Genomic DNA, 223,109 nt, shown 5'->3' with positions numbered 1-223,109 from the left:
CAATTTACATTGATGTCCTGGCTTTCCCACTCGTAATGTACCTTTGGTCAGGACACCTCACATCTCTAAGCCTCAGGTTCTTCATTATAGAAAGGGGATCATAGTAATTGTCCTGGCTGTGAAAAGGGAATGAAGTATTGAAATGTGGAAGGAAACCTTACATATGTGGCAGGGGAATATCACCATTGATGTCAGCCCATTTTCATGAGTGTCCTTTCCATAGGATGCTCTGGAAGACTTGTTTCATAACAAACCTCTCCATGCCTCCAGGCTTCAAAGGTGTTTCCTTTTTTTTTAATTTTTAAAGATTTTATTTATTTATTTGAGAGAGACAGAGAGAGCACAAGCAGGGGGAGGGGCAGAGGGAGAGGGAGAAGCGGACTCCCCGCTGAGCAGGGAATCCGATGTGGGACTTGATCCCAGGACTCCGAGATCATGACCTGAGCTGAAGTCACATGCTTAAACCGACTGAGCCATCCAGGCACCCCAAAGTTGTTTCCTCCTTTTCAAAAAATTTATTTATTGGCCTCCATGAAGACCTGGGGCTTCCATACACTTCCTGCTGAGTGGAGCCTCTGTTTATTTTTCCAGAAGTTGACATCACTGACCCTAGTGCCTTCCTTCTTCTTCCATGACATTACTCTTGGTGGGGAGAAACTCCCCTTTGCTTTGAAACTCACTGAATTTTTGCCGTACAGCCTCCACCCATCCTTGTTGCTGTCATCTATTAGCTTCAGGGTCACTCCTCCACATTCCCTGAAGATTTGGTTCCTTGGCCTCAAGATTTGGTTCCTTGGACTCCTCCAAATTCCAGGGACCTCAGTGTCCCACACACTGGCCTGGTGGATGCTCGACCCACTCATTTGACTCTGTTTCAGATGTCAGACCCTGAACTGAATCATCTCCTGGAATTACTTCCCCTTTGAAGTCTCCAATGCTAACGCCACAGCTGGTAACAGTGTGCCAGCTCCCTTATTCCCATAGGCCTTTGTCTTTAGTTCTGTCTCTTTTCTTCCTAGTCTATCAGCTCCACACTGCTCTCGGTCCTTTCCTGTATGGACTAGATGCCCAGTTCAATACCACAATCACATTCTCCCAGATCCTCAACTGCCTCACTCACCTCCCTCTACTCAGCCCACAAACTGCTTTTATCATAAATATCCATATTTATATATCAACCTATAGAGATAGCTGGCAAAATTATAGCTGGGCATCATTACACACTATGGTTTCTAAACTCCCCTAGGTCTTCAATGACACTTGTCTAACTTGGTTCTCTAGTGACTTACACTGGTTATTCAAAATTTTCACCACTTTCCTAACTCTTCCATCTCAACTTCAAACCCTTCTATTGTCCAGTTAGAGCCTTTCTCCTTCAGTGGTTTGTGGATGTTCTTCCCTTCCCCTGAATAACCTGTGTCCTCTCCCAGCACCAGCCATCCTCCAAATACTCTTAAAAATTCAGTGGGTGAAGCCTTGATTGCCCTCCACCCCACTTTTTTGTTGTTGTTCTTGTTACACTAGTACTGTTTGAGGAACTGTACTAATTTTTTCTTTTAAGATTTTTTTTTTTAAGATTTTATTTATTTATTTGAGACAGAATGAGAGAGAGAGCGAGCTCATGAGAGGAGGGAGGGTCAGAGGGAGAAGCAGACTCCCTGCCGAGCAGGGAGCCCGATGCGGGACTCGATCCCGGGACTCGATCCAGGGACTCCAGGATCATGACCTGAGCCGAAGGCAGTCGCTTAACCGACTGAGCCACCCAGGCGCCCCTTCTTTTAAGATTTTAGGTAATCTCTACACCCAACACAGGGCTTGAACCTACAATCCCGGAGATCGAACTCCACCAACTGAGCCAGCCAGGCGCCTCAGGGAACTTTACTGATTTCAATAGACGTGTAGACCTGCCTCTGGACTGTGAGCCCCTCAGAGGCAGGAGTCGAGTTCTATTTGAGTCCTCTTAGCGTTTCTGCAGTTCCTGGAGCGCAGTAAGGGATCCACAAACGTTTGTGGACAGTATGAAGCTCTTTACAGTGGTGAGAACTGGACGGGAGGACCCGAGTGAGGATCTCGCCTTGCCAAGAGGCGGGAGCTCGCAGGGAACGTGGCGTTCACCCGCGCCCCCGAAGTGCCTCTGCTGAGTGAGCCACGGAGGGGAGGAGCAGTCCCCGGGCTGACCGAGGCCTGGGGCCAAGTGCATCCAGGGCGGAGGGTGGCGGGAAGCTGTCTGTGCCTGAGGAGTGACTTTTTAGACGCTTGTTTTGGAGCACTGCACAAACGCGGGTGCAAACCCCAAGCTCACCAGCGTGAGTCAGCGGGGCCCGCCGCAGCAGGAGAGGGAAAGGTGGGCGAGGAGGGCGCCGCGCACCCCGAGGCCCGCGCGGGCGGCGGGAAGGACCCGGTGGCGACAAGGGACACCCCTAGCGGCGGCCCCTTCCCCAGCCCTACAGGTGAGCGCGGGCCCGCCGCGGGGCGGAGCGCGCTGTCCCCACCGGCCACTCTCCCGGCGCCACCACCACTGCGCAGGTAACCTCCCGCCCGGACCCTCCCCGGACCCCCAGGGCCTCCGCGCTGTGGCCACCCCGCGTCCCCAGGGCCTCCGCGCCCCCAGTCCAGGCGCGCACGTGGGGCCGGGCGCCTTTGTCCCCTCGCCGATGGCGCCCGCGCCGGGTCGGAGAGGGGCCGGCAACGGGCGCGTCCCCGCACCCGGCGCACGCAAACCGCCGGCGGACGGCAGACGGGCGGGGGCCGGGGCTGCCCTGCCGGCGCCCAGTGCCGTCGGAGCCCGCCCTGCGGCGGCCCACGACCGGGGCTCCGGAGCGTCGCGTTCCCGGGGTGCGCTTCTCCCCGCACGGGCCTCGGAAGGGGGCGCAAGGGCCGGCTGCACCCCGGTTCCCATTTCTCCCTGGCCTCGGGAGCCCAGAGAGCCCCGAGATGGCGTTGGCGGAAGTGAAGCCCCGCGCGGAGTGAAATGGCCTTTCTGTCCCCTCCCCCGCCCAGTGCACTGGTTGAACAACGACCCTAGCATTTTCCCCAGAATAGCTGCTTAGGGCGCACTGGGGCTAAGTAAAGCTTTCTTTCGGCAACAGTTTTTACAGATTCGATGTATAATTTACATACAACAAAATGCCCCCATTTTAAGGGTGCAGATCAGAGATTTGACAAATTATACACCCGTGTAACCACTACCCCAACGTGGACGTACACCATCTGGTTTCCAGCGTCCTCGGGAAGTTCCCTCGTGCCCCTTTCCAGTCAGTCCACAACCCCCCCCCCCCCAGCCTGCTTTCTATCATAGCTTAGTTTTGCCTGCTTTAGAACTTAGTAAAATGGGATCATTCAGTAAGTACTCTTGTTTTTGACTAATATTATTTTTTAAACGGCCGTCATTTGAGAAGGTGTCTCTTGGTGCTTCTGATGTTTTCAGTTGCTCTTGGGCCTGCGCTGTCCAGTGTGGTAGCCACTGGCCACATGTGGCTCTTGCGCATTGGAAATGTGGTGAGTCTGAATTGAGATGTGCTGAAGTAGACACACCGAATTTTGAAGACCTAGTACAAAAAAAAAGGGGGGGGGGAGACGTAAAATACCTCACTAATGAATTCTTATATTGATTGTTTGTTAAAATGATGGTATTTTGGATACATTGGGTTGAATAAGCTATTATTAAAATTAACTTCCTGTTTCTCTTTACTTTTTAAATATGGCTACTAGAAAATTTAAAATTACACGGGTAGTTCCTGTAATGTTTTTATTGGACAGCAGACAGAAGCCCCTCTACACATTCCTGTTTTACAGTCGGTTCTGCTCACTGCATATAGGAGTAAATGAAAAACTTCGGTCTTCACAGGGGGGAAAAACAACTCAATTCAAGGAAGTAGCTTTTTCCTGCAGTTTTAAAACTTGCTTCAAACTTACTTGTTTGCTTACAAGAGGTAGAAAGGAGTAGGTGTCTCCTTGGTATTAAGTTACTTTTTTTTTTTGAAGATTTTATTTGTCAGAGAGAAAGAGAGAGCACGCAAGCAGGGGGAGCTGCAGGCAGAGGGAGAAGCAGGCTCCCTGCCAAGCAAGGAGCCCGATGTGGGACTCGATTTGAGGACCCTGGGATCACGACCTGAGCTGAAGGCAGACACCTAACCGGCTGAGCCACCCAGGCATCCCTTAAGTTACTTTTTTTTTTTTTTTTTTTTTAATTGGAGGGAGAGAGAGAACGAGCAGGGGAGGGGCAGAAGTTCGAGAAGCCGACTTCCCCGCGGAGCAGGGAGCCCATGCGGGGCTCGATCCCAGGACTCTGAGATCATGGCCTGAGCCGAAGGCAGACGCTTAACGACAGAGCCACCCAGGCGCCCCTTAAGTTACATTTTGAAGAAGGACATTGTAAAATACCTGATGTGCTTTTAAAAAGGCATCTTGTGCTTTTTAAAAATATAGAAAAGTAGTAATTGCCTCCAGCCCAACCACCGAAGTATTAAAATTTAGCTTTTTGATGTACTTTTAATTAGTCTTAATTTAAAAACATGGTTGAGATAATATTATATTCAATTTTATATCCTTCTATATAGGGGAATTTTTTCTGAAAAATTCTTAGGCTTTTTGACAACCACATACTGTGACTTCACATGAATGCACTCCAGTTTTCAATGACGTTTTTCAATTTTGCTAATTTTTACAAATAAGAAGTCATTTTAATAGTGTGACAATGACAGTAGTGCTCATTTTATAACCAAACCAAACGAGAGTTTGTCCATCCGATGCTCAGCAAGCCAATAAAAACTGACACTGAGTTTTTGCAGTGAAGGAAGATAGGCTATTTATTGGCGTGGTGCTACCTAGGAGAATGGGGAGGTAATGCTCTAAAGTCCCAAACTACCCAATGGCTCGCAAGTAGGAGTTTTTAAGGGCAAGATTTGGGGCAGGGTCTCCTGAGAAGGTGGACGCCATTAATTGGAGGCTCATGAGATCATGCTAGCTAGCAGGTGCTCTGGTGGAGCTTCGTCTGGTCCCCTGGAGGTCTTTTCTATCTCAAGAGACTTGGAATCTGAAAAATATCTTTGTTCTTTATGTTGGAGATTTCATTAGGTACCTCTGGTAATTATATCTTTAAAAATTTTTTAAAAAGATTTTATTTATTTATTTGAGAGAGAGAGAAAGAGAGAACACGAGGGGGATGAGGGGCAAGGGGAGAAGCCGGCTCTCTGCTGAGAGAGCCTGATGCGGGACTTGATCTTGGGACTCCAGGATCATGACCTGAGCTGAAGGTGGACACCTAACCGATTGAGCCACCCAGGCACCCTGGTAATTTTATCTTTACTTGTAAGTGAATGGAGTTCCATTCCTGCAGGTTCCTTGGCCATTCCAGCTGTGCCTGGGGGTGATATGACCTCTAGAATTCATTCTTTCATCTCAGCTAACAAAATGGATGCTGGCTTCAAATTGCCTCTTAATTCCACAGGGAAGGTGAAGTCCAAGAGGGAGGGACCTTGACTTTTTGTCTACCCCTGTGTCCCCAGGACCTGGGAACATGTTAAGCATAATAGACCTATAATAAACATTTGTGAGCTGACTGAATGATGAGTAGATCGCTGTGAAAAATGATAACGGCTTTCACTAAGCACTTGGGCACTCTCTTTGTAAATGCCCACACGCCTCTATAAGGCAGGCACTGCTATGATCTCTGTTTACTGCACAGGTAGAGAAATTTGAGGTTTAGAAAAGTTGAAGAAGTTGCCCAGGGTCATAGCTGTAAATAACAGAATCAGCATTTGCACCCAGGCTGTCTGACTCTAGAGGAGGGGCACTTACTAAAATAGAAGAAATCAGCAGGGGGATGGGTAAGGGAGAGCTGTGAAGAGATTACCCCTATAATGACCAACTGGGCCAGTAGGAGCGGAAAGAGGTGAATATTCAGATACATTTTAGATCTACAGGAGGAGCATTCTGGGTTTGGATTGGTGGTTAATCTTTTGGGCTAAATCTAGCTGGAGTGAATGGAATGGCAGGTGGCTAGGGAAGAGGAACAATGGCACTGAATGTGATCAACTGGAGCGTGTAAAGAAAGGTGGGTCCAGGGACTTAGGGAAGCCATTTGGGATGGGACATGTATGTTTTGATGGCTACAGTTTATTCGCCGTGACCATGGTCGACTAGTTTAAGTTGAACTCAGAGCTCTGCAGTGAGATAACCTTATACACCTTCAAGTCCTGATCATTTGTTTTGAAAGTGGAGGAGAGTGCAAAATCAGAATGGGCATCAGCTGACCTCTCCTCTATTCCTTAGTTCATTTAATCCTCACAACCACCTATGAGATTTTTTAAATGTTGGCATATTTGAAGACTGATTTAAAAAGAAAAGATTTTATTTTTTGGAGGAATTTTAGGTTCACAGCAAAAATGAGCAGAAAGCACCGAGTTCTCATACACTCCCTGCCCCTACATGCACAGCCTTCCCCACTATCAATATCTGGAACCATTTGTTACAAATGATGAACCTACACTGATACATCATTATCATCCAAGCTCCATAGGTTACATTGGAGTTTGCTCTTGGTCTTGTACATTCTCTGGCTTTGGACAAATGCATAATGACATGTATCCACCATTATAGTATCCTACAGAATAGTTTCACTGCCCTAAAAATCCTCTGTGCTCTGCATATTCATCCCTCCCTCCCCCCAACCCCAGGCACCCACTGATCCTTTTTTTTTTTTTAAAGATTTTTTATTTATTTATTTGAGAGAGAGAGAATGAGAGAGAGCACATGAGAGGGGGGAGGGTCAGAGGGAGAAGCAGACTCCCCACCGAGCAGGGAGCCCGATGCGGGACTCGATCCCGGGACTCCAGGATCATGACCTGAGCTGAAGGCAGTCGCTTAACCAACTGAGCCACCCAGGCGCCCTCACTGATCTTTTATTGTCTCCATAGTTTTGCCTTTTCCAGAATGTCAAATAGTTGGAATCATACAGTATGTATGTAGCCTTTTCAGATTGACTTCTTTCACTTAGTAATATGCACTGCAGTTTCCCGCATGTCTTTTCATGGCTTGATAGCTCATTTCTTTTTAAAAGCATTTTTTTTTTAAAGATTTTATGTATTTATTTGACAGAGAGAGACACAGCGAGAGAGGGAACACAAGCAGGGGGAGCGGGAGAGGGAGAGGCAGACCTCCTGCAGAGCCGGGAGCCCGATGTGGAGCTCGATCCCAGGACCCCGGGATCATGACCTGAGCCGAAGGCAGACGCTTAATGACTGAGCCACCCAGACACCCCAGCTCATTTCTTTTTAGTGCTGAGTAATATTCCAAGGGACTGGTATTTTTTATTCTATTTCACAGATGAAGAAACAGGCACAGAAAGGATTAGTAACTTGCCCAGGTACGGCTTGTATAGATCAGTCTGATTCCAGATCATTTTCTCTTAATTTTACCATGCTTCTGAATCCCAGGGAAATTTGGTTTCTCATGATGAAGTTTGTCACATGATAGAGTTGGGGTAAATGGAAAATCAGGGCAATGGAGCCCGCCACTTTGCTTGCAGATAGTGTCCACCGATTTCTGCATAGAGCCAAAAATGGAAAACCTAGAAAATAAGACCTTGGGGCGCCTGGGTGGCTCAGTTTTTAAGCGTCTGCCTTCAGCTCAGGTCATGATCCCAGGGTCCTGGGATCGAGCCTCATCGGGCTCCCTGCTCAGCGGGAGGCCTGCTTCTCCCCCTCCCATTCTCCCTGCCTGTGTTCCCTCTCTCGCTGTGTCTCTCTCTGTCAAATAAATAAATAAAATCTTTAAAAAAGAAAGAAAGAAAGAAAGAAAATAAGACTTTGTTTCAAAAATTTACTTTATATGGAAAAATGCTGTGTGCTTTTGAAATTCTAGTTTAACTCACTCTTGCTTTACTGCTTTGAGAATATGATTCTCTTCCCTGACTCTTAATTTTATTACCTTTCAGAATATTTCTGGGTGCTGGCACCCAGCCACCTCCTCCGCCAATGAAGTACATTCTGGTCACTGGAGGGGTCATCTCAGGCATTGGTAAAGGGATCATTGCAAGCAGCATTGGGACGATTCTAAAATCATGTGGACTCCGAGTTACTGCCATCAAAATTGACCCCTATATTAACATCGATGCAGGCACTTTTTCACCTTACGAGCACGGTATGAAAGAGAATAACTTCCCCCCTCTTATAAGGCACTAGGTTAAATTGCAGTTCTTTCTCGTATTTGGGGTAATTTCTTTAAGATAGAGTTCCAGAAGTAGAGTCGCTGGATCATTCATTATGACCATGTGAATGTTCTCGTGGTTGTTGATACATTTTTCAGATTGCTGATGGCATTCCAAATTAGTCCACCCTTTTGGAAAACAGTGTATAAGGATACCATTTTCATTGTACTTTGTATAGTACAAATTATGTTTTGTTTTATTTTATCATAAAGGTAATATAGTTCTCTTAACATTTCATTGTTAAGAGAAAAAGTCAGACAATATGGTATATATTGACAGTTATACTGACGATATAGAATGGCATGAAGAAAATAAAGGTCCTCCATTTCCCAACACTTTGAGTAGTAACTATTATTAATGTTGACATTTTAATGTACATGCTAATTATTTTTAAAAAGGCATTAGCACTTACATACTTTCTTTTTAAACTTTTTACATACAAGCAGGAAAGTGCACAGATCATAAGTGTACCACTTGATAAAGTGAGCATACTGTGTAACCAGCCCCCAGATCAAGAAACAGAACCCCCCCCCTTATGCCCCTTCTAGTTTTTCCCCACTGAAACCACCAAGGTAACTGCTATCCTGTCTCCTAACACTGTAAATTACTTTTGCTTATTTTTTTACTTATTATTTTTTTACTTTTTCGTTTTGTTTTTATTATGCACGACATAATATACCGCATAACCTACTAGCAGGGACAGATGAGCATAACTGAGTTGTTTTTCAGCAATCAGGAAAATGCTTCCTTAATTAATGTTTTCTAAACTCTTGGACATATAGTAACCATTAACTCCAGAGATTACTTTTGCTTATTTTGGACTTTAAATGAATTGAATCTTTTTTTTTTTTTTAAAGATTTTATTTATTTACTTGACAGAGAGAGAGAGAGCCCACGCAGGGGGAACAGCAGAGGGAGAGGGAGAAGCAGGCTCCCTGCTGAGCAGGGAGCCTGATGTGAGGGTCGATCCCAGGACCTGGGATCGTGGCCTGAGCTAAAGGCAGACGCCCAACCAACTGAGCCACCCAGGCGCCCCATGAATTGAATCTTATAGTCATGTCAGTTTCTAATCTAATTTTTTAAAGATTTTATTTATTTTTAATCTAATTTTTAAAACAATGTACTGTGAACATTTATATATTTTTATACTCTTTTTGTTTGTTTTAATTTTTTTAAAGATTTTATTCATTCATTTGAGAGAGCGAAAGCATGAGCAGGGGGGAGGGAGAAGCAGGCTCCCCGCTGAGCAAAGAGCCGGATGCAGGGCTCGATCCCAGGACCCTGGGATCATGACCTGAGCTGAAGGTAGATGCCCAACCGCCTGAGCCACCCAGGCACCCCTATATTTTATACTCTTAAAGGCTGCACAGAATCTATACAATAATGGGAAATAATTTCCAATGTATTGATATTATAAACAACACTGTGATGGAAATCTTTAAAATTTATTTTTTTAAACATAAATGCCTACACGCAGAATTTCTGATTTCACAGGTAGGTATGCTTTTCAGGCTTTTGATGTATAATGCATATTACCAAAGGTTTTTAGATTCATGATCTCTTACCTATTAAGTGTAAAATCCAGAAAGTTCTGAAAATTTAAAAGTCTTCATAAGTTTGTGGCTATTTATAGTCTTTTTTCAAAAGTTTTGAAAATTGAAAAATCTTCATAAAGCCGTGACTGTTTCTAGTCTTTATTCCATTTGGAAAGTGTTTGCATTTGGGGTGTTTTCTAATATATGGCAAGTGTTCTGTATTACCTTTTCCATAATCTGAAAAACTTCAAATTTCAACATCCATCTTTTTTCCCAAGAATTCTCTGATAAGGGCTGTGAATTTGCACCAATTTATATACAAATCAACAGTGTATAAGAAGGCCTGTTTTTTTTTATACCCCTGCTGAATATTATTCTTTTTTTAAAAATTTTATTATGTTATGTTAATCACCATACATTACATCATTAGTTTTTGATGTAGTGTTCCATGATTCATTGTTTGCGTATAACACCCAGTGCTCCATTCAGTACGTGCCCTCTTTAATACCCATCACCAGGCTAACCCATCCCCCCACCCCCTCCCCGAATATTATTCTTTTTAAACTTTACTAACCTGAGAGAAAAACAAAAAACAACAAAAAAGGTTATCTCATTGTTCTAATTTAGATTTCTTTGGTTTTCATTTTGTCTGTGGAATGACTTATTCAAGTCGATGGGTAGATTGTATTTTTGTTTGAAACTGTTACCCAACTTCCTTCTGTGGAGTAAATTTCCTTGTCCCATTGACTTTGGACTTTGGTCATGTACGATGGTTAACGCGTCCTGGTTTGTTTGGAATTTTCCGGTTTTGAAACTGAAAGTCCAAATCCTGGGAATCCTATTAGTCCTGGGCAAACCCAAGAGGTTGGTGACCTTATTTGGTCATGTGGTTTGTTTTTCCCTAGGAGACATTAGTGAATGTGACATCTGTCTTGTTGAAGCAGAAATTTTCAGTGCAGTGGCATGATTTGGCTCTGTCTGTTTGGTGCTTCTGCTCTCTGCCATGAGAACGGCCTGCCCTGTAAAGGGATTTCTCCTTCAGTCTGGGTCCTGGAATGAGACCAAGTAGACTCACAATTGACCCACAGCCCCCACATAACACGTAACCCGAGGGAGAAATCAATAAACGTTTTGTAAATTGCTAAGATTTTAGGGTGGTTTGGTATGCAGTAAAGTTGACTAATCCCATGTGTTATGCCAGTTTTCCTTTGGATATTTTTTTAAACATTTTTTGAAGATTTATTTATTTATTTGAGAGAGAGAGAGAGAGAGCCAGTGTGCAAGCGGGGGGAAGGGCAGAAGGAGAGAGAATCTCCACCAGACTCCCCACTGAGTGCAGAGCCCAAGGCCTCCCAAAGATTTCATCCTTTACCTCCTGATTTGAAATGCCACCTTTCATTATATACTACATTTCTGTCTATACTCACGTCTGTCTTTGTACTCTGTTCTCTTCTGGATTTCTATGTTTATTCCTGCCTATCATTTTAAAAGCTGCAGCTTTTTATTATTAAATAGGTCAGAGCTTTCCACATTCCTTTTCTTCTTCCTTTGTTTTCTCTCTCTCTCTCTCTCTCTTTTTTTTTTTGGTGCAGAAAGGTGTTTTTATTATCCCTCTAGCAAAGCATTAACCTTTTTTTGTTGTTCCTTTGTTTTTTCTTAACCTCAAAGTGTTTGTTGTCTTCAGAATTAGAAATAATTTTGTCCAACTTTACAAGAAATTGCATTGGAGTTTTTGACAAAAATGTCTTTAAATTTATTAATTAATTTGGGGAAGAATTAAACACTGGAAAATATTGACTGGCCCATTCAGGAACTTTAGAAGTGATTTTCCTTTTATTCATACCTTCTTTTATGTCTCTGAAGTAAGCTTTTTAAGTTTTGTAAATATAGGTCCTACATTTCTTTGAAGTTTATTTCTGAGTGTTTTATGTACTTTGATTTGTGATGATACCCTTGGGTTTTTGTTTTTTTTCAAGTGATATATTAAATTCTTTTATGTAATAGGGATCTTTTTGTTTTTTTCATTTTTTGTTTTTTTAAAGATCTTGTTTTTTATTTTTTTTAAGATTTTATTTATTTATTTGACAGAGAGAGACACAGCGAGAGATGGAACACAAGCTGGGGGCGTGGGAGAGGGAGAGGCAGACCTCCTGCAGAGCAGGGAGCCCGATGCGGGGCTCGATCCGAGGACCCTGGGATCGTGACCTGAGCGAAGGCAGACGCTTAATGACTGAGCCACCCAGGCGCAACAACATTTTTTTTAAGTAATCTCTACACCCAGTGTGGGGCTCAAACTCACAACCCCAAGATCAAGAGTCACATGCTTCACCTACTGAGCCAGCCAGGAGCCCCAATAGGGATCTTTTTGGATATTTTGGTTTTGTGTATTCGTTGATGCTATTTTTTTTTAAGATTTTTATTTATTGATTATTCATTTGAGAGAGTGAGAGAGCACACGCAGGAGCAGCAGAGGCAGAGGGAGAAGCAGGCTCCCCGATGCGCAGGGAGCCCCATGCGGGACTCGATCCCAGGACCCTGAGATCATGACCTGAGCCGAAGGCAGATGTTGAGCCACCCAGGCGCCCCTTGTTGATACTGTCTTATTCCATCTTTATATATATGGAAATATATGTATGCATATGTATTTCAAGCTTCCTTTACTCACTCTTATTTGTTATAAGGGCTTTTTAATTTATTTTTTGTGTGTTTGTTTTGGTAATCACACCTGTTTTTCTAACAAATTAACCTTAGTGTCATCCTCAAGTTGAAAAACATCTGTTGGAATTTTTATTAAAACTACATTAAATCTAAGAACCTGTTTAAAGATTTATCATCTACAGTTTTTCTTTCTCTTCGAGGAATATAATGCATACATACTTTTTTTTTTTTAAGATTTTATTTATTGGGGCCCCTGGGTGGCTCAGTTAGGGAAGCATCTGCCTTTGGCTCAGGTCATGGGATGGAGCCCCATGTCCGGCTCCCTGTTCAGCGGGGAGTCTGCTTCTCCCGCTGCCTCTCCCACTACCCTCCCCCTGCTCCCGCTCTCTCTCTCTCTCAAATAAATAAATAAATAAAAATTTTAAAAAATAAAGATTTTATTTATTTATTTTTAGAGAGAGTGAACGTGCTTGCAGCGGGGAGGGGCAGAGGGAGAGGAAGTAGGAGAGAAGCAGACTCCCCACCGAGTGCGGGGAGCCTGTCTCCGGTGCTCGATCTCAGGATCCTGAGATCATGGCCTGATCCGAAATTAAGAGTTGGACGCTCCACCGTCTGAGCCAGCCAGGTGCCCCTGAAAGCAAATTTTTAATATTTACATTGCCTTTTTACCTCAGGTGAAGTGTTTGTCTTAAATGATGGTGGAGAAGTTGATTTAGACCTTGGAAATTATGAACGGTTCTTGGATATTAACCTTTATAAAGACAACAACATCACCACTGGGAAGATATATCAGCATGTGATCAATAAAGAGAGGCGTGGCGATTACCTGGGGAAAACAGTACAAGGTAATGTATTCCACAAAGGTTAACGAGTCCTGTGTGTTGAGCACCCACACCCTGCTCAAAATAGACGTGAAGTGAGGGGCTCCCTGAGCTCTACAAGTTCTAATCCTTTTCAAATCCTTGCTTTCTTTCCCTTTTCATTTTCTTCAGAGGTGTCCACTTCACCCTCCATGTTCTTGATTGTATTTTCTTCAGTCTTTTTCTTTATTACTAATGTTACTGTTTTCTCTAGTCCATATTATCTGTTTGTCTTTAGCTTTTATTTATAAAATCCATGCAGAACCATTCATTCATCATTTTTACCTGATTGAGGTGCAGACTTTTTTGGTTTGTTTTTTGTCTGTCTTTTATTTTGTCTGTCTCCTTTCTTCTTGTATCTTTGCATGGATGTGGATCACTCCCCTTTGAAGGACAGTGTCGGGAGGGACTAGGGGATTGAACTGCAGTGGCTGGTAGTACGGTCAGACCCTTTTTCATCAACTCTTTTCCTGAGTGGTATGATTCTCTTTTTTTTTTTTTTAAGATTTTATTTATTTATTTGAGACAGAATGAGAGAGAGAGAGAGCTCATGAGAGGGGGGAGGGTCAGAGGGAGAAGCAGACTCCCTGCTGAGCAGGGAGCCCGATGCGGGACTCGATCCAGGGACTCCAAGATCATGACCTGAGCCGAAGGCAGTCGCTTAACCAACTGAGCCACCCAGGCGCCCCATGAGTGGTATGATTCTCTTTTGTCTTGGGAGAGACCCCTGCCCTCCCCTCCCCTCCCATGTCTCTCCCCTCCCCCCAGCAAGTCTTGTATTCATGTGTTCCCGCCTGGTAGGGTAAAGGTGATAATCCCCATCTCCTTTATTTTTATTTTTTAAATTTTATTTATTTATTTGACAGAGAAAGACACAGCGAGAGAGGGAACACAAGCAGGGGGAGTGGGAGAGGGAGAAGCAGGCTTCCCGCGGAGCAGGGAGCCCGATGCGGGGCTCGATCCCAGGACCCTGGGATCATGACCTGAGCCGAAGGCAGACCCTTATCGACTGAGCCACCCAGGTGCCCCTCCCCATCTCCTTTAAATTGCATGTTGGATCCCGCTGAGAGGTAGACATGGGGGTGGAACAGATGGAGATCAAAAGATCAGCTGTGTAATTACTGAAACTGGATGTGTGGCTTAGATCTCAGTTACAGCTGTGCTTTCTAATAGTTTCCCCCTGAGTGTAGATCTTGGGAAGACCCACAGGAGGGAGAATTGCTGCCTCACACCTGCCACGTCCCTATGATGGAGAGAGGACAGGGCCCCATGCCTGGGCTCTGACTCCTGATCCCTGGGCTGCCCACGTGGAGGCAAAGCCCGGCCAACCACCCCCCACCCCCACCCCACCCCTGCCGCCAAAGGGGCCAAACAGCACGTGTAGTGTGGGTTGCTCTAAATGCACCAGTGGGTGACCACTTCCTCCCACTTTGAGGGAGCAGCAGGTGCGAGGTAGAGCAGATAGCTGATGTTCCTTCGCCTCAGCTTCCCAGAGGGCCACGTTCCTGCTTCGTGTATCACATTAGGTTAGTTGACTGCACCGTGAGGATGTCCCCGTGCACCCGCAAGGATGTCACCTTTCTGTCCCTTCAGCAGAGATCTGTAGCTGCAGGCCTGCTCACCACCAAGGGGCCTCCGGGCCTCAAATGCTCGTGGAGGGTTGTCACCTTTTGGCTTCTTCAGCTGACATTAGCAGCCACAGGCCCCTGGTCAGCATGCAGGGCTCAGCTACACCCTCTGAGGGGCCCCTCTCTGCTGGCTGGTGGGCTGCACAGAGTCTGCAGCACTGGGCCACTCTGCGTCTTTCTTCCCCCAAGGAATCCAGCACGCAGCACGCCTGACAGCCCTCCTTGTGGTTTTTAGTTGGCATTATAGGTGTTTCTAGATGCCTCGAAGATGGCATTTCTGCGCTCTGTTTCTTGTTCTCTGTGGTCGGCCAGGTACAAAAGAAATGGTATACCATTTAAATGATTAAACCTATATTGTGCCTATATTAATTTCAGTGAAATGGGTAATAACATGAGCACTGTAGTTTGTCTCATTTGCCAAGTGGCTTTCAGGTTATTTCAGAGGTCTAAAGACATGAACACATTCCTTTCTCATGACTGTGACCGTGAAATAAGCTTTTGTGCTAATTATTACTTCTTTCTACAGTTGTGCCGCACATTACTGATGCTGTCCAGGAATGGGTTATGACTCAAGCTATGGTGCCCGTGGATGGTCATAAGGAAGAGCCCCAAATATGCGTTATTGAGGCAAGCATGGAATTTTTCTGTATAAACTTATATCCTTCTGGGTTTTTAAGCATCTACTCTTCATTCATTCAACGCATATGTATAGATGGCCTCCTATGTACTAGACACTGGGCTAGGAGGTGGGATTATAGCAGGGAAGGACATAGACGGTCCCTGCCCTTGGGGGTCACAAGTCAGTGGGCCAGATTGACATTAAACAGGGCGAGTACTCCTGGGACTGTGTGCAGCAACTGACAGATCAGTTGCAGAATGCTTTCTAGTGAGTGCTGTTCGAGGGTTAAGGATGCTGACTTCTCTCTCACCCCCCAGTCAAAAATCCACGTAACTACTAACAGCCTGCTGTTGACCAGAAGCCTTACCAATAACATAGAGAGTGAATTAATACATACTTTGTATGTTATGGCTGTTACAGACTGTATTCTTAACAATAAAACCAGCTAGAGAAAAGAAAATGTTGTTAAGAAAATCATAAGAAAGAGAAAATACATTTACGGTACTGTACTGTGTTTATAAAAAAAAAATCCACATATAAGTGGACCCACACAGTCCAAACCCATGTTGTTCAAGGGTCAACTGTATTTGCAAAGTGCTTTGGAAGTAGAGAGAGACTGAGTTAGGGAAATCTGATGGTGGAGGCGATTTGGAGGTGAGAAGTGAGTATTAGCTGCTTAAAGAAAGAACATAGTATTTGAACTTGTGACTTATTTACTGTTTCCCTTCCTCTCAATGAATGAGAATAACGTGCATGTACTCCTTGTCTAAATGTCAGTTGACCTAATTGCTGGGCAGGACAGCAGAATAATGAACAATTTAGTTCCTACGTACTGCCTGCCCAAGTTCAGGTTTCCGCTGTGACCTCTGAGTGGTGTAGAGCTCCGTGGTTAAGAATCTGGAGCCAGACGGCTTGGGTTCTTAGCCAAGCTGTGTTACTTACCAGCTGGGTGACCTTAGCCCAGTGTGCTTCAGTTTACTCATCTGCTAAATGGGGATAATATTTTGAGGATTAAATAAGTCAGTACACTTAGTGCCTAGAATGGTGTCAGATCTATAGTAAGTACTCAAAATTTATTAGCCATTATTAAGATGCCTGTGTGACTTTTGGCAAATTACTTCTCAAAGCTTCAATGTACTCAACTATAACAATATGACAACAATGTAATATCGTAATAAAAGCCAGATGATATTAACAGGGTTGCTGGGAGGAATAAGTGCAATTGTATAAAGCACTTGGCATGTCTGGTATTCAGGAAGTGTTCAAAAACATGTGAGCTGTTCTTATAGTCATCATTGTCAGGGTCAGCAGACAGATGTTAGGCTATCTGCAAGATCCATTTTGTTAACAGAGCTGATAAACTTAACATAAATGTGCTGTGCTATCATACATTAACTATATATTATACTACTATAATAGTATGGTTGATAATATAAATGCGTAAATGTGCTATGCAAAACTTTCTCTCCCTTGCTATTTTTTTTTTTTTAAGATTTTATTTATTTATTTGACAGAGAGAGAGAGAGCACAAGCAGAGGCAGACGGAGAGGGAGAAGCAGGCTCCCTCCTGAGCAGGGAGCCCCATGCGGGGCTCGATCCCAGGACCCTGAGATCATGACCTGAGCCGAAGGCTGACACTTAACCGACTGAGCCACCCAGGCGCCCCTCCCTTGCTATTTCTTCTTTCACAATTTACAAGGAAAAGAGAGGGTGCTTCCTTTAGAATTTTTTAAAAATTGGAGTATAACATAAACACAGGAAAGTGTACATATCACAGGTATACAGCTTAATGAAGTTTTATGAACTGAACACACCTGCATAACTAAGCTGGTTTCCTTTGAAACATATCTATATCTAATACAGTGAATAGTTTGCAAACAGATTGAGGCAAGGATAAAGACAAATAATTTAAGAAAAGAGAAAGGCAGGTAAAAGCTCCAGGAAGAATAACATCTGATATGAGAACCGGGGCATAGCTTGCCTCTACAGTGAGGGAGACGTACGTGGTCACTCTCTTTATTGATTTTCGAGTTTTAGAATCAATCCCCAAGATGCATCAGAGAAGGCTTCAAAGCAGGGTTGTAAATGTCAGCTTTGAGGTGGAGGTGTGGAGGGGTGCTGGAGAGGGAGGGAGGGAGATAAGAACTTTATTTTCCACTGTGAGGCAGCTACAGATATCTGTAGTAGTTGGCAGAAAAAGAGGTAAAAATATCTCAGGTTAGTAAAGTAACCAGTACAACTAACAACTGAGATTGGGATCTGGGGATGGGGCAGCAGAGAGCTCCAGCCTCATCTGTTACAGTAGAAGTCAACTTTTGTGTTATTGTAGAAGGTGTCTGAAATGGGCAAGTCAAGAAAGAGTTGAGAGAGATGGTGTTTAGAGATGTGATAGAAACCAGCAGAAGAAATCATGAACAGAGGAGTTAAAACGCTTACCTTGAGGAATCTGGATTTGGAAGCGAAGAGGTGGGGTACAGGACTCCTGCTTTTTACTTTTTTGTTGGGGAGCGAGAATTCCTGTCCCTTTCAAGGTCCTTCTAGCCAGACTAAGAATCAAACTGACAGGAGAGGGATTAATTGAAATGTGCTGTGAATTTTTTTTTAAAAGATTTTATTTATTTATTTAATTGACAGAGAGAGAGAGAGCGAGAGAGGGAACACAAGCAGGGGGAGTGGGAGAGGGAGAAGCAGGCTTCCCGCTGAGCATCATGACCTGAGCCAAAGGCAGTCACTTAACCGACTGAGCCACCCAGGAGCCCCAAGATTTGCTGTGAAATTTAAATACACACTGAGCTTCAAAAATAGCATGAAAAAAAACCAGAATGTAAAATACCTAATACTTTTTAAAAAATTGGTGATATATTGGGCTATATAAAATATATAAAATATAATGTTAAAATTAATTTCTCCTGTTTACTTTTGTTCTTTTAGATGTGGCAACAAAAAACATTAAGATTATATTTTTATTTTTATTGGACAGTGCTGGTCTAGCACTTTCACTGGTTTTTGCTGTTCTAGCAATAGAAAAGGTAAGGGATCCAAAATGTGTCCATTTTCCCTGAAGAAGAACCAGTCTCTGGCCCAAAAGTAATGACCAATTTTCTAAACCTGAACATTTGTATGACTTTTCCAGTAATTTATTTTCTTTCTTTTAGTTTTTGTAGGTGAAAGAATAGCCACCCCCCCTTTTTTTAAGACTATTAACCTTAATCACAGGAAAATTTCCAAATGCTCATGTGTATGGATGTTTTTGCCTCTGCTCTTCTTTTTAAAAAACATTAAAAAAATAATTACAAAAAAGGAGAAGGGGGAAATCTATTTTTTTGTTTCATCATTTTTATTTTTCATATATCCAGGATTCAGTATATAAATCTTTCGAAATAACGGGATATTACAAGAATAGTTTACAATTCAGCTCTGATTGCACAAATACTTGACACACGAAACCATGTTTTCTTATAGGAATACTTTAATAAAGAAAATAAGTCTCTATACATCTTACAGCAAATCCTATGCAGTTTTTTCCCCATTCAACCATCATTTTGGGTTTTCCATCCCAGCACGTTCATCACATCCAATAAACCAAATTACAATTTGCAGCTGCTTCTCATTTTCAACCATTATTGAGATTTGCACTGTTAAGCGTTTTAGGCTTCTTTTTCTAATTTTTCCTGATCTGAAAGAATTCATGTATTTAAGGTAGAAGAAGCCATTTAAACACGATCCCTTCTGAATATAGCTTGCCGCAGTTGGTGCTTGGTGATCTCACTCCTCACTTAGGCAAGACCAGCTCGTAGCTTTACCCCCCATGGCACCAAGCAGGAGGAATACAGTCCTTGCATTCCTAATGGTTTCTCAACCGCAAAAACAAACCCTAGAAACAAGGGTTAAATTTACAAGTATCAAGAAAGCTAAAACATTTGCTAATGATAAGAACAAAGAATGCTTTCAAATTCAAGGTCTCTCCTAAATTGAAGAAGACATAAAAGAAAGGATGAGGCAGTAGTTCTATAAAATATTGAAACACTAAAAAATGGGGGCGCCTGGGTGGCTCAGTTGGTTAGGCGACTGCCTTCGGCTCCAGTCATGATCTCAGGGTCCTGGGATCGAGCCCCGCATTGGGCTCCTTGCTCAGTGGGAAGCCTGCTTCTCCCTCTCCCACTCCCCCTGCTTGTTTTCCCTCTCTTGCTATGTTTCTCTGTCAAATAAATAAATAAAATCTTTAAAAAAAAAAAGAAACACTAAAAAATGTTAATCACTTAGGTCAATGGTGTATCGTTTCCAAAGTGCCAGAAGATACAGAATCTTAGACTCTAAGGTTAGCTGAACTCAAGAGTTCGCAGCCTTCTTATGCAGTGGCTTTGAAATAGCCTAATATTCCCCTGCCCAAGGGCACGTCATCATTCAGGCCGGGGGAACTTTGCGGAATACTGATCGTGTTTACCTGAAGAGACAGGATCTACCAGGGGAAACATTTGACATTTATGCTACTCCTTCCCTGTTACTGAAAAGTGTGTCCACTTGGCAAAGCTTGTGTTACTTTTCAGGTAGCATGAATGAAAACCTAGAGACTAGCAATGTTCTACAGTCAAGTTCCTGAGTACTTGATGCTCCAATTATCCAATATTCTTTTTTTTTTTTTTAAGATTTTATTTATTTATTCATGAGAGAGAGAGAGAGAGAGAGAGAGAGGCAGAGCGAGAAGCAGGCTCCCAAGGAGCAGGGAGCCCGATGCGGGACTCGATCCCAGGACTCTGGGATCATGACCTGAGCCGAAGGCAGATGCTTAACCATCTGAGCCACCCAGGCGCCCTCTAATTATCCAATATTCTTAAAAGAATTCTTTAATCAAGCCCTTGTCCAGTAAGAGATTGAACAGTACTTGGGGACTACAGTATGTCCCATTTCTCTTATATTTCTCTTGATTTCTCTTTCTCACCCCAGCGTAATAAACTGCTGCAGGTTTTTACCAAAAATACTATCCCAGTAGTTGGAAATGTTATTCTGCATTACCCAAAGTGTTCGATCCCATTATAACGGTCACATTTACATATAACTAGATGGCCAAACAATGTCTACTGCAGTGATTTGGCAAATTTCAGCACAGGCAATGTATCCATCATTGTTCTTGTCATCGGCTCTCAGAACACCATCTATTAAGTTGATCAGTTCAGCTTCACTCGTTGGTGGGGCCTGTTCATTCCCTTCCTCCTTATGGATGTGAGTGATGGCCGTGGAGAGTTCTAGGCCATCACAGAAATTACTGCCGTCATAATCATGCATTTTGAAATAATGGAGCTGCAGTTCTTGTGGGGACATCTCTGCTTCTGGTATGTTGATGACACCTTCTAGATGCTCCATGATATGCTCTTGGTTGTGCACTGTATTCTTATCCAGGCCCACGCCGCCAGGATGGGAGCAGCTGGCCCCAGGTTCCTCAGCCCCGGCACCTGGAGCGCAAAAGGCCTGGAGCAGGCCACACAGGAAGGGGGTTCTGAGCAGCCAGTACCCTCACTGCCCTGTTTCCAAGCTGTTTTCCCCAAATGCGAAGCCTTCCGGCATGAGCCTCGCCAGCACCCCCCCGCCCCCAGAATGCTTCTCCTTGGCTCCGTCCCCCCACTTGAGGGAAATCTATTTTTTTAGTGTAATTGAGCTGCCTTTGGATGACATTAAAATATAAGCCCAATTTGGCCTTAGGATGAGCCTTCTTAACACTTCGTTTTCATGTTCTCAGTTTTTTAGCTATTATTTTTTTTTTTAAGATTTTATTTATTTATTTTGACAGAGAGAGACAGCAAGAGAGGGAACACAAACAGGGGGAGTGGGAGAGGGAGAAGCAGGCTTCCCGCGGAGCAGGGAGCCCGATGCGGGGCTCGATCCCAGGACCCTGGGATCATGACCTGAGCCGAAGGCAGAAGCTTAACGACTGAGCCACCCAGGTGCCCCTTAGCTATTATTTTTTGAGAATCATCCTTGAAGAAAGCTTTTATGTTTCTTTCTGGGGTCAGCGCATCTGATTCTCTTTGTCATCATTTTACAAAGATGTATACTATAGATTGAGACCTAAGATTCCACTTGTACAATAAAATCAAGAATTCTCAATGACATCTCAAAAAATTTTTAAAAGATTTTATTTATTTATTTGAGAGAGAGAGCACACACAAGCAGGGGGAGTGGCAGGCAGAGGGAGAGGGAGAAGCAGGCTCCCTCCTGAGCAGGGAGCCCAATGTGGGACTCCATCCCAGGACCCTGGGATCATGACCTGAGCTGAAGGCAAACGCTTAACCAACTGAGCCACCCAGGCACCCCAAGGACATTTCAAATTAAACTGAAATTTCCATCCCAGGAAACAACAGGCAAACATTTTAGGTCTGTACTTGCATATTATTCTTTCATGTCTATGGTCTTTATTATTATTTTTCCATCCTGCTCTTAAATTGACTTTTTTGGCTTAAAAAACATTAATTTAGTACTTAATACGCACCAGCCCCATTGATAGCTGCTAGGTATATAAAGGCAAATGTGATATGACTCCTGTTCTCGGGAACTCATGGTCTTCATTTTTAATTTCATGGAAACAGAAACTGACAAGTTGTCCCCAGCATAACTCCTCCTTCATATAACCCTAATGTTTATATTGGCTTATTGGACACTAAGTCAGGTATCCTTTTGGGTTCGTTTTAAGTTCTGCTCAACATATGTGTTCGTGCATGATTTAAGCTTTTGAAGAAGGACCACCAAGCTACTTTTCAGTTTTACCATGTAGAAGTGGTTGAAATGTCTCCAAAGCCTTTTTGTGAGGCTCTTACTTTTCAGACTAGTGGAGCTAACAGGCTTTATTTGTTAATAAGTCCAGGTCATCTCCACATAAACCTGAAATGATTTATTCCTGGCTTAAAGAAATAAATTCTTTCTTTTTCTGTCTCTCTTTTCATTTCATAAAAGAATCCTTTCCTTAAAGGCAAAGCAGACATTGCACATCTCATAAATTTGCTGTTGCTTCAATTTCAACTTTGGATAAATCTTAAAATATTGTTATAGGTGTTATTTTCTTTGTTGTGTGGGGAAATAATTAACTTAGGTGTATTCTAGTAATAATACTGAAGGTTTCTGATCCCGGTAATAAGACCTTCCAAATAGGCTGAGAGAGTACAGTACCACTATAAGCCATGTGAGGGCAGAAGTGGATAATGTTTAAAGTTTTTGCCTCCCTTTTTTTCAGATTGCCTGTTGATTACCAGAGTACACCTATGAAAAAACAGGTGTCCCCATATGGTTTAGTTTAAGTGCAGACCTTTTTTTTCCTAAAAATTTTTCTCATTAGATTCTGGTACATTGTAGTTGGTGAGCACTTCAGCCCCTCACCCCCTGCCAATTTCCTGATTGCATGTGATATTTCTAGGATTTTCATAATTAAGTTTGTCATTCTCCTACAGAAAGGTCACATACTTCTATCTGTTCCATACCCAGGAAGCTTGAATTTTATTTTATTTTTTAAAAGATTTTATTTATTTATTTGACAGAGAGAGACACAGCGAAAGAGGGAACACAAGCAGGGGGAGTGGAAGAGGGAGAAGCAGGTTCCCCACCGAGCAGGGAGCCCGATGCGGGGCTCGATCCCAGGACCCTGGGATCATGACCTGAGCCAAAGGCAGACACTTAACGACTGAGCCACCCAGGCACCCCAGGAAGCTTGAATTTTAATTATGTTTTGTTATCTGACTTAAAATTAATGAAGAATAATTTTTTTTCTGTAGCAATGTAGTCCCGAGATTTCTTAGTTTGATTCCATTGTAATTATGGTAACAGGTACTAGAATGCTGTTACCTAGGGCTTATAACTGAATTTTGAGACCCTTCTGTCTTGGGATGAGCACTAAGCTAAACCCTGTTGGAGAGGGAAAATTTTACTTTTACCCTTCAAGGTTCTTCTGGCTGGTCTAAGAATCAAACTAACATGAAAGAGATTAATAGGAGAAAATCGAACAAAGGTTTAATTACATATGTACAGAAAGTCCGTATAAACATGAGAGATTCCAAAGCAGCCAGGCAAAATGAGGCTTATATGATATCCTGAACCAAGGAGAGGGGTAGAGTCCTAGAGGATACAAAGGGGAGGAAGACCATTTGCAGAGAGGCAGAGGAGATGTTTGGGAAACGAAGACTTCCCTGTTATGCAGCTAAGTTTCTTAGGTAAAGAGGAGCCTTTGGCCATGGCTCTCTTCTTGGTATGGGATTCCCCACTTTCCAGTGTAAATATAGGCAGCTGAATCTGCTGGGTTTTGATTGCTTTTAACTCAAAATAATCTTCATGGCAAAGTGGTATATTTCTGTGAGACCTGTCCTGAACCCCTTCAACTCCAGTGCCATGTACAGGGAGCTGGGCTTGTGCCAGCGATAGGGTGGGGAGCAGGGCAGGCATGTTCCTACTCTCATGGGGCTTATCGCTTCTTGGGGTGAGACGCAGGAAATGAGAACACACAGGAAATAATGGCACCTGGTGCTGAGTTAGTAGGAAGAGCGCAGACACAGGGCTGTGATAGGGAGCGGTCGGAGGGAGGCTGCTTTAGGGGGGTGGTCAAGGTCTGGCTTTCTGAGAAAGACCTAGCTTTTCAGGCTGAAGGATAAGGAGGAGATAGATATACGTAAAGAAGGAGGGTAGGAGGGCTTAAGGGGTAGGAAAGAAGAGAGCGGCCCATCTGAGGACCTGCAAAGCCAGTGGGGCTGAAGTACAGGGAGTGTGTGTGGGGAGTAGGGGGGGAAGTGTGTGGCGAGCAGGGGCATGAGATGACATTAGAAACGTATGCAAGGGCCAGATCCTCAAGGAATTTCGATTTCATTTTTAGTGAAGCAGTGAGCCACTGAGGGTTGAAACACAGGAGAGATATATTCTGAGGTTTTTTTTAATATTCTGAGTTTTCATAAGATCACTCTGCTGGTGTGTGGCAAATGATTTGATGGTAGGACAGGAGAGGGTAGAAGCTCGGAGGCCATTTACATGGGGGGGAGGTCAGCCAACTTTTTCTATAAAGGGCCAGATAGTAGATATGTTTAGCTTTGCGGGTCAGAGAGTCAACTCTGCCGTTGCAGTGTGAAAGCAGCCGTGGGCAATATGTAAGTGAATGCCATAGCTCTGTGCCAATCAGTACAACTTTATATAGAAAAACAAGCAGCAGGCCATAGTCACCACCCCCTGCTTTAGATTGCTTTAGATTGGTGTTGGCGTGGGTGTCTATGGTGGTAGCCCTGGATATAGAGAGCAGTGGAGAGATTTTCAAGAGGTTTCGCAGGTATGACCCACAGACTGGATCAGGTGACGAAAAGGGAGGGATCAAGGATGGTTTCCAGACTGCCAGCTTGAACTAGTTAGTGGGAAGAGATGCTTTTGCTAAGATGAGGGGCTACTCAGAGAAATGGGCCCACGGAGAGTTCAGTTTGGGCCGTGCGAAGTTTGAGTAATTGTTGAGCCATCCAGGATGTCAAGGACATGTTGACTCCAAAATCCAGTTGTGCTGGGAAGAGAGGTTAGGGCTCGTAGTAGATTTTGGACCTACTTAGGTAGCTGAAGCCAAAGAAGACGGTGGATTCTGGGACTGGTCCCGCCATGATCTTTTCCTTCTCAGCATCCAGATCATTTCAATTAGTGCTTAAGTTTTACTCTTTTTTTTTTAAGTTTTATTTATTTATTTATTTATTTTTAAAGATTTTATTTATTTATTTGACACAGAGAGACACAGCGAAAGAGGGAACACAAGCAGGGGGAGTGGGAGAGGGAAAAGCAGGCTTCCCGCTGAGCAGGGAGCCCGATGCGGGGCTCGATCCCAGGACCCTGGGACCATAACCTGAGCCGAAGGCAGACGCTTAACGACTGAGCCACCCAGGCGCCCCTCAACTCAGTGTTTTACTTGGTAAACATGTCTGAGACCATGCATCCCTGGCTGCTAAGCACCATGGCGGACAGGGCTAGAAAGGTAACAGCTTTATTTTGAGCAGGGGGCAAAGACAAGGCAGCACTTTACAGCTACATTGTAACTAGATCCTGCATTAAGTTTTATTTATTTAAATACTGTCTGCACCCAATGTGGGGCTTGAACCCATGACCCCAACATCAAGAGTCTCACACTTTTCTGACTGAGCCAGGTGCCCCAAGTTTTACTCTTGATTATTGTTCTTTACCTCTGCCTAGTTTTCCTAGATAAATGCTGAGCTCCTTAGGAGCACTGTTGTCTTAAATTCTTCTCAGCACCTCATTTATAGTGTTGAGCATACAGTAGATCCTCAAATGCTAGAGAATTTTAAAATCCATGTGATAGCCTGTAAGTATTTAAATATAGTGAGGATGAGTAGGTTAAGGCAGATTTTATCCTAAAGTAAATGCTTACCTTAAAATGCCTTACTTGTTGGAAGCACACTGTAAATTAAGTTAACATTTATCAAAGGATTACGCTGTCAGGAATATTATAGGGGCTTTTGGTAGGACTCGTTTCAGAAAGCCAGCATGTTTTAATAGTAGTTAATCCTAGTAATACCACCATCGCAAAGAGACTGTTGAGAGCATGCAGGAGTGTGTGTGTGTGTGTCTGTGTGTGTCTGTGTGTGTACATGGAGAGGGGGAGAGAGAGAGAGAAAGAGAGAGAGTGAGAGAGCACTGTTGCACATCAGGCAGAGCCAGATGGCTCCCACCTTTCTCATCTAGTCACTGCATTTGTGTTCTACCTTCCAAGTGGACCACTGGTGAAAACTACCTGATCTCACTCCTCAGTGGCCTATACTCCGGATCTTTTTGTCTGCTTATGAATTCCCTTCTATTAAAGGCTTCCTTTTGGGGCGCCTGGGTAGCTCAGTCAGTTAAGCGTCTGCCTTCGGCTTAGGTCACGATCCTGGGGTCTTGGGATGGAGCCCCGCATTGGGCTCCCTGCTCAGCGGGGAGCCTGCTTCTCCCTCTCCCTCTCCCACTCCCCCTGCATGTGCTCTCTCACTCTCTGTCAAATAAATAAAATCTTTAAAAAAATAAAGATTGACTTATTTTGGGGGGGAGGGGCAGAGGGAGAAGGAGAGAGAATCTCAAGCAGACTCCCCGCTGAGCATGGAGACTGACGTGGGGATCGATCCCACGACCCTGAGATCATGACCTGAGACAAAACCAGAAGTCGGACGCTTAACGGACTGAGCCACCCAGACACCCCTTAAAAACTGAGCCACCCAGGCTCCCCTAGGCACCCCTTAAAGCCCTCCTTGACCTCTCTTTCTTTTCCCTTCTGATGTTCCGCCTATTCTCTTACCTGCTTACCTGGCTATGTTATCCTGCATCCTTTCTTCTTAGTTTCCTTTCGAGTTTCCTGTCTCTCTTTCCTTTGCTTCCTGCTGTTCTTAAATGTACAGTGCTTTTCTGTTTCATGTCAAACAGCTTCAGAGGTTTAATGAATCTATCATAAATTTCACCTGCTTTAAGTATACAATTCCATGATTTTTAGTATATTTGTAAACTTCTGTTCTTGTGCTCTGTTTATTAATAATGTTTCTATTAGGGGCGCCTGGGTGGCTCAGTTGGTTAAGCGACTGCCTTCGGCTCAGGTCATGATCCTGGAGTCCCAGGATCGAGTCCCGCATCGGGCTCCCTGCTTGGCAGGGAGTCTGCTTCTCCCTCTGACCCTCCTCCTTCTCATGCTCTTTGTCTCTCATTCTCTCTCTCTCAAATAAATAAATAAAATCTTAAAAAAAAAAAAAGTTAAAAAAAAAATAATGTTTCTATTAGTCTGTATACTGTGGAAGGTCACTTGTGTCTTTTTTTTTTCCCGTTCCCAGCTGGGTGGCACCATTGGAGACATCGAAGGGATGCCGTTCGTGGAAGCATTCAGACAATTCCAGTTTAAAGCAAAAAAAGAGAATTTCTGTAATATCCATGTTAGCCTTGTGCCACAGGTGAGCTTTCCAGATAAGTATGTAGACAGCAACTCCTATAAATCTTCCTGTGATATTCTGTTTATTCCACATTTTTTAAAAAGGAGATAGAAGTTTATTGAATACACTGCAAGGGCACAGCGGACAGGACAACAGAGGAGAGACTGTCTGCCTGTTTTTTTCCACATTTTAAACTAGGGAGCCCTTCATTATCCAGAAGAGCTAAATATCCAATATACTGACAGTGACCCATTTCTTTTCAGCCCAGTGCTACCGGAGAACAAAAAACCAAGCCCACACAAAACAGTGTCCGTGCGCTGAGGGGGTTAGGCCTGTCTCCTGATCTGGTGAGTTACGGAGAATGGGTAAATTTCTTGGAATAGGACCTCCATTTCTTGATCTATAACATCATCTAAGTCCTTTCTATCTCTCAAGTGGTTCCTATGACATTGAGCTCTTTGTATCCAGGGGCCAGGGAAGGCTTATTCCCATATCCTCAAGGGCAGCTTCACACATTTCTAAATTGACCATCTGTTCTCCTCCAGGTCCTCATGTGATTGCCACATTGACAGCTGGGCAAGTGCAATGTCCTATCATTTTTATGGTCCCTGGGTCTTTTAGTGTGAGGTGGGACCTTGGGGATTTTCCTGATACCCACTAGGGTGGGCTGTCACTGCTCTTATTTATAACAGGTAATCCAGTTATCACCAACAGTCTAGATCAGAGGTTGGCAAATAAGGGCCTGCAGGCCTGCTGCCTGTAAATAAAGTTTTATTAGAACATGGTACCGTCTACTGCTTACATTTGTCCACAGTTGCCTTTGTACTGCAGCGATACAACTGAGTAATCGGGACAGTAGCTTCTTGACTTGCAAAACCTACAATGTTTACTGTCTGGCCCTTTAGAGAAAAAGTGTGCCAAGCCTCTAAAGAGGCAACATTTGTGAGCCTTCACTCTTGTTTACTAGAGATGCCTTGACATTTTGAGCTCTTACTGGTAGATTTGTGTTGAGTTTGATTGTAATTGCTTATATTAGCGCTCAGGTGTTTCTAATAGTCCAGTGGCATGCCCAGAATGAACAGGTACATACTTGGTCAAGTCTCTGGTTGTAAGAAGAAATTAATAAAGCCTCCTCCTGAAAACGAACGGTGGCATGAACAGCCGGATTCCTGCTTGCTGACCTGTGCACACCTGACTTTGACAGATTGTCTGCCGAAGTTCAACACCCATCGAAATGGCTGTGAAGGAAAAGATTTCTATGTTTTGTCACGTGAACCCGGAACAGGTGAGTGCTGCTCTTTAGCTTTTAGTGCTTTGCGGGCAGGCACTTCTACGGATGCTGATGTTTGGCCTCTCTTAAATTACTGTATTATTTTTCATGGCATTTATGAAAGCTTTGGGAGATTCATATCCAGCCAGCCACGGATTCCTTGCCCTGAAGTGAACAATCTGAGACTCCTGATTCCTTAGGTAGATCACATATTTCTTTGCATCATCATTCCTTAAGTCACAGGGACAAAACCAGGTGGGTTTTTGAACTTAATAGTCAAACCTGCAGGGAGAGAACCCCGTGAAGCCTGCTTATCTTCTGTTTGTCTTGTCTTTCCAGGACACTGACTGCTTTCACCGTGATTTCTCCTTGTATATGTTACAGCCTAACTTTGCCCAGACCCCATTCACACCATCGCTGCTGAGTATATCAGTGGCCTCAGTTCAGTTCCTTGCTAAAGAAACTGTACCGTGGGGCGCCTGGGTGGCTCAGTTGGTTAAGCGACTGCCTTCGGCTCAGGTCATGATCCTGGAGTCCCTGGATCGAGTCCCGCATCGGGCTCCCTGCTCAGCAAGGAGCTTGCTTCTCCCTCTGACCCTCCCCCCTCTCATGTGCTCTCTCTCTCATTCTCTCTGTCTCAAATAAATAAACAAAATCTTTAAAAAAAAAAAGAAGAAGAAGAAACTGTACCGTGATTTGGGCTCAAGTCCTCTGTACTGCGGGACTTTCCACCTGGGTATCTGAGAGCTTTTTCTTTTTTCTTTCATTCTCTTATCTGTCTCTTGTTTGCCATAAGGCTTAGGTGTAAGGGATTAGAGTTGGCTAGAGTTGAAGAGGTGATAATGAATGGTGCTCAGGAAAAGGGTGAAGTTTGGCAGAAACCCTTTGTTTTCCTCAGATTAGCCCTGGGTTCTTTGAAGCCTAAAAACCATCTCCTCGGATTTCTGTATCTCGTGAGGCAGCCTAGCACACAGCCTCCTGCCTGATACAGTTTTCAGAGTTGGGTTACTGAGGGCTCTGAGAAAGGAAGAGTGCACATTTCCGACCATACAGAGCCTGTTTTCAATAGAAGTATAGATTCCGAAGAATGTCCTATCCCAGCAGTCCACAGGCTAGCTTATTAGCTATTTTTCAGCACATCGTTTTTTCTGATGTGAGTTAATGCTCCCGTTTCTTGGTTCCTGGTGAACTGGCATTTAAAGATCCTCTCCTCTGGTTTCTTGAGGAAGGGATGGAGGTCAGAGGCATCTCTATGGATGTGATCGTTACCATGACACTTGAAAAAAATCTCTCTCTGGCCTGGAGGATAAATGAGTAAATAGTTCCACATTCCATGTCTTCCACTGTGGGAGTTTGGGCTGCCCAGAGATTTAGTTTTAATTAGTAGTTTGGTGAATGCACAAGTGAACGCATAGAGTTAGCAGAACATTTCTTGGCATTGATTTAGAATGTGGCAGATCCTTAAAAGCCTGCCGGTAGTCCCTTGGATGTACTTGACAGGGTGGTGAAAGCTCGTTAGGGTAAGTGTGGAAAAACAACCATACCACCTGGCATTTAAAGGAGCTGTTCTCCTCTAACAGGTGTAATAATTAATTTGACTGGGTTCAGTGTGTGCTTGAAATTTATCCACAGGAAGGGAGGAGACAAAAGCACTCCAGCAGCAGCAACAGCAACAAATGAATACACACACACACACTCACACACACACACACACATGAACCGCACACCCACATTTAGAAGACACAGTGTACATATTCAATGTTACTGCTTTAGCCTGGACTTAGGTGATGCCTTGGGCCATGTGTCTTGGATATGGACACATAGAACATCCATGTTTCAACACCAATTCTCTGACACCAGCTGGGGTCCTGTAATTCAACTCCGACACTAACTACCTGGAATGAGCGTCAGATTCTGCAAATTTGAGGGCTGAGTTCTTTACAAGACTGCCCCCCACTTCAGTCACCAGCCACAAGTTTCCAGTGTCCCTGAGCCACTTATACTTCTGCCTGGCTGACTACAAATTTGGGGCTTCCCATAACCCCTTCGGGTTTGATAATTCTCTAGAATGACTCATGGAACTCAGGAAAATGTTATACTTACTATCACCATTTTATCATAAAGAGTGCAAATGAACAGCCAGATAAGGAGATACATAGGGCAAGGCCTGGGAGGATCACAAGCTCAGGAGCTTTTGTACCTGGTACATTTGTAGATTTACCAACCAGAATACTCCCCTGAGTCTTGGTGTCTAGAGATTTTTTTTAATGGGAGTTTCATTATATAGGCATGATTGAGTCAACCATTGGTCGCTTAATTGAACTCATTCTCCAACCCCCTTATTATCCTTGGAGGTCAGGTGGCTGAAAGTTCCAGTATAATTTCGTGGGTTTTCTGGTGACCAACTCCCATCCTGGAGCCATCTAGGGGGCCACCATAAGTCACCTCATTAGCATAATAAAGATACTCCTGTCACTCAGGAATTTCCAAAGGTTTTTGAAGCTTTGTACCAGGAATTGAGAACAAAGACCAGATATATATATAAAATTATTCTACCATGGTATCCACGTTTCCAGAATTGGAATAATGAGTTCAAAGAGTTTTATAATTAGATCAAAGTAAGCTTGTGTTAATTCTGCCTCTTGTTTGGGTCACCGGGCTCTTGCTTTTCTTCAATCAGTATAAATGAACTGCCATGTCTCTTGAATTTTGGCTCATTCTTGAGCTCATTCTTAGGCCATATTTGAGGTGTTCCATTTAAATATGGTGTTTTATCATCATTAATCAGGTCATATGTATCCATGATGTTTCGTCCACATACCGAGTGCCTGTGCTCCTGGAGGAACAAGGCATTGTTAAATATTTTAAAGAGAGATTGGATCTGCCCATTGGTGATTCTGCAAGTAATTTGCTTTTCAAGTGGAGAAATATGGCTGACAGGTACGTGAAAGGAATTACTAATGTAATCTTTAATAATTTTTGGGTTTGGGGGTAGGATTGAGACCTACTTTGAAGTATACCTAAGTCACATTGACTTTCTGTATGTATATATTTTGGTCTGGATTTATCTAAAGCTTTAATATATTGGTCGAGTGTTTTGCTGTATTCTTTGAAGATTTCTGGAGCTTTTGACTTCGTTCTACTTAAACGAAAATGAATTGATGGAATGATTTTTTTTTTTTAAATTCTGGAAGCATTTTAATTGATTTCTCAGTTTCTGAACATTTTAAACATGTTTAAATGTCACAGATTTTTGCTGTTTGTTTTGCTTGGTTTTTTTTTTAAGCTTATTTATTTTTTAGTAGTGTCTATACCCAATGTGGGGCTCAGACTCAACGACCCTGAGATCAAGAGTCACGTGCTCTTCCAACTGAGCCAGCCAGGAGCCCCTGTTTTGCTTGTCTTTAAAGACTTGGCTAGGGGCGCCTGGGTAGCTAAGCCTTAAGCGTCTGCCTTTGGTGCAAGTCATGATCCCCTGGGATCGAGCCCCGCGTCGGGCTCCCTGCTCGGCAGGAAGCCTGCTTCTCCCTCTCCCACTCCCCCTGCTTGTGTTCCCCCTCTCTCTCTGTCAAATAAATAAATAAAATCTTAAAAAAAAAAAAAAGACATGAATAACATTTCCTAAAGAAAATCCCCTTTGAATGAGAGGTTCAGTCTCTATCATTATTGCTCCATCCTGCAGTTATTAACTGGCAGCATTGTTATTAAAACCTCAGACAGGTTCTAGCTTTAAGACCACGATATTAATTTCAGCGAGGCTTGTCTCATTTGAAGTCATATGGAAATTAAATTCCTGTCACCTATTTTCTTTTACTACATTTCGTAAAAGAAAGGCATCACTCCATAAAGTCCTGACTGCCTTGCTTTTCATGCAGCTTAGGTGAGAGGCAGTGGTTACAAATGTCGGCTCTGGTGTTGCTAAGGAGTAGATCTTATTGTGCTGATCGTTTCGTGATACATACAAACATTGAATCATTATGTTGTATCCCTGAAACTAATACAAGGTTATTTGTCACTTGTATTTAAATTTAAAAAAAAAAAAGTAAGCTCTGGTATCAGGCACTCTGGACTGAGATCCCAGCTTCTCCTCTCACTAGCTGTGTGAGTTTGGATGGATTACTTAACTTCTCTGGACTTGTTCTCCCATCCATATATAACAGGGGGATACTAGTACCCACATTGTGATAATTATGAGAGAAAACACTTAAGACCTTAATCTCACATTGGGCGCTGAGTATTGGTTACTGAGGTTGGTAACAATAATTAAAGTGGTTTGAAGGTGACAAAAGCACTGATCTTGGTAGATGATCAGTAGATTGATCACCTATCAGTCTTTCACTTAAAAATTTAAAAAGTGTCTTAGAATTTCTGGGACAAGTAAAATCAGGAACAAAGTGCAGTTTCTGAACTTAGGTACTTTCTTGCATGATGATACAGTTAAGCCCCTGCCCTCCAGAATGCTTAAGGAATCAGTCCCTTTGGGGGGACTTTCTGAGTAGCTTGGGGCTGATCCTCTTTAAGCACTAGAAATTTTAATATATAACTCCTTTTATTGGAAATAGCTCTAAATTATACTCTGAGCTGCTGTGCTTTTAAAAGCCAGTGTTTGTTTGTTTTTTAAGATTTTATTTATTTATTTGAGAGAGTGAGTGAGCGAGAGACAGAGCATAGAGGTAGAGTGGGAGGGAGAAGCAGACTCCCCACTGAGCGGAGAGCCCGACGCAGGGCTCGGTCCCAGGACCCCGGGATCTTGACCCAAGCTGAAGGCAGATGCTTAACCGACTGAGCCACCCAGGCGCCCCCAGTGTTTGGTCTTCATGTTGGTTTCCTTGGCCGCTGTAACAAATGTCCGCAAACTGAGTGGCAGAAAATATCAGAAAAGTACTATCTCACAGTTGTGGAGGTCAGAAGTTCAAAATCAAGGCATCAGCAGGATTGGTTTCTTCCGGAGTCTCTAGGGAGAAACCATTCCAGCTTCTGGGGCTGCCGGCAATCCTTGGTATCCTGTTTCTGCCTCTGTCATTGCATGGCCTTCTCTGTGTCTCTCCTCTTCTCTTCTTTTCTCTCTCTTTTTTCCCCTCCTCTTCTCTTTTTGTATAAGGATGCTTGTCTTTGGATTTGGGACCTATCCTAATTCAGGATGATCTCATCTCGAGATCCTTAACTTAATTGTATCCGCAAAGACCCTTCTTCCAGATATGGTCACATCCACAGATTCTGGGGGACATAGGTTTTTGGGGGCCACCATTCAGCTCACCATAGTCTTCAAGCAAAAGGGATATTGAGCATTGGTCTCTCGTGGTGATGTTGGTTTATTGGTAATGAGGGTATGTACTGTCCCCTCAGTACAGCCTGTAGAGAGATGCAAGAAAGCAAGCAGAGGGAGAGAGAGAGGGAGGGAGAATCTCCAGCAGACTCCCTACTGAGCAAGGAGCCAGATACGGGGCGTGATCTCACAACCCTGAGATCATGACCTGAGCCGAAATCAAGAGCCTGATGCTTAACCAGGGTAGCCTTGCTCATGGAGATCCAGTGCTGTTCAAGGCCAGGGGTTCCTGGTTGAACGGGATGGCAGAGCTCGCCTGGGACCCCAGGCCAAAGTGGCGACGGCTCGCCTCCCTGGGGACCTGCCTGTGGGGTGGGCCTGCAAAGTGGCTCACAGCAACCTCAGTGGCTGACCCCCTCAGCTGATGGCTAGGTGCGGAGCAGGTGAGAGCTCGGCTGGTCTGGACAGGGCCCCCTGAGCCTCGACTGCAGGCCCAAGAGTGAAAAAGAGCACGAGGGGAGTGCGCTCAGGATACATATCCTTCCTGGATGGCAGCCCTTTTCCCTGGGACATGTGGCCTGTCTCCTCCAGCTGCTGAGTGACTCCTCCTCTCCCCTGGATAGATCAGACTGAGTGAGTAGGAGGAGCTGGTGGTGTTGACCCCAGTCCTTCTTCCTTCCTGGGAACAGAGTGGACATCCCTCCTTTAGTGGAGGAGTGAGAATAGGGGGGAAGGGCTCAGCCCAGTGGGTCAGCTCAGATGTGGTTGTGATCACCAGTTCTCCAGGCCCAAACCTGGCACGGAAAGCATTTCCCTCTGACGTTGTATCAGAATCTTGCCTGGATACCAACTTACTTTGTCACCTGTGTCCTTTGAGTAGGGATGGGGTGAAGTATGAGCAGCCATGCAATCTCCTGAGCGACATAAAATTCAGTAGCAATCTAAAGGCTTAGCAGCTTTCTCTGAGGTTCTTCAGTCACCTTCGTAGAAAGTCACCTTTCCTGTCAGTTTGAACTTCTTAGCTTCTTATGCATTTTTCGCCTCGCAGCCTGTGTGCAATCATTCTTGTCTGGCACCCTTTGCAGATGCTGGTATGAAAGTGGAGTGTTCCCACTCACGGTAACCTTTCTGTTCTAAGGTGTTTGGTGACGGGTTTGCTTTCAGGCCCTAAAACATCTTTAGCTCCAAGATGACATTTCTACATACTTAGTACCAGACCAGACAATTCAGACAATTTTCATGTACAGATTTCCTAACAAAGCAACAGGAAACATTGTGTCTTTAGTGGTAAAATGTGATTGAGCATCTTATGTAGAATGGAATTTTCTCATAAAAATGATCCAAATGGCTTGTAATATTTTCGGTAGTTCTCTTAGTGCCATTCTTCGGGCATGCCTTGAATAACCTGCCTTTGTGGGCCAGCTGGGACTGTAACCATTTTTAACGTAGACAGTTTGAGTGCATTTTCTTATATAACGTCACCTTACGAAGTTAATATTGAAGTGTTTCCTGTTGACATTCAGAATGCATTTTCTTATACAGTGTCACCTTATAAACGAATTTAAACACAGCTCATGTTTATGAGACGGGGAGACTTTTTTTTTAAAATTTTTTATTGTTATGTTAGTCACCATATAATACATTGGTTTTTGATGTAGTGTTCCATGATTCATTGTTTGTGCATAACACCCAGGGCTCCATGCAGAACGTGCCCTCTTTAATACCCATCACTGGGCTAACCCATCCCCCCACCCCCCTCCCCTCTACAACCCTCAGTTTGTTTTTCAGAGTCCATCACAGGGAGACCTTTTTTATTTTTAATGCTTTTAACAGTTTCTCTGATACACCTTCCTTGGATTTATGTCTGTGCCTGCTTATGTCAGACACACAGATTTTCATTCACTAGGGGTGGAGTGGGGATTTGAGTCAAGTACATCAAGTTCGAGGCTCATCTGCCCTTAAGGTTTTAAGAAGTGCCTTGGGATAAGAACAGTGGCTGTCATTATATTTGTGATGTTATATTACATGCATATAACTCTTAAGCTTGTCTTTCATCTCAGGTATGAAAGGTTGCAGAAAACGTGCTCCATAGCCTTGGTTGGCAAATACACCAAGCTCAGGGACTGCTACGCCTCTGTGTTCAAAGCCCTGGAACATTCAGCCTTGGCCATCAACCACAAATTGAATCTGATGGTGAGCCCCTACTGGTCTTCCGCATATTTCAGTCACTCGCTGTGGTATCTCGTGTTGTGTTGAAGGGTCCCCAAGACTTCCGCCAGGATTGATGTCACCAGGAGGACTCACAGTACTCAGCATATTGCCTGCCTTGTGGCTAAGGTTTAATACAGTGAGAGGATACAGAGCAAAGTCAGCAAAGGGAAAAAGTGTATGGGATGAAGTCTGGGGGAACTTATGTATATAGCTTGAGTATATTCTTTGTCTTTGTTACATATAGAAGTAGTACATGCTCAGTGTAGGAAATTTACACAAAGCATCATGTAAAATGCAGAAAGCCAAAGATCCCTCTTCCCTGAAATCCTACTCCTCTGCTATACCTGTCACTCCCAGTTTGATGTGTATCTTTCTAGACATACGTATATATGTTCTGTTTAATGGTATTCTATATAGGTATGCCATAGTTTAAGCAAGCCTTATTATCTTGATTTAAATGGTGAAATATTTATATAATGAACAAAAGGATACATGTATGCATCTAAGAAATTTAGTAACTTCTAACTTAGGACCTATCTGAATTTTCTCTCACCTTTCTAGGCTCCTCCTGTCCTAATCGCTTTTTTAAAAAAGATTTATTTATTTTTGAGAGATAGAGAGCACGAGGGAAGGGGCAGAGGGAGAGAGAGAGCGCGAGGGCGGGACTGGGGGGGGGGGAATCTCCAGCAGACTCCCTGCTGAGCAAGGAGCCAGATACGGGGCCTGATCTCAAAACCATGAGATCATGACCTGAGCCAAAACCAAGAGCCTGACGCTTAACCAACTGAGCCACCCAGGCGCCCCTGTAATCACTTTTTATTTGTGGCTTTCCAAGGAACACTTCACTTCCTGCTCTTCCTGCTCCTCCAAGTCCCCCAGCCCCTCGTAGAGAAAAGAAAAGAGCAATAGAAAAATTGTTAGATTACCAATTTTATAAAGCCTTAAAAGTCTGTATGTTAAGATATATTCAGATAATATTTTTTTTTTTAAAAGACTTTATTTATTTGACAGAGAGAGACACAGCGAGAGAGGGAACACAAGCAGGGGGAGTGGGAGAGGGAGAAGCAGGCTTCCCGCTGAGCAGGGATCCCGATGCGGGGCTCGATCCCAGGACCCTGGGATCATGACCCGAGCCGAAGGCAGACACTTAATGACTGAACCACCCAGGCGCCCCTCAGATAATAATTTTTACAAAATAAACACTAAAATAATACAGGTCTATAGGGACTGTTATGTACATAAGAGTCATTATATATGATTTTTCAGTTGACAGAATTTGTTGACATTCGCTTCCACGAAGTACTATTTGAATCATGGTCTCGTCATATTCTTTTCAGACCACTTTGCTCCTGTGTTTACCTCACCTGGCTTACTGTAGCAGCTTCCTGACTGGTTTGCTGTCTTCCCTCCATTTTCCACCTCATAGCACCGTGATCTTTCTAAAATCTCTCTCTGTTTTCTCTGTTCCTTAAGACCTTCCAGTAGGCTTCAAGTGTAAACTTCTCCTCTCCCTTGGTGGAATCTGCTTTGAGGGCCCCCGAGTGACCACCCCTTTGTCTCTTTCCTCTGAGGTTTCATACAAGCTGTTCCTTTGCTCCCCTCCTCCCTGTGTCTCCCACACACCTTCCCGCCAGCCCCCCAACATGCACACACAGGCTCATCCTCGAGGGCTGAGCTGCTCGGACATCACCTCCCTAGAGACCTTCCCCGATGGTGCTTCTTCCCATCTTTCCTGCCGTGTCAAGGTCTAGATTAAGTGTGGCTCCTACTTATTTCCACAGCATTCTCTTTGCCCATCATAGCCACTACCACGCTATGGTGTGTGTGCCTGTGTATTTGGTTCTGTAGTCTTCCTGGAAGATAAGAGCCCCAAGCCTGAGACTGTGCTTTTCTATCCTAAGTGACCTGTGCAGTGTTTGCAAAATGAGTAGTTATTGAATAGTTGGGTCAGAGTGTTAGATGCCTCGAGTATTTTTGAGTATCTACTTTTCTTAAATGTTCTTTTAATCTATTGGATATTTTTTTTAGTACATAGACTCCATTGATCTGGAGCAGACCACCGAAACTGAGGACCCTGTGAAATTCCATGAAGCTTGGCAGAAGCTGTGCAAAGCTGAGTGAGTGCCAAGGACTGTCCATGCCAATTAGGAGAATGCCATTGTGCTTTTCCCATAACGATCTGATTGACCCCAATTCCTAATTTTTGCACATTTTTGAAAGGTAGTCTATTGTAGTCGTGGTCATTAAGGGTGGACATGCTGCATCCTCACCTCATTTACTTTGAAACGTGCCACGTTCATGGTCGTGGCATGTGCAGTGGAAATGGGTTTTATTTCAGGGGACTATGGGGATCCTATACGGGGAGAAAGTGGGTTGATTCTACTGAAAGATACAGAAATAGATCTTACAGATGCACAATTAAAGAACAAGGATGCAACTCTTCCTTCTTGGTTATATTTTCTTTTTTACATCACTTGAGTCTAGGTTTTATTTTATAAGTAGTCAACAGAACTTTTGGGGGCAACACCGTGTTGTGAGGGTAGAATGACCCTCCCAGTTAGTTCTTGAACTCTTGTCTTTTTCAATGAGTGTTTGCCTAAAAGGTCTCTAAAGTGTCTCCTAGCCAGGAGACTTTCATGTGCCACTATTTAATTAGCAATTGAAATCTTAGGCTGATTTTACCAGTTTAACTCTTTCTGATTATGCAAGAGATCTTAACGTTTTTCTAATAGTGCTTTTAAAAGAACCTTAACCTTTTTTTATTCAGATACTTCAGGGGCATTTGTAATCGAATTGAGTTTCTCAGTCACTATGCTCACATACCATAAAGACCTATCGGAAAATATATATATCGAAGTCAGTTGTGAAAAAGTATTGCCTCTTCTTCCTAACATTGGGAGGATTTCAGGAAAAAGTTCAGGATGTGAAATCATGTGGTCAATTCTGAAAATAGACCTCAAGCATATTCTCTAGCAATCATGCCAAGTGTTGGACTTGGGGTCAGTAAGCCTGACTGGCTGAAAATAAGAGTTTTAAAAAGAAAAACGATGTCAAATTCACCCTCGTCTTGTGTTGATTGCAGTGGTGTTCTTGTGCCGGGAGGCTTCGGAATCCGAGGAACGTTGGGAAAACTCCAGGCCATTTCTTGGGCACGGGCAAAGAAGATCCCTTTCCTGGGTAAAACTCACGTTTATGCATCCTAACTATGAGTTGATTGGATTGTTGATATGTAGTAGGGGTAACACATCATAGGGTTTGTTAACATGAAAGGTGTGAACTCAGATTTGCATATTCAGGTGCCAAATAGTCCACCACAGGGGCCAGCAAACTCTGTCCTGTTTTTGTAAATAAGATTTTATTGGAGTAACACCAATCTGTTTACATATTATCTGTGGCTGCTTTTATGGTGCAGTGGCAGAGTTCGAAGCCTACAGCCTGCAAAGCCTAAAATCTTTACTGTCTGGTCCTTCGTAGAAAAGGCTGTTGACCTGGGAGAACTTAGCACCATTCTGGTTGGGTAGCAAGAGGCTGGGAGATGTCGCTGTGTACACCTGCCCTTACCTTCTCCCATTTTCACCCAAATCCATCTTTTCACCACTTCGAGCTAGAAGAGACCATCCTACATCACAGGAAGAGCTCTGCTAAAATTTGGTAGAGCCAGGTCTTTTTAAAGTCTTTGTTCAAATTTTATTTATTTATGTATGTATTTATTTATTTATAAAAGATTTTATTTATTTGTTCAAGGGAGAGAGAGCATGAGTGAGAGAGCAGTGCAGTGGGGAGGGGCAGAGGGGGAAGCAGACTCCCCACCGAGCAGGGAGCCTGACGTGGGGCTCGACGTGGGGCTCGATCCCAGGACCCCGGGACCATGACCTGAGCTGAAGGCAGACGCTTAACCCACTGAGCCACCCAGGCGCCCCTTTTGTTCAAATTTTAAAGCATTGCTTCTGGACCAGTGAACCAGATGAAATGGCCCCTCAGTGGGGGAAAGGCAGCTCTGCAGCTGGGGATTCGGGCAGGGGCAGGGGTGTGGGAAGGGAAGTGGGGGAGAGGCTGTGTTTGTCACTGTACTGGTGGGTTTATGACCGAGTGGACTGGCTTCTGTGGCTTTTGCAATATCAGCAGATTGTTCATTTTCCCCACTGCCTCCTGTCCTTTGAATAGCTTCCTACACGCTCTCCACCTGGGATCCATTTTCAAAAGAGAAGTGGGGAGTAGTTAGATATCTTGATATGTTGCTTTGTTTTACCCATCTAAGCTCCTCTGGGCCACTGTTTTCTTATGAAGTAATCTTGTTTGGTTTTTGTCTAAACGCGGTTAGTGTTCTTCAGATAGTTTTCGCTGTATAGAATAGTTTGCAACTCTTCAGCTTTCTCTTTAACACAGCATCTCTTTATGTTTTAGCCATTTGGAACTTGCCGAAGTTCCCCCCCAAAGCACTCAGCTGTTTCGTGCTCACCAACTTTTGCTCTAGTGTGCCAACTATACTGATTGCCCTTCTCTGATGAGTCCCTTGTATACCTTAGATATGTCTATAAAAACATCTGGAATGTTCCTTGGCATCTGTTGAGTGGAGAGAATGGGTGGATGTGGAGATGGGTGAAGGGCCCATCCCTGTGGCAGCAGCTGGGGGCTACACAGGTGTTTGTGTTCCTCCTTATTGAGTTCTCTGTTCCGTTCCATCTTGCGCCTCCCTTTCCTGCTCGCCAGCATGCTCAAGCCCGCAGTGGAGATGCCAACTTCCCCCAGCTGCCGCTGTTCTCCTGCAGTGAGGTTATAGAGCCGTTCTGCGCCCAGCAGCCTGGCACAGACTTCCTGCTCCTTCGATCCCGGCCCGCTGGCCGGCCTCAGGCTGCCCTCTGAGAGGAGGGAGTATCAAGTCTCCCTCTTGAGTCGGGGTGTTGGTAGACGTTCTTGGAAGGAATCACGCGCTCTGGGTCAGCCCTGCATCCCACGCATATGCCTCGAGTTAGAGGCAAATTTGGAAGGAGGCAGATTTGCCTTTGGGACCTTTGCCCTGTCTTCTCTTGCTCTTTTCTGACCTCGAATTCCTTCTTCCTCAAGTCCAGGTGGCCTAATCCCCCCGCCTGCCTCCGGCCACAGGTGTTCTGAGTGCAGAGGGCACAGCAGTGAATCCGGCAGGCAGTCTTGCTCTCTCCGAGCCTGCGTTCTAGAGGAAGGAGATGGGCAGTAAACAAATGAACAGGAAATATGAAGTCGTACAAAATATGTTCATTTGCTTTATACACATGCTTTTTCAAACAGGAGTTTGCCTTGGGATGCAACTAGCCGTGATAGAGTTTGCAAGAAACTGCCTTAACTTGAAAGGTAGGCCTGCTATTTGCTAATACCCTTTGATTTAAAAAATTCTTATTACTTAAACTATTTCTCAGCAATACTGGTGAATTATTGACCTCATTTCTTCATCCTCAGGTGCCGATTCCACAGAATTTGAGCCAAATGCCTGTGTTCCTGTGGTAAGTGGCTTATCTTTCTGGGTTGGGTCATTGTCATTTTTTTTTTAAAGATTTTATTTATTTATTTATTTGACAGAGAGAGACGCAGCGAGAGAGGGAACACAAGCAGGGGGAGTGGGAGAGGGAGAAGCAGGCCTCCCCACTGAGCAGGGAGCCTGATGTGGGGCTCGATCCCAGGACCCCAGGATCATGACCTGAGCCAAAGGCGGACACTTAACGACTGAGCCACCCAGGCGCCCCGGGTCATTGTCATTTTGTTTCTAGCTCTGGCCTAAACGCATAAGGGGAAATTATTGTTATGTTTTCCTTACCACATCAGGACACTTTAAATTAGATATGATTTTATTACTATTATTACTACTGCTACTATTATTTTTATATGAAACGGCTCTGCTCTCAATAGTCCCTCTTGTCAGCTGTGCCTTGAAGAAACACAGTCCTGGACTGATTTCTTTTTGCAGCAGTTTTCAAGCCTCATGTTTAGGAAAGGATTAACTCCACTGTGACAATACGTTATAACTGCTCATGTAAATAAATGGGCTGTCCTGTCTCCAGACTCGTCCCCTGCCTGTCTAGTTTCCACATTGGCGGTCATCTGCCTTTCTAACACAAAGGTGACGACCTTTCTTGCGCTGCTCCTCATCTTTCACTGATTCTTTTTCCTAGAAAATATTCAGTCCAAGGTTCTTGGCTGGGACTGAAGGTCACTGTGCTTGGTCACGTGTGGCTTTGCTACAGTAGGCCCCCCTTACCTGTGGGGAAGACATGCCAAGACCCCCAGCGGTTGCCTGAAAGTGTGGGTGGTACCCAACTGTATATATACTCTATTTTTTCCTACCCGTCCATACCTATGATAGAGTTTAATTCGTAAATGTGGCACAATAAGAGATGAACAACAATAACTAATAATAAAATAGGGCAATTATAATTATATATTCCCTATACCTGAGATGTCCCCCTTCCTGCAGTCTCCCTTCCCCTGGAATGTCAATGAAACCAGTGAAGAATTTAATTAAAAAAGTAAACCAAACCGATGACTGACAACTTCCTATTCATCCTGGGAAGCCTGTCCTGATCTCCGGTCTTCCCTTGCCTCTGCCTTCTGTGCCTCGTGCCCACCTCTGTCAGAGTGCATACCTCACCCTTGTGATCGTTTTTTTTTTTTTTAAGTTTATTTATTATTTATTTTCATAATGTCAGCACCCAATGTGGGGCTTGAACTCACAACCCCAAGATCAACAGTCACATGTTCTTCTTACTGAGCCAGCTTAGTGCCCCATGATCACTTTTTTTTTTAAAAGATTTTATTTATTTGAGAGAGAGAGAGCATGAGCTGGGGCAGAGGGAGAGGGAGAAGCAGACTCCCCACTGAGCAGGGAGCCCAATGCGGGGCTCAATCCAGGACCCTGGGATCATGACCTGAGCCAAAGGCAGACGTTTAACTGACTGAGTCACCCAGGTACCCCACCCCCGCCCCGTGATCACTTTTTTTTAACAGTTTTGTTAAGATATAATTTACATACCATAAAATTTAGCCATTTGAAGTCCATAATTCAATGGCTTTTAGCATATTCACAGATCTCTGCCACCATCATCACAATCCATGTCGGACCATTCTCATTACCTCAAAAGAAACCTCACACCCCTTAGCTGACGCCCCCAACCTACTCTCACCCCCAGCTCTAGGTAACCATTAATCTGTTTTGGGTCTCTATGGATTTGCCTATTTTGGGCATTTCATGTAAATGAAATCATACAATACGTGGCCTTTTGTGACTGACTTCTTTCACTTAGTATAATGGTGTCAAGGTGTGTCTAGGTTATAGCATCTATAAGTACTTTGTTTCTTTTCATTGCTGAATCATATTCCATTAGATGGACACAACACATTTTATTAATTCATTCATCCATTGATGGACATTTCGGTTCTTTCTACTTTTTGACACTTTTGAATCATGCCGCTATGACCATTGGATACAAGTTGTGCTCGAACTTACAACCCTGTGATCAAGAGTTGCGTGCTCTACTGACTGAGCCAGCCAAAGGCCCCATTATTATTTGACTTTTTGGTTATAGCCATCCCAGTGGGTGTGAAGTTGTATCTCTTTGTGGCTTTGATTTGCATTTCCCTGATGGCTGAGGATATTGAGCATCTTTTCATGTGCTTATTGGCCACTTGTATACCATCTTTGGGGAAATGTCTATTCAGGTCCTTTGCCTGTTTTTGAGCTGGGTTATTTGTCTTTGTATTATTAGATTGTAAGAGTTCTTTATGTATTCTAAATACAAGTCCCCCATTAGATATACAATTTGCACTATTGGCATTTTGGGCTGGATTATTTTTTGTGGTGGGGTGCTGTCCCGTGCACTGTAGAATATTCAGGAGCATCCTTGGCCTCTACCCACTAGATGTCAGTAGTAGACTCCTCCCAACCCCCAATTGTGACACTTAAAATTCCAGCCAAACATCCCCTGGGGGCACGGGCAAAACTGGAGAACCGCTGATTTTAAGAAATCCACTTCCGTTCTTCTCTCCTCCATCCTATCACTTCCCTTCCTTTATGGTAGTCATTAATTCTATTTTTTAATAGGTTGTCTTTCTTTCTTTTTTAACAGGTTATCTTTCCATTTAAAAAATATAAGTAAACCTATATGTCTACTTGTAACCCCCTCTCCTTCTTAGATAAATGGTAGCATGCTCTGCACGTTTTTTTCTTTCTTGCTTTTTTAACTTAACATTATATGCTGGAGATCACTCCATGGAAGGATATAGAGATATTCTTCATTCTTTTTATAGCTTGCAATTCAGACCATAATGAACCATAGCTTCCCAGCCAGATGGTACTTTTAAGTCCTATGCTCAGAAGACCTAATACTATTGAAGAGTTCCTTATGAAGCTTTATTATAAACATATTTCTTGACTAATGGCTGAAACGGCTGTGCAGGCAAATCATGGGTTTTCTTTCCTAAGATAATACTTTGGGATAGGAAGTGATTTGGGGGGGTGGGGGTAGCGTGTGCTAGGAAGTGTTTTGACCAGTAGGTGTCACTGTTAGATAACTTTGGCAAGGTTAATCCTTTGCGGACTGTTCTTTGCACTGTGTGTGTGTGTGCGCGTGCCCGTGCGCGTGGGCACACATATATGGATATGTGTTTCCTTTTTAACAAATACCTTGGCTAGCATGCTTGAGACACTGTGCCCCCTTGCTTTTTTTTTTTGCCCCCTTGCTTTTTGTGCGCATCACTCCCTGTCAGTGCACAGGGAACTTCCACATGCTTCCCTGCTGTATGCATCATTTATTTAACCAGTCTCACACTGATGAATATGTGTCCATTATTTTGCAACTTTAAATCATGTTCCAAATTAGTATCCCTGTGCATATGTCCTTGCGGCCCATGCATGCGCATTTCTATGGCACGTGTTCCTAGAGGGGAATTACTAAGTCTGAGGATCTGTGCATTTTGCATTTTGATAGCTTCTATACTCATAAGTGAGATGGGAACAATAAAACCTAATTGCTACTGAACATCTTTATGGCCTGTAATCAGTTTGTTGGAGAAAAATAGCCTTAAGAGGCAGCATTTGTGCTGATGGTGAGAAGTCCTCTTAAGGAGAAAGGCTAAGGGAACAGAATCGTCAGGCAGCAGATACCAGGCAGGCTGGGAAATCAGTTAAACTTGAGCAAATAACAATGACTTACAGTGGGTAATGGTCATTCTGGCCCTTCCAGCTAAAAAAGTAGATAATTTGGAAACCAGGAGCCTCCTTTAGGGTATATTTGCTGCTAAAATCTGTTTCATAGGTGTGGAGGAAGAAAAATAATTTTTACTCCTCCCTTCTAGGTTTTTGGCTGAGACCCCTCTGTCATAAAAGATTAACAGGACAAAAACAAAGAAAGCTTAATAACCTGTTTACCTCCTGCGTACATGGGAGAAACCCAGGAAAACCAAGTGGCCCAAGCGATCATGTTAAATAACCTCTCCAGCTAAAGACAAAAGATGATGTTGGGAGTGGGGAGCAAGTTTGGGGGGGTGGGGGTTACTTGGAAAAACACAGGAAACAAGGGTATGATTGTGATGCAGACTGAAATCCTTGTTTTCTACATTCATATGAGTTTCTAGAGATTTAGTCATCCTCTTCCTGGTACAGAGTGGGAGATAACCCTTACAGATGGAGATTTGCCTTTTACCATGTCAATATCTCTTCCAGCAGTAGAGACAAGGGCATCCGGGAGAGAGATCTAAGAGGAGGTATCTCTGACACACATAAAAGGAGAAATAGATTTTTCTCTAAGAGTGAAGGTAGACTCCGGGACTACCAGGAGAGAGTGAATAAAATTTATTTTATTGTGTCATTTCTCTGCTTAATCCACAAGGTGAAATAGAAGGCTCTGGGAATTTGCTGAATATTTAGGGTTCTATAGTGAATCTGATTTTTTGGCTTGTGTCAAAGTAGGCTTACCTGCTTTCTGGACAAGGCTTACCAGGAACACAGCTGTGAGTGACTTGCATTCTGACTCTTTATTAATCACGTGGCTGCTGCTGACACCCTTGACCTTGATTTTGGCTTCAGATCTCTCCAGTTCATGTGGAGGATAGTTCACGGCGTCGTGTACTTTCTATTTAGAGTATTTTTGGGTTTTGAGACATATATAGGAAGAATGATCTCAATCCAGTATTTAGGTATGTGGATATGCTTAATTTTTAGCATTTCTCTTCTGTTTATGGAGAACAGTAACTAAAAAAACCCTGGATTTCCATAAGATACAACACTTGGAAAACAAAATCCGTCTTCCGCCTTCGCACACATCCGTACACACGTGTCTACTTGGATAAAGGTATTGGCAAGGAAAAGTGAGGAATCTGAAGCATTTTAAGCAGATGCAAATGGACACTTGAGATTGTGGTATTTGATACTATTTCAATTCTGGTTATCATAGATATGACTTCTTTTATCCCTTTTTGATCCGGGGATTTTCAAAGTCAAAATTGATTTCACATTTGACACACTGGATTTGTGGCATATAGTTACATCTAATTAAAAGTCGATTCAGGTGAAGGGTAATTTCTGTTATACATTAAGCATAATTAATGCATGACATTTTCCTACCTCTAGATGAAGCTGTTTGAAATATCTTTTCTTCCATGTTATTTTTCAACAACTTTATATGGAAAGCAAATTAAAAGGCATTAAAACAAACCCAGACAGCCATTCAGTGTAACCTTTCAGGTGACTTTTTATTACTTTGAAGACTGCTTTGCATTTAGAACCTTGAGTGAGCATCTCCCAACTAACAAAACGGTCTTCTAGAAGTCCTTTGGAGCTTCGTTTGGGCTAAAGAACTTTTCTTCCCATCAAAGCAGCTGCCAAGAAGACAGCTATGGCTAAAATAGCCTTTTATGGACCAGTTTGGGAGCCTAATAGTCATTTAGTCCTGTCTCTGTGGGGGCAGTAGGTTCAGAGTTGATATTAGGCTGTTGGCCATAGAGACTGCTTTCTATCTGGAGAAAGAACAATTCTTCAGGCATGATGGCTGCTGTCTAATGGCTAGGGCATGTTCTCCACCCAAGCCTCCCCCTTTTGCCGGTCTACTTTTTGGAAGGAGACGGTGCGCCGTGCTTGCAATGAGCCTCCATTAGTGAATCACAAGGGTCGTCTATAATTTTAACAATAAATGACTAAATGAGTACTTCAAAGCTAATGTATTTGAAGGCTTTTGTACCTTGAGCTCAAAGGGAAATGCCTTAGGAATAGGTATTTCAACCACTTGAAAGATTTTTCTGCAGTAGAAATAACTGGATGCTAGTGGAAAGAGATTAATAAAAAGAAAAAAGTCACTCTACATTTAGAGCTTGTCTACTTAAGTGCAGTTCCAAATAGAGTGTATTACAAATGAACTGCTATCACAACCCTGCTTGCAGTTTAGTTGGGGATTCGAGACATACACTGGTGAAACATATAACCAAATATACAGCAGTACGTGCGTCGTGCCCACATTAATGCTAGCAGGGTTGTCAACTAGGACTTTCTGCTGTGGTAGAATGCTCTGTATTTGTGCTATCCAATATGATAGCCACTAGCCACGTGGGGCTGTGGAACGCTTGAAATATTGCTAGTGTGGCCAAGAAACTGAACGTTAAATTTTATTTAATTTTAATTGATTTAAATGTCCATGACCACCTGATCTAGTGGCCACAGTATTGCCCAGCGCAGGTAAACCTTAGATACTTAAGAATCCAGAATCTAGAAAAATTACTGTGGGTTAGAGTAAGAAGAGAAGGTTGTCAAAGGCTGGGAGACTTCATAGAGAGGAGGGGAGGCATCGGCTAGACCGGAATGTCCAAGATTTGCTCGTAAAATACCGAGTGGCTTGGCTGAAGCATACGGCTCCTGTAGAGAAGTGGAGGGAAATAAGGGAGATTGGTACGGATTTGTGGGGCTCCTTGAGTATCAGTGTCAAAATTAATCCTGAAGGCCCTAGGGAACCAATAAGATAATAACTGTCAACTGTGACATATTATGCAAATACCGTACTCATTGCCGAAGACTTTGCAATAGAATGAGTGCTTTAGGAAGCTGGCATGGCATCAAGAGGGCTGAGAGGGGAGAGAAGACTCCAGGCACAGCACTGGGTTGAGTCTTAAGGCAGCCTCAGTCTGTGATCTAAGGAGCTGGGTTGGAGCAGGAGTTAGAGTAGAAAGATCCGGCTGGCAGAGCAGCTTTATGGAATGATTTAGTGACTGGAGAGTCAAGAATCATTCATTCAGCAAATAACACTTGAACCTGTCCCATGTGCCAGGCTCTGAGCTAGACTTGGGGGTACATCAGTGAAAGACCAGAGATCTTTCAGAAACACACATACTACATTTTGGGTGGAAAGCCAGCTACAGGGAATAAAGAGGGCACGCTGGCTTCAGATCATAAAAGCCCTTGGTTGCCATGATAAGCCAAGGTCAGAAAGGGAGTAGAGGGGCACCTGGGTGGCTCAGTCATTAAGCGTCTGCCTTCCGCTCGGATCATGATCCCAGGGTCCTTGCCCTGGCGGAGCCTGCAGTCTAGTGAGGATTGAAGTTTTGTGGTTGACAAAGTGCTGGTACTGTTGATTCTAGAGGAAATTCAGGCGAATCCTGTTGGATGTGGGAGATGAGATCAATGTTGGAAACTAGGCCAAGAAAGCCAACGAAGTAGACATGTACATACACTCCTACTACGTACGACACTCCATACGTTTTCACCCTTCTTGAAGGTCCTCAAATGATAATTTGTCCAAGTCAGTAAATCTTAGCCAGGCAGAGACGGTATCTCTCCCATGGGTTTCCTGTGCATTGCCACCGTTCCTATGAGGCCTTCCCAGTTTGCCCCACTTGCTGTGGAGGCCTCCTGCCTAGCCCCAGCCTCCACTTTGTGACCACTCCCCACCCCTTGCAACCTCTTTATTGGTGCCACCTCGTCTTCCCGCAGCACGTTCACATCACTTTATGACTCCTACACCTTTCTACTCCCTTTCTTTCTTTCTTTTTATAAAGATTTTATTTATTTGACAGAGAGAGACAGTGAGAGAGGGAACACAAGCAGGGGGGAACGGGAGAGGGAGAAGCCGGCCTCCTGCGGAGCAGGCAGCCCGATGCGGGGCTCGATCCCAGGACCCTGGGATCATGACCCGAGCCGAAGGCAGACGCTTAACGACTGAGCCACCCAGGCGCCCCTCTACTCCCTTTCTGACCTTGGCTTATCATGGCAACCAAGGACTTTTATGATCTGAAGCCAGCATGCCCTCTTTATTCCCTGTAGCTGGCTTTCCACCCAAAATGTAGTATGTGTGTTTCTGAACTGCCTTGTACTTACACATGTGTTTACTTGGGGTGTTTTCTCTCTCTATCTTTTTAAAAAATATTTATTTATTTAGGTGATCTCTACACCCAACGTGGGGCTTAAACTCACAACCCAGAGATCAAGAATTGCATGCTCTTCTGACTGAGCCAGCCAGACATCCCGTGTTTTCTCTCTTTTAGATAGCCCAGTGCTGCCCCTTCCCTTCAGGTTCCCCTCAAGTCTCTTCCTACAAATTCCAGTTGGAAATACTACTTTTGCAATTAAGCCTTTCCCTGACCTGATCCCAGACTTGCCGACTTCAGATCTCAGAGGTCTAGAAATTTCTATCTCTTATGGCATCTTTTTTTTTTTTAAAGGTTTTATTTATTCATTTGAGACACAGAGATAGAGATGGAGAGAGAGAGAAAGAGAGAGAGTGAGAGCATGAACAGGGGGAGAGGCAGACTCCCCACCGAGCCAGGAGCCCAATGTGGGCCTTGATCCCAGGACCCTGGGATCATGACCTGAGCTGAAGGCAGATGCTTAACCATCTGAGCCACCCAGGCGCCCTCTCTTATGGCATCTTGTGTAATGCCTTGCCCATAGTAGTTGCTTTATACATGGTGGAGTTGAAAGAGATAATGTATATTTATGCTGTGAGGGGCCAATTGAGAGCCAGAACATAGGCTAAAATGGGAAGCTAACATGACCTAGATATTAGAACTCAGCAAACACCCGCAAACAAAAAATAAAACCTAAAACTATAGACTAATATTGGTTATTAATAAAGATGTAAAAATCTTAAATTTTTTAAAAAGATTTTTTTATTTATTTGACAGAGAGGGAGAGAGAGCACAAGCAGGGGGAGGAGCAGAGGGAGAGGGAGAAGCAGGCTCCCCACTGAGCAGAGAGCCCGATGTGGGGCTTGATCCCAGGACTCTGGGATCATGACCTGAGTCAAAGGCAGATGCTTAACCAAGTGAGCTGCCCAGACACCCCAAAGATGTAAAAATCTCAAATAAAATATTAGAATGCCTAATTTAACAGCATTAAAGAATAATCGATCATGACTGGACAATGTGTTTGTCCTGGGGATTGAATTGATTGATGCATTATATTGATCAGACAAAAGAAAGAATGCCCATATCGCCATAGATGCTCAGTAGACAATCTGCAGAACCTAAACCCTCCTGCTCACAATCTCATAACAAGCTAGGAAGAGAAGGGGAGTTCTTTTTTTTAAAAGATTTTATTTATGTATTTGAGAGAGAAAGAGAGAGAGAGCATGAATGGGAGGAGGGGCAGAGGGAGAGGGACATGCAGTCTCCGCACTGAGCACAGAGCTCTATGTGGGGCTCGATCTCATGACCCTGAGATCATGACCTGAGCCGAAACCAAGAGTTGGATGCTTAACCGACTGAGCCACCCAGGTGCCTGGAGAAGGGGAATTCTTCTTCTTCTTTTTTAAAAAGATTTTATTTATTTATTCATGAGAGACAAAGAGGCAGAGGCAGAGGGAGAAGCAGGCTCCCTGTGGAGCAGGGAGTCCAATGTGGGGCTTGATCCCAGGACCCTAGGATCATGACCCGAGCTGAAGGCAGACACTTAACCAACTGAGCCACCCAGGCGCCCCTGAAGGGGACTTCTTAAACAAGAGAAAAATTACCTTTTATAAACCAATATCAGACAGTAAACTCAATGGGGAAATAGTGGGGGATTCCTATTAAGACTAGAAATGAATAAAAGATGTGCACTGTTTTAACTAATAAAGTTGTTAAAATGAGACCAACTAATGCTGTCTGGAGAGTGCAGCTGGTGTTCTCCTGCCTGTTTGTAGACTTTTGAATCAATACAATCTTTCGGAGAATCAGTTAGGTGGTCTCTTTCACAAACCCCATAAAAATACTCATACCCTCTGACCCAGACATTTACTTCTCAGAAATTCTCCTAAGGAAATATGGTATGTTGACAGAGATATGAACAGGTACTCATTATAGCATTATTTAGAAGAATCAGAACTGGCAACAATCGAAATGTCCCACAATGGGGAAATAGTTAAGACTATTATGGGGTAGGGCGCCTGGGTGGCTCAGTTGGTTAAGCGACTGCCTTTGGCTCAGGTCATGATCCTGGAGTCCCGGGATCGAGTCCCGCATCGGGCTCCCTGCTCGGCAGGGAGTCTGCTTCTCCCTCTGACCCTCCTCCCTCTCATGCTCTCTGTCTCTCATTCTCTCTGTCTCAAATAAATAAATAAAATCTTTATAAAAAAAAAAAAAAAAAAAATAAGACTATTATGGGGTATCCCTGCAGTGGAGTATAATTAGTCATTAGAAATGTTTAAGGCTTTTGATGCAATAAGAATGCTCTTGTATCGAATTAGAACGATACAGATTGCATTTAAACATTTCCTCATTGTGTATAAAAATTTCCTTTGTTTCTTGGTGGTGGCGTTAGAAGTAATTTTTCTTTTTTTTGGTTAAATTCCTCTCCAACACTCCCCATCCCTCCTTCCCTCAAGCTGGACTCAGTAAGTGGAACTTGAGGGTTAGCTGTTTCTCAGATCCTGAGAGTCCCAGCAGCACTAGATGCCAAAGCTGGGAGGGCCCTATGTCTTCCTGTCCCTTTTATTTTAAACATTACATGCCAGAACCAAGGCCACCCCCTCAGTGATGGAGAGAACTGACTCTTGGTCCCATAATGCTTCTACTCCCTGAGAGGGTCATTGATTCAAAAAACACAGTGAGTGCTGGAAGTGACTTTAAAGACAGGTGTCTGTGTTTTGAAGTCTGCTCCTCACTAGCTGTTGACTAGAGTTGAAATTGGAAATGATGTGAGCACTGAGTGGCTGGGGAGGGAGAACTGGAACAGGGCTATTTTGATGGAAGACTGGAGTAAGGGCGTTGGCTTGGCAAGTCAGAATTCTTTCTAAGCCCCTGACACTATCTTTACAGTCTTGGTGAAGATCATGGAACTATTCTCAGCCTTTCTTAAAAAAAAAAAAGGTATAAAATTAAAGGCATTAAACTAAGGTTACTTTCAAGTCTATTAAGCCATGGGGGTCTGTACTTGACAAGGAGAGACATGTCTAAGAATTTCTTTATTAACAGTAATTGGACCTCACTGCCAGATCATTATAATTGCCAAGAATTAAACAGAGACATTAGTGATTGCATATAGAATGGGGACCACATCCCAGGCGCTCTTCTTTTGGTGCTTGGAATGATGATATATTGTTTTGGTTTTTTCCTTCACTGGGATATCTTGTTCACTAAGACCTGGAATTCTTCAAAACTAACTTCTCCGTCTCCATTCTTGTCCAGTTCTTGAAAGAGTTCATCTAGGGTGCTGGGACCCTGGTTTTAGATGAGAAGGATGGGAAAGGGGAGAGGAGAGAAAATGAATCAGTTACCGCTACCCATTTTCTGAAATTAGAGATGCTGGGTCTGTGTTCCAACAAGGCAGCTGAGGCTTCAGTTACATGCCGCTGATGGTTGAGGGTAGAAAGCCCAACTTTAGCTCCCATGTCACCGAACTGACTACCTGGTTTTTCCTATATCACACATTTATTTTTATTTTAAAAAAAGATTTCATTTATTTTGAGAGAGAAAGAGAGAGAGTGTGTGCATGGGCAAGCGGGGAGAGGGGCAGAGGCTGAGGAGAGAGAGAATCTGAAGCAGACTCCCCACTGAGCATGGAGTCCTACAGGGGGGCTGGATCCCAGGACCCTGAGATCATGACCTGAGCCAAAATCAAGAGTTAGATGCTCAACCAACTGAGCCACCCAGGGGCCCCACACATTTATCATTTTAATATTGCTAATGTGTAGTTTAATATACAGTTGACCCTTGAACAATGCAGGGGTTACAGGCACCCACACCCCACGGAGTTGAAAATATGGGGATAACTTTTGCCTCCCCCCAAACGTAATGACTAAGAGCCTACTGTTGACTGGAAGCCTTCCTGATGACATATACAGTTGATTAACACAGATTCTGTATGTTTTATGTATTAAATGTCATATCTTACAATCAATCAAGCTAGAGAAAAGTGTTATGGAAATCGTAAGGAAGAAAAAATACATTTGTCGTACTGTAAAAAATCCGCATATAAGAGGACCCGTGCAGTTCAAACCCATGTTATATAAGGGTCAACTGTAATTGGTTTTCTGTGTAACCTTAAGTATTTTTCTTTCTTTTTTTTTTTTTTAAGATTTTATTTATTTATTTGACTCAGAGAGAGCGAGAGACAGAGAGCAAGCACAAGCAGGGGGAACAGCCGGCAGGGGAGAAGCAGGCTTCCTGCTGAACATGGAGCCTGATGTGGGGCTCGATCCTAGGACCCTGGGATCATGACCTGAGCCGAAGGCAGACGCTTAAGGACTGAGCCACCCAGGCGCCCCAGTATTTTTCTTTATGTCTCTAAAAAGGGAGAAGGAATCTTAGGGCTTCACTGGACTGCCGAGGAGCCCATGGCCCACCAGTTGATGATGCTTGCCCCAAGTTTTTCCTGGGAGCTGATTCTATGTAACCCAAGGCAGCACGGTGCCGTGGGCTCTCCGCAGCCTGCGCACTGCCCCCAACTACCCTGGCTCCAGGGCCCACAGCTGGTATACAAAGGGCTCAAGGTTCAAACATTGACTCTAGAGCTCAAGCCCTTAACTAGGATCCACACCAGTTTTTCCCAAGCCCCTGGGTTGCGGCCCCCCTCTACACCCTGCAGGATGACAGGATCAGTGGTTCTCACACTTTGGCGTGCAGCACAGTCACCAGATGGGCTTGCTGACCTTAGGAGATACAGAGTGACAGGTCCCACTCCCAGAGTTTTTGAGTCACTAGGCCTGGGGCAGGGCCTGAGAATCTGTATTTCCAACAGGTTCCCAGGTGATGTTGATGCTGCTGGGCCAGGACCCATCACACTTGGAGAACCACTGCTTGAGATGTTGTAAGAGATCATGTTAGGCTTGACTCCCTTTTGACTGTTACTACTCTAAAGTGTATTAAGCAGACTTAAGTTTTGTCTCTGGCCTAAGACTCAAATCTTTTTTTTTAAGATTTTATTTATTTATTTATTTGAGAGAGAGAGCGAGAAACAGCATGAGAGGGGGGAGGGTCAGAGGGAGAAGCAGACTCCCCGCCGAGCAGGGAGCCCGATGCGGGACTCGATCCAGGGACTCCAGGATCATGACCTGAACCGAAGGCAGTCGCTTAACCGACTGAGCCACCCAGGCGCCCTAAGACTCAAATCTTAAAGCTGTTACAGCTCTGCCTTTCAGGTAGGAGGTTATCTGTGGCAAAATAGTACCTAGGAGGGCGCCTGGGTGGCTCAGTTGGTTAAGCGACTGCCTTCGGCTCAGGTCATGATCCTGGAGTCCCGGGATCGAGTCCCGCATCGGGCTCCCTGCTCGGCGGGGAGTCTGCTTCTCCCTCTGACCCTCCTCCCTCTCACGCTCTCTGTCTCTCATTCTCTCTCTCTCAAATAAATAAATAAAATCTTAAAAAAAAAAAAAAGTACCTAGGAAACTCACTGAAATAATGGTTTAGTTTATAAGTCAGCTTCAACATTTAAAAAAAAATTGTGGTAACATTTACCATCTTAACTATTTTTAAGTGTAGAGTTCAGTACTGTTAAGTATGTTGACATTGTACAACTGATCTCCACATCAAGATATGTTTTAACCCTTAAGATTCCTCTAAAGACATTTGATACATTGCTGTGATCAGAAGACAAAACTAAGTTAGTTACTCAGCATTTGTTGTAAAAATATCAAACACTTTTCCTGAAGCGTTTATGAGATTCTCAGCCATACAAGGCGATGATGGGAAGAGTATAGCTTGGAAAACCTTAGTAATCCTTAAGAAAGTATAATCCGGTACATGATATGGTAAGTAGATTTTTTCAAAACTTACCACCAGTATTCCTACCTTTATTCAAATTATAAGTCATCATACCTGCTTTTTGTAGGAAATACCTAAACCATAGGAAAACATAGAACAATTCCCCAGTCTTACCTTTTAAAACAACTTGTTTGAGTAGACTGCCTAGGCTTTCCTGTCAGATTATTATTTTTCTTTCTTTTATTATGATTATTCCTTCCTATTATTATTTTTCTTCCTTTTGAAAAAAATCTCAGAGTGTTTATTAGAATTTAATCTTTCTCAGAAAACTTTGTCTTAATTTTTAATTAAAAAGTCTCTTTTTCTGGGGCGCCTGGCTGGCTTATTTGGTAGAGCACATGACTCTCGATCTCAGGGTCATGAGTTCAAGTCCCATGTTGGACGTAGGGCTTACTTAAAAGTAAGTAAATAAAATAAAAATCAGGAAAGGGTTTTTTTTTTTAAGTCTCCTTTTCTGCTAGCACCTCTAACTGTTTTTAAAAGTTATTTTATATTTTAACTGTAAGCAAATGAGGAGAGATTGGATTATATCATTGAATTCGGCCACTTTTTCTTTTTAGTACTAAAACCAGAAACCTCAACAGCTATAACCAGAAACCTCCTCATGTGTCATACTGGCAGAAGGGACATTTCTGGTTAAAATCTGGGGAGCCAATGCTTTCTTCTGAAGTTACAGCTAAATAGTGACCAAGTCAGATGAAAGGGTTGCACAGTTGCTTCCATTTTGAAAATGGCTTTTAGTTGTGAAGTAGAGAAAGTGTATTGGAGCAAGGAGATCAGCCTGCCTCTCTTTCGCATGATTGCCTCAAGATGCACTTTGTTTTTTTTTTTTTAAAGATTTTATTTATTTATTTGACAGAGAGAGAGATAGCGAGAGCAGGAACACAAGCAGGGGGAGTGGGAGAGGGAGAAGCAGGCTTCCTGCCAAGCAGGGAGCCTGATGTGGGACTCGATCCCAGGACCCTGGGATCATGACTTGAGCCAAAGGCAGACGTTAACGACTGAGCCACCCAGGCGCCCTCAAGATGCACTTTGATTTGGACAACTCTGGGATGGTTTTGAAGAGAAACTGTCTGGCTAAAGAGATTTAATCCCTTCCTGGAGTTGTTTAGAAATGCCTGGCTGCCTCTTTAACACAGATTTAGGTGCTTAACACAAATTAACACAAATTTAAATGCTTTTGAAATATCAGTGGATGTCACCAGATGGCAATTTGTCAGTGCAAAGTGGGTTTTCTCTACAGATTGCCTAGTAAGTCTTCTTGACTTGGTCTTGACAGATCCTACCTATAATGATGAAGCACGTCCAAGGTCAGCTAATATTATTTTGCACACCTCTTTGTTTTCCTAAAAGCCTGGCCCAGAGGTGCTGAATCCAGGCCGAAGGCCTTAGCATGTTGGCTTAGTGACCTATGGGTCTTCTAGGCCTAGCTTCATTGAAAGTGCAATCATTGCTTCCTTTTACTCTGGCTGGTCATGGAGAGTTCTGTGCCCAGGCTGTGGGGCATAGAAGGCTTGGCCCCTGTTTTCTAGGTGCTTGCCATCTGAGATGTGGCCTGCCACCAGGGAAGAAAACACACGTTCAAGGGCCCTTAGTCAAGGGATGCCCGCACCTTGGCTGCTGTGTGCTCTGCCCCAGAAGGAGCCCCGATCAGTACTGCATTCCTCCGCCTCCCCTGCATCCTCTCCTCTTCCCACCCCTCCCTCCTCACCCTCGGAGTCCCCGTTCATGGGCTCTGCGGTGGTGCACTCACTTTCAGTAAACTGGGGAATTCCGCCTGAATCAATAGCTTCAGCTCCTCCTTCGAAAGCTGGTCTGGATCACCTTCTTTGGCTGCGTATTTTTCAAAAATGCTCTTCAGTTCTTCGGGAGACTTTTTTATGCTCATCGTGGTGGCCTGTCAATTGGGAAAGAAATGAACTCACCAAAAAGCTGAAGCGGAGTTTTATATTGATGATTTTGCCAGCAGTTCAGTGCCTTTGGGCTCTTTCCTTGGTGTAGTAAAAATAATCATCTTAGTATGTTAAATGTCTGTTCTTAGAGTCCATCTGTGAGGAGATGGTCCCTGGAGCCAAACCCTTTTATTAGTAATCGTGACATTCTCCACTTTTTATGCACCTGGTCTGTGCTCTGTAGGCTGTGGTCTCCAAGAAAGCTGACCACAGCTTTTAGCTTCTAAATTACTGGAAATATCTTTAGATGGCACCAACCCACTTTTTCTCCTGACCACTATCTTTCATACCGTTCTGGAAGGAAGCAGAAGAAGCACCAGGTTGTACTAAAATCACATTTACCTGGTTGCCCAGCAGCAAGACAGCTAGAGGAATCGAAAAGTAGGAGTGTGAAGAGTTGAGCAGGATCATGACTTTTATAGTCTTCACAGACACACCACCCTGATTATAAAATTTTCCTTTTGTTTGCCATTTAAGGGTAATTATTAATGGTTTTTGAAACCCAAGCTTAAGACTGCATGAACCTCATAATTAAGGGCAAGAGCCAATAAACGGCCACCTCAACAGTTGCTTAATGGTTCAGAGTCCCAAGAGTAAACTTGGATTTTTTTTCCCCCTTACATTATATTTTCCCTCCAATGTGGCATTATGATATTTGCTCACTGCTTGCATTTTAGAAAGCTTAACTATGGAGGGTTGGGATATTTTTCAGTTTAATTGCATATTTAGGCTTGAAACAATAATTTTCTTCACATCCAGGAAAAAAAAAATGCTATAATGGATGGTCAATCCTCTAGAGTTTAAGAAATTGCAGTATGGCCGTTGAAGTCCCTCTGATGTTTTGTACAGATTAGGTGCTTAAATATTTGAATAATTGAATGAATGAATGAACAGAAGTATCATTGAGAAGTAGGCTTAAGGAGTGGGGAGAAGATACATAATAATTTGTGATTTTATTTAGCAAAGCAAGATTACCAACTAGCATGGTAATTTTTCAACTTTTTCATTATTTGTTGCTCCCATATCTGCTTTTTTATTTCTCATTACCCCTTTCCTTACCACATACATGTATATATAAATTTTTTTTATTGAGGTATAGTTGACACACAATTTTATATTTTCAGGTGTACAACATCCCCCCAAATATATATATATATACATATATATATATATATTTTATGATTTTATTTATTTGACAGAGAGAGACACAGCGAGAGAGGGAACACAAGTAGGAGGAGTGGGAGAGGGAGAAGCAGGCCCCCAGGTCAAGCAGGGAGCCCGATGTAGGGTTTGATCCCAGGACCGTGGGATCAGGACCTGAGCCAAAGGCAGATGCTTAAAGACTGAGCCACCCAGGCGCCCCCCAAATATATTTTGTTAATCATTCTAAAAACTTGCGAAAACACTTGACTTACTTTTATTCAGTTGGAAATACTTCAAACTTGTGGAACTGCCAGGATTTAAAGTTGAAGACTAAATTTATTTCTATTGGAAAGAGTTCCATGAAAGAACAAGGACATTTCCAGAGGACATTAATCTGATACTGATCTAACTCACAATAAAGGTTTCCAGATTGACTTTAAGAGGTCTTATCAGCTTTTAAATACTTGCACGCTTCCACACTTGTATAATTTTGTCTGACCCTTCATTATATCGTGTATAAATTGAGTGTTGTACTATTGAACTGTATTTTTCCCTGACAGTTTTTAGTTCTAAACTTCTAGGGCCTTATTTACCTCGGAGAACAAATGTGAAATCTTATAGTTTCTTAAAAACTACCCACCCCCCCCCCAAAAAAACTTCCCACCCATCCTGAGCATTTATCATTCCATGTGCCTTCACTGTCCTTGTATATGTTATTCTTGCTTTTATTACAGATTCTTTGACTTTGGTATTCACCAATGTTGAATATATAGGAACTCACTTCTTGGAGTAAAGATAAGCATTTTGGGTTTAGTTGTAAGATTTTATGCAAAAAGATTCTGATTTTGGCAATGCATTTTAATCAAGATTTTAGAGAATTTCTGGTGTTTTTATACTTATGCTCTGTTTTACTTGGGAGGAAGTTAGCTTTTGTTGAACAATTGTAGCAAAAAATACCTTTTTCTTCCAAAACCTTTAAAAAATTTTTCCAATCTACAGAAAAGTTGCCATAGTCGGTGAATACAAACCTACCTTTTGCCCAGATTCATTTATGAATCAGTTGCGAACTGATTTTCCCCCTTAATACCTTAGCATCTTATCTCCTAAGGACAAGGACATTCTTCTATACAACCACAATGCCATTATCACAGGCCAAATTCACATCTCTCCAAGTGTGGAAATAGCATCTTAAGTCATCTGTTCTCTCGAATTACCACCTGTGAGCTAAACTCAACATGGCAGTTGTATTTCTTGAGTCTATATTGAAGAAATGGTTTTAATAACTATATAATGTATAACTGTATAATTTTAATAACTGTATATTATAGGACAGATATATGTTATGTATAACACATGGCATATATTGTATATATGGGTGTGTGTGTGTGTGTATGATATTAAGTCTAAGAGAAACATTTGGGACAGTTTTGGTTAACAGTCTTTCAGGCTACACGTCTTTAGTTTCAGGGGAGGGCCTCTGATTAAAAGAGGCCCAGTGCTGGGGCACCTGGCTGGCTCAGTTGGTAGAGCAAGCAACTTTTCATCTCGGGGTTGTAGTTGTCTACACACCCTGTTGGGTGTAGAGATTGCTTAAAAATAAAATCTTTTAAAAAAATAAAAAATAAAAGAGGTCCAATGCTAGTTGTTGTCAGAACTTAGGCTTGTAGTAAACACTGACAGAGCTTGAAAAACGACCCATGGGTTTTAAATGTTCCCTTGCTCTCCTGTGCCAGGCACATCTCTCATCTCTTATGTTTCTCTTTACCTATGGGCTTAAGTGTGAGGATAAAGGTGCAGTGGGAACCACGAAGTCCACCAATAGATATTCTCATGAAACATTAACTAAAAATATATGGAGACAGGCGATAAACACAGGGTGTGTTCAAAAGAGTGCATTTTGAAACTAGAGAAGGGGGAAAATGACAGGCATAAGATTGGTCATGGAAAAATGGAGAGGCAAAGGTTATTTATCACCTCACCATTCAATTGCTTGATCTTTGGACAGACTTAAGTTTTTCTTAGGGAAGCCGAGAGTAACTTATTTGCAAAGCTCCCATACCACAGGGTTCCATGGCTGTGTTATTCGATTCGAAGTCTACAGCGGGCAGTGCCTTGAAAAGCACCTTTGGAAGGGGGTCAGTGTTAGTCCCTGCAAAACGAAGTGGGCAGGCAGTGCTATCCTGGGTTCGTGTTGTCTTTGATCCTGAGGTTCAGAAAAGAGCCTGATCACTAAGGCACAGCTATCCCTAAATGCTGTGTGACAGCTTCCCCTTGCCTGCCTACTCTGTGCCCTACCACCGACTTCACCTTCTTCTGATTGAGGGCTGGCTCTTCCCGTGGCTGAGTGCCACCCTTGGCCACAGCACCCTCTGTGGAGTGGATACTGCTGTTATCCCCAGTCTACAGAGACGTTCAAAGACCAGCTCAAGGTCACAGCTCTGGGCAGTGCTAGAGCTGGGATTCTGGTCCAGGCCCAGGCTGCTCCCTCAGCCGCCATGCTGCCTGCCCCTCTCAGGAGGAGGGCTTCTGTGAGGAGGGCTGCTCAAGGTTAGAGTGAGGCCCAGAGGTAGGATTTATGCATTACATTCACACCTGAAGGCATAAGAATGTTCTTTTTCTGACGGAAGTAACGTAGGCCTTCTTTTACTGGTGGAAAATGAGTTGAAAAGATTGGAAATTACATACGTATTTATGGGCATGCTCAGTGCCTTCACCATTGTGGATTCCATCATCCTGCTGCTGGTGATGAGACAGGCTGGGGAGACAGACAGGGAAGTAACAGTCCTGTATCAGGTGAGAAGCTCAGCGGGGCCCATGCACGGCACTCTTCCTCCCCGCCCCCCTCGATGCTGAAAGGATCCGCCTGTAGCTCAGGACAATCCACAGCATCTCAAGGACCCCATCCATTGCTCCTCGGCTGTCCACCAGTCCCTTAGTCCGCTCTGTTCGTTTCTGATAAAAATCCAGGGAGATTTAATTATGGAGCACTTGATTGGAATCTGACATTGTGTTGAACTCTGATGGAGACAGAGAAGAAGACCCAGTCCTTGTGCTTGAGGAGCACCCCCATTTAGGCAATGAGAGGAGGCATGTAAAGGAAATGATGGAGGGGGTTAAGGTTGTATACGATGAAGGACTACATTAGTTTCCTGTGCCTTCTGTAACAAATTACCACAAACTTAGTGGCTTAAAACAACACAATTTTTTTTTTCTTACAGTCCTGGAACTCAGAAGTGTAAAGTGGGTAGGCAGGGCTACCATTGCTTCTGGAAGCTTTAGGGGAGAATCTGTTTCTTTGCCTTTTCCAGCTTCTGGAGGCTGCCTGCTTAAGGCCCCTTCCTCCATTTTCAAAGCCAGCAAGGTAGCACCTTCCAATCTCTCTCTTTCTTTTCTCTCTGACCACCACTTTGTCATCTGTCTCCTTCTCTGATTCAGACTCTCCTGCCTCTGTCTTATAAAGACCCTATGGTTAAAAGGGCATCTGGGTGGTTTAGTCGGTTAAGCATCCAACTCTTGATTTCAGCTCAGGTCATGATCTCAGGGTTGTGAGACAGAGCCCCTCATCGGGCTTTGCGCTCAGTGTGGAGTCTGCGTGAGATTCTCTCTCTCACTCTCCCTCTGCTCCTCCCCCCACTCTCTCAAATAAATAAATCAATCTTAAAAAAAATTTAAAATAAAGACTGTGTAGTTACATTGGGCCCACCCAGATAACCCAGGATAGCCTTCCCGTCTCCAGAGCCTTAATTTACTCATGTCTGCAAAGTCTCTTTTGCCATGTAAGGTAACCTCTTCACAGGTTCCGGGGACTAGGGCGTGGATCTCTTTGTGGGGTCATTATTCAGCCTACCACAAGGACTAGTTCAAGATGAATTCACAGCATATAGGTGATTTATTTGGTAAGGTGAGCATGCTAACACGGTGTTAATTATGGGTCAGTAAGGAGAACAAGAGGGTGTCCCGAAAACATGGGCCCATGTGGAATGGTGGGGAGAAGACATTTTAGGAAAAGTAGTGAAGAGGCGATATATATGTAGAGGGGCTGGCGGGGGGGTGGGCGGGGGGAGCAGAGGAGGCATCAACAATGGACCTGTCTGGCCAAGGTGGAAACCACAGGTTAGAACACGTGAGGAGAGCATAGCCAGACTGGGTTCCTGAATGAGGTGTGGAACCTGAGTGCCACATGCGGAAGAGTGTTGAGTTGATCGGTAGTGCTGGAGGCTACTAGAGCTAGCGGTGTAACACAGAATGAGTTCATACTTTATGAACACCCCTTGGTGGGAGGGAAGCTGACTTACCTCACACACTGGAATTTCATCTTTGATAAGAGAACCTAACTTCCCTAGACTTTGTTGTTAAGGCATGTGCGATGCATGAACCCAGGCTTGAACCCATTACACTTTTATCATGGGCTGCAGAAACTTCAGTAAAGGTTAATTAGTGCTGTATTTATCCTTATGTGGTACTTTTACATCTAAAGCTTTATCACCACCAACATTCGTTACTTATTGATCCTTTTTTATTTTTCTTATGCTGTATGGCTGGCTCTGTTCCAAGAAAGGACAGATCTGTGGTCGGGATCAAACAACAGGCAGTGCTTAGGCAAAGTCAGAGCAGGCCAAGGCAATCCTTTTGCAATGGAAGAGGCATTTTCCTCCTACACGCAAATCTAGGGTATTTTGGAAATGTCGGGATTAAAACTAAAGCACATTTGCGTTATTTTATTTTATTTTATTTATTTATTTGAGAGAGAGAATAAACAGGGGTGGGGAGGGGCAGAGGGAGAAAGAGGGAGAAGCAGACTCCGCACTGAGCATGAAGCCCACCTTAGGGCTCCATCCCAGGACCCCGGGATCATGACCTGAGCCGAAGGCAAACGCTTAACTGACTGAGCCACCCAGGTGCCCTGCGTGTTTTTTTTTTTAACTACCCCAGTAATGATAAAGGATATGTTTTGAAACTGACGTCTCTCAGGCTTATTGTGGAAGGAATACCAGGCACAAAGATGTTTTCCTTAATTTTGTTGCTGAATCAGGTTGCTTATAACCTGAGAAGCAGTCGGTCGTACTGCCAACTTCAGAGGTCATGGGAGGTACCTGTAACTGAAGGCAGCTGGTTGGGCCCGGCTGGGCCAGAAAGGCACTGTGTTCTCTACCTTCTGCAACCTTCCCCTTCCAGTGTGTTTGGATTGCACCAGCTTGTGCCTGGTCTGGGGGTCCTTTGTCTGAGGGTCTGATGAGCATCCCCAGACGAGACCTCCTGAGCCAGACCAGAGAGAACAGCAAGTCTCCTGCCAGTTCTCACTCTGCTTTTGGCCTTTCACTGACATCTGGGGCATCACTCTGCATCAGAAAGCCACTTGCCTCTGCTCCCTCATCTTCTCTTTAGCATTTTCTTTGCCTTCTCCACTGGTTTCTGTGCTAACACGTTTTAATCAGAGGATCACTGTGGCTACCATTCCTTGGGATTTCATTCTGTGTTATCATTTCAGGAGAAGGTTATAGTTAATTGCTTCTGAAAACAGCAGGGATAATGTGAACTAATAGCCTAGTGGAAGGTCGAAATAAGTTATTTCACTGTTTGGGCTTTAAATTTGTATTCTCATTAACATAATACTATGTACAAAGCTTACAAAGCCAACATGTTCCAAAAGGCCTATAATGAAAATATTTAGTAATCCTCACACCCTCTCTGCCACCCTCAAGTCTTCTAGCTGTTTCTCCTGATATTTACCTCCACCTTTTTTTATTTTTATGTATGCATGTAAACTCTGCCCCCAACATGGGGCTCAAACTCACCATCCCAAGATCAAGAGTCACATGTTCTACTGACTGAACCAGCCAGGTGCCCCCTACCTCCATGTGTTTAAGTAATATTCTCATCTTGCTCTCTCAGAGATTTCCAGATTTCCATTTATGTTAGAGGAGTACTTAATGCCCTCAGGCCACCCCTGTGCCCACTGCATTTTTCTTTTGGAAATATGTTCTAGTCTTGTGTTTGTCAAGTTCATCTCAAGTGAGTGGTAAGGCAGGTTTCCTGTCCTCAGGTGGGTCATTTGAGTTTTCTTAGTGGTTCATAGCAGAACATTTCTTAAACACCAAGCACGCCAATAACTGCACAAACTACGTTCAGAGACTCTTCCTGGGCAGAAGAACCCAACGCAGAAAGTAAGGATGGATTGAACAATCACAGAACTTCTAAGAAGCCAGGGGGGAGTTTATCACTGTGCTCTTCCTACATGGTTCAGGTTGTCTTAAACTTAAGTGAAAATTGAGGCTGTGGTGGGTAGTGCAGTCTTATCTGCCCTTTCCTAGAAAATGCATAAGGGGCTGGGCATTTATAAGCAGCTCAGCTTTGAGAACTAGAAGCTAATGCCCTCTCTCACCTCACTCCAGTAATACTTAATCTAGCCATAATTAGCCAACCAAAGAAGATAGCAAATAGATGCCAAGGCCAAGAGCACTTCAGAACTGAGCACTCCATCCAACAAGGGGAGTAATCAAACTTTTTCTCCACCCCTTCCCCTCAGTGACTCTTAGAGTGTACTTGGGACACAGGGTTCAGACGGCTCGGAAAGTTCTGGGGCGCTGATAAGATCACACAAGTTCTGGGAAAATTTTGACCTCAGGAAGTTCCAGTTGTCCAGGCTTCCTATAGAGTAATACGTGGCAGTTAAGGTATGGGGGAAGAAACTGAACGAAAGGTTTTATGAGAGGGAAACCTGAGCAGTTCCATTAGAGCAGGTTACCTTGCCTAACTATGGTCTAACAGCTTAAAAAAAACAATAGATGAAACAAAACCATGAGATCATAGCGACTAGAGGTTGGAAAACAGAGCAATGACTTATGAGAATGGGCTTTTCATAAAAATCACATGTTTCTTGGGGCACCTGGGTGGCTCAGTCGTTAAGCGTCTGCCTTCAGCTCAGGTCGTGATCCCAGGATCCTGGGATCGAGCCCCGCATTGGGCTCCCTGCTCTGCGGGAAGCCTGCTTCTCCCTCTCCCACTCCCCCTGCTTGTGTTCCCTCTCTCGCTGTATCTCTCTCTGTCAAATAAATAAAACCTTAAAAAAAAAAAAACACATGTTTCTGAATTTCTGTGAAGTAATCATAAAGATAAATCTGAAATTATTTGGTCTGAGTTCATTCCTTACTTCCGTCATGGATTCATTCAGTGTACACCCTGGGCCAGTTCCATAGATGCAAGGGGATAGGAATGCCATGTAAGGAAAAACAGCTCTCAAGGATTACAGTCTGACACACAAAGCGCTCTACAGACATGAACTGAGGGAAGCACAGTGGCGGGGAGGGTAGGGATAGAGGGTCCTGACTAGGCTATGGTGCCTGGGAGTATCCACTCCCCATAGGAGTTCATATTGATTGTTGAGCTAAGATCCCAAGGTTGAGGCTGGTTTAATTTAGGAAAAGAAGGTAGGGGAATGGGAGATGCTCTGGGTAGAGGAAACAGCATGTGCAAAGTCCCGTGTGGGGAGGAAAGAAGATGCATTGGAGGAACGGAAGAAAGGCCACACTGACCAGAACTCAGGGGACGGTCATGGGACGTGAGGCTGGAGGACTAGGCTGGGCTGATACCACTCAGTCAAAGATTTCAAGCTGGGGAAATACAGCTACTTTGCCTGCAGTGTGCAGGGTAGACTGGGGCCACGTGAACGCGGGGCAGCCGTTTGGTAAGCTCTGGCTATATAGCCCGGGTGAGGGGCTGTGGTTTGGGTGGTGGTTGGAGCCATGGACGGATGCCGCAAGTCTGGAGGGGGTGAATTGATAGGACTGGACACATTGGAGATGAGGGATGAAGAAGAGGGAGAGATCCAGGGTGGCCCTTAAGTTTACGACATACAGAATGTGCTAGAATGGATGACATTACCTCCCTTTTTGTTTAAAGGAATCCTAAGGTTTTCTACAAAAAAGTATCTTTGGTGTACTTTTCCACAAGGATTGGCAGATTTGCTTATGGAAAATCTTTAGGGAGTGAAGTGGGCAGTTGGGGAGGGATGTGAATAGCAAAGTGAGAGGTCCCAGAAGGCCGGAACTTGAAGTGTGAACATTGCCTGGAACTGACAGCTTGAGTAATGACAGGAGGAAGGTCATAAAGAGGCTCCTGATAAATTTTTTACAAGTGATTTGAATGAAAAATGAGAAGCAGAGACGAAAAGAGAGCATACCGTGAGGGCTGTGTAAAGCATGGCTGTATTTGAATAAGAAAATTGGAAGGAACGATCAGATTTTACTGTTTAGGGAACATCCTTACCCCAATGATCATTACTCTAAAAGTAAAGCTTGGGGATGCCTGGGTGGCTCAGTCGGTTGGGCGTCTGCCTTCAGCTCCGGTCATGATCCCAGGGTCTGGGTCCTGGGATCAAACGCGCATGGGGCTCCCTGCTCAGTGGGGAGTCTGCTTCTCCCTCTCCCTCTGCCTGCTCTGTGCTTGTGTGCTCTCTCTGTCAAATAAATAAATAAAATCTTAAAAAAAAAAAAATAAAGCTTGAAATGTGGGAAATGACATTTGTATGAGATGGCAAAACCAGACTTGTTTTGTTCTCTAAGGTGATTGATATGCCCGAACACAATCCTGGCAATTTGGGAGGAACGATGAGGCTGGGAATCCGAAGGACTGTTTTCAAAACGGAAAATTCAATTTTAAGTAAGTTTCTCCGATCATTGGTTTTATGACAGTGGGTGTGGTTAGCATGGCTCTGCGCAGCCCGAGGCTAACCCTACCCCTTCCACCTCGCCAGCTTCCCCTTCCAGTAGCCCCTGGTGCTGCACCTCTTCCTCCCACCTGCATTCCCCGCCGCCCCCCTCCCCCCAAGCCCTTGCTGGTCCTCCTGCTTCTGGATTCCTCTCCCTGGCAGGGTTGGGAAACTGTGAATGCCCCTTCTCATTCGATGTCCACGACACGCTGCCCGGGGAGCTCCTTTGTGATTTACTGCCGCTCCTGGACATGACCTTGCCCCTGGGAGCAAGTTCTCTCCAATCCACCATTCTCTCCACTACACTGAAACCAGCTCCCTGTTTAATTGTTTCACGTCTGACTGGTTTTAGCCACTAATTTACGAACTTCGTGGAGGAGGAGAGCAGTTATGTCTGAGAAGTAGATTTCTCTGCTCCCCCAGTAGCTTGGGCATAGGGAGAGCAAAATATGATGTGGCTTGCCATCTGCTATTTGCCCATCTTCTACTCCCGATAAGGTTATTCGAATTTTTGTGGCACTTTTCTTTCATAGATGAACATTTTATAGGAGACTAACTTAAAGTGAGAAAACCCGCAAAGCCCTGAATTCAATTTAATGTATTTTGAGTGCCTACTCTGAGCCATAGGCACTGTGCTAGATGCTGCACATCCAGCCATGCCCGGGACAGCTGTTAGCCCTGCCGGCCTCAAAGCAGGTGCAAAGAGTGTGATGAAACGGAACGCGCGAGGTGCCGAAAAGCTGGAAGGAGAGAAAGGGAACCCAGGTTTCTTGGGTGTCCAGCATCATTCCCGTGAAATTATAAGTATATCTTAGAAAAATGCCTTCTTGAAGAAGAATAAGACCAGGAATATGAGTTTCTCCTTTATGGGTGAGAAACAGCTTCTAAGGAATATAAAGCTTCCTAGTAAGAATGAAATTAAAAAAGGAAAATTTTCAAGGTACACACATTTCTCTACTTTCTCTGGATAAGAAACCATTGCTCTCTAAGTGACTTCTTTTCGTTAAGAATAGAAGAATTTTTTTCTCTTCTTGGATATTAGCAGTGATTCTGCAGCTTTCCCATGTTTTCAAATCCTTTGAAACTTGGTTCAAATAGTTGCCTAAGAGACAAAAAATGGTTAGTGAGAAATGTAATGTTTTAAAATTGTATCTTCTGTAAAGGGTTCGGTGCTCATCGAACTAAGCTTTTATAAAAGAGCATAGTGTTCAAAATATTGAAAATTTGCGTCTGTCTTGATAGAAATAAGACTGATTTAGGGTTTGTTTTTCTTTACAGTAGACATAAAAGTAATGTCGATGATTTTTATGAATCTTAAACACACTAAGAGCTTGTTGCTTAATTAATATCTTTGGCCTGCTTTGAAAAAAATTGTTAAATAGCTTTATTGCGATATAATTTATATACCATACAATAAATCTGTTAGAAGTATACAATTCACTGTTTTTTTTCTTAAAGATTTTATTTTTTGACAGAGAGAGACAGCAAGAGAGGGAACACAAGCAGGGGGAGTGGGAGAGGGAGAAGCAGGCTTCCTGCTGAGCAGGGAGCCCGATGCGGGGCTTCATCCCAGGACCCTGGGATCATGACCTGAGCCGAAGGCAGACGCTTAACGACTGAGCCACCCAGGCGCCCTTCACTGTTTTTTATTATATCCAGAGTTGTGCAACTATCACCACAGTCACTTTTTGAACATTTTTGTCACTTCAAAAAGAATCCCTGTTTCCTTTAGCTATCACTGCCCCCCCCAACCAGTTCTCAGCAACCATTAATCTACTGTCTCTACCAATTTGTCTGTTTTGAACATTTCATATAAATGGAGCCATATGCTATATTTTGTGTTTGGCTTCTTTCCTATAACATCGTGTTTCAAGGTATATGCACATTCCTTTTCGTGGCTGAATAATAGTTCACTGTATGGTTAGACTACATTTTGTTTATGCGTTCATCACTTGATGGACATTTGGGTTATTTCCCAGCCTGCCTTAAATTTAAACTGTGCCTCCTAGTTTGCAAAATCATGTGCGTATATGAACCTATGATTCCCAGGAGGCATAAGGTTTTGCCCTCCCATTTGCGCCAGATCTTCCACCGTTCTCCAAAAGGGTTGTGTTGGAGATAAGAGATAAGAATATGACTCTACTGAGTGTCATAGAAATAGAAAAACAAATAGCACCATAGTATTTTGTGGGTTTCTTCCCCTAGTCGGTATATTTCTTTTGTAGGCTTTTTTTTTTTTCCCCATTTACATTTCTGCAACGTGCTAGGAACAAAATACATTTGCCTACATAGCTTCTGAAAATGATGTATAGTTTTGATGGACAGCATTTGATGCTATTCATTCTTTATTTAAATTTGATTTATGGGTCGGTGATGGCAATGCTCTGGATTAAATGGAAAAACAGAAAAGTAAAGGGTTTTTTTTTTTTTTTTTTTTAGTAAAAGAGAATACTTTGAAATAGGACCAAAGCCTAAAGATGTTGGTAGACACAATGGCTGGATTACTAAAGTAATTCTAATTTTTATATTAATCAGGAACAAATTCCTCTTTTTTTCTTAGTCACCTGTTCATTCCTTAAGGTTCATGAAAACTAGGTATTTGTTTTTTCTTTTTTCTTCATTTTCAACCACTTTACTGAGGCATCATTGACATACACGTATGCAATGAGATGAGTTGAACTTGAGTTTTCTAAAGTGGAGATTACAGGTATAAATTGAGTTGGACCAAAGTACTAATCATCATTTGCTCTGTTTGTAAGAAACATGTTCCCAGAGGCTCACTCCTGTCCTGCATTCTGGATGTATGTGCTGTCCTCGCCTACAAAGGCTTTTTCTTTTTAAAGGACTAAGGGCAATGTGTGGGGAATTGTCAAAGCTGGTTCACAGGTCTTCACAAATAAGATATTTTTTCTGTAACACTTGACCTTAGTATTAATTACACATTCATGATGTTTTCAAAACTTTATCTATCATGCTTAGTTTTTATACAGCCTTTTGTTGTAGAATAATGTTTTATGTACCTAGTCTTTGTGTTTATTACTTGGACATATAATATTTCATTGAATTAAGGAACCATAATCTACTGATTCATTTCTTTTTTTTTTTTTTTAAGATTTTATTTTTTTGACACAGAGAGAGAGATAGTGAGAGCAGGAACACAGGCAGGGGGAGTGGGAGAGGGAGAAGCAGGCTTTCCGCCAAACAGGGAGCCCGATGTGGGGCTCCATCCCAGGACCCTGGGACCATGACCAGAGCCTAAGGCAGACACTTAATGACTGAGCCACCCAGACGCCCCCTGATTCATTTCTTATTGCTAAACACTGCAAGTTGTTTCCAACATTTTGTTAGAAAAATGCTGATACAAACATCTTGACATACTGTTTATATTCTTTTGATTGTTTTCTTAGGATAGATTTCCAGGAGTCGGACTATTAGGTCAAAGGGTATGAACACTTTTATGACTGATAAATTCTGCCAGATTGTTTGAAGGAAGAGGTGAACCAGTTCATAGTGATGTTAACTACACTGTACTGTTCTTGCTTTCTCTAGTCTTTTTGCTAGTCTTTTTATTATTTTTCTTTTTGCTCTCCTAGCGAAAACAAAAAGGGCCTCTATTAGAGTACTCTATTTTGCATTTCTTTTCATTACCACAAAGTGGAAGGTTCCCCCCCACCCCAAAATGTTGGTTTACTTGTGTATATACTGCCCATGTTCCTACTAACACTTAAACATGTGAAGGGAGAGATCTACCAGCCCAGAGTCTATAACCTAAATGGCCTAAACCAGGGGTTGATAAACGTTTTCTGTAAAAGTCCAGATAGTACATATTTTCAGCTTTGGGGGCCACATGGTCTTTGATACAACAGTTGTAGGCAAATATGTAAGTGAACGAGTGTAGCTACGTTCCAATTTATGTTCCTTTATTTATGGACACTGAAATGTGAATTTCTTTTTTTTTTTTTTTAAAGATTTTAGTTATTTATTTGATAGAGAGAGACACAGCGAGAGAGGGAACACAAGCAGGGGGAGTGGGAGAGGGAGAAGCAGGCTCCCCACTGTGGAGGGAGCCCCACGCGGGGCTCGATCCCAGGACCTTGGGATCATGACCTGAGCCGAAGGCAGACGCTTAACGACTGAGCCACCCAGGCGCCCCTGAAATGTGAATTTCATGTAATTTTGGGGCGTCATGAAATATTATTCTTCTTTTGATTTTTTTTCAACCATTTGAAAATGTAAAAATCATTCTAAGTTCAAGGGCTGAACAAAAACAGGGGAATCCTGTTTTGCCTCAGAGTTTCCATGGCTTGCCAAACCCTGGTCTACACAAAAGAGGCACAGGCTGAATGAAGGGTAAGGCCCAGGCAGTGAGGCTGTTACCCTCCTGGGGAGCGTTCAAGGACATCTCCCAGCTTGTCCACTTGCCTGCCAAAATATCCTATTTAGTGTCAGAATAAAGTCAAGAGGGCTTTCAGAAGCCATTTGACCCAATCAATTATTTTTCAGCAAGGAAATGGGCACAGAGGGGAAGTGGCTCATGGTCAGTGGGTGGTCAGAACAGGCCGGGACCACTCTTCTTGCATAGTTTCTAGTCTTCTCCTCCAACAGATGGCCCTGGTTCCACAGCCCACTGTTATAATCACTCTCCAAAATGCAACTCTTAAAACAGGCATTTTACTATTGTTAAACTCCTTCAACAGCTCTACCCTTCAGATATGTATATTTCATTGCATGTAAATTACACCTCAATTTTCCAAAACAACATTTTATCTGGATACATAGATGGCAGGACTTGTCTCATAGTGAGACCATTACTTGGTTGATTAACTCATTAGATGACATCTGATGAGCAGGGAGAAATGGTGCAGAGCAGGTAAGTATTAAACGGGGTGCTTTGAAGAGTGAGAAATCTAGAAAGAGGTATGTTTAGAGATGGAGTGGGTCAGGCTCAGGTGAGAGAGGAGCCAGGGAAAGCACCAGGGAGCTTTGTTATGAGAGGGTTTTGAGACTCCAAAAATAAACTTTATCCGTGTGCTTGTGGCTCCCCACTGGGTGTGAGACATGGGAACGTAGTAAAGTACAAAGCAATTCAGACAAGGTTCAGAGCTCATTATGGGGATGGCTGATAACTTGTTTGATGGTTATTGTTTCCAAAATATTACAGTCCTCAGGTTTAACTTTTTTGGTCAGGTCCCAGATATGTTGCTGAGAGATCCAGGAAAGGAAACATGTCTTTGTCTGTGCTGAGTGTGGTTTTCCAACCTAACCACCACCTACCAGAAAGAATATGCTTTTGGACCATGCAGGTAGCATGTTTTAATGCTGCTCAATCTGGTGTGTATATGCACTGGTAGGAATGCTAGAGTCAACTCAATTTAAAGCAATCCCATATTTGATATGCATTTGAGAAACTCTGTCCTCTAAACCAACACCCAAATGGTTAGGGAGCCCTTGCCTTTAGAAACAGGAATCCTGCTGGGGTGGAAAGGTGCAGAGCAGACCTGAGTGCTGGGGGTAGGGGTGGGGGGTATGGGAGTTGGGCAGAGGAGGGAAAGGGCCACCCCATGAGCATAGCGCTGGGCTGCGGGATTGTTAAAAGTGAGTGGGTGCCATTTTGCCCTCTAGGGGTGTCCAGTCCAGTGGAGAACGTGCCATAACATTTTGGAAGGAATTAGAAGCCCTCTTCAGTGCAGTGTATGCAGCTGGAGACCAGGCCCTGGTGACTTCCCATCAGAGTTCTGAGAAGATGACCCCTATCCTCAGGGCAGACAACAAGGGGACAAACGTCAGCTGGCAATGGAGGCTGGGGAGAGCTCCTCAGGATGATGCTGGCAGGGAGTGTGCCAGAATCTAGGCTGGAGGAGGCCATGGCAAATGGAAATTGAATGCTTTAGGAGAAGACTTAATTCCTTTTTGGGATCTTCTCTGCATTTCCTCATAATAAGGGGGAGGACTTGGCTAAAACACCTGGTTCTGCCTTACTGTAAGAGAAAAAGGGTTTTATTCTGAGAGAACAGGCAACAGGCCAATTAGGGAGGTATGGAGTGAGTCCCAGTGTTAAGATCTGGGTTAAATTCATGGCATTGGAAATGCAGATTGGTCAATCTCGAATTTGAAGGGACTGAAGGAAAAGGGGATATGGTGGAACAAATTTTCACTGGCTAGAAAAATTGCTCTTGCTTTCTTATATTTTATCAGGGCATGGGTAGAGAAAAACAGCTTCTAGTTCTTGGTGTGACTAGATTGTTAGGAAGTTTAAGAAAATAATCATGCCGTACAAAAAGCCTTGGCTCGGTTAATGAGGTGATTTACAAAACAGTTTAAAAGAGGCCACCAGGGATTTAGGGACGCCGAAAGTCCGTGCCACAGTGAATTTGTCGTGCCGAGACCTACGGGAAGGGAGCGCGGTGGGCCTCCTGAGTGGAGTGTGCCCAGTGGCCAGCCTCCCGGCCTCCCTGCTGATGGGCCATGCTGCAAGGTAGCTCTCTGCCCTGCTCCTTCTTGTCTTTTGCTGGGGAAACCCTTCTCTAGGGTGTATTTGTGGATATGGGGGCTTACAGGTCTGGGACATGACTTAGCTCCTTTAATCATGACAACAGGAGGCATGTCCCTTACTGAACCGGCCCTGTGCTGAGCATCTCCCCCGTGGGAACTAGTGGAGTGGCTAACAGCCCAGCCTCACTGCCCCATTCGTTGGAGACCCCCTCCAGTCCCAGCTCTCAGTCCCTCGCCGCGTAGCTACTTAACGCACGACACTGAGGTTTCTGCATCTGGAAAACGGACATCAGAATGCCTCCTGCCTCATGGGGTTCTTGTGAGCGTTAAATCAGTTATACATGTGAGTCCTTCAGTGCCTGGCACAGAAAAAGCAGTGTTCGAGTGTGGCTGTTAGGATAGTTAATGTGAAGGGTATATTCCAATACAATGAGACCTGTGAGTCTCTCAAAGCTCTGGGTATGACCTAGTATTAAAATACCATGTGATTCAGGGGCGCCTGGGTGGCTCAGTTGGTTAAGCGGCTGCCTTCGGCTCAGGTCATGATCCCAGGGTCCTGGGATCGAGCCCCGCATCGGGCTCCCTGCTCGGCGGGGAGCCTGCTTCTCCCTCTCCCTCTGCCTGCCTCTCTGCCTACTTGTTCTCTCTCTCTATCTCTCTGTCAAATAAATAAATAAAATCTTTAAAAAAAAAATACCATGTGATTCAGTAATTCCACTACTGGGAATTTACCCAAAGAAAAATAAAACACTAATTAAAAAAATATATATGCACCCCTATGTTTATGGCAGCCAAGATATGGAAGCAACCTAAGTGTCCATCGATAGCTGAATGCTTAAAGAAGCTGTGGTATGCGCACACACACACACACACACACACAGGAATATTACTCAGCCACAAAAAAGGACGAGATCTTACTATTTGCAATAACATGGATGGACCTAGAGGGTATTATGCTAAGTGATGTAGGTCAGACTGAAAAAGACAAATACCATATGATTTCACTCATAATGTGGAATCTAAAAAAACAAATGAATAAATAAATGAAAAGCAGAATTATATAGATAAATACAGAGAACAAACCGATGGTTGCCGGGGGCGGGGGTGGTGATGGGCAAAACGGGTGAAGGGAAGTGGGAGATACAGGCTTCCAGTTATGGAATAAATAAGTACGGGAATAAAAGGTCACGGTAGCTACATGTGTGGTGAGCACAGCGTAACATACAGAGATATCGAATCGCTGTGTTGTACACCTGAAATGAATGTAACATTGTATGTCAGCTGTACTCAAATAAAAAAATTAAAAAAAAAAAGAATATACTAAAAAAAGAATGGGGTCTGCTAGGACGGGGGAGGGGAGAAGGGGGTGAGCCTGAGGAGAAGGGGAGCAGGCGTCCTCCTTGCCTTACATGTTCTCTCCAGTCCCTCTGTTCTAGTCTCCTTGCTCCCTACCTGCTAATATGGACTAGCAGAAGCATACAAAAAAGTCTAAGAAAAGAGATGTTAAAAATGGGATAAGAATACTAAGTCGGGGTGGGGGGAAAGAGATACAAGCAATGAAAAAACATGTAACGCTGTAATGTGGAGTTAAAGGCAAGGATTCACATTTTAAAAATAGAAAATGAGCATTTTTATACTAGCAAATTGAGATGAAAGCAGATCATGAAAAATAAAATTAGAGAAAGAGGAGGAGTTTAGATGCTTAAAAGAAATGAGATGTTTTATAAAAACTGAAGAAACGGTATACCAAAATCCAAAAGTAATAAATAAAGAAGGAGAAAGATAGTGGCTGGCCCTGCTTGCGCACTTTCTAAGCATCAGTAATGAGGACGTTCTGTGCATCGTTTCGGTTATTCCCTTAAACACCCCAGGACCCGGTCGGATTTTGCACGAGACAGAAAGGCATCTTAGCCAGCTTAAGTCATCTGTTAGAAAGTCACTCAGCTGATTTCTGAGCCTGAACTCTTGACCATCTCACTATATCAAATAGCTGGACCTTAATTAAAGAGGGAATAGAAAGACCAAAACAGCTCACAGAACTGAAAGCTGCCTTGTGCTGAGAGCCCCCAAGACAGGGTTCCACAGGTCTCTAGGGGGGTGTCTTGTGGGAGAAGAGCAGGGAGTGCAGAAAGTGAAGACCCCACCTCTGGCTTCTGAAAGCCAGTCTGAAACCACATGCTTGGCTTGAGGAGGGACACAGGCACTGAATCAACAAAGGACTGAGCAGCTGGGCTGGTAGGACTGGGCTGGAATGCAAACGAGTCCAACAGCCAGGTGTAAGAAATGCCACAGCTTAAGCTCAATGCTCTCCAAGTGTTGGAGAGGTGGTAGGGAGTGGTGGGGACTGGGGCAAAGTGACAAGCACTTGACCCCTCAAAGGAGTAACCGCTCAAACTGATAGTTGCATGAAGAACTGTGGATTCACTGTTGCCAGTCTTCTAAATTTTCAAGAGAATCTGGAAATCTGGAGTTTTATGAGAAATCTCCTGGTTTCTAAATGTTGGCAACTTATTCATTTTTAAAACACTGTGTGTTTGCCAACACCATGCAAGCCAAATACACCAAATATTCTATACCCTGGGCAGCCTCTTGGGATCTCTGAAGTAGACAAACACCAGCAGCTCCTTGCACATACACAGCGAACTCTAGCCCCTGTAGTGCCTAATTAGCCCAGGGCACGGTTCCAGGCAGTCTTAAAAGTGAGTCAAATTGAGACATTGGTACAGCAGTTAAAAGATGTTTGGGCAGGGATGCCTGGGTGGCTCAGTTGGTTAAGCAACTGCCTTCGGCTCAGGTCATGATCCTGGAGTCCTGGGATCAAGTCCTGCGTCGGGCTCCCTGCTCGGTAGGGAGTCTGCTTCTCCCTCTGACCCTCCCCCCTCTCATGCTCTCTCTCTCTCATTCTCTCTCTCAAATAAATAAATAAAAATATTTATTAAAAAAAAAAGATGTTTGGGCAAAGGCGAGGCAGTTCTGCCTAGAGGGAAGAGGTGACAAAGCCCATCAGGTAATGATTTTACCTTTTGGACATGCCATGGGTGATTTCTTCTAGCCCCCTGGAAATAGGAAATGTGGAGACCAGGTGGAAGATAAGGTTCAGAAGATACAGAATGGGGGTCAAGAGCACAGGGGGGATGGCTTTCAGGAGTGACAGTGGGGGAAGAAGGGAGGGTACGGTTCTGGGCAGGTATCCCCAGTTGAGGATGAAGAGCTAGTAAATGGGGAAGGAGTAAAGGTCACAGATGGGGAAAGGGGGAGTTACTCATGTCCCAGCTGAAGACACATCTGCTGCATTTTTTTCTGAGAGCAGTTCAGTAAAATAACAGGAACAAAAGCCAAGTTGCAAAGGATGGGGATGGGAGGTTTGGATAAAGGGTAAGTTAGGGGAAGAGTGAGTGGTGGGGGCAAGAATGGAGTTGTATAGCCTTTTACTTTTTCAAATTTTAATTGTGGTAGAATACACGTAACATCAAATTTACCATCTTAACCATTTTTTAAAAAAGATTTTATTTATTTATTTGTCATAGAGAGAGCACAAGCAGAGGGAGAGGGAGAAGCAGGCTCCCTGCTGAGCAAGGACCCCGGGGTGGGACTCAATAGCAGGACCCTGGGATCCTGACCTGGGCTGAAGGCAGATGCTTAACCGACTGAGCCACCCAGGCATCCCCCGTCTTAACCATTTTTAAGTGTACAGTTCAAAAAGAGAGCGAGGGAGAGTGTGTGTGCGTGCACACAAGCAGGGGGAGGACCAGAAGGAGAGGGAGAAGCAGACTCCCAACTGAGCAGGGAACTGGATGCTGGGGAGCCCCATCCCAGGACCCCCGGATCAGGACCCGACCCGAGCCCAAGGCAGATGCTTAGCCGACTGAGCCACCCAGACACCGCCTCCCCCCCACTTGCTTCTTAAGGGAACATGAAGCTTATGTGCAGTTAATCTCTGTTGCATTTGATTTTGCCTCCAGAAAGACTAGGATAGAAAAGAAGACTGTGTCGCTTTGTTGAGGATTTCCCTCTGTGCCTAAGATCATCGCAGGGCACGAGTGCTTGATAAATCCATCCAGAGAACTGCTCCTCACAACATGGTGTATCTACCCCTCAGTCTTTTCACTCCACACCCAGATACACTCTGCAGTCAGCGGCAGCTAGTGGCTTGCCTTGTCACTGATGGTCATTGATTGTCCTCCTACAGCACTTTCAGCGACAATATGGATCAGTGGTGCCTAATCCGGAATGCACCTGGAGTCGCTCGTGGTGCTTTGTAAAAACCCACATGCCCAGGACCTCTCCTGAGAGTAACCAAATCAGAATCCCTGGGGCCAAGGCCCCGGAATGAGCAGTCTTGGTTTTATTTTGTTGTTGTTTTTTTTTCAAATAGAATTGGACAGGTAACATTCTGAGTTGACTCTCAACATACAGTTATAAAGGAAATTTTAATTTTTTTCATGGATAGGGCAATGCATTAGTTTTATAAATTCATTCTTGACAGATCTGTAAGTGATCAGGGAAGAATTTAACTGCATGAAACAATATTTCCAAAGTCCTGAAAACGTTTCATTATATACCATATATGTATATATATAGAGAGAGAATGAGCCATTCATTAAACAAATATTTATTTATTTATTTATTTATTTAAAGATTTTATTTATTTGACAGAGAGCAAGAGAGCACAAGCAGGGGGAGCAGCAGAGGGAGAGGGAGAAGCAGGCTCCCCACGGAGCAGGGAGCCCAACACAGGGCTCAATCCCAGGACCCTGGGATCATGACCTGAACCGAAGGCAGACGCTTAACCAACTGAGCCACCCAGGCGCTCCTAAACAAATATTTATTAAGTACCTGCTTCTGTGCTAGACACCAGTTGACTGGTTGCAGGAATTGAGGGGATGGGTCCTTATCTTGTCCATTATCTTATAGAGCTCAGGTTCTGGCTTCCATTCTTTCTACTTGGATTTCATAGTCTAGAGATAACACTAGCAGTCACGTGGTTTACTTACGGTTCCAAGCGCTTTGTTTAATCCTCACAACAACCCTATGAAATAGGACTATCACAATCCCCATTTTACAGATGAAGAAGTGAGGCAGAGGGGTGAAATAATTTGCCCAAGCCGCACATCCATTCAATGGTGTAGTGCAATTTAGAGCCAGGTGGCCTGGTTCCAGAGTCATTACACAGCCCTGTCTTCCTGTCACATTTGCAATATCTTTGCAAACACAAAATTTGCCTTAAGCCAGGCAGTATGCGCAGGCCATCTAGCTTCAAAAGGTCACGCTATATCCTGCTAGTCCTGATGACTTGAAGATATAATTCCTTATATCCTAATTCGGAGATGTTTGCCATTTTCTTCACCATCTGTTAGTATTTTGACTCTATTATTGGATTTCGAAGTCATCTGTTGTAATGGAGAAAGCAGAGAAGAAATTTTGGACCATAGGAAGAAAAGATCAATCACAAAGTCAGAGGTCCTAAGGGAATCAGGATCCTCTCCAAGTTAGGTCCAGAGCTTTCAAATGATTTTTCTTGTAACTTCACAATGACACATATGCTTCTATTTTTTCCAGCTGGTTCATCATTGTGCTATTAGTTTCCATTTTTCCTTTCATTTTTATGAACCAATAGCTTGAGTACAAAGGCTCTGTCTTGAATGACCGCATTCTTGGTGGCACGTTGGAGTTCTCTCAAAGTAGCTCCCCGTCCCCACGATTTCCAATTTTTCTAGAACGCTTGTGGTAAATACTCACTATGACTAACATCACCCCCAGGGAGCTGGGTCTACATGGACAAAATTGCAAAATAGAAGTTCAGTCGTGATAGATGATCATACCGAGTCATAGGAGAATGCAACCGATTTGTGCTTTCTTTATCCAAGTCAAAAGCTGAGAGAAGACACGAGGCATTTGGTCTCTCTTGGTTCTCTGCTCCGCAGGCTTATGGCGTCTCAGAGAGTCTGACAATCCCCTGCCTGTGGAACTGAGCCCTGCTCCCGATTCTGTTGGAGTTCGGCGAGGTGTCCCAGCGCTGGTGGCAGGTCTTCTCCTGCCTTGGCTGTGTGCCAGGGGCCTGCGTCATAAGGTGCTAGTGCATCCTGCTGCTCCACATGATGGGGGGGGGACTCTTCTTGAGAGGGGTCTGGTGATGGATGCCATTGCCATCCACGTGACACCGCAGTCACTGGACCCCCCCCCCCTCCCGATCACCGTGCCCGTTGCTCAGCTTGTTTCCAGCTGTTCACTGTTAAAGAACGAAGCAGTGCACATCTTCGTGGTGAACTCTCTGTCTTCGTTTCTATTTTCAGGGGTAAATTCTTAGAGGCCAAATTTTTAGAGTCAAAGGACAGGCATATTTTTAAGGCAGGGTGTAAACCAATTTGGCCAGTACACAGAGGCAGCTGGTGTGGTGGAACAAGTGCGGACCAGGTGTGAGGGGTCCTGGGCTCAAGATAGGACTGTGCTGCCAGTGGGCGGGGCTTTGGGCAAGTCCTTCAGTTTCATTTCCATGCTTTCGGTTTCATTTTCTTCTTTTGTAAAATGAGCCCTGTTAGGAGTCTGCACAGGAGCCACGGTGCTCAGATGTTACTCCGCCTCTCAGTACTTAGTGCAGGCAGGTGTGGAAAAGGACGGCCCATCTGTTGGACTTCATGGTGGACTTGTATAACAGAGGGCTTCCCTTTATGCAGTGCTGATGGCTTACTTGAGAATTGCTTCAGGGTTTCCAAAAGCTATTGCTGTTCTGTACTGGAAGAGAAGAACATCTAGATGACTATCTGGAGTCCAGGTAATTTTTAGGCCTCTGATACATGGCTAGAGGTCAAAGAGACATCCTCCACACATAGGCTCTGGATGTGGTTCCAAAGCTGATTACTTTGATATTAATTTCATTCTTGTATCTTTACAGGGAAACTTTATGGTGATGTCCCTTTTATAGAAGAAAGACACAGACATCGGTATGAGGTATGGCCTACACACTGAATTACTGTGGAATGTAGATGCTTAGTTCGAAGAATTCCAGTGATTACAGGTGGACCTCTGGAAAAGGTGTCCAGCTCGGTGCTATCCATCGGGCTCAGGGGAGTCATGCCAAATTTACCAGAGGAGGGCAGTTGGGACGGGGACACTCTTCCCTTCTTGGCTTTTCAAAGGCAAAATCTTACATATCTGCACATAGGACACATCAGGGTTCTAGGTTACCCTAACTGTTGTCTCCTAGACCAAGATAAGGCCATCATCCTTATCCTTAACCCCCTGCCCTTTATTTTGGCAGGTTTGGGAAAAGAGAACTTACATCTTCTGAACCATATGCCTCTCGGGATAGGGAGGCATCTCTGGCTATCACATAACGGATTCTTCATTTGGGAACCTCTTCGGAAGTCTACATTGAGCATGAGGCTTAGTGTCACATGATTAATAAGAGTTATCGTTGAGATTGTCACATGACAAGCACAGGTTCCTCAACATGCGGGCTGTCTATACCAGGGTTAGTGGAGTATCAATTATGATGCTTTTGGTTAGTTAGAATCAAAATCCCTGCTCATTATTCACTCAAACCAGCCTCAACAATAAGGAAATTTGTTATATCTGGTAATAGGTAGTTCAGAGGCTGAGTAGGCTCCAGGCATGGTATGATCAGGGCTTCAACTATTTCTGGGATTCTATTGGCCTTACCTTTTTCTGTGTGTTTGCTTTGCCCTTAGGCTGGTCTCTCTCCTAGCTGCAAGGTGTTTACCAGCCGCAGCTGAGGCAACACGCATCTCTCTTAGACATGGAAGTTTTTCTTCAGCCTGATTGGATCAGTATAGATTACCTGCCCACCTGTGAACTAGTAACTGTTGCAAGGGCAAAGCTAAACCAGGGTTAAACCTGGGCTCTTGCATTATTCATCAGCCTATAGGGATAGGTTTATCATGTTTGGCTTAGACTGGTCAGGGCCAACTTCTAGAATGGGGGAGATGGAGTCCCATGAGTCCTGTGGGGGTGGCGTAGATGCCGGAAAGTCAAGGGTTCTGTTTGGAGGGAGGACCAATGGGAATCGATGTCGGGTAGGCTACCAACAGTGTCACTACAATTAGGGAGCAATTTGATGAGTAGAGGCCATTTTTGGTCTTCTTTCCACTGGGAACTGGCCCAGCTGGTGGGACCAGAAACTATTGAGCTGCTTTGCCTAGGTGGTAGCCAGGAGGTGTAAGAAATACTGTGCACACAATGGTGTGGCCATCCATTCCTGCATACTTATTTCATACCTGATATACACTAGAGATGGAAGGGGGAAAGACACACAGTCTCTCTCCTGTTAGGGAGCTTACATTCTAATGGACAGGACAAAAAATAAGGTAACAGATAAAATAAGTACAGATGAAATCAGATATCAGATAAGGTACTTCTATCTAGACTATATAAAGAATTCTTACAACTGAGTATTAAATAATGGCAAAGATTCTGAATAGACATCTCTCCAAAAAAGATACACAAGTGGCCAATAAGCAAATGAAGAGGTGAGGTGTTCAACGTCATTTATCATCAGGGAAATGCAAATCAAAACCACAAAGAGATACCACCTCATACCCACTAGGCTGGCTATAATCAAAAGACAGATAATTGGGGCAACTGGGTGGCTCAGTCATTAAGTGTCTGCCTTCGGCTCAGGTCATGATCCCGGGGTCCTGGGATCGAGCCCCACGTGGGGCTCCCTGCTCAGTGGGGAGTCTGCTTCTCCCTCTCCCTCTGCCTGCCTCTCCCCCTGCTTGTGCTCTCTCTCTGTTAAATAAATGAAATCTTTTAGAAAAAAGATAATAACAAGTGTTGGTGATGACACATTGTTGGTAGGAATGTAAAATGGTGCGGCCACTTTGGAAAATCATCTGGCAGCTCCTCAAAAAGTTAAACACAGAGTTATCATATGACCCAGTAATTCCATCCTTAGATATATAACCCAAGACAAATGAAAACGTGCATGCACACAACAACTTGTATACAAACGGTCAAAGCAGCATTATCCATAATAGCTAAAAAAAAAAAAAAGTAGAAACGCCCCAAATGTCCATCAACTGATGAATGGGTAAATGAAATGTGGTCTATCCATACGATGGAATTGTTTGATAATAAAAGGAAATGAAATATTGATACATGTTACTATAGACACGAACCTAAAACACATGATCCTTCGCGAAAGAAGCCAGTTACAAAAGACTACATACTATATGGGTCCATTAACATGAAATGCCCAGAACAGACAAATCTAAAGAGACAGAATGTTGATTAGTGGTTGCCTAGGACTGGTGGGGAGGTGATGATGGGATTAGGGGGATGATGGTTAGAGGGGATAGGGCCTATTCTTGGATTCATTGTGGCGATGGCTGAAATCCTCTGTGAATGTGTTAAAAACCATTGAGTTGTACACTGTTAATGGGTGAAGTGTATGGTATGTGAATTATTTCTCAATAAAGCTGTTAAAAAAAGGAAAAATAATTACAAATTATGAGAACTAGCCTAATGTTAAAAAATAAAATAAAAACATATGGGGTTAAGATTGAGGAGGACAGGTGGACCCCACTTTGATTTTAGATGAGTTAGTGATTTCTGTGAAGAAGAGGCTGAAGAGTTTGGGAAAGGACTAGGGATGCGAAGAATGAGGGAAGGGGCTGAGCACCAGGCCGTTGGGTTGTCATCTATAACCAATATTCTAGCAGAAGAACTGCTTCAAGCTTCTAATCCTTAGAGCTTTTATGTAACTATATGTGAAGAAAGCATTAGGGTTAGTCACAAGGGAAATAAGATCGTTTCAGTCCTCAAGCAGATTTGTGATTTGGGGGAGAAACAGTTAATTACACATAACTCAAGGGAAGAAGCAAATATGGTGATGGCTATAAATAGCTAATCTCAAGTTTCCAAGTCAGAATATCTGTGTCACAGTCCTACTTTTTGAATCTCATCTTTGAGCAACAGAAGGTGGGCCTCTCAGGTTTAGGGGCTGTGATTAGACTGTTTCTCAGGTTCATCCTGAGTTTAAAAATAGGCTTTGGGGGTGGGATATAGAAATTAACCACTAGTTAAGAGCATCACTGAAATGGAAAACCCACCCAACTGATGGAGGACATTTTCATAGGCTGATATGTCTCTATGGCTCTGGTGCCCAAAGGCACTTAATTTCTTGTTTTTCCAGGTGAACCCAAGCCTGATCAGTCAGTTGGAGCAGAATGACTTAAGTTTTGTAGGTCAGGATGTCGATGGACAGAGGATGGAAATCATTGAACTGGCAAGTAAGTGGCTCTTTGTTTTTGAAAATTTTCATGGTAACCTAACGTCTTTTTGTTGTTATATAGGAAGGTATAATTTGTCGTTATATGTGAAGCCATAAGTTGAGACTCGTTTTGTTTGCTCTCCTTTTCCTCTCTCCTTTGAAATAATATGCAACTAAATAGAAATAATATGACTAAATATAAAGTACATGAAAAAAAACAGACCACTTATAATTCTAATCATTTGGGGGCCCACTAGTCTGAATCTACGCGAAAATGATACGTTGTTCCGGGTCTACCAGTTCTACTAGCAGTATGCTTCCTCACCATCCCTGCCCCCTTTCTGGGCCTTCTCCTGTTGCTAGCCTCTAGGTTAGTTGCTCTGGAAAAGGCAGGCGGCCCACTATTGAGTAGCACTCTGCTTTCTCCCTCTTTTGAGGAAGAATGGCCCAGTGCCCTCGTCCCTACTTGTGACTGGTTTTGACATCTGTTGTGTGTGGGACCCGGCCCCTCATTCTACCTGGAGTCTGCCGGGTCAAGTGTGGGCCAGTCGTTTAACTTTTGAACACTAGTCACTGCACCCACAGAAGTTCTTGGTGAGACCAAACACGGCACAAAGGGATAGGGATTTCTGTTGGGAAAGATCGCTGAAGAAGTTGTTTGTGTGGAGGCTGGGACACCCTCAAGAGCCTAGGCACAAACCATACACCATTATTGATGAGACAGAGGACAAGGACACTATTCTCATTCAGAGCTGCAAATACATAGTAAGCCCATGCTTACCACTGGTCCCAGCTCTTTCTCGAACATTACTTACTACCTGGCCCTTAACAGAAGTGTTTGCCAACCCCTGTTGTAGACCCACACATATATACTTCATTTAACTGACTTGAACTTAACATGTTCTGGTGCCTGCTTGACCTGTTTGTCTATCTGGATGTTCTCCTAGCAATCCCAGCTCAACTTATTTAAACCTAAGTTACATGCTTTCCAAACTAGCTGTTCCTCCCGTCTATTTCTGCTAAGTCATGCTCAATCTCCTTGTTCAGGGTTTCTCACCCTCGCCACCATTGGCATTGGGAGGGGGATCATTCTTTGTGGTGGGGGCGGTCCTGTGCACTGTGTGATATTGGGCAACATCCCTGGCCTCTACCTACCGGATGCCAGTAACATCGTCCCCACCTCCCAATGTCACAACACCCCAAACCATCTCCAGACATTGCCAAATGTCCTTGAGGGGCACATTCGCCCCTGGGTGGGAACCCCTGTCCTAGACCATCAGGCTTAAAATCGGCCTTATTTAGTTCTTCTTCCCCTCTCTACCCCCAACTTAAAATCGGTTGTCAAGTCCTGTAGATTCTGTCTCTAGAAAGATCGAGCTGCGATTGCATTCCCATCCCTCTCACCCTCATCCCCAGCGCGTGGTGACTCCGACCCAGGGTCCTCCTAAAGCTCCTTCCTGCCTCCAGGCTCTCCCCTCGGCAGCACCTCCTAACGAGGACAGGGCTCTGAGTGTGCAGTGCATGTGACACAAATTCGGTGGACAAGCCACGCTCATTTATCAAATGCTTAGTTTGTACAGGATACTGTAAAAACGGTAACATGATTTCCTAGAACCTACCTTTTCAACCTGTCTTCTTTAGGCTACAGGTATTCTGGACTTACTCTTCTAAATTTCCTACTTCTTTTACCATCTGAGCCCATGTCACCATCCGCTACTTCAAATTCCTTTTCTCTGCCCCTTTCCTTTTCTGTCTGGAATCTGTTCAGGTACTTCAGGAGTCCCAAGCAGGGAGCAGAATTGAAGTTGGCGAGGGCTTCTCTGAATGCAGTGACATGTTACCTGGACCCTCAAAGAAGGAAAGCAGTGGATACTGAGGGCACACTCACTAGATGCTTCTGCCTAGACCCCTTGCTAGGGACTCTGCGTGCCTTATGTAACTTGGAAGACAGGTGATGTTATTCCCACTTTATAGAGATGTCCAGCTCATCACAGGTGGGGCTGGAGCCAAACCAGGTCCTGCTACCCCCTCGGTAGATGTTACTGTTCCTCTTGTTTGCACTGGACACGCCACCTAACATTATCAGTCCATGCCCGAAGTTTTGAATTAGAAGATGAGGATGTATTTCCTATAGTCTCTCTGATGGAAATGCCCATCCTTTAGAATTTTTATAGTGTGGATCACTGGTCAGGGTTGAAGTCTCTTAAATCTTTCTGGTGTGTGAGAGGGCAGAGAATTTCATAAGCACATTGCTGTTTGCTTACTTCATTCAAGTACTTACTTTCTTTTAATTCTCCTGGCTCTCATTATTGTGAGCAAATACTTAGATGCCTCTTTCATTGCACGGATTTAGATTCCCATTGACACTTTTGAATGCGGGTTGGAAAGGAAACGAGAGACGCTGTAAAATCCTGCCATTTTTTTTAAAAAGCCAATTGCAAGGAAATTCGTTTTATTAAGGAAAATTCCCCAGAAGATTCTGATCTTGGCTACCCCTTAGAAGCATTTCTGTGAATGTCTACATTTCCTAAAGGAGTTCTAAAAGGAACAACAAAGGGGCGCCTGGGTGGCTCAGTCATTAAGCGTCTGCCTTCGGCTCAGGTCATGATCCCAGGGTCCTGGGATCGAGCCCCACATCGAGCCCCACATCGGGCTCCCTGCTCCGTGGGAAGCCTGCTTCTTCCTCTCCCGCTCCCCCTGCTTGTGTTCCTTCTCTCGCTGTGTCTCTCTCTGTCAAATAAATAAAATCTTAAAAAAAAAAAATAATAAAATAAATAAAAGGAACAACAAAGTTTGAGATTAGTATAATGTCAGAACGTGATTCAAAGCAATTAAGAGCACTATTTCAAAGATACTTTATCTGACTGATAGAACACCATCAAAATAAAAACTTTTCATTTCTTTCCTCATATTGGCATAGGGGATTCTCTTGGAGAAAGCGATTCAGAACAGTGGTCCATTCATTCAGATATTTTTTGGTCCCTGGCCATGACACGATTCTTTGTGTAGCTTCTGCTGCAGTTGTACAAAAGCACAATTACCGTCTGTGTCTTTCAAAGACATCCCTAGATGCTGTGCTGTAAGATTCATTGCATCTGAAATTTAAAGCTACATTGCTTCATTTCTTTTCTAAGAGTGGATGATTCCTTTTCTTCTTTTCTTGAGGGGACACGTTCCTGGGAGAAGGTGGCATTCTCTTCGCCAACCTCTCATACCTGAGTGTCCCTCTCATTCAAGGAGGCTTCTTCCTAGATGCGATGTACAAGATTTCTACACTGGATTTTTCTGGACTCAGAGCTGTCCAGTGAAACTTGCTGCAATGATGGACTATTCTGTCCTGTTTGATATGGTAGCTACTAGCCACGTGTGGCTATTGAACACTTGATATGTGCTCAATTAATTTGAATGAATTTAAATAGCCACATGTGGCTAAGAGCTACCATTTTGTATCGCAAAGCTTTCAGTGATAACCTTACGAGAGTGGACATTTCCGTCCAGTCATCATTTCCTTATTATTGTAGTAGGAGCTTTGGGTCTCCAGCGGTAAGTGATGGGGATTTGTGATTTTGAATTCCACACTAGATTTTTAGATCATTTGATAAAGCATCTCGTTGAAAACTTTAAAGTTATATTTACTCCCCCTATAAAACTTATATTCTGTCATCTTTGGTTTGATATACATAGCAATTAAAATGATTTTTAAAGTAGGGAATACAGCGACAACCATGCTCTGTATTATAGTAATTATGGGATTAGAGATTTGCCTGATCTCTAATTAGAAGTTGCTTCCTAATCTGGGGGGGAAAAAAACCAACATAGTTTTTGAGAGTTCTGATTGGGGGAAGGAATTTGCACTCCTGTAAAATTTCTACCCAGATTTGGAAATGTTGCCCATTTAATGTTTTCCAATCCAAAAGAGGATTTGTGTGTTTAAAAGTAGCTGGGTAAAGCTACTTTTCTGTTCCATTCCATCTAGGAGAACTCGAATTGCTCCTGTACGAGCTTTTTACAACCTTCAATTTGGAAATTCCTTCATTTGCCCCCGATAATATAAATAACATATGCTCATGGAAAAGTTTCACACAGTAGGGAAAAGTATAAGGAAGAGAACAAAAGTATCTTGACCTCTTACCACCTGGAGCTACAACCACCATTAACATGTTGAAAGGCCATCCCTTTATCACTCCGAGACTCGTCCTCACAGGCAATAAGTTGGCAGAGGCTGAAATAGGGGTGCAAGGTCAGTTTCATGTTTGCCACCTCTGATTAATATCCATCGTAAAGCTGTGACGAGAAAAGCGGTCGTACTTGCTGCATTCCCAGGGGACTCTTCCCTTGGGAAAGGAAACGACCTTGTAGGAACTGGCCGGAAGCCAGCTAAGGGATGGAAGGCCCTACAGCTAGCCTCTAGCGTGAGGGATACTGTGGGAATGGAGACAACATACGTCTACGAAGGGCCTTCAAAAAGCAGGTGGACTTTGGGCAAAGCAGAAGTCATCTTGCCATTCAAAAATGTTGCTTGGTTTTTCTCCCTCTAACACCTTGCACAGATAAAATGCCAGATCTCTCATTAAGTGAGATGTATTTTGCCGTTTGAGATTCTGCCTTGAAGATGGTTCGTGAGAGTAGCTGCCAGTGATGGTAACAGGTTAATTGTCTCACCATTTGATGCGTTTTCTTATTCAAAGATAAGACCTTTAAAGCAGCTCTCGTGTTTGTCTGCTTCAGTCACATCATGATTATTCTCATTTCAGATCACCCCTATTTTGTTGGTGTCCAATTCCATCCTGAGTTTTCTTCTAGGCCGATGAAGCCTTCCCCTCCATACCTGGGCCTGTTACTTGCGGCAACCGGGAGCCTGCATGCCTACTTGCAACAGGGATGCAAGCTGTCTTCTAGGTAACCAGCTTACTGCTCTCAGCACCAACCCCAGCTGCACTTATATCAACATTTTAGGGTTCTCGTGAAATTTAATATCAGTACAGGACTTTTTTGAAATGAAGAGTAATTTTTTTCTTTCTTACCGATCCTGATTTTTTTTCTCTGAATAAAAATGATTTCTTCACATCCAAGGCAGTGACATGTTAGCTTTCCGAATCACGCTGATGCTGGGTGTTATTTTAGAAGTTTGTGTCATTTTGATAAGTGAAAAATGGGATTTGCTTTTGGTGACTCTGATTAATGAATATATATAAATATTTTATATATTTATTTGTTTTTTTGTGACTAGCCTGTTCATACCCTCTGCACTATTTTTCCTTTTGCTATTGTATCCTTTATCTTACTGATTGGTAAGGTCTTTATATATAAAGGACATTAATCCTTTGTTAGGTTGCAAATAATTTTTCAAAGTGGGTTTGTTTGTCTTTTAAGTTGGTAATCATGGTTTTCTTTTTCCCTAGATCTTTAAAGAAGGACTTTATATAGTCTTTATAGTTTTTTTTAAAAGATTTTATGTATTTATTTATTTGACAGAGAGAGACACAGTGAGAGAGGGAACACAAGTAGGGGGAGTGGGAGAGGGAGAAGCAGGCCTCAGGCCGAGCGGAGAGCTGGACGCGGGACTCGATCCCAGGACCCTGGGATCATGATCTGAGCTGAAGGCAGACGCTTAATGACTGAGCCACCCAGGAGCCCCCCTATGCCCATTATTTAACTTTTTTAAAAAATATATTTTGCTATTCTTCCAGATGAATTATGCAACGATTTTAAAAATTGGGTTCAAATAAAAAAAAAAAATCCCTTAGGGATTTTCATTAAAATTTCTTTACATTTAAATATTAGTTTGGGGAGAATTTATTATATCTTTACTTCTTCTCCTGCAAGAATATTGGATGCAATAACTTTAAAAGTGGAGGGAACTAGCCAGAATCATAGAGGGGTTATGAAGGGTTGCAAACGCAGTAACCGGATATATGCCATTTAGAAGATTACCTTTGCTGACCCTCATCCCAGCAAATAACCCTGGTGATGTTGCAGTCGAGAGCTGCCAGGATCTGTGTCTGGTGTGTGTGCGTGTGCTTGTGTTACACAAGCCTGCTTATTTGTGACATTACTTGCGCGGAGAAGCTCACAGCTCTCTCATTTCTTGTAGCCAGTTTTCAAACGGGAACAGCTTTATGTATTTCCCTGTCAGGTGTCTTCCTGACTCAATGATCACTCCTTGCTCCGCTGAGCCAGGGCACTGGTTTCCTGGCTGTAAGAGGAGGGTGGCAGCGGAGGAAGTTAGATGGCCGGGCGAAATAATGTCAGGCTATTTGGCAGCAACGGCCAAGAACGAGCCTTCTCTAATTTGTGCGGACTGCGCACCTGTGTGTTAGATGGCCCACTGCTTCCCGCGGGGGGCTTGGGGGGGGGATGGTGGTTTCTGGGCAAAGCTTAGCAGCAGTTTCTGAGAAAAATGGTTGCTTGCTAGGGACTCCTGAGCAAGACTCAGTATGTCTCGAGGACAAGGCAAGACTTCTTAATATAACTCCGAGGCTGGTATTGGAGTTACCAGCTACTTCCTGACAGTGGGCATGGGAGGTGGGTGTGGCCTCTCTATTGATTGTAGTGTGTGCAGGCTTCCGCGGTGGTCAGAGAATTCCTACGTGTCAGCCATAAACCTGTGTGTTTCTTAAGGGCAGCCGACACCTTATTTATCGTGATCTCCCTGGCTCCCTAGAGCACGGGGTAGTTTAGTACCCATTAAAGTACTAACTTTGGGTAGCAGGGGAGGATGGGTATAGTCTAGTCTAATTTTGACACCTCGCAGGGGTGGGGGTGGTTTTCCAACTAAGAATGGTGACCATGAGTTGACCCAGTGACAGACACCCAGATTCCAGAGGCACCTTGCACTTCAGCTCCTCCCTGCCCAGCTCTGCGGCGTGAGTGAACGATGAAAAGCGAACGAGTGCTTTCGTGGCCAGGCTCTAATGTGAGCTGAGCTGGTACTGTATTTCTGTCAAACAAGATTACTGTCTATAATCCATCACAAACAAACGTGACAAGGAATATGAACACCAGCAGAGTGACTTCCTTCCCCAGAAATTGGCTGACGGTGTGTAATTATATGGCACATGCGCAGCTGACATCTTTAAAGCCCAGAATACAAAAATCTTTGGCTTTGAGTGAGTACATCTGAACTATAACCTCTGCGTTCTGGCCTGTGGAGAACAATTATCTTTTAGTGCCTGGGAAGTTGCGGTGAGAATATTATTTTGGGATCTAGAGCTGATGAGCTAAATTCTTGGCTGCTCTGCTGTCTATAGAGTGGAAACCCAGTTATGAGGACCAATTCCGCCTGGTTTTCAACTTGCAGTCTTCAGTTCGAGAAAGGCATAACAGTTTTAGGATAGTATTTTTTAGGTTTTTATAAGCTGCTCAGGAAGTACATGCAAAATCAAACTGAAAGCCTTTGTTTTGGGGGTCCCCCCAAGACGACCCACACATTTGATGATTAACTAGAAGGAAATCAGAATATAGTGGTACTCATGGTTAAAACTCACTTCACTGACAGTAAGCACACACAGCTGGCTCAGTAAGAGGAAAAGATGTAAGTGGGGTGTGGAGAAACCTATTTGCAGGTTTCCTATGCCCCCTCCTCCCATGAGAGCTCACACAGAGCTCACCTTCCCTTCAGCAGGGAACATGCAGCAACATGTGTCTGATGTTTGTGCCCAGAGGAGCCCATGTGAGACTCAGAGTTTAGGGTTTTTATTGGGGCTGGTTACATAGGCATTCTCTACCTAGCAACCACTCAAATTCCAGACTCTCAGAAGGAAAGCAAGCATTCACCGTAAAGCACATCAGCCTACACCCAGTGAAATGACCTTATCAGTTAGTAACGGAGAACACATTCTGAAAGCCAAGTTCCTGAGTCGTTCTCCCATCCCACTCCACTAAGCAGGCCCTTCTAATGATAGCAGCCTCACGCCCGCTGTGTTAACTCTTTTTTTCACAAGTCTAATAAGCCAGTTTTAGAAAAAACACATCCAATGGGAAATTCTTGTAATTCTCTGCTGAGATCTCTCCTCTGGTGTTGAAACATAATCTGTCCCATGTATGAAAGATTACCGCACATTTTCCTGGTTTTGCTGGCATATCATGTAATAGGATGAGACTGTTTCATGTGATTGTAAGAAGGCAATTTTAGGGGACTTATACTAAATACACTATACAAAGGTGCTTGTAATTGTGAGGTTCTTGAGTATCTAGAAACAAAGCATATCATCTCTGTTCAGAATTGCATTTTTAAGCAACTGGAAACAGAAGAGGGATTGGAGTCTAAAGTGGTTCAGAGGTTGTTTTCCAGCATGTGGATCTCTGGGGCTGCCCTGCAGAGCTCTTAGGCTCACTCACTACACACCAAGTGGAGAAATAGCTTCCAGTTTGGATGACGCTGCCATTTATCACGCCCGTGTGTCAGCTCAGAGTAAAACTCTCATGCTTACACAGTGCTCGTTCCATGTTGGAAAGCAAGAACTTAGATGGGGTTCGGTCAGCCGTTCGCAGACACGCAGCTCTTGGAGGTAACATGTCTTTAAAGTATAAAACCAGAATCTTAAGACATTTGAGCAGCATTTGTATTCTAGGTTTTAGGATCCTGGATTCCATGCCTCCACCCAACATATACCTTTTGTGCAGAGAAATCGTCTTCTTTGGCAAAACAGGAAGGGATCTGGTACAGAATCAACAGGAGGGAAATTACTCAGTGATTCCCTCTATTTGCTTGACTTTTTCAGACCGAACCCAAAAGTTGAAACTACTATATAATCAAAGGGCCCTTAAAGGAAGTTCACACCCAGAACCAGGTCTTTCCATTTCCTGATACCTCGTGTGCTCCCGGGATCTGAGTCCATTCTCTCCTTCACGCTTATCCTCATCTCTCCGTTTTTTACTTGTGAATCCTGGCGGCAGTCAGGGAGAGAAGGCACCCATTTTCATTCACCATTGTCTCTAGTCCCTCTTCCATGACTCTCTTCTGGGTTTCCTTCTAAGTGACACGCTGGCTTCAAGCTTGGGAAGATTTTGTTTTCTGTTGACTTCTAGATGTAGCATGACAGAAAATTTTGAAAACAGAAAAAAAGGACCCATAAACCCACCAGCCTAACACACTGTGCTCGTTTTTGAGTATTTCCTTCTAATCTTTACTCTATATCCATATAGGACTCAGTTCATGGTTATAATCACTGTTCTGTGACCTCGCTCTTCTCTGCATCAGTTTATAAAGGGGCATGGTAATGGTACCCTCTTGACATGGTACCCACTTAATGAAGATTAAGTTTCATACTAAATGTAAAGCACTTAGCACAGTGTCTGGTCTATGGTGGGAAATTAAATAGAAATTATTATTATTATTTTTTTAAAGGAAGCTCTACACCTAAAGTGGGGCCTGAACTCACAACCCCGAGATCAAGAGTCACGCACTCTACTGATTGAACCAGCTAGGTGCTCCTAAATGGGAATTATTATTACTAATTTTACCTTAGTTCTGGTCTTCTTCATCTCCTGCCTACTACAAAGCTTCCTATCTGGTCTCTATACCTCCAGCTTTCCTCTTCTCAGTTCATCTTCCTACATTATTTTGGAGTTTAAAACTCTCAGTGGCTTCCTTTGACTTAGAGAATAAAATGCACACAAATCCTTAGGGAACAGCTTGCAGTCCCTCGATCTCCCTAGAAGCTTTTAATGCCTTTGCCTCAGCTCACACCACTTTTGAGGCCCTTGATATACATTCCTGAACTGCTTAGTGAGAGGTGAATGCCAATCTGTATCCTGTTAGAATGCTACTTCCTGACAGTGGGCATGGGAGGTGGGTGTGGCCTCTCTATTGATTGTAGTGTGTGCATTTCTCCCTCTAAGGCATACTTATCCCCCCTTGGGTACCTCTTTCTCTTTGACTAGGAGGGTAAGATACTTTTTTCCCCCTGCATGAATCTGATGTGCATTTTCCAGCACTATTTTAAACTTGGGATCACCTTGCCTATTTTTTTTCAACATTTGGGCTGCATGGTTGATGTTGCCAAGGGCCGTTCTTGCAGTCTATGGTGTGTAGGGGCCAAGGGCTGGCCATCCCAAGATGGGCCAGTTTGGCATAAAGATTAGTTCAAGTTTGAAGGGGTTTGGGACAGGTCTTCTCAAAATATGCCACTTCTGCACGTGGACTGTTTTGAGTTGAAGGCAATGAAGACCCTGCGGGCTCAAGAGAAACTTTAGTCCCTCCAATTTTCTTCTGTTAATCTGTCTCATGTCACTTTGATTCTTAGTCCAGCTAGGAGTACCTTAAAGGGGACGGGAAATTCTTGCTCCCGGACAGGTGCAAATAGTTTGTTTCTCTGGGGACAGTGTGAACGAGTAGAGCAGGTGCTATGGATTTGGTTTCTGGGTTTGCTGCTTACTGGGTAATTTTTCCCAAGTCTCTACTCCTAAACTTCAGGATCTTCATCCTTTTGGGCTGCTGTAAAGAATAGTTAAGATGGTGCTTTGTACATTTTAAACTGATATAAAAATACTACTTTTTCCCCTTTGTTACATTTCAAGCAAAAGTGAACTGGAAAAAGAAAATGATTCTATTTTAAGTTTTTTAAACACCTTTTAAATCAGTGCCGCCCCCTCTGCCCCCATTGTTTGTCACCAACTGCATACCTTGAGACTTTTTTTGGTAAAGTGCTGCTAATAAACCACATTTGAATACACCTTCCCTTAGAGATTAAATGTTGATTAAAAGGTGCTCTTTATTGATGGTGGTTCACTGCAGTGCTGATGATATGGTGCCAGCCAGGGATGGAGTTAATAGTGATAGAGACTACTGTGCTTTTAATGCCCTGCTGGGGTTGTATTCTACCATTTACTATTCAGTGCAAAACTCATCAAAGCATACTAAGTTTTTATTCCATTGCTCTTACATTTTATGGCTTCCAGGGGCTCTTTGAAAAGGAAGTAAGTAAAGCAGTAACAATGCTTTGGAGAAAACTGTGTGCATGGCAACCTGTTTTAAAACACGCTTTTTCCACATGAAATGGATTTTGATACAAAGTATTGTAGGAACTCATGCATGCTGGGAATCCTAGGTTGGCCATCAAAATTTTTTTAAATTCCAACCACCTCTTTCTGTTAATGGAGAAGAAGTGGCTTAACGGCTGCCCCTGGGATGGCATAAAAAGTGGGATATATGAGGCATTACTATATCTTGTCCTAGTGCCTTGAAATATATATTTTCTTATATTGGGAATTTACTAGGAACCAGGAATTTTTGACAAACAAACGACGATGACCAACCTTTTGTTTGTCAAAGAGCCACACGTAGATTGCTGCAGTCAAGTCTCCTAGGTCAAGCCAGTGTTGTAAGGATAGAGATTCCCATGAATCACTGCTGGTGATTCTGATTTTGTCTTGTAAAAAATCATATAGGGGGCATCTGGCTGGCTCAGTCGGTAGAGCATGTGACTCTTGACCTTGGGGTTGTGGGTTCAGGTCCCACATTGGGCTTGGAGCCTACTTTAAAAAAAAAAAGAAAGTGTGTATATACATATATATATTAAAACTTTTTTAAAAAGAGTGCTTCTGTTATTTGGGGGACACATGGATGCATGAGAGACATTTGCCATTTGCCATGATTTTAATTAACTGTAGATAGCCAGACCTTGAAAAAATTTTTTTAGGAAGTGACAAGGAGAACCATTGCATGGTGATTATAGTTTGTTGCTGTTGCTGTTTTTATCATTACTCGTTTGTTTTAAAATCAGTGCTATCCAACAGAACTTTCGGCAATGATGGAACTGTTCTATAATCTGCACTGCCCAATATGACAGTCACCAGCCCTACAGGACTAATTGTGGGGCGGTTAGTTGGGCCCGAGGGAGGAGGGATAAAGCAGATGCTGGTCACACCCTCGGAGCCAGCCCGGAGGGTTAACAGCCACACCTTCAGAGCCACCTCTAAGAGCTAAGAGAACAGGAAAGGCCTCGCCACAGAGCTGGCTCAGAAGCCACAAGGGGGCTTCCAAGGGCTGAGCATGCGCACAAAAGGCGCAACGTGTCCTTAAGGTCACAGCAAAAGCTCCTTAGAAACTCATAAATATACAATACATAGATAAATACGGTTGTAACAGAATGCGTCCTGGGTGGGCGCATGCGCAGAAGCCAAAATGTTATATAACCAGCTGTCAATCGAACATACCTGTCAAAGCCAAATTTAGGGAAGAAAACAGGCTTAAAAGGATGCACCTAGAGCTTCTTGGGGCCATTGCCACTCTTGCTCTGATAGTGGCCCGTTTTCGCTCTTGAAAGTGTACTATGCTTATCTACTTAATGAACTCTATCTCCCCATTCTGGTCTCGGGTTTCCAATTCTTCGGTGCATCTGGGGCAAGAACCGAGCAACCCGGTAACATATGGAGCACTTGAACTGCACTTAATATGTGTGAGTGAGGCACGGAATTTTCAGTTCAATTCGGTTTTAATTGACTTAAATGTAGATAGCGTCCTGTGGCTTGTGGCTACCATATTGGGCACTGCAGGTTTAAAACTTCCCCTCCTCAAATATATCAAGATACACACAAATGGGTCTGTATTCTGTGGCATTTCATAAAGTTTAACATGTAAGACCTTGATATCTAATAATTTTCCCTACTGACAAATGTGTGTACAGAGAAGATGATTTTAAAAGATGGGTTAGTCTTAAGATAGAGCTGAGATGTCGTGAATTAAGTGAAAATATACTCAGACAAGTATATCTTATGACTTCTTTAAGTTTGTTCTGTGTGAAACTCAAATGAACCCCTAAGTCAGACGCAGCACAGAGTAGCATTCACATTTTCCTGAACGTGCCAGAGCCGCTGCTGTTCCGTGTGTGGTAATGATCCACATTTTATTCCTAGCGCTTGCTTTTTGCTGGCACGTGGATGCCCTGAAATCAGCACGTTGAGCAGCAATGCCTATTTTAATGATTCTGTTCTTGAGTGCCATGGTTTATTTCATTGTCCTACTTCTGGCCCCTGACACATAGGAAAAGAAAAAGAATCACCAAACCCGCTCATTTGCCTTAGAAATGACTAAACTCAAGCTGAGTCTCCCCCTGCCATTTTGATGTGTTGTCCGAGTTTGGGGGAGCCAGCCATCAGACAGAAATGAGGGCCCTTAGGTTAGAAACAGACCCACCCTACTCTGCTGGCTAATGTGGGCAGGGAATTATTTGGGACAAGAAGCAATTCTGGGGCGCCTGGGTGGCTCAGTTGGTTAAGCGACTGCCTTTGGCTCAGGTCATGATCCTGGAGGCCTGGGATCAAGTCCCGCATCGGGCTCCCTGCTCAGCGGGGAGTCTGCTTCTCCCTCTGACCCTCCCCCCTCTCATGCGCTCTCTCTCCATCTCATTCTCTCTCAAATAAATAAATAAAATCTTAAAAAAAAAGCAATTCTGAAAAGCATGCAATTGGCAGTTTTTGTGACTTCTTCATATTTCCATGACTTTTTGAGAGATGCCATGTTATAAATATGTAACTCTCATAAACAACGACGGTTTACATTTTTATGTAGTCTTCAGAGCACATTTAGACATTCCCTTTTGGCCCTCATAACATTTTGGTGAGGTTGTAGGTATTGTTACTACTTTTCCCCTAGACTCTCAGGAGTCAAGTGACCAGTCCAAAGATATGTGGCTAATAAATAGTACAACCAGGAGTGTGAGGGGGAAGATGTGGGCCCACCTTACTCTTCTCTGGGCTCCGAGGTCGGGAAGGAAGCAGGTGTAACATCTGATGCCTGAGAAAATGGGAGTTCCTTGGCTCTTTTGGCCTTCTCATTTGTGGAGTCAGGGGACATGCCCCAAGGTGCCTGCTGGCACATTGCAGCCCAGCTTAGACTTGAGCTTGTGGCCTGGGTTGGCATGATGGGGATGCTGACCCCACCTCAAATGAGCTGTGTGCTGGGTGAATCACTTGAACACCCTAACCTTCATTTCTTCTCCCAGAGGAAGTTGAGTGCAACTTCCAATTCCCTTTTTGTCACACAGAACCAGGAAGGATTCGACATTTGTGTAATGAGAGTGTATGGATAAGGAAGGACATACCAACTTTTGGGGGCAGTTTTTTTTTAAAGATTTTATTTACTTATTTAACTGACAGAGAGAGAGAGAGACAGCGTGAGGGGGAACACAGTAGGGGGAGTGGGAGAGGGAGAAGCAGGCTTCCGGCTGAGCAGGGAGCCTGATGCGGGGTTCGATCCCAGGACCCCAGGATCATGACCTGAGCCGAAGGCAGTTGCTTAACCAACTGAGCCACCCAGGCTCCCTGGGGGGGGGGGGGGGGGGCAGTTAAAAAAATTATTTAGTTATTCCTGTGTTTTCTTTATTGGAAACCCTTTTGTAACAGAAGTGATTTTCCTGCTCTAAAATCTAAGTAGGAGGTATCTTCTTGATTGTTTTGAGGATCTGTTGATTTATATGTTTATCTAACATGTCTTTTCTGCCAATTCTCAATGCTCTTCTATCTCCTCTCCATACTCGAGCCCCGCGCCCACAGCCTTTCCAGTATTTTGTTCAAAAATACAAAATATTTTTGTCAGGGGAGGAGAGTGAGGTTGTCTTTTACATTTTTGTTGACCTATTTATTGATACACGCTCAATATGTTTAGAGTAAATCTTTGCTTCCTAACGTGTCAGCAGAGGGTTTCTTCAGTTCGCTTTCCTCCTTAAAAAAAAAGAAAGAACGAAAGAAAGAAAGAAAGAAAGAAAGAGTGGATTTTCACGTGTTATGGAATTCAGACTTCTATTGCTGTAAGTCAGCAAACAGTTGGTCAAGGCTAGGAATGGGTCAGTCATAAAACACTTACTTCCTGACAACGTCATCTCCATAGATCAGTAGAACTCCTGTGAAGTTGATTTACTTGCTGATTGATTTGGAACCGAGCAGGAGGAACCCCAACCTGAGCCCATGGCTCAAAGCAAAACTACAGTTGCAGGGCTCTGTCATGGAGAAGGTGTACTTCTGAGGGAACCCAGCATGGCAGCATCTTCGTCAGTCATTGGTCCTATTTTGAATACTACATGTGACTCAAGGTAGTCGGAGCATCCCATAAAGCTTCTAATGTGAAAATAGCCATAATTGTGGAAATTATTTCTGAAGCCCTTGGACGTATGAAAATGTTTGTTGCAATGGAAAACTTTCATGCTGCTGGCCTATATTAGTGGCCTTCAGAAGATTATAAATTTCAATCTAAATTGAAATGCTTTTATAGGGCGCCTGGGTGGCTCAGTTGGTTAAGCGACTGCCTTCAGCTCAGGTCATGATCCTGGAGTCCCGGGATCGAGTCCCACATCGGGCTCCCTGCTCGGCAGGGAGTCTGCTTCTCCCTCTGACCCTCCCCCCTCTCATGTGTTCTCTCTCATTCTCTCTCTCTCAAATAAATAAATAAAATCTTAAAAAAAAAAAAAAAGAAATGCTTTTATAAATTTTCTGAATAAGTTGCTTCCAACTTAAGATGAAAGCAAGTGATCAACTCCTCTGACAGAAGATCATTGTGTGTGGTTGGACTAACCTCTTTTTGCCGTGACTAGAAAGTGGTAGTAGAATATCGCTTAGCATTTTCTCTGAGTGGAGATTAATTATGGAATGTGTTTTGAATTGCAAATAGAATAATGGTCCAGGGTTTTTTACACCTTGCTAAATTCGTTCCTCTTTTGATCTAGTGATAGATACAGCGATGCCAGTGATGATAGCTTTTCAGAGCCAAGAATAGCCGAGTTGGAAATCAGCTGAAACCAGCACAGGACTGGGAATAATCAGGACTGCCTGAGCAGGTAAGATGGAAACCTCAAGTAGTCTCTGTTTGTCTTACAGACAAGCTGTTGTCCTGGTGGAGAAGGGACCATTATAGGACTTGCCTTGCAGGATTTTGCTCTCGCGGGATGCTCCCATTTGCCTGGCATAGGCAGCAAATATGAGCATCCCGAGCATAGTTAGGACAGACCTGACAGCCGATCGTGCTTGTGGGAAACTGGAATGCACCTGAGGCCAGGAATAAATCTGTAAGTGCACCTCTAAATGTGTATCTGGAGGCTAGAGTGGTTAGAGTTGTCATAGATCACCAAAATTTGCTCTGTAAAGGGCCAGATAGTAAATATTTTAGGATTTGTGAGCCTGCAGTCTCTGCTGCAACTATTCTACTTGGCCATTAGAGGGGGAAAGCAGGCGTAGCCAATACATAAAGGAATGGGCATGGCTGTGTCCCAATAAAACTTTATTTACAAAAGCAGCTTGCTGACCCCTGGTTTAGGTCATTCATGGAGAAACAGATTTCCATGGATTTGTATAAAATAAAATAGTATTTTATTTCTTTGTAGGGAGATGCCAGAGACTGGCTCAGCTTCTGAGGGCAGTGTATTTTCTCCACGGCTCTTTTAGGCTTTCTGAGGGAGGATAGCAGCCTGGATAACTTTATTAAATTCAAGCTCAGAGGCTGATGCTGCCTGGGATAACTCTAGTGGTATGGCAGGCCTTGAAGTGGATGAGCAGCTCTCTTTTCTGGCAAATGTATAGAGTTAATTGCTCCAGTATGAGCTCTCTTCATTTCACTTAGAAGGAGGATATTCATGTTCACCAGGGAACGCATACCTCTCTCTATTTCGGTTTGCCTCAAACATGGAGACCTATAGGAGCAAACCAAAATGGTGCAAAGACTAGCTGGAGGTACTTGAAAGACTTACATTATTCAGTTTCTGATGTTGCTAATACTTATATCCTTCTGTTTTTTAAGGCTCTGAAGTAACTGAAGCCAGGATGAAGGAACTATCAGAGGAAATCACCACACTCTTAAAAAATCACTCTATTTTCCACCAAACATGGATGTAAAGCCTCGAAGGGGATCTAATAATAGATAAACCAGAACCAAAGGGCTACTTTCCTTTTCAGTCCAGAGGTGGCCTTTGGTTCTCACAAATTTCTGTAGCCGATTAAACTTTTCCCAGCAACCTCACGGGGGAGAAAGCGTGTTTGTGTTTTGTCCGGCATATGGTGATGTCCCGGCAGTGAGCAAGGATCCGGGTAACTGAGCCTTCACTGTGCTGTATGAGAAAGGTGGCAGGGCACATGCCACAGTGAATTTTGAGTCAAACAGGAGTCGTTCTGTGACCTGGAGCTCAACCACAGGTTTGTGTGAGGCCCAAGCTTCTTTTAGTTTGTCATCCTGTTTATTTTTAGCTAAAAATAAAATTAAACATGTCCAAGACTGCGGCGGGGGCAAGTAAGACCCTCGCCGCAGGTGGGCAGAATGTAAAGGGACATACAAATATATATTATATATGTATATTCATTGAGGCATAATTCACATAATTAACCATTTTATTTTTATTATTTTTTATTATTTTTTATTTATTTTTATTTTTATTTTTTGGGGAAGATTTTATTTATTTATTTGAGAGAGAATGAGATAGAGAGAGAGCATGAGAGGGGGGGAAGGTCAGAGGGAGAAGCAGACGCCCTGCTGAGCAGGGAGCCCGATGCGGGACTCGATCCCAGGACCCTGGGATCATGACCTGAGCCGAAGGCAGTCGCTTAACCAACTGAGCCACCCAGGTGCCCTATTTTTAATTTTTTTAGAATTAACCATTTAATTTCTTAAAAAGATTTTATTTATTTATTTGAGACAGAGAGAGCATGGGGGGGAGGGGCAGAGGGAGAGGGAGAAGCAGACTCCCTGCTGAGCAGGGAGCCCAACGAGGGGCTTGATCCCAGGACCCCAGGATCATGACTAGAGCCAAAGACAGACGTTTAACCGACTGAGCCACCCAGGCATCCCTGGAATTAACCATTTTATTTAATTAATTTATTTATTTAAAAAAGATTTTTATTTATTTATTTGAGAGAGAGCACAGAGGGAGAGGGAGAAGCAGGCTCCCCGCTGAGCAGAGAGCTCGATGCGGGGCTCCATCCCGGAACTCTGGGATCATGACCTGAGCCGAAGGCAGCTGCTTAACCAACTGAGCCACCCAGGTGCCCTTATTATTTCTTTTTTTTTTTTTTAAGATTTTATTTATTTTTTGACAGAGAGAGAGACAGCGAGAGAGGGAAAACAAGCAGGGGGAGTGGGGAGGGAGAAACAGGCTTCCCGCCGAGCAGGGAGCTGGATGCGGGACTCGATCCCAGGACCCTGGGATCATGACCTGAGCCAAAGGTAGACGCTTAACCAACTGAGCCACCCAGGCGTCCCTAGAATTAAACTTTTTCAAGTGAACAGTTCAGGGGCATCAGGTACGTTCGCAACATTGTGCAATCGACACCTGTTTCCAGTCGGCGTCCTGATGTCCCCGTTGAATGCGCTTGAGAGGAGAGTTGTTGCTCACATCTGAGCTTCCTGACTCTACCTTAAATATTTTAACTGCTCAGTTAATTGTTTTGAGTGTGTTGTCTTTGGCCTTTTAACTTTTTTCACTTGATGCTGTAAGGTGTTACAACGTTGTTTTTGTAAGATGCTACAGAAAATTCATCTACCGAACACAGGCAGAAGTGAAATGAATAATTCTGGTAAACAAAAATATTACAGAGCTTTAGAGCTGCACTTGTGAAATTTGTAACGGAGATCACAAGAGGCTCCAAATGAAAAGCCCACGAGGTAGGTTAAAAGCCGGGGGGCGCCTGGGTGGCTCACTTATTAAGCGTCTGCCTTCGGCTCAGGTCATGATCCCGGGGTCCTGGGATCGAGCCCCGCATCGGGCTCCCTGTTCTGCAGGGAGCCTGCTTCTCCTTCTGCCTCTGCCTCTGCCCCTGCCTCTGTTTCTCATGAATAAGTAAATAAAAATCTTTAAAAAAAAAAAAAAAGCCGGAATAGGCCTCATAGAGAGAGGGACTTGAGCACTGGGGGAATACTTTACCATCACAAAGGGGTAGCGTGGCTTAAATGGAAGTTTTCGATTGTGATGATTATGATCTCTAAAGTCACTTATACCAGAGTGCTTTCACTGTGGGCTAATGATGCATGTAAATAGGACCAGAAGAAGGGCACTTAAAAACAATAAACCAGCCCTTTGGGGCGCCTGGGTGGCTCAGTCGTCAATCGACTGCCTTCGGCTCAGGTCATGATCTCAGGGTCCTGGGATCGAGCCCCACATCGGGCTCCCTGCTCGGCGGGAAGCCTGCTTCTCCTTCTCCCACTCCCCCTGCTTGTGTTTCTTCTCTCGCTGTGTCTCTCTCTGTCAAATAAATAAAATCTTTTTTTTTAAAGATTTTATTTATTTATTTGAGAGAGAGAATGAGATAGAGAGAGCATGAGAGGGGGGAGGGTCAGAGGGAGAAGCAGACTCCCTGCTGAGCTGGGAGCCCGATCCGGGACTCGATCCCGGGACTCCAGGATCATGACCTGAGCTGAAGGCAGTTGCTTAACCAACTGAGCCACCCAGGCGCCCCCAAATAAATAAAATCTTTAAAAAAATAAAAATAAACCAGCCCTTTTGTTGTTACTACATGAGGTTTTCCTCTTTTGGAGACACACCTTGACCTTGGAATCCACTGAAGGCTTAATGGTAGTAGCGTGGCTGCTCAGGATAGTCAGCAACCGTGGGACGTGAACACATAGAAAGTTATTATAAATCATTCATTCAAGAAATGTATCTTGAGCCCTCAGCAGGAGCCACACATGGTATCAGGTGCTGGGGGAAACGAAGAGGAGCAAAATTTGCCCTCGTAGGGGTCCGGGGCAGGGTGCCCCAAGACGGGCCGCTTTGGCATAAAGATGAGTTAAAAGTCATCAAAACCTAGCAGATGCAGGAAAAGCTCTCCGCCTCCCCTTCAACAGCCTAATTTTACATTGGAAAGGAAAGCCTGTACGAGGAAGAAAGCTATTAACAGAGACTCCCTTTTATCTAAGAACCTTGTCTGCATAACAGGGCAACCTTGTTTTTCAAAACATCTCCTTTCACCTTCCTGCTAATGAGCTCTCTCCCCTTTGTGTCCTCAGACACCTCCACCTCTCCTTAGCTCCTATAAGCTTCCATGGTGCCTCCTTGTCTTTGGAATTTCCCTATCTGTGTCGATTCCCCTAAGTATGCTATTAAATTTTATTTTCTCCTGTTAATCTGTCTCACGTCAATTCGATTCTTAGTCCTGCTAGAAGGACCTTGAAGAGCAGAGGAAGGTCTTCCTCCCCAGCACCCCCAAAATATGTCTCTTTGGTATAAGAATTCATCTAGGCTGATTTTAAAGAAATAGCAGACATAGGAAAAGCTCTGAAAACTGAGTAGAAGTTACCGTTTGTGTACAGGTCGTTAAACTGCTGTTTGTTTTTCTCCCGTTAATCTGTTTTTTAGGTAAGGGGGTATCTTCTATCCCAGGCTTTGATGGAAATAGAACGTGAACTTGGTGAGCTGCTTTTTGCCATTAGGCTTTAGTCTTTAAGGTTCATGTCCATGAAGATCTCTAAAACACGGTGGTAAATCTATGGATGCCATTCAGTTTTCTCTCTCTGGGATGGGGCTCATTTTCCATCCTGGTAGCTGTCTTGGTACTACTGATATGGGAAACAAAGGCAGAAGAAAAATTATTAAGTTTCCTTACTACCTAGAGCCCACTGACAAGTCCTTGAAGTAGGCAGAATGACATTCCTCTAGGGACTCAGCTGCCTCGATGTTAATACTTTGTTAAGGACAAAAGGCAATCCTAGCCCGCCCCCTCCCCCCCCAGGATCCTATAAGTCTACTTTCATGTATAAAAATTCCTTTGGAAACTTCCTTTATCGCTAAACCCCCCAAGATACATGTTGGCAATCATCCCCCAAGCATATGACCCACCGATATACATCCGAAGGGTCTCGTGACTCAGGTTTTATTAGACAGTAATAAAGGACCTTTTCCCAACAATAGCTAGACCCTCAAGGTCCTGGAAACCTTGCTTCCAAAATTCCTTAGAGACTTACGCTCTCCCTAACCCCCTCCCAACTTGAAAGTATATAATGGGCCACTCCTCATGATCCCGGTGCGGCTCTTTCTGCCCACGGGTCCTGTCCCCGTGCTTTAATAAAACCACCTTTTTGCCCCAAGGACGTCTCAAGATTTCTTTCTTGGCCGTCGGCTTTGAACCCTAACATCGTCTTTCCTACATCACTACCTTCTCCTCTGAGAATACTGGTGAAAAGCTGGGGAATGCAGGTGGCACTGTGTGATTACATGGTTCATTTTTAAGCCTCACTGTCAAGTTTTAAACTTCCCATTTTTCCTTGAACAAGAAATTGTTTTGAAAATAGACGTGGGGCGCCTGGGTGGCTCAGTCGTTAAGCGTCTGCCTTCGGCTCAGGTCATGATCCCAGGGTCCTGGGATCGAGCCCCACGTCTGGCTCCCTGCTCTGCGGGAAGCCTGCTTCTCCCTCTCCCACTCCCCCTGCTTGTGTTCCCTCTCTCGCTGTGTCTCTCTGTCAAATAAATAAATAAAAATCTTAAAAAAAAAAAAAAAAGAAAGAAAGAAAATAGACATATTGTGGGCGCCTGGGTGGCTCAGATGGTTGGGCGTCTGCCTTCGGCTCAGGTCATGATCCCGGGGTCCTGGGATCGAGACCCGCATCGGGCTCCTGGCTCAGCAGGGAGCCTGCTTCTCCCTCTCCCTCTGCCTGCTGCTCCCCCTGCTTGTGTGCTCTCTCTATCAAATAAATAAATAAAATCTTAAAAAAAAAAAATGAGCGGGTGCCTGGGTGGCTCAGATGGTTAAGCGTCTGCCTTCGGCTCAGGTCAGGATCCCAGGGTCCTGGGATCGAGTCCCGCATCGGGCTCTCTGCTCCTTGGGAGCCTGCTTCTCCCTCTGCCTCTCTCTCTCTCTGTCTCTCATGAATAAATAAATAAAATCTTAAAAAAAAAAAAGAAAATAGACGTATTGTTTTGATTTGTTTCCCCTGGGGGAGACTATGCTTTCATAATATGCTGAGAGTATTCGATATTGAGTAAGATAAAAGCCTAGAACCTGGGGGCTGGTGTCAGTCTACCAGGAAACTACACTTTTCCACGCTGAATCACCCTCTCAAGGGGTTTCTGTGAACTAGAGAAACCTCATCACATGCCACAGGCCAGGATGATGAGACTACTTGTTATAATGGTCACTTATGTAGAGAATTTAATGGCAAGAGATTAATATTATTTGAAACTATATAAATTTCTGGAGTAGCAATTTCTGAATTTATTTGCACAAGCATATATACATATATATATGCATTATTTATTTATTTTTAAAAGATTTTATTTATTTGACAGAGAGAGACACAGCGAGAGAGGGAACACAAGCAGGGGGAGCGGGAGAGGGAACAGCAGGCCTCCTGCTAAGCAGGGAGCCCGATGCGGGGCTCGATCGCAGGACCCTGGGATCATGACCTGAGCGGAAGGCAGACGCTTAACCACCTGAACCACCCAGGCGCCCCTATTTATTTATTTTTAGAAAGAGAGCAAGCAGGAGCAGGAGGGGCAGACGGAGAGGGAGAGAAACTCTCAAGCAGACTTTGCACTGAGGAGAACCCGATGTGGGGCTCGATCTCACAACCTTGAGATCATAACCTGAGCTGAAGCCAAGAGTTAACCAACTGTGCACCCCTGCACAAGTATACATTGTTTAAATGTCAAACTTGAGAAGTTTGAAGACTCAGAAGTAATTTTCTTTCTTTTTTTTTTTTAAGATTCTATTTGAGAGAGACAGAGAGAGAGAGAGAAACCGCGTGAGCAAGCACAGAGTGACAGTGAGAGGGAGAAGCAGACTCCCCAGTGAGCAGGGAGCCCGATGCAGGGCTTGATCCCAGGACTCTGGGATCATGACCTGAGCTGAAGGCAGATGCTTAACCAGCTGAGCCACCCAGGTGCTCCCAGAAGTAATTTTCCACCCAGAAAGTGACTTCTTCGTTGCCACCATTGATTCATACCAGGAAAATATCTGATAGGATGAGAGTTTTTCATGGGTTTTGAAACACTTATTCTTTTTATTCTTTCTTTCTTTTAGATTTATTTATTTATTAGAGCGAGAGAGAGAGAAAGCATGAGCGAGGGGAGAGGCAGAGGGAGAGGGAAAGATGCAGACTCCCTGGTGAGCACAGGGCCCAACTTGGGGCTCAATCCCAAGAGCCTGAGATCATGACCTGAGCAGAAACCAAGAGTGGGGCGCTTAACTGACTGAGCCACCCAACACTTTTGCTCTTCTGAGTGAATATCACAACTCCGTGGTTTTATCCCATAAACTCAGTGTTGTTTTTCTTCTGCTCTCCATTATCTTTCCTTTGTTTCAACCTTCCTAAGCATAACTCTTTAACTTGGGTTGAAAGGAGATCTGTTTTAACCTGCTTAAGAATGAAGAAGTAGGGGCGCCTGGGTGGCTCAATTGTTAAGCGTCTGCCTTCAGCGCAGGTCATGATCCCAGGGTCCTGGGATCAAGCCCCACATCGGGCTCCCTGCTCCGTGGGAAGCCTGTTTCTCCCTCTCCCACTCCCCCTGCTTGTGTTCCCTCTCTCGCTGTGTCTCTCTCTGTCAAATAAATAAATAAATAAATCTTTAAAAAAAAAAAAGAATGAAGCAGTAAAAAGCACGATTGCACTTTACTGTTCGAAGGCGGCACTATGTAAAGCAGGGGGGTGGCACGCTAGAGCCATAGGCTAAATGCCACCTAGTTTTGTCAGTAAAGCTCCATTGGCACACAGCTGCACCCATTTTTTTTTTTTGCTATTGTCTATGGCTGCTTTCCTGCTACTAGGGCAGAGCTGAATAGTTGTTGGAGACCCACAAAGCCTAAAACATTACTCTCTGGTGCTTCACAGAATAAGTTTGTTGACTGTTATCCGAAAGGAGTGCGACAAGAAAACTGTACAAGTCTCCGATGGGGTCTCGGTTTTCAAAATCTTTTTTCTATATAGTGAAGACATGTTCTTTAAAAGGTTCTAGAAGAATTCCTGACATGAGGTCCCACATTGAAAGACTACAGAAAAGTCTCTCTTCAACTTCTTTCTTCAGCCACCTTGTTCCCTTCCCTGGAGGCTGTTTTATCAAATTGTTCTGGGTCCTGCCTGCTATGTACCATGCAAAGGTGATTGTTTTATCATAATGTTTAAGCAGCGTTCTTATTTTGGATGAAATTATATTTCTCTCTTTAGTGAGAAAAGAATAATTATGGACTAATAAAAAATGTACAGGGGAAAGGTTCAGCTTGTGACGGATATTGTGCGCATGCTGTGGGTCCAGCCCTCAACTGATGCAGCAGAGAATATGGAAGACCTGCAGGATGTGGTCTGGCTGGGGGAGGGCCCAATATGATGCTTGAAATGAATCCTGAAGGATGAGTAGGAGTAGAGTAGATGCATCTTTATGTTAGAAACACTGGCAGGGGAGCGTCTGGGTGGCTCAGTCGTTAAGCGTCTGCCTTCGGCTCAGGTCCTGATCCCAGGGTCCTGGGATCGAGCCCCACATCGGGCTCCCTGCTCTGCGGGGTGTCTGCTTCTCCCTCTCCCACTCCCCCTGCTTGTGTTCCCTCTCTCACTGTATCTCTCTCTGTCAAATAAATAAATAAAATCTTTAAAAAAAAAAAGAAAAACACTGGCATGGCCAGTCATTGGCTACTCCAAACATTTCCCAAGGATGCACTCGAAACATAGTGAGCCCACTTCCTCCATCTGGAGCATCCTGAAAATTGTGAGTCATTGTGAGGGCTCTCTGTATTCTCACTAACAGGCAGAGAGGCTTTGGTGGTGAGAAACCCAGCTTCCCACCCTAGACTTTAGAATAGCTCCACGATCTTTTTTCTCTTCCCTGCTCTACCCCAGCTGCTCTCTAGACCAGTGCTATCCAAAAAACAAAACGTAAAATAAAATAAAATAAAATAAAATGTGAGCCACATGTATTATTTGACATTTTCTGGTGGCCATATTAAAAAGTAGAAAGAAACAGATGAAATTAATTTTAGTAGTATAATATTATATGTATTAACTTCAGTAGTATAATGTTATATTATACTACCAAATGCTATAGCAATTATACAACACAGCTCTAGATTCTGTATAAAGAGGATGTACAGATCTATCACTTGCTCATGGCAGAATCCCTGGGTATGTGTCACAAAGCACAAGTATATATATTAATATCTCAATGCATCTCACGTTGGGTTATGAATATCTTTGTGTTTGAGATGTGAAGGGGTTCAGGACAGACACCCCCCCCCCCAGAATGTGCCACTTTGGCATGTGGATTATTTTGAGCTGAAGGTACTTGAAACTCTGCAGGAGTCTCAAGAGAAACTTGTCCCTCCCTTAACCACACAGAAGAATCTAAATTGGGGGTTTTCCCAGAATAAGGGTTATTAACAGAGATAAATTTTATCTGAGTGACCCATCTGGATGGTAGGGCAAACATAATTACTAAACCTCTGCTCTTCTTACCACCCTGTGAAATGCATTCCTTTCTTCTGAACTCCCAGACCCCTACCCGCCCCTCCTTGGTTCAGAATGACATATAGACCTCATTTTGCCTGACTGTTTTTGGAATTTCCATGTCTACATGGATTCCCCGTATGTATGCCTGTTAAATTTGATTTTCTTCTGTTAATCTGCCTCATGTCAATATGATTCTTAGTCCAGCCAGAAGGACCTTTGAGGGGACAGGAATTCTTCCTCCCCAACAAGCTGAAAGCAGTATATTGCAGTCATGTATGAGGCTTGCTATTGGATTTGGTAGTCGGCCTTCTTGCTGTTTTTTTCTGGTGGCTCTCCAGGTCCTCTAGCCCTACCTTTGCCTCTGGATTTTGAGAAAGTACTTCCTTCTTTCTTCCTTAGAATTCTCCAGATGCTGCATTGCATTCTTAAACAGAGAGAAGATGTCAGTCAGTTGGGTTTGCTGTTCTAGCATTTGTCACTCTCTACGCAGGACCGTTGTAGAGGAAATTTACTTGGCAGGTCCTTTCAGATTCTCCTTAAGAACATTTGCAAGTGGGGCGCCTGGGTGGCTCAGTCGTTAAGCGTCTGCCTTCAGCTCAGGTCATGTTCCCAGGGTCCTGGGATCGAGCCCCGCATCGGGCTCCCTGCTCCGCGGGAAGCCTGCTTCTCCCTCTCCCACTCCCCCTGCTTGTGTTCCCTCTCTCTCTGTCTCTCTCTCTGTCAAATAAATAAGTAAAAATCTTTTAAAAAAACAAAAAGACATTTGCAAGTAATGAGCAATTTTTGCGTTCAAAGGAGAATAACATTGACAGTAAAATCTAATTGCCAGTGTTGTACTTCTACATTCTGTCTTTAAAAAATTTATCTGAGTATAGTTGTTACATAGTGTTACATTAGTTTCACATGTACAACACAGTGATTCAAAGATTTTGTCCTTGATATGGATATAGTTTATAAAATAGCAGACCTCCTTGCAAATTTCAGGTAGAAGTTACTGGTGATTAGCAAATTTGGCCCTTCTCATCATTAGAATGGAAAAAAAATGGAACTTTTATTTATTTTTTATTTTTTTTAATTTTTAAAGATTTTACTTATTTATTTGTCAGAGAGAGAGAGAGAGAGAGAGAGCACAGGCAGGGGGAGCGGCAGGCTCCCAGCTGAGCAAGGATCCCGATGTGGGACTCCATTCCAGGGTCCCGGGATCATGACCTGAGCCGAAGGCAGATGCTTAACTGACTGAGCCACCCAGGTGCCCCAATCAAACATTTTTTTGACTCAACTTTGCTAATAGGGTGGGTGCTAGACAGTGACTTGGAGTCCTGTATTCAGAGAATTCAATCTGATATTAGGGGCAGTTAGGAAGAGATTCATAGCCAAGTAACATCTGATTCTTTCGAGTGCTTCAATGGCGAGATAGAATAATGTCATGGCATCTTACTGGGGAGGTGATGACATGGATGCAAGGCTTTCTATGTTACCGAGAGAAGCTGCCCACGCATGTGGACATGCACAAGAATGATTTGCTCCAACCTAGAATAGAGTTGGGTAAATTTCTGAAATTGTGACATGTTTTATGAAGGGATTCTATAATAGCAATAATGGGACTTTCAGCTGTTGAATGAACAGTGGGAAATGCTACGCAGATGGGAATTTATTAAATTCGTAAATTGCACCAAGCCTCCCTTTCTATAGCTCTCTTGATTCCTGGCCATTTCCGGCTTGATAATAAATAATTGTATATTAGGATAGTTCTTCTCTAATCTAAAAGAGAATAATGGCCTGTAGCAGGTGGGGAGTCTCTAATGCTAATGACCCAATCAAAGTTGTTTTAAAATGTCAGTTAACAAAGGCGAACCATAATATTGGAGCAGAAAATCCTTTAAGTGGCTACATAAAGGATGCCTTTCTAATAGCTATGTAAATGATGTTTTCCTTAATTTAGGAGTGAGATTTAATGTTTATTGGACATTTGTTTTAAATTTAGCATGTCGTCTAGTCTGTTGATCTCAACAGTGCATTTCAATTCAGACTAAGCCCGTTTTAAGTGCTCAATAGTGGTTCTCTCTGGCGTGCCAGGCTCTGTGGCTGGGGGCACAGAAATAGGAAGCTTTGGTGTCCAGAATACATCCTTAATAAGAGTTTATATATAATGTTACTTCTGTCCTTAGTGATTAGGGGAATATGAGGGCGGGGCTAACCTTAACCTATGGTTTGTATCTTGCAAAGCTGGGACTCACCAAAGCCAAAGCCCCCTTCATGGAGAGAATGGAGCTGAATTCTCAGAGCAAACTGCCTGGTCAGGGGTGGCCTCCCTGGAAAACTACTGACCTGAATTAGATAGAAGGCAGCCTCCCCCATAACAGCATCCTCTTGATCATCACACTTGATCAGAGTGTGGTAGTGTTTCTCTGCATCTGTTTTCTCTGTGTTTAATCTGGAGCCAGACAATATGGTTTGGCTAGTTTTGGAATAGCAGTTATTTGCTTTTGGTATCTTTCGGGTCTTGCAGAAACAGGCCAGCTTAACCCAATTCAGCCCAGGCAGAAAGAATTCAGAAAGAGCATCAAAGGAAAAATAACATATAACCTAGAATATCACATGGAAATACAGCACAGCTCAGGTAAATGCTTGAGGTATTTTTATTTTGTTTTATCTTGCTTTCTTTGATTCCTCAACTGCAACTTCATTCTTAGGCCACCCATAGAAACTCAGGAAGACAACCATGATAGCTACTAACTAACTAAACATGATAGCTACTAACTTCAGGGGTTAAGCTACTTCGAATTTACATCCTAGAAATAAGGCTTATTATGAAGGCCAAACTGCCCTTGGTGGGATTCCACAGCTGTGAGAAAATGCAGCCGACCCAATCAAGGTAATGTATTTTTTGTCCACGCCAGAGGTTTTCTTCAGCAAAGAGGTAGGTAAATATGGTGGCATATACTTATCACATAACTGAAAATGTCTTTTTTTTTTTTTTAATAAGACATCTCTTTTTTTCACCCAGAGACACACCTGGAAGTGACTTACCATGCAAGGGAGCATATGTGTTGCCAAAAACTTTTTAAGCCCTTTTGCCATACCTTATTTAACTTAAGAAATCCTATTTTATGATAGTCATCAAAGACAAAGTGGTAAAATTATAAATCACTTACATGTAATGCAGCTATATGAAAAACAGTAAGAGTATAAGTCATTTACGTGCAAAATAGCTATATGAAATCACATTAAAAAGTAACTCACCAAGGGGCGCCTGGCTGGCTCAGTTGGTAGAGCATGCAACTCTTTTTTTTTTTTTTTAAAGATTTTATTTATTTATTCATGAGAGACAGAGAGAGAGAGAGAGAGGGAAAGAGAGAGGGAGGCAGAGGGAGGGGCAGGGAGCCCGATGCGGGACTCGATCCCAGAATGCTGGGATCATGACCTGAGCTGAAGGCAGATGCTTAACCATCTGAGCCACCCAGGGGCCCCGAGCATGCAACTCTTGACCTCGGGGTCATGAATTTGAGCCCCACGTTGGGTGTGGAGCCTTCTTTTTAAAAAAGTAATTCGGGGAGGGGGCCGAGGCCGGGTCACCTTTACTGGGCCGGGAAGGCAGGGGTTTGGCTCTGGCAACCGCGCTGCGATGTGGTTCGAGATCCTGCCCGGGATCGGCGTCACGGCCGTGTGCTTGGTCCTCCCGGGCATGGCCACAGCGCACATCCACAGGTTCAGTAACGGGGGCAAGGAAAAAAGGGTTGCCTATTATCCATATCAGTGGAGTTTGATGCAAAGAGATAGGCGGGTCTCTGGAGTTAATCGTTACTATGTGTCAAAGGGTTTGGAGAATATCGATTAAGGAAGCATTTTCCTGATTGATGAAAAGTAACTCAGTCATACTCATCTACCCCTTCTAGAAGGTTATGCAGTGTATTAATGTAGTGCATAATAAAAACAACAAAAAAGTAAAAAAAATAAAAATAAAAATGATAATTCATTGACAAAAAAATTGGGAATATAAATGGTTCTCTTCAGGTGGTGGGGAATATGGGGAAGGTTTTTTTTTTTTTTTTCTTGTTCTAATTGCTTTTATTTTTTAGGAGTCGTCCAGAACGAGTCAGTAAAACACTTAACTTTTGTTATTTATTTAATTAAAAATTTTTTCTGACACAGAGATCTCAGTTCACCATGCATCTTCGTTCATGGCTCACTACCTTCCGTGGTCAGTCCAAGGCACCTGATTTTTTTTAATCCCACCCCAAATATGTTCTTAAAAAGGTATAATAAACCCCGAAACACTGACAGTGCTGTTTTGTGCATGTGTTTGTGTCAAATTTATACAGATGGTATCGTGCCACAATTCTTTTTTTTTTTTTTTTAAAGATTTTTTATTTATTTATCTGAGAGAGAGAATGGGAGACAGAGAGCATGAGAGGGGGAGGAACAGAGGGAGAAGCAGACTCCCCACTGAGCAGGGAGTGTGATGCGGGACTCGATCCCGGGACTCCAGGATCATGACCTGAGCCGAAGGCAGTTGCTTAACCAACTGAGCCACCCAGGCGCCCCACAATTCTTACTCTATATTTTCCTGCGGTTGTTCAACACCATGTTTTTGAAGTCTATCCCCGCTGCTGTATGTACATTTAGTTCATTGCTTTGGGCTGCTGAGTAGTAGTCTTTCGTCTGCATCCATGCCATTTACTTACATATTTCTTGAGTTGCACCCACCTTCTTGCTGCCACAAAGAAGGCTGCGTAGAATATCCCTGAACATGTACCCGAATGTTTTTCTGGAATACACATATCCAGGAGTGGAATTGCTGGGTCATAGGAAATAGGCACACTTAATTTAGCCAAAACTGGCCAGGTTGCTTTTCTGGAGAGTGGCCATCGCAGCCTGTCTACATTTCCATCAGCAGGTGAGGAGTGTGCCACTTCCCATTGTACTTGTCAAGTATTAGTCACCTTTTTGATTTTTGCCCATCCGCTGAGTGCAAAGTGGTATCTCAATGTCGTTTTGACATTTCTCTGATTGCTGGTGATGGTGACCATCCCGGTTTCCTCCTTTGTGGATTATCTCTTTTTAATCTGTGGGATTTTTTTTCTCTTTGACTTCCTGACTTAAAAAAAATATATATATATATACACACACACACATAAAGCTTTACTGAGATATAATTTGCATGCTGTAAAATTTATCCACTTAAAAAGCAGACATTAGTTTTTAGTATATTCACAATGTCATGCAAGCATCACCACGATCCATTTTAGAATTCTTTCGTCAGCCCCAAAAGTGACTGTGCCTTTAGCTCAAGGAGACACATTTAGGTTGGGCACTCCCTGTAACCTTGTTGGTCGCACAGGTCTGGACAAAACGTCCGTGGACTCTGGTTGCTGGAGCCCTGGTTTCTGCTTTCCATAGCGTGGCTCAGGTTTCCTTGGAGTGTGTGAGCTTCCTCAGTGTCCTGCCCACAAATTCTTCCACAGCCCATGCCCTCACTTTGTGCTTTTTGCCAGCATTGGTTTCTGTTTGCTTGCAATCAAAAGAACCTAAACTAAGTCAGAAATTTGAACCTAGAAGAAGGATTTTGCAAGCAACAGACCCTAGAATGTGGGACTGATAGAGTTGTAGTAGATGGCAGGGCCCCCCGTCCTTTCTATAATAAAGGGCAGCAAAACTGTTGATCAGACTGTGATTCGTTTCCTCCCGGGACTGTGTACCTACCTGTAAAATGTCTGAATGTTTCCCAGGGTGAGCTGCTTTTTTGCCTTTCTTGAGGTGCTCTGAGAGAGAGAGCTAAGTTTTGGTTCAAGATGATCCAGCTGAAAGAAGAGAACAAGGCTGGTGCAGAGCTTTATTAAGAAAGCATACAGCCCGGGGCATCTGGGTGGCTCAGTCGTTAAGCGTCTGCCTTCGGCTCAGGTCATGATCCCAGGGTCCTGGGATCGAGCCCCGCATCAGGCTCCCTGCTCAGCGGGGAGCCTGCTTCTCCCTCTCCCGCTCCCCCTGCTTGTATTCCCTCTCTAGCTGTCTCTCTCTGTCAAATAAATAAATAAAATCTTTAAAAAAAAAAGAAAGAAAGCATACAGCCTGGCCAATGATCTGATATATCAAAGGTCTGTCTGCCATGCCCCCTTAGGAAGTGGGCTGCTAAGATGGTACGGTGCTCAGCAAGGGAATCCTCTTAGCACCTTTCTCAGGTGGGGCTTTGGAAGACACTGGGTGAAGGAAATCCAGTGGGCACAGCCTCAGTTAATCAAGGACCTCTTGTCATTGCCAGAGAAGCCAATCGACAAGCGGACATTTACAAAAGATGGTCCAGGAGGATTGTGTCCATGCTTGAAATGTTGCTTTACTTTTTGCCTTTTTATTAAACATTTTTGGTCTCTCTCTCCTCATGTAGTATATCAGGTATCATTCAGGCCACAGATTGCAAGACCACAAGATGCCACATCTCATCTTGCCTAAGTCATGGACATCACCAAGAGATAACTTGACTTGGCAGCTCGATAGGGAGACTAGCTATAATTTTTAATTGTCTCATAATGGGGAAGGGGGGGTGGGGATTCAGTCCATTCTTGGTTGTATGTGGAGTAACTGTATTATGTTAGGTGGTAGTGTTTAAAAAACATGTGCATAGGATTAAAGACATGCGCAGACATGCACGCACGTGTGCGCGCGCGTGTGTGTGTGTGTATGCACCTAAACTACCAAAGATAAACTATGGTATACATTTATTATTTTGTTTTCCCAGAGCAGAGAAGAAGGCTGTATTAGTCAGGTTTCTGCTGTGATAATGCTACGTAACAATTAACACCACCCTCCCATCCCCAGCATCTCAGTGGCTTACAAAAGCAAGCACTTATTTCTTACTCATGGGTCTGCAAGTGGTTGTGGCTTTGCAGGGCTTGGCTTCTAGCTGCAGGTTGGTTTCTGGTCTGCTCTATGTACCACTAGTGGCTACTCAAGGCATGTTCTTCTCATTGCCAATGGCAGAAGTATGATAGAGGTCAAACCAAACTCTGTGAGCACAGTTAAAGCCTCAGCTTCAATTCCATTAGCTAAATCATTGAGGACTGGGATTTATTCTCTGCCCACAGTAAGCCCTAGCAGAGAAGGGGAAGGAATGAAGAACTGAGAATAAATAAATCATTCTACCACACTCCCTCTTCTTCTAAGAAACTAGGCATGGGGCTTAAATGTGTTTTCTCTCTCAGCAGATTACATTATTACCCATTCAGTTGCTCATGTTAGAAGCCTATGATATAAGAGAGGGTCCAGACTGGGAAGGGAGGAGCATTTGTTTAATTTCAGATATATTGAGTTTGAGGTGAGTATGGGATAGAGAGATGACAAGACTGTTGGCTATATAGATCCAGAGCCAAACCATTTTGGTTGTTTAGGTTCTACTCAAGCTCCTACAGGTTTTATAAGTGGGGCTACTGATGAGAGTTACTAGTTTCTTAGAATCCTCTCCACTAAGGTGTCCTTATGATGTAACTCTCATGAAATTATTCTGGATTTTTAACCAAAACTGGTCCTGGTCCTGGCCTTTCATATATAACTCTGTGAATTGCTAAATGTCAACATCAAGGTTTCTATGTGAAATTCCCATGCAGATATTTATTACTTCAGAGAACTTTTATGACTGAAGGGCATTAGCAAGTAATATTTTTCAATCTAGAACTGCTTTAGTCCACCATTTGTAAAGATTCTCCTGAAAAAGAATTTTCTGCGCTTGTGTAAATACACTTGAGTCATCATATCTTGTGCACATTGTCTGTATTGATTAATGGTCTCTTGTTTGCTTCCTTTTGCTTGTTGTATTTATAGCTCACATTACTTATAATTGTTGGACAACATAATATGGACCAGATGGCTTCATTATTCTGTGTTTCACATTTTGAATTTTAAATGTTGTGTTGGACTGCCTGTCAGTGGAAAGCTGTGTCCTGGAGGAGATATGAGGCCAAAGCATAGTTCAAAGATCCCAGGCCAGATACCATGGACAGTAAGTGCTGTTGAGGTATTACTTTTGAGGTTTTCTCTGGCCCCTCTGCCCTTGGAAATTCAGACTGGAAGGTCAAGGGGGGGAGAGAGACTGTGTGTCAAAGGCCCTCTGAAGCACTCAGCTGGCCCAGGATTGCATTGTGTTTGAAAATGCTCTTTCCCAATAAGCTCACAAAATTTATTATGTGTTAGGAATTTTAAGTATAGCTACTAATATTTTAAAATAAGTGTATCAGTCAGGGGCCTAGCAGGAAACAAATGATATACTCAAATAGGATAACTGAAGAATGGTTACTTAAGGGACTCTTTACAATAGTATGGGTTAAGGAAAACAAGGTACAGTGAAGTAACAACAGTCTTTTCTGGTCTCGACTTCAGACTAAAACATTGGCTCTTCTTGGGTCATGAGCCTACTGGCTTTTGTACTGGAACTTACCTCATTAGCCCTCCTGGTTCTCTGGTCTTCAGACTCGGACTAGAACTATACATTAGCTTTTATGGGTCTCCAGCATCTCCAGCTTGCTGACTCATCTGGCAAATCATGGGACTTACTCTCCATAGTATTATAAGCCAATTCCTTATAATGAAGTGTGCACTCTCTCTCTCTCTCCCTCCGTCTCTCTCTCTCTCTCTCTCTAACACACACACACACATTGGAAAACCCTGACTAATACAGAGGGCAAGGCAACAGGTGCTGTGACCTTTCTTAGAGGGACACATAGACAATCCTAACCACCAGGCAGTGGGGGGAGCTGGGAGAATAAATACTTAAATCTCACCTTTCTCCCTGGTGCCTCCAATTGGTTGAACTCACCTGGAAGTTATAGAGCAAGGGAACCAGTGATTCAGTCTTTATAGAGTCTGAACTATAGAGCAGGATGGAGGGTGAACAGTGAGTCTAGAGAGGCAAATGGAGCCTTTCCAGATTAAGTTTCTATTACAACTATTGTTAACATATTCTTGTATATACTCCGGAGATATGTCATGCATACAAAAGCATATATAGAGATCTTGGTAATTTTCATGATATTTCACATTCTTCCAAAAATATCATTTTGATGCCTACGTAATATTAGCAAGCCTTTTATTATGAAATAGTGTTACATAGAATAGATGTAACATTTATATAATATACAAATATAGTAATGAATGAAATTCCTGTGTATCTGTGATGTTGCTTAAGAACTAGAATACTTGGGGGAGCCTGGTTGGTTAAGCTCAGTTGGTTAAGCATCGGCCTCCAGCTCAAGTCATGATCCCAGGGTCCTGGGATGGAGCCCCGCTTCAGGCTCTCTGCTCAGCGGGGAGCCTGCTTCTCCCTCTGCCTCGTCTACTTGTGTGCTCTCTCTATATATATCAAATAAATAAATAAAATCTTTTTTTAAAAAAAGAACAGCAACAACAAAAAGAACTAGAATACTTGAGTGCCTGGGTGGCTCAGTCAGTTAAGCACCTGCCTTCAGCTTGGGTCATGGTCCCAGGGTCCTGGGATGGAGTCCTGAGTTGGGCTTCCTGCTCAGTGGGAAGTCTGCTCCTCCCTCTCCCTTTGCCCCCCCCCCCAGCTTGTGCTCTCTCTCTCTCATTCTCTCTCTCAAATAAATAAACAAAATCTTAAAAAAAAAAAAAAGAGCAAGAATGCTACCAAAACCTCTCAAGACCACTGTGGGCACCTTCCCAATTATATTCCCTCCCATAAAGGGTAAACTGTGATAATAATTTCATTATCGTATTTCTGAATATATATGTATTCCCAAACAATATATTGTCAAACTTTGTATGGTTTTGACATTTATGTAGTTTCAAACTTCATGTAGACTTCTGAGAATCAATTTTTATCCTTAACATTATAATTTTGAAATTCATCCAAGTTGATGTTTATTATTTTAATTTTTGCTCTGTATATTGTTCTATTATATGCATATGCTATAATTTATTTGTTTTACCATCAATGGACATTAGTTATTTCTACCTTTTTATGATATTGCTATAGAATTTCTGGGTATGTATGTGTATGAATTTCTCTAGGATGGGTACCTGGGAGAAAAAAACCTGGGTGATGAGGATTATCTTCAAGTTTACAAGGTAATACCATATTTTAGTACAAAACTGTTGTTCCAATTTTCACCCTCCACTGCCAGTGTATTAGTTTTATGGCTTCATAGTCTCACCAAACAATTTTTGTCAGTTTGACAGGTATAAAATGGAAGTAACTGTTCATGTCTTTTGCCCATGTTTAAATCACTTGTTTCTTCCTTTTTGATTTGTAAAAATTCTTTATGTATCCTAAGCATCCATCTTTTGTCAGTTGTATTGCAAACACCACAAATTAGACTTCATGAACACTAAAGACTTTTGATCATGAAAACATAACATTAAGAGAGTGAAAAGGCAAGGCACATAATATGAGAAAAAAATTTCAATGCGTATATTAAACAAAGGACTGATACTCATTTTATTAAAAACTCCTTCAGGTCAGTGAGAAAAATACAGACATCTCAATTTTTAAAACATGGGCAAAAGCTTTGAACAGGTACTTCATAAAAGATGATCTCTGAGTTGCCAATAAACATAGGAGAAGGTGCTCAACTCATTAGTTCTCATTAAGACACAATAAGAAGCCACTCTGTACTCTCCAAATCCTAGTGCTAGAGAAACTAGTGTTTGCAATGATGTGGAGTACCAAAAACTTTATTCTATACTGGTGGTCCATGTATCTTGGTGCAATTGCATTGGAAAATAGTATCTAGTTTCTAGTAGCATTATAGTATGTAGTAAAGTTGAACCTAGGCATAGTTATAATACACAGCTCCATTCCTAGGTATATACCCAACAGAAATGCCTACACATGTTAATTATAGCACTATTCATCAGAATCAAACACTGAAAACAGCCTAAATGTTCATCAAGAGTTATTTATCTATGCAACAAAGTGAATGAATCTTACAACTATGGGGAAGAATGAAAGATACTAGATACAAAAGAGCATGCTCTATGATTCTGCTTATATAAAATACAAAAATCTACAGAACAGCTTGATGGTAATAGAAGTAAAAATAGTTACCTTCAAGGACGGTGATGAGTTGGAGTGAATAAACTGGGGGTATCCGGGAGTAAAAGCATTATCTTGTTCTGAGAATGAGTATATGGGTAAATTCAGTTTGTGGAAATTCATTGAGGTGTGTACTTGAGATTTCTGTACTTTTCGTATTTATGTAACACTTTAGTAAGAACTATCTTGAAAATGCCATGTGTTTGGAAATCAACAAAAACATGTCTAAATAAATAATCATGAGTAAAAAAAATCATGATGGAAATGTAACTTAATGACAATACTACATATTAAAACAGGTTAAGTGGTACTGTAAGGGAAATTTATAGTATTAAATGTTTACATGGGAAAAGAAGAGAAGCTTAAAAATATGAGCCAAGGGGCGCCTGGGTGGCTCAGTCGTTAAGCGTCTGCCTTCGGCTCAGGTCATGATCCCAGGGTCCTGGGATCAAGCCCCACATCGGGCTCCCTGCTCCGTGGGAAGCCTGCTTCTTCCTCTTCCACTCCCCCTGCTTGTGTTCCCTCTCTCGCTGTCTATCTCTCTGTCAAATAAATAAATAAAAATAAAATAAAATAAAATGCTTAATATAATTAATTAAAAAAATATGAGCCAAGTGTCCAAATATAGCACTAAAACCTTTTTTTAAAAAGGATAAAAAAGCAACAATAAAAATACGTGAAATAGAAAATAAAGATACAATTTTTAAAATTCAACAAAAAAAGTTGATTCAAGGAAAGAAAAAAAGAGAGAGAGAGAAAGGCACAAACAATGTTTAAGGGTGAAAAGGAGGACATAACTACAGGAAGTCCAACTATATCCAGCTGTACAGTTTTGTTTTTTTGTTTTAAAATATTTTATTTTTAAGTAATCTCTGTGCCCAGCGTAGGGCCCGAACCCACAACCCTGAGATAAACAGTCGCAGGCTCTACCGACTGAGCCAGCCAGGTGCCCCCAGTTCTTGTTTTCTAAAGACCTAAAGATCACCCTACTTGGGGAATATATTAGAGAGGAACTTGGATGGATGCAAGCACGCTAGTTAAGAGGTCATTGCTGTAATCCAGATGAGATGTAATGGTAGCTTTTCTTGGGACTAGTATCTTCTTAGGAAGGATGCACACATTCTAAAGTTATCTATTTACTCTCCTAACTTTTCTTACAATATTTTTATTGTTTGATGTTTACTCTTAAATCTGTAATCTTTACCTGGAATCTTTAAAAAATATATATAGTATGAAATAGAGCTATGACTTTTTTCTCAGATGGAGAACCATTTATATTAATGCACCTTACTCAAAAATAAATTGAAACAACTACCCTTGTTGTATATTAGGTTTCCACATTTACTTGAATCTATTTCTGAATTCTCCATTCTTTGTTCTACCATCTATTTGTCTCTTTCTTTGCATATACTATATAATAGGTTTTACAGTAAGTTTTAATACCTGGAAAGATAAATTACTCCCCTCACTATTTTTCTTTAATTTTTCCTTGGCTTAATTTTCTTACATTTATTCTTCTATGAACTTTTAAATCATTTCACCTATTAAAAATCCCCATTTTTATGCTGATTGGATGGCATTTATATATTATTTTTAGAAGAATTGACACTTGTCTTCCATTCCAGAAACATGCTCTAACTTTCCATTTATTCAAAACACCTTTTCTTTTCCATGAGTATAGATAATCAAAAGGTGACTGCTGTTATGTTTAGTATTTTATGCCTTTTATTTGAATATCTGAAAGTACTATTCATTTTATTATGTAATTTAAGGAACAAATAGTGCCCATTTAGCTAATCACTAATAGTCTAAACATTTCCAACATTTCAAGTGTGTCATTTTGAATATGGAAACTCTTCTTACTCTGAGAATTACTGAAAACCTCTGATTCATGATTAGGTTGAAGACAAGGAAAAGTATTAAAATTAGACTAATCAATTTTATATGTAACATGTAACAGACATGTATAACTTTTTTTTTTAAAGATTTTATTTAGGGGCGCCTGGGTGACTCAGATGGTTAAGCGTCTGCCTTCGGCTCAGGTCATGATTCCAGGGTCCTGGGATCGAGCCCCACATCTTTTAAAGATTTTATTTATTTATTTGACAGAGAGAGACAGACAGAGAGCACAAGCCGCGGGAGAGGCAGGCAGAGGGAGAAGCAGGCTTCCCCCTGAGCAGGGAGCCTGATGCAGGACTCGATCCCAGGACCTTGGGATCATGACCTGAACTGAAGGCAGACACTTAACCGACTGAGCCACCCAGGCGTCCCTCATGGGTAACTTACGAATTTGTTATGCACCCTTGTCTCTTTTACAGATGCTCCTTTCCAGCTTTTGATTTCATCCTGTAGCAAAGATATGGGGGACAGGTTTGCGATTTGAATCAAATTATCTTCATAATTTCTGGGTGAATCAGGATTAGATGTTCATCCAGAATTACTTAGCAGTCAATAATGAAGCTGCTTGGATATCTAATATCCTCCACCACCTTTTCCCTCACAACCACCACCCCAATGGTTAGAGAGGAAAAAGACTACTTTCAAATAGTAAGACTCCCAATGAGTAAGAATGATCAAAAATGTTACTGACATTATTTTTTTTTCATGTTTTAGTGAGATTTTGGTCTAATGGAGTAAGATGACAGATGTAGCTCCTATTTATTACCTGGACTTCCCCAGAGATGGTTCTGGAAACACCAACAGGTTTGCACCCTTACCTGAAACAGAGGATGTTTGGAGATCAATCTTGCTGGTGAGAGAAGGGGAAGGAAAGAGTGTTGATTAGTTTTCTCCGTCTCCAGTCTGGTTCAACTGTCAACTGCTCCTCTGTGTTTTAACCTCTCCTCTCTCTTGCAAAGACGAATCTGGTTTTATTTAGAGAAGACAGAGGCCAAACCAGAAACTGCATAACTGTGGAAGGTAACTATTTGGGGAAATTATTTTTCTTGATACCTATATCTAAAATGAAGCAGATATGAGAATGTGAGGGGAAAGTCTAAATGTGGTATGTTTGGGGGAAGGGATGACAGAATTAATTTTCAGTATATTTTAATTTAAGCAAGATGTGAGTTGGGTCTAGTCACACAGGTGGAATGGGGCTCCTTTGTGGCAGTGAGTACAACCCGAGGTACACATTAGAATCACCTGGGGTAACATGGAAAATGCTAGTGCTTCAGCCCAACCCTCAAGAAGTTCTTACTCAATTGGTCCGAGATTGGGCCTGGGCCTGGGCCTTTTAAAAAGCTCCTTAGTGATTCTAATGTGCAGCTAATATTGTGAACACTGTTTTGGGGAAATCACCAAGGGTCTAGGAGGATCAGATTTTTTAACAACGTGTGAAACACAATCAGCAGTATCAACAAAAAATAGTAGACATTTATTTTAATTCATCTTGTTAGGGAACAACCAGTGTCCAACTAGTTAAGTTTATGGGGTTAATTTTTCTAAATTGACCTTTTCATACCGAAATAATATTTCCATCAAATGAAGAAGAGTGCCATTATCTTGCATGTGTTATTATTTGAAGTCATATCTTGACCTTCCAAAATATAACTGTTTAGGAAGACCCGACATAGCATGATCAGCTTTTAGATTGTGGAGCTATGCATGCCTGTTACTGTTATAAGGTGATTTCTGCAAAATGCTTCATAAAAAAAATCTTTGGGTCTTATTTCAGCCTTAAAGTTATAATTCATATTGGAAAACTAAGGTCATTAAACCTTTGGGATTTATTCAGTTGTTCATTCATAGGGTACAGGGGATTAGAGATATTTTCAGTGCCTGCTAGGCTTTTCATTTTCCCCAGCTTCCAAAACAGTTCTGCTTAATAATGTGCAGATAAAGCCAGGATTAAACTCATCCTTCTGATTATTCTTTATTATTGTTTTTTAACTGACAAGTTATTACATTGGCTTTATTCTTGTCACTTTCCTCTGATGCTCCAATTATCTAGGCATCAAAGATCATAATGAAATAACAAGAAAGGAGAGTGTTAAAAAAATCATCTGTATAACACTAGGATGTTGACAAATGTGATAAAACTAGCTTTCCAACCCGGGAAGGAGTCTGCAGGAGTCATAGGTCATTCTTTCCTATGAGAAGTTGAGTCAAAAAAAAAAAAAAAAGGATTGCGGGCGGGGGCGTGGTGCCTGCCTGGTTCAGTCGGTAGAGCATACAACTCTTCATTTGGGGGTTGTAAATCTGAGCCCCATGTTGGGTGTAGACATTACTTAAAATTAAATCTTAAAAAAAAAAAAAAGAATTGTGCATCAGTTGGGATTAGTTTGACTGTAACAGAAGCTCCCAATAGAGCTTGGCGCTTCTCACTTTGAAGCCCTGGAGGTGGGCCTTCCAGGGCTTGTGTGGTGGTTCTGTTGCACAAAATCTTCAGGGGCCCTGGCTACCTCCAGCTCTTCTCTCTGCTTTCCCAGGGGTATGGCCCTTATCCTAACAGCTCAAGATGCAACTAGAGCCATCATATGAACATGTTTAGCAGCAGCATGAAGGGAGAGGTGACAGGAGGCAGGGTGGGGGAAAGAAGGAGCAAAGTTGAGCTCTTGCTCTTAAGAAAGATCTTCAGATAAGGTCACACGATGAGATCACATTTATAGCTCATTAGCTAGAACTTAGTCATATGGCCAGCCTAACTGAACAAGAGTCTGGGAAATGTAGACTTTACCTGGTGATCATGTGCCCAGCTGAAAATCACAAGTTATAAGAGGGAGAAATGGACATTAGGGGTTAACCAACAATCTGTGCTGTAAGTGGTATATGTTGGATTGGATAGTCGCTGGAAAATTATTTTTTGAGGTTGAATTCTGCTCCCCAAACTTTTCTCTTTTTTTTAAAGATTTATTTATTTATTTGAGAGAGAGAGAATGAGAAACAGAGAGCACGAGAGGGAAGAGGGTCAGAGGGAGAAGCAGACCCCCCGCTGAGCAGGGAGCCCGATGCGGGACTCGATCCCGGGACTCCAGGATCATGACCTGAGCCAAAGGCAGTCGCTTAACCAACTGAGCCACCCAGGCACCCCCAAACTTTTATTTTCTATCAGAGACTCATCTGTACACACCATTACTATTCAATTACTCTTCAGGAGTTCTCCTCTCTCTGCTTTTCTGTGGGACCACCATGGGATAAACAAATAGAACTCCATAGAAATCAAACTTAAAAGGGAGAGGAGCGTACATTTTCACTTCATCCTGCAGAGAAGTGTACATTTTCATTCTAACCTATTCCTTCTTCACATGGATAATTTATTCAGTTGTCTTACAATATTTTTATTGGAATCTCTCTAGGACTGATATCACAAGATGGAAAAGGGGGTAACCCAATTGGAGGGATTTAAGAAATGTCACTAAAGGCCTTCCTACAAAAAAATAATCCCACAACTTTTCCAACACATCACCTAAGATCACACCATTAATAACACATTGCTTTCTAAAATACAAAGTATTTTGGGGGAATTATAAAGCACTGAGCTCTTTTTAGCTAAATTAGTTCATTATATACATGAGATCAGGGTGGAATAGGAATTTTGAGAGGTGAGACGAAAGGGAAATATAAATTAGGAACATGACAGGAAGATCTGGGTGAGGCCACAAAGTTTCCCCATCCATATCTCCTAAGCATCCCCCACTCCAGTGTAGACCATTGCTGTCTACGGAAATATAAGGACAGGGTGGGAATGTTAAAGAGGATTGCCAAAAGAATGGGAGATGGCAGAGCAAAAAAGACAAATACTACTATTTCAGGCTCCAGTTGAAAAAGACATTTGCACACTTAGTTTTACTTGGAGGAAATCATTATTTCAGGATCTAACATTCATATACACTTAAATAGGAGTAAATCATGTTTTGAGACCAAAATTTTGTGACAAAAAAGATCATACTGCATTACTGGAGACTCTCATTTTGCCCGAAGCCAAGGTATCTGAATCCAATATCACTTTCACAGACATTTCCTTTCCCGATAATGGATTTTTCCTTTACTTCTGCTGATCAATGGGAATTTGTTTGTTAGCCCAGACTGAAAGTGATACAGTTCATTGAAATAAGTAAGCTGTCAAAATGGTGGGAAGAAGCGTTGGCACTAAAAGTCATCTACCATGTCAGCAAATAGGGACAAATATGCATTTCACTGACATGTTTACTCTTTGCCTTCTCTCTTTATGTTCACTAGGTTATAAGGATCCTTCTGAAACTGTTCCCAGAGAACAGAAGAAGCCATGACAACCATGTTGGGTAATTTGAGAGGAAGTTAGTTGTCTTATGCCAGTTGGATATTATATAGGAATAGCGCCACCAGGGGCTAGTACAGAACAGTGTAGGCCTAAGAGGTCTAGGCTATTCGTCATAGCAGATGACGTTAGTGCACCCACCTACACCCCCAGGTACTTGCCATTCCAATACCCACCAGTGCCAATGGCTTCTTAGTAGGAGTGGGTTTGTGCTTTAGCCCTGTGCAGGGCAGGCCAGAAGTGGCAGGGACCCAAGGCCCCTGGGAGCTACCCTCAACCAGTGATGAATAGGGTTGATGGATAAATGTCTCGGCTTCCCCATCTCTTGAGACGCCTGTTCAATATTATCTCCCTGAGATCCTCAGTAGGATTAAGCCCCTTTTGCTCATAGTAATGAGCTGCTCATGAATGCATTCTATATTGGCTTCCTTCCCTTTTCTCTTTCGTCTTCCCACTCCCCTACCAGACCTTCCTAGGATCACCTCCCAAATTAGCTACTCCCATTCAAATCCCTGTCTCAGTGCTTGCTTCTGGAGGATCCCCACCTGAGGCATAGGCAAGAAAAGTAATAGAAAGCTGAAGAAGACATAAAGCATATCAGCAGTAGAAACTGGACTTCAGTATGTAGAAACCAGGTGTTGCTTTACATAACTTACTCTCTCTCAGGAATTTCAGTGAAGGATTGTGAGAACAGTAGTAAGAGACATTTACGCTAAGTTCAGAAATGATCTTGCTTACATCGATGGACAGAGAGAGAACGTTAGGCATCAAAGTTCTTCACAAGAGCACTACAGTTGTTGGGCAGTCTTGCTCGCTTGTGGTAGTTGCTGAGACTTTTTTTTTTTGAGACATTCTTGATAACTGTGCAAGAGAGAGAGAGAGAGAAAAAGACTTCTATATGAATAAATTGAAATTTGGAGCCGGGGAATGGAGAGATCATCCATTTAAGATGAAGAGGAGACAATCCCATGGGCACACAGGAGAGAGAGGAAGAGAGTAAGGAGATGGGAGAGGTCCTGGCACTCTTATGTATGACCTCTCCCTGCAAGCTATTCAACCTTGAAAACGTTATATTAAAACACAAAATGCTCGAGATGAGTTGGTTCCTTGTGGCAAGTGGTGGTGAAGGGACCATGCATCTAGGGACACTTGGGACGGATCAGAGATGGTATAGCTGAACATCACAGCCTGGACACAGAAGGGCAACTGTGGGAATAAGCAGAAATCACTGGGAGAATTTAGGGCTGTCCAGGCAGTGACATTGGCTGGGGTCTGTGCCCCTTTCTCTCTGGTCTCCTGGGTGTCACGGGGCCACACCTGGCATCTTTGAGATGAGCTGAGCATCAGAAAGGGAAACTGAGGAGGTGGTAGGAGTTCCTCAAAACTTTTCCAAAAAGCCTTTAGAATTTTTCTTTTGAGTCAGTTAAGCATTGTTCCTTCCTGGAACAGATAATTGGTTTAAATGTTTTTTGGAATTTCCTCTGGCTTGATTTACGACTCTGTGAAAGGAACCTGAAATTGTGCAGTTGTTGGTTACTTGAAAGTTTTTATTGAAAAATTCTAAAAAAGAGGTTTTAGCCGACTCGGTGTTCTGTTTTTAGCATTTCATCCAGCAACTGTCTAACTCTATTTTATCTTCTCTATACTTGTTAAATATTCATTTTCTGCCCGTATCTGAAATTCATGAGTCATATTCTTTTCTTCTGCATTTTCCCTGATTGATCCTTATTTTCAGCCTGAAGAGTCTCTTTCTTTCTTGTTTTTAATTTCCCAAGTGCCTTCTTAGAACTCAAGTTTTATCCACCCCCGACATCCTAGCAATTTCCGTGGGTCCTCTAAGATCCTGGTTATAGGACTCCGCGGTGTTCCCGGCGGGCACAGTCGTCCTCCGTCACCGCAGTTCCGCTCTCCGCGCTGTCACTCAGCGACTGCCCACCACGCCTTCCGCAAGCAGATGCTCCTCCTTCTGACGCATCCTCGGAGCGTTCTTACAGCCGGACGCTGCGTCACGGCGCCTACGCCTGCGTCACTCACCCCACTGCCTTTCGTGATGCAGGCTTCGTGACGCAGGCGCAGTGTCGGTCCCCTCCTCCTATCTCATCGCAAGAAGCGGAAGGGTGAGTACAGTAAGGACGTTTTGAGAGAGAGGCCGCATTCACGTAGCTTTTGTTATAGTACATTGTTACAGTTGTTCGATTTTATTCGTTATTATTTATTATTTGTTATCAGTTATTACTGTTCATATCTTACTGGGCCTGATTGATAAATTAAACTCTATCCTATGGATGTATAGGACAAAACATAGTATATACAGGGTTGGGCACTGTCCATGGTTTCAGGCACCCCTGCGGGGCGGGGGCTCTTGGCACGTATGCGCCACGAGTAAGGAGGACTACTGTATTTCTGTTTGATTTGATTCTGGACTCCGAGAAAAAGCATTTCTGTTCAGAGATGTGGAGATTTCCTGATGCTGCTTCATCGCTGGTTTTCGCCTGACACAGAGTACGCAAAGTCCTAAGTGCTCGTCCCGAGGACCCCCGTGCCCCTCCCCCATGGCTGGAGAGAGCAGGCTTTTCTCAGAGCACCCTCCATCAGTGCCCTCTCTCAGTCCTGGTTGCGGGCTGCCTCAGAGCTTGAGCTGGGATGTACAGAAGGAGAAAAAAAGAAAAAAACCTGAGAACTCACTTGCACGTCGTCCCTTAAGACCTGGGTTCCTTACCCAGCCCCCTTGCTCTTTATCCACTGTAGTAGGTGGACTAATGCCCCCGTCCCCCATGTCCATGTTCAAAGACCTGGAACCTGTGAATATGTTACCTCACGTGGCAAAAAGGATTTTGCAAACTCGATTAAGTGAATGATCTTGTGATGGGAGAGATTATCCTGGATTATCTGGGTGGGTCTAATGTGATCACCAGGGCCCTTGTAAGAGGGAGGTAGGAAGAGTGCGAGTCAGAGGAGATGTGATGACAGAAGCAAAAGTCAGACTGATGTGAAGAAGGGACCCTGAGCCAGGGAGTTTGGGCAGCATCTAGAAACTGGAAAGGGAAGGAAATAGATTCTCCTCTAGAGCTTCCAGAAGGAACACAGCCTTGCAGACCCATTTTAGATTTCTGACCTCTAAGACTATACAATAATGTATTTTATTTTGAACCACTAGATTTGTGATAATTTGTTTCAGCAGCATAAGCAAGCTAATATATCCATCTTGCTACCAGAGCCTCTGGTAGTTGCTTTATATATCATGTCTAGGGTTTTTTTGTTGTTGTTAAAATCAAAGGGAGAGATGGCATGGAGTGTCCTTACTACATCTTGAGTAGAACCAGAGTCCATTATTCTTAATTTTCAAAATGTTATGACTTTGGACAGTAGGAGCTAACTTCTGTGTCCTGTAGACCCCACCTATTAAACTTTGAAAACTTCCCTACTTTCTGATTTAACATGTGTTGTCCCTTTCCTGTTTCAGACCTCCTACAGCCATTTCTCTGAGGAAAATGTTTAAATTAGTTGAAAAAATTTAAAAATTAGCGAAAAAAATGTACATTAAAATGTGTTCTCAAATTCTTAAAAAATCATCATTGAAGCCCAGCACAGTCCTGGTTCTCTTCTCCTTTTAACCACAGGGCAATGTGGGGCTCCACCATCCACATCACTGACCCACCAGCTTGGAGACACTTCCCTCTACTTAGGTACCAGCTGAGGGAGTTCTGTGTTTTTTCCCTCAAGAGCCATCCATTCCCTACCCCAGGTGCATGCATACTCTGTGAGGCTCAGTGAAAGCTCAGTTGGGCAGAAGTACCCAGGGTGAGAGACAGGGACAAAGCCTATCCCCAGGTTCCCAGCATCCCTCTGACCCAGCACAATGGTTAGCCTGCAGAAAGGGCTAAATGCACAGGTATCTAATCAAAGCTAACAGTTCACAACCAGCAATTCAAAAATACACAGATGTTGCAGAGTGGAGCTTGAGGATGAGTGCAGTTAAGTAAACAAAGAGGCTTGAATGAGCAGATGCCATTCAACAATCATGGTAAACACATAGCTCCTACAACGCAGCTCTCTGGCTGCAGACCCTGCCCAGTGAGGTGTTATCAAGTCTGTGTAGTGGGAGATGCAAGGAATAATGGGAACTGGTTTAGCATTGGGAGGCAGCCTTTTTCATATTCTGTGGTGTGGGGTGCAGAATTTGTCTTGGGGAAAGACTACTCTTGTTTAGGAAGACATTTTGAGGGGCTTTTTGGTTATGCAAATCAAAGACCTAGAGGTGGGTCTGGTGAGAGAGGTTGAGAAAATAGGGAACTAGATTACCCCTTAGAAGTCTGTCTCATTAAGGAAAGGCATGTGTCCATGAAAAGCAATTTTTTTTTTTGGTCTGAAAGAATTTTTTGTGAAACGTGAGTCCTTAGGGGGCTGAAACTAGGGATGAGGGGAGATGGGAAAAGATGTTAGGTTCTTTTTTTTTTTTTTTTTAAGATTTTATTTATTTACTTGAGAGAGAGAGCATGAGTCGGGGGGAGGAGTAGAAGGAGAGGGAGAAGCAGACCCACACTGAGCCGGGAGTCCAATGCGGGGCTTGATCCCAGGACCCCAGGAGCACAACCCGAGCCACCCAGGTGCCCCAGATATTGTGTTCTGAGGAGGTAGAAGTATGAAGGCAGTTCAGAGTGACAGGCAGGACATATAAACATTCCCTGAGAATATTCAGAAACATTCTGGACATATCTGGATCTCCAGTGATGGAAAAGTGCTAAATTCTCCAGCCCCGGCATGCTCTCTATATAAAGGTGGAGGAAGAATATGGTGATGGAGGAATAATGGTAGCATCTAGCTCAGTGCTGTCGAAGAGAAATATAATGTGAGTTACATATGTATTTTTTACATTTTCTATTAGTCCCATTAAAAAAAGTAAAAAGAAACAGGTGAAATAAAATTTAGTACTATATTTTATTTAGCCCAATATATCCAAATGATTATATCACCGTTTAATGAACATAAAATATTACTAATAAGACATTTTACATTTTTCTTATATTAAATCTTTGAAATCCAGTTTATGTTTTACATTTAAAGCACATCTCAACCCAGACTAGCCCCATTTAAAGTGCTTAATAGCCTTATGTGGTTAATGGCTACCATAGTGGACAGCACAGTTCTAACTTTTTATACTCTGTGATTACTAATTTCAAAGCCTTAAAAAAACAAAACAAAACAGAACTTGCTGTAAGAGTCTGCTTATCTCGGCAACTACATTTACCTTTGCCATAAAAACAAAAACAAAAATCTATTATAGCAAACACAGTCTCTTTATTTCAGAAGACTGTCTTTACAAAAGGCTCATGAACTGCTTATGGCCATGGGTGACTTCTGAGTGGGCAGACAGAATTAAGTCCATAGATGAAAAATAGATTGATGTAATCATGAGTGAATTGAAAAATAAAAGTATTACAGCCACATCAGTATGATGGTTACTTAGGTGATAAGTCTCTGCAGGAGCTAGCTTAAAAATGCACCTCCTACTTAATTCATTTTCAGGAGTCTTCTGAGAAAATGCCATGTTGTAAGAAAGGAGGTATTAATTTATTGGAATGAAAGGAAAAAGTGCTTTTTTCGTTGATTAGAATGGCTGTATGACACACCAGCTTCTTTATCTCTGCTGTTTATATAACCCAAGCATCCCAGCCACACCAGCCTGGAGTTTGACTAGGTCAGAGCAACAGTGACAAAACTTACACACCTTATATAATTCGAAATCCATGAATATTCTAATAGGAACATTATTTCTGTTTAATAGCTAACGTGGCTGTGCCATGTGAAAATAGGATCAACTCAATATGAACTTCACTTGGTCATGCAGCTTTGGAATTATGAGATTCTTGAATTAAAATCGTGGATGAATTATTCGCATTTCACACATAAAGTTGGACTTCATTAATCTTTTCACACTGTAACATTACAAACCTACTTAATACAAAGTGGCAGAAAATGAGCACACATTTATAGTCCCAGGCTCTGCTTCTACCTCCAGCACTCTGTTGGAACTCTGGTCTCTCAGATTCCTTTCAGATGGTCTTGGGAGTCTCAAAAGGGGTATCTCATGAAGACTCCAAAAACTAATTCCGTTGGCTGCCCTGTGGCACCCATGTTATTTATTTATTTATTTATTTATTTATTTATTTATTTATTTATTTATTTATTTATTTATTTAAAAGTAATCTCTACGCCCAACATGCGGCTCGAACTCATGACCCTGAGATCAAGAGTTGCATGCTCTACTGACTGAGCCAGCAAGGTGCCCTGTGTGGCACCCATATTTATCTCCTCCCCTGCTCCAGACCTTTATAAGAAAGTCTCTTTACACTGCTAATGCCCAAGATGGCAGCTGGTTCTCTGTTGTTGGTTTCCAGAGATGAGACCAGAGCTGATGTTTGTCCTGAAGCTGCACAAGTCCCATGCAGAGGGCACTGATGTCTGCTTGCAAGGCACAGTGTCCCTTTGCTGCAAGAGCCATGGGCAGTGGGTTCTGTTGCCCATGAATGGAACTGCCACAGTCGACACCTGGTGGTTCAGTTCTTTCGGGTTTTGCTGGCTTTTTTTTGCTTCAGACCCCTGGTTCTGGGACTGTATCATCAATCCAGACAATCTGAAGACCTGTCTCTTTCTTTGACCTTGTCCACTCTTCTGGTGCCCAAATAATTCTTTATGATTCTCTTCCTTTAGACTGAGTTTCTTTGAAAATTATGCTTCCATAAATGCTCAAGGATTTTCTATTCCACTGTCCAAGCTCCTAAGTTAACCTGATTTCTGTGGTGAACAAAAATCTAGATTCAAGCTGAGTTCCCTGCTATACTTAAGGAGAATATTCTAAATTACATTTTTTTCCTCTATTTTGTCCACCTTAATATAGTGGTAAGTTACCCAATGAGTAGCATCCATCTCAATTTTATTTTTTTTAAAGATTTTATTTATTTGTTTGATAGAGAGCAGGAGAGAGAGTGAGTGAAAGCACAAGCAGGGGGAGAGGCATGCTGGGCTCTATCCCAGGACCCTGAGATCATGACCTGAGCTGAAGGCAGACGCTTACCCGACGGAGTCACCCAGGAGCTCCTCAATTTTAATTTAATAATCAGCTCCTAGAATAAGGTCTGGCACGAAACGGATATTTAGTGGATATTTGTTGAGTGAATGAGAGTTTTTATTTGCAAGGAAATCTTCATTTTGAGAACAAGGCTGAGTCTTTTTTTCTGGTATCCTAATCAGGGTCAAATTTCAACCTTTGTTCCTTTTGGCATTTGTATCTAACGTCTAAATAGGAAGAAGGCACAAGCCAACATAGTAGAATAGTTAGAATCAGACAAACCTAAAGCACCATAGTGATTGGACAAGTTAGTTAACCTTTTGAATTCTCTTTCCTTATTGTGTAAAGGGAAAAATATCTAAGCATAGAATTATGTGAGGATTAAATGAAACAACAAATTTTTAGCATCATACCTGTCACATAATATTAGCTATTAAAAATATTATTGATATTTTTAGAGAAGGAAAAAGAATCCCAAGTGTTTGAACATCAGTTGAGTTTGTCACTGTTCTCTGAAACCACATAACTTAAAATCTTATGCAAAGGCAGTAAAATGTTCCCCAAATTCAGTTCCCTTTATTTATACACACATACACACACACACACACACATATTTGGATAGGAATAATATTGCAGCAAAATAGTTTGTAGTTCATTGTATAGAGGGGTTGGTGTTTTCTTTGAGTCATTAATATTTCTGCTTATGTTATTATTACCTATCTGTCTTCTTGAGGACAGAGTCTTTTTAGTTTTCTTGATCTCTATGCCATGTGTGAATACAATGCCAGGAACTTAATAAATGTCTGGGCAATGCATACAACAAGGCACTCCATTTCTGAGATACTGTTTTGCCTATTAATTGTAGATGAGGAACAAATAGAAGTCACTGCAAACTTACTGTTCAGGAGAAACAATAGTTTGGCGGTTGTACTATATAAAAACTGCTCAGCAATAAAGTTTGTGTTATTTTTCAAAGATAGTTACACTAATATTTGAGTGTCAAAAAGCTACATTTTAAAAAGATTTTATTTATTTGCTTTTAAAGATTTATTTATTTTAGAGAGGGGGGAGGGGCAGAGGGAGAGGGAGAGACCATCTCAAGGAGACTCCCAGCTGAGCAAGGAGCCCGATGCTGGGCTCTATCCCATGACCCTGAGATCATGACCTGAGCTGAAACCAAGAGACAGACACCCAACCAACTGAGCCACCCGGGCACCCCACTTAAGATTTTTTTTTAAGATTTTATTTATTTATTTGACAGGGGTGGGGAGAGAAAGTGAGAGAGAGAGAAAGAGAGAAAAAGAGAGAGAGAACACAAGCAGGGGGAGAGGCAGGCAGAGGGAGAAGCAGACTCCCTGCTGAGCAAGGAGCCTGATGCAGGACTCAAGCCCAGGACCCTGAGATCATGACCTGAGCCGAAGGCAGATGCTTAACTGACTGAGCCACCAGGTGCCCCCCCTGCCGCCCATTTAAGATTTTACTTTTAAGTAATCGCTGTACCAATGTGGGGCTCGTATTCACAACCCTGACATCAAGAGTCACATGCTCCACCAACTGAGCCAGCCAGGCGCCTACAAAAAGCTACATTTTTAAGTACATTATATATAGAGTTAATATAACCAGAAGAACTGAAGTTATAGTTGTACCAGATTAATGTGATGGTTCAATAAATTTTCCAGATTGCCAGTCTCTCAAATACTTGACTAAGTGTACAACCCAGTACCTATTCTTGACTTTCCCTTAGATGCAAAGCTATTTTGAAGGTAGAGAAATATTGTTTGGACCAAATCCAGTGTGAATAAATTTTGTTTTATTCTTCAGACAAATATTACAATTTAAGAAAGTGTAGAAATAGCATAGAATAGAAAGCACAAAATAACAGGTTAGAAATAAACCCAAATAATGGTGTTTCTGCCATAATATAACATATGTTCTTGAAATACCTTACATTCTATGAAACCAGACATTAAAAATTAGACAGTTTAAGGGAAAAATAGGGTGGAAAAAGATTATAATATTTAGCCATAGTCTACAACAGCCAATAGTACCCAGCCAGAGAGAATTGTGGAGAGAGGCGAAAGGATCACATAAACATATAATTACTTAAATCTTTGTGGCATATTATCTTTAATAAAACTAGCTTGGTCCTAATCAAATATTTGACGGCTTATTGTTCATGCCATTCTTCTTACCTCTAATAATATATATAATGAAATGGACTTTTTCTTCACGGCGTTGCAGCCAATGCAACATGGGCGGGGTGGAGGAGGGATAAAGAGAACTCCTAGAACCAAATTGCTCATGCACATTTTTCCCTCACTGTGAATGTGTGTTTGTGTGTATATATATATATATATATATATTTTTAAATTTCAGCTTTATTGTGGTATAATTAGCAACCAAAATTGTAATATGCATTTTTTTCTTTTTGATGGGGGCACATGCCCAAGTTCATCTTATTTGAAATCAAGCATAGGGAAGAACTTCAGGGAGACTGAAAGCAATTTCAGATGTTTCTGTGAAATCAGCCATTTCAGAAAGTTCATGTGGACTTCTCATCTTGAGATGAGGGAATGAGGAAGTGTGTTTTCTTGAGGAAAACAGACAGAATGGTTTTATATTTAATAAAAAACAGTTTTAAGAAAAGACAATAGTGAGCATAGTTTCAATCTGAGGTGGTGTTCAAAAGATCAAATAACCTTTTTGGTACCTTGCTGTTTTATTAGGTGGCACTGGCAACTCCAAAGGAGTATGAGCCTATGATGATGGGCCACAGCCTCAGGGACCAGATGGGCATTGGGCATTTGTCCACTGGGTGCCAACACTGCTGAATGGAGTGGCATCTTCCCAGCGGAGGACTGGGCCTTCTCTGTCTGGGAGGACACATAAAGATGGGCACTGGTATATGGGAATTGTGGTGGGCTGGCTGGAAGGCCACTGGGTACCAAGTGCCTAGGCAACACCCACTTGGGGCTCTCCAGCCCTGGGTGGTTCAGTCAGTGTGGGAGGGAGGACTAAACAGGCCTGGGGTAGCAGTTATTTACCAATGGGCAGGGGAGCATTTCTGAATTTAACAACCTGGTTTCAGGATCTTCCTAGTAAATTTTTTTTTTTGATGAAATTTCTGATTTCTTTAGGGAGATATCAATTAGAACAATGAACAAAGAACTTGATAAATAGGAGGGCAAGGGGATTATAGGTCAGGGGCTCATACAGAGTTAATCACAGAGGTAGAGCCCCAAACATTTCCTGCAGATGGCAACTTCCTCCAGTGCTTCTCATAGTCCCTTAATCCTTGAACTAGTGTAAATTGGTTTCTTTGGTTCTTTTCATTTCTTTTCTTTGTTGACAGTTTGACATACCTCCTCACTCCCAAGTTGCTTTGCTCCTACAGAAGATTAAAATTCTCTCCCAGAGAGCAAAAATGCCCACTAACCAAGATAAATTGTAGTTGCAAGCACAAGTGTGTCTCATTTAGTGTTAGCCTTCGGGGGGGGGGGGGTGTGCACGAAAAATTGTCTGCAAAATTAATTTATGTAAAGAGATAAATTTCTTGCAGCTGATTATGTTTTCAGAGATAACACTTTGGAAAATGAGATCATGATTCCGTGAATGCTCAGTAAAAGATATTTTGCTCCAAACAAAATGTACGGCTGCAAAGAGCTCCTAGTTCAGACAGGCAATGAAAAGTAGTGCTTCTTATTGTACACTGTGAAATTGGCTAATTTATATGGTGGAATGGATTTGGATTTGAGCTTTCCAAGTCTTTTTTTTTTTGACATAGAATTATCTGCCCCCTCAAGTTTCTATCAGCCGAGCAATTATTTATGTTGGCAAGACATCACAGTTCAACTCAGCTCTAAGCTTCATGCCATGATGGAGGACCTACAAATGAGCCCTAGACTGAGAGCCATAACCCTTGACTTCTAGGCCCAGCTCAGCCACCAGGTAATTGTGGGTGTTTGTGGCCTTTGTGTTTCAGTATGCATTCAAATGGCCTTGTACACCTAGTACACTTGCTCTCTTGACCTGCCTGGGCTTTTCTAATTTTATAGGATGGGATTTCCAAGTTAAAAGTCTGCAAAATATTTCATGTAGGAAATCACCACATACATGTTCTTCAGTGTTGATGGGGGAGATGAGCATGTCTCAAACATGTCAGCCTTATCAAATTCAATTTCCTTTCGGTATCTACAGAGATCCCAGGTGGTAGGGAATCATAAAAATTCAGTGGATATACATTTAAATGTCCATTTATTGGAACATTATGGGCCCCAATACTGTGGCTGCAGAATATTTCACTACTACTACAGAATTAGCGAAACAATTCTTTTCAAATTAAATTGATGTTGATGAACCTAAATAGTAATTTATAACTCAAGAGCAAGAACAATAGCAATAAAAAATCTCACCGACCTTGAGACACTCTGATAATATACCAAAACAAAGTATCCTTCCTCAAAGTTGGGGGCATGTCATCAGCATGTGCAGAGGGATTTTCTGTGTTCCTGGGGTGGGGACAAAGCCTGTATAGGAGAGGTTTCAAGTTGCCACGAAAGTCAGGTAAAGGATGGGTATTAGGGTATGAACACCAGATTTTTTAAAAAAGATTTTATTTGGGGCACCTGGGTGGCTCAGTCGTTAAGCGTCTGCCTTCAGCTCAGGTCATGATCCCAGGGTCCTGGGATCAAGCCCCGCATCGGGCTGCCTGCTCCACGGGAGGTCGGCTTCTCCCTCTCCCATTCCCCCCTGCTTGTGTTCCCTCTCTCACTGTGTCTCTCTCTGTCAAATAAATAAATAAAACCTTTAAAAAAAAAAGATTTTATTTATTTATTTGAGAGAGAGAGAGCATGAGAGAGAGCGAGCAAGCATGAGTGCACGAGCAGAGAGGGAGAGGGAGAGGGAGAAACAGACTCCCTGCCTGCTGAGCAGGGAACCCGATGTGGGGCTTGATCTCGGGACTCTGGGATCATGACCTGAGCCAAAGGCAGACACTTAGACACTTAACCCACTGAGCCACCCAGGCACCCCTGAACACCAGATTTTTTTTTTTTTAAGATTTATTTATTTTTTAGAGATGGAGATAGAGAGAAGGGGGGAGGAGCAGAGGGAGAGGGATAGAGAGAATCTCAAATAGACTCCGTGCTGAGCATGGAGCCTGATGCCAAAAACCAAGAGGCAGACGCTTAACCAGCTGAGCCACCCAGGCGCCCCTCCCCCTGTCTTTCTATCTTGCCTGCCCTACAAAGCCCAGGCTAGGATAAATGCAGCCCTTATTCTCTGCATCCATCCACCGGGGTTGTTGAGGGTTTCTGAAGAAAACTATATAACTCTGCAGATTAGCACCACAAAGGGACCACTAGAATACCAGCAGAAAGGCCTCAAGGTCCACTCCACCTCACTACAGTGTTGGTTAAAAAGGCATAATTTCAGGGGCGCCTGGGTGGCTCAGTCATTGAGTGTCTGCCTTTGGCTCGGGTCATGGTCCCAGGGTCCTGGGATCCAGCCCCACATCTGGAAGCCTGCTTCTCCCTCTCCCACTCCCCCTGCTCAGCGGGAAGCCTGCTTCTCCCTCTCCCACTCCCCCTGCTTGTGTTCCCCTCTCGCTGTGTCTCTCTCTGTCAAATAAATAAAATCTTAAAAAAAAAAAAAGGCATAATTTCAGAGGTGAACTGGAAATGAGAAAGGGAAGTCACCACCAGCTGCCAGAAGGAAAGAAAGAGGAAACTCAAAGCATTCACACTGGTGTTCTGGTGGCCCAAAAGGCTGCATGTAAACCCATTTATAGGGGCTAAAGTTTAACATCCACAACTTAGAAAAAGATCCAGGTTCCCATGCCATTGTTGCCATCACAAAGAATGTAGATAGCCCTATGCTAGGGCCACAGAAGGCTAGGACTGTCCCCCCAAGAGAGGTGTCCTTGGCTCTGTGTGAGGTGGGGAGCTGGAATTGGAATGGTAGACTAAAGCTGTCCACCAGGAAAGGCTGCCCTAATGTGTAAGAGTAATTAGAAGCCTCTGCCCATGGGTCTAGGAAAGAAGCAGTCTTGTCCCAGGTGTGGTCTGGGGTGAGGAAGAATAAGTCTCCTGGAGAAATTAAAACCCTAAACCTGTATCATAAAGGTGTAGAGCCTGAATTTATAGTCTCAACATGGTGTGGGAATCCCTGGCCAAAGAATTAATGTAAGCCCAGGGGCGCCTGGGTGGCTCAGTCGTTGAGCGTCTGCCTTCGGCTCAGGTCATGATCTCAGGGTCCTGGGATCGAGCCCCGCATCGGGCTCCCTGCTTGGTGGGAAGCCTGCTTCTCCCTCTCCCACTCCCCCCGCTTGTGTTCTCTCTCTCGCTATGTCTCTCTCTGTCAAATAAATTAAAAAAAAAAAACTTAAAAAAAAAATTAATGTAAGCCCAGCAGTAGCCAATGCTGTAAGACAAGTAAAATAAAAAAGAGGCACAGCTTTTATAAAGGCAAAATAAAACTTACTACTTGTAGGTTTCAAGATCGTGGATCTAGAAAACCCAAAAGAACCCTCAAACTTTAAGATTAATAGGTAAATTTAGTGAGATCACTATATAAGTATATGCAAAACCAAAAAAAGTAAACAAAACTAAAATCTTTGTCTCATGCCTCAAGCCCACTGTCCACCCCATCACTCAACAACGATTTTGTCTTGTACTGCATAGGGAAAAATGAGGCTCTGAGTTTTGAGCTCCTACAAGTTTCCTGATTTCATGACCTCAAACTTTCCTTTCAGCCCTACCCTTGCCTCCTTTCTATATTCATAAGGGATACCCCTTTCCTTTTTCCTTTTATAAACAAACACTTGTCTCTGTGCTTTTAAGTCCCTTCCCTCCCTTCTCCACTGGAATGAAGTTACGGCTTTCTCCACTATTTGTCTTATGGGGTCAACTTGGCTCCTTCCCTGTAGCCTTTAAAGATTCTCAAATTGCTGTTATCTTAAAAAAAAACTATAACAAGCCTTGGCAGACCACCCCCCATCATCTCTAGCTATCACATTTTCAAAAGAACAGATGAAACCTGCTGTATCCCTTTCCCACTTTTTAAAAGACTCTTATTTCAATCAGATTTCCCTTCCTATTACTGCGCTGAAGTGGTTTTTATTTATTTTTTTTAATCAAAGTGACCAAATGGCCTTCTTGACTGCTCAATTCAATGGACACTTTCCAGTCCTCTGGCAGCCACCACCGGATTGCTCATTTACCTTACCTACACTTTGACTATGAACTTCTGGGCGTTCGTATAGATCTGATTAGTTCCTTGACTCTGTCCCTTATACTTACCCAGTCTTGCCTCAGGTCCTGTGGTCCTAGCTGAGGGTTGTCTACATTCCTCATGATGGGAACAAGGGCTTAGGAATTTGGATATTTTACTAGGTGAAAGTGTGGAGTCAGGGCAGGCAAAGGTCTGAGATATAACATAGGAATTAGAACAAGACTATGGCACTGTCACTGGGACAGCCTCTGGAGGCAAAGGGGTTTTCTCTGGCTCTTATTATTCACTGATGAATGTATGCGTCCCAGGAGGTAGGAAGTAATTGTAACACACAGGTCACTGGACTTTCCAGCTGTAACCACTGCAGATGGGTGATTGATGATTGATTTGGGGTTGGGACATTTTACAGCCCACACGGAAGGGAGGGGAGATGGGTGCAAATGATTAAGACTGGATTTCTTGCCAGCCAGGAGGAACTAGGGCTCAGAGTCCAATTTAGGTTGGCTTAAAGACAATAAAGAGATGTGAGCTTTCTTGCACAGTTAAGTTTGTTAGCTGAGATCCACACCTGTTTCCTATTAAAAATGTCCACTAATTGGTAGCCTTTAGTGTAGGGAATATCCATAATTATCTAGTTCCCTGAATCTGGCAGACTGTGGGACTCAGCTGTTGAACCAGAAATGGTCTGATGCACAGATTTCCATGATGGGTATGACTACTTCCTACTGCAGAGCAAGCAGAGAGATAAAGATAGTTGTGCTAAAGAGGTGAACTTGTAGGGTTATATGACCTAAAGAAGGGGACTTGAGGGACTCATGATTTTGCGATGGGTAGAGGCTGAGAAAGAAAGGCATTTGGTTATTAGAAGCCCTGAAATAACATTTGTTCTAAGCAACATTTCTGCCCAAATGCATTAACTAATGGCAAGAACAAATTTGAAATTTCAGCTCATTATCATTCCAGTTTTTGCAGCACAATTTCCCTGAGGCTTTTAATTCTTTCCTTGGAGTCCTCTATATTAACTTTGAATCCTTGATGTGTTTTCAAATACTGGCTTAAAGCATCACAGGTTGTTATTTTATTTAAGTGAATAAATTGGCCATCTAGATGTATTCTATTTAATATACTTTCATGCAAGTAAAACAAACTTCCATAGGAAACTGTTCATGTTATCAAGTGTCATAGGGAAGTCATGCATATGTATTTACTAATCTCAGAGTCTGGCTTCTTGATTATGTTATTGTTAAATCATTTATTTCTATCATTACCTTATTAGTAGTGGGACTAGATGTCCTGAAGCATTTCTTTTCTTATTTTCCTCATATCCTGTATCACACACAAACAAATATTTAAAAGAAAACCCTGTTGATGTACATATAGGAAGCATTTTTCTAGCCCTGATGATCCCATCGGCCAAGTATCTTTTTTTTAATTTTATTTTTTTATAATTTTATTTATTTTTTTATTCTTTTTTAAAATTAACATATAATGTATTATTTGTTTCAGGGGTACAGGTCTGTGATTCATCAGTCTTACATAGTTCACAACGCATACCCTCCCCAATGTCCATCACCCAACCATCCCATCCCTCCCACCCCACTCCACTCCAGCAACCCTCAGTTTGTTTCTTGAGATTAAGAGTCTCTTATGGTTTGTCTCCCTCTCTGATTTCATCTTGTTTCATTTTTCCCTCCCTTCCCCTATGATCCTCTGTCTTGTTTCTTAAATTTCTCATATCAGTGAGATCATATGATAATTGTCTTTCTCTGATTGACTAATTTCGCTTAGCATAATACTCTCTAGTTCTATCCATGTCATTGCAAATGGCAAGATTTCATTTTTTTTGATGGCTGCATAATATTCCATTGTAAATATGTACCACATCTTCTTTATCCATTCATCTGTTGACGGACATCTAGGCTCTTTCCACAGTTTGGCTATTGTGGACATTGCTGCTATAAACATTGGGGTGCATGTGCCCCTTCGGATCACTACATTTGTATCTTTGGGGTAAATACCCAGTAGTACAATTGCTGGGTCGTAGGGTAGCTCTATTTTCAACTTTTTGAGGAACCTCCATACTGTTTTCCAGAGTGGCTGCACCAGCTTGCATTCCCACCAACAGTGTAGGAGGGGTCGGTCCCCTTTCTCCGCATCCTCGTCAACATCTGTCGTTTCCTGACTTGTCATTTTAGCCATTCTGATTGGTGTGAGGTGGTATCTCATTGTGGTTTTGATTTGCATTTCCCTGATGCCAAGTGATGTTGAGCACTTTTTCATGTGTCTGTTGGCCATTTGGATGTCTTTTTTGCAGAAATGTCTGTTCATGTCCAAGTATCCTCTTCTATATGTTTATTCCACCCATCTCAGTCTTTGAATGAATGAATATAAGCAAACTTATTAAGCTTCTGTAAAGAAGGTTGTGTTGCGGGAGAAACTCTAAGTCCAGTGAGCAAAGGTTTGTGATCTCCTGGTTAACCTAAAAGGTTATTTTCCGGACCCCAAACCTGCACCAATGGGAATCAAGTTGCTAAAAAATGCAGCCCCCTAAGAGGAGATTCTCCCTCTAATGCCCATCTCAGATGCAGATAGAGAGGACAGTGAATAAGGGGGCTTCTGTCAGAGAACAAAACAAGAGGCAGCTGGTTTTCTATAGCAGGGAGTTGATATTCCTCTCAAGTAGGATATATTGCTCATAATCATTGTGGTTTTTTCCTTCTTTCCTTTTTTTTTTTTTTTTTCAAATGGGAATTGTTTTTCTAACAGTGGTCCTGTTTTCCACTCTCCTCTCCCTCCAACCTTTGTATACTGGATCTGTTAGGGTGGTTAAATAATCTATCCAGAGACTTCCAGGGAACAAGGAACTACATGTAGACTTGTCTGGGAGATAGCGCCCAGATATCTTGAGTCGAATAGTGTAATGAGATTTGGCATTGGGGCATATCCTTTTGGGAAGGGGGCAAGTGCAATTTTGGTGACATATTGAATAGTTGCATAATGTTGGAAGGACACATTTTTAAAACTGTATGTAAAGAAAGGTTTATAGTTGTTAGCAAGTCAAGGCATGGACTGTAGTGAGTCCTAGATGCCATTGTTTGCTACAGCTGTGACTGAAACTAGAATTCCTTCCCTCTACTTTTCAGTTAATCAAGTCGATAATTTCTCTTTTTAGTACAAATGAGTTTGAGTTGGTTTTATTATCACTTGCAACCGGCAGTGTCCTGACTGATAGAACACATGTATGTTTAATACATATTATCTTATAGGGGAGGAAAAATAGTTTTCCCTCTATTCGCTAGGTTCTTGGCTGAGTCCACCTGCAATAAAAGACAAATTACCAGGAGAAAAACAAACAAGTTTAATAACAGTGTATACCTCCTATATACTTGGGGAAAGACTCAGGAAAACTGAGTAATTCCTGGAGATGGCCCAAGCCAGCACGTTAAATAAATACCATCTTCAGCTAAAGACAAAAGAGAATGTTGGGGGTGGGGAATTCGTTATGAGAGGTTATTAGGTGAAGCATGGTAAACAAGGGTAAGGTTGTGATGCAGATTTGAGTCCAGCCTTCTTCACTGGTAAAGTTTTCTAGAGATTTAGAATCATCTCCCTCTTGCTGGTACTGAGGGAGACACCCTTACTAATAATCCCTTATATATGTAAATGTCTTTTTACAGAAGGGTTAACTTCTACTGAGTTTTCAGAGCTTCACCCCAATCTGCTGTTTCTTAAAAATAAACAGCCCCACATAATCTTTAAGCCAAAGAAGTATATTTTGAGGTGGCAAATTCTACTCCCCTTCAGTCTTAAAGTCTGGTATGCCCACAGTTTACAAGGGAAAATGGTGTTAGCAACTAAGAAAGTAGACATAAATTTGTAAGTAGATCAACTTATCTTTTCAAATATAAACTGATGTGGGAAACAAATTAAAAAATTATTAAATTTCCTTACTACCTATAGCCCATTGATAAGCCCTTGAAACAGGCAGAGGGACCTTCCTCTAGGAACTCAGCTGCCTCAATATTAATGCTTTGCTAAGGGCAAAAGGCAATCTTAGCCCGATCCCCAGGACCCTGTAAGTCTACTTTAACATATAGAAATTCCTTGGGAAACTTCCTTTTTCTCTCCCCCCACCCCCACCCCAGATAACATGTTGGCAATCACCCTCCAAGCATATGACCCCTGGATATACATCTGAAGAATCTCAGGATTGAGTTTTTACTAAGCAGTAATAAAGACCTTTCCTAACAATAGCTAGCCCCCTCAGAATCCTGGAAACCTTGTTTCCAAAATACCTGGGAGGCTTGCGCTCTCTCTAACCCCCTCCCAACTTGGAAGTATATAATGGGCCACTCCTCATGACCCCATTGCAGCTCTGTCTGCCTACGGGTCCTGTCCCCGTGCTTTAATAAAGCCACCTTTTTGCACCAAAGATGCCTCAAGAATTCTTTCTTGGCCCCCAGGTTTGAACCCTAACATCTTTCCTACATCATAAATTATTATTATTATTATTATTATTTGTTTTTTTACGAATTTATCCTTTGAAGAGAGGGAATATTTCTGACCATGTTTGCATTCAGGCATCTGATTAAGTTAATTCATGGATCATGTATTTCTCAGATTTTAGTTAACGGCCACAGCCATGTGTGGGTTTTAAAAGATTTTATTTATTTATTTGAGAGCGAGAATGAGAGACAGAGAGCATGAGAGGGAGGAGGGTCAGAGGGAGAAGCAGACTCCCTGCCGAGCAGGGAGCCCGATGTGGAACTCGATCCCGGGACTCCAGGATCATGACCTGAGCCGAAGGCAGTCGCTTAACCAACTGAGCCACCCAGGTGCCTCCATGTGTGGGTTTTAAACATAAGGGAATCAGATAATTTGTTATGGTATTTTAAAAATTGTGTTTCATTATTGGTAAATACATTTGGGTTACAATCTAATCTTCATGATCATTTAAAGATCCTTGGCCAAAGAAATTTTACAAATAGTTTCCCAAGCTGTGAGTCTTGCCTGTGTGATTCACAGATGTCTAAAGATACTGGAATGATGTATTAATGCTGACAGAAAGATAATTGCTTTCACTCATAATTAAATTAACATTTTCCAATAATACATTAAGTATTACTTCTCTGTTCAGGCATTGAAGACTTTGTTCCACACCATAGACCATTTCATTTCAAGTGAAATCCGAAATGGAAAAGATCAGGTTACATAGCCTATTTGCTAAAATTCACTATTAATAGTATTATTTTCAAAGAGCCCCTCCAGTACCTTGCTTGCTATTTTCCCCAACTTTCAAAATTTTTATGTAGTTTTCTCTTCTCCTTTACCTCGACTTAAAGAGGTAACTTGGAAGGTACCACTATATATTTAAAGTGTCTGGCCCAGAATAGGTAGATAATAAATGGTAGCTGTTATTACTGGGGGAAGTGGCGGTGGTGGAGCACTAGGAATCAACAAATGCATTTATTACCTTTATTCCTATGTATGAAATTGGGCTTTTGATCAATTTGGATGAGCCTGTTCTACCTGGTACATGTAAAATGCACATGTTTCTTATGCTTTAATGGATTTTTGGATTCTTTGTTTCCTCTTAGTTTTGTAAGAAGTATTCAATTTGAATTTATATTATGAGAAACACAAGGAAACAAGATCTCCTTAAGCATGTTGGTATTTTTGGTGGGGGTTTTTGTGCCTTCAGACTTGGTCCCTACTATTACTTAATGTTTGGTATCAGTAGATCCCTCTTCTTACTGCATATTTGCATATTCTTTCATAGAATTTTTTTTTTAATTTATTTATTTGAGACAGAGAGATACAGAGAGAGAGAGAGTAGGAGCAGTGGGGAGAGGCAGAGGGAGAGGGAGAAGCAGACTCCCCGCTGAGCAGGGAGCCCGATGTGGGGCTCGATCCCAGGACCTGGAGATCATGACCTGAGCCAAAGGCAGACGCTTAACGACTGAGCCACCCAGGCGCCCCTGCATATTCTTTCAAATTCCTTTCTATTTACTTTTGTTTTACTGAATTGATTTTATCATTGTGGCATCATGCCATGATAAAAATATTCCCTATGGGGCTGGAGGAGGCCTCAGCTTTGGTGGGCAGTACATCATATCAAATTCTGTAAGCATTTACTGTTAAGCATCTTGCAAATGCAAGGCCCTGTAGGAGAAATATCAGTATGAAGAGGTGATCTCTGACCTCTGGTGTCTGAATTTAGTAGAAATGGTAAGACAAAATGTGCAGTTGATTAAAATAAGACAGAAGATAGCAAAATACATGCCATTATATAAAGTGCTTACTCTGTGATTCACTCTTTTAAGCACTTTAAAAATAGTTAATCATTAGAACTTTAAACAATTATTATTATCTTCATTTTCATATGGGGAAACTGAGGCACTTGGCAGTTAAGTAATTTATCTAAGTTACAAAAGTAATTAAGTGGCAGATCTGGGATTTGCCCCCAGAGAGTCCAGTTCTAGAATCAGCATTCCCGTATTAAGCCAAGTGCTGTGTGCCTGTCTAGTGAGTGATCCTACGTGTGTATGCATGGCTGTGCATGTGTGTATGTGTGTGTGTACATGTGTGTGCAGGGAACAGAAGGATGAAGAGGATATGGTGGGATACCTGGCTGGCTTAGTCGGTAGAGCATGAAGCTCTTGATATCGGGGTTGTGAGTTTGAGCCCCATGTTGGGGTTAGAGATTACAGAGAAAAAAAAAAAAGATGTGGCATTTGAGCTTTATCTTTGTTTTCATGTGCTTCTACGTCCAGTTTGTTACATCTTGATCTTTTCTTAACTTTCCAATTAAACTCTGCTTGAAACCCTTCAAAACTCCTGGACCTCTGATTTCTCCCATTAGCTACCCCTATCTAATCAGGTCAGAACTTTATGACTTTGGACCAAAAGCCTTAGTAGAATTTCTAGGGCAAAGTAAAAGTACATTATGTTCTTTAGAAAAGGTTATAAGGTCTCAGAACAGAATGGAAATCGCCGAGTTTATGACCACACATTATAGAGTTGGTTCTATGATGGGAATTACCAAACCAATTCATCACTGCATCCAGTTGGTTCCAGTGTCCAAAATCACTTTAGCTCTGATTTTTGAGGTTGACTGAGTAATGATAGGAAGTGTGGATGATATGTATATGTCTGTGTTGGATAATAAGTGAAGCAAGGATCCCTGCTTGGACCTAAGCTGTGACCAGTCCTGCAATTTCACATATACTTGGGAAGAGATATTAATGGGGCATCAAGGGTCTGTAGGTGGGAGGGTTTGGGGAGGAATAAGAACAAGAGAGCTCAGGGATGACTATGGAAAAAGGCTTTGGGGAGGAAAGAATGGTATCTGTCTTGGAGATGCTCTCAAAAATGGCCCCATGGGCTCATGGTTGAGGTTTGTGGCCAGAGGGGCTGCAGGCAACAGATTCCAGAGGGACTTGTCTACAGAGAGTATATGTGTAACTTGGGAATACAAAAAATACCATGTAATTGCCCATGTGACAAAGTATGACCAAAGTGGGGAAAGGGACATTCGTTTCCCATCCTGGGGAGCTCAGGGTGACCTCAGTGTGTCAAGAACCCTGGGGAAGAGATGGTGACTTTCAATGGGGGCAGCGGGCAGGGGGCAGAGCCAGCTTAAGTGGTAGGGACCTGACTGACTTGTTTGCAGCATACGTGAGACACAGTCGGGGATTCCTGAAAATAACTTAGAGGAGTCTGGACCGTAAGGATAGGAGAGAGTGAGATGTGGCTCACATTCTGCAGAGTACCCACTAGCTAGTGCAGCCCAGAAAATGAGTGATATAGTAACTTATCTTTTACATATTAGTTCTTTTTTTTTTTTTTAAAGATTTTATTTATTTATTTGACAGAGAGAGACACAGCGAGAGAGGGAACATAAGCAGGGGGAGTGGGAGAGGGAGAAGCCGGCTTCCTGCCGAGCAGGGAGCCCGATGCGGCGCTCGATCCCAGGACCCTGGGATCATGACCTGAGCCGAAGGCAGACGCTTAACGACAGAGCCACCCAGGCGCCCTGACATATTAGTTCTTGAATGAGTTCTAGTGCATGAATTCATTGGAGTCAGGTAACTCCAGCACATGTTTGCCACTGTTCTAAATTCACAGGATAGGCTACTACATGGGCAACCAAGAAGAAGACCTTGAGACAAAGATTCTATGCAAATAGTTCATTGGTGAGTTAGTCCCAAGAAACACTGGTAGGGAGTGGGAAAGTGAGACAGAGAAAAGAAGGCAGCCAATAAAGGGTAGGTTATTAAGCCAGTTACTGTTGTGGGCAACTGGGGACAATCTCACCAGGCAAACCCTGTGAAACAACGTAGAACACACATCTCAGAGTCAACTCTCCTGAAAGGCAAGGAAGCTCTGGGGTATTTATCTACCTTGGTAGAGGGTTATTCCCAGGGGGATGTTAATCCCCCAGCAGTTGCTCCAGAGAAGGCTGGAGCACAGGCAGAGAATGGGAGATGCTGGTAGTTGGAAGTCAGATTGGTATGCATGGTAATGGGAAGTATGGGGGATGTGGGTGGGGTGCAGACAGAATCTACTACTATGGCATGGAAGGTCTTCTAGCTTGTTAGTTGTGCTATTTGACATTGTTTGGATTGTGTTGTGGATTTCCCTGCTGACCCACACCCGAAAAATTCTACCATCTCCTTTTTTCCTGCTTCCATTCTGCATGACTCTTCCTCTTTGTCTTTCCGCTTCACTGTGTTCATCACTATTTGGCCTTAGTTTTGGCATTAGAGACCTGTAGAAAGTTATTTCCTTTTTTGAGTCTCACTTTTCCCAATGTTTAAGATAAGAAGAATACTCTTGGGCGCCTGGGTGGCTCAGTTGTTAAGCGTCTGCCTTCGGCTCAGGTCATGATCCCAGTGTGCTGGGATCGAGCCCCACATCAGGCTCCCTGCTCAGCGGGAAGCCTGCTTCTCCCTCTCCCACTCCCCCTGCTTGTGTTCCCTCTCTCGCTGTGTCTCTCTCTGTCAAATAAATAAATAAAATCTTTAAAAAAAAAAAAAACTTTAAAGATATTGTGTGTATTGAGGAATGATTTAACATAGAAAAAAAGCACATGTCATAATCTGATTGAAAAGGGCAAATTCTTTTTCTGTGGCCATACTTGTTTTTCCCTTGGCAAAGCCAAAATTTGGGGACCTTATCTTTCTGGTACCTTCAAAAGCAGACATATATAGGTAATGGCTGGGTTTGTCCTCTAAAAGAAAACTATATAAAAAAAAATAATAATAAAAGAAAACTATATATTTTGTTATTTTTCTAATATTTTATCTGAGTTAATTAGATTGCATTTAAAATTTTGATATTTAGTGGACTAATGCAAAGCATACTTCACTGATATCTAAGCATATTTCATTCTGCAATAATATCTAAGCATATTACATACTATTACACATTACATATTAAAATAATATCTGAGCATATTACATATTATTTTGCTGTCTTTCATCATTTAGCTTATCCCACAAATAGTTGGGGTAGGAAACGGGGACTCAGCTTTATGAAGCCACAGCCATGGCCCTGCCCTGAATTTAGGCCAAATCAGAGCAATTTATTGACTCAGGAGACTGTGGTCTTTTATATTCCTAGCATTTTGTGTCTTGTATCTATGTTGGCTTTTGATTTGATGGATTACTGCTTTTTGCTCTGAACTGTTTAAGATGGAAGGAGAGAGAGGGAAAAGGAAGGAAGGAGTGGGGAGTGGGGAGGTGGAAGGAAGGCTGCTATTGTTAGCTTCTGAGTAAGTGGTAATTATTATTTTTTTTTAAAAGATTTTATTTATTTATTTATTTGAGAGAGAGAGAGAGAGAGAGAGAAACAGCATGAGAGGGGATAGGGTCAGAGGGAGAAGCAGGCTCCCCGACGAGCCGGGAGCCCGATGCAGGACTCGATCCCAGGACTCTGGGATCATGACCTGAGCCGAAGGCAGTCGCTTAACCAACTGAGCCACCCAGGCGCCCGAGTAAGTGGTAATTATTACAAAGATACTTTCCTATATATATTCATGCTGTACATGATTACGAAGTCCTTTTACAAACATTAAAAAAATTAATCCTCGTAGGTATTCCAAAGAATGAGCAGGAAAAGAAAGGATCTATCAATAACAGGTTTGTACAAACCCTTTGGAGGAGGCAATTGTGAAGAAAAGGAGACTTAGAGAAAAATAGGATGCAAGTATGAAGGCAATGAAATCACACCTTTGGTTTCCTTAGAGGAGAAAGAATGTGCCTACTGGGATTTCTGTGAAGGTCTTCATTGCTTTATATGCTGGTGCAGGGAAGGATGGCAGTTCTGAAATTTGAACCAGTTGTGGCCCTGGCAGTTCTGAGATGAGTCGTTTTGAGAAAGGCCTTTGATCACCATGAGCCCTGATTTCCTTATCTGCAAAATGGAGATAAAAATACTCGTGCGATATACCACCACATGGGTTATTTGTAAGAATTTAACAAAATGCATGTAAAAGCACTATGCAAGTTGTAAAGAACTGTACACGGTACTACATGCTAGTATTTCCCTGATAATGAAGGTAGGATCCTGTAGAATCAGGAGAATATAAAACATAAAACCAGGAGTTGACTTCTTAAAAGCATTATTAGAGATCCAGAGTTTACTTATTTGGAGGTTTAAGATTGGTCTGATAGAAAGTTGTTTGATTATTTGTTTGTTTTTAGAAGTAAGATGACAACACTGGTTTCTTTGGTCCATGCCTTTATTGAAAGTGGAGAGGTAATATTAGGTTAGCATTTTGGAGGCACGTTTATCCAAATATTTTGGATAATGTTTATGCAATATGGAATTGTTAAGGATTTTCCACGTAATGGCAGGAACCTCTACTGGGATGGGTTGTTGGGTTTTGAAAGATCTAAGCTCAAGTCCATATTCAGTTACATAGTAGTTGTGTGATCCAGGACAAGCTATTTATTCTGTTTTTTTCATTTATAAGATAAGACTACAAGTTCTCCTAGGGATCATTGTGAGGATCGAATGAGACACTGGGTGAGAAAATTCTCTGAAAACTATAAACAACTCCATAAATATAAGGTGATATAATTATTATCATTACTTATGTTTAAAGAAATGAAATCAGCAAGCAAATATTTAATAATACAAGTTAAAGAGAATCAAGCCAGAAATTAATGAGGTATAGTCAATTTGGAGACACAGATTGCTTTCTGATGATTTCTTTCCATATGGTTTTGGTATGGGGTGCTTACTGGTGATAAATGGGAAACTATGCAAATGTGATGCATCTGCACAGTTCATTTCAAGATTCATAACTTGCCTTGCTGGCAAGCGATGAACTTCTAATTTGAACCTGTTCAGTCTGTTGCCTGTTTTGAGATTTAGTGGATTGTTAGTAAGTTTGATTCAGCCTGCAATAACTCTATGAGAAAGCTACAGGGATAACTGAGCTCCAGGTGTCAGAGGGTAGCGTAGAAGTTATAACTCTGCAGAAAGGGCAGGGCTGGGTGGCTATCCAGGCCAAGTCTCCATAGGATACCCTTAATGTGGTGAATTTGCCACAATCCGTGTTCTGGATGTCTGCATTGTAGCATATGAAGTTCAAGTTTGTCAACTTTTGGAGTAGATCTTTCTTTTTGAAGTAGACTCACATTATCCCTACTCATCACCTGAAATCTAATATCTAAATACCAGTTAATTTTCAATGCAAAATATAGTTACCAAGAAGCCCCAAGTTTCCAGGTTAACATGTGAGAAGCCAAATTACAGTCAGACAGTTTCTTGGTAAATTTAGTATCTAAACAGGTACCACTGATCATCTGATTAGAATGTGAAAGCATTTATCAGTCAAGTTTCCTGGGTGTAGGCAACAAAATTCTCTGTTGACTCACCTAAGCAGAAAAGGAATTCATTGAAAGTTCTTGAATAGCTCACAACATTATGGTTGTACATATTGTGAATATAACAAAAAAAAAAATTGATTTGAGAGAGAGAATGAGAGAGAGCATGGGACCTATTAACAGTTACTCCCCACTCCCACCCTACTCTGTCCCCCCAAGCCCTAAGAAATCACTAATCTACTTTCTGTCTCTATGGATTTGCCTGTTCTGGACATTTCATGTCAATGGAATCATATAGTATGTGTTTTGTGACTGAGTTCTTTCACTTACCACTTGGCATAATGTTTTCAAGGTTTACCCATTAGTACTTTATTCTTTTTATTGCCAAATAATATTCCATTGTATGAAAATGATGTTGTGATTGATAATAGATAATAGATATATATTTGGTCTTTGCTCCCATTTCTAGCACAGAGCTCCTAAAAACCTTGGAATTTCTTGGGCCACCTAGTTGGCTCAGTCAGTTGAGCATCCAATTCTTGGTTTCAGCTCAGGTCATGATCTCATAGATAGTGAGATCAAACCCCTCATCGGCCTGCAGGGAGTCCGCTTGAAGAGTCTCTCACTCTGCCCTGCCCCTCAGTAGGACATGCACAAGCACATGTGTGCAAGCTCTCTCTCTCTCTCTTTTTTCTCTCTCTCTCTCAAATAAATAAATTAATCTTTTTAAAAAAACCTTGGAACTTCCTAAGTGAAGATATGATAAAGTGGCTCATTATGTTAATGAGGTGGATTTTTGAAAACACCTAAGGATGGGGGCTGGTTGCCAGGGAAGCCAGCCATGTGATTGGAGGGTTGGAACTTTCAGTCCCACCCACTAACCTCTGGGGAGAGGAGAGGGGCTAGAGGTTGAATCAGTTGCCAATGGCCAGTTCTTCAATCAATCATGCCTATATAATGAAGCCTCCATAAAAACATGAAAGGATGGGCAGGGTTTGGAGAGCTTTTGGGTTGGTGAACAAGTGGAGGTGCTGGGAGAGTGGTTAGTTTGGAGAGAGCATGGAAGCTCTGTACCCTTTCCCCATGCCTTGCCCTATGTATCTCTTCCATCTGGCTGTTCTGAGTTATATCCTTTTTTTAAAGATTTTATTTATTTATTTGAGATAGAGAGAAGCAGCGAGAAGAGAGAGCACGAGCAAGGGCCAGAGGGAGAGGGAGAAGCAGACTCCTCGCTGAGCAGGGAGCCCGACTCAGGGCTCGATCCCAGGACCCCACGATCATGACCTGAGCTAAAGGCAGATGCTTAACCAACTGAGCCACCCAGGTGCCCCAAGTGTTTTTTTTTTAAATATTTATTTACTTGAGAGAGAGAGAGTGGGTGCTGGGGTGTGGAGGGGCAGAGGGAGAGGGAGAGAGAAAATCTTAAGCAGAAACCTCGCTAAGCATGGAGCCTAACTCTGGGCTTGATTATAGGACCCTGAGATCATGACCTGACCCAAAATCAAGAGTCAGACACTCAACTGACTGAGCCACCTAGGTGTCCCTGTGTGCAGGTTTTTTTTTTTTTTTAAAGATTTTATTTATTTATTTGCGAGAATGAGAGAGCGAGCACCAGTGGGGGGAGAGGCAGACAGAGAGGGAGAAACAGGCTCCCGGCTGAGCAGGCAGCCCGATGCGGGGCTTGATCACAGGACCCTGGGATCGTGACCTGAGCCAAAGGCAGACGTTTAACGGACTGAGCTACCCAGGTGCCCCTGTGTGCAAGTTTTTATGTGGACTTATATTTTCGTTTCTCTTGGGTATATACCTAGGTGTCAAATTGCTGGATCATATGGCAACACAATTTTTAGCTTTTTGAAGAATTGCCCAACTGTTTTTCCAAAGCAGCTGTACCATTTTATATTTAGAGCAGCAGTGTATGAGGGTTCCAATTTTTCCACTTCCTCTGCAACACTTGTTATTGTCTATCTTTTTGATTATAGCTATCCTAGTGGGTGTGAATTGGTATCTCATAGTGGATTTGATTTGCATTTCCCTGATGACTAATGATCTTGAGCATCTTTTCATGTGTTTATTGGTCATTTGTATATCTTCTTTGGAAAAGTGTCTATTCAAATCCTTTTCCCATCTTTTTAATTATTAGTCTTTTTATTATTGAGTAAGAGTTTTTTGCATATTCTGGATATCAGTCAGATATATGATTTGCAAATGTTTTCTCTTGTTCTGTGGGTTTATTTTTGCTTTTTTGATGGTGTACACAATTATTAATCTTGATGATATCTGATTTATTTTTCTTTTGTCGCTTGTGTTTTTGGTGTTATATCTGAGAAATCATTCCTAACCAGAGGGCATGAAGATGTATGCCTATGATTTCTTCTACGTGTTTTATAGTTTTAGCTTTTACATTTAGGTCTACAATCCATTTTTTTTTTTAAGATTTTATTTATTTATTCATGGGGGGAGGCAGAGGCAGAAGCAGGGAGCTTCTCTGCAGGGAGCCTGATGCAGGACTCCATCCCAGGACCCTGGGATCATGACCTGAGCTGAAGGCAACCACTTAACCAACTGAGCCACCCAGGCACCCCAGTATATGATCCATTTTAAGTTAAATTTTCTGTATAGTGTGAGGTAGGGGTCCTACTTCACTCTTTTGCATGTTGTCCCATCTTCAGATGTGGAAAACGACTGTCTTTCCTCCACTTGCCATTCTTGTCAAGAATCAATTGACCATAAGTGTAAGGGCTTATTTCTTGACTTGAAATTCTAATCCATTATTATAAATATGTATATATCCATATGCCAGTTCTACAGTTCTGTCTTGATTACTGTAACTTTGCAGTAAATTTAGAAATTGGGAAATGTGGGTTTACCAACTTCGTTCTTCTTTTCCAGATTTTTTTGGCTATTATGTTTGTTTGTTTTTTGCATTTCTATATGAATTTTAGGATCAGTTTGTTAATTTCTGGGAAAAAAAGGCAGTTGGGATTTTGATAGTAAGTGCATTAAATTTATAGATCTAAAGAATACTTTCAGAATTTAATGAAAATATTTCCTAAACTGAATTGTTATTTTCTGATACTTGAACTTTATCCATTCTCATGTAAACTGTTACTATGTTTACTTTATTAAGTAGAGTAGATCTGTTAAGACCTTTGCTGATAGCACATTGGCATTGATTTATTTATAACGCACATTTCACAAATGTGTTAAATTTTCCCTCCCTAATTAGTTCAATTTACAATAGTATAGTTTTATAGACTATGTATGGAAAGGCAAAGGATGGGGAGAGGGTGATAAGATTTGTTATAAAAGTACCAACACAGCCTGGTAATGAAAGGACCTGTCTTTTGACTGTATATTTGTGTTCCATAATGTTGTATTTCATGTTCTAATGTGCTTCATCAAGCACAAGATGTTAAATAGATTGGTAGTTTTTGTTGAGTTTTCCCCATAACTATGTAAACAGATGTAATGAATTTTAATGCCAAAAATTGTTTTCAGGGAGATTAAATTTCTTTTTTTAATCAAATATGAGATTGGGAAGTGCTGTTTTAATAAAGAGTATTTTTTTTCATTTTGAACATAACCTCAAAATCTTACTGTCTTCATAAAACCAAATACGAAGCTTAGAACTGGATCCCTTGGCCCTTTCTCTTCTTATCTCCTCCCAATTCAAAATTCTTGCATCTCTCAATAGCCAGCATTTTCTTAGATCTGCAGTTGGGTTCAACACATTCAAGCTTCAGCACAATCCTCTTTGTAGTTTTAGGTTTTTTTCCAGAAAATCGGCTTAGTGTGCCAATCATAGCCACTCTGCTTCCTGTCATAATGCTACTTTCCCTGGGCATACAGAGCATCCTTGTCCTTCTTGTATTGTGTCATTTTGTGGGGTTGGTGCTTGCCACACCTCTTACAGAAAGTCCAGCAGGTTTTAGGAACATTCACCATGTTTGTAAGAGCACTATCAGCAGGGAAAAGCAATAATGAATATTTTGAATGAACCCATTATAATCACCCCAAACTCCAGAAAAACAAATGTATTTGAATGAAAAACATAGTTACTTTTAAGAATCTAGAATTATAAACTCAGAGTATGTCTCATGTATATCTGAGATTATGCTAGATTTCATAAAGAAATTGCCAGATCAAATAATTTATTATTTAAGATGCTATAAATTAATCTGGAATATAAAAGCAGTTATTACAGACATAAGTCTTTTTTTTTTTAAGTGTTTTTTTTTGGGGCACCTGGGTGGCTCAGTCATTAAACGTCTGCCTTCGGCTCAGGTCATGATCCCAGGGTCCTGGGATCGAGCTCCGCATCGGGCTCCCTGCTCAGCAGGAAGCCTGCTTCTCCTTCTCCCACTCCCCCTGCTTGTGTTCCTGCTCTTGCTATCTCTCTGTCAAATAAATAAATACAATTTTATTTATTTATTTGACAGAGAGAGAGAGCAAGCATGCACAAGCAGGGGGAACGGCAGACAGAGGGAGAAGCAGGCAGAGGGAGAAGCAGACTCCCCGCAGAGCAGAGAGCCTGATGTGGGGCTTGATTCCAGGACCCTGGGATCATGATCTGAGCCGAAGGTAGATGCTTAACCAACTGAGCCACCCAGGCGCCCCTACAGACATAAGTCTTAAAAATATTGACCACAGAGCTGTCACTCATGATCCTAACAAGAAAATGAAAGACTTTTAGGCTGCAAAGATAAACTCAAAATACCTATGACCCAGACTGGTTTGACTTTGAACCAGGTTGGATTTCCAGAGCTACATAGAGAGAAAGTAGGGCATAATGAGCCAGGCAGGACTTGGGCTTGTATACATGGCCCAACAATAAGGAGGGATTAACATCCCTTAAAGAAACCATAGATTTCGAGTTGACATTGAATTCTTGGAAGTGGCTAGAATTTGTGATCAGAAAAAAAAATCATGTTAAAAGCTTGTTTTCTAAAAGGTAGCACCATTTGATATTGTGAAGCTGTGAAGTACAAGAATAATTTGGGGACATGGCAGCATGAATGACCAGGAAAAGTTCTCCTTCCTGTAATTAGGAAGGTGATATGCTTTGCTCAGAACAGTGTTCTGGTCCCCTAGGGGCTTGGGACCTGAGGCAATGGGTCCATCATATAACCTATTCAGGTCAACTTTGTTAGTCCTGGTAAAGAAGGCTGTACATCATGGTTGTATCGAGGCCAAAATTTTCCCAAGCATATGTGGCCTGTGGTGGCTCATTTGGTTCCCACTCTTCCTGCTGCTGGTATGAAGATTCTGCACAAAGTCTTGCCTTGGATACAACTAGATGGTGCTGAAAGTATTGACACATTTAGTTGGGTTAGACAGGGGCTGATCTTTCTCATTGGGGTAACTAGAACCAGAATGAACAGTTTTTATTTAATTATTAGTTCATTATTAATTGAAAGAATGCTTAATGAGCACTAAGATTTAGAGATATGGAGTTAATGGGACCTAGGGCTCCTGGTCTGGTGGGGAGACCCACATGCCAGATTTCTGGAAGAATGCTGCTATCATTCAGTGAGTGAAGGATTAAGGAAGAATAAGTTTTGGAGGACAGTGAGTTTCATTTGGAGATACTGAGTCGGGGAAGCCTGTGGAACATCCAAGTAGAGATACCTGGTGGACATTTGGAACTATATCTGAATCTCAGGAGAGAAGTCCAAATGGGAAGTCTAGCTTTGTGAGTCATCATTTTATGTATGCTATTTGAGGTCACTGGCATTGATTAAGTCACACAGAGATTGTATAGAGTAAGAAAGAGAGAAGGATTAGAGCTGAATTCCTTGAGAATCCTTCCATTTCAGTGGTGACATCTGATGAATACTATTGTCTAAATACATATTGCTCTCACATTGAATTTACATTTGAAAAGCATGAATAAACTTGCAAAAACACATTCAAAGGGAGATTATCACAGCAACTACAGACACTGGACTGGACATTTTAAAAGTAAAATTTAAAATTCAGGCCAATACTAAAATCCAAAGTATCTTCAGAATCAAAGAGGAAGTTAAAGCATTAGCTATATTAAGGGAATAATATAGATAATGCAGTCAGAATTTCTGAACTCAAAGTAAGCTCTAATAATTTTGTTCTTATGGGAACTATGTGATATAATATTTGAAGTCAGAACTGTCTGGAATTCATGGTTGAGATCAATATAGAACACTCAAGTAACAAAAGGACCATTCAAACAAAAACTGGGCAAATTAAGAGGTTATCTGGGGCGCCTGGGTGGCTCAGTTGGTTAAGCGACTGCCTTCGGCTCAGGTCATGATCCTGGAGTCCCGGGATCGAGTCCCACATCGGGCTCCCTGCTCAGCAGGGAGTCTGCTTCTCCCCCTGACCCTCCTCCCTCTCATGCTCTCGGTCTCTCATTGTCTCTCTCGCAAATAAATAAAATCTTAAGAAAAAAAAATTAAAAAAAAAAATTAAGAGGTTATCTGGGATCCAGATTATTGATATCCTTGACTGAGATGGGTTGAATTCTTTTTTTTTTTTTCCTAGATTTTATTTCTTTGTTTGACGGAGACACAGCGAGAGAGGGAACACAAGCAGGGGGAGTAGGAAAGAGAGAAACAGGCTTCCTGCGGAGCAGAGAGCCCAATGCGGGGCTCGATCCCAGGACCCTGGAATCATGACCTGAGCCGAAGGCAGATGCTTAATGACTGAGCCACCCATTTTTTTTTTTTTAAAGATTTTATTTATTTGATGGGGAGAGACACAGTGAGAGAGGGAACACAAGCAGGGGGAGTGGGAGAGGGAGAAGCAGGCTTCCTGCAGAGCAGGGAGCCCGGTATGGGGCTCAATCCCAGGACCCTGAGATCATGACCTGAGCTGAAGGCAGACACTTAATGACTGAGCCACCCAGGCACCCTGGGATGGGTTGAATTCTTAAATAAATCTCAGTTATCTATATTATGGTGTAATAAACTTACTCAAAACTTAGTGGCTTAAGACAATAACAACTTTTATTTCTCATGGATTCTGTGAGTTGGCTGGGCTCCACTAGGTAGTTTTTCTGCTAGATGTGGTGTTGGCTGTACTCACCTGGGAGCTCAGCTGGGGCTGGAATGTCCAAGACGGTATCACATACACGTCTGGCCTCTGCTGGAATGGTTGGGGGCTAGCTAAGCCTCTCTCTTCTTATTTAGTGGCTCAGCCTGAACTTTTTAACCTGTCAACTGATTCCCAAAAACACAAAAGCAGAAACTACAAGTCTTCTTTTTTTTAAAGATTTATTTTTTTATTTTGAAATAGAGCTAGAGAGCATGCATGGGAGGGAGGGGCCGAGGGAGAGGGAGAGAGAATTCCAAGCAGACTCCATACTGAGCTCAGAGCCTGATGCAGGGCTTGATCTCATGACCCTGAGATCATGGTCTGAGCCCAAACCAAGAGTTGGATGCTTAACGGACTGTGCCATCCAGGAGCCCCAAAACTACAAGTCTTAAGGCCTTAAAGTTCTTGTAGTTCTCAGGAGTACTAGAACGTCACTTTTGGCTCATTCTATTGACCAAAGCAAGTTATAAGACCAGTCCGGGGGAAAATAGGCTCCACCTCTTGATGGGAGGAGTGACGTGTGTACAGGGATAGAGGGAATTTTTGGTGGTCATCTTTGGAAATGATCCACCACAAGAATTGATTTCCCTTTTCAACTTGGCTGCAAGTCTGAGTAGGATATTATGCTTGGTCCTCACTTCCAGGTGAACACTAAGAGTTCTTGGTGGCATTGTTTTTCCTATAACTTTTTTTTTTTTTAATTTTTTAATTCATTAAAAACATTTTTATTATTGTTATGTTAATCACTGTGCATTACATCATTAGTTTTTGATGTAGTGTTCCATGATTCATTATTTGCGTATAACACCCAGTGCTCCATGCAGAACGTGCCCTCTTTAAAACCCATCACCAGGCTAACCCATCCTCCCACCCCCCTCCCCTCTAGAATCCTCAGTTTGTTTTTCAGAGTCCATCGTCTCTCATGGTTCATCTCCCCCTCTGATTTCCCCCCCTTCATTCTTCCCCTCTTGCTATCTTCTTCTTTTTTTTTTCTAACATATAATGTATTACTTGTTTCAGAGCTACAGATCTGTGATTCAACAGTCTTGCACAATTCACAGCGCTCACCATAGCACATACCCTCCCCAGTGTCTATCATCCAGCCGCCCCATCCCTCCCACCCCCCACCACTCCAACAACCCTCAGTTTGTTTCCTGAGATTAACAATTCCTCATATCAGTGAGGTCATATGATACATGTCTTTCTCTGATTGACTTATTTCGCTCAGCATAATACCCTCCAGTTCCATCCATGTCGTTGCCAGTGGCAAGATTTCATTCCTTTTGATGGCTGCATAACATTCCATTGTGTATATATACCACCTTTTCTTTATCCATTCATCTGTCGATGGACATCTTGGCTCTTTCTATAGTTTGGCTATTGTGGACATTACTGCTATAAACATCGGGGTGCACGTACCCCTTCGGATCCCTACATTTGTATCTTTGGGGTAAATACCCAGTAGTGCAATTGCTGGGTCATAGGGTAGCTCTATTTTTAACTTTTTGAAGAACCTCCATACTGTTTCCCAGAGTGGCTGCACCAGCTCGCATTCCCACCAACAGTGTAGGAGGGTTCCCCTTTCTCTGCATCCTCACCAACATCTGTCGTTTCCTGACTTGTTAATTTTAGCCATTCTGACTGGTGTGAGGTGGTATCTCATAGAGGTTTTGATTTGGATTTCCCTTTCATATAACTTTCTAATATATTTTGCTGAAAAAAACCACTGAAAGGAAGTTCATAAAAGCTTATACGTTCCTCTCAAAACAGACCTTTGCCACTAAGTTACCTAAGTTTCTCTCTCTTTTCCTTCCTCTCAGTGTTCCCCAGCTTTCTTTCAGAATCTTAATCTTCTAATAAAGTAAAGGAATTGTTATATTGTGAAATTCTATGATAATATCTTTCCCAGCTCCATGATAGAAGTGTTGGTGGTGCTGGGGGTAGAGGAGGAATATGTTGAGAGAGTTATTTCAGGGGTGGCAGAGCAGGTGGTTTGGGAGACATGATCTATATCATTAACTTGGTGTTCAAGGGTGCCAGTCGCCAGTGATGAGGGAGCAGAAGGCAGGCTGAGGGCAAAGCACAAGCTAACACCCCACAACGCACCCCCCAGGTGGGATATATGTGACATTCTTCAGGGACTCCTGGCTGCCCTAGGACAAAGGAAAGGGAAAAACAAATGGTTAACTGATAGATATCACAGTCGTGTAGGACAGAAGTCTCCATCAGTTTGCAACTGTCTTAATGATTTATAAGAAAAAAGCAATCTCCAGAAACCTATAGACTCAGTTTCCTGGAGCCCTAACATCACTCTCTCCTCCATAGGTTAGAAATTCTTATATAATCAGTCACTTCTTACAACCCCAGTGCAGCTCTTTATGCCCACGGGTCCTGTCCCTGTGCTTTAATAAAAGCACCTTTTTGCACCAAAGACATCTCAAGAATTCTTTCTTGGCTGTTGGCTCTGAACCCCACCACTTCAAACGACATCAACCACTGCCCTTCTTCAGATGTGAAGTAGGTATGTACCTCCATCAGGAATCTGGAGCTTGGCCATAGGTCTCAAGCAGATTAGGGAGGCTTGAAAAACAGTGAGGTTGGATTTGTGAACATTGGCATTTTTCCTGGGTGCTGAAGATCAGGCAAAGCTTGGTGGTCACATAGCTTAGAGTCAGACGAAGAATTGGAAAGAATGACTCTCAGGTGAAAGTATGACATTCACGGCCTTTGATCTTTTCTTTCTTGCAACATAGTTTTCAAAAAAGGCCCAGGTTGAGGAGGGAAAGGGCAGGGGACAGAGAGAGAGAGAGAGAGAAGTGTAGTGGTATAGTGGTTTGTAGCACAGACTTTGTGATATTTTAGGAGGTGAAATGTGTGATGGTTTGTAGAAAAGAGAAATAGTCAAGGGAGCAGGATGGTGGGATTAAACAGCATGGATGAGAGAGTGACTTCTCAGGTAGGATAGGGAAAAGCTCCTGGGAATTTTGGGATGCCTGAAAACCGGAGAGGAAGAGGGTCCCGAAAGAGGGTTTTAGTAAGAGTTGTGTGGTCTGTGTAGTTTTATCCCTTTATGTAGAGATCGGGGTTCCTGGTTGGAAGATACTTCTTTAACAGTGGAACCTCTCAGACTCACTGCTTTGATGACATTACCTATCTTAGGGAACTTTGGACCCCACATCTGTACTTGGGAAAATTGACTCTTTTGCACTATTCTTATCTTCTTGTTTTATTTCTCCTAGTGGTTTCTGATGTAATTTTGGAAAATGTCAGTCTGTATCCACTCTGCCATGGAAATACAAAGAAAAAGATTATCTCTGAGTTGTACAGCTAAAGAATGTGAGGGAGAAAAGTACGGTGGGGGAAGGTATACGGCCGTCAAAAGGAGATTAACAAGAAGGTGAATACAAAGCTAGGGAGTGAGAGGGTTGGTTTCTTACCTCAAGTTATCACTTTGCTGCTGTTAAATCCCAGTCAAGAGCCTTTCTCTGCCTTTAAGGGTTTTATCTGAGTGCTTTTTCTCGTTCTTATTTATTTATTTATTTATTTGACAGAGAGAGACAGCTAGAGAGGGAACACAAGCAGGGGGAGTGGAGAGGGAGAAGCAGGCCCCCTGCCGAGCAGGGAGCCAGATGCGGGGCTTGATCCCAGGACCCTGGGATCATGACCTGAATTGAAGGCAGATGCTTAACGACTGAGCCACCCAGGCGCCCCGGGTGAACAAATTTCTTTAGCATAGAAAGTGACAATGGTTCTCAACTATAGCGGAGGGACCATGTTTAGTTTAGAAGAGTTCCATGTATGATGCTGATATTCTGTTCTCTTCCTTCTCCCTTCCCATCCAATTGAGGAAGACTGCACCACGGATTCTCCACCAGCTGCAGAATAATATTTAAACTCATGCATCAAACATTCAAGAGCCTTTTTTTTTTTTTTTAAAGATCTCATTTATTCATTTGACAGAGAGATAGAAGAGTACAAGCAGAGGGAATGGCACAGGGAGAGGGAGAAGCAGGCTCTGCACTGAGCAGGGAGCCCGATGCGGGACTCGATCCCAGGACCCTGGGATCATGACCTGAGCTGAAGGCAGATGCCCAACCATCTGAGCCACCCAGGCGCCCTTAAAAGCCTTTTTAATGTGGCTCCCCACACCATACCTTGTATTTCCTCCCAGCTCAGTCTATTACTGTGGCCAGTTCAGCATCTTCCAGACCTCATACTGTTTCTCAGCTCCACTGCTTAGCACTAATGTGCTTGACTCTTCTCCTTCTTACACCTGCCAAAGGTTTTCCCATTCTTCAGGGCCCCACTCAGGTCCTTCTTATTTCATGAAGCCTTCCATAAATGTTCCAGCCACACTGATTGGACCTTGTTTCTGAATGGGAGTTATGTGGGGCCAGCAGTGGGAAGAAAGGGCTGTGAATGCAGGGATATAAACGGATTATTTACATGGAAACATGTTGACAACCTCTTATAGTTGAGTTAATCTAATGACATTAATGCTTTCCACACAGATTTCTAGTGGTATGGATAATTTTTCCCCTCAAACACTTTCTGAAATCCCCTTTGGCCTCCTACCACAACTTTTGAAGTTTCTTAATGAAGGAAATGTTATGTAAATTGACCACATGACTACTACAACCAACAATTAATTTATCACTGCAAACTTGAAAATGATTGTTGGTCCCAACAACCTTCGAAAGGTGTATTTCAAAAAAATTCTGTAGACTATAGCTATATTAATTACAGGTAGACTACAGATTTGGCTTTTTTTTTTTTTTTTTTTACTTCCATGGCATTAATGAGTATTGTTGAAAATACTGCATGTCCTTATCTTAGATCCTTTCAATATGGTACGTCTCTAAGACTTTACTTCCAAGGGAGTCATTAACATCACTGAATACTACAGATTTTTTGACTTTGCAACTAAATTTTGAATGGCTTATCATCTCATCATTCATTTAACAAATAATTACTTTAAAAAAATTTTTTTTTAAAAAAAGATTTTATTTATTTATTTGACAGAAGAGACACAGTGAGAGAGGGAACACAAGCAGGGGGAGTGGGAGAGTGAGAAGCCGGCTTCCCACTGAGCAGGGAGCCCGATACAGGGCTCTATCCCAGGACCCTGGGATCATGACCTGAGCCAAAGGCAGATGCTTAACGACTTTGCCACCCAGGCACCCCTAACAAATAATTACTGAATGTGCCACATATTCAGTATTCTGCCGAATTTATTGCAGGCACAAAGATAAACAAGGAGCAGTCTCTGTCTTTAAAGATCCTATACTATAATAGTGGTAGTAAGATATGTACACAAATAGCTGTAATATATATGTAGAAAGGAATATAAAGTAAAATAAAAAGGAAAGGGTGCTACAAAAAAGGCTTAGCTAAAAGATTTTGGGCTGATAGTTGACCATTGTTTGGGAGGATTATGGAAGTTTTTTTCTTTTTTTTAGATTTTATTTATTTATTTATTTGACAGAGACACATCGAGAGAGGGAACATAAGCAGGGGGAGTGGGAGAGGGAGAAGCAGACTCCCTGCCGAGCAGGGAGCCTGATGCGGGGCTTGATCCCAGGACCCTGGGATCATGACCCCAGCCGAAGGTAGATGCCTAACCAACTGAGCCACCCAGGCGCCCCTGGAAGACCTTTTTTTTTTAAGATTTATTTATTTATTTGAGAGAGAAAGAGAGAGTGCGAGCATGTGCTGGGGGAGGAGCAGAGGGAGAAGGGAAAGAGAACCCTCAAGCAGCCTTCCTGCTGAGTGCAGAGCCCAGTGCAGGGCTTGATCCCAGGACCCCTATGTCATGACCTAAGCCGAAATCAAGAGTCGGGCAAGTCACTTAACTGACTGAGCCACCCAGGCACCCCTTGGAAGACTTTTGACACACGGAGTTAGGCAAGTCACCTAACTGACTGAGCCACCTAGGCATGCCTTGGAACACTTTTGACACATTTTCTCTTGGTTTGGAGACACTGCACTCTGGTGGTTTTGCTCCCCTCTCTCTGACCATTCTTTCTCTGCCTCTGTGGTTGCATCTTCCATTCAGTGTTGGAGTTCTTCAAGGCTCAGTTCAGACCTTCCTCTCTTATCACCCTATCCTTTCCTCCTGGGTCGTCTCATCTATGCCCATAACTTCAGTAATTATCTATAAGCCCATGATGGGATGGTCAAACTTAACCAAACTCACGATCATCAGTTTTGAACCTCATCTTCTAATGAATGACACCACCGTTCATTTGATTCCAGAAGCCAGAAAGCTAGGATTCATTCCGGCTACTTCTCTCCTTCATTCTTTATTGTGGTCTATTATCAAGCCCTACTAACTGTATCTTTTAAATACCTCTCAGATCTCTGTCCTTTTTCTCTATTTCCATAGCCAGCTCCCTAGGTCAAGCTAGAACTATCACTCAGACCAGTGTATTGGACTCCTAATTGGTCTCCCAGTGTCCACCCTGGTCTCTTTCCAATCCAGTCTCCACACTGAAGCCAGTACCATCTTTTCAAAGTGCAAGTTTGATCACAAGACCCCTCCACTTCTTGACCTTAAAGTTCTTCAGTGATTTTCCATTGTTCTATTTTAAAAACCACAAAGTCTTACTTAGTCCTGGTCTTGCTCATCGCTCCACCTCTTCTCAGAGTACTTCTTCATCATTCTCTGTGTCTTAGCCAAACTGGCCTTTTTTCAGTTCTCTGAAAATACCATGCATTTTCTGTAACAGGGTCATAGCACACATTGTCCCCACCCTACCCCTCCAGTGCTTCATAAATTTTACTTGTGTTTTAGATCCCAGCTCAGATGTCACTTCCACAAGGAAGCCTTCCCTAGATTACTGTCTTTTATAACCATTTCTTTACTTCACAGCACTCATTCCATTTGTAATCATATACTTACTTGTGTAATTATTTGACCATGAGCCCCATGAAAGCAGGTGCCAACTGGCAGGGTACACAACAAATGCTTGTTAAATACATGTTGGTTGATAAATGCGTAGCATTTGGATTTGGAGTCATGGAGATTGGTTGGGGGCAGGGAGAGGAGAGAAAAGGTATCTCATCCAGGTAACAAAAGATCGTTGAATATCCAGAGACAGGAAAGTGAGTGGGATCATATATGTAAGAGCAAGTAATGTTAAAAGGCTATTCTTGGTAACTATTTGCTCAAATGATATCACAATTAGTACTCAAATAATTGCATGATGTTTCAGTGTTTTGATATATATATAATTGCCTCCACCATTTCCCTATTGGATATTTAGGTTGTTACACCTGTTTTCATTAGCATGCAGAGCACTGTAGTGGACTCATATATATCCGTATGCTATAATTCACATTTTTTTTTTCCACTGCTTGACTCCATGAGTACAAGCAAGCTATTCAGGACTTCTTTAGGTCCACCCTTGCTTTAAAAAATCCCCATAGTTCCATAAATCCATAAATATAGTGGTTGATCAGTAAAAATTGCTAACTTTACTGATTCATAAGGAGTTATCACACTTAAACAGCCATCTCATTATAAATCTACTAAATGTCCTAGCATTTTGAAATTGTGCCAGGCTTATTTCAAGAAGTCAACTTGAAACTACTGGGCTAAAACAGAAGAATGTGTGGGAAGGACAAGAAAGAGCTGAGTAGGTGGAAAGAATCAGAATGAGAGAATGAAGTAGACAAAGGGCAATGGTTAATAGTAATTAGTAAATATCAAAAGCAAATAAGGATAAGACATGCTTAATGATTGTGCTAGAGGTAGAGTAGGCAAAGAACAAGTAAAGGATCCGCTTATTCTTCAAAGGCTGCTTGGTCTAGTTAACTGGAAGATACGACAAACTAAATCATAAAGACAAAGGTCAAAGATGAAAGCTGTGTTTAAAATTCCCATCAATTGCATGGCCAGCAGAGGATGAGTGATCCAGTGAGCCACCTTGGGCAGTTGAACAGCTTTACTTGTCAAAACCATTAGCCATGAACCTTACTTAACAAATGAAGCAGTCACCTTTAACAAGCTGCTTTTCCAAAAGTAAAATCAACCCTAGATGGTCATTGATTAACTTGAGCAATACTTGGCTCTTCTTCTTTTCTTAAATACTTTTCTCACAGTTGCAAGGCAAAATTCATGGAAAATGAATGAAAGCTTACTCCATAGTTTATCAGTCCAATAGCCAGTGGCTCTGGAATATGTGATATGAAAAGCCCTAGACTCTTGTTCTAGTTTTTAAAACCTCAAGAGATCATACTGGAGTGGTTAGACATACCTATTTTTACAATCTTGTTTCAGAATTTCTGGAGCCGTCGGGGGCTCAGTTGGTTAAGCGTCTTGATTTCAGCTCAGGTCATGGTCTCAGGGTCCTGGGATCAAGCCCCACGTCGGGCTCCCAGCTCAGTGGGGAGTCTGCTTGTCTCCCTCTCTCTGCCCCCTGCCCACTCGCTCGAGACCTCTCTCTCTCTCAAATAAATAAATAAAGCTTTAAAAGAAATGTAATAAAGAATTCCTGGAGCCATCAGATAAATGCAGTTTCTTTACATATTATAAACAGTATATATTTTTTCTAATTATAAAAATATTACATGATTATTGAAAAAAACGAAGGGTATAATAAACTTCAAAGAAGCAGGATCGGGGCGCCTGGGTGGCCCAGTTGTTAAGCATCTGCCTTCGGCTCAGGTCATGATCTCAGGGTCCTGGGATTGAGCCCTGCATCGGGCTCTCTGCTGGGCGGGAAACCTGCTTCTCCCTCTCCTACTCCCCCTGCTTGTGTTCCCTCTCTTGCTGTGTCTCTCTCTGTCAAATAAATAAGTAAAATCTTAAAAAAAAAAAAAAAAAAGCAGGATCATCCTCTACTCCACCATAATCAATCCAGTTATCTAGGGGCCATTTTTAAATATTTTCTTCCTGTCTCTTAAAATACATTTTTAGAACAGGGTTGAGATCACACAACATATAACATACAAGATCTATTTTCTTTTTTTTTTTTTTAAAGATTTTATTTATTTATTTGAGAGAGAGCATGAGAGAGAGCACATGAGAGGGAGGAGGGTCAGAGGGAGAAGCAGACTCCCTGCCGAGCAGGGAGCCCGATGCGGGACTCTATCCAGGGACTCCAGGATCATGACCTGAGCCGAAGGCAGTCGCTTAACCAACTGAGCCACCCAGGCGCCCACAAGATCTATTTTCATTCTAAAGTTATTTTAACTTATTTACCAAAGAGCAACGATATATTATGAAAACCATGATCTGAACCAAATACTTTGATGAAATCAGGCCAGTAACTTCTTGTTTTGTCTAAACTCTAACTTACACTTTTCCTTCCTCATCCTGTTTATTAAACTTTGCATATCTGTGTCTCCTTTCTTCCCTTCCAAATTTCCTCCTCCTTGACTATGCATATCTGTATTGATTTTTTGTTTATCTATTGTCTACTAAATTCAAGAATTCATTTATTTGCTGTCTTGTTTTCTAAATTTTTAAGGATTATATGTCTTATCTTACCTTACTCTTTGACGGCAGGGGATATCCATTACAGTTTTTATACCTATCCTAGTAAGTAGTGAACAGCCAGGCATATAGTAGGTGCTGAAGAAATATCTAGAGTTAACACCAAAAATGTTTTAGCAAATGGTTGCATGAGAAGATGTAATGGTTGAACTATCCAGACCTATGCAAACAAAAACTATAGTTGCATCATCCAATATGGTAGCCACTAACCAACCATATGTGGCTATTGAGCACCTGAATTATGGTTAATATTAATTGAGACGTGATGTAAATGTAAAATATACATTGGAGTTTGAAGATTTAGTGTACAAAATACCTCAGTATTTTAAAAGTTGATTATTTGTTGAAGTGACAATATTTTGGACATATTGAGTTAAATAAACTATATTATTAAAATGAATTTCATCTCTTAACTTTTTACCTTTTTTAACATGCTACTAGAAAATTTAAAATTACATATGTGGCTTGTAATATATCTATATTTACATTTATATATAACATTATGACATATATATGTGATATGAATATATGACAGTGCTGTCCTATATGCAATAAAATTAATATTTGAGGTCATCCTTTCTATAGGGCAGAAATTTATTATATTTCTACCAGACAAAATTAATTTGCATTTCATTAATTTTTTTTAAATGTTTTTTATTTTTATTTTTTTGAGATTTTATTTATTTATTTGAGAGAGAGAGAGAGAGCAGACTTCTGGCCAAGCAAGGAGCCTGATGTGGGGCTCTGTCCCAGGACCCTGGGATCATGACCCAAGCCAAAGGCAGATGCTTAACTGACTGAGCCACCCAGGCTCCCCTTAATTTACATTTCAATCAATGGCAATGATTTGCATTACTGACAGTTTTCTGCAACTTAACTTCTAACCTTACAAAGTTGTAAAATAGGGTGCCTGGGTGGCTTAGTTGGTTAAGTGTCTGCCTTCAGCTCAGGTTGCTATTCCAGGGTCCTGGGATCGAGTCCCGTGTTGGGCTCCCTGTTCAGTGTGGAGTCTGTTTCTCCCTCTCCCTCTCCCCCCTGCTTGTGCTTGCTCTCTCCCTCTCTCTCTCAAATAAATAAATAAAATCTTCTTAAAAAAAGTTGTAAAATAGCCTAATCAGTAGAACATAGTCAATCAAAGATGCGCACCCCTATAGAATTAAATAATCTTGGGAGGGTTGGCTGGAAAATACCCAGCACTCCACTGAAAGGACACTCAGTAATCTTTTACCCATTTGTAAGTCTCTGACAATTTTTTCTCAAGGCACCTTTTTATATTCTTTTGTTACCATCCTAAGTGATTGTAATAGAATCACTTTTTCTTTTCTAGTTAATATGAGCAAAATTTTTGTGAAATGCATACTTAAGCCAGAAACCAATGCTTTAGGAATTATGAAGTTCCTAATAATAAGGAAGATTATTGAGGGTAAAATGTTGAGGGTAATGCAAGAACTTTAAAAAATGTGTAGAATAGAATCGAACACAACTGGAATGATTGAAAATATTAGAATTAAGTAATTGCATTTTGTTATGATTCCTTAGCTTATCACACTGTTGTTGAAAGGAACACAATTATAATGGAATGGAAACCGGGTTCTCTTTTACTTTTTAATTAGCTGGAAACAAAGCCTCGTTGTTGGTTGACTGTATCTAGTATAATGTTTTCATCCCCTATTTTTGATTAATCAAAGTGCTATTTCTTTTAAAGGAAATGCATTCTTTTTCTGTTTAAATAAAAAGACTCTGGAGACAGACTTTCAAAAAACAATGGAGCACTCTTTTTGCAATTTTGTGTCTGTTTTCTTTGCTATGAAGATTGACAAAAATTAATTAGTGGATGTCTGTTGGGAAATGGAACTGTTAAAAAACAAAATTCAGCTGAGAAAATTTGAAGGTCTAATTGGCTTTATTAAATGATTCATGAATCAGGCAGCATCCCATCTAGCAAGTAGAGGAGAGCTCTAAAGGGCTACAGAAAGGGAAGGGTTTTTAAAGGCAGGACAGGGAAGTCATAAACACAAAAATGAATTATTTCAGGTGAGGTCACCTTCATTTGTCCTCAGTGGGGTCTTAGGAGGTGGATTACCTCATCTTCCTTTTAGGGATGGAGAGGACCATGTGATGAACTACCTCATTGGTATTTACCAGGAAATTCCTGACCAGTTAAGACTACATTTTTGTTGGAGGTTGAAAGTGCAATTAGGTTAGGTATTAGGCCCTGGTTTGGTGACTTGGCCTAAGTGATGCCATTTTGGACCTGTGATTTTCTTTTAAATAGAACTCACAACCAGTGAAGTGGGTAAGAAAAGTTGACATTGTCATTTTTAACACTTAAAAAAATATGTATGTAACATTTAAAAACATAAAAATACAGTTTATTTTTATTATCAATTTAAATACCTCTGTCTTAGTCAAAAAGGATTAAAAATGCCCCCCCCAAAAGATAACAGTGATAACTTTTAAGTATTTTTAAATTGTTCAAAATTTTAAGTATATGATTTGATTCCTCCAGAGTTGATTCCTCCAAACTTTATTTAATATTTGCTACATGTTCCGTCTCCTACTCTGGCTCAGATCGGGGCAGTTCCCAGAGTTTTATTGGTGATGGTGTGAAGGCAGGGAGAGACAGGTCTGGGTCTTGCCCAGCTCTTACCCCAAGACTCCCCTTTTGGTGCACCCAGGATTCATCTCGGTTTCTCTGGCCCAGTGTTGCCAAAATTGAGGACAAGTATTTGTGTTATTGACATAGGTCCAAAGGACTAAAGAAGCTTTAAGGCTTTGCTTTTCCACTTATCTCTATAGCATCAAGCTTTCATGCAGAAATTGGCCTGGAAGTTCCCCACTGTGTTTTCCTTTCTGCAGCGGTTTGGGGTTGTTTAAATAACAAAAAATTAAGTACAGTTCTTAAAGCTTGTTTTGCTTAATGTTATGACTGAGTGTACACTGAAAAATTTTGCAGAAATTAGAATTATATATAATCACTATTAAAATTGTACATTACAAGAAACAAGTGTTGGTGAGGATGTGGAGAAAAAGGAAACTTTGTGCATGGTTGGTGGGAATGCAAACTGGTGCAGCCACTGTGGAAAACAGTATGGAGATTCTCCAAAAAGTTAAAAATAGAATTATAACATGATCCAGTAATTCCACTAAGGAAAACACTAATTCAAAAAGATACATGCACCTGCATGTTTATTGCAGCATTATTTACAATAGCCAAAATATAGAAGCAGCCCAAGGGTCAATCCATAGATGAATGGATAAAGAAGAAGAAGTGGGATATATATAATATTATATAGATATAGATACAGATAGATATAATGGAATATTACTCAGCTATAAAAAGAATGAAACCTTGCTATTTGCAACAACATGGATGGATCTAGAGGGTATAATGCTAAGTGAAATAAGTCAGTCAGAGAAAGACAAATACCAGATTTCACTCATATGTGGCATTCAAGAAACAAAACAAAGAAAAAGAGAGACAACAAAAAAAACCAGGCTCTTAAATATAGAGAACAAACTGATGGTTACCAGAGGGGAGGTAGTGGGGGCATGGCTGAAATAGGTGATGGGGATTAAGGGTACACTTATGTGATACGCACTGAGTAATGTGTAGAATTGTTGAATCACTGTATTGTACACCTGATACTAATATAACACTGCATATTAATTATACTGGAATTAAAAATAAATAAGTAAAAGAAAAAAGTGTACAACATTGGTGGGGATAAAAGATTATAAGGTTTTCCCTAAATATCTACTTAATGCACTCTCTCTTAAGACAGTATTTTATTTTATTTATTATTATTATTTTTAAAGATTTTATTTATTTATTTGACAGAGAGAGACATAGCGAGAGAGGGAACACAAGCAGGGGGTGTGGGAGAGGGAGAAGTAGGCTTCCCACCGAGCAGGGAGCCCGATGCGGGGCTAGATCCCAGGACCCTGGGATCATGACCTGAGCCGAAGGCAGACGCTTAACAACTGAGCCACCCAGGCGCCCCAATACAGTATTTTATTATCAATCTCTCTCCCTATTTATTTGATAGATTTTAATGCTTTTTAAACATATAATGAAGAGTATTACAATCATCATCATTATTATTACACTAAGAAATATGTATTTGTACATCTTTGGAGAAATGTCTATTTAAATCCTTTACCCATTTAAAAGTTGGTGTATTTGTCTTTTTATTATTGCATTTGTAGGAGTTCTTTTCCTATTGTAGATGCCAGATACTTACTAGATACATGATTTGTAAAAAAATAGTCTCCCATTTTATATGTTGTCTTTTTACTTTCTTGATTATAACATTTACAGCACAAAAGTTTTTAATTTTGATGAAGTCCTGTTTACCTATTTTTTCTTTTGCCACTTGTGCTTTTGGTGTCAGATCTAATAAATCATTGCCTGATTGGGTAATTAGCTTTTAATGTCTCCTCTAGACCATAGAAAAAGGCTGAGTGAGCATTTGCAATAATGATGTGAGGGTGTGTGTGTGTGTGTGTGTGTGTGTGTTTTAGAGTGGACTTTATGTTTTAGAGCACTTTTAGGTTTATAGCAAAATTGAGCAGAAAGTACAGAGATTTCTCATACACCCCCTGCCCCACACATGCCCAGCCTCTTCCAGCATCAACATCCCCCACCAGAGTGGTACATTTATTATAATCAGTGAACCTGCGTTGACACATCATTATCACCTGAAGTCCACAGTTTACATTAGGGTTCACTCTTGGTGTTGTGCATTCTATGGATTTTGACAAAAGTGTAATGACATGTATCCATTATTATAATATTACATAGAGTATTTTTACTGCTCTAAAAAACCTCTGTACTCCCCCTATTCATCCTTCCCCCTTGCCCCTAACTCCTGGTAACCACTGATCTTTTTACTGTGTCCATAGTTTTGCCTTTTTCAGAATGTCATATATTTGCATCCTACAGTATGTTGTCTTTTCAGAATGGTTTCCTTCACTTAGTAGTATGCATTTAAGTTTCTTTCATGTCTTTTCATAGCTTGATAGATCAATTTTTTTAGCACAAATTAATATTCCTTTGTCTGGATATATGACAGTTTATTCATTCACATTTTGGTTGCTTCCATGTTTTGGCAGTTATAAATAAAGCTGCTGTAAACACCTGTATGTAGGTTTTTGTGTAGACATAAGTTTTCAGATACTTTGAGTAAATACTAAGGAGCACAATTTCCGGATTGTATAAAAAGAGTATGTTTAGTTTTGTATGAAACTGCCAAACTATCTTTCAAGGTGGCTGTACCATTTTGCAATATCCCCAGCAGTGAATGGGAGTTCCTGTTGCTCCACATTCTCACCAGCATTTGGTGTTGTCAATGTTTTTGATTTTGGCCGTTCTGATAGGTATGTAGTGGTATCTCACTGTTGTTGTCTCCCTGATGACATAAGATGTTGAGTATCTTTTCATATGCTTATTTGCCTCTGTAGTCTTGTTTTTTTTTTTTTTTTTTAAAGATTTATTTATTTTGACAGAGAGAGACAGCAAGAGAGGGAACACAAGCAGGGGGAGTGGGAGAGGGAGAAGCAGGCTCCCCACGAAGCAGGAAGCCTGATGCAGACTTGATCCCAGGACCCTGGGATCATGACCTAAGCCGAAGGCAGACGCTTAACGACTGAGCCACCCAGGTGCCCCTTCACATTCATTTTTTGAGAATCTTTTATAGTTCAGGTTTTCTTCAAGGCTCTGAGGATATAAAAGTGATTAGTACATAATCTTGCTATTAGGTACTTTTAGCCTCATGGAGGAGAAGTACAAATAAATAGGTGATTAGAACATACTTCTAAGCCAAGCAGTCTCAGGTTTCTTGAAGAGGAGGCTGAGACATGAAGAAGGAAAAGGATTTGACAGCAGGCAAAGGTATGACTGTCAGGTGCAGAGAACAACACTTCATCATTACGACATAAATAAGTTGTCAGTATGATCTTAAGCTATTGTTGCTATGGCACCAATTTGTCTAGGCCAGAGGTAGGCAAACTATGGCTATGGGCTAAATCTGGCCTGCCACCTGCTTTTATAAATAAAGTTTTATTGGAACACATTCATGCCCATTTATTCACAGATTGTCTATGGCCACTTTTGTGCCACAATGGCAGAGTAGTTGTAACAGAGACAGTCTGGCCTGCAAAGCCTCAAATATTTACTTTCAGGCTCTTTATAGAAAAAGTTTGCTGACCCTTCTCTAGGCAAAAATTTATTAGAAAATGCTTGTACCTTATCCTTTTTTAAAAAAGCATTGCAAATTTGTGTGCACCTGACAACTATTTATATGCCTGTAAGTGATTGTGTCTGTTTTTCAATATTTTCTCCTGATTTCTGCTTTTGAAATTTCAGCTAATTAATTTTCATCCAACAATTCTGCATAACTGACTCAAAATAAACTACAAATGATAATAACCTGCTCAAGCCCTGAAAGTAAACTTAAATATTGTTCTTTTTTCTTTGAAAGTTTTACTGTTTCTTTTGTGGTTTATGTTTCTCTCTTTTTAAAACTATAAATTCATGTTCCATTCAGGAAAGTCAGATATCATGGAAAAGCAAAAGAACATGAACCCATAATCTCACCTAGCCTCCTAGGAAAAAACTTTTCTTGCAGCCTCAGTATGTAAGGTACCTTGAGGTACTTTTCCATGCATATTACATATTTCATTATAATTTTTTACATAAACCATCCTTTGCTACCACCAAGTATCTTTTTTTTTTTTTAAAAAAAGGTTTTATTTATTCATTTGAGACACAGAGATACAGAGAGAGAGAGAGCATGAGCAGGGGGAGAGCAGAGGGAGAGGGAGAAGCAGGCTCCCTGCTGAGCCAGGAGCCCAGTGTGGGCTCCATCCCAGGACCCTGGGATCATGACCTGAGCTGTAGGCAGACGCTTAACCATCTGAGCCACCCAGGCGCCCCCTACCCAGTATCTTTAATAGGCATATACTTTCCTCATTCTTTCATTATGTTCATGATTCATGTGGTTAGGACTGGTTTACTGATGAAAGATGCCAAGGGAGGTTACCACAGAGTTACCCACGTGCTTGTATCCTTTTGGGGACAAAGAGAAAATGCTACAAGAAGTGAATTGGTTGACTGCCCCACGAAACTGTTGAGTGGTCAGGTATAATAAAGCTGTCTTTGGCTTTCTGGATATTCCAACACAAGAGTGGACCCTAAAAGGTAAGACTCTGTACCAATTATCCATTGCCCCAGTAAAGGTGCATGATGAAGAACCACAAACCCTTAGTCTAAATTAACAATAAGATCTATTGCTCACACATCTGGGGTGGTTAGGTAGGTGGCTCTGCTGCTCTGGGCTGGGCTCACTCACACATCTGGGGCTTGGCTGGCTGTAGGTTCTTGAAGGTTGGTTTTGGCTGATCATGGCTTGACTCACTCACGTGTGTGAGAGTCTTTGGTGGGCTTGCACTTTTATCTGGGAGTCAGCTGGCTATTGGCTGATTGAGGCTGACGTTGGCCACATTGACTATGGCTCTGTCCCACGACTTTCACCCTCCGGCAGGCTATTTTGGGCATGTTTTCATGACAATTTCAGAGGTACGTGAGAGAGCAAGTGGGAACATGCAAGGCCTCTTGTGGTCTAGGCCTCATCTATTGGACAAAACCAATGGGTGAGATCAGATTGAAGGGGTGAAGAAATAGGCCCTGTGTCTTCAGTGAGATGAACTACAAAATCATATGGCAAAGGTCATGGAGAAGGGAGAGGTGGAGAATTGGTGCAATCAGTCTAGCACAGATTAATTATGTGGCTGAGCGCACTACAGGTGATACATACCTTTCAGAAGGAGCAGGAGTTTCATTTGTGGCTGGTCTAAGCCGGTGTCTGTCAAATGACAGTAACTTTCTTCCTGTTTGCCATCTCTAAGAACTACCTGTAAAGGACTCCTGGCAAGCTAGTCTGACATTTCTTTCTTTTTGATTTTCTTTATTTTTTTTAAAAGTTATCAGGTGCAGATTATTTTTTTTCTGCTTGTTCTGGAGTAATGTGAGATGAAAGAGGACATGGCCTGTGCCACTTAAGACAGATCTGTTTTCATTAACAAAGTTGGAAAACTTTTTCAGCCCTTCTAGTTTGTAAGTTCATTGTAACTGGAAAGACTTTTCTTCCAGGTAAAGTTTTCAAGAGAATGTCTCAGTTTCTTTGTGAGAAATTATTAGCCCTCTGAAAATCCTGTCTACAATGCTCACATTGTAATGCCTACTTTTTAGGAGTTACCTATTTATATCATATTTTTCCATTTCTCCTTTAATCTTTTTTTTTTTTTTTAAAGATTTTATTTATTTATTTGACAGAGAGAGACACAGTGAGAGAGGGAACACAAGCAGGGGGAGTGGGAGAGGGAGAAGCAGGCTTCCCGCTGAGCAGGGAGTCCGATGAGGGGCTCGATCCCAGGACACTGGGATCGTGACCTGAGCCAAAGGCAGATGCTTAACGACTGAGCCACCCAGGCACCCCTAAGCTTTTTTTAAAAGATTTTATTTATTTATTCATCAGAGAGAGAGTGAGTGCACAAGAGCGGGGGAGAAGCAGGCAGAGGGAGAAGCAGGCTCCCCAATTAGCAAGGAGCCCAATGAGGGACTCGATCCCAGGACCCGAAGGCAGACGCTCAACTGACTGAGCCACCCAGGCGTCCCTTTCCTTTAATCTTAATATCTGTATGCTATGAGATGTGTGGGGGTTTTTTTTGTTTGTTTTGTTTTTTTGTCCTGAGACTGGGCCAGGTTATGAGGTTGTGAAATCTGAGATTGATAGGAATTATCTTGGGAGGGACTTTCAGTTTGCCTTTGGTTTATCTTTTAACCAGCTCCACCATCCTGCTTTCTGTTTCTGAACTCATTTCTTCTCCAGCTCCCCACTTCTTCCCTGGGCCCAGAGGCCTTTTGGGCTTGTCATATCCTATCAGGAAAGTATACTGTTTGACAGGCACTTTTGTATTGACATGTTAGTAAATTTATATATTATTCTTTTTCAAGGTTATTGACTTTTATTTATTTTTTTAAAGATTTTATTTATTTATTTGACAGAGAGAGAGATAGCGAGAGCAGGAACACAAGCAGGGGGAGTGAGAGAGGGAGAAGCAGGCTTCCTGCCGGCAGGGAGCCTGATGTAGGACTCGATCCCAGGACTCTGGGATCATGACCCGAGCTGAAGGCAGATGCTTAACGACTGAGTCACCCAGGCGCCCCCAAGGGTATTGACTTTTAAAGTGGAACATAGGAAGAGGGGCGGTGCTGAATCCAAAGGAAGAACTCTCTGATGGCTGAACTATACATGAACATAGAAGAGGTATTACCATTATTTTGGGAAGTTTCACAGCATTTCTCCCTTTATGCTACATAAATCATTACCCACTATGCTGAAGATAAAATCTGCTCTTGTTTTATTATTATTTCAGTATTTATGTAAAATATTAAATAATTGCTTGTATTATTAGAATAATATTATTGTTATATAAGTTTGAATTTATTAGGCTCAGAGGGTAAGCCATTCTAAAACTTTAACTCTTTGGAGGAAGTTATATCTCTTTCATGACAGCTATGAAATGTCATTACTCAATAAACACAGTGGATGGTATATGAGCAGAAGCAATAGTTTCTAATAAACCTAGCATTTCTAGTTTATACTTGGACATCTGATCCTGAGAGCAACCCTGTATAAGTACACTGCATAGATATTATGATTTATTATTCCCATTTTACAGAAGAGGAAATTGGGGCTCAGAGAGTTTTATTTTTTATAATAAAGATTTATTTATTTGAGAGAGAGAGAGAGAGAGAGCAGGGGGAGGGGCAGGGGAGAGGGAGAAAGAATTCACAAGTAGACTCCCTTTTGAGTATGGAGCCTGACACAGGGCTTGATCCCTGAGATTATGACTGGAGTCGAACCAAGAGTCAGCTGCCTAGGCGACCCATGTGGCTCAGGGAGTTTAAATGCCTTGGCCAGTTCCTATGGCTAAGCCAAGGGAAGAGGTGGGATATGGCTCAACCTGGTCTCTTCACTTCAAGCTGGGATCTCTTTCCTGTATTGGGACCTCAGAACTGCTCACACCTTCTTTGTGCTGGCTCTCTGAACTTTCCTGCCTCCACTAAAGTGTTTCAACCCATTTCCTCTGCCCAGAAATCAAGTGGAACAGGTGTCTTTCTTGTAGGGACTCTGAAGAGCCTGGTGGACTGGCCAGTGGTGGGTGGTTCAGTCAGTGGGATCAGATTGGCCTCAGAACCACCTCACCCCCTAGTGGTGAGATGAGTGTGGGCTGCCTTTTCCCCAAAGTGGGGGCTGTTGCAGGAATTATACCTCCCTCCAGGGTTTATAATGGAATGGGAATTCTTTTAAACAAATGCATCACAACCCGGCATCAGTGCTTAGAGCAGGGCATGGGGGACTCCTGCCCTGGGCCCTTTACCTTAGAGGACCCCAGCACATCAGAAGCAATAAAAGGGGACATCTGGGCGGCTCAGTCGGTTAAGCGGCTGCCTTCAGCTCAAGTCGTGATCCCAGGGTCCTGGGATTGAGTCCCGCATCAGGCTCCCTCCTCACCGGGGAGCCTGCTTCTCCCTCTGCCTGCTGCTACCCGCTGTGTGCACTCTCTCTCTCTGACAAAATAAAATAATAAAATTTAAAAAAAGAAAAGAAGCAATAAAAGGCAACGACTTTTGGAACTTTTTTGAACTCATAAAATTTTAAGTTTAAAAAGTTTTGTGAATGTTTAAAGTTTTAAAATCACTTTAAAAAAGTATGACAACTGAATTAAGTTGCTGGGAATTACCGGAAAGAGATGCACTGGCTGACCCAGGCCCTCCAGGCCAGAAAGCAACTCCCCTATCCCCCCATCTCACCACTTCGACCAGAGAAGATAATGATAGGCTGAGAATCTGTAAGTGTGTGTGTGTGTGTGTGTGTGTGTGTGTGAGAGAGAGAGAGAGAGAGAGAGAGAGAGAGAGAGAGAGAAGCATTACTTCTGCCCCAGGAAACCAGAGAAAGAGTGACTGCTTTTGTTTAAAGTTGGCCATCCTAAATCACTCCAAAGTGGGTGATTAGGCAAATGGGGTTACCAGATAACTGTGTTCCTTCCTTCCCTTCTCCTCAGCTGGTATAGTTTTGGGAACTTCTTAGAACTGCCTGAAAATCTTGAGTTGTTAAAGTGACCTCCCTGGCTTCTTGGGGAGCTTGACCTGGTTAATTTGGGGCAGATCCAGTCAGATCTGGGTCTGGCTTTCACTGTGCCCCATGAGAACCATTCCGTCATTTAGACACACAGACGGTAGGGCTGGCTACTGGAGGAAGCCTCAGCAACTTTAGCCTATGTGAGGGAATGGTGGCCCCCAAGCTGTTGTGTTATTGGGTGGGAACATGGGCCGGGCTGTTGCTGTAGCTTGGTTTGTAAGCTCTGTATCACTAAACTTTATGGAATGTGAACATTTGTATTCTTGCTTTCAGGCTCTGCAAATGTTATTTTGTGAAGTCCTTGTAGTAGCTTTGAGGGCTTTATGATCTTTGCAACATTGCTTTGAATCCCTTTTCTGGGTTACTTTCTATTATGAGATGAATTGTGTCCCTCCACAAAGGTACATTGAAGTCCTAACCCCTGGTACCTGTGAATGTGAGAAATAGAGTCTGGCATGTGTGGATATAGGGCCTTTGCAGAGGTAATCGAGTTAAGATGAGGTCATTAGGGCAGACCCTAATCCAACAAGGCTGGTGTCTTTTATAAGAAGAAGAAAACACCGGGCGCCTGGGTGGCTCAGTTGGTTAAGCGACTGTCTTCAGCTCAGGTCATGATCCTGGAGTCCCTGGATCGAGTCCTGCATCGGGCTCCCTGCTCAGCAGGGAGTCTGCTTCTCCCTCTGACCCTCCTCCCTCTCATGTGCTCTCTCTCATTCTCTCTCTCTCAAATAAATAAATAAAATCTTTAAAAAAAAAAAAAGAAGAAGAAGAAAACACCAAGTGAAGACAGATGAGATAGGGAGAAGATGGCCATGTGAAGATGGAGGCAGAGACTGGAATGATGCTTCTATAAGCCAAGGAACCCCTGGGGCTCCCCCAAACTGGAAGAGGCAAGGAAGGATTCTCCTTTGGAGGGAGCATGGCTCTGCCATCGTCTTGATTTTGGACTTCTAGTCTCCAGAACTGGAAGAGAATAAATTTCTGTTGTTTAAAGCCACCAAGTTTGTGGTACTGCAGCCCTATTCAAAGGTATATTGAACCACCTAAAGAAAATCAGCCTCATTCTTTAGAGATAAACCCCTCTCAAAAACTTTGTCAATGCTAAACACAGTCCTGACCAAATTGCAAACAGGTGTAGGGATGGACAAATTTTACCTTCTTCTGTTCTAGATTCTTTGGCTGTCCTAATAATTAAATTGACACAAGGCATATTAACAGGAGAAAACCAAATTTAAATTTTTACATAAAGAAGCTCCATAAAAATATGAGACCTAAGGGCAGTCAGGGAATTGAGGCTTATATGACATCTTGAGCTGGGAAGCTGGGTAGGGCTGTGGGGATACAAAGGGGAGAAAGGCCATTCACAGGAAGGGAAAGGAGAAGTTTGGGAAGCAAAGGTGCCCTGTTACCCAGATAAGTTTTTTAGGTAAAAAGATAACTCTGGTAATGGCTCTCTTCGTGGTGCAGACCCCCCTTCTGATGTAAATTTAGGCAGTTGAACAGGAGATAAAGAGTGTTTCCTGAATTGGCTGGGTTTTGATGCCTTTAGCTCAAAATAATCCTCGTGCTGAAGTGATATATTCCCAGTGGTAAATTCTGCTCCTTTCCACTGGTTTCCAATGAGGAGCCTTTACATGGCTTTAAGAAGCATCTTTAGAATGAGAGTAATGTCCTCACACAGTGTCTGACTCTAATGTCATAGACAGAAACACCAAGACCAGCATGTATATTAGTGTCTCCTGGGTTAAAATGACTGCAACATTCTGTCTGTGTAGTGACATTTTACATATTCAGTTTCAAAGAGAATGGAACAGATGTGATTGCCAATAAAAACCCAGGGTGTTTTTTTTTTTTATTCTTGTGGGCTAACAAATTAACTCACTTTTATAGAAATATGCTGAGAATTTGCCTTTCCAAGAGGAAGTTGGTAAATTGTTTTGGGTGAACACATTTTTTTTTTAAAGATTTTATTTATTTGACAGAGAGAGACACAGCGAGAGAGGGAACAGAAGCACGGGGAGTGGGAGAGGGAGAAGCAGGCTCCCTGCTTAGTAGGGAGCTCGATGTGGGACTCGATCCCAGGATGCCAGGATCATGACCTGAGCCGAAGGCAGACGCTTAATGACTGAGCCACCCAGGCGCCCCGGGTGAACAAATTTCTTTAGCATAGAAGGTTACAGGTTGATGTTAGAGACTCTGAAACTGTCAACCAAGGCACTGCATCTCTGCATTTGCATCTATTGCTTCCAGAACATATGAATGTTTAAACAATGTTTTAAAATTCCAGTTTAGCTCCTCTGAAGTCATTTTCAGTCCTAGGAAGTGGAAATGGAGCTTACACCTGTAATTCCCAAGGGACTGATGTAATGCAATTTGTATAAAATAATCATAGGGAGTGAGAGGAAAGAGTAGATCTTTGCATTAAAATAAAATCAGCCTCAAAATCACTCTTTTCAGGGTCTGCCTTTCAGGACCCCATTTAGCTTTTAAATAGACTCATCTTTCCTGACTTTGCTTTGATGAACCACTCTCGTCTCAGTTATTACTTCTGACATTAGCTACTTGTGCAATTAAGTGGGGCCATTCTTTTCTCTTTGAGAAGGACTCTGTGCAGCTAATATGCATTTGTGAAGTGTTCCCTTGACTTGGGAGAGTAGCTGTGGATAAGCAGTTAAGATGATGCCTGGAGTAATTTAAAGTTTGTGGTGGAGAGCCCAACCACTCTTGGCAAAGCTCTGAGTGGTTATTAGCATATGCCCACTTTGCCTCCCTTTTATTCTCTCATTACGACTCATGGAGTTACCAGCTAAACTGGTTTTTCTTGTCTCAGGGAATGAAGAAGAAAATCTGGTAAGCTTCTCTAAGGATTGAGGGAGAACTCCATATGCCACCACTACAGGTGACTGCATTTTTGGCAGGCTGTTAAGGAATAGGAAAATGACTCAGATAAAGGATTGAATTTCTTGTGATGGGATTTTATTTTTTACTTATTCACTTATTTTTAAAGTTTATTTATTTATTTATTTTTAGTAATCTCTACCCCAACGTAGGGCTTGAACTCACGACCCTCGAGATCGTCACTTGATCCTCTAATTGAACCAGCCAGGCACCCCTGTGATGGGATTTTAGATATAACGGTGGGAGACACTGTTCTCCCTTGGCATGAGTGTGCCTGAGCTTAAGTCTGCCCTAGCAGGTAGAACAGGCCAGGCTGGAATAGATCAATGAAGCTGTAACAGAGAAAATTTGCTGCCTACCAAAGATTTGGTTCCTCTTTGAGGACAGAGCTATTGTTGGGGCTACATTTCCCAGATTGCTTTGCATCTTGGTGGGGCCATGTAACATTTTGTTACGGTTTGTGAGTAGAAGGGATGTGTGTCACTCCCGGTTGGAGATGATTGAGAAGCAGGTGCACCTCATTCCACACTTTCTTCATCTGCTAGTCATCTTCAGAGGACTCTGAGACTCTGGAAAGATAGAGCCAGAAGATGAAAGGGCTCTGTCTCTGAATCACCACATGGAGGGAAACTGCCCTGAACTATTTTGAGAGCCAGAAGTGAAGTTTGATTGATCTCTAAGTCACTGCTTTGTTTTACCTCATTAGCTTTTATTACTACCTAACATTCTATATATTGTTGTTTGTTTCTCCTTCACTAGTATGTAAGTACCACGAGGGCAGGGATTTTTGTCCTGCTTGTTGCTTTATCCTCAGGATCTAGAACATTGCCTGGCACATAGTGAGTGCTTGATAATATTTGTTGAATGAATGAATGAATGAATGTGGGAATAAATGCAAGGAATGTAGTTGTGCTCTAAAAGATTTTGGAGATCTCAATCCTGGTTTCATCAGATACCATCACCAGAGAATTTTATTCAAGGTATATGTGTGTGTATGTGTGTGTAGAAGTGAGATAGAATCCTAGAGTTCAGAATGACTTGTTCAGAATTATATTTGGAGAATCTTTATTAGTTATCTATTGCCATGTAACAAAGTACCCCAAAATTTAGTGACTTAAAACAACAAAAACTTATTACCTAGTTTCTGAGGGTCAGACGTGTGGGGGTAGTTTGGCTGGTGGTTCTGGCTCAGGTAGTTTGGCTGGTGGTTCTGGCCTCTCATGAGGTTGTAGCCAAGCTGTCAGCCAGGGCTGTGGTCAACTGAAGACCTGACTGAGGCTGGAGGATTTGCTTCCAAGATGGCTCACTCACATGGCTGTTGGCAGGAGGTCCTAGGTATTCGTGGCTGTTGGTCAGAGGCCTCACTCAGTTCCTAACCACTTGGGTCTTTCCATAGGCCTCCTTACAGTATGCCAGCTGGCTTCCCCCAGAGCAAATGAGCAGAGAGGGCTGGAATTCTGTACTTTCTATATAGGTAATTTGAATCTTTCTGGTAGCTTGGATTGCCACTTACATGTCCTTTTTGATGGAGAAAGCACTGGCTTAAATCTGTATAACAAACCTTACTCCTGTTCACTGTACTTTTCCTGGTCACTTCCCCATAACTGGCCTCCCTAACACCCTTTTGTCTCTCTTTTTTTTCTTTTCTTTCTTTTGTCTTTAGCTGTAGATGGTATTTAAGCCTGAATTCTAAGCCACCTCTGTGAGTTACTCAGTTTTTCCAGGCTATCTCCCATATATACATGAGGTGCACATGTTAATAAACTTCTGTTTGCTTCTCTTATTAATTTGTCTTCAGTTACAGGGGCCCGAGCTGCGAATTTGAAAGGGTAGAGGAAAAATAATTTTTTCCTCCCCTACTTTGTCCAGAAGTGGTGTGGAACTGGATTTTGAACCCAACACTGAATAATGTAGGGACTGTCTCCCCACATAGCCCACCTGTGCTCACCCCTTTCTTGGCTGCAGTCTGCTCCTTTCAGTGGGCATATAATAAAACATTGTTCTGATTCTTACCCACTATTTTTTGTACTTCTAGTTCCCTCAGGAACCCCCAAAAAGGAAAAACGGGGTGAATGGCCAGGCAGGATTATGGTATTCCAAGACCTGTGACCCTAATACCATCAATTCCAGTTTTAAAATTCCATCCTCTTCTCATTGTACCATTGAGGGGTAATTTAGAGCAAGAACTGGGCAAGCAGGAGGAGTTGGGAAATGTAGCAATGGCCAAATGCCACTCGGGGGATATTTTTAGTTACCTAAATAAACTGTATTTCCACAATGTCTGCAGAACTTATGGTTTGTGTGCAGTAAATAAAATGATGGAAATGCCATGAAGGAGCCCAGCCAGATGACTTCATTTGTGTGCATTCTGTTCCAGAGGAGTCCCTTAAACAGCAGACGGGCTCCATGTGATTCAGTGAAGGCACACGAGCTGCTCTCCAACACCGTTGCTTCTCTCCTATTCTGTTTACTGCACGCTGGTCTCATCACACCATGCTCAGAGCAGTTTCCCAGTGAGTGTTCTGTGGGGTGTTAATTATCAGAAGAAACAGAGTTCTGTGATCAAGTAAGTTTTGGAAATGCTACTTTGAGCAGAGTTCAGTGGGGGTTCTTTCCCATGGGATGTCTTAGTGCTGCTAAAACACCAAGGTATATTATGAGGGTGGTATGTTAAGTAGTGTTTTCCAAACTTATTTGAACATCAGCTTTTGTATTTGAAGAACAGCTGTTAGTATTTGTGCCCATTATCAGTTTTTTTGTCTTTGAGCTCCAGATCTGCTCTTTGTTGCCCTAATTGTGATACTGGAATGTTTTTCCTTTGCTAGCTGGCACCATGTTAAGCTTCATGGGTCGAGGGTGCTGGAGAAACTCTGGAGGAGGACGGGGCTTCTTTTCTTGGATTCATTGTGCTTTGCTTCTTCTTCCCCCTGTGGTATTGGGTTGGCATGTGAGACATCTAGTGAAACTCACCCCAGTGAGTTTCAGGGGCACCCCTGCAGGCAGTTTCATGGCGACTTTTGCAGGTGCCCCAGCTATAGTGGGCCTAGCAACAACACCTTCCACAGATGCCCTGGCTGGCTTCTCTGGGAATTCAGCGGCATCCCTGTGGGTGTCACCCTTGTGGCTTTCTGTAGAGTCTGGCCAGTGCCCTTGCCAGCTTCCCAGCAAGTTCAACAATACCTCTAAGGGCAGCTTCCTAATGAATTTCATCAGCACCCCAGCAGACAGTTTTCTTCCTACCACCTTCCCCTGTTGGCTTTCAGTAGGGGGATTTCCAGCTTGCCAGCCCTCGCCTGCAGCGCCCAGCCATGGTTCCACTTGTTTCACAGACCAGCTCTGGCCCAGGGCAATCTGGCAAACTTCTCTGCCATCAGGTGGATTGCAGCCACACCTTCCCCGGTGAGGGCTGAATCCCAACCTTGGGGAGTCCTCTCTCCCCACCCCATTACAGTTTTTTTCTTCCTTGAGTATTCTCTCTTAGTGCTAGGCTTTTATTTCTCCTTCCCTTTTTTCCTCCCTCCCTCCTTCCCTTCTTCCCTTTCTTTTTAAAATTTGAGATTTAATTCACATACCATAAAATTCAGATTTTCAAAGTTTACAATTCATTGGTTTTTAGTATACTCACAGAGTTCTGCAACTATCACCACAATCTCATCCAGAAGATTTTATCGCTCCAAAAAGAAACTCTACCCATTAGCAGTCACTCCCAATTTCCCATTCTCATCTCCCCAGCTCTGGACAGCTACTAATCTCCCTTTTGTCTCTATAGCTTCACTGTTGATGGACATTTCATGTAAATGCAATCATATGTATGTGGTCTTTTGTGTCAGTCTTCTTTCACTCAGCATAATATTTTCATGGTTCACCCAAGTTGTAGCATGTGTCAGAATATTCCTTTTTGTGGCTGAATAAAATTCCATTGTGTGGAAATGCCGTATTTTGTTTATCCATTCATCAGTGATGGGAATTTGGGATGTTTCCATTCTTTGGCTCTTGTAATTAATGCTGCGGTGAGCGTTTATGTACAAGTTTTTGTGTGAACATGTTTTCACTTTTTGGGGGTATATACCTGGGAGTAGAATTGCTAGGTCATACGGTGATTGTATTTTACTTTGAATTTGACCAACAGAGAGTATCAGGTGACTAATTGCCTTATTAAAATATTTACCCCAGCCTTATTTTAATTAGCAAGCAGCCTTGATATATTTGAAACATAATCTGAGGTGTTATTGTGAAGTGCAGATAATGTGGGCTATAGAACCAGTCTGGCCAGTGTCAGATCCTACCTTTACCATTTTTACCTGAGATGTGGGACACTGAGAGGGAGAAAAAAACAGAGGGTGATCTTCCTTGCTCAGAGGTGATGGGTTAGGTCAAATCCCCTCTCTACCACTGTTAGCTGGAATGTGGAACATTCTGATAGAGGAAAGAACAAAGTATGTCCCTGCTCAGATGTGGAATCAGAACAATTCTTTCTCTGTGACTTGATATATTCAACTAGATTATGCTACATGTGAAACTGGGGTCTTCTGGTTAATTAAACATTCTGGCTGAGAGAAATATAGCACAAATCCATTATGGATAGAGTGCTTTTGAAAAGAATTTGATCACAAAACCCACACACTCAACACTTAAAGTACAATAGCCCTTTGCAACCATTTGAAGTGTATTTCCAGAAATCAGCAATGATGTAGACTGTCACAACTTGAGGGACCAGGAAGCAGGGCTTGCTACCACTGAGTAATAAGATGGCAGTTCAGCTGAAGTGGAGCGGAGAGACATTTTTTTGGCCATTCCAAGACCAGGTGCATATGCCGTTGGGTATTTTCAATATTTGTGACTTTAAGGTAATCCAAATGGGTTCCTATATCTTTTTGTCAAAGTATACATTAATAAATTGTATATATTGGTGCTGGGGTATGCCGTACGGCCATTCATTACTTCTTTTTTTTTTTTTTAAGATTTTATTTATTTATTTTTTGAGAGAGAGAGAATGAGAGACAGAGAGCAGGAGAGGGAGGAGGGTCAGAGGGAGAAGCAGACTCCCTGCCGAACAGGGAGCCCGATGCGGGACTCGATCCCGGGACTCCAGGATCATGACCTGAGCCGAAGGCAGTCGCTTAACCAACTGAGCCACCCAGGCGCCCCATTCATTACTTCTGATTCAAATCAAACCACTGAAAGGTTTAGGAGCACTCCAAAGATTATTTAGCCTTTGTAAACTCCCAGCAATTTCCCCCCTGACCCCCAATCAAAGGGCTTTCTAGTGGTGAAGGCATTTCATATAGTAGATGCATTAAAATGCTTTTTCAGATTTTACTTTTCCAATTAATGATTCCATTTTCTTCATAGGCTTATTGACTGAAACAAAAGTGATTTTCATGCAAGAGGCATGATTACACACACTTAATTTCTGAGGACTGCCAGCAGCCTGGCTCAGCATCGTGTCCTCTAACTTGTAAGCTGTTAGGACCAGAGCAAGTCTGTGATTGAAGTAGGTCCATATTCTGATGCAGTTTCTCTGGCTGTGGCAGTTTCTAGGACTTGGCCAATGTCACATGGAAAACAAGGCTTTAAGAAAGCCCACATTAACTGTGCAGGTGATAAAGAAAAATATCACTAATTCTAACTCCCCTGGGGTAGAAGTGCATGTGTAAAAACTACATATAATTACAAATGTTCACACCATACTACCAGAAGATCATGCTGAATGGTATCAGAAATTCAGATTATGGGGCACCTGAGTGGCTTAGTCAGTCAAGCGGCTGACTTTTGGTTTTGGCTCAGGTCATGATCTCATGGGTTGTGGGAAGGAGCCCCGTGTTAGGCTCCTTGTTCGGCGGGGAGTCGGCTTGAAAGATTCTCTCCCTTTGCCCTTCCCCCCACTTGCTCTCTCTCTAAAAATAAATAGATAAATCTTCAAAATAGTTAAAAAAAATTTCAGATTATTGTGCAATATGGGAATAATCTAAGGAAAGTCAGGGGGCGGGTAGATATTCTTACAAGTCATTGTCTTCCCTTATATTCTTCATGTCTAAAGTTTCAGTGAAACACATTTATTTTAGAGCTCTTTTCCTATGGATCATTGATCATAAGCTTTAGAAACACCTGCAAGGTGGAATCCAAAAATGCTCAGGAGACAGTGTGACAGCAATGATATCTGCCTCACAGATATAACTTGCTTATTAGATATCATATGGTATATATTAAATAGTAAACATTATATATCAAGTATTATGTGTTATATATATTGTAATCTATATATATATTGTTGTATATATTGTAATAGCTTACAGGTTCAGAGAATGGAGTAGGATGCTGGGCTGCACACTGTATGTGGAATGCTCAGATAGGAAGTATAAATCAACACTTATAAAATGCACACTCATTCTGGTCAGTACTCTCATGTACACGACAGTTATTAAATGCAGTCAAAGGCAACCTTAAAAGGTTTTCTACTACATACATTCATACATCAGAACAAAATCTATTACTTTGAATCTTTAGAGTTGTGATAAGTGATATTGCCAGAATATTGCTAGTCTCTCTCAAGAAATCATGGATAGTAGGAGACGGTCCAGGAAAATAATAGGTGGGAAGGTCCACATATGAAGCACAAACAAATAAACAACAGCGCCTTGATCTTTTGAAAGAGAAAGGCCATGAATTCCCCAAACTATGGGCTGGTGAATTTGATATTGATTTTAAGCTAGATGTCGGCAGACTTTTTCTCTAAAGGGCCAGATAATAAATATCTTAGGCTTTGCGGGCCACATGGTCTTCATCACAACTACTCTCCTCTGCTGTTGAAGCGTGAAAGCAGCCAGTGTGTACATGAATGAGCATGGCTGTGTTCCAATAAAACTTTACTTTCAAAAACAGGTGGAAGGCCAGATGCAGTTTAAAAAAAAGATTGTGAGCCCGTTAAAAGAGATGGGTTGATCCTCAGGAGTTTGCATGAATGCAGTGGTCTTTAGCCCTGGCTACACATTAGAGTCACTTGGGGCAAGCTTTGAAAAATCCTGGTGCTCAGCCTACATCCCAGAGCAATTAAATCAGAATCTCTCAGATGGGGTCCCAGGAGTCTATCTTTTATTTTCTATTTATTTTTGGGAGGGAAGGGGCAGAGGGAGAGGGAGAGAGAGAATCTTAAGCAGGCTCCATGCCCAGTGTGGAACCCGATGCAGGGCTTGATCTCACAACCCTGAGATCATGACCTGAGCTGAAATCAAGAGTTGGACGCTTAACAGACTGAGCCACATGGGCCCCGCGCCCACCCTCCCCTGCCTGCCTTGGAGTCTTTATAGAGCATTCCCAAGTGATTCCAAAGTGAAGTCAAGGTTGGAAACCACTGCAAGAAGTCATGAAGTAGTGCTAAATTAACCTCATTTCTTTTCCTCTCCCTGCTTTTCCTCCTCCTCCTGCTCCTCTCCTCCTTCTCCTGGTGGGTGAGGCAGCCTCATAGCTCTGTTGGGCCAAAATAGCAGATGCAGTTCATCTGGATTTATGCTAGCCATTTGCCAAAGTCATAATTATCCTGATGAGCAAATTAGAACAATGTGAGTGGATGACAGAGTCCGTTTCTGATGAATGGAGTGGATATTACTTAGAATTATTTGAGAGTCCCACCCCTCCCCAGTGGTGACTGTACAATAGGCGTCCATTACATCTTTGTTTGGGAGGGGACTGGTGTCCCACCCACCCTGTAAGAAATGGTTATAAATGAACATAGATGTGAAACTTGGAAAAGAAAAAATTTGCCATGGGGGTTGGGCAGGGGTAAACACGATAGTTGGTAGTTGTCTTAATATATTTGCTGGGCTGTTACAGTGAAGAAAAATAGCCTTCTTTTCGACATTTCAGAGTGGAAATAGAATCATCATGGGAAGGCACCAGGAGGCATTCATTCATTTAACAACTATTTTTTGAGTGACTACTCTGTGCTAGGTACTATTTCAGCACTTGAGACATATCAGTGAACAACACAGGTTAAGTAAGATCTATGCTATGTGGAGCTTACAGTCTAGAGATTTATTTTAATGTGTTTGATTATTAACAGTCAGAAAATAGAATGGGCAGCTTCAGGAGGCATTACTCACAGGTTAGATAACCACTTATTTGAGGTCATTTTGAGCCATGAAACTCCAATAAGAACCTTCAGCCCCGAGGTTCTCTGAGTCCAGGAAAGTATCTTACTTCCTCTTCTTTGGAGTCACCCTTCCTTTTCCTGCCACTCTCTAATCCCAGCACTCATTTCCAAGGTAACACTGTCAGAAGCTTACAGTTTGATTCTGTAATGCTGAGGGTTTCTGGACTCTTTTCACGTATATGCCACCCTGCACATTCCATACAGTGGGAAAATGACAACCTAGTGTGTGGGGCTGTAAGAATTTGAATTATGTGTCTTTGCATCTTGAGGTCTCAAACATCGATGGCTGGTTGGTTGATACATGGTACTGGAATGAGGTGTCCTGTTTTGCTTGTGTGCCTCTGCTTGCTCTTTTTAACTCTTTGTCACAACCATAAACTAGGAATGGGTAGAGGTGATAAGGAAGCTATGGACAGTGGAGGAAAGGATCCTCTATTTTCTTTCACTAATCACAGTGATAAACATACATATACACACCTGTGTATATCATTTGTTGTGCTCTGTTCTTAGGAGATCAGGTTTGGGCATTTGAAATAGGGGTGGGCTGTACCCCATTAGGCCACTCTGTCACCTCTACTCTCTTACTGTGCTCATTCTCTTGCCAACCAGCCTCACAGCAAATAGTATAAAAATCAATGTTAAGACATAACCATTCAACAACATCTTTACTGTATTTGTTTTGTTTTGTTTTAAGTAAACTCTGTGCCCAACATGGGGCTTGAACACATGACCCCAAGATCAAAAGTCACATGCTCTACCCACTGAGCTAGCCAGGTGCACCTGTTTTTACTGTTTGTAATGTCAATTGGGAAGTAATTTAATGATGATTTAAATTAGGTCAGAGGACACAGGACTTCCCTGCAGAATTACAGATCATATAGATTTTTCTCTAGAAGCAAGAGAGTGCTGTAGGAAAGTTTAACCAATTCTCCTTACTGTTGTATAAGTCTCTTGATAGCGGAATGATTCTGTGTGTCTAGCTCAACTGTAGAAACATAGCTGGTTCTTCAAGGAGACAGCATGTGTGGTAGGGGTGCCCTCCTCTTCTTGGATGTGTCCCTGCCTCAGATTTCTGGGTGGTGTCCCAGTTCTCCAAAGCTGGCATCCTTTTTGGCTCTTGCCAGCCCTCTCAAGAACTGGTGTGCTTACAGGGCTTATGAACTCCGTCTGCCTGACCTAGGTATGCCCCCCCTTTCTACTAAGATAGCAAGAGGCAACTCCTTTAATACAGTGCCTCCAAACACTGGCCACCCATGAGAATCTGAATACTGATATCCAGGCCCATCTCTGGAGATCCTGAATTAATTAACCTGGAGGGAGCACTGAGGATTCTCATGCACAGCCAGGGATGAAAACATTGCTTTAATCAGTTGTAATTTTGGTTCCAAACTCTTGAACATTCTCAAAGTTAGGATAAACTTTAAGGAAAACCATATAGTGGGGAGAGCGTGACTGGATTGGGAACATTTAAATGGCAGTTACAGTATTCCAACAAAGTTTCAGAATGATTCCTTCCAAAGGGAGTTTAGAATCCTTTTAATAAAATTTACATATTTCTGTGTAAGATGCAGTGAGTAACTCTTTGATTGTTAGGCTATGCTAGGCTTTGAAAAACATTCGTATAGTGCCTTAAGTTTTGTACCTTGTGGCTCTGGATTTTCACCAGTTGTATTGAATTGGCATGGTGATGAGCAGGACAGGATCTAAGCTGTGAAATAGTATGAGAAAGGAATAGAATATGACAGATTGCCACATTCACTCAAGCTCTGGGAAATGCTTGTATAAGACAGGTACTGAGCTGATATTTGCAGAACAAATTTTTTGTGGTCATAAATGACTGATTTCCTTCAATTTGAAAAATCTTGTTGGATTTTTATTTATTTATTTGAGAGAGACACAGAAACAGAGCATGAACAGAGGGAGAAGACAGAGGGAGAGGGAGAAGCAGACCCCCTGCTGAGCAGGGAACCCAACACGGGGCTCGATCCCAGGACCCCAAGATCATGATCTGAGCCAAAGGCAGACGCTTACCTGACTGAGCCACCCAGGCACCCCTCCTCTCCTTTCTCCTGCTATCTTGGCTTCTTTCTGGAGTCTTGTGTATTCCCAGTCAATAGTTAGTATTCCTCACGCATGGAAAAGTTATTTTACTGAAGATAAGGCATTCAGGGGTGCCTCTATCTCTCTATAACCACTCACCCTCAGCCTGCTGTAATGGAATGAATGAAAATTTTTAAAAATAAAAGTGCTTTTTATTGTGCTACTTAAGTATGAAACATGATTCCTGACTTCAAGCTTATAGTCTCACAGTTGGGTGAGGATATACAAGACTGAATAGGAGTTTGGTCCAGAGCCCAGACCTGTTGAGGTCCAGCTTGATGTTCTTTTCATCAGACATTCTGCTGGCATTTGGTGAGGTGAAAGGTGGAGTTGACTGAGAGAAACTTTAAAATTTCATCTGGAAGTATGGATTAAATGGTCTCTAAGAACCTATGAGAGTCCATATTCCGTGAAAGACCATATTCCATATTCCATGAAAACAACAGGGTTGTTTATTCCCCTTTAACCGAATTTCTTGAAATTTTATAGCCTCTTGTCTCTCTATCAGCAAAAATTTTTTTGAAAATCATGGAGACAGTGGTTGAGAAATTAATTTTTGGCTTATTTGCTTGAAGTTGATGATCATCTAGATAGAAATAAACATACTTTTCACCCTTTCCAGGATGGAAAAGGAAGAATTTCCTGGGAGGCGCAAAGGCTGCTTTAAAGACAACCTATAACCAGGTTGGATTATGAGAGAACAGGAGAAAGTAGAGACATCTGCTTCGAAGTTTAAATCGGGGAGAATCTTGATGCTGGGTGCTGTGGATCCTCAGGATAAGGAAGAGCAACCAAGATCGCAAGTTGCCCAACTGGAAGAAAGCAGAGCCCCAAGGAATGTAGCACTTTAGATGTGGCAGGACATAGAGAATGCCTGTGGATGGTCGAATGGATCATGGTCAGCAGGCACAGCTACAGCCTGCCCAGATCACTGGTGTTCAACCAGTGATGGGGACCATTCTTCACCAGAGGCCTCAACATACAGCAAGGTGAAATAGCTCAACACTGCTCCGGCAGTGGGAATCTCAGAAAGGGCACCAAGAAACCGATGCTTTACTTTCTGCCAGTGTCAATTCAGGTAAGTGAGTGGTCAAACCAGAGCCAGAGTTCTTTTGTTTTACACAAGGCCATGCCATTGTAGCTGTTTCTTGAGTGTCAGTACCTGTTTTATTTTTTTATTTTTTTTTCTTAAAGATTTTTATTTATTTAATTGACAGAGAGAGTGAGAGAGTGAGAGAGGGAACACAAGCAGGGGGAGTGTAAGAGGGAGAAGCAGGCTTCCTGCCGAGCAGGGAGCCCGATGCGGGGCTCGATCCCAGGACCCTGGGATCATGACCTGAGCCGAAGGCAGACGCTTAATGACTGAGCCACCCAGGTGCCCCAATACCTGTTTTATTAATAATAATTATAATAGTAATAATAGCTACTGTGTATTTAATACCTACTGTTATGGATTGAATATTTGTGGCTCTCCAAAATTCATATGTTGAAGCCCTAACTCTCAGTGTGACAATATTTGGACATGGGCGTCTCTCCTTCCCTCCTTGTGCATATGCACTGAAGAAAGGCCATGTAGGACATATTGAGGAGTTGACTATCTGCAACTCAAGTCAGAGAGCTCTCACCAGGAACTGAATCAGCTGGCCCCTTCATCTTGGACTTCCCCGCCTTTCCAGAACTGTGAGAAAGTAAATTTCTGTTGTTTAAGCCACCCAGTCTATGGTATTTTGTTATGGCAGCCCGAGATGACTAGGACAGCTGTCATGTGCCAGGAACTTTCCACTTTATTTCAACTAATTCTTAAAATAGCTCTATAAAGTAGCTATTTGTACCTGGTAAAGGAAACAGAAACAGAGGTTCACCACCTTGCCCAAGGTCTCACAGCTAGGCTGTGAGAAAATGTATATAAAGTGCTTAGTGCAGTGTCTAGTACAGAATATGCACTTGCAAAGAACCTTATGACTCAAAAGCTTATTTTTTTTCAGTGCACATTTCGGACATCCTTTGTTCTAGCATGTCCGTGATCTCTGTCCTTTACATTCCAGAACTACCACTCGACACAGAGATTATGACTCTTTTGTGATGGAATGGAAATTAATATAGTTCAGCCAAAGGTGGTTCTTAGCCTGGATGGAGAACCCAGCCTCATGGTTCCTTAAAGTTTCTCCTCTGAAGTTAGAAGCTTCTGGAATAAGATCCAGTAGTGGTGGACTCCCAATCAGGAACCAAATAGGGGACTTTTTCTGAGAAACTACTCTGCTGAGGCCTGGTCCTGGGCACACTTGATGGCTGTTCCACAGCTTACTTGGAGGTGTCTAGGCAGTCACAGGTAGCAGCCAGCTTGGAGGATGCTGGAGGATGAGGTCCACATAGGAAGCTGGGTTCATAATACAAGTGGTTGGAGATAGACTCCTGGGTCTTCCTTGGATGGCCTTGCATGAGGAGAATGACCTATAGTCGAGGGCCTTTTGTTCTAAATCAATTTTGTGCCACACAGCAAATCCAGGTGGGTACGGAGGGGGTGATGCAGCTTTCCCTTCAGCACTGGCATTCCAGGCATGGTATGGAGATATGGCCAATGTTGAGGGCAGGGGTGCAGAGATCAGGAGGAAGAAAAGAGGAGACCCTCCACTTCCTTCTTGCTCTCCCTGCCTCGCTCTTGAATGAGGAACTCCAGGTGATGAGTGAGGAGGATGTTCCTGGCTACTAGCATAAAGGAGCATAAGAAAGTGAACAAGTAAGGAATCAAGTCCAGGATTAATAAAAAGCACCTTTACTATTGAATTCTTCAGAGAAATTTTCAGAAGTAAGTTTCCTGGGTATCTTTTAGTTTATCTTTCATGTTAGGGAAATGTCAGCTCCTTTCTTCTAATTAGCACTGTTAAAACTCCGTGGTAAGATGGGTGACTAGTTTCAAGGCTTTTATTTCTTGTTGCTTTTGTACATGGAGCTGCCATAGCAATCAGTGTGTGTGTAGCTTCCACTCCCTTGGTGCTCGGTGTTCTCTCTGACAGTAAGAAGTTCTCTTCCTCCCTGAAACAACTGTCATCTTGTTAACACCCAATGCCTGTCATTTATTCCTTGCAACTAATGTGCATTTTATCAAAGGGTTCAGATGGCTCACAGGGAAGTCCCACAACGCTGTTCTCCACTGGAAGCCATTTTCATTTCCTGAGGCTATTAACTAGCTTAAAATAAAAACCTTTAAGCACTCCTCTTTTCTGAGAAAATTGCTCTCAGAATCAGTAGGACTGAGCATAGATTCTAATAGGAGACGATAAGATCATCTTGCATGTAACCAAGTTACCATTTAGAACTTACTTTGTCTGTCTAACCTATGGAATTGCAGGATGCCACACAAATTGTCCCTGAGATTTAAGTTGCACAGAGAGAATTTAGGGTTGTTGACTAAAGATTGATTCTTCCAGAGGGAGTGATCCATCCAACTATGTATGTAATAACCCTGGGTGGGGCAGTGGGTGCCTCCTTAGGATGAACGAGGACTCACTCTGAATCTAAGGCAGTTTCTCAGCTGTGGCGCTTGTGACATTTTGAACCGAATAATTCTGTGTGGTGGGGCGGTCCTGTGCATTGTAGGATGTACAGCATCCCTTGCCTCTACCCATTAGATGACGGCACCTTTCTCCCAGGTGGGACAACCAAAAATCTCTGCAGACCCTGCTGAATGTCCCCTGGGGGAAAATAGCACCCCCTGTTGAAAACTACTGACCTAAAGCACACACAACCGTGTCTTCTGGTATAGTTGTGGAATGGTTTTGAACAGTTACCCTAAAATGGCTGCACAACTTTAAGGAGCCACTGGAGGGTGACCAGGGATGCTAATTGGAGCAGCTTTATAGAGGTGTCCCTGAGGGGACCCCACAGAGGTTGTGGGAGAAGGGGAAATCCCTTGGGAAGCTTGAGGGAATTATTGATAGGAGCAAGTCCTGGGATTCTAAGAGCTTGGGAAGCAGCCACCAGTAAGAACACACTCCTCACCCCAAGAGCTGAGAAGACCCTGTGTTAGGAGGTGACCATCCAGTGATGGGCCCCATCACCCACAGTGTGGTGTTCCTCTGTGAGGAGGGGTCAGGCAGACTCTTCCATCTGCTTGATGTGGTGTCCTTAGTGCAGAGAGGGAAGAGATTGTTGGTCTTATCTTGATTTTTCATGAAGGGGAAACAGCATTCAATTCACTAAACATTTATATTGTGCCTACTACTTATTATTAGGTTCTGTGTTGGGTTATGGAGATATTGGTAGATTGTGTAAGTGGTCACCAATTACTTAACCTGTGTATTTATGCCTTCGAGATAGTCCCCTCCCACACTGATTTTGGGCTTGGCCATGTGATTTGCATTTGCTTTGGGTCAGTAGTAAATGGAATACAAGCAGAGACCTGAAGAGCTGTTTGTTCACTGGGGCTTATCCACTCTACAGGTTCTTGGGACCCTGCCACTGCTGCCATGGGAAGAAGGTCAGACTAGCTTGCTGGATGATGAGAGAACAATGGCCCCAGTGTTCCTGTTGCCTCAGCAGACAGCTAACAGGTGGAAGCAGATATGCCTTGCAGGCCAGCAGCTAACTGATGCAATTCGGCTAAGCACAGCAGAAGACCAGCAAAAGAAAGCCCAGCCCAAGTGCCAATCCACAGAACTGTGAGTGAAATTGATGGTTGTGGTTTTTAGGTCCTTAAGTTTTAGACTCGTTTGTTATGCAGCAAAAGCTAATTGGTACAGAAGCAGATAGATAAACACAGTTCTTGCTTTGGGGATCCCACAGACTAGTAGACCACTGATTTTTCCCCAAGGGAGCCTACTTGTGTAATTGGACCTTTAGAGCCGTGGTAGATGGTAATACTAGTCACTAGGTAAAATACTAGTTAAAAGCACGAACTCTGATACCAGAGTACTTAAGTTCTGTTAAAAAACAAAAATTCAGCTAAGTAAATTTGAACATCTAATTGGCTTCATTAAGCGATTCATGAGTCAGGCAGCATCCTATCTGGCAACAGGGATGCTAGACCGATGGGGACTCTGAGGAGTTGTACAGAAAGGAAGGATTTTATAGGAAGGACAGTGGGGTAAGGAAGTTATTAGCAAAAGAAAAGAAGGGATTGATTCAGCAAAGTCGCCTTCCCTTAGCGGGAAGGGATGGGGGTTTTACTAGGTGGATTACCTCATCTTCCTTGGGCAAGGGGAGGGAATGGAGAGATCACATGTGAGAGATTATTTCATTTGTGCTGATCAGAAAATTCCTGACTGACTGGTTACTCAGGGAGGTTGGAACTGCAGTTAGGTTAGGTATTAAGTCCAGGTTTGGTGACTTGGACTAAGCAATTTCATTTTGGGCCTGTGGTTTTCTTTTTAACAGTTCAAATCCCAGCTCCATCACTTATTAGTTGTGTGATGCTGGGTAGACGCTTAATCTTTGGGTCTCTTTATTTCCTCATCCATAAAAAGGAGTAAAATAATAATACCTACTTCATAGAGTTGTCGAGATGATTAATATATACAAAGTTCTTGTAACAAAACCTTGTACTTAAGTGTTTTGAAAGTTTTAGCTACATGGGACACCTGGGTGGCTCAGTCGGTTAAGCACTGACTCTTGATCTCAGCTCATGTCTTGATCTTAGGGTCATGAGTTTGAGCCCTGCATTGGGCTCCACACTGGGCATGGAGCCTACCTAAAAAAAAAAAAAGAAAGAAAAAAGAAAGAAAGCTTTAGCTATATATGGTTGGTCTAAAATAGAATCAGCATTAAACTTTTTTCTTTTTAAACAACATTTTCCCCTAAAGAGCAATGTATATTTTTTTTGCTGGAAAATTGGAAAAAATAATACAGGAAAACTATAAAGAAGAGAACAAATGTCATCCCTCAGATTTTGTGCCAACTTTAGCAAAACACACTTGATTTTAAATCAGGCTACTATGATCAGCAGTTGGAGAAAGGTCAGACACTCAGAGAATAAATGTATCAAGTGCTTGGCCAGGTGGTGACCCTTTATACAGACTTTTCTCAGTGTACTTTTCTCTAGTTGGATTGAAGGGGATCAGCTAGTTCCTTGTACTTACAGCAACTGGGGGATAATTTGCAGATCCCAATGGACTAGCTGAAACAGTAGGGCAAAGTGCAAGAGAAAAATAGTGAGGAAGGCAATGATTAGCAACTCCAGACTCATGGAGCATTTTTAACTACAGAGCTCATTCTTATATGCAGCTTCTCTTGATGTACAGGGCTGCTTGATAAGTTCAAAAGGGCAATTATTATTAAACCTGCTTTTGCTGAAGCAGAAGCTGCATCTTAGAATGATCCAGCAGCTCCCTGAGGCCACACAGGCAGTCATTGGTGGAGCTGGGCTCATGCCCAGGGCCACTGACCTAAAATCCAATGCTTTTCTAACTTTCCCGTAGTATCTCACCCAATCTGGAAACAGTGCCTGCTTGGTGGGCAAGACTTGGAGCCAACATTTGTTTCAGGAGCTTTCCTGCAAAGTTAGTATGAACTCATTAGGACAACACAACTAAGTATGAGAACATAGTATGGTTTCCAAGCCATGGTGAAGCCTCCAGGGCTAATACTAACTACAGTGTAGGTCAACCTATAGAGCTGGTGAGACTGGGTGCCATTCGTGCACCATTTTACAATCCTAACAGCAATATATGAGAGTCCCAGTTTCTTCATATTCTTGCCGACACTTGTTATTGTCTGTCTTTTTAATTATAACCATTCTAGTGGGTGTGATGTGGTGTCAAGTGGTGTCTCAGTGTGGTTTTGGTTTGCATTTTCCTAATGACTAAAGCTGTTGAGTATCTTTCATATGCTTATTGGCCATTTGTATATCTCCTTTGGTGAAATGTCATTAAAATCTTTTGCCCATTTAAAAATTTGGTTATTTGGGGGCACCTGGGTGGCTCAGTTGTTAAGCATCTGCCTTCGGCTCAGGTCATGATCCCAGGGTTCTGGGATCGAGCCCCGCATCGGGCTTCCTGCTCGACGGGAAGCCTGCTTCTCCCTCTCCCACTCCCCCCGCTTATGTTCCCTCTCTCACTGTCTCTCTCTCTGTCAAATAAATAAAATCTTAAAAAAAATTTTTTTTGGTTATTTGTCTTCTTTCAAATTATTTGTTGTATGAAAACTCGAGGGTGGGCATATATTTGACCTTGTAGAGCTGCACTGTCTAATATGGTGGCCCCTAACTACATGGGGCTGTAGAGCATGTCAAATGTGGCTTGTCCAATTTGAGATGGGCTGCAAAGATAAAATATAAAGTAGACTTCAGACACTTACATGAAAAACTGAATGTAAAATCTCTCCAGGTTTATTGAGATAGAACTGATATGTAACATTGTGTAAGTTTAAGATGTACTGGGGTGCCTGGGTGGCTCAGTTGGTTAAGCGACTGCCTTCGGCTCAGGTCATGATCCCAGAGTCCCAGGATCGAGTCCCACATCGGGCTCCCTGCTCAGCAGGGAGTCTGCTTCTCCCTCTGACCCTACCCCCTTGGGCTCTCTCTCTCACTCTCTCTCTCTCTCTCAAATAAATAAATTCTTTAAAAAAAAAAAAAGATGTACAATGTGATGACTTGATACATGTATATATTGTGAAATGATTATCACAATGAGGTTAGTTAACACATCCATCACCTTATATAACTACTGCTGCTTTTTGTAGTGAGAATATTTAACATCTAATTGAATTATTAAATACATACTGAGATGATAATTTTGGATGGATTGACTAAAATGAAATACAGTATTAATTTTACCATCTTGAAGGTTTTTGAAAAAACCATGGCTACTATAAAATTTAAAATTATATACATGGTTCTTAATATATTTCCATTGTATAGCACTGTTTTAGAGCCTTGACCATCAGAAATTTGGATCTTCATCTGTAGAGAAATGGGAAGGAATCAGTGGGTTTTAAGTGTGGGTAAATTATGACCACTTTAAAAAAAAAGACTTTTTTTCTTCAAATTTTTATTTAAATTCTAGTTAGTTAACATGCAGTGCAATATTGGTTTCAGGAGTAGAATTCAGTGATTCATCACTTACATACAACACCCAGTGCTCAACATGACAAATGCCCTCCTTAATACCCATCACCCATCTAGCTCATCCTCCGCCTACCTTCCTCTGTCAACCCTCAGTTTGTTCTCTATCACTGAGGGTTTCTTATGGTGGGGTGCCTGGGTGGCTCAGATAGTTAAGCACCTGCCTTCAGCTCAGGTCATGATCTCCAGGTCCTGGGATCGAGCCCCATGTTGGGCTTCCAGCTCAGTGAGGAGTTTGCTTCTCTCTCTCCCTCTGCCTTTCTCCCCTGCTCATGCTCTCTGTCTCTCTCTCTGTCTCTAATAATAATAAAAAACCAGTCTCTTATGGTTTGTTTCCCTCTTTCTCTTTTTTTCCCCCTGTCTTATATGTTCATCTGTTCTGTTTTTTAAGTTCCACATATGAGTGAAATCATAGGTATTTGTCTTTTTCTTACGGACTGATTTCATTTAGCATAATAGCCTCTAGCTCTATCCACATCATTGTGAATGGTAGGATTTCATTCTTTTTGATGGCTGAGTAATATTCCATTGTATAGATATACCACATCTCCTTTCTCCATTCATCAGTCGATGGACATTTGGGCTCTTCCCCTAGTTGGCTATTGTTGATAATGCTGCTATAAGCATCAGGGTACATGTGCCCCTTCAGATCTGTATTTTTGTATCCTTTGGGTAAATACCTTATAGTGCAATTACTGGATCGTAGGGTAGTTCTATTTTCAACTTTTAGAGGAACCCCCATACTATTTTCCAGAGTGGCTGCACCAGTTTGCATTCCCACCAACAGTGCATTCCCCTTTTTCTGCTTCCTTGCCAACATCTGTTGTTTCCTGTGTTGTTAATTTTAGCCATTCTGACAGGTGTGAGGTGGTATCTCATTGTGGTTTTGTTTGCATTTCCCTGATGATGAGTGATGTTGAGCATCTTTTCATCTGTCTGTTAGCCATCTGGATGTCTTCTTTAGAAAAGTGTCTGTTCATGTCTTCTGCCCAAAAAAGAGATTACTTTGTAGTGTGGAGAATAGACTAGAGGGGATGGAGGTGGCTGGGACAGGGGTTGCTGTCAGGAAATGGAGTAGGTGGCTTTGTAGTAGTCCAGGTGAGAGATAGCCACTTGATGGTGATTGGGAAAAACAGCTTTCTGTTCAGTATCTCTTATATAATCCCAGTTCTGGAGATAATGTGAAGAAGTTATGTAGCAGGGTATCTGTCAAGGTGAATATCCAGTGGAATGTCCTTCACAAGGGAGCTGTTTAAGATTCTAGGTTCTTCTGTGTCTAAGGTGAAGACCACAGGTTACCTGGAGCACTGGTTCAGGGAAGAGCCATTTTTTATTTTATTTTATTTTATTTTATTTATTTTTTAAGATTTATGTGGATTCAAGTGGACTCTATGCTGAGCACAGAGCGTGATGTGGGGCTTGATCTCACAACCCTGAGATCATTAACTGAGCTGAAACCGAGTTGGATGTGCTCAACCAACTGAGCCACCCAGGTGCCCAGGGAAGAGACACTTTTTTTTTTTTTTTAAGATTTTATTTATGTATTTATTTGAGAGAGAGAGAGCAAAGGCAGGGGAAGTGGCAGGCAGAGGGAGAGGGAGAAGCAGGCTTCCTGACAAGCAGGGAGCCCGCTGCAGGGCTTGATCCCAGGACCCTGGGATCATGACCTGAGCCAAAGGCAGATGCTTAACTGATTGAACCACCCAGGCACCCCAAGATCCACTTTTTATTTTATTTTTTATTTTTTTAATTTTTTTTTAAGATAACACTTTTTAAATGGCAGAATGTGGCATTAGCCCATGATAAAGATTTGGCTTTGACCCTGAGCAAGGGGAACCATTGGAGGATTTTGAGCATAGGAGTGACATAACCATCAAATCATTGCGTTTTTTTTTTAAAGGATTTTATTTATTCATTTGAGAGAGAGAGCACGCATGGGAGTAGGGAGAAAGGCAGAGGAAGAGGGAGAGGGATAGAGAATCTGAAGCAAACTCCATGCTGAGTGTGGAGCCTGATGCAGGGCTTGATCTCATGACTGCGAGTTCATGACCTGAGCCGAAACCAAGAGTTGGACACCCAACCAGCTGAGCACCCAGGTGCCCCAAGTCATTGCATTTTAATTAGATGATGCTGGCCACTGTGCTGAGAATAGACTGAAGGGGGTGAGCAAGGGTGGGAGAAGAAAGACCCATTTATGGAAATAATTCTTTATTGGTAGGCATTTTAATTGTTTCCATTTTCTCTAACTTTAAGCAACCAAGAAATCAATATAGAATATTTTATTACATCTTCCCTTTATTTTCTTGAGATAAATTCCAAGAAGTGGAAGTCCTGGTCAGTGAGGACATCTGTTATTATGGCTTTTGCCAAATGGCCTTCCAGAAAGTTGGGCCCAGTTTATATTACTGCCAACTGTGAGTAAGAGCACCTGCTTCCCTCTACTTGTGCCAGCCCTTGGCAATATTACTATTTCTTAAACTTAATCAGGAGTTCCAAGTATGCCTTTAAAAATATTTCTTATATAAATTAGGCCATTTTTACCCCCATGAAACACCTCTCCCCACTGTACCCTAGTTCAGCTATTCCATTAAATTTTGGGTCAATCAGATATTCAATCCTTTCTGATTGGTGCTAACAATATATTGTTTTTCCTGTTCCTCAAGGTGGGAAGACCTTGTCAAATTGGCATGTTATTTGATGTCCACTTCAGTATTTTTATTTTATTTTATTTTATATATTTGACAGAGAGAGAGCACAAGCAGGGGGAGTGGCAGACAGAGGGAGAGGGTTGGGAAGCCCGATCTGGGACTCAATCCCAGGACGCTGGGATCATGACCTGAGCCGAAGGCAGACGCTTAACCAACTGAGCCACCCAGGCGCCCCACTTCAGTATTTTTATTTATTTATTTATTTTTATTTTTATTTTTTATTTTTTTGAAGATTTTATTTATTTATTTGACAGAGACACAGCGAGAGAGGGAACACAAGCAGGGGGAGTGGGAAAGGGAGAAGCAGGCTTCCCGCCGAGCAGGGAGCCCGATGTGGGGCTCGATCCTAGGACCCTGGGATCATGACCTGAGCCGAAGGCAGTCACTTAACCAACTGAGCCACCCAGGAACCCCTCACTTCAGTATTTTTAAAAGGAATTAGATGAGAAACCCAAAATAGGTATAGAAAATCAAGTCTGAATATTTTTTGGAACTTATTATTGGATATTAAACTTTTGGTGAATTTTTAATCAAGAATCTCATAACTGCTAAAATTGTAAAGAAAACTTATTACAAGCTGGCTTAATTATGAAGGCAGAGTGAATTTTACTTTATTATTTTTTTTTAGCTTTTTTTTTTATTCTTATGTTAATCCCCATACATTACATCATTAGTTTTATTATTATTGTTTTTTAAGATTTTATTTTTATTTATTTGAGAGAGAGAATGAGAGACAGAGAGCACGAGAGGGAAGAGGGTCAGAGGGAGAAGCAGACCCCCCGCTGAGCAGGGAGCCCGATGTGGGACTCGATCCCGGGACTCCAGGATCATGACCTGAGCCGAAGGCAGTCGCTCAACCAACTGAGCCACCCAGGCGCCCCTACATCATTAGTTTTAGATGTAGTGTTCCATGATTCATTGTTTGTGCATAACACCCAGTGCTCCATGCAGAATGTGCCCTCCTCAATACCCACCACCAGGCTAACCCATCCTCCCACCCCTCTCCCCTCTAGAACCCTCAGTTTGTTTTTCAGAGTCCATCGTCTCTCATGGTTCGTCTACCCCTCTGATTTCCCCCGCTTCATTCTTCCCCTCCCACTACCTTCTTCTTCTTCTTTTTTTTTTCTTAACATATATTGCATTATTTGTTTCAGAGGTACAGATCTGAGATTCAACAGTCTTGCACAATTCCCAGCGCTTACCAGAGCACATACCCTCCCCAGTGTCTATCACCCAGTCACCCCAATTTTACTTTTTTTTGTTAATTTTTTTCAGTTCTTCAAGATTGACCACTAATCTTTGAGTTTTTCAGAGGGAGGCCTCTTTTTCAAAGATTTTTTTTTTTAAAGATTTTATTTATTCATTCGAGACACAGAGATACAGAGAGAGAGAGAGAGAGAGAGCACGAGCGGAGGAGAGGCAGAGGGAGAAGCAGGCTCCCCACTGAGCCAGGAGCCAGACGTGGGGCTTGATCCCAGGACCCTGGGATCATGACCCGAGCCGAAGGCAGACGCTTAACCATCTGAGCCACCCAGGTGCCCCCCAAAGATTTTTTTAAAGCTAAAAGCCTTAATCAACAATTTAGAGTTCTTTGTTGGGAGGAAAAACATAAAGAATAAACTACAGCATGTTTATAAATATGCGTGCTTATATTTAAGTAAAGTTCTTTTTAAAAAATATTTATTTATTTTTAGAGCGAGAGAGGTGGTGGGAGGGGCAGAGGCAGAGGAGAGAGAGAATCTCAAGCAGACCCTCCCCCACCTGAGCATGGAGCTTGATGTAGGGCTTGATCCCAGGAACCCTAGGTCATGACCTGAGCAGAACCAAGGGTTGGACACTTAATGGACTGAGCCACCTAGACACCCCTATTTAAGTATAAGTTCTATTTCTCTTTCATCCCTGAATTATCACTCGGTGAAATTAATTTTAAGGGAACATTGACCAGGCCTCTCAATAGTTAAATAGAGGAGTGCTCCTGCAATTCAATTATGTTTTCATCTTTTGGATTAGTCATAGGTTGAAGCCCTAGTTTCATATGCTGAAGAGACCACCTAACTGACTTGTTCACACTTCTCATTTTTTTCCTTATGAATAATTTCCTAAGCGAGAATCATACCCCTAGACCAACGAGCCACCCCTACCTTATGAATAATTTCCTTCAAAAGGTAGCCTTTGTCTTCTATGGGCATAATAGACGTGTTTATATAGAAATATCAAAGGAAAATTATATTTTGTGGTATTTTGAGTTGTAAAACAGAATGATGCTTCTGCACTCCACAGCTGATCTTTTCTATTTCCCAACGTGGAGGTTTAGAAGAGGATTGACCTGCTATTGTAGTTGTGTAGGAGGGGGAGAAACAGGGCTCCTGTTAGATAGGAGGAAGGGGGGTGCCCACAGACATGGAGAGGGTTAGAGCTAGTCAAGAATCAAAAAAAGAAACAAATCACAAACCTGCCCCTAATGTCTCACATTTCTGAGATTAGACCGTTCCTTATGTTTAATTGGTCCTCATTGATTCTTCCAGAAATTTCTTTCTCCTTTCTAAAATCCTCCAGCTTTGCATCTTATGCCATCAGACTTTACCACCTTCTACTCTTTCTTGTTGCGGTCATCTCCAGATGCCTGGGTCACTCTTCTTCCTTGAAAAGAATGTATCTTCAGGTTTCCTGTCATTCTTTCCAGCACTACTTCTGCATAATTTTTGGTGATTTAAATACAGTTGATTCTCATTATCTGTGATACTTATGTTCTATAAAGTAACAGTGAACACTGAATTTGTGAACGTTGAACCACTGCCCCTTGGGAGAAATATAGGTGTAGGTTGTTGTGAGCCTCTGGTTACAACATTTTCATCAACCGGTCAGTATGTAACCTTGTTTTATGTGTGTTTCTGTTCAAAGACACATTATTTAATATGTATTATTGATTCATTCACATTGAACTCACAGCCAACAGCACTGTAAGTCAGGCCTGAAAGAAGCTTGTCTAATATATTTCCTCCATAAAGTACATCACAGCTTTCTTGCACTTAGACATAGTAGACAGCACTTCAGCATGACTCTTGAGCAATTTTAAATAGAGAAGTTACCCACAAAGCACAAAAAAGCCGAAAACACAGCCCTAAATAGACTGTGCAAGGGATACTTGTTTATAATATGAAAGCCGAAACAAGAAGCCAGTGTTACCTTGTTTCATCTCAGCTATGAGTGCACGCATTGGGCAACTAGAGTTTTTTGCCCCTCTGCACATGTCCACAAGACTACTAATACACCATCAACATCAATTTTGAGGTTACACAAATTTTAGCAAGTAGGTGAATTCACAAATACAGAATCTGCAGGTAAGGATGGACCGTGTCTATGTTAATGATCCTAATAGTATGATCTCTTCAGTTCTTGACCTCTCTGATAACAGTCTTGTCTACAACACTTATAGGCATGTATCCCCAAGGTCATGCCAAATGTTATGGAACGACAGTATTTGTATTCATTTTCCCTCCCTCCCTCTGAACATTTCTTCACGCAGGGTTCTGAAAGTCTCAGAACCAGGATAAATTTTTAATGTCACATCCTCTTTGTTATGGACAGTATTTGTGTCCCCTACAAATTCATATGCTGAAGCCCTAACCCTATTATGGCTGTATTTGGAGATTGGACGTTTAAGGAAATAAAGTGAGGTCATATGGTGGGGCTTGTGTCGGTACAAGACAAGACACCAGAGAGCTCTCCCTTACTGCAGCCAGGAAGAGAGCTCCCACCAGAAACCAAACCCTGCTGGAAACTTGATCTTGGACTTTCTGGTTCTAGAATTGTGAGAAAAGTGTCTGTTTGAGCCACTCAGTCTGTCGACCTCAGAGTCGGGGACCTGGGGTGGCGAAGGAACTGAGAAAGAGACGACAGTATAGCGAGGCACAAGGGACCCCAAGCAAACAGCCCCAGGAGCTGAGGTTTATTTTCCATACTCATATACCTTCTACAGCGATATAGATCTATAATGGTTTACAGCAGGGGCGTAGTAAGGCACATTCCTCCATGTATACAGGATTAGTCAAGCACGTAAGAATCTTTAAAACAGAATAAAGGCACAAAGAGGGGAGGGCACAGTGTGCTGTTGACAGCTGGCTTCCTGTCTACAAAACATCTGCTGCTGCGAACTTTAGAACTGACCACACACGTTCCAAGGGCATTTCACTCTGATCCTTTCGGGTTATTTTTAACCCTGCAATCTCGAGTCTTCTCAGAGATCTCGGAGGCTCAGGGCACATGCACCAGTGGTCGTTGTGGTGTTCTGTTTCCCACATCAGTCTGTGGTATTTTGTTAATGGCAGCCTAAGCTAAGACACGCTTTTAAGGTATTTTTCTAAAAGACTTCTCTCACTGTCCCACCTAGGTCTGTTGTCTGAAAGAGGTATTCTCTACTTCAGTCTTTTCCTACCCACCATCAAAACCTGTCTTTTGTGTATTCCTCAGTACTTCACTTTTCTAAAGTTGGCTTACTAAGAGACTAATTACCATTGACTAGGATTACTTTTATTATGTCTACTAATATTTTAATTGTAAAAATAATACCTGTTTGCTTTGGAAAATACAGAAAAATAAAAAGAAAATTAAAATCACTTTAATTCTAAAGTGTTGACATTTTGGGAACTTGCCCAAGTTCTTGATTGCAAATCACATCAAGTAACTCTCATTACGTTGAACAGAAAAGAAGCTTACTGGTAAGATACTAGAGAGTTCAAAGAAAATATGGGAAACTTTGGGCTCCCTGCTTGGCGGGGAGCCTGCTTCTCCCTCTCCCTCTACTGTTCACCCTACTTGTGCTCTCTTGCTCTCTCTGTCAAATAAATAAATAAAATCTTAAAAAAAAAAGAAAAGAAAATATGGGAAACTTGGAGAACCTGATTTAGACTGTGGTAGGAAACTGAACCACCAGAACGTCTTTCAGGGACTCTCCAGTGGAACAGTTTGATTTGGGCCCTTCCTTTTTTTTTTGTTAAAGACTTTATTTATTTATTTGAGAGAGAGAGAGTATGAGCAGGGGGAAGGGCAGAGGCAGAGGGACAAGCAGGCTTCCCACTGAGCGCGGAGCCCAGTCATGACCTGAGCTGAAGGCAGACGCTTAACTGACTGAGCCACCCAGGCGCCCCCCTGGTTTGGGCCCTTCTGTTGCCCCTGCTGGACATAAATGCCGTGACAGTACTGACCTTGCTTTGAGTCACTAACTCAAGATACGAAGACCTATGTGGGAGTGTTGATTGGCCAGACTTGGACAGCCAGCCCTTAGCCTGGCAGCCAGGGCTCAGGGAAAGCCAGGATCTGGTCTTTTCTCTTTGTTAGCAGGAGAGAGGAACCGCTTCCCACAGGATTCACACAATGGCGGATTCTCCAAATTTAGGGACAGCATTAAGATCCTGGGAAGCCCGTCCTAAAAAAAAAAAAAAAAAAAAAAAAAGTATAATTTATCCTTTGGCTATACAATATTCATGTACACCTTTCTTTCCAGATTTTTATGTCACAGCAATAAAGGAAATGGGTCACGTTTACTGTCCTTACCTATACTTCTGGCCACAATGCAATATCTAGGATTTATAACTTCTGCCTTCCCACACATATTTCAGGTCTCCTTTGCCAGCAACCTGTATCTCAGATGCTCAGTATTTTTCATTTAGTCGAGTTACTCAAACCTTCATTCCTAAGGAAATGGAAACCTTGCTGGTCTTGTGTGGATTTGCTTGTCTTAACATGTCTTTAATTTTTATCACCGGACATGAAAATAGTACGAGGCACCATGGGACTTACCTCATTTCGCTTGTACTTATTTATCCCCATCTGCATTGAGCAGTAGCAGCTCAGCTAACCCTTGATAGTAAGGACCAGTCAAGACAGTAACCTCCCACCTCTTCTCTTCCCCCCCACCTCAGGGGAAAACAGAAGCTGATACGGTAACGTGAAAGTGTTGGCTTCTCTCTATATGAAAACCATTGTTGCAGAAAATATACTCCTTTAGGTACTAAGGCACTTTAGAAATATTAACTCCTTTAATTCTCACAAAAATACCATGAGATTTTACATTTTATGGAGAGGAAAAAGGAGGCACAGACAAGTTAAGTAACCTGCCAAAATTCACACAGCTAGAAAGCAGTGGAGATAGGATTTGAACCCAAGTTCCTGTGTTCACAGTTGTTCTGTGGAACGCTGAGAAAGTCAGATTTCCTGCATACCACATTGTGGGACAGCACTAGAAAGGCTCTGTGACAACTCTGTAAGGTGTTCTATCCCTGCCAGGTAAAAGCAAGATGCTTCTGGTGTTTATCTGAAAAGACAAAAATATTTGATAGATCTAAAACTCCATAAGGATAGGGATAGGCATTGTAATATTCCTAGCACCTACCAAATTACCTGGAACACTAGATGCTCAATGAATATTTGTTTAATAAATGAATAAATATCACATATCAGGGACTGGATTAACTTTCCCTAGTAAGACGGCCACATCTGGAAAAGCAGCTGCAATTGGAATTACCACCACCACCACCCCCCCGCCAGGTGAAGCTTATGTCAGCTCACCATCATCCTCTAAGAAGCCCCCATCCTCTGCACTGGACAGACCAGAAAGTTAAGTGGGGATGTACTAGGAATCACCATACCTGCATTTCTTGGGAATTTCGCGGTCATGCTAATTGCTATAATTCCCTCAGATATGATATTGCTCTTTATTTTTTATTTTAAGTGGACAGAGTAACCTGGGGAGCTTCCATTTGGCTCATTCTACCTGTGGATCAGAGACAATATGAGGATTCTACCAGTGATAGACAAATCCTTAAAAAACCAGTAAACCATTATGGGCTGAGTCCAGAGTGTCATTATGTCCACTTTAAAGCAGACTTAGACTTGGACTCAAACTGTATCACCTGAATCTTCTAAGCCTCCACTCTAATTAGTGAGTGGCAGTGGTGTGAACTCAGATCCAGTGTTTAGGAATCTCTGAAAAGGTATTATCCCTTGCCCAATGCACAGTTTCTTTGGTAAATATTCACAGGTCCCTTTGGGAAAGGATAGAAGAAAGATTGCCAGTATATTTTCGTGAAGTAATTTTAGGACTCTTATTTAAAGCCTCTCGGGCTTCCCTTCGTTTAAGGGGCTTTAGGGCTGTGAACTGATATGGGCTCCCTCTGTAGGGCAACTCTAGCAAGGACAGAGAATTAGAGAGTCTTCAGATAAGACATGAATGGCCTCGTTAGATGTGGGAGGAAGAGTGGCTTGAACTGCAGACTGAGTTTGGGCTTTGGGTGTTTGAGTTCTTGAAATCCTTCCACAATTACAATTCTCAAGGTACACTCTTTCTTTATCGATGCCCTCACTTTCATATAAGGGATTTAATGAGGCTGGGTTTCAATTGACATTATGGATTAACTCCTCATTTAAGTGGGGGTTTGATTTTGGGTAGTTTTATACTGCTGCTACAACAAATAAGACATTCTTTTTTAGCACAGACATAAAAAGTCCTTAAGTTTGCTTTCAGTCAAGAATTAGGGACTTCAGTGTGTCATTTTCTTTCTTTAACTTTTCTAGTATTAGCTGTCTCCCTCTTCAGTCTTGACTTCTCATGCTGTTATATATGGCATTACGAGTGTGGTCACCCAACGCTTACTTTCAAGCAGATGCTGGAAAAGTTGTAATTTGATTAGTTGCTTTTCCACTCTGGGCCACGGGTTACCAGATTTCTATGGTTCACTGCCTTTACCCCAACTAGGTTGTATAATCAAGTCTAGATTCCCCTCAATTCTACATCTGCTGTCTGAAGTCCCCCCATTTTAACAATTGCTGATCCAGTGTTTCATGACATAAAGTGATTTTGTTTATCCTAAGCAGAAAGGGAATTGATTGGAAAGATATCAAGTATTTCGTGGAATTGGCCAGACTTAGAAGATAGACCAGAACTAAGGAAATGTGGGCAGGAGGAACCACAGAGAATGTTACGGGCCAGGCCTTTTGGGTTCCACTGCTCCTCTCACTGGGCATTGAATGCTGCTGTGATGGATGATATCGGAACAGATGCCAGACTTCCTTCTTGCCATCTTGTTTGGCTGAGCATAGGTCATGTGCCATGTCCTTCCTAGTTGCCTGTGTCCAGGGAAAGCATGTCCTTGGCTTTTGGTGTCTTGGCTTTTGGTGTCTATGGGGAGGAGGCCCTATTTGTACCCAAGATTTGAACAATGACAGATTCCTCACATTTAGAATGTGAACATATAGAACGACATTGGGGTCACAACTTTGAGTAAAGGGTTAGCCTCAGCACTGGGCTGATCCAGGTCTGCCTATAAGAATGACCTCAGAGTCCTGTTTCTTTGGAAACCATGGTGATCAGTAGACATGGAATGTTGTGCCTGTTCTGTTGTTGTGAAGCCTTGATCTGTGGGACTGCTTCTGGACTGGGGCTGCTGGGGGCTAGCATGCAGGTTTTGGGTCTATGTCACTAGATCATATAAAAGATTGTTGGGAAGCTAAAGCTGTGGTTTCTCTGTGTTAAGGTGACCTTGGATATCATTCTATGGCAGCCTTGCGTTTCTTGCATGGGTGTAGGAACAAAAGAAGCTGTGCACTTGGGTAGCTGTTAAGTGTTGTTTTTATTTCCTATGGTGCTATACCAAATTTCCACAAACTTAGTGACTTAAAATAACATAAATTTATTACTTTATAGTTTTCATAAGATAGACGTCTGACAAGGATCTTAATGAGCTAGATCAAGGTATCAGCAGGTCTGTGTTCCTTTTTATGGAGGCTATAGTGGAACACCTGTTGCCTGGCCCTTTCTAGATTCTAGAGGTTGCCTGCATTCTTTGGCCTGGGGTCCTTCTCCCATCTTTAAAGTTAGCAATAGGGATAGAGTCCTTCTCATGTGGCATCACTCTGGTCTTCTCTTCTGCTTCCCTCTTCCACTTTTAAGGACTCATGTAACTGATTACTTTAGACCCACCTAGACAATCCAAAATAATCTCTCTATTTTAAGATCAGCTCATTATCACCTTTTACTGTTTTTTATCACCTACAACTTTAAATCCCTTCCTCCATTTAATAGAACGTGTTCATAGGTTCTGGGGATTAGGATGTGGATATCTTTGGGGGACTATGATCCTACTTACCACAGGTGTCCTGATGAAATGAAGGTGCTGTTTCTTTCCTTCTACAAAGCTATGTACATGGAGACTAAAGCCTGTAATGTGTCTTAAATCTGATTGCCGGTCTGAATCTGCAACCACTGCTGTGTTGATGCCCTTTAGAACCACAGTTTTGGGAGGGCAGACCTTTATTGGGAGCATTTTCACATGTTCAAGCACACTTTATTAAATCTCTATAGGAATCTACTGTTATTATGAAAATGGACTAATTTCTTAATTGTGTAGCTCCCAGGATGTCTTTCCTTTCCAAAACCTCTGCAAGTAATTCTCAGATAGGATTCTGGGCAATAGGTTACTGGGACTGTGCTAACTACTCAAATCTCCAAAGCTTTAGGACCTTTTTTGGCCAACAGAAAGAATTGAAAGCTACTGTTTTCTTTTAGAGGAAAAGTGCTTAAAAAAAACCTGTGTGATATAAATTTTAAATGAAGCCAATATGCTAGGCTGGGCTGTTGTTAAATTATTTTCATCATTGTACTCATTGTGTCAAGCAGATCTTTGGCTCCAAATATGCTGTTCCTGTAAAAATTTCATTTCAGCTGTCAGGATAATCAAAATGGTTTCAAAAGCTTTCCTTGAATATTGAATTGAAATAAAAAAATAAAATACACTATCAAATGCCAGATACTACAGAAGGAAGAAACCAGATATAAGCAGGTTTTGCTTTTTTAAAAAGTTGATTTTATTAACTTCTTTACTTTGATATAATTTTGAAGTAACTGTTCCTGACATATACAATTTTAGCAAACTCAAGTGGCTTTTCAGTCCAAAATCAGATTTGGGACTACATAATTAAACACAGAAAATGCAGAATAATATTTCACTTATTTATCTTTTGATGCCATAGTTTATGTTGTGTAGTGGTATTTTTATAATGTATAATGTATAATTTTGTATAATGGTAATTTATAATGCATGGGCAGAGAAACAAAATGATGGTTACAAGTTTTATCTTTTAAAATTTTGATACTACTGATCTGTGTTTCTAAAAACCACAAGCTACAGATGTCTGTCAGTTACATGATATTATATTGCAGAATAAAAATGTTGTTGAGGTTGTGGATGACATAAATGTGGAAATGAGAGATAAATTTTGGAGAGAACTCACTGAATAGTCAAAAGGCTATGCAAAATATTATTTAAAAGAAGCTTCTGTTTCAAAACGTTACCTAGCTTAGTCACAGTTAAAAACCAAAATAACCCAGAACATCAGGCCAGATCTTTCTGGAGACATTGTGGGGATAAAAGTACCAGATTCGCTATCGTGTGAGTCTGCTGCTACAGAGCAGCAGGGGTGGAATGTTTTCATCCTCTGCACTCCTCTTCTTCAATGAAAACCTCTTGACAACCTTCCCATCCATCCCCAGGCTTTTACCTCTGACTGCTGCTGTATTTGCTCCTCAGAATTTCTTCCTGCTCTTGGTATTCATTTATTCATCCATCCTTCCATCCAGTAACTTTTTGTTGAGTGCCACTTTATAGGAATTTAATTATAGAAGAATTGGTGAAGGTGGGAATGATCTTGATCTGCATTACCAGATCACTCTGACATAGGGAAAACTCGAGGAAAAAGTGAATCAATCGACCCACCAGTTTTGAGGGTCTGGATATTGTCATCCATTCTTGCTCACTACTATGAATTGGTCGCTGGGTATGAGGCAGTGTCAAGATATTAAGATAAAGCAGACATCAATTAGAAAATTGCAAATGGGGACCCATCAATTGGAGTGAGAATGGAGGATGTGGGAAAGGAGAGGGTAAGCTAGGGAGAAAGGGGCTAGACAAAGTTGCAAGGTGATTAAAATTTTCCATCACCATTTCATATGCCTAATATCTGTTTGTAGCTGCCCCCTCAAATTTCCAGGACATTCTGTTGCTCTGTAACCAGTGAAGGCCCCATTCCCTCTCAACCCCACTCCCATTCTTTACTAGGGGACCATGGCTGTCTCTGTCTCCATTCTCTGGATTCAGCTTTCTTGCTATGTCTCATCTGTATGTATCATGTCCTACTCTGTTATGGCAGAGTCTTGTTCTAAGGGCCAGTCTTGCCACTTGATTAGCTAGCTAATGAAACTGTATAAAAGGGGACATTCTCCCTGGAGGCAGTGCAGCCATGCTAGTGGCTCTAACGGGACCTAGCAGATAGGCAGGGCTTTTACTACCAAACACACATACCATACAAGGGCTTATCTAGTAGTAGTCTTGATATGAGCTTTGCCAAAATACCGCTCCCAGTTCAGGACCAGCAAATAAATGGTTGTTGCCTAAGTTCCTCTCTAGTAAATGGCAGGAGGAGTGCATGAATTCTCAGTTATGAGTATCTTTCTCTGGGTTAGGGGGCAGTGAATTCATATATGTTCATAGTAGAACGGATTGCAAAAAATGGCCTCAGTACTTTTCAGCTTCTCCCATCAACAGATGGAGTCTGTTTCCCTATCCTTGAAATCGAGGCTGGCCTTGGGATTTGCTTTGACAAATGGACAGTGGTAGAAGTGACACCAAGTGAGTTCCAAACCTATGGATCAAGAGGTCTTGTGGCTTCTGCTTTTGTTTATCTTGGGACCCTGTGACCCACTATGTGAAGGAACCCAGGCAATCTTGCTGGATGATGAGAGACATGTCATTCTAGCCTGCCACCTGCCAAACATATGAGTGAGACCACCTTAGATCATCGAGCCACCAGCTGTCTGCCAGCTGACTCCCCATGCACGCAAAAGTCCAGCAGGAATTGACTGAACTAGCCCCAATCAGAACAACCAGCCAACTCCCCAGATCATGAGCTAAATAAATGGCAGTTGTTTTAAACCATTGGGTTCTGGGGTGTTTGGTTACCCAGCATAGTTAACTTACAGGAGATGATTTTTAGTCAATAGTGAATATGAGATGAGTCAATAAAAATCAATATGAGATCATTTTTATCCTATTCTATTTTATTTATTTTTTAAAAGATTTATTTATTTGAGGGGCGCCTGGGTGGCTCAGTCAGTTAAGCGTCTGCCTTCGGTTCAGGTCATGCTTCCAGGGTCCTGGGATCGAGCTCCATGTTGGGCTCCCTGCCCCGCGGAGCAGGGAGCCTGCTTCTCCCTCTGCCTCTGCCCGCCACTCTGCCTGCTTGTGTCAAATAAATAAATAAAATTTGAGAGACAGAGAGAGAGAGGGAGACAGCAGTTTGGCGGGGAGGGACAAAGGGAGAGGGAGAGAGAGCATCTCAAGCAGACTCTGTGCTGAGTGTGGAGCCTGACGCAGAACTTGATCCCAAGACCCTGAGATCCTGACCTGAGCTGAAACCAAGAGTTGGACTGACTGAGCCACCCAGGTGCCCCATTTTTGTCCTATTTTAAATGGGAAGGATGGGATGGATTTATCAGTAGAGTGGATTAAGACCTATAAAATTTGACTGTGACCTAAAGAGAATAAAAGAAAAAAAGGATATGAAGATATACATATCTAAAACTACCCAGAAAGCACAAATCTCTTGCCAGCATTTGCTGGGGAAAATCCAGAGTATTTGAATGGGTCTAAGTATCTTAAACACACCCATTGGTGTGAAAGAGGATAGCTCTGATTCTAGATAGCACTCAACATTTGGGGCATATGTCCCAGTTAAGACCAAACTAAGATTCAGAGGTTGGTGAACTTACCTGGTATCTATTTATACGTGTGATAATGCCTGAAGGCCATTGATTTTTCCTGAAAAGAGGGAGTTCTTTATAACTTTATATTAACCTGAATACAATTGGGACTCCATTATGGCCCAGTCTCTGAGCAGTGTTGCTTTTAAAAAAATAGCATTGTGGCAGAAAAGCATAACTGACGGTAATTCATCTGTACTCGTCCCTTGAAAAAAAAAAATGCCAACAGGAGAGGACATTCTTAGTGCCAACAAAGCTTAAAAAGCATCTTCTTTAGACATCTTTATTGTTCTCAATCTTTCTAGTATGCTCTGCCACAGCATTCCTAAGAACTCTGTTTCTGGAAGTGGCTTATAAAAATATAAAATGTTCTTTTCCTAGTTTGTCTTTAGTCTTTGAAAACTTCCCTGAAACCAAAATGCATGGCTCTTCTGTCTCTTGACTATGCATCCCTGCTCAAGTATATAGCAAAAAAATCCCGATTTTATCCTCCACCAAACTCTCCTTTCACCACTGTGATAGTCCCTCATTCACTTCCTCTTTTCTATCCCTGTGTTGTTCATGCACAGTGAAACCTTCCTCAAAGGAGCAGTCCCTGCATCTGCCCCTCCATGCTACATTTGGGCCTCTGGGGTGGGTAATCTGTTTTTATTTCTCTGAGAATCATTTCACTACCCACATTCCACACACCAGAGGAAAGACTTGGCATTTAACTCTCAAGTTAAGATTTCTTCTTGTTTGGGAAAGGCGGGGGTGGGGGGGTGGGGGGGTGGGTTGGGAAGGGTTGAAGTGTCCATATATTAACATAGCCTTATATGAATTTGGATTATATAAATATGAAGTAATATGATACAAATATGCTTACAAAGTCTCATTGCTGGAACAAAAGTTGAAATAGTGTCAACCTCCTCCAAAAATCAATAATCACATATATTTAAAGCTGGTGGACTGAGTGAATTGGAAACTATTTATGCTATTGCTGTGGTAGCTGATAAACACAACTACGTGATAGTGTTCTTTGGCAGTCTTATGAAAAAGTTATTCTTGAATTATAGGAGTTTGAATTATGAAAGGTATTCTGCAGAACACCCTAGCATAAATTGACTTTGATAGTATGCCCTGTTATTTGCTTTTGTGCCTGAGGCAAAGGGATGGGCCCTGGGAAAAACTAGGAAAGAAAGACCAAATTTTGAACTCTCATGAGGAACGGGAGAAACAGACACTGGATGAGCTGCTTCAGGATCCAGGTGACAATGGGCATCGCTGTGAAAGGTTGAGAGCCACAGTTGCTACTTCTCCATGGCGCCCAGGACTGCTCTGGCATTTTCAAAATTGGCAGTTCCAGGACCACAGGGACACATGATCAAGGATGGTCCAAGATGTCCATCAGCTGTGTGAGCATTGAGGCTTTCCCTAGTGGCTGCATTAGCAAGGGCATTGATGGCGTGAACTGGAAGAGAGAGAAAGGACCATGAAGATGCCAGGTACTGACTGTGGCTGACAAGCTGGTCTGTGGATGGGCACAGGAGAGGCATCCTTTAAGACCTTCAGGAATATTTGGGGGTGGGAGGAATCTTTGGAGGGTCTGTGTGTGTAGAAAGGGTTAAATGGAAGAATTTTGAGATACTGATGGTATTCAACCTGAATTTATGCACAGGGAGCTTGGACCTTGGGATTCTTATTATACCTACACATACCAGTATGGTGGCTTTGTTCCTTAATCTCTTTATGGGCTTATGCTGTTTACTTAACTCCCTAAACCTCTGGTTCCTCCTTTGTAGAATGGAAGCAGTAGTGGCACTTAACTTTACAAGATTTTTGTGAGGATTCAGTGGCTGATGCCAGGAAGGAGCTTAGTGTGGTGTGTAGCCAACAGTGTAAGTGCTCAGTCAAGGACAGTGAATGTGTTAACAACACAATGATAGCTCACATTTATCCTCCACCAAACTCTCCTTTCACAGTAAATGTGAGCTATCATCGTGTTGTTAACACATTCACTGTCCTTGAAGCGTACATTCTCAGTTTCATAGAACCCTTGGAATTGCTAACATGGTTTGCTGAACACGCTACTTCAGTTTCATTGGTAACTTCTGGGTCTTAGATCCCTCCTGGTCTTTAATGACTGATGTGGCAGGAGGACCCAAGTAATGATTCCTTTTTAGTCTCAGGCCCTCTGTAAAGTGAACTGTCATTTCAGCTGGCATTTCTGAATTTTCTGCCACATTCTCTGGGAAAACAGTAACTTCTTACTCAGGAGAGATGGTATTTTATCAAGCAAGATCAAGCCATTCTGAGACAGGAGAAATTACCTATGTTTTCTCATTCACTGACATTTTGGGAAAATTATTACAGTTTGCTTTCTTCTTTATTAAATGGCAGAAAAACTCTGTAAAAGCAATGAATGGAAGTATTTAATTCTGACTATATTAAAGCCAATTTTTCTGTCTCTCTTGCACTCAAAATGGTAGGTCAAATGTATCCTTGAAAGTATGACTAGGGGGTTCCATGGCAACCAGATGGAACTAAGGGAGGAGACCAAGTTCTGGGCCACAGGTGCTTTTCTCCCACTCACTGGGGACCCTAGCAAATCCGTTTGTGGGTGGAACCTTGCCATGGCTCTCAGTGCACCCAAGTCTAGAGCTCCAAATGCCCCTTTGTACCCAACGTGGGACCAAGTTGGAGTGACTGCTCATAGTAAAAGGACCCCAATGAGTAATAATAATACCATAGATTGGATTATAATTTTCATTCCATAAACTTTTTAAATTTACATTATTTCATTTGATCATGTTATCACTCTAACTTACCAACATTCTAAAGGTGAAGAAACAGGTTAAGAAAGGTGAAATGGTTTGCTAGAGTCAAGTGGCAGAACCAGGGTCTGAATCATCCAACTCAAAGACCAGTGTCCATTCCTTTGGGCCATGGTTTGGGTCAGAACCTTCTTCGCAGGGTCTTCCTTGTTCACTGTGGCAGGGTGGGTGGTTGGAGAGAGTGAGGCTCATACCTGTGTCCTCACTGGGGGCTGTGATGGAGAATAGGACACAGCTTTATGTATTTCCATGAACGGCTCAGTTGCCAGGATGGGAGATTAATACTTTGTGAAAAAAATATACGCATTGCATTTCTCCCATGGTTCCTGAGTCTTTGCCTGCTGAAGTGTGGAACCCCTCATCGATTACAGTAATGAAAGACACTGTCTTATTGCATCTATTAACACATCCTTTCATGGTTTTCTTCAATTACACTGATTATTTCCCATTATAAATTTATTCTTTTCTGAGCTTTTTCCTCAAGAAGCTTCTGTAATTTCATTCCCAATTATTCTATTAAGTAGCTCGCCAGTGGCACAATGGGTCATTTCAACTTCTCACATTAAGCAGCTTCTAATTTTTGTGTGGAATGAAAGAACTGATTGCTGATTGGAATTAGATGGACTGTATGAGTATCGTTGGTCTTTTTTTTTCTTACTATTACAAAAGCTTATTTAACAAAAAATTTTAATATGAAAATGTACACAACCCAATTTTTACATTCAGTAAAATAGGTGCTGTGGAGAGGGGCACGTAGAAGCAGTTGATTTTTCTGGTGATCACAGAAATTGTTCATACTCCTGCCAAGCCTTGTAGTATGATGATACTATTTCCTCATGATACCACCATTCCAGTATTGTCCTGTTGTCCCCTAGTTGCTATATCCACACATTTATCTATCAGGAGATTCATAAAGGGATCGGATCCTTGCAATATTCCTTGGACATGGCTGCCACCATCTAATTTCAATGATAACTTCTTGTCCATAAATTTTTTCAACTGGGGGGGGGGGAGGTGTGAGCTTTGCTCATAGTGTCTACTCAGAGAGCTCGAAGATGCCTCGAAACAGAATTCATGGCCTCCCTCATGCTTCCACAAGTAGGCCTGGCATTTTCCCTAGATCTTTAATTATGATGAGATAACATTGTAATTATTTTCCAACTTTAGAATTATATCCCTCTTTTACTTTCTACTTCAAGCCTGCCACTAAGCATTTTTTCCTCTGGAAACTTTCCTGACTGTCCTGCTTCCTTTTCACTCCCACCGTAATCCCATAATAATCAGTGGCCATCGTAGCTCCACAGTGCATCATCTGCCTCCCTTCTGGCTTCTTAGTTTCTTGTCTTTATTCTAATGCATCCTACACTTAGCAGCATGAATACTTTCTTCAGCTTTTATTTAGTTTAGGTCACTCCCATTCTAAGAAGCCCAGAATAACTTTAAATTACCTCTTGAATAAAATTAAACCTCCTAATTATATATGCTAAAGGCGTCAGCCTGTAAGCACCTCCACTTAATGGCCCCCTTGCCTGAACATCCTACTTCAGGTACACAAGCCCATTTACACCTCCCACTTGGAGTGCACATTTATACCCTCCTATTAACCCATGAGTCTTTTAATATCCCACCTCACCTGTTCAGAATGCCTCCCCTCCTCTTTTTATTAGGAAAATAATTAGATTAACTTTGTTTAACTCAGTGTTTCTCAAATTTATTTTACCACAGAATACTTTTGCTCACAATATAGCTATTAAAACTGTGCTGGATAGCTTCTTTTTACTCTTTGCTCCCCCAGGTCCACCCTCCCTGAACCTTTCTCTCTTCTGCTATGTGTTCACGAGGGAGGCCAGCCTGTATAAACTACATCAACAGGTCCTTCTGGACCTCTATCATGGTTAGTTTTATGCATCAGCTGTGGCTGAACTATTATTACCCACTTATTTAATTAAACACCAATGTAGGTATTGCTGTGAAGGTATTTTGTAGTTGTGACTAACATCTATAATCAGTATACTTTAAGTAAAGCAGAGTACTCTCCTTAATGATTGGCCTCATCCAATCAGCTGAAGGCCTTAAGGGCAAAACCTGAGGTTTCCCAAAGAAGTTCTAGCTCAAGGTTACAATATTTAACCGCTCCAATTGCATGAACCAATTTCTTAAAATTAATTTCTCTCCCCTCCCCCAATATAGATTCTGTTTTTCTGGAAAACACTGACTAATACACCCTTTAACTTCTCAGTTGGTTTGGCCAGAGAGGCCTGTTCACAGGTTGAAAAGAGTGAGGAGGGAGACTGGGGTAGGGTATTCATTCCCTGGGTCACACTCTGCTGGATCACTTATAGTTGGCTGTGTCTATGGACAGAAATCCCAGCTCTGGAGCCTTCTCTCTGTGATTCTTTTCCTCTTGATTCTGGGTTCAGTAAACCACCCCATCCTCTATCTTCTTTTCCCCTTGGGGCCTAGGGATGGTTCCAGCTCCTTGCTATTACTAGACATGGGGACCTGCACTATTTTCTATGGCTTCCCTGTACTCTGTCCTCATGTTTATAAATATCCCATTGTTAAAATGTCCTCAAATTGCCCTATTTGAATGTATCATTTGTTTCCTGACATGGTCTTGACTGATACAATGTCTCATAGAATTGGTGTCCCAGGAAACATACTTTGGGAAATTATGCTTCAACTTCAACCTTTCTCTTAATTAGGGTGGCAAAGTTGTAGGGTTCACTATTTCCCAAAATAGCTTGAGAGAAGTCAGGGCAGACTTCCTAGAAAAAGAGATTTATGGGTTAAGAGTTGAGCTACAGATAAGTTTAATTCAGCTGGGGAGAAGGTGGGCATGGCAACAGAGTGAAAACTTAAATTTGTGGACTTGACAATTATAATATGTTTCTGCACATTTTATTTCATTTGATCGTCTCAACAATCCTGTGAGGGAGGCAGTTATTCTGTATCACAGATAATCAAGGAGATGAGCAAATGAGCAGTGTGTGTTCAGGGATACAGGAGAAATTTGTCTAATTAAAGTGGAGAGTTCTTGGTGAAAAGTAGGGAAGAATAAGGTTTCCATACGTCAGGCAGGCCCAAATTATGTGTGATCCTGAGGGTGGAGGTGAGGAGTTTGATTTGATGCAAGAAGCTGCAGAGAGCTTTTGAAGGATTATTAGAATT

At 42.4% G+C, this 223,109-nt stretch overlaps 3 protein-coding genes, 1 long non-coding RNA gene, 1 other non-coding gene and 3 pseudogenes across 6 annotated transcripts; 3 read left to right on the top strand and 5 right to left on the bottom strand.

Moving 5' to 3' along the window:
* The first annotated feature begins 2,188 nt into the window (after positions 1-2,188).
* CTPS2 (CTP synthase 2) lies at positions 2,189-101,029 on the top strand. 2 transcript variants are annotated; one of them, XM_035000158.1, is made up of 19 exons: positions 2,189-2,450; positions 7,937-8,142; positions 13,077-13,247; positions 15,417-15,517; positions 27,314-27,430; positions 27,673-27,756; positions 28,614-28,694; positions 31,468-31,619; positions 36,006-36,138; positions 38,185-38,273; positions 39,239-39,333; positions 41,422-41,484; positions 41,590-41,633; positions 66,998-67,094; positions 80,528-80,583; positions 83,789-83,885; positions 88,621-88,765; positions 99,529-99,639; positions 100,596-101,029. In XM_035000158.1, exons 2-18 carry the CDS (start codon positions 7,977-7,979, stop codon positions 99,596-99,598), a joined length of 1,761 nt encoding a protein of 586 aa, XP_034856049.1. In that variant the 5' UTR covers positions 2,189-2,450; positions 7,937-7,976; the 3' UTR covers positions 99,599-99,639; positions 100,596-101,029. The 2 variants fall into 2 exon arrangements, with proteins under 2 accessions (XP_034856049.1, XP_034856041.1); XM_035000150.1 differs by having other exon boundaries at positions 2,189-2,526.
* Positions 20,585-21,087, bottom strand: LOC118007103 (annotated as a pseudogene).
* Positions 25,423-25,553, bottom strand: LOC118008071. Its single transcript, XR_004678561.1, has one exon. It is a non-coding gene; the product is annotated as a small nucleolar RNA SNORA63 (small nucleolar RNA).
* Positions 52,696-57,229, bottom strand: S100G (S100 calcium binding protein G). The gene is made up of 2 exons (XM_035000184.1): positions 57,095-57,229; positions 52,696-52,800 (listed from the first exon to the last, which is right to left on the bottom strand). The coding sequence occupies exons 1-2, from the start codon at positions 57,227-57,229 to the stop codon at positions 52,696-52,698; spliced, it is 240 nt and encodes a 79-aa protein (XP_034856075.1).
* An 11,739-nt stretch (positions 101,030-112,768) lies between the features above and the next one.
* LOC118005005 (NADH dehydrogenase [ubiquinone] 1 alpha subcomplex subunit 1-like) lies at positions 112,769-113,161 on the top strand. Its single transcript, XM_034996689.1, has one exon. The coding sequence runs from the start codon at positions 112,837-112,839 to the stop codon at positions 113,047-113,049; it is 213 nt and encodes a 70-aa protein (XP_034852580.1). The 5' UTR covers positions 112,769-112,836; the 3' UTR covers positions 113,050-113,161.
* Positions 113,162-126,523: 13,362 nt separating this feature from the next.
* Positions 126,524-199,125, top strand: LOC118007086. Its single transcript, XR_004678267.1, has 3 exons — positions 126,524-128,604; positions 194,173-194,628; positions 197,991-199,125. It is a non-coding gene; the product is annotated as an uncharacterized LOC118007086 (long non-coding RNA).
* On the bottom strand, positions 156,250-156,831 carry LOC118007083 (annotated as a pseudogene).
* Positions 199,126-220,730: 21,605 nt separating the features above from the next.
* Positions 220,731-221,229, bottom strand: LOC118002586 (annotated as a pseudogene).
* Positions 221,230-223,109: the final 1,880 nt, after the last annotated feature.

This window comes from Mirounga leonina, unplaced genomic scaffold (genome assembly GCF_011800145.1).
Source record: "Mirounga leonina isolate KUSES-001 unplaced genomic scaffold, KU_Mleo_1.0 Mir_101595, whole genome shotgun sequence".
Lineage (NCBI taxonomy): Eukaryota > Metazoa > Chordata > Mammalia > Carnivora > Phocidae > Mirounga > Mirounga leonina.
Note: the sequence above shows the minus strand (reverse complement) of the source record. Positions and strands in the feature narration are given on the sequence as shown.

What these genes read in the sequence shown, in the direction of transcription:
- S100G (XM_035000184.1), bottom strand. Translation starts at nt 57,229, where the DNA reads ATGAGCATAAAAAAGTCTCCCGAAGAACTGAAGAGCATTTTTGAAAAA. An exon ending in AATTCCCCAGTTTACTGAAA is followed by an intron (nt 52,801 to 57,094) that starts GTGAGTGCACCA and finishes ATCTAAAACCAG; the next exon opens with GGTCCCAGCACCCTAGATGA.
- LOC118005005 (XM_034996689.1), top strand. Translation starts at nt 112,837, where the DNA reads ATGTGGTTCGAGATCCTGCCCGGGATCGGCGTCACGGCCGTGTGCTTG.
- CTPS2 (XM_035000158.1), top strand. Translation starts at nt 7,977, where the DNA reads ATGAAGTACATTCTGGTCACTGGAGGGGTCATCTCAGGCATTGGTAAA. An exon ending in CCTGGGGAAAACAGTACAAG is followed by an intron (nt 13,248 to 15,416) that starts GTAATGTATTCC and finishes TTCTTTCTACAG; the next exon opens with TTGTGCCGCACATTACTGAT. An exon ending in AAACTGCCTTAACTTGAAAG is followed by an intron (nt 41,485 to 41,589) that starts GTAGGCCTGCTA and finishes CTTCATCCTCAG; the next exon opens with GTGCCGATTCCACAGAATTT.